The sequence below is a fragment of the Meleagris gallopavo genome, chromosome 4 (assembly GCF_905368555.1).
Source record: "Meleagris gallopavo chromosome 4, MGAL_WU_HG_1.1, whole genome shotgun sequence".
In the NCBI taxonomy this organism is placed as follows: Eukaryota; Metazoa; Chordata; class Aves; order Galliformes; family Phasianidae; genus Meleagris; species Meleagris gallopavo.
The window spans coordinates 13,584,697-13,873,054 of NC_139407.1; the positions used below are offsets into that span (position 1 = coordinate 13,584,697).

Sequence of the window (288,358 nt, forward strand, 5' to 3'; positions counted from 1 at the left end):
TTCAAGCTCTCCTTCAATCCTCACTTTGACTTTAGTTGCATTTGTGGATGTATTTTCCGCTGTTAAGACTGCAATCAACTGATTGAAATCCATAAATAATAACCAAGTTTCAATTTAAGATGCAGTAACAGGATGCTATTGGGATAACTTTTATGTACGTGAGAAGCTTTTTATAGCTCACTCCCCCCGGAGACCAATCTTGGCCAGCCCCTGGCAGTGGGAAGGCCCTGGCTCTACTGCCAGCTTCTTGCAGGCCAATCCCACACTGCACCAGCAGCAGGGATGCTCACACAGCCATCTGTGGCAGTGCTGCACCACGAGGCCTGCTGTGGTGCTCGGCTGAGCTTTAGGGGTCACAGGCAAGGTGGCATTAAAATAACTGCGAGAAACAGAAAAAGCAAGACAGACTAACATGAAAAAACACATTTTATTGCACTTAAGTTATAAGAAAATAAAATTTCTAAGTGAATCAAACCATAGACACAGTCCCTTTAAACGTTGTTTTCCTCCATCTTGTCAGGTTGTTACATAACTAAAATTAACCAACTGGAATCTGATTGTTTTAAATCAGACTATAAATAAAACAAAACAAAACAAAACAAAAGGAGGAGAAAAGATCGCCTAGGATACAGTGTTAAACCACTTTCACAGTTCAGCTTGAGTTGTGGCTCTTGGAGAATGAGGCAAACTGTTTGACTCTTTCATTTCTCATTTTGTTTGCATGTGACATCTTTACAAAAACCTAAGTTTTTGCTCTGTCAGTTCCTCCCAGCAATAACTGTAACAGTTGTTTTTTGTTTTTTTCCTCAAATACTGTAAAACACTAAGACTGACCAGCAACTTTATTTTCATTTTTGTATTTTATAATCTTTTTTAAAAATTTTGTCAGTTTTTTAAAATTTTTTTAATGTTCATTCCATTCACCACAGCCCTCACAAAGAAAAAATTTCCCCACAGAACAGGCTGCAATAGCTTTGTTCTAAGGAATGTGTTTTAATTTTTGCCCAGAAAAAAAGAAAATAAGCTTTGCACACACACTCAATTCTTTATTTGCAGGCAAACTTCACTCTTTAATTGTCTGAAACTCTTCCACTCTCAGCCTCTTAGAGGCACAGTTGGCTCAAGTTTCAGTGGCAAAAAGTCTTTTTCTGTAACCAAACTAGAGCAAATTTGGAATTCAGTCTGGGACTAAAACGTCACAGCAGAAAAAAAAATAAAAAAAAATAATTTGCTTTTTCTTTCTTTCATTTAGCAGCATAAATAAGTTTGGCCACTGGGAATACAGTACAGGGGTGGGAAAACAATCCCGTAATTGAAGACCTACTTCTAGCACCAGCGTTGCGAATTAAATCCGTCAGAGGACTCTCAGAACCCAGGACAACTTGCCACCTCAGAGCAACTTATGCATTGAAGAGTGTAGATGGAAGCAACGGTAAGTAGATTAAACAGAGGCTAATACTGTGATTGACGTTGGCAATGGTTGGCAAAAAAAGGAAGAAAAGAAAAAAAAAGAAAAAGCTCTGATAAAACTGCACAAAACAATTCACAGTACTATTTTAGCTTTTCCACACCAGGAATGGACTCTCTTTGTTTTGCAGTTGGTTTCATTGCAGACGCTCTCTGGTTTTTGAAGTCAGCCGGCGACCGCTCAAGGAGGCAGGGAAGGGACCCTGCTCAGAGTGGGGCCGGGAGAGTGCCGTGCTGAGGGGCCAGGGGTACCAGCAGGCGTGCATGTGCAGCTTCCTTAAGGATCTCTGTAGTAAAATAACCTGGTAACAAGAACTGTAACTTCTTTTTTTTTTTTTTTTTTTTTTTTAACCTCCAAATTGCTCAAGGAAGCAGCTGGAGGAAAGTAAAGAAATAATTGCACCTGGTTTCATTTCAGAAGTTGTGTTTTTGCAAAGCTGCCCCGGTCAAAGGTGTTGCCATTTTATGTGACGAGACAGCAAATGCCTCTCTTGTCAGTTAGAGTTTGTTATCGTTGTCTTCTCCTTCGTAGTCTGTAGGTCTTTAGGATCTGTTGCCCCAAGCCAACATCCTGCACCACCAAGGACAAGGGATTTTTTTTCCTTTTTCTTTTTTTTTTCTTTTTTTCTTTTTTTTTTTTTTTTTTTTCTTCAAGGGGAGGGAAAGGAGAACATCGTCTACACATTTGGATAAATTCATCTTTCTGCCCTTCACTTCATATCTACGTCAAAGTCCAACACCAGCAGCTTTGTTTCCTCAGTCCCGTTCCGGCTCCCAACGGCGCACACCAGCTTTGTGTTGGAAGCTCTGATCCGCCACACGACGCCTCCGCTTCCCCCGCTCTCCAATGTAACAAGATTTCGGATAAATTCACCCGTTTTCAAGTCCCAAAGTTTTACAGTCCCATCATCTGAGCTGGTAATTACAAAGTTCTTGTTGAATTGTAAACAGGTCACAGCGCTCTGATGCTTGTTGGGACCTAGAAGAGCAAACCAGAACATTTTTGTTTCTAATGGGAAAGCAGTGACAGACAGCGCTGTATATAATGTAAATACCCATCCACTTGAGTACAGCTGTTTCTCTTAGATGTGTTATCCCTGTTTTTGTGCTTTAAAAGGTACTGAACCTTGCCTTCTGTTTTCAAAAAGCGGAATTCCCCCAATACTTCTTTGTTACAGTGATCTTGTTTGGTTGCATACGCACAGCAGAACGAGTGCGTACTTGGAAATTCATGAACATGAACTTAGCTGTGCAGAATGAGGTGACCACGATGCATGTTTTTCTCCAAGTCCCTTTGAAGTGTTATTATGGGATTACTCTACTGGTAAGTATTGAGGGACATACAGAGACATATAAAACTGTTAAAACAGCAGCCTGCTTTTCCAGCGAAGTTTAATTTTCTGCTGCAGCTAGCATTGCTGGATACGATATATGACTTTTTCTGAAGAGGGAACAAAATAATACGCAGGTGTGCGTGATGTGTCAGTGGCAACTGTAAAAATAGAAACCAAAATCTTTCTTCTTACTGAAAAAGTGAAAACATCTTCCACTCCTTTCTTTTGATTTATTGCAATAGACAGTGTGCTGCTTTGCCTCCCAATCCAATTAATCAGTAGGCTCTGAAACATCCAAGTGACCCCTAAATAATACGTCGACTGACTGTTTTGAGATGTCATTTCCTACTTATTTCTGTGGCTTATTAGGTTAATACACTCATTGCAAATTTTTCTCAGTTCAGGCCATCTGCCTTCATAATAGGCAAGTGATTTGAATAGATTAGAAGAAATTCCTCTAATTCAGAGGAAGATCATACAGCTGTCATCAGAAAAATGATATTTAAGTTGTAAATGGTCCGTGTTTGTTTCTTTGTGTGAAATGGTTAAAAGGTTTTATATAGGATCTGCAGCACAGATTACAGCAGGCAGCTTGATTTATGTTATGTTAGTTTAAGCTCACCTTGCAATGTCTGTAAACATTGTCCTGTTTTAATGTCCCAGATTTTGACTGTAGAATCAGCATTTCCAGACACGAGTATATTGTCCTTAAGTTCCATTCCACTTGTCAAAGACTGGTGGCCTGTGAGTGTGTGAATGCAGTTTCCTGTCTCCACATCCCAAACTCGGATGGAGGTGTCAAGAGATCCGCTCACCACATGGATACCATCAAACTACAAGAAAGGTAAATCTATTATAAACAATTATAATAGAATCTTACAATGCTCTCTATGGAGGTAGGGGCTATTAAGCATTTATGCAACATTAGATATATGTAATATATTTGGAAATTGCATTTCAGTCTACATAGATGTGGCTGTGCTTGATACTGGAGCTGGTGATTTGTGGCAGTGTCATTTCCTGTCATGAACACAGCCTATGGGGTACTCAGCTGAGGAGAAAGACGTTGAACAATTAGTCTTTCAAATAAAATACAACTCTTAAAAAGAACAGAATCCTGACTGCTGCAGCATACAACAGTAAGAGGCTGTACTTGTCCTAATAAATAAGTTAACAGCCAAACCTGCTTTTCCACAAGTCAGAGGGACTTTAAGCTGGAGAAAGGAAATAACAGCTATATAAAAACAATATAGGAAAACAGAAGAAAAGGAATTGAAAAATGCTGGGTCTAACCTTTTGTGATCATAATTGTGTGCAGTAAGGAACTTCCTACTCACTGCTAGGAAAAGTGATATATGCTAACACAGATATTCAAATTCTGGATTTTTTGGGCATATACTGATACACGAAGTAAAAATATGTAGAAGATGAACACATACAGAAATGAGTTAAGAAATCATATACTTTTGACAGAGAGATGGAACATGTAGAGAATATGGACAGGAAAAGTAACGTGAGTGAGAGTGATGATGACATGAGTCCGGGTTCTCACAAAAGGAAGGAAAAAGAGCAGTAGAATAAAAACAGTGGGCTTCAAGGAGGAATACTTTAGTAAATTGAGTCTTCCCTCCCATGAGGTATTTATCTATCTCTGAGGGGAAGAAGAGTTCAGGAGAGTTGGCACCTTCTTAAAGACGCAAACTATCCTTGTGTGAAGGAAAGAGAGGAAGTGCAGTAAATTACCAAGACCTACTCAGTTGAAGTACAGGCGATTGTACAAAAGCAAAATGAGATCAATAGATGCACACAAAGGACTACACTGGGACAAAATCAGAAAGGCAGAGCACAAAACTAGATAAAACTAGCAAAAGCTGTTAAAGATGCTAAAATGCTATTTTGTTTAATAAAAAAAAAAAAAAAGGAAGGCAAAAAGATTTTAAAAAGCTCATTTAAGCTGATTGAGAAGAAAAAGAAACACCAGATGAGGCTATTTAAGGATATTTAACTTTTTTTTTGCTTCAGTCCTCAGCCATCTGAGTGTAGGCTAACACCAGTGACAACTGAATATGAGCTTCCACTAGAATGGAGAAAAAACACACATACAGCAAAGTTGTTTTAAGACCATCATAGAGACAGCTGATGCTATTTTGAGAACTCATGGAAGATAGACAAGACTTCAGATGGCAGGTACAATTTCTTTCTTTATTCAAGGAGGGGAGATTGGAGAATTATGGATCAGTCAGCGTAACTTCAATTTACAGAAGGAACTAACAAATAATACTTGGTGCAAGGATACTATCAGTTCAGAGTAGTTAGACATATCAGTAAGAGCTCTGGGGGTCTGGCATTTAGCATTTTCATTAGGATTTGTGTGACATTCAAAATGATAGAATCCGACCCAAAGCAAAGCATGTAAAAGTGAGGAGAGAATTATGAGGATTTGAGCTTGGCCGAGAATACATGAGGGTAAAACTGCATCCTGGGATAGCCAGAGCAAACTAACACTATTTGTCCATGTGGGCTTACTGGTATTTTGTAACAGAGAAGAGAGAACCCAGCTATCTGACTGCTTCTTTTTGTAAAACCTCTTGCATCTCAAAACAGCTTAGATCTCTACCTGTAGTCATGGTTGAGTGGCACTTTGGTTCAGAAGATTTAGGGAGCAATTGGCACGTGCAGACTGCTGACTGGAACACACTGCATGTCCAGTGAAAATTTACTAAAAAACACACACTCTGGTATCCAAAATAGGGATATGCTAAACAATACACATAAAATAACTCTTCCATTACAGCAAGCATTGCTAAGACTTTGACTAGAATTCTGCATCCTGTTTTCTGCACTGTACTTTGAAGAAAGCATGTGAACTAATTTGAGTTTGGATAAAGGGATAAGGAATGGTGAGCAGCCAGCATACTTGTTGGGTGAAACACTACAGGATGGACTTAAAGAAAGTGTGATGCAAAAAAATAGACTCTTTTCTCCCTCTCCTCTCATGCATTCTACATGCATAAAGTATTCAGAAAGAGAGCTTTAAGGCTGAGCGTCAAGACAAACTACTTCAATATTGCTGCAGTTAAACAGACAGTGATTCATATCAGAGGTTGTACTGTGTTTTGTGAGGCAACCTGATTAGTACTCTTAAATTGTTGCATAAAGATCTCTAACAATTGTTTGGGGGGCCACAGGGAGAAACTGAAATATAAGAGAATCCACTATGGGGCAGGGGTGGGAAGACTGGCATGCTGTTCAGCCTCGTTATTCTATTTATGGGCTGTTTCAGCAGGAGCTCACCTTTCAATTTCAACAAATTGGAATGTCCTAAAACTCTAAGTACCTGTAGCCTTCTGCTCCCTCCAAGTTATACTTACAAGCTATAAATACTACTAGCGCGTGCAACATAACCCAATTATTTAACCCTTTATTACTCCATTAGTAGAGTAAGACATGTAAATTCGCCAACTGGAACAAGAGCCACCAGTGAAGATAAGGTAGAGCAACATGCACCATTCCCAAACTGCACCAGATGAGATAAAGCCATAATATGAGGTAGGTAGTGCAGCATTTTTAACCTGTTTGCTGCTTGTCTCAAATACTCCGCAGTGCACGAATGTAAGAGAAGGGATGGTGATTTGAAAAATACGTAGTAGAATTTATCAAAAAAGAAAACCATTTCATCTACTATGGTGAAAAACACCTTTTGATGAAAGCATTCAAGAAAAATGTCTGCAGCACAGAGCTTCATTTTCTGTGCCACAAACCAAACTAGTTACATGCCGAATGCAGCTTCCCAGTTGTGAACTGTATTTGTTGTTAATTTCTTTTTTGAGTTCTGCCAGATTGCAGTGAGAACAGGCACAAGCATGAAATTAATTTCTTTCTCCTTTCAGCCTGGAAATGATGCTTTCACTCCGTGAATGAACAAGATGATCTTTTGGAATAGTAAAGGTAAGAAGAGTCTACGTAAGGTCTGTGTATGACTTTGCCAGCGTAACTCTGGGGAAGTCAGGCAAGAGGTAAACTGGCCATGCCATACACTGGTACCTAGAATGATCTGCATCTACAATAATGTGTCTCTGCTGACAAAGCCTCAGAACTGTAGATACAGCCTTTGCTCAGAACTAGTAAAAATAAAGACTGAAGTCAGGGCGCTACGTTTTAGGTTCATCCTTACTGTGAATTACAGTTTGGAACTAGAGGATGTGACTACAAAATAAGGATAAACAGATTTGCTTAATTCAGAACACTAATCCAATGGGGTTTCTGGCACATTTTCAAATACTGTATTATCTAATGTATTTAAATAGTAACATTAGAACTTCTTTTGGGGAAGCCAAAAGCATACCTCCAAAATACACACAACATTTAAAAAACACCTAACAAACAACCCCAAGCCCTGCAAAAGTACACAATTTGCCAAGACAGAGATTTGGGCTTTACTGCACTATGGGCTTTAAAAGTACTCTTCTAAAAACAAACAAACAAACAAACAAAAAAAAAACACAGCCTCTAAAGATGCCCCAGTATTCTTGTAGCCTATATAACTCTGGAGCAGGTATTCACAATTTAATAGAAGAGGTGAAATGCACTATGTTCATATAAGCAGCAGATGAAAATCACTTACCTGTAATGAATAGACTCTGTTAGTATGCCCTTGCAGAGTATGCAGACAGGTCTCAGTCTCTGGATCCCACACTTTGACCATAAAATCATATGCACCACTTACAACCCTTCTGCCATCATATTGAACACATCGAACTGCAGCTACGTGGCCCATCAGAACATGTAAACACTGGCCCGTCTCTATGTCCCAAACTCTCAGTGTAGCATCTCGAGAACCACTGACCACTCTGGAGGAACAAGAAAACCCCTCCTATATTTAGTGTTGGAAATAAAAGCACTAAAACAATGAGATGGTTATAAATCAGTTATAAGTTTTCATCTGGGATACTAGATATCATTTGTCCGCTAGGTACCGAAGATCTGGTTTGTTATGACATTTTATTAGGGATGCAAATGACTCGAGTGCGTTTCTTCCTTGCTCTTCTCATCTCTCCAGGATCTATTTGATATAATTAGCAATCTCTATTTAAAAAGCACTTCAGTCCTGAACAGCAAAATGATGCCATGAGAAACTATATGCACTATTGTATCCACCCATGAAAGCTTATGAATATGCCGAGTTCAAATTAGCACTTTGAGCATCCTGCTTAAATAACTGAATTAACTAATTATAACAATTAAAGAAGATCTTTAGAAGTTATACTTTTAGCAAAGGAACAATTTATTCTGCTAGTTTTTTTTTCAGTTTATACTTTTAAAAGCCTTTTTAGGTAAGCACAGAAGTGAGAAGGTATTAATATTAGTGGCACAGATAAAGAAAAACCTCAGCATTCTTCAAAAAAGAAGAAATGTCACCAACGGCACTCTGACAACAGCACCGTACCACAGCCAAGTAAAGTAGCTCTGCCAATGTTCCTTGAATCAAGACGTGAATTTCTATTGCAGAAATTATGATACAGTAAGTAAAAATTTTAATAAAGTACTACACCAACAATGCTTAAGTCACTCTGCAAAATGAGAAAGTCTGTAACTTGTACAAAAAGCTAAGAATAAATTATTCAGTGTGGTAGACCGGATCAGGTTGTAACGAAGAATGAGTTTTGGAATAAGGTAAAAGATGGCTTTATAAAGTTCCCGACTCTCTTAGTTTTCTGTTCTTTACTAATAGAAGCAAAAGCATAAAAGTATTAATTAATCTCCTCCCTTAGTCAACTGATGTACTTTAGTTTGGATGCTCCGTCTGTTTTGTATTTCACTCAGCATCTGATCAGACATCCCGAATTTAACGACTGTTTGTGTGAACAGAGTGCAGATTAGAAGCCAGACTGCGGCTGCAGCTTTGGACAAAGGCTTACCTCTTCTCGTGGAGATGCATGCAGCGCACCGTGGAGGTGTGTCCATACAAAGTATGTATGCATTCTCCAGTCTCAGCGTTCCAGACTTTCAAAGTCCGGTCTGTTGATCCACTGATGATGATGTTGTCCCTCATCTGTGATGACCAGACTCCACCTGTATGTCCCACTAATGTTCTCAAGCACTGAAAAGAAATGCGCAGCTCAGTTACTGTTCTGACAGACCTGAACACAAGATTTAGAAATAGTAATCAAGGAGGTAACAGTAGTGTGTCATAGCAAGAGCCAGAAGGCTCCTGGGGATTGCTTTGCTCTTGAACTAAAAATTTACATCTGCTAGAAAATGCCCATTAAGTTTCTCTCTCCACTGCAGGTACTTGGACTGTAAGGAACTTTCCCTATAGTCTTGCTTTTGATAGACTGTCCTTGCAAAGTTCTACAAGATGCGTTTAGTAGCCTTGAGTCTTCATCTTGGCAGTTTTTCTGAGTCACTGCAAGTTTCCAGTGTGTTTCTGAAGCATAGATGTTTGAACTGGAGAGAGTGTACGCTTAATAATTTTACCACCAATCTATAAACTATTCTCTTATTTAACGTTTCTGCTTATTTATCCAAGAAACAGCACATTCTCTAAGCTACAGCTACAGCATCAATACTGTGAAATCACGTTTCCAACCTTTACAGACATCACTGTTGCCCAGGAGAGAATCCCACGTTACACACACGTGGCTGCCTTCTTTGGTACTAGCTGTGTGACATGATTTTTCACCATGTAGGAAGAGTGATTGCTCACACTTTCTGCTATAAAACCTCACCCACTCTGGAACAATGTTTTGTCTCCATCTCTGTCTGTATTCCTTACAAGTCACGACTGTATATGCATTTTCATCAAGCAGCAGTAAGTGCTAATTAGTACAGACAAGAACAGATCCTTGCAAGACTCCTCTAGAAAGATACTCCTAACAGATTCTGCATTTACATTAATAACATGATCTCACTAATTACCCACTTTCTAACCCATTTAAATTATGTGCCATGTTGATTTTTGCACTGCTCTATTTTCTTTAGTTGTGTCATGGGATACTGTCTTGCAGTGCAGACAGCCATCTATTTCAGCCCTATTATTTTTATCAGACCAACCTGTACCTGCATCAGCAAGGAGTTCAAGACAGTCTGATGATCTCTTTTTCTGTAAACTAACATTAAGTAGCATTAATATCCATGGCCCTTCTCCTTTAATGACTCCTTTTTATGCAGTCTAATATTTTCTTAATCTGAGATAAGGTATCCTAAAAACCCAATCTTCCAGTTTACTCAGTTTAAATACTGATATATTTTAGCTTCCTTCTGTTGGGAAAAATTTATTTTACCCCACAGGTAGCTTTAGAAACCAATCACAGAATACAGCCGATGCAGCTGTCTGAATCAGCTGTATTAAAATACGCCCCAGCTTTGGCAGTTGTTTTTAATGCCCTTTCAAATTTCTGCTGAAATATTCTATCATTGCTGCATGCTGGATTTCCATCATATGAATTTTCTTCAAACATAAGTACTTATTCTGCATCAGCAATCAACAGTACACTAATTTCTACTGTAATATCCTTTCTAACAAACATCCTTACATTTCTGCTGTACTTACATTTCCACTTCTTCTACCAGTTTTCTGCAATTTCTGCTTCCTGATTCACTCCTAGCAATTCCATCTTTTTATTTCATAATTGCTTTTCACTTTTACAGCTCTCCAACTTTTTTTTTTTTTTTTAAGTAAGTTTCCACTGATTTGTTCATATTTTAATAAATCATCCTTCTAAAGCAGTAAGAACACAGGATCCTTATTCTGGGCTTTACATCTGTCAAGGAGATTGTTTAGCCACGTTCATTTGCAAAGATTAACCCCTAGGGTTCTTTTATTAATTCTTCACTACCAATAAGCATAAGGGCCAACACAGCCCACACAAGGGCTAATACAGCCCTCTTTCACATACAATATTTACCTCTAAGGTTTAGGGTAAATAGTCACATTAGAATCTGAAATTATTTTCACACAAATTACTGAACATCAATTGGTAAGTTATGCTACCACAATCAATTTCATACATTTAAAAGAACATTTTGCTTTTCAGAGGCCTGTATATAGAAAGCAAGTATTTTTCATCTCAGTTTAGCCTGCCTCTTCAGGTAAAATATGAAAAATTTACCATGGGTTCCTTCATTAGACAGTTTGTTGCAGGAAAGTTAGGAGAGGCTGCCTATTGCTTTGGATTTTATTCTTTCCCCCTGTAGTATTTATAACCTTGTCAAGGCATTATTACGCATGCAGAGACAAATCCTTTACATGTTCAACTTGAACATTATCAAGTTAATCTCAAAAACTGTCCTGTGTTCAGATAACTATATTGTTAAAACAATACGAAGTCTATATGATACTAGTTTAGATGGGAAAAAATACTATTGCTCTGTGGCCTTTTCTATAGCTATATGGAACTGTTTGCTGAGTAGCTGCGATGTTCTAACATGAGTGAAATGCTCAGTACTGTCTTTTTGATTGCACATATTGTTTTGCTTCTCTAAGCCAAAATTAAATTATTGAAGCTTATTAAATTCCTGCCTGAGCTGGATCTAATTTAATAGGAAATATTTAAACCTAAAGCAAGTTACACTTTTTTTTTTCCCGTGGCTCAGCAGTAGAGCAGCTTAGAATGAAAAACAAACTGCATTGGAAAACAGAGCCAGTAAAATCAACACACCATTTCAATAACTTAAAAGCAACAGAAAGAATGATAGAAGACAAGTCAGATCTAGAGGAGTAAAACGAGGCTAAATTAGGCTTTAAGTAAGATAAAGCAACATATCTGTCCAAATTCTTTAGAATCCATGTCACAAATGACTCCACGAGAATAGAAGAATTGCCAAGAGAACAAGGATATATGCCAGCAGTAGCATGAGCAGCATTGTAATTTCACATCAAGGTGACTTTTTTGAACCAGTCTCTGTGCAGGAGAAGATGACCCAAATGTCTACCATTTGCTTTCCTGAATCTTTCACCAGGCAGCCCCAAACACCACTCTGGGTGTGGCTGGGCAAAACAGTGATATTTTCAACCCGTCTCCAAGTGCTACCTGGTACCCATTTCCTAAGACATCCGTCCACGCCATCCACTTACCTTGCCGGTAACTGCTGACCACACTTTTAATGTATTGTCATCGGAGCCACTCACTATCCGGTTCCCGCAGAACTGAAGGCATGTGATCACATGATCATCATGGCCTTTGAGCACCTGGCAGTGAAGAACACAAAAACGTGCACTCACAACTGAACTCAGGAGATCAGAAATAAGCAGGAGAAACAAAGTGCCATTCTGATTCATAAATTATAAAATGCTAGAGTTGCTTCAAAAATAATTCGGCCCCTTAATCCTGTGTGTCAAGTCTCATTTACTGCCAGCTGGGACCAAAGAAGGTATTTTCCTTCTTCAGTGGAATAATGCTGCACTGCTGGTCAAGTGTACCGTGGGGATTTTAAACCTCCTACAAGTACCAGGATAAATGAGTAATGAAAGAGGAAAAATTAGTTGCTGGACATTGCTCAATTCCTCTGCAGTTATTCCCTCTCTTTATTTTTTAATTCTTTTTTTTTTCCCTCCCTTGGACTTCCACCTTTTAAGATATGTTTTGAGCTTCACCGATCTTGAACAAAAATGATAGCGTTGTATTATTTCCTGCATATTTGTATTTCTGTGGTCAAGACCAAACATGCCTATTTTTTTCCGTTCCAACCAAACACTGTCATCTATTAAATGTGAAGCTGCACTGAAGTAAAAAACTATAAACCATAAATTAAATTAAGTACAAAAAAAAAAGCAATCATTTAAAGGTTGGAAATGTGGACTGGAATGGTACCCTGCAGAAGCAGAATCTTCAATATGTGATTTGAGAAAAACTACAATTCAGTATATTTTACTAAAATCTGGTACAGTTATCAAAATACAGAGAATGAGAAGGAACAAGGAGTGGCTTTATTTAGGATATTTCAGCATCTCGCAAGATGTTCACTGAAATGAAATGGGCATTTGGCTAATGCCCTAGGCTGTAATTTTAGTAATAATTCCAAGATAACTTGATGTGGCATATCAAGGCAAGAAACAGAGCCATTGCTGCAGACATACATGAGTCACGGCCAAATAAACAGCAGGATATATCCATAGGTTTGTCACAGGAATCTTTTTGTTCTTATTGTTTTGTTGTACAGGAATCAAGACAAGGAAATTGGATAAAAGGATATGAATATGTTTTTTTTTCATGGTTCTGACTGCTAGCTCAATACCAGCTTTGATTAGACAGCTGTTAATTTATTTTAAAATGGGCTCTAGCTATTGCTTCATAACTTTCTATTGGAAAAGCCATAATGAGAATATGAAATCAATATCATTAAATATTTCAATGTTCAAAAAAAAATCTTAACATGGAAAAAAATTACCGTCTCCTGTTGCTCAATATATAAGAATATCTATAAATAAAGCATGAAATGATCACAGAACATTGTGGAACATTTTTGTGTTGTTAAGTGGCCCACAGGTGTGTGTGTTTGATTTTAAATGTAAGTACTTCCAGTCAAGTCTGTGGGATTATCTCCCTCACGAAGACTGGCACGTGCACAGCCATTCACCAGACACTACAGAATTTTTTAAAACAGCAGCGGAAGAGTTTTGCTGCATAAACCCTTACATGTTGATTTGCTAATATAGTGCTCAGAAATTAATGTAAAAACATGGTAAGCTAACATACAAATGATTGCCTTTCTGTAACGATGCACTGCTCTTTGTGCATGGCTGGTTCGACTTGTCTGAAGCAAAAAAATAACCCGAGTGGATCCTGCTTAGTTCATGGCACCCTGCACACAGCCCAGCAACTCACCTTAGGCGATTTAAGTTCTCCTCGCCGCCAGTTGGTATCAATTCTGTGTTGTCGAATATACGCGCTCTTCCACGGACTGTGTATAAAGCCTGGTTTTATTACTTTCCTCCTTTTGATATGTAATGGTTCGTCTATCCCTAAAATGGATTTAAAGAAAAAAAAAAGGGGGGTGGTGGCAGGAGGGAGCGATGAGTCCACCCCCAATAAAACAGCTTTTCTCCTGCCTAAACCTTACAATGATCTCCGAAATTAAATACAGCATCAACATAACAACCTGCTGACAGAGAATTCTGCTCATCTTATCCATGCCAGTATTTACTTTTTGTGTCAGTGACCCCACCCTGCTCCTCAGCTCTCTGTACTACCATCTTTCTTGCCTTCCAAGCATAATCATCACTGTAATCATGTGGTTGAAAATGCTCATTTTCATCACTCCCCTGCCAGCAATCTACTTGCTTGGTTTCGGATCCCTTATTCTGAGGAAATGTAGCAGAATATTGCCTTTTCACCTGACTGTCGTCTACAACCATTCATACTCCCATTCTGAAGCCCTTCAAAAAATCCTCCTCTCTGGTTGTGCATCTTCATTACCTTTAAGTACCCCGTGACTCTTGACCTCTTCATTTGTTATTTTCAAAAAGCTGTCCTCCCCTGGCTTCGGTTTAGGTAGACTTGCACCCTGTCTGAATTGACATTTAAGAAGCAGTGCTTCATTTCATATTTCTTACTGCATTTTGTGTCTTTTTAATTTTCTTTTATTTCTTTTGGCCAATTCTCTTTCCCGCCTATCCATCTTTTCTACGTAATTTTCTTTCTCCACTGCATCTCTCTACTAGCCTGACCTATGACTGTTGCCAGTACATGGATTTCACTCTTCTGCTTTTAGCCCCCTTTCCCGTGTTTCCATCTGAAAATTTCGAATTAAGAGAGCTTTCATGTTACTGTGCATCTCACCAGGTCTGAATAGACTACAATCCTGTTTAAGCAGTGTTCTCATGCCTGGCCAGATTATTTTTTTATTTCTTAGCTCACAAACGTAGACTTAACATCCCTCACTGTTTTCCTTTTCCCTCATTCTGTCCTCTCAATGCATTTTTCACTGAAATTTGTAAGAGGAGTATTTAGATAAGATTTATGAGGTTAGACACCTGATTTCCATTGCAGCAGAACAACTCCTTAATTTACGGGCCTTTAAAAATAGCCGGCTACATTCACATTGTCATCATTTTTAAAGCCTCTGCACAGACCTCTCCCCACATTCTTGTCTCGGTGCTGAGGCAGACTGGACAGTACCAGCATTTGCCTGTATCCAGTAAGGACACTGCTCTGAAGCTGCATGCACGTGCTTGGTCTCCCAGACTGCTTAGCCATGTATTTCTGCTTAACAAGTTTACATTTTTCTTATTTTCATACAGGTGCTTATTTCCCTCAGAGTCTTTTATTGCCCACTTGTAGTACTGCTGAACCACCCTATCTTCCTGACTGGCCAGGAGGCAGCGAATCAACATGGCTTATGGAATGCACCCGCTTCTCTGAGCAATCGATTTCCACGTTCTTCTCCTACACTATGAAATTTCTCTGTTAGTTTTCCCACAACTGACATGAAATCACAGTGCACGTTCTACACAACCACTGTAGGTTTTCCTCCTGCAAGGCAATGCTCATCTCAGCTCTTATTTGCTTTGGTCGTATTTTGAATACAAACTACCTTAACCAGGAAAAATCAGTATATTTTAAAACCCATATATGTGTTATACCTTACGCACACTACGTTCAAGCTTAAGTAGTCTAGATTCATTTGTAGTACTCCACAGATTACTTCTGCTTCCTACTTTTAACAAAAATATGCACCACGTAGCTCAAAGCACCCCTAGCAGTAAATTTAAAGTCACCCAAATTCCCTTCATAAAACTTTAAGCTTATTATGTAAACGAGCTGCACTTTTTGACAGCAACACTTTGACCATTACATTCATCTTTTTGCTCAGCCTTACCTTCCTCTTTGCATTTCTCTCTCCAGAGAAGATTATCTTCAGCCAGAATCCTCCAATAACGGCACGTCTGAGCTGCCTGCAGAAGGTCCCTGGGTTCCAGGAATGACAGCACATACAGTGCCAGCTGTAAGAAAAGGAAGGGAGGTTTCTAAATTGCTTTTGAAAGGAAAAGTGAAGTAACTCCAAGCATTATCACACATCAGAGGCTGAAATACAGAAAATTGAAACAATGAATTATTAAATGATCTCAGAAACTTAACAGAGCTACAGCTTGTTCCAGTGGGCACATGAGAAGTACAGCAATCATCTTAAATAACTAAATCCATACAGATCACATCAAAAATGTATATTATTTGCAAGAGACTAGATGTCAGCTGAAATCACTGGCTATTATGCTTTTTTAAAATGTCATCCGTATTACTTTGAACCATTGCCAGATGTACTGAAATAATTATGCCTGTGATATTTTATCTAATAAAAGTTGTTCTGAGAGTTTAACCAGAAAATACCACCACACTCACTATGTGAACAAATTAAGGATGCTGGGATGGAAAAACATCACACCGTAAGCTCAAACAGAGAAAATGTAAATGCTACTTGTCCTCAAGTTCAAAAGTACTCTGCAGCTGCAGAAAATCCAGTAATCACATTACTCAAGTTCTAATTAGGATGCAAGCATACACTTAAGTGCTGCTACAGGGAGTTTTATGCACTTGGATGCAAAAGGACTAAAATATGTAACTGATATTACACAGTATTTGTTACCAGGAAGAAAAAAAAAGAAAAACAACAACAAACAAGGGAAATCCCAGTATGCTGCATAAGGTGAATTAAAGTTGAACTTCACTTTTCTGTGTGACAATGTTAAATGTTACTGGTAGAGCTCAGATCTCAGCTGAGTTGAGCGAAGCCACATAATGACCACGATCAGTCCCCCAAAATTTCAGAAATATCTTCAGATGGCCTGGAGCCTTAAACAGGGACAGAGGCATCTAAAACACAAACCAAATTACGGTGATGGATATCCTCAAGGGTATCCTGGATGAATGACTACAGCTTTTCTACTGAACAGCATCAATGCATTTCTCCAGTCATGGAAAATGAAAATAGAAGAGGCAGGAAAGTGGCTTCCATGACTAAAGTCTCCACAGAAAGAACAACATTGATAAAAAGTGACGCACAGAACTACTTACGCTTAGAAATACTGGGGTCTTTGTCAATACTGGGATGCAAAAGTTGTCAGGAAAATCAGATCATCCGCATTTACTGCTGCTTGACATATCTTTTTGTGCTTAGCATTTTTGTATTTAATTTTTAACTGGAGTTATGTTGTATATAAATAGAATCTGCCTTTCAAAGAAGCACAGACTGAAATTCACTAAGGAAGTTGTAACTGTAGGCTGTTGACCTCAGCAGATTTTTAACCTTATTATGTGAGAAACGTTTACTTCTATTAGTCTAGCCCAGCCAGTAACTGAGCAGGAAATAAAAATTCAGCATGTCAGGCCTCTTGGCATTCTGATTGCGATTACACACCTTGTTGGCAAGTCATCACCTGCAGCTCACATTGAGCATGTGGGACTCCACATTTGCTGGATATGCGCCTTAACTTGCACACTAGATACCACATGCATCGCAGGCTAAAAGCTGAGGAACGATTATTCTTTTCCTACTCGTTTGTGGAGTCAGAATTCAGCGTTTGCTGTAAGGCTCCCTGACACAAAAACACAACTGTACTTGTGTCCTTTTCGACTTTGCCTTAATTCCTGATATGGAACATTATTTACGACACGTTTCCTAAGACACTTCAGATAGATGGCCTTGCACGCAGCAAGGCTCAAAACATGAAACAGATCCTTTCCTTTTTTGTTAGATGCTCCTTAACTGACAGAAGATTTTGTTTAAATATCACTTGTCCTATCTACATGAGTATGGACATTTGCTAAGATAGTGTTAATTAAAATCTGTGAGCCAACTGATTTTAAAACAGCTTACATATGGGTGACATTTATTTTAGACTGTATTTGGCTAAACAGTCATCAAGGGTCAACACAGCTCACAGTTGACTTTAGGATTAGCAGCGTAAAAAAGATGGAGGCCCTTTGTTTCAGTCCATGGAGTTAGCTATGAGACAGCTTCAGGTAGCAGAGAGCTGACCTTGATTCAGCCATACTGAGGCCTGCTCCCTTCTGCAGCACTAAGAATACCCAACCGTACGCTGTATCTCGCTTTCTCTCCTAATGTACCATGGCACCAATACTATTTCTTTGGCTGATTTTAGCAGCATTCCTTATCTGCTGATTTCTAGACTTGACTTTCACAAACAAATAATTTCAATAATTATTTCTAATTGCTCTGTAAGAAACAAATATTCATTTCAGATTAATTGTTTGACTGCAGGTTTTCTCAGGAGGAAGGCAAACATTTGGTTATTCAGATATTAAGTCACTGTCTTTCTATTGCTGAAAACATTTTTGAAGGAGAGGCTTCCTGCCCAAATCAGCTTCATATTCTGATTAGGTAATAAAGTCACTGCAGTACATACAATACTGGAGCTACCTATGGATGTTAATGCAGAGTGACTGCTCAAGAGAGCATGCTTTCACAGGATGCTGGCACTGGTAGGGAAGCCTGCTTACAGAATTACTGACCCTACCAAATTATTCTTCTCCCCAGACTTACTCATCACCCCCTGCTGAAGCCAGTAGCAGGGGACAGAGTCATTGAACACATCTGACTTAAACAATCTTCAAAAACGGAGAGGAGACGGAGTTGGCTTCATGGAGAATTTATGGTTAATTTTGGTGACAGCAACTGGGGGTTAAAAGGCAAAAATTGTGTAAGCCAGCTTCCAGGGCCAAGTCAGCCTTTCATGCAGCTAAGCACTTGTCAATTTTACAGTTTCAAGAAGCAAGAATGACCACTAATAATAAATTAAACACAAGTATACTACAGTGGAGTCAAGTAACAAATAAGAAACAAGGAACATAGCTATTTAGCTGTTTATTTTACAGCTAAATAGCATATCCTTTCTGTGAAGAAACTGCTAAAACTGAAATAACAGCAATATCATTAATTACAGTGTAACTACATCAACCACTTCACTTAGTTTGGGCACTAAGTCTTGCAAAGAAAGACAATTAATCTGTGACTTGCTGTGATCAACCAGTGCATTTCCAGATGCAACAGGTGCAGAAGTAACAAAATGCCCTTTGTTGTCTCCAAATCTAACTTCTTGATTCCTTTCTCAGCCTCTGAACCACGGCCTCTTTGAGCAGCCTCTTTATGAACACTGCACCACCACAGAGGTCCTATTAAACTTTTCTCTTTCCCCAGTGTCTCTACATACGTGAACGAGGCTAGCACAGAGTGCTTATCCACATGGTTATGTCATGTGTTCTAAGTTAACATTCATCACATAAAGTGCTTCCAACGCTTACAAATTCTAACCAGTAAAACCCGAGGGAAAGCTGTGACATTTCCTAGTCCATGAAGATGTGATGGAAAGAAGGGTCACGCACATCTAAGTATTTCAAAAATAGAACATGATCAGAAAGAACATCAAGAGCAGGAGATACAGAACTATCTTCACAGTAAATAAGAGCACACTAACCACAGTAACCAAACACCAGCTCCAGAATATTTATGAAGAACTTGTTTTCAAATCTGTCAGTAAACAAACACATAGGAACATCAACCCTCATGCAAATTTTCAGGTGGCAAACTCAGCACACAGCATATACGGCAAAAGAAGATGCACTTCCTCCTCTCTCCAGACAGGAAAACAAGTTCCCATTCACTAAAATCAATTAATATCAGAAGTATAATTTCCAAAAGTACTAGAACACACTTAAGAGCTGTATTACACTGGCTCGATACTCTTTCATCTCAAACCCCACGTTTTAGTTGTGAGAATACCAAGAATTACTCTTCTAGAGACAACATTTACTTACTTACACAAGCAGAAAATCACACACGCTCAAATCTAAGTGTTAGCTTCTCTTTAACCTGATACAACATGATCTGATTTGCAGAAAAGGATTTACTGCAATATATCCAGTTAATTAGGGCTTGGCTTTATCCTTAGCAAGAAGGCTTTTCTGAGCTTACTTTTGGTGGGGTTTATTGATGTAGACTTTAGGACTTAGTTTGTTTAAAATAAATTAAAAAAAATAATATTCACAAAAAAAGCACACTACTTAAAGCATTAAATGGTAATGCTTATACTTCCAGAAAACCGTGCAGAAAGGTCATGCAGCTGGAGGGAATTTTTTTGTGTGCACTCTCTGAAAGAACTAGTTCTCCGTATAAAAATAAAGTCAGCCCAATTAAGATACAGAGATACCTGAAAGCTCCTGGGATTTTAAGGAGTCACCCATATTTCCAGGTATCAGAATTGCAACCAAAACACAAAGGTGCGTTACTGCAAAATAATGGTTACTACGCTACAGCAGTAGGTCAACTTAGGGACCTTTTTAACATCAGTTCATGCCATTACGTTGGAAAAAAATGAATGCCACAATGAGCAAGGAAGTATTTAAAAAGTGGTGACTTGAACCCGTATTTCTCACCTCTTTTGGGAGCAAGGAAATGAAGTCTCTTTGAAACTGGGGTTCTATCACTTGCATCATGTGTTTCACTTGTGTTGGTTCACAACTGTCAATGAGTTCATCTAAAGCAAGTAATTTCTCTGGTCCACTCCAGCTCTGCAAGAAAAAACAAAACCAATAAGCTTAGTCTGTATTAGTAAGCATCTCTGCTTTGCCAAAAATGCAAGTTAAGTTTCCTTGTCATCCTATGTGCAAGCATATTAAAAGGCAGCAAGACAAATGCTCATGTAAATTACACAAAAATGAGAATTTAATCAACACAAAATATTCAAAATTACTACACTGATTCTTAATAAAGAATTTGTTATACACACACATACAGATTAGCAATTAAGTACATTACAATATTTAATAGTAATAATTAAAATAATTAAGCTTCTTTTGAAGGTGATGAAATTTATGCACATATTACTGACAACAAAAGGGTTGAAACAAAATTTGCTTTTTTCTCCATTGTACATTCAAGTGAGGTAACTTTTAACCTTGATGTATCATCTGATAGACCAAAGACTTGAAACTGAATAAGAAGAAAGGAAAGGAACTTTCTCCAGAAATATACTGCCTGCTTGTTACTATGCTATGTCCCTATGTGACAATGCTGTATTTCAGAATCCTGGCTACAAAGCAACACGTATTTGTAGGTATCAATTTATACTTGAATAAACAGGGAATTTTGGCTGGTAATTTTCTTACTTCACATTTTGACTAATGGGCACCATAAAATCTGAAGATTTTAATAAGGTGCTCATCTGAGAGCATAGCAGATTAATAGCATGGTTTCTAGAGAAAAAAAAATAGTAACTCAATATACTGCATTTCTGAAAAGCATGCCTCAAACTCATCTATGCTCATCATAGAGTTTAGATCTGTTATGTGAAAACAATTTAAGGAAAAAATCATTTCTACAGGGAAAAAAAAAACAACAGCCACTGCTAACTGATTTAGCAACAGAATTAGAGCATGAACAAAGCCTCAGAGAGGAGAAAAAATGAGACATCAGTTTTTGAGAGCAAATTCACATTCTTCAATGTCTTCTAGAGTGACATTTACAAGTAAATTGATGCATGGAAATTATACTGCAGTTATGGTAAGAGGCTAGCTGAAATTTAAAAAAAATAAAGGGCAATATACCTTAGAATTAAGATTTCTGTTCTAGTCTGCCATGTATCTAAGGGCTCTTATTGCTCATAAATTCCTGTTCTCTTTAACTAACAATTAATTCTGGTCTCTGCAATACAACACTTGTGTACAGTTTCTTTCAGTAGCAACATTTGCTTCACAGAAGAGTTCTCCACACATCGTTCACTGAAGAGCTGTTTATCTCACTAACTTTCCAACTATTTGTTTCAGCAACCCTAAGTTTAGCAGCCTTTAGGTACAACCACTTGGATTCCTTCATCTTAGCTAGCGACTGTGTTTGAATTTAGGAGAATTAAAAGAAAAAAGGAAAAACCATATCTGTGCTACTTTCTCATACAGTAAGTTTCCAAGGTCAGCCTACTCTTAATCTATAAGCAGCTATAATAAATTAAGACAAATCAACCTGAATACCGTTGCACATCGCTGTGGCAAGAATGGATGACAGTTGTGAAGACATAAATAATTTCTCTGTGCACTATCTTAATCTGTAATTCTCCTAAGTTTCTATTTTTAAAATGCAATGCAGAGCTGAACAGAAAAGGGAACAGAGAAAATACAAGAAGGGGAAAGAGACACTAATGAATACAAGCAGCATCCACTTTCATTCTGTCCAGTCATCGTTACAGGGTGGCTGCAGGCAGCTACCTAAGGCTGTTCTTGAGCTATCAGTTGCTAAAGTTGTTTTCTCTGGGACACTGCCCCTTAGTCTGTCACATAACCAAAGAGACCCCCAGCTACTGTCAATAAGGGGTCTCTAAGGGAAGTTTGGCATGGAAGGATTTGATGGAGTAAGCGTGCCAGATGAACACAACTACTTCTGATACTGAAGGCAGGACTAAGAAATTGGACTTTCTGGACCCCAAAGCTTGATCTGCTTGCACAGAACAGCACAAAACTGCATTGAGCAGAGAGAAGGAAAAAAAAAAGTTTGTGGCTTTGATGAGGAAAAATGGAAACAAACAAACAAACAAACAAAAAAAACCAACACAAGTAAATGGGCACCAAACATTCTGCAAAATTTCAAACATTTTAGATGACTGAAGAGACCTAAGATACCTGTGTAGCATCCAGACACCTTGGACTTCTACCAGGTGATCCCCTTTCAGTTTGAAGATCTTTGTAAAGAATTTACATTATCTTTAAAATGCATTTGTTTAATTCCTTCGTGACCCCTGGGGCAGGGACTACTGATCCCAGGGAGCTGAGGACTTGAGGTTCCCAAACAAGGAGTCCCATCTTTCCCTCAGGTCCCCAGGAGGTCCCGTTCCTTCAGTCCCGGCCTTCTAACTGCTCATGCCATCCCTCATTCAGCATGCAGCTACTGCAGCCACAGCACTGCCTACCTAAAAAATGGCCCTTCAGCTCCCCTGCACTCTTGTGCTTAATCCTCTTTCCTGTCTTTATCAGGCATGCAAAACAGCTCGATATCAACACAAACATCTCTGCTGCTCCTACAACTTCCACCTCATCCCGCCCGTCTGACTCGCGACTCATCCTTTCACCATCTCCTCCTGTTTCTGCGCCTCTGCTATGAGCTATGCTCTTCTGTCACACAGCCCCAACCTATTAAACTCCAGTTTGCACAATTACGGTTTGCAGCAATTAGATCTTTCTTCTACTATAGGTAACTTAAGGACGCCTATTTTAAATATGTTACACTGCAGTACAATCTCAGAGTGCTATTCTTTGTGACTGCGTTCTGCTAACGGAGGTGCGCTGTTTCATGCAGACTTGCAGAAAGGGCTGTTCCGCGTCCTGCTGCCACTCAGCTCAAGCTAGTTACTGAGCTCCTGCCAGCTCAAAGGTGATCCCAGCCTCGGTACACAGAGCACGTGAACAAAATCCCCTGCAGGAAAGGCCATACCAGCAAGCGGCCTGTCACAACAGGGGTTCTGGGAACAAGGGGTGACTGAAGCTGAGTCAGGCTGAAGGTTCCCCCAGATGCGCTGCCTGCTCCTGGAGGAGCAGTGACAGCTGTGTCCCTGCTGCAGGCTGGCAGTGGGTTCACCCAGAGCTTCTTCCAAAGGGAACCTAGCTTGTACGTGCCAGAACTGCTCTGCCACCTGAGCCAAAGGGCTATGAGCAGAGACGACTGGGGCACTGGCTGCAATCCCCATTGCTGCTCCCAACCAAACTGGTATGGGTGAAACAGCCCAAAGCAGCACGTTGCTGCATGTGGGTCCTTCCCATTCTGCACATCAACACTGAGACCTTGAACTTGTAATCATAAAGAAGAAGATGCCGTAATGCTGGCGATGATATCATCTCCACTCCCTGCATCATGTAAGAGGTGGGCTACTCAGCCCCATGCATTTATGTATTCACAAGTGGCTCTGGAAGAGTACAAAGTGAAGAATGTAAGGTAATGCGAATTGCAGTGGCTCAGCCAACTCTTTCATGAAGGAAAGAAACAGTACTCTCGCCAGCCAACGATGACTAGAGGATTTGGGCACTGTTTAAACCATGGAGAAAGCAATGTTTCCAATCTGAGGCAGAATAATAGCCTTCACTAGTTACTTAAAACCACTGCCTGTACTTTCTGCCTTTGGAACAACTGTGACACCGCTACAAATGCCCCGAGATATCTCCAGAAAATTCAAATTTTTGATCAAGTTACCTAACACTTTAAGTATGCAAAGTAGGAATAATGAAGAGAGAAAAACTGAATTTAAGATACAAAGCAGTACTGTTGCTCACTAAATTTAGCACGCAGTTGATCTTTTCCCTTATCGCAAGCAACTTGGTGACTTAAAGACATTTCCTGTTCCAAATAAAATATAAACATGTTCGTTGTAAAAGAAGAAACCGTGTAATACGTTTGGCCACTGAGTTTTTAAAAATCCTGTAGCAGACATTAAAAAGTCCTGAAGCAAAGAGTCAGTACAAAACAGAAAAATAAATGGGCCTTTAAGAAATTAAATGGCTCAAACCTATCCCAATGCTTTTCTGCTTCTGCTTCCAGATTAACATTTCACTGAAATCAATATACATCTTCATTTTTAAAGGGAAAGTGCAAGCACACTTCCAACTGTTTCTCCTTTCTGCATTAGTTTTTGTCATTTTCAAAATGAAACACCTAGGTCAACTACAAAACGTAACAGCAGCAGTAATGTATAAAAATAAATTTTAAAACCTACAAACTTAGAGGACATCTTGTTTTCTTAGTATTTGAATTCTTTTGCTTTTACATTTGACCCCTCTACACTCCTTCCCCAAAGAAGTAAATAAAAGAGAGGGACTGAAGGCCAACGTACAAGCCAGGGACATCCAAGTAACTGAGAATCTCTGCTTACTGCTAGTTTCCATGCCAAAGTTTGGTTCTTCCTTGAAACAGGACATATGTCCAGCTAATGTGCCCCTGGAAACTTAGGTTTAAAATTAATTGGAAATATATTCTCACATAAAATATGATAGGGCTATTAAACAGGCGTTGGAGGCATAAAGTACCTCCTAAAGAAGCAAGGCCTCCCATTTCTGTTTCTGAACCATAAAAGCCTGGCATTGCAAGAACGATGTTACACGTGCCATTTGATTCTTCTCTCTGGGCAGAGCTACCTCCCCTGACTTGGGGATTGTGCTTTCATCATTTCAACAGGTAAGACTCACCTCCTTCACAAAATTCATGCAGAAAATTACAAAATGAGAAAATGAGAGTGCTTGGCATGCACATGACTTTAAAGGCTTTGGGTTGAAAGTAAAGGACTCCATTTGTGAAAGCAGTACAAACTATCAGTAAGAGCAGCTACTATTACTGAGTGCTACTAGATGATCCCTAGTTATTAAAGAGAGGCCTTTTTCTCTCAAGAGTCCAGATCAGAACTTGGAAATTACTACAGACAGTAAGTATTTTCAAAAACCAAAAATATCTGATTATTTACTTAATGGAGAGCATCGTTCCTCCGTTACAAAACCAAAAATAACAAGAAACCAATTGCAGGCAGACTTTCCATGCGCTTACATACTTTTCATGATGCTGACTAAACAACAAGTAGCAGCGCTCCTACTGCCACGCATCAGTCAGCCTTTCATTGCTTTTTTAATAAGTAGCTACTGATAACTGTTGATCTGAGAAAATGTACACTATGTCCTACACGTAAAATAGTTTTCCTTAGCTTAAAAGTTTTATCAGCATATTAAAATACAACGCAGAATTACATTAAGTATCATATCTACAAACTACCATTCAAATACGATCCTTAAGGGTTAAAAAGACACCTTTCTATGGACAGTCTTAAAAAAGACACACTATTACAATTACACATGAGCATGAACGATGTGTACAAGAACATCTTAATTCCAAACTTCCAATGTCTTATGCAGATCATAAGTGTGTAAAAATAAAGAGGGAAAGGAGTTCTCCGTTATTATTTTAATGTTCAGCCAAGACAGTGATTGAGATCAATGGTACTATGTGGCAGCATGAATCAAGCCAAAAGCACACTCCCGCCTGCAAAATTGTATGCTCACTACTGTATCTACAACATTGTTGTTCTATCTTTGGAAACGTCTGTTATCATAATTGAAACTATGCCTGCGTTAGTTACTTATTCCTTCTGAAAACACTTTTAGAAGTAATGGTTTATTAATCAAGATTGGAAGACGTAATATTTCCGTTTTTCAAATCAATGACTGGGAGTCATCCCTCCTTAAAAACACATCGCACAGCTGCACAGCAGAGCTCTCTGATGCTCTCCTTGCCCTAAGAGCACTGCGCTGCCCCAAGGTGTGTCTGTGTTAATGCACACTGAATTGGCTCAGCTGCTCCCAATGTAGTGTCATCCAGGTGTCAGCCTCCACTGTGCAAGTGTCCCTCATACTACTGGGTTTTGGTTTCTCTGCTTTTTGGTCACATTAAATTTTAGACATCATTGAAGGCTGTTGGAAAGATACAGAAAGCCTCTTTTCACCCTGTTCTCACTGTAAGCACGTGTACCAGCTGACACTGTGTTCAGTACTCAAACATCTAAAAAAATACACACTGAGTATCCATTTAACCTATTTTTCCTAAACATTTCTTTCTATTCTTAGAAGATAGCAGACTTGGGATAAATTTAGTGCCATACCTACGCTGAGGCAAACCACGCGCTCCCGCTTGCCAGTCTCCCAGTGAAAATGTCTCCAGTTAGCTTGAGGCCACGGAGGCAGCCGTAACATGCTGGACTGAATTTGCAGAAAATGTGAAAGCATCAAACAGTATGGGCTATTTTATTAAGAAACCAAAGAAGGCAGTATTTTTTGTGAGTTTCTACAGTAACTAGCTAAAATGGGCAGCTATGTTTCCTTGAAGTTGATGTCCGTTTGTTTTTTCAACAGTACACAAAATCAATGCTGTAAACACTGTGGGATATACAGCGAGGAATGCCTTCACTGAAGCAGCCTTTTGCTTCAGTCATGGAGGTAAGCTACTTTCTTTAAGCGCGAGTTACCTGAAACATTTTCAGCCATTCCTGAAGGCCCGTGGGTGGCTGCACAGATGTAATGCGGCGGCGCTGCTGCCCCTGGCCATTGGCTGCCCTCAGGTCCCCAAAAGTGGTCGGTGTGGCAGAGCATGGCACCAGCCCTGTGGTACTGGAATACAAAGTGAAAGTTGTGTGTAAAACATTGAGAAAAAAATTAGAGTCTACAGCAGAAAAACAAACCTAGTACAGAAGTTGCAGCTATTACTTAAATTTTACTTAAAAAGCCTTAAACTTCCTGCAGTGACAACAACATGAAAACATTCTGCTGGTTGCCTGAGGCATCAGTTTCTCTGATGCCTTTTCATCCCTTGCTCCCAAAAAATTCATTTCCACCACTGCACTACTAATCTGCCAGGGCCAAAAAATGGCTGCTCCATCAATTGCCCACTATGTTGTCATAAGGATGCATGGTCATATAATCCTTTTCTTGCCGGAGGGTTTCCTTTTTCTCTGGGCTGCATTTGTGCCTTCTGACTGTTCTCAATGTGCTGACAGAGGTGTAGGGAGCCAGTTAAGAGTCTCATCTCTATGTAACGTGCTACTGCTGCTGCGTCAACAAACAGAAAAATATCTATCGTTAGCTCTTAATATGTTCTGTTGACAGAAAGCTACAAGTATCAAACAATTCCACTGCCCTAGTGACTGGAATTGGCCTTTGAAGTACTCATTAGTGTTTTACAGTTTGTGTGTTAATGGAGGACACAGGAACTCATAAAGGGGGGCTGAAGTTAAGGGAAGCCAAAGGTGCTCCCTGAACTACAGTTTTTTTTTTGCAGTCTGACATGTTAAAAAACAGCTCATTCATATGGGATGGGGTTTTATAAAAAAAAAAGCTGGGATTAAGCTGCTATTGTAGAAGTCTACTGTAATACAGCTGAGTTATCTTTTTTTTTTTTCCTAACGTAATGTAAAGTACTTTGGTCACAGAATGCCAACATTGTATTCCCTAGCAGGAAATCTGGAACTGTAGGATGGTGTTTTCACAAACATTATAATTCTGAATACAGTCCTGGGACTCCAAAAAAAATCCTGTTATTTATGATAAGCCCAACTCTTCAGCAGGTATGAGCTTCAGGGGTTTACTGACATTTCAGTGGCTACAATAATAGCTTCCAAAGATGCAGAGCAGGTTCATTTTCATATTTATCTCATCATAATCTACACATTTTTCACTCTTCAGTCTTCTTTGTTCTGAAGGACAATCAGCATGGTCTACCATTTACCCAAATAGGTAAAGAAAAGAATGATTTCAATAGGCTTTTTTTTTTCTTTTTCTTTTTTTTTTTTTGCTGCTAATTTTACTGAGTAATAACATAAAGATAATGTGATATAAAAATACTGTTTCAGAGATCCGGGATCCTCTTAATGGCACTCATTTACTGGCTTTACCTGGTATATGCAAACAAAGTTCATCAGACCTGCCAAGTTAAAGAGCGTCTGATCCCAGGCAAAATGAAAAAGCAGACACAAGAGCCACATTATTTGCCTAAACATTATTACAGAAAATACAATCGAACAGTTTAAGAGAGAGGATAAGATGTTATTTAAGGATTCTTTTATGCCAATAATGACACAAAATCCAATCGTTGACAATAGAAAATACCTTTCTAAAACAAAATCGGTATTTACAGCCTACTCATTCTCATCACCTGTACAGAGACAGTGCCAAGGCCTATCATTTCAGTTCCAGAAAAAGGCTCTCAGCTTTGGCTTATGGTGCATGTGAACAATTACATAGCCTTGAGCTTGCCACAGAAGAACAGGTACACTTTAATTTCTCCTGTGGTAAACTGGTTCTCATTCAAAACCAGGTATTCAAAGCAAGACCTGAAGCGTCTTTCCTTTGACCTGAGATTAAACCACAAGATTTTTGGTCATACTTTATTTTTTCTGTTTGCTTTCAACCACCTGAAAGGGCCAGCCGGGTTTCTGTGGAAGCTGGGTGAGTGCAGCAGTTCCTTTGAACGTGACAGATACACGTGACAAAAAGCATACTTTCCTTGTTCCTGAACTGTTTGCTTTTACATGAGAGCAGAGAAGGATGTGCCACATGAAGAACGGGTGGGTGAACAAAAGTACTTTGCTGTGGGAAGAATGGAAAAGCCTGGAGAAGCCTCAGCTTGTGAGAGGTAGAAGCTGTAAAACGTGCTTCTGGGCAACAAGGCACCGTCTCTCTTTCTCTGCTGCAGTGTTTATGTATCAGAAAAGCAACTAGGGAACCTGTTTCTTCACGCTGTCCTAACTTTTCCACTCACCACCTGGCAAATCTCTTAAAGGAAGAGATATAAAATACTTTTGAAAGATCAGTTGTTGAATGCTACAATAGCATATTGAGCAAAAATAATGTCTCCAGACACATTTAGAAGGAGAGCACAATGCTTGTAGGAGGGAAGATGCTTCCTACAGGGGAAAAAAACGTATAACGGTGTAAATTCAAAACTAACGGGAAGCAGTGCAGCATGAGAGCACAATTGTTATGGCAACTGTGTAGTAAGAGCTGCAGTTGTACCACGTGCATCCAGGGCCTCCTCTGCCAGCCTGCCTCTCCTGTTTGGGTCTGACTGGGGTGAGGGGCACACTGTGTGCCATGTAGCACTGGGCAGGAGCACAGCAGCACACCAGAGCCCTCTGTAATTTCACATCATGGATAGCAAGCACACACGTGTTCCCACTAAGATCAGATGGTCTGCTCTGCCTACATAAATTTCCATTCTCTCATTCCCGTTGCCATAGCAAAGTGATACATTTGATCACAGTTTGTAATAGTCTTTAGGTTTATCATTATGTCCCTTTTTAACAGGCTGATTGATTTTATTCCCACGAATGCTTAGGCCCCTGAAAAGTCGCTAAGTAAACGGGTGTGCTATATTTAGAATTAGACACAAACCTCAACCGAACAAATGTGCAAGTCTGGTTACTTCATTAGAACTCACCTTCAGTGTTGGTGATTTAAATTAGCTAAGCAACACACAAACACGGATACCACCCTTCCTCTGCTCCGCAGTGCTTTAATGTTAAGAGGAACAATGACCCAGGCTTAGCAATTGGAAAGATAGATACACCCAAGAATCGTGGAACCAGCGGTCTGTTATTGAAAAAAATTACCTTGTGTATTCTGAGACTTTGCAGGGTTTCTTCCCCAGAGAGAAAGAACGGACCTCGGAGCCATGGTCCAACTTTCTCTTCATCTGTAAGGTGAGGGAAAAGAGTAACAAGAGGGGTTTAGTGACACAACAGGCTGTACTTACGCATACTTCTGTAAAATTTATGTGTTTCTACTTGTACTTCAATAGTAGATTTCAACAAAGTCGATGCTCAGAACATCAGTCAAAGCAATATTTTAGTCTCGAGCTTTAGCTAACGATACTTGATATGTATTTCTATATGATGCACATACATATTAATGCTGTCTAAGGTCCAAAACCCATTGGAATCACATTCCTTTAATTTCAAATGCTTAAAACTGTGCGTAACTCCATGTCGCTTTATTTACTGAGCTGGTCCCTCTCTGTTCTCCAGGGAGGGGAGGAGAAATCCTAAACCAACCCCTTTCCTCCTCTGTGCCCAGATTCACTACCAAAAGTCGCGTGCAAATGGTTAAACTCTACAGCTAAACTATAAGCATTATAAAGTAAATATTCACTCTCAGGCCTAAATAAATTCAAATATGTGTTTTATTTCATCCATGCTTTTATTTTAAAGTTGTAGTATGACAACAGTCATGGAACTGCAGTAAAACCAACCAAGAGAGTAACAGACATTTTCACCAAAAGGGAAAGGATGAAAAGCAGTAAATCTCGCTCTTGAATGTCACCCTCAATTAAATCTGATCAAAACCAAATAATGAGCAGGGCAGCTGCTAACAGGGGAAGCCGGTCTGCAAAAATTACCGGAGAGATGGAAACCAACGAAAGCCATATTTATCCAGTCAAACAAATAAGGATTACTTTTCACGTATTTGGGTAATCTTTAACCACAGGCTCCTGGACCCAGTGAGATGCTGCTGTGCTGAACAGTTTCTGTGGGTTTTGTTGCTTTAATTTTTGAAGAAGCAATGCACTGGAGCACTTTAGCCAGCAGAAGGATACTTACTGCTGTTCAGATCCGTGAGCTGCAAAACGCATGAACTACCTGTGCAACAACTCAGACTTCAATTTCAACATTTTCATTTTTTTTTTTTTTTTTTCCCCTCTAAATGTTATATTTAAGATACGGGGTTTAAAAGTTAGCATCTTACGTATGACACTGATCTGATCTTTTTAAATACCGTGTTACAGTACATTTATTTAACTGTTTCTTACATCAGCCCTACAAGTAAAAACAAATCAAAATCCAATCAGGATGGTCCTCTTTTTTTTTTTTTTTTTTTTTTTTTTCACTTTCCCTAAACAAACAGCCACTGCAGACGGTGTGGCTGGCGGTTGGTTACGGAGGCAGGAAGCCGGGGAGAGCCGCCCGCAGCCGCACACCGCATCCCCGCCGTGCCCACGCGGGACGGCGCAGCGTGTCACGATGGCAGCGCGGACCAGGACGCCTCGGGCGCTGCCAAACCGCCAGGCTCCCCGCGCTGCTCCTACCCCCGGCGCCTGGGAGGAGCAGCCCCCAGGCTTCCCCTGGAGACGGGCTGCGAGCATCGCCGCAAAACCACCGGTACCGTCTTCCATCTCTGTGCCAGGCCAACCATCGCGTACGCGAGAGGCTCTACCACGGACGGACTTTTCAGAAAGGGCTTTTCGTGGGGAAGGAAACTACCTTTCTGACACGCTCCTAACGCATCGCCTCTCGGGCTCGCAGCAGAGGGAGACGCGGTTTCCGGGAGCTCACCTCACCGGCACCGAGTACGGAGCCCGCAGCACGGCGAGCGGCCACCCAGACTCACTCCTTCGCGGTAGCAACGGAACCAACGTGCGATTCTTACGTATGGTTCCACGGCCGTTTGCCTAACGATTTCAACGATCTCTTTCTCGCTTAATTTTCTGTCATTTTAAGGAACTTTCCCCTCGGGTCCGCCGCACGGGCAGACTTTCAGCATCTCAGGAGGTGCTACGCAAATACGCGTGAAAACCGTCATTTAGCACATGGAGATGATAAAACTTTCTCCGCAACCGGGAGCTCCGGCGGCAAGACGCGGCCAAGGGAGGCATTGCTGCAACCGCCAGAGAGGAACTGCGGAAGGGCTGCGTGTCCCCGCGAGCGCGCAGGCGGCCGCCGGGAAAGCGTAGGTCCCTCCGACGCCGTTCGCTGCGATAATTGGGATTGCGGTGCGGGAGAAGGGCGGCCGGCGCGGCACGGCTCGGCGGGCAGGCGGCATGCAGGCAGCGAGCCGCCCGCCCCGCCGCGTCCCTGCGCACTGCAGCCCTCGGGCGGGGACGCGCGGCGCGGGGTACTCACTTTGTAGAAGATCATCTTGAGGGTGCCGTAGAAGCCCATGGTGTCGGCGCGCTTTCCCTTGCGCGCCCGGCGGCCGGGCAGGCGCTGGCAGTACAGCCCCTTCTCCGGCAGGTAGCTCACCGCCTCCCGCCCCGACATGCTCGGCCGCGGCAGCGGCGGCGGGCACTAGGGCGGCTCGGCTCGGCACGGCAGCTCTCGGCCCGATGCTGCGCGGCGCGGAGCCGGCTCCCTCCCCTCTCCCCTCCCTCCCCTCTCCCCTCCCTCCTTCCCTTCCTTCCCCGGCGCCCGCCCCGTCCCTCCTCCCGCCGTCCCTCCTCCCTCCGCCCGCCCCCGCAGCCGCCTTGCCGCGGCACTGCGGGCCGGGAGCCCCGCGCCCGCCGCCCCTCCCCGCGCCGTCGGGGCCTTCCCCCGAGCCCGGCCCCGCGGGGCTCCCGGCGGCGGCGAGCGAGCTCGTTCCCACTAATGATAATGAGCCCGCCGCCCCCGGCTCGGCCGCCGCTCGGACACAGCTGCCTGCCGCGGACACCAATTAGTCCTTCAAAAGTGCGATTAATTTTAGAATTATTCGAAACGCGCTACAGTTTGTCGGGAGGGGCGGGGGGGGATAAAAAAAAATGCTAAAATACCCTCTACCAGGTAAACAATAGACCCCGACCGGCTTGGAGGAGGCCGGAGGTGCACCAGCCGCATCCAACAATTGTGTAACGCGGACTGAATGGCGAGGGGCCGCGCTGCGCCGAGGCCGCGGAAGGCAGCGCCGGTGCGGCTTCCCAGGGACATCGCACCGCCCCTGCAGCGCCCTGCACCGCCCCGCTGGGGGGGAAGAGGGGGGGAGACGGACGCCCCGCTGCGGGGGCCCTGGGGGAGCACACCTGTTACCGAGCGCTCGCCGCACGGCCACGCACCTGCGCGCCCCTACGCTTCTACTCAAGGGTAGGGAAGTTCTGGGGCCGCGGGTGGGCTCTCGGCTACCTGCAACCGGCACAGCGGGCGGGCAGCTGGGGGCGGCTGAGTTTCTGAAATGATACATTCCATCTCCTGCAGTTTTCCTCTCGGCCTGGTTGCTGTTCTGCAAAGTTTTCTGCCCGAGTGCTAAAAACAAAGCGGTGCAGAGCATCCCTGGAAGAGGAGCTGAAGGCGCAGCACTGCCCTGCACTGTGCTGCAGCTGGGGCTGCTCGACTGCCTCGTATGCCAAACACGGAGCCTTAGCCTGTTGGCCTGAGGGGAAACCATCTTCTCCATCACACAGAATACTATGAAAAAAAGTAGAGAAAACCACGTATCTAACGGAGAGGAATTGCCTTCTGCAAGATCCTTCAGCCTACTCATCAGTACTTAAAAAAAAATCTCATCTGTACTAAGACTTTATTACAGCTCAGTGCGCTCGCTGAGTGTTGGCACGCAGCACACTCAGGCACTGCTTCTGCAGTCCTACCCATCTCCTGGCCGACGCAGAGTCCTCAGCCCATTCCATCTCCAGTGAAAATGGCTCTGCCCATCAAATCTCGGCATTTACGCCGTCATCCATTAAACTGCAGTGCTGTATATTTTATGAGAACAAAATGGTCCTGAGTTGACTTCATACTTCAGATATGGAGAGCTGTACACATCCCTAGAGACTATTACCGTCTTCCTTTGCTCGCACATCACACGCAAAAGGGAAGGAAAAAGCCATAGGCTGCACATACACATAAAATAATCACAGGAAGCAAATTAATACTCAAATCATCAGAGAATGACAGCAGAGAGCATTACTGCTCTGGGTATGTGGAAGTACTTCATCCACAGGCACGGCCAACACGGTGCACCAGGATCCTGCCTGCCTCTCTTTGTCCCCAGCCTTGCAGTGAGGGTAGGACACCCTGCAAGCAGCCTCTCCCCACCCCACCACAAGTGCGACCTGACCCATGAGAGGGTTCCTCCTTGAAGAGAATGCTTCAGGATAAGCAGTATGTTGATTGATAATTAGAAATTACTGTTTTTCTCTCTTATGGAGTACTGCTGATGCTGATTCCTTCTCCTTTGAGAAGGATTGGCAGGTATTCTCTCGTGGTAAGAATCCCACTGACTTAATCACTCATCTCATCTCAGCCAGGACCACGCAGTAACCCCAGCAACCACCTGTTTGTGGTGGAAAATCTGGTGCATCAGACAGCTACGTGCAAAGAAGGGTTGGAGTTCTGATGTTAGAGGTAGCCCTGACAGATTTTGACACGTTAATGGTGACTGCCTTTCATCAAGCAGCCCACCTTTCTCAGAGCAAAAATCAAACACTGCACACGGATCTCAGGGAATATTTTTCCCTACAGCATTACCACTCTTGACTGTCCACCACCACCAACACATAACCATCTGCCTGAAGGTGAGGCTGGCAGCCCCTGGCACAGCGACACTCCACTTGGGTGCCCGCTCCTCCCCAGAGTGCCCACCCACCTCGGCAGAGTTCAGAGTTGGGAATACGCCATGACACTAGTCGTATGGAACAGCACAAGAGATGACTGAAGGCCTTGCATAAGTCAAGGAGAACTAACCAAACCGTGAGGACTGTGCAGCGCTGCAGGGCACAGCAGCTCCACTCTGCACCACCTTAGGAAATGGAATAGCGGACAGCTGAGCCGCTGACCCTCGGATGCTTCTGGGAACCCAACAGCAAGTAGCAGAGATGATGCATCCATTTATATCTTTACTGACATTTGCAATAATCTTTACTGCGGTAACTTAATACGCTCTAAGCATACTTAATGGTATCGAGTAAATGCTCATTGCAAATTAACATACAGTGAGGCTAACTGGACTTTATAAAACAATTTCAGAAAATACATCAAAAGTTGCCGTGTTTCTCTATTTCACATATGTTCAATTTCAAAGGCTGCTTTTGTTTTGCTACAGCTAATTTGTCAAGTTCCTAAAACCCCAATATGATTTGTGACTCTGAGATAAATGCCCACACCAAAACAACATAGTTTCCACTGGACACAAGTCCAGCCTTATTTCCCGTCATACTGCCAGCTCTTAATTAATAAATATTCACATCATCCAATTCTTTTCCTGTTGGCAACATTTCTAGCACCTTTACCAGTCTGTCATGTGGCATGCTGTAATTAAGATTGTCTATTACTTCTAATGAAAGACCAGAATGAATTACAGAAATCACCCGCAGAGCTATATAATCCCCAGAAGAACAGAGATTATAATGCAACAGGCCAAAGAAACAACCTTTTTGGATTTTGGGTTGGAGAAACATTTTGGAGCGAAGAGTTCTGGCTGTAACAATGGACAGTTGGCATTTTGGGAAGATGCCGGTGCTTCAACCAGCGAACGCAAAACACGTTTGCGTGCCTAATTGGCATTTCATATACACATATGTGCCTTCTGCACACAGAATGCGCGCAGGAGGAACTGCGGAGCAATATGGTTTGGTATCTCCATTAATATTGGTAAATGCATCATTCAAGACAGTGCCAGAAAGGATTCTGTGTACTCGGCACATTTAGCAGACATTTAGCAGACTGCCTCCTTTAGAGACGTTTCAGAAGGATTTTTGTGTGGTGTCTAATAAGATTGCTTTTTTTTTTTTTCAACCCCGGAAAACCAAATGCCCTAATCAAGAGGGGCCAGTCCTCAGCCGCATATGATTTAACCCAGAGACATCAACGAGGACCCAGGAAGGACAGTCAGGCTTAGTTATTTTCCCTTTTTCAGATTTGAAGCAGCCTAGGTTTTAAGCACTTCCCTTCTGCTCCATAATCGAATTAGGGCAGCTGCAGCACTCGGCACTTTGTCTTCTATATTTGACCTCTCCATCCGACCACATACTTCATTTAATTTGCCAAATGCTCCCATTCAGGCAAGAATCCGGCCCCACAGAGAGGTACTTCTGCCATCTGCTTGAGACATTTAACTGCAGCTTGGGCTCTTACATACGTAGGTGTGCTGCACTATGCTCCCCACTCAGTCAATGCGAAAGGCAGATGCTAGAAGTCTGACTCGTGTGAAATCCTGACAGAGGAGGGGAAAAATCCCATCCTGTAGTATATGTTAAACATGTACAAAGTAATTCCTCTACAGAAGGGCACTACTATAATTGTTAGACATTTAATTTTTTTTAATGCATTATGAGATGGGCCAATGGGAACTTGGAAAGCCAATGCTTTTGTGGTTTCTCCCAGTTCAGTGAAGGCCAGGCAGACCTTGCAGCTGTCACTGATCTAAGATGTATTAGCGGGCATCCTAAGCACGGAGCAGGAGCGATTTTAAGGTTAAACTCCACATCTGTAAGTGGAGCAAGATGCACGTATTAGGTTGCTGATGAGTTCAAGAAAATATTCAGATACCCAGCAAAGTGAAAGGATGCAGCATAGGCTTATAACATAATTTACCACACTGCTGTCACCAAACATTTGCGTAGAATGTGTAATTACAGTAATGATGTGACAGCACAGACTTAGAGAAATGAATTTAAGCGTGCAAGTTTGCGATCAACAGTCATCATCTTGGTTAAGAAGCGGGAAGAAAATGGACCTCAACTCCCTGAAATGCAGTTCAGATGGAGAAATTTATAATCCATTTACTCATAATTTCAGCAGGAGACTCAGTGAGGATCGTACTCACATGTATGTCTCAACAGAGATACAGGCAAATTCTAACTCATGATCTCATGCCATGCAAACCCAATCACTGCAATACTGATCAGTAATTCACAGCTGCAGAATTGAGGGACTTGAAGTTTGAGAAGAAGCAAAGCAAGCAGCATCACATGAGGCAGGAGGCACAATGAGAAACAGCACAAAGCCTTCAAAGGCTTACTTAGATGCAGCAGCAAGGACATTATACCTTGTGTTATAGGTGTTACTAAATTGTTTTACTAATTGCATAATGTTTCTAGGCTAAGTATTTCTAAAAACTGCTGTCACACTCAAGTTTTCCATGTTAATATTATTTATTTCTACATAAAGTAAAGTACTGTAGTTCCTAAAACTGTAAACAGCCTTTACATTTTTAGCCTTATTCCCCCCAGGGAATTAAATAGGCATAGATAACAACTGAATATCAGATCAATATTTATTAATAAATCCTGATTTTATGAGAGTAGTATGAACTTTATAAATACCACTTTCAAAGGTGTTATATCTTTGGCAGACATTTCTCATAAACCATTCCCTTTTAACATTTATCTTAAAAAATAATTTAAGTTTTAAATATTCTGTGTTAGGATTCAAAAGGCGTACTATCTAATGGCCACAAAAATAGTTTTGAGAAGGATTTATACATGAAGTGTATGGAATAGACTTCATCATTAGATATTTAGAATAAACTTCAAATTACATTTCAAGATCAGCTAGACTGCAAAGACAGGCTTAATGTAATAAAGCATCCCCACGTCTCCAGCAGAGCAGAACTCCCCTCTGAAGGTCATTTATCCTGTCCTCTGCATTGGTTGGGCACAGAACTTGAAACATCTGCTTAGATTATTGGAAAGGACTACAGCCACAGCTGTCACACATCCATTTGCTGAGGGGACATTTGCACACAGTTTCCTGGAGACAACACCAGCTCAAGATGTTCTAGCATCACAGAACATCCACATTCCTGTGTGGCACTCACCCTTGTGTTTCTGCAGGCACAAACACCTGTGGGAATGCTCTGCAAACTGGGTAAGTGAGCTCATGCAGACTGAGGGGAACCAGTTTTAACCTTATTCCTCCCTTTTTTTTTCCCCCCCCCTTTAAACCTGTTATAATTTAGTCTTTCACCACGTCTTGACAAACGACTAAGCTAGCAGGAGCAAGCAAGTAATAACAGGCACACAAAACAAACTTTGTGAGCCAAATACAGCACTGAGAAAAGGCAGGCAGAACTGCTACTCACGTGCCCCATGCTGAGGCCGTAAACCTATTATTTACACCTACAGTCACTGCTCTCTCTGCTATAGCTGGACATGCATTTAAGCCAGCACAGGCACTTAGAAGGAGCCATCTCGTGCCTACAGCTGCCCTTGGCCATCCACTTCCATGCTGGCACCCCCCTGCAGCAGGCAGTGTGTGGCTGTGCAGTGAAGCAGGGTAGCAGCTGGCCTGGGACAACTCTGGGGACTGTTCTGCCCCAGGAGAGCTACAGCACACATTTGCTCAACTACAATCCTGGGTGACGAGGTAAGGGACTGCAGTTTAGGCTTTGTCCTCCCAGACAAGGGGGCTGTGTTGTTACCAGGGAGCAACTCTGTTGCGTTAAAAAAAAACATACTTAAGCCTCTGTCAAATAAAAACGGACACAAAAGCATTAGAGCTTTCCCACAAAACATGCACTACAAGGTGAACTGCAGGCTGGGGTAAGAACGTCAACCTTCCTTAAACATGTCATGTTAAAACTCCAGGGAGGTAGTCTCATTAGAACTGTGTATTATTTCACTGGAAAGCAAAACAAGACATTTTCTTCCCAAAGCCTTTTCTTTCCTAGCTGAAGAAAAAGATAGATGAAAAAAATATCAGTGGAGCTAGGCTTCACAATGCTTTTAATTCCCTGTGACAGCAACTGCATGGAAGTTACCTATGCACAAGTCTCATACGCTTTGTTTTAAAACTGGGAAAACTCTCACGTAAAGATTTTTCATAACACATGCTGCAAGGAGCAGAATTAAGGTCGCTAATGCAGCCTGCACTTTCACATGCCCACCTGCTTTCTGCACAATGGGAACATTATGAGGTTTTTTCCTTGTGTTTTGCCTCTACAGCATTAGCACATTATTCATTTTTCAAAAGAAGGTATTGCACATAATGCAACCTGCAAAACATTCGCTAATGGCAGCAGATCTCAAGAACTGCATCTTCATTCATTGTGCTCCTATTAAAGTTAACTATAATCTATTTATTATATCATTAAACTTAATACATTGCGAGATGAATTCTATTTATAGACGCAGTAATAGCCGCGTTAATCACTCAAGTTCACATTGAGTGGGCTGTGGCGCGATGCAGCAGCTCTCATGTCAGTGAGCAGAAGCAGGTGGCCCCAGCCCAGCCACGCAGCCTGATGCAGCCCTGCGGCACCGTGCGGCCCTCGCCAGCCCCGCTGGGTCCCACCTGCAGTTGAGATCAGGAGCAGAGCTGCACGCGGCAGCCACCCAGGCTCCGGGCGTGAGGCTTGGGGCACCGCGAAGGCAGCAGCCTGTGCCTCACCAAGCGGGCATTCATCTAGTCATTTTCTACAATATCACCCCCGGGCTCCATTTTTAATAATTTTTATATGACCATTATAATCATTTCACAGATTCTGCCGATGCTGAATGCCCCAGATGTAGTCCATAAAGTTAGAAAAACATGTGCCTGAGACATTTAATCCCATCTCCTATGCACGAAGCACAAACCCTTCTCGCTGACAAATGTACCACAATCACAACGCTAAAAAGAAAAAAGAAAAAAACAACAGGGATGAGTTTGTTTTTTCAACATTTCAACAGCAGAACGGGGTCGGTTCTGTTTGTTTGTATTGGTAAGAATGATTCTAATTAAAGGAATGTGCATTCCTGCCTTTGATCAGCAGCAGCTCGAGCACTTTCACTCAAATACGAGCAAGATGGGAAATCAGGAAATCACCTTTGCACAAAGAAGAGGTCTGCTTGGACTTTGGGGGGAATTTCCAAAAAAGTCTGTGCTTTGCACTGAATGCAAACAAAGCACTGGTATCTACTGTCCATTGTCTGATCTGTTTCCTATTTTCGTTTTCATGGGAGATAGCTTAATTTTGATTGTCAAGGCAAGCATTTGCTTATCCGGCATCATAAGAAGAAATCTATTTACAAAACAGTTCCTGACCCTCATCTGAGTTCTGTGAGAATGATAAGGGGTTAGTGGAGAGCCCCCTTCTACTGGCAAAATAATTCCTAGAATTACAGATCATACCAGAGGATTTTAGGAAGAATTTGAAGAATAAACTATTAAAAACGTCAAGATTATTTTCCTGACTGCATTACCTACAGACATAAAGATTACAAAACCAAGCATTCATGAGAGCTGGAGACACAGATGTGAGATACTTTCAGTTCTAAAAAGCTGCTCGCTAAGACAGCCCTGGGCATGGTGCATGCTAAATAAGACACAGAATCTGTGGAATAAAGGTGTCTGATTCATTTAAGATACATCATTACGCACTTGTGCACATGCCTAAAGTGCACAAAGGCAAACTTGCAAATACTTTGGGAAAGCATCCTGCAGGATTTTATAATGTGAAGTTCTCCCCCATATCATCTGGCACCAGTGACTCCCCACTCTCTTTGCAGTAGTGTGGGTCAGCATGAGCCCCCACAACCCACTGCCAGCCCCTGGGTAGCACTGCAGTGGGATGTTGCCTTCCTTGTCAGGCTTCATGCTCATGATTATCTTATACAAGTGCCCAAGCATTATCAAGAGCATGTCAGGGCTGCAGGACATATAAGATATTTGATTCCTCACAGCCCCAAGCATCCCTAGTACATGTAAATGGTTGCTTTTCTACACACAGCTACAGCACCCAGTAGGCCGTGCTGGGAAGCATCACCTGTGTTTAGAAAGGTAACACGCACATCGCACCTGCTTGAGTCAACACCTCTCCTGGGCACAGCCAGGCAGAGGGAAGGTACCAAGACCTTCCTGCAGCCTCCTGACGCTTGGCCATGGCAACCTGGGGCCTCCCTGGGTTGGTTTCTTGCCAAGTGCATTCTTCGGGTTGTGAGAATCGATGGCAAACCCCTGCAGAACAGAAAGGCATGCCAAGCATGCTGGGGTCACACCAGGCTCTTTGAAGTCTCCCTAACCCACTGTCATTAACCTTACACGGTTTTGCATCAAAAGGGATCTAAGCAGGCTAGGAAACCTGCCCAAGCTAAACAAACTCTTCCTTGAACAGGTGCTTGACGTCTAGAAACCAGATAGCACACTCATCTGCCTCTACAAGAAATGCAGCCCTGCATAATTAAGGGTAAGCAGTCTCACATCCAAAAGAGAGGACTGAAAATTGTTAAACAATGTTTGCTGCACTGAATCTAGCATTACTTAACATTAGGGATAAATACATCTATAGTCAAGCCCAGAACTTGTATTGATAACAGAATCTCATGTAAATGCAAAAGGTATGAAATCAGGTGGCATGGTCTTTTAATGATATTTCCAAGAAGTGATACCTAGGTAGTCTAGAACTACAGCATATAAGAAAAAAAACGTTCACAGCTTGCCATCGTGGTCCAAGCTTCTTTTGGAAAATCATTTCCTTCAGTAAAAGCTTATACTGCGTTTATCAAGCTATAATAATTACACTTCAATTTCAAAAAGCTACTCAAATACCTTGTTTCTACTACGAACAGAAGCTGCATTCTGCAACCTCTCCATATCTACAGACTTGACATATTATCATTTCTCAGAAACTTCTGACAACTTGTCAGGTCAGTGTGATACAACTGAAGAGCTCCCTACACCAAAAACCCATTCACTGCAGGATAAACAGCAAGTGGGTTATCTAAACTGCAAGTTTCAAAACCCACGAATTTCTACATTTATAGAAAGGATGGAGTAAATTAGAGATTCCAGCAATAGTTGGCTTTCATTTGCAGCCACAAAATTAGACGGCAACCAAGGTTTTAAAAAAGAAATGAAACTAATGAAATAGTACAAAGCAAAACGTCTAGGAATATAGGAACAGCCCAAGTCACCAACGTGATAGGTTGTGAGAGGAAAGCTTACTCTTGGCATCTTAACGAAACGTGCAAAATATTACAAACTGTTACTTGAAATTAGTGCATGAGAAGCATTAAAGATACTGCAGCAAAGCCTGTGCACAAGCATATCCTACTTCCTATTCCTTCTCTTTCACTGAAAGCAGTTGCTAAAGCATGTGACTAGCTCTAAGATTGCTCAAGTTATGCCAGAGATGTTCTGACCAAACTCTAGGGGTTTTTTGTTCACCTTCCTTTTATTACTGTATTTCATTTCTAATATTCAACCCATGTCAAACTGGCTTATGTATGCCAGCCTTCCTCACAGAAATGGAAAAAGAAACCCTGCTACATATGTCACACGCCTGCTGATGTTCCAGGGAAAGACAGGATGAAAGTGGAAAACGTTTAAGAATATTTGATTTAAAAGAAAAATCTGGGAAGAACTCATTTTCTGCTAGTATGAATATGTTTCCCCATTAAAATTTGATAAGAACAGTCTTAATGGAATACTGCAACCTCATTCACGCTTTTGCATAAAGTGATCTGAACTGGCAAGAACAAAGTTTAAATACACTTCTTCCCCACTAACTGTCCACAGCTTTTTTTACGGCCTGCAGGGACCGGTATGACTCATGCCTATGCTGTTCTTCAAACACTCTATTTTAAAATGCAGATTTTTTCCACTAGTCTATTGTGCCATACAAGTAACTGCAAACTGCAAGAAACTAAAATTAGAAGACAGACCACTATTGCCAAGGGGATTAGAAACTTAGGCTGTGTTGATTCAAAAAGCCGAACTGGTTGACCACTATGAGGGAATCTTTTATGTTGACTTCTGCTACATTTCTGGCAAACTTCATTTGAAGTCTCTTTTGGCTACAAATTATTTGAAGTCCATGTATTTGGGAACAGAGAATTGTTTCCGGATTTCTGTGTAACACTACTCTCAGTAACCTCATTTTCTGGAATGCCACCCAAAAAAAAAAATCCAAAAACCGCAACTGTACAGTGACACTCTTTTCATGTGCTTCACAAAAAGCCTACAAACTTTTACTGATTCTGACTAACAAAAACTTTGGCAAAAAGCTGATTTAAAGAAATAGTCAGTGTTCAGTTTAGACTGAGCAATCAACCTGCCAAACTGCTAAAGATATTAACCATGCCTGTAATGTAGAGCAGCACTTTAGGTTTGGGAGGCTGCCGGTTAAAAGCTAGAACAATAAGATAACCTTCAACTGAAGACAGAGATGTCAGTCTCCTTATCAGTACGCTCCTTCAAAGAGCCACCTGAATTTTTCTTCCTTTCAGACAGACAGCTCTAAGATTTGTGGCAAGATGTGTGGGCTATAGTCAGAAGTCACCACATAGCTGCTCTCAAAGCAGTATCTTCCTAACAGAAAATGTGGGTAAGCTTTGTGCTTCTTTGTGCAAAAATAGAGGGGAAAAAAAATGCTTAGTACTTGATTTGCCATGTCACAGAGGACAGTCAAATGTCTCCTACCAGGTGAGAATATCAAGAAGGAAGAACATTTACACTGACTGGAATTCGTGCACTTCCCTGCTAATAACTATTTACATTGCTACATCGTGTGTGCCTAGCTGAAGAACAGATTTTTTTCTCTTTCACCAGGTGGACAGCTGGTGGATGAGTTGCACTCTGAAAAGAGCTGAAGAAATGTCTGTAGTGAGCTGCGATCACTGTTCAGTATGACACACTGAATGTCGAAAAGAAAAAAAGAGGAAGAGTCAGCACAGAGTCTACACTGATCTAAAACACAGGTCAACAGTTCTAAGACACTGAAAATCCAATTCATTTCCCATTTCCAACTTTCAGGGGACATCTATTACAACCTGAAAGGTATCCGATTTGAAGAGCTGTGATCCTAAAGCTGTTCTCCAAACAGAGGCAGGGTACAACAAGGTTAAAGAGATGGCCGTAGCAAAAGAAACCTCATCTCAGAAGGAAAAGAAGTGAGAAAAACCATGACAGTACCCACCCCCACTCCCCATCCCTATATGCTTTGTTTTTTTTTTATTGCAGCAGAAAGCGGAATTCCAACTTACAAGGTTAGCAGATACACAAGAAAGATATAAGAAAACCAGGACAGCAGCCTGAGGAGTATTCATACAGGCTGTGAGAACTACCAGCAGATTGAATTCAAGCCTCTCTCTTTGAAACCTACTTTCTTTATCTACATCTGGCAGTTAATATTTGTTTAGTTTTATCTCCACCTATATATACAAATAAACAAAGTATCTTCAGCTTCTCAGCATAACTTGTCCTCAAGCATATACAACACTTACAGAAATAGGAGCCAGTGGTTAAAACAAAGTAAATCTTTTCTCTCTGCTAAAGGTATACTGCCTGCTCCTCTAGAGCTGCACCTATCGCCTGACTTTGCTGGAGCTTGTTTGTAGGTCAGTCTGCAACCAGCCAGCTGACAGAGTCAAGAAGTGTTTTGAGGGGAGTTTGAAATTATATGGACCAAGGCTGGGCCCCTGCTATGGATCTGGCTTATGCTCTGTACCAGGAGTCTGAAAAGCGTTGTCTACATCACTGCAAATGTGGTCCTGCTCAACGAAAACTCCAGCCTGAAAGAATTTATCAACTGATTCTTTCCAGACAACACAAGAATTTCAGGAATGCAAATTAGCTTTCTATCTCTGACAGGTCTTTCTAAACCATGTACCAGTTCTTCCAGCTTTTCATCTCCCCAAAAGAAAATCACCACCCTCAGAAATACTCTGGAAGACCATATGGGAAAGAATAAATTTCCTTGTACTCAGATGTTAAGCACTAAGTACACCCCCCTCCCCAAACCAGCATTACAGCCTTCAAAATGTTTTTAACTGAAAGGAAAAAGAGAAGCAGCTTGCAGTGGTTTCCATATAATGCAATTATACAACCTTCTGTCTGTAGGGGTGCCAGAACTGAATTGCATTATTCCTATCGAGGCCTTTGGAATTGAGGTGAGAATATTATCTTGATCTGCATTAAACTAATAACAGAATTGAGTATATTTGCTTCTCTATGTTAAACTAATTTTAGGAACCTCCTATTACATTTGTTAGCACTTTTGGGGAGCGATCTTGAAGCTGGAAAGGAAGAGAACAGACAGCTCAATGTGTATAATAAGGGCTTGTCAAATAGCATCAATATTCCCCAGTAGTAAGGTTGTCCGTTCAAAGAACGACTTTGAGATGCAGGAGAGATTCCAGCTTACTGGGACCAAATGGAGTCAGAGGCCCACAGGCTGAAGGTTTAACCAGGCTACAGCAGCCAAAGATTAAACTTGGCTGGGAAGCAGACAGTTTCATGATACCGTTTCCACCTTTGCGTTATAAAAAACACCCTGAGGCAATGGCTGGGAACCACAAATTTCCATATCAGCGCCTCTTTACAGACCAGAAAGGGTGACTTTGGGCTCTGCCACCATGTAGAAAATAGCAGAGAAAAATCTTTGAGAAGAGGAGGTTATTGTGATTTTCATATCTCATTTCAAAGCTAAGGGAAGGTGACAAAAAACAGCTAAACATGTTTTACATCAAGAACAATCCTAGATGAGAGGTCTGCCTACTCTGGAAGTGTTCCCATGTCATCCACCACCTCCCAGTGAAAAATACACATTTTTCTACTATAATCATCTTCACTGTAACACAGTGACTTTCATAAACCAAGTAGTCAAAAACAACTCTTGACACAAAAAGACACGGGCGTATCCTCTTTTGGAGATAGCTTTACCAGAAGAAGTGAATACAATTTCCTCCTTAACCTAGTTCAATCAGTAAGCTGGGTTGGTTTATACAACTATATATAGTAGCACATCTTTGGCAATAAATGCATCTTTTTTTGCTCAAACTTGCTAGGAAGTGATTATATGAGCAGCTTAACTGGCAGATCTGAAACAGCAGCAGCAGACTGTTGGCAGGATGCACAACAAATACCTGGAAGTAGCCCGAAGGGTGGCAGTTCATTCAGCCAACATAGCTGGGTTGGAAGAGGATGTGTTCACAGAACCAAATGGTCAAATTCAGAGGAGCCAAAAAAGACACTCGATTCCCTATTGGTAGGATAAGCGATCAGAGTTAACCAGGAACTTGTGGTGCTGCTAGATTTTAACCCAGATCATATAATCCCATATACGCGCTGCCTTAAACAGCACAGAACCTTTTCTCTCCTGAAACTGGTACCTTAACTTTAGAGGGTGGCTTTCTTTGAGAAAGCCTTGACTTAATCCAATATCAAAAGATTTGTAAGAAAGCACAGTTGGGTTATTTATTGTTACAGTTACAGGACCTTCTCCTGTACTGGCTATTCCCAATTCACTGGCACATACGAAAATCTACAGTGTCAGGGCAGACCAAGGAATCTGCTCCACAAGTGCTTTGTACAGATAGATACACAGGTAGTACTGCTAGAACACATTTCATTTATTCAGTTCAAAAAACAACTTAGTTGAGTAAATAAGTCTTTGGTCTATTTATTTTTATTTTTTTTTAAAGGGTTCCAAATTCTGTTTCTGGTACCACACTGCATGTGACTTTAACCACCAGCTCACAGGACAGATATGCAAAAGAACTATATTCTGTTGAGAATTACATATTAGCAAATACACTCAGGGTCAGCACTTGCTAACAGCAACCAGCCTCGGTCAAGCCTTGGACTGGCGGTCCCCTGCTTTCAATTTAGAAGGCAGGCTAGAGAAGCAGCACAAGGATTAATACATACCAACAGCTGAAGTACAAGCTTTTCCAGAGACCCTGATACGTGCGCTGGCTACCCATATGTTCTGAAACTCAAACCACAATGATTTCCCTACTACTGCTTAGGCCAGCAAATGAAGCCTGCATTTCCATTCTGCAGGCATAAAATGATACACCAGAGAAACAAAATCTAGTAACTTCTTACGGATTTGAGAGGTGGTTTTTCCCGTCAAGATCGGAGTCAGATATTACTCATTACAAGCATTTGCACCAACTATAAACTTGAGAACCAACTGATTTTTGTTATGAGAGATATGTAATCACAACTCACTTATAAAACACCTACAAGTCTCAAGTCAAAGGCAGGCCTTGCACTGCAGCACCAGCTCACAAGATCATTTCACTACAGATTCTTTTCTCCCAGCTATACTGGCAACAGCAAAATATCCCTAGGACAGGGCGACCCACATGCCAAGACATCTGTGTTACTTCTGCATCCCCAAGCAGCAGTTCCTACCCTGCTCCAGATGTTAGCAGGCTCACCTCAGCTGTTATCTATTGATCCTTTCCTCCACAGCCCTCTGTACCCACCAGCAGAGCAGCTCCCATGCAAACATCCCTACCACTAACTGCTCAAGTCAAATAAGGCAGACTGGCAGAGCCTTACTAGTTAAAAACATCCATTTCACTTCAACAATTTTGCCAGCAGATTTGAGAAAGCATTTCCTTAAAAAAAAAAAAAAAAAAAAAAAGAGGGGTTGTGATGAGCTTACCCAGGCAATAACCTACAGATTTAGGGAGGTGTTTATGAATGGCTGCGGTGGTGCAGACTAAGACCTGGATTTTGCAGAGATGCAGCTGAGGAGCATCAGAGTTTTCTTTTTACCAGTCCTGCTGTGAGAACAGAGCACCCACAAACAGCTGGAAGAAATATTATCTTAAGCTGCTATGGCTTCTTGTTAAGAAGAGATCTGAGCTCCTTGCCAACAGAAGAGCTCTTTCCACAGCTTCACTGAAATCTAATGACGAGTTTGGTTAGTGTACATATAGCAGGTAAGAAGTGAGACTCTGAGACATGAGCCCTTGTGGCTGCATCAGCAGAACTGTTGTGCAAATTACGCTTTCTATGAAAAATACCTTTGCAGAATTGATCATACTTGCAGCCTTCTTATGTAATCATAAAATTGTTTTGCTATTATAAAGGCACACTCATTGTCCACGAGTTTGCACATAAGTTTTGACAGATGACTTCTGAATATGTAATGAGAAATAATATGATAGACTACAACTTAGATCATATTTTGGCATAAAAATACCAAAAAGACACCAAAAACTTAAAAAAAAGCCTTGTCAGCTTCAGGACATCTACAAGCTGACTTAAAGGACACCTTTAAAGGCTGTATCTGCAAGCTTTTTCAGAAATCCACTTGTACAAAAGCCTGCAATCCTGGAAAGGAGGATTGAAATGTACAAAAAGGTACAAAGCAAAAGACACTACAAAAAAAAAATATATATATTTTAAATTCCTGTTTGAATACCTGATTTTTACTTTTTTTAATTTAGAATCTGGCTTTGTGGCCAATTACAGGCAATTCTTCTCTCACCTGTTTAACAAGGTCTTAACAATAAACCAATTACATGTTAAGTTGCTGCAGACCTGATATGCAAAATTATTAATTACTTGAACACAGTAGGTTAATTTGATTAATCCTTTTATCAGTAAAAACATGAGCTTCATTAAACATTTTTTTGTTTGTTTGTTTTTTGCTTTTTGTTTGTTTTTAAGGCTGACAAAGCTCTCTTATTCCATAAAAAATTTCCTTCCATTTTAGCTAGGATCAGTTTCTTGAGCCAAGAGGTATGCAAAAGGCAACTTACGCAAATATTTTTATTTAAAGCCTTACACTATCATAATTGCACGGTAGCTTTACAAAAGAAAGTTACTTTACAGATAATTGGAGTTTACAATTTGATGCTCAGGTTTAAACAATACATAAGAACTTTGCCATAAAAATACATAGCATCAACCTCAACTAAAAATTAGACACAGCTAATATTTTTTGTGTTTGGAAAAGAAATCAGAAGAAAATTATGTGAAATTATTTAGCTTTACTTTTGAGTACTGAGAGTAAACAATTCCTATACTTGATGTCAACCTACATAATATGAATTCAAGCACTATTACTTAAGTTTCTTTTGTTTCAAAAACAAGCTGGAACTTTTCTCACAGAGCACCCAAAGCTATAAAGACAAACAAGAATTGGGAATGCAATGAAGTAACACAAGAATAAGTCTGAAGTATGTGCTTTCTCAACATCTCTTCGTTACCCATGCCTAGCAATCTTCTGCTATTTTCTTCAAATTGCATTGAACAGAACACTGAAAAGTGATTATATGTCCAAACCTTAATAAAAAGTCGAAATCCACTACTCCATTGTGTTTGCAATTACATTTCCCTCCTACTTACAGGATAAAAAAGACTACAGTTTTGTATTCATGGTGTTCCAACCACTATGTTTTAAGTTGTGGCTGGTAGTAAATAAGTTATTTGCTAACTAGAAACACATTATATAGCCTTCTATTTAAATTAGAAAAAAAAGACATTTTTGTTAATAAAATATTGCTTTACCTCAAAAACATTTCTAGAAGCTTTGTGTTTTTAAGAAGTTAGTGGTTTTCACTGCAAAACAGAGATGGTGGCCAACAGCTCATGTCACTCATCTCTACAACAAAGGAAAAAAAAAAAAAAAAAAGGCAGCAGACCAGATTCTCTGCTGCAGTTTTAACTCAACTCAAGTTCAAACGAGAGGAGAAAAGGTCTTTGGGAAAAGAGGCTGCTAAAATAAAAAAAATAAAAAAAAAAGAAAAAATCATCGTTTTGGCCTTCTTCCATTTGCCAGGCCAAGATGCACACCTCCAGACTCTAATGAAAGCAGCCATACTTGACTGGGGTGGTCCTGCAATACTGGGAAGGAACCTCTATCTCCACTTCAGGATTACTGCATTGGGGCCAGAAACAAAATGAAAATGACAGCAAGCCAGGACTGCGCATCACTGGCACCAAAGCAACGTTTACCCTGCTTTCTTAAACCACCACCATGCAACTGTTTCCACAGTCAAGATAAATTATGTCCTAAACTACACACTGTAACTCCCCCTCAGATTTTCCATTATACAGATAACACCTTCTGACAAAACAGAACCAAACTGTTTTTACCAATTTCTCTCTGTATTTTTGGATGAATCTTAGTTTTTTCAGTGTGAACTATTACCTTGAAACTGGTTACCCAAAGAAACAAGCTCCTTAGATAAGATGAAGCATGCTTCTCCACTTCTTTTTAATCTTATTACTGCCTACAGACAGTTAATATGGGACTCTTCGCTCTTTACTGTAGAGAGCAGAATCACTCTGATTTTGAACAACCAAACGCATTGTGAAGATAGTACACAGTCTATGCTGTTCCCCTTGCCAGGGGAACATATCAAACAGAAAACTTCTGTCAAGAAGCACAGCTAAACGTTCATGGCCAATACATGGTATTTAGTCAGCTTTTGTGCTCTGACGGCTGCATAGCTGAATAGCAAATCTTACTGCAACCTTCTTGCCAGGAGATTTAGCCCTCCTAAGAGCTGGGCTTTGATGCGTCAGAGAGGGAAGGATAATTCTTGTATTTTCTTGGGAAACAATGCAATTGTGATTGTGAGACATACTTGTCTGAATTAGATGTATAATACCACGTCTCTTAAGAGATGTTCTGAACTTCTAAAGCTTGCCTGCCTGTGATAGGAGCTATTAAGGAGTCTGCTTTAATGGATAAGCAATACGACAACTCCCTCAGAGAATCAACTGGTGCTGCGCCGAAGGACTTAAAGTGCAGTCCTACCATTGCACTTGCTCTCAAAAAGTAAAACATGGTTCTCATTGAGATGCCTGTCTCATCTTCGTTGAGAAATACATGTGACAATCTCGAGTTCCTACATCTCTTCTGAAAGAATTTACTGCAAACAAATGGATTCGTGAACAAGATCCAGTGTAGACAAAAGAGCTCTTGCCATGCAAATGTTAGCCACCGTTTTGAATCTGGCTGCAGTGAAAAAACCCTTGAAGGAATGCATCATCTTGGTGAGGCAGAAGCAACAAGCTCACTAAGTTAAGCAGAGAATCACTGTTCCACCAGCCAGTATGGTATTCATTTTTGCGTCAGTACTGCTCCAAAAATTGACACATTTGTCCCCAGACTACTGCCTGCTCTATGAGACATCTTGTTTTCTCTTAAATCCTGACAACGTGGGAGACCAAACAATAATCTCGTTGCTGCCCCCCGCCCCCTCCTTTGAGGAAATCAGTAGCCTGCTGTCTGGATTACCATGGAGCGTGGGTACCCATGGGCCAAGTGTCACAACAAAATCCAGTATCTGTCTGGTAAGCTATGCCATCTGATATGCACTTATCATCTGATCAACAGTACATGCTGAAACAGGAAATCTCTATAACCAAGAAGGTGATTCTTTTCCTCCTTTGGAAATAACTGAAACCACAATAGCTATTATAAATTCCTCAACAGATAATGTTTTCAGCTAACCAAAATAAATCTATTACCTATAGGTTCAAGATCTCAATGAATCAGCACTGCAGCCAATGCTGACTGTACTCATACTCTTACTCTTCTTGGTACATGCTGCTTAAACTAGTATTGACCAGAATAAATACTTTCCATTATTTGCAGCTGACATCTGTCATAATCATTTGCCTGTTTCTCAAATGGGAGATATGTTTGTGTTTCTCATATTATCTTCAGATGGAAAAGAGTATTTATTTCATTCAACTTCCCATTTTGAATTAAGGCCAGTTTCAATTCTTTATCTATGCTATTCTCAGATGAGATCTTGCTCCTGGGTGGTATTTTCCTTCAACACAGGTGTTCAGGTGACTTCTCCAACATTCAGTATCCACCCTGCCCTGTGCTTACTGCAAATTATGATACACTAAAGAAAAAAAAAAAGTACTTGTTCAATTCATCTTTCTTTCCATATACCTGTAAAAGTAATGTGAATTACAAATGCATTTCCTTTCTTCCTAATTAAAATAAAATTTTGCAGTAAGTGTAGAGGATAGGCTGTAGGAACAGAAATTACTTTAACAGTCATTAGTCAAAATAAGAAAACACTAGATCAATTGGGATTATGCTTAAAAAAAAAAAAAAAAACCTCCTTGAATTCCTTGATAGGAATAGGTTGTAAAATTCCACTCAAAATTTGTATCAAATATCCTTTCCATCCTGGTTCTTTCAGAGACTGTTCTTTCAGCATAATCTTGCACTACATCTCTATATCTAAGTTGGAGAAATACGGATTTAAAGGCTGAACTATTTCAAGGATAAAGCGTTGGTTGAATGTTTGCAGCCAGAGGGTTGTGGTCAGTGGCTCTATATCCACGTGGAGGCCGGTCACTATTGGCATCCCCCAGGAGTCTGTCTTGGGATGGGTGCTCTTTAGCATCTTTATCAGTGACACAGTCAACGGGGGATCAAGTGTTCCGTCAGCAGGTTTGCTGATGACACCAAGCTGAGTGGTGCTGTTGATACCATAGAAGGAAGGGATATCATCCAGAAGGACCCACACAGGTTCAAAAAGTGGGTCCACATAAACCTGATGAGGTTCAGAGCCAAGTATAAGGCACTGCACGCAGGTCAGGGCAATCCCAGTGTCTAGAGTCTGGGAGAAATACTCACTGATAGCAGCCTTGAGGAGAGAACTTGGGGTTCTGGTGGATAAAAAGCTGGATCTGAGCCTGCAGCTTGCACTTGCAGCCCTGAAGGCCAACTGTGTCCTGGACTGAGCCAAAAGAGGGGTGACCAGGAGGGACAGAGAAGTGATTATCCCCCCCTCTACTCTGCCTTCATGAGGCCCCATCTGGAGTACTGCATCCCAGCACAAGAAAGATGTGATGCAGTTGGAGCAGGTCAAGAGGGCCATGAAGATGACCAGAGGGCTGAAGCACCTCTCCTATGAAGAAAGATTGAGGAAGACATACTTGCTTAGCTTAGAGAAGAGAAGGCTCCAGGAAGATCTCATTGTGGCCTTTAAGGAATTAAAAGGAACTTACAAGCAGGAGGGGAACTAACTTGTTATACAGCTTAATAGTTATAGGACAAGGGAGAACAGCTTTAAAATACAAGAGGGGAGACTTAGGTTAGATGTTAGGAAGAAATGATTTACTTGGAGAGTGATGAGGCAGTGCTATGTCCTATCCCTGGAAGCATTCAGGGTAAGGCTGTATGGGGCCCTAGGCAGCTTGATCTAGTGCGTGGCAACCTTGTTCACAGCATGGAGGTTGGAAACAGATGATCTTTAAGGCCTTTTCCAACCAAAATCCTTCTATGATTCAATGATTCTATGACTGAAAAAAATAATAAAATGAAAAAATGTGACACCAATGTAAAATTAGACAAATGCATGTATGTCAGCAAAGTGGACTATCACAAGGCTACCAAGTACAGTTACTAAATGCCTTCCCTTCAAAACTTTTATCTTGCTACATGTTTAATTTGCCTAGTCATATTTCCACTTGCTCTACCTCTGAGTATAATTCTGCTTTAACAATACACATTAAGGACCAAGATTGTGGTAATTTCATGATTATTTTATTTTGCCTCTCATTTTTGGAGAAGGTTCCCTAATTGAATACTAAACATAAAAATGATTCATCACTGATGAAACACTGAGCTTCTGACTTCAAAGTACAGCTGATAATACAAACTTCAGGAAGGGAGAACTGATGTTTTTTGCTGCATAACCCACAGGCTGATTTGTCCAAATCCCAACATACTGAAAGTCCATCAGCAGAGTTCTGTGTAGCAGAAAAATCCACAACAGAACTGTTAAAAGCCTGTCTTCTACTACAGAAACAGACAAAAGTGAAAAACTTCAGCAAGGCGTTTTCTGCTGGCAGCTGACTGACAGCTTCAGTTTTGGCCATGGGTTGTAAGCACAAGGAGGCATCCAGTGCAGATCAAGGAGGACCCTCAGCATAACAGAGGCAAAGCCATACCGTCTCAAAATGCACTGCAAGTTTCCTGTTATTTCCAGTCTCTCTCTGAAAACTTTGATGTGTTCTCATTCAGTTGCTCCAAATTTTGATTACTCATTACACTCTCATTTCTCCACTGTTTTCAAATTCCGTAGATAACTACACCATTGTTCTTTCCCTGAAGGCGTTAGCAAACTTCTCTGAAGTCAGTATAAAATACCTTTCATGGGGCTAGATTCTGGATTGAATGTCATTCTACTCAATCTACAGCATTGTCTTGTCTTTCTTTTAGTCTTGAAAGCGACATCACCTCTGAAGATCCCGCCCACGAGCTTCATCACAGAATCCACATGTAAGGAGTTTAATGGAAAAAAGCTCTTTTAATCTGTTCAAAACTGTGCGTCTCCTATGAATTCCAACCATCAAGCATTAACCAGGCACTGAGCACAAGTGATATGCCCATAAATATTACAATAATGCAAAAGAATGTTCTAAATTTTTCAAAATATTTAAGGCAGGAATGCACATAAGACATTCCAAGAGGTGACCTTTAGACACATTCTACGGCAGAATTTTTCTCTCCCATGTATCAATCATCTGAGATCACAAATTTTAAGACGATGTCTTAATGAGATTTTTACTTGTACCACAAACATCATTTTTTATATTTAGTGTGAAACGCTTATCTAGACATTCTGAATTATTTTATAGCAAGGGCTTAAGTTACCCACTGGCTAAATACTTCAGCTAGACTACTTTCACACATGAAGAGAATTAAAATTAACAATGAAATTACATCATGCTTACAAACACCCAGACTTAGACGAAGTTCCACGTTACTACCTATCCACAGGCTGCAGTAAAGTACATAGCGCTTTCTGCTGTGCAAAAACAAGCCACCAAAGTTATTTCAAACTTGCCCTTGGCTTAAGCCTAAAATGTTCAGAACAAGTTTGTTCAGAAACAAACTTGACAAAATTTTTTGTTCATCTCTGCTCATCAATCCACTTTAGAAGAAGTCTTAATAGTTCCTGAATAGTAAGTATATCATGATGCCAGCAAAGTGCTCAGTATGGCCAACAAGCACAACTGGACACTGCACAGCTTTTGTACCACATACTCCTCCACATTTAGCTGCACCAATGGAAAACACTACTGCCCCCAGTAGAGAACCAAAAGAACAATCCTGAGAGGGTTTTTAAATTCACATTAGGCAGAATTAGCTGGGTTAGCTCAAATCATCCATTTAAATTGGCTAAGCTCTTCTGGCTGAGTGCCCCCAAGTCAGTATGGGAATGCTTATGAACTGCTCTGCCAAGGCCATAGCTGCCACTGAAGGGGCAAAGGAACTGCTTGGGAAGATCAAGGTTTCCAGCAGCAAGGGCTCCTGCCAAGCAAGTAGTCATCTATGACCTTCAGCTTGTGAGTTTTAACCAAAGTAGTGACAACTTCACAAATAGTCAGAGAGTCACTTACAGTGACAGAAATGCTTACATCTGCTCGACATACAGCATACGTAGGTGTTTGTTCTGAATGACTTGGCCAGCTAAAGACGTTCTACCATCAGGTATTCTACCACCTTTCTGCAGGAAGTCACTGACCCTACAAGTTCCAGCGCTCTTACATCTCCTGCATACTAAAAATTACCACGTAGCTTAAATCATTTAATAGCCTTTAAATCTTATCTAACTTTGCCGAAAGCAAACCGGAACATTCACAGGATCCCAGTTGCCAGCAAAGATTAAGGAAGGGAAGAACTTCTGGAACAGTTTCAGCACTGGGAAAAGAGGCGTAAAAGAAGAAGGTGGAAGGCATAGGTGTGCAAATAAAGCCTCCAGCCAGAAAAGCAGGATTCAGAAGATGGCATCTGCTCATCCGTTCGTAACCTTTTTTTTTTTTTTTTGCTTTTATATAACAGCATTTTAAGACAGAGACACAAAACCAAAACGCCAGTTTTTAAACAAGCAGTACTCACATCCACAAATACAGCCTGCCTCAGTATTACTGATACAGCAGGTTTGTTTTGGGATAGATGTGGTATTGTTCACTACTCCAAGTAATACTGTTGGGGTAGTGGGAAAAGAGCAAGAGGTTGAGCTGACAAGCTTTTAGGCATGTTTCTGAGACTTTCCAGTCTGCCTTCAGGTATATATCTGAGAATTCCTGGTGCCCACGGAGCAGCAAGGAGACGTAAGCAGTTAGTTCATCTCCAACAGGAAAGCAAATGGGTAAAACAAGAGAGATGAAAATATTCTCACATGCCATGAAATCAACACCTTTTTTGAGTCAATGCTTTGGAAAGCTTTTTGTAGCTCTTCCTGGAGGTTTGGACTGAGATGGTCAGAGACAACATGGGTACTTTATGAGAAGTGCTAACCCACTGATGCTTCTGTCCTTCACCAGCTGTCAGAGAGCTCCATCTGTATGAGGTGATTACTTGGTCACTGTGCGTCCCAAAGGGTCTGGAGCACTGCGTGAAATGCAGCAAATTACAGGACTATGGTAGGAATGTGCTGATCTTGTTATGAGGGTCATGCTCTCCACCCATGAAGGGATGTCCTTGTACATACCAATTACTGTGTACTTCAGGCAGCAAATTATTCACATATATGTTTAAACGCAGAACACCTAAGCTTGCACTTAGCCTCGAAATCTCTTGGTCCCACTCAGGCTGGAAGAACAGCCCACACTCCCAAAAGCTTCTCCGCTCTTCCCAGATGCAGTTATAGAGCCAGGTGAAGACGCACCAACTCCAGACACACACTCAGTCGTCTCTTGAGATTATCCCAGCTGGTGCACCCCAAACTTTATCGCTTGTATAGAGATTTTACAAGTTAGCTTTTGGCATGCATTTATATAATTGTACAAATTGTGAAACCCATCACAACATCAAAAAGAAAATTACTTTTCCTTTCATAAAATCTGGGATTTTAATGTTTGGTCACTCATCAGTTTTGGAAAAAGCCTCAATCACGAACACTATACACAATCTTATGGATTAAGAAAATAGTAAAGAAAAAGATCAGGAGATGCTAGAGGAAACAAACAAAGTGGGGGCAGCAGGACAGGATCTAACATTTTTGCAAACAATCCGTTTGTCACTTTGATGTACCAAGGTTAATTAATATTCTATAAAGGTCTTCCAAAAGCTGAATACCTCTTGAGTTCTGAATTCATGGGGCTGACCTTAGACTTTCTCAGAATGATTTTTAATGCAGTCTGTTATCAGCCAAACCCGTTTAAACACATGTCCCATCTGCCAGCACCCCATTTGCAAAAGAGCTTCTTATACTTGCAGACAGTCAAGCTTCTGCCTGCCTCCCTCTCTCCTCTAAATACCAGCTGTATGGTAATGAGCACAAACAGCTGAAAAATACTGCACTGTAACAAAGCTGGTACGAAAGGGCAGAACAACGCTTCCACTCAATGAAGCAGTTGTAGCATGAATTTAGTAGATTAGCTATTGAACAGAGGTGGGGGGAGGTTTGGAAAAAATGTAAAGGGTCTGCACAGATAGCAAGAAAATGAAAAGAGACCAGAGGGACACAAGCTACCAAAGGAAAGCCTAATTTCTAAAGTACTTTTGTTGAACCGCATGAACCAATTCTTCTTATTTTCTAAGGCTTATTCCTTGCGTACTAATGATATGCCAAATGCTATTCTGATAATTTGCACGTTCAGTTAGTTTTTAAGGGAGACAACTTGTTAATGAAAGTTTTCCATTCATTAACAAATCTCCTCATGGGTTGGGGGCAGGGGGAAACACGCTCTCCTACTTCAGTTTCTGGTACTTCCAGCATGTGTGACCAACAAGCACCATATTATCTATTAACTTTTTGCATAATAGCCCTCTCAGTGTGATCGTTTTTGAAAAGCAATTTTTTAAAACGCTGACAACATCCACGCCATACTCCAGGCACTGTCAAGCCTTTAAAGCCATGAGAATAAAAGACGTTTGCTTTAAGAAAAATTGTGCAGAACTGCACTAATCTGAGCAGCTGACACGCACACGAGGCTCGCAGTCGAGTATTTGTTTACCCGAGGAGCTAATTAGATATACGCTGTTTGCATCAAGGCTAAAAATTGCACATGCACTTTTGCACTTGAAATTGCATACATCTACTTGGCAGAGCTGAAAGGAGTACGCAGTTCTGATGCATAAAGCTAACAAGAAAATATGCTATCTTTTCCTTGTTTGTGATTTCCCAGTGGTGTCTGGAGTGTTACAACTGCTTTTGAAGAATTGGAGCCTATGCTTTCTAAGAAACATATGAAAAAAGATGGTACATTGGCATCGTTGAAACAAGAGCTCTGTCTAAAGTTTAATAACGGGGCTTTTTATCTTTTTCTTTTTAAAAAAAATCTTAATTTAAAAGCATTGCTGTTTTAATCCCTCATTTTCCTAACATTCGTCTTTTGTAGAAGTAAGGCTTGTAAGATACTTTTACAAGAGTTCATCTAATTAGCAAAATTAAAACACTGTATTGTTTCCAAAGTGATAAAGAATGAATTTCACCATCTAAGAGAGAAAAAATGTTTCCTCTAAGGTCATCATAATAGAACTCCCTGAAAAGCACATTCAATCTTTTAACCTTTACACATCACAGTTAGGGAGTTAAACAGAATACACATACAACATTGGCTGTTACTGGCTACTTCTAACTGGTGATCTTAGAACAAACAGAAGAGGAGAAAGCAATTTTCTTGGGGCATGAAAAAGCTTGTCATGCGACTGTACAACGACATTCTCAAGTGATTTTTATTGCTCACGTCTATCATAACCTTGTAATAAATTGAGGAAAAAAGTCACCATTGAAGTTCACTGGAAGCCTCCAACTAATTTCCAGTTTTAATGTAGGTCAAATCTGTTGAATTTAAGTTAAAGAATGCGTACTTCGATTTTTCCTGGAGAATTCATGCACACAATCCAACGTATTTCAAGCATCTTAAGGACTTAATAAACGATCAAAAGAGAACAGGTAGCATTTCATTATTTTGAACATGAAGACATGACATTAACTAGTGATCAGTTAATCTTAAAATCACTTATCAACAGAAGAAAATGATTTTCAGCCTATATGTTTATAATCAATCATTACAATGATTCCCATAATTTCCTGTATTAAAACTTGTCAGAGATATCGCTCTTAGTTCTTATTTTTGAATATGATCTCCAAATGGTTTAAGATGCACCAGGATGAAGATGCTTTAAAACACTAAGCCACCAAAAGCAGTTTATTATGAGAGAAAGGACAATACTTTCTCTATGGAAACATGATCCACCCAAGTGATGTCGGATCTTTCCAGACATACAGGTTTCTTCAGCTCACCTGGAGGAACTACCAGGGCATTGCGTAATTAAGTGTTGTCTCTAGATGGCATTTGCTGTGCTACGAAATCTGGGGGGTAGCTTTGTTTGCTGTCTTCAAAACAGCCTGAACCCCTCAAAATAATCATGCATCTTTTTCAGGCTTTAGATCTCATCTACAGACTGGGATGCAAAGGCAGATGCAATGAACATAGAAAGCTCAGCTTATTCTGGAGAACATACACATGAAAAATGCAAGATTCCATGAAATTCAATTGCAATCTTCCAAGATTCAATGATTTACTATTTCAAAACAAAACTGGATTTTTACAGGAACATGTGAAGTTGCCAGCAAAAATCCAAATGAATTTCTTAAGTATGACACAGCATGCAAGAGAATCATAGAACCACAGAAATGGCTACGCTTCACTCGTTGCACAAGTTTAACCTCAAAATCTTGACTGCTGTATGACTGGGACAGAACACTGCAGTAAGAAAGAGACTGGAGTGAATGTTAGCCCTGTTAACAAAACCATGACATCAGAAATCATTATTGTTTCAGACCATACAACTCAGAATGATGACCTTTCTTTGTGCAATGGTGATTTCAAGGGAGATTCAGTGCCTGCTTCAGATACCAACTTGTTCTGCTGAAGAAAATCACCAAACATCTTCAGTAGTTCTGCAGGGCCACAAATAATACAGAAACAACAGGTCCTAATAACAAATAAACGTCTTCAAACTTACTTTAATATCCAAAGCAAAAAAAAAAAACAAAAAAAACCCCACACACTAAGAAACAAAACAACAACAACAACAAAGTCAAAGTTCTGTCAATACCCCTTCGGTTTAAAGCCTAACTGCAGCTTGCCAGCACTTGCAAATACTCTTCATATGCTTCTAGCACATGGAAACTTCTAGACATGGACAGCTTTAAAAAAAAAAGTACCAATTACCTACAATAATAAATATAAAAAATATTCAGAAGAAAACAGTGACTCATTATAAACAAGAATGATCTCAACCATATAGACTTTTCTGGGATATTTCTTTATCTTGAAAGAATTAAACTGTTTCCCTTAAAAGAAATACAAGTACAAGCAAGAGATAAAATAATATTTCAAATTCTCATCTTCCATAACAGGTTGAAGAGACACGAACACTAAGATTTATAGACAGCACCACACTGCCCCTACATGTCCACCACAAAAACAACATCACAAGCTATCAGAAGCAAAAGAATTTACTGAAAACATGGTAATCACGTTACAATGTGCTTTTCTATCTTTCTTACGTATTTAGCAGCTACTCCAAATAAACAATAAAGATAAAGGTATAAAGTTAGAATACAGTAAGACATTTACTGTGGTAGTGAAAGGACTTCTTTACTTTAGACTTCATAATTAATCCTCTCTTTTAAAAACCCATCTTGATTACACAGTGGATTACAATTCCGTAACAACCCAGTTAAATCTAACATTCATCTGAAAAAAAAAAAAAAAGAATACTTAGCCATGATGAAGTTCTGAGTTAAGAACAGAACAATAAAACTTCCTACAGCATCAGTGGCATCAGGATGACAACAGAATTTGTCAATGAGTGCCTTTTCACAAAAAGTTATTCCACATTTACAAGGGCACATTATTCCACTTTTTATATGGGCAGATAGTAAAAGGACAAGGGAAAATGGTTTTAAACTGGAAGAGGGTAGATTTAGACCACATATCAGGAAAAAATTCTTTACTGTGAGGGTGGTGAGACACTGGCACCGGCTGCCCAGTGAGGCTGTGGATGCCCCCTGCCGGAAGCATTCAAGGCCAGGCTGGATGGGGCTGTGAGCAACCTGGTCTGTGGGAGGTGTCCCTGCCTAGAGCAGGAGCTTGGAACTAGATGCTTTTAGGTCCCTTCCAGCCCAAAGCATCCTATGATTCTATGATTTCTTACTTATTCCCTTAATTTTTTTTTAAACACAGTTTTCCATTACCAAGCATCCTGTTTCTTCTCATTTAAAATTAAATATTTTGTTTGCAATTTAATATTAAACATACTATTCAGGTTGGTGCATGGCTTTTGCTTTAGGTATTATTGAATTTGAGTCAGAACCTCTAGACTGGATTTAAAAATAAATAAACCAAAGGTGTCCCACATTTCCACACACAATATATACATTAATATGAAGGCTTTGGTCAAATTGGGAAGAATATTTTCCAAATAGTATTCTAATAGCTTCTCTTTATACAGTTGCTTTTCTGTTAACAACCTTCATGTAAAGGCTATACTTTGAGAAGAGCATGAAACAAAACAAAAAACAGTATATATCATTTCTAGATATCTTGGTAGGATGGTACTAAAACATTTCCTGTGATAACTGGGAAATTCCACAGTTAACTGGCACGTTCATTTGATTTGCAAATAGATACCTAATAACCATAAGCATGCGGTATTTCACAAACAGATGGCACGTTCACACAACTTGAAAGCCTTCATTATTAGAACGGTGAACTTCATTCATAAATAATTTGATATTCTACTGCATCAACCCTTAACCACTCCCTTCCGTTTTCTTCCCCCTTTCTGATTATTAATTATATTAGATTTTGATAACTATCTTGCTGATATAATTTTACAGATATTTTAAAAGAGCTTAAACCAAACAAGAGAAAAGCATTGTAATTTATATGCTGGTGAAAGTAAATTGTAGTTTTCTACCTCTTCAATGCGGCAGAGCTATTCAGTTGCAATCTGAATACTAATCCTAAAAAAATCACAAAGCACTCCAGTCCAATCTTCATACTGTTCTTAAACTACATACAAGACAAAATCTTGTGATTTTTTTCTGAGGAATAGTAAGAGAAAACAGAAGGTATTCCTTTTCTGAATTAAGGCATGTAAGCAAGACAAAACATAATAAGCTGTTCTGCATTTCACTAGCTGCTTTTTGCACTTGAGATTAGTTAGTCGATACAAGTAAATTTATTGCATTAATAAACATACATTTCTTAAACTTTTTAAAAAATTAATATTGCCTGGTTGCCTGCAGGACTATATGTTATAGTTAGGATTTCTATCCAGAGATTATATATTTTCCTATTTTAGAATGAAGTAAATTCTCCATTCATGTTAATAGCATATAATAGTATACACACATTATAGAAACATTGTGCATGTGTTTATACAGTTTGTTCAGATAGGCTAAGTAACGTATTTTCACCTCCTGAAATCCAGGGATTATTTTCCTGGAAAAAAAAATCCATGAAATGTAGAAATCTTTAATTAAGATTTAAACATTAGAAAACTGGTCTGCAAAGAAAGATTATTGCAGTAACTTAGGGATTTCCCCCATGTTACGAAGCCCCCCTCTGACCAGGACAAGGGCCTGCTGTGTCACACTGCACAAAAGCAAATATTAAAAAGCATAAACAGAAAACCTAGGATGGCAAAATCAGCCATTTTTTAAAATTCATGCTTAAAATATGCCAAGTTCTACAAATGTTCAAGGTATTCAAGGTTAGCATAGCCTTAAATAGAAAACCTTGGTAAATCTGTTCTGCATATGGAATACCTTAAATCTGCTCTGTCCACTATAGTCATATGGTAGCTGTTTAAATAAATGGTACACCAGAGTTCTTCCTTCTGTGCGCCCTCCATTAAATCCATGGGATTTTAGATACGCTATGATTTGCGAGAACACGACAAATGTCTCCATGGGTCAGGCCAACAATCCGCCTAGCTTAGCAGAGTCTGGTGATAATTTAATTTCCATCACAGACTAACACTATGTCTGTTACACCATTCAAGTCACTTGCTCATAAGCACAACTTTTTCAAGTTGGAATAAGAAGAAAGTTAAGTTTGGATTACCACCAATTAAAAAGAAGAGAGCAAAACACTTCTCCTAGTGACATATTTTGGAAATTCATGCACTAAGAGACTTCAAACTACTAGCACAATTTCCATTCTTCAGATTAATGGTAAAAAGGACACATAAGGGCGATCTCTTACTCGTGTGGGGCTCTAAGCTCACGTTTTACTGAATTATTATTACCATAGCATTGTGTGTTTACACATACTTCAGAATCCAGTTTACAACAACTTCTAACACAGCTTCTTCATCAAGGTCAGGATAGGGCATCCCCTCATTAATAAGCTGTTGCAAGAAACAGTTTCAAATCACACAAGATCATAAACAATGGCATGGCAGGAATAGCAAAAAAAAAAAAAAAAAAACATTTTCCATGCCACAAAGAAAGCACCCAAGGGTTATCTTCTAACAATAAGGAAACTAAATTCAAGTTTTCTCCACTGACTACATGCAAGTAGAAGCAAGAGGATTTAAAAGACAATTGATTTCCAATAAATTATGAAAAATGGTTATTTCAGTAACAAGATCTAGGCCATCATATATTTTATTTTCTCTTTTGCCTACACATAGCATTTTACTCCAAAGTATTATTGCCATAATATAAGGGAACTTTCTCTTAAAAATTGTAATTTGAGCTTACATACAATCACAGAACACCCTGAATTGGAAGAGACCCACAACGATCACTGAGCCCAGACCCTGGAAACTCGAACTAAGAGTATGACCATGTCCTCTTCAAGTGTTTCAATTCTAGATAAGATGATGCTACTCAGATCTTCAGTGTCAGGTAAACTGAAAGCCTTTGAACTAAGATCATCGGGTTGTATTTGTATCATACTGGTGGCACCTAGAGGTAAGATCTCTGTAACTGCAGCCAACCTAGATTTGACTTTGCAAGACAAAAAATGTGATTAAAACAGGAATGAGTGCATATTCAGAACTTACACCATTAGGCTATCCAACACTTAGTGTTAGGTCTTTTTTTATGAAATAAACTAATTCTCAAACAAGTCATGATATATTCCTTCAACAAGAATGTATTCTTGAGGTAAGACTTCACTGTATACCCCACAACATCGCTTTGCAACAAGTTGCCAAGTTCTTCTCAATTGTGACTGCCAACCAGGGAATACTATAAAAATACTTCAATACTTCTATGTCCACAAAAACTATTTCTATTTTGTTGACATGCATACATAGAAATAACCATTTTTTCAGCAATATATAGCTGCTTGGTACTACAGCTGATCTTTTTTTTTTTTTTCCCCTATCTTCCATCAGTCTCGCTTTCTGTATCTCAATTCATTTGTAATGTTGTACATACAGCACAAGCCTGGGACTGGTGTGACAGTGCCTACCTTTCCCAGGTCCACACAAAACTCTGCTATTACTAAATCTTCAAACTCTAAGTTTGAAGCGTCCACCAGAGAAGCAGACAGTGCCATTTTCATTCAAGCAACGACTGTAAAGCTACAAATTGCAGCTAGCCACTACACAAAGTGCAGCTCAAGTTCTATCTGTAGTTGCACTCTCTCTCTCAAAACCTACCAAAAGCTCCTCCCATCCGCTTCTAATTTTGCTCTTAGGTGAGAAACACACTCAGGTTTTTTTGTATTTTTATGAAAATAAATAGGGCTGTAAATCAGAGCTCAAATGCTCATAAATTAAGAAAAACATATTTTGCACTTTAAATGTAGCAGATTTTTCAACTGCGAAATCTATTATTTCTTTTATACTGAAAAGTTCTGATTTACTTAAAGCTAGAGTATCAAGTAATTAATGGGAAAGTAAAAAGAAAAGGGAGAAAAATCAAGGTTTTGCTACGATAATATTAGAACAATTACTCATTTTTCTATTTATGAAAACAAGTCATGAAGGTGGACGTAGCACAGTGAAAATCCAACCTTGAGTTTGATCAGTTTTTGTTATGTCTGTAATCAAGAGAAATAACTCAGGGCAGAGTCATATAAAGTAGCACTGCTGCTGCTTATTTGCAAAGAGTTACGAGGACATCTTCAACCCACACTGAAAGAACAGCTCTGAGAAAGCAAACAAACCAACAAGCCACGTGTAATGTAAGCTGAGGATTATTATACTATTAGATAACAAGGTGCTGTGATTCCCCAAATCCAAATGAAAGAAAGGAAGAAATTACCTACTAGCATTAACGTTGCATGCTATCAAATGAAAACTATTATATTTTTAAAATAGACCATGACATTCACAAGCACTGTTAAAGGAATCACGAAGTTCAGAAATGTTTTTAGCATATATAAGCAGCAACTAACATTATTTTAGAAATACAAAGATGGTTGCATATATTGGGCTTCTAAGAGGGCAACAGCTTTGTGATCCATGTCATTACATGCTTTGGGATGCCACATCCAATATCTGACACACTTGCTCTTCAAAGAAAACCTACATTTTCATGTCCTCTCTACGGAATGCATTCTGGGTTGGTTTTTTTGTTCCTTGAGAGAAAAAGTAAAAAGCTTATTGTTATAATGCTGAGATAATTTGAAGATTGGAATGAAATAACACACATACCCCTGAGGTACACACAATGTAGAGGGGCTACATTTAGAAAGAAATTCAATTTAACAATTTGCTTTCATTTTGCTGGTTACTTTGCAAAACTAATTCTCTCTCCCTTAATATCAGCATTTGTTTTAGGAAATGAACTTGGAAACATCTAAAAAGCAACACAGTCTCTTTCAAGTCTCAGTATTTGCGTTTAATTCCCCCTCACCTCCTCTTCCTTTTCCTCCCCCAAAGTTGTCACCTAGTAAGACAAAAAAAAAAAAAAAAGGCAGCACTTGAGGTTTTCAATAGCTGAGTTTGAATATTTCACCAAACACTCATTCTCCATAAGTCCACAAAGTACTTCTAACAACTCTGAAAAGACAACTCTGAAAAGAAGTTTTAACTAGTAAAGAGAAATTAAACCTTCGTATTTGTGCTGCTTTATAGAAATAAAGAAAAGCAGATCAAGAACAAAGTTGGTGTTATATGCTGCCTCGCAGCAAGGCATTTCTTGCATGAAAATGCACAAAAAAGTGTCCTGGCCTCACAGTTTGGAGCTGAAATTAAAATTAGAGAAACAGAAAATAAGATTTTCAACTACTGCTTAGTATACTAACTTATTTCTTAACCGTTGTCCTACATTTCACCTTACTGAAGTTCGACCTGGGTCAACATAACTACCTTTCTGAAAAGGATTACATTTACTTTCTTCTAAATATATAAATACACAAAAATACTGCGCATTGTGTGTACACAGACAATTGTTGAACTGTGTAAAGAGAGACCCATAAATCTTGGTGCTTACATAATGAAGATCATACTTACCTCTTCATTGAGAAGACAGTTCAAAATAAAGAGTTTCTTTAACTCAGTAACACTGTTCATGCTTAAGCAGTGCAAATGTGAGTTATAAATCTTAAAATCATCAATAAAATATGAAGCTTTATGGACAATTATTAAATAGCATGTCCTAATTTCTGTATCAACATATATACACAAAAGACAGGCAACACTAAGAGCAAATAAACACAGATGTCTCTTGAAAGATTTGTTTTATTAGGCTTGCGGTGCCTTTTATGACTGGGTAACTGTTTTGAATAACCTCAGGGGACATAAATTGTCTGCTAAAGTCAAAGAATATGCTGAAAATTCTGAGCAATTACAAACACGTTCTACACATCTACTGCCAGAAGCCACCAATGCTAGCTGTTTCTATAAATTAGGACCCCAAAGTCATAAAGGCTCTCCAAATTAAAGGAGAGGTGCAAGTTCTGTTTTTTAATACTCTTGCACTTCAGTGCCCAGTTTGCATTTTTACCACACATAGCCTTCTGTATCAGGGAGAGCAAGAGAAATCACAGTGCGTGTGCTAGTGGGGGGGTGGATGCAGTAAGCAGATTTCTACACCTATCTCGCTCTACTGTTATGTTTTCACTAATTCATTATTTCCCTAAAGATGCCTTAGATGCCTTAAATGCCGTCCAGCATTTACCTTCTTCAAGCAGAAAGGAGAGTCACTTCTGAAGCAAACTCTACCTAGAATGACACAAGTCGGGGTCTGCTAAACATGGGCTATAAGCTGATAAATACACACTATTTCTGGACATCTAAGACATTCTCTTGTGTGCCCAAATTAAAATGGGCCAGCACTTCAGAACAGGAAACTATTTCCTCTTGACCCTCTCAGAAGTTTGGATGCTTTCCCAGAAATCTCAAGACTGGCGCAGGGCTTAGTGCTGTGTCTGCAAGACAGCTGCATTCATTTTATATTGGGCACTAAAATGAGAAGACATCTGGATGCAGTCCTCCACGGGAATGTGCAGAACAAACCAAGGAAGACATGTTGAGCAGATGTAACTAGATGAGGAGGTGCCAGGTCCAGAAAGCGATCTACATCAATCGGATGCTCCAAATTTCACTCAGTATGGCGGTAAGTTATTCAGATCATTTGGAAAGCTGACTTTGGTTATGCCAACAGATGTAATGGGAATCCACAGTCACTGGCATTGGGATGTTCAAACCATCTCCTTGTGAGAGGTAATGGCTGTAACTCACTGAAGTTTTCCTCCCACAATGACCAGCTCTACATGCAATAAGAAAACAGGAGGAGAGAAGAAGCTAGAAGAAATGTACGGTATTTTTCCTGACATTTAAATGGAACCACACCAACACAGTTACAACATACTTTCTCTAATGCATAGGGGTGGTGGAGGTACTTTCTTAAAAACATCAACAATCCAACCATAAAACTTATCTACTTCTGTAGTTTTAATTCACGTTACATATGAGCTAGGCATCAACCAAAAAGTAAGCTGCGGGTATTATTATAATTCACTCTGTAGTGTGAACAGTAGTACTGTTACAGACTTATATCCTTAATAAATCTGGAAATTAGTTTCTGCCTCCACATTAATTGCAATTAACGTCTATGTTTTTTTTAATAGAACAGAGTGACCACAAAAAATATTGGCATTTCAAACACGATGAGAAAACTAACAATTTCTACCAGAAGCAATTTTTTATACCATTAGGTAAATCTCAGCCAGCAGTAACACTGATACAACAGACCCTGCCATAGGCTTAAGAGATGAGGTACCCACTTTCTTTAATTTATATTATTTTTCAGTTGTGTGTGGTTAAATCTTTCTTACTAACGTGAGAGAAAACTACAAATAAGCAGCAAACTTACATGTCTAATACATGAAACAAACAGAACGTTGTTTTGTTTAAAATACATTCCTTAAAAGCAAACAAACAAAAAAGATGCAAAAGCATCCTTTCTGGATGCTATTCAAGCAAAAAGAATTGTTACCAACTGTGAGAGATTAAGATCTGCATGGAAATAGCAAACCAAGTGTAAGCAGGGGAAATTGATTTACATGTAGAATTGTAATACTTAAATTACTGTATTTAAACTTAAATGCTCATGTTTTAAAATTAATTAACCACTGCTACAGCCACTGTATTTTTAAATTTTTTTCAACCTGATGATTTATCTGGGTTTCATTAAGAAATACTAGACTAGCCAGCTACAGATAATTCCTTGTTTCATTAAAGGAGGTGCGTGGGCAGGAAGGGTTTTTACCAGAACTGCATGCAGTGTAAGTGGAGAGGCAGAGGAGAGGAACGCTGTGGGCGTAAGGAGACAGAATAGAAAAGAGATGCTTTAGAAAAGCTATGTAGACTGAATAGGTACTAGACAGAAGTAGACTAGATTGATAGCTTGGCATCTAGAGATTTGGAGGTGGTAAGGCAGAAAAGGCAAGAGACTCTAAGGCCATGAAAAGATTCATGGTAGGAATTAGGTCTGAAATTTCACTGACAACCAACCGCAGGAGAAATGCAAGACGGAATGTAGTAGTGCTGCAAATATGTTAAAATCGCGAACATTCTTGCCAGCTGCTGCGGTTATCATGAGAAGTAATCTTGTGTTAGGGGTTATTAATAGCAACATGCTTTGGAAGAGACTGCCATTTGTACTTACAGAACACCGTGTCACGCGGATTCATTTAGAGCAACAAAATCTTACTGTTTAAGTATAGCTGTAAGCCCACCTAAGTAGAAAGAATGGAGCTAGAAACATACCAAAAATACCTTCACAGCATCTGCTCTGCTGCTTTTATCAATCTTTAGAAAGTAAAATTCTGCTGGGAGAGCATTTTCAGAAGAGTAGTAGTATAGCATCACCTACAGACTGTAGTGTTTACTCCTAAGAGTAGCACGCTGCCAACAGTTACCTTCATGACTCACTAACCGCATTATAAGCTGAAATACACGATGACTACAGAAACTGGAGTCAAATGCAGTTTTAGAAATTCCACAGATAGAAAAATGCATTGAAATTTCTGGTCTCAAATTTGCATGCATTTAATTATGAGATTCCTACAAAATATAAAAGTTACTTCCCGTTTTGCAGCTTAGAATTCAAATAGAATTCTATCTTGCATATGAAAAGCAATGCATCTTACACAAGCTCAATGAAGGATCTAAAATAGAGAGAAAGTAGCATGGATTACAGATTACAATACAAAATATTTGCCCTCTTTGCCATAGCCACAACATACCCTGTAAAACTATTTCCTTACACCACAAAGAAGTTTAATATATTAGCATTTACTAAGACTTATGGATTCTTTTTATATCAAGTACAAAATCAGTATCAGTTGCGTTAAGGAAGCGTTCCTAACCTCAGATAATTTCTAAAGGAAAATAATATGCAGAAGAATATATTTAGACTTTCAGCATAATTTATGAATTTAAACACGTTCTTCTCTCATCCCTTTCTCAATTAGTTTAGAGATCATAGATTTCTTGTAACTTTGGACCTATTGGTTTTTTACCTATGAAAAACAGTGTTATAGTATTAGCAATGTTATTAAAAACAGATTTTCTGCATCATCTGTTAAATTTCGTACTACATCCGTAGCCAGCACTTCTCTTTCACAAACCTGTATATTTGCAACATACTAAAAATGTGGTACATAGTTCACAATTATCATCTGAAGTTTTAAGAAAATTTATTATCCTATCTCATGGAATGTATATTGGACTACCAAAATCACATTCATCTGAGAGGTAACTGAACTCTTTTTGAAGGGTGATCAGTCTGAGCAATGATCACATCTATGTTCTACCACCATCTCAATCCTCTTACCAAGAAGCCCTGCAAACAAATTAAGTTATGCAGAAAATATTTTAAGGAAGAATAACAAAAAGTACAACCTTCCTTGACTAAAAATACAGAAAAGGAAAAGTCACATCAGCTGTAGCGCTTTTCCTTGTCCTTTTCAAGTAACTGAGAAACTTTATAGAATACATGAACACAATTTGGAAAGATGCTCTGTTGCTCTTCTTCAGCGTTAATCTTCTCTGAAACTAAGCACTCAACTTTCATATGAAGTAAAGACAAGTAAACATAGCAGGAGCTGAGGAGAGTGCAACAGGAGAGAGAATTCAAGGGGAAAAAGGAATCTGTTTTCATCAGAGGATGGATATCAACAAGAAGCAGCTTGGGAAAAGCAGCATTAAGTCTAAAACTGAGAGAAGAATAGGAAGGATAGAGATTAAAAAACCTAACACCGAGTCTGGAAGGAAAATACAAGCTAAGCAATGAAGCTAGGAACAGGGCAGATGATCAGCAGAACTACCTAAACCAGCAAAACTATCGCTCCCTGACAGCAACAGCTTATCACAAAGAGAAAAAAAAAAATCAACGGGTACGATGAGGGAGACGTTAATGCTACAGCCCTGGCTGTGACTGGGTGTCATTCTAGTTTAGTTTGACTTTCAAACAACATCTGAGAAGTACCAGAAGAAAAACATCAGTTAAAACAGGTTCTTCATGCTTCTGTATTATGAGCCAGTCATGATACCATAGAGCATTTTTCCCCTCTACAAACATCCCCCTCCCATACCCAAAATAGATAAGTTCAGGATATTAAAATGGCTTCATTTACTGCAAAAGGACAAGAAATACCTACTTTGTAATGTAAGAGAAGGCAAAACAAAAAAAAAATCCTAGTTCATTAGGTCTCAAAGCAATAAGTGAAGTATTTTATTACAGATTTTGTAAGTTTTGCTCAGGAATGATCAATAAGGAGAGGCACAGCTGTCTCCCATTCCCTCTTTTCTTCTGCTGACTTCTGCGGTTTCCACAACTTGTGAGAGTAAAACAGACTGGCTTCGTGGAGGTGAACAGCTTTCACAAAGTCAATATAGCATGCTTAAATAGGTCAGCTCCAATAGCAGTAAAGCTTCCTGAAGACATATAAACAATTCAGCACAAAGGAACAGAAATACCCAGTCAACCTCCAATCCCTCAGCTTCTGAATTCAAGTGACTGCCTTCCGCATCTTCCAAACATACTTTTTGCATAAGCACCTGCATATCAGCCCATAGTAAGAAGACACTGTTCACTGCATGAGAAAGTTTTAAATACATCAAAAACATGAAGAAAAACATTTTACCTAATGTTAAACATTTGAGACTCTTACTGCTGCTTTTTATCTTGGATACAAATAGGTAGTACAATTTAAAAATACAAGCATTTCTTAGAGACAAGTACACTGAAAGGATCGCTGAATATTCCGAAAACCCAGCCTCTGGGAGTGCCTACAATATGTTACAGTGGACATAAAACAAAAAAAAAATTCTCCAAGCTTGTTCAGGTATTTTTTTAGGCAGTACAGCAGGCTGCACTTGATCTGAACAATTTAGCTAGAAGATTTCTTTTCTCCATGAGACACAAAGAACAGCTGTTTGAACAGCAAGCTAAATGCTCCCTCCTACAACTGGCTATCTTAAGTGAAGAGCTTCTGTTAAACCCCACACAGAGGCAGAGTATGCTTCTGCATGCATGCAGCTCTACAGAGCCAATAACACTACCAGCAGACTGCGTCTGTGGTTTAAAGGTTTAAAAATAAATATATAAATAAGGTGAGTGGGTGGACTTTGATATGGCTTAGCAAACCTGTAAGCATAGGCTGCAAGAACAAGGGGCACTTAACCTAAGTAATGCGGAACCATCCTGAGTTAACTAGAGCTAACTTTAATTAACCAGGTAACTCAGGATACGACTAATGTTTTTCCACCTCTGTGATTTCCCTTTTATTCCCTCCAAAGTACAAAACTGAGTCAACTGGTACACAATCCCAGTGAAATAGAGAATTGCAGAAAGAAGGGAAAAAAAGGGGAAAGAAAGTGAGACTTCAGACTGCCACCCTCCATTCTGAGCAAATAAGCAACAGATAGCTTCTCTTCACGGCTATTGTCCCACTGAGGAAGTACTTTTTACTCCACTTTTGAAAGGAGATGAATGCTATAGAATCACAGAATTGCTCAGGTTGAAAAAGACCTTGAAGATCATGAAGTGCTGATTGGAGGTGCTTAATATACTTAAAAAAAAAAATACGAAGAAGCAGTTCATTATTCAAGATTATTTACGCATTAAAATAAGTTTCCCTCCAGTCAGTGTTATGCAAGACTTAGGTTTGCTCATTTGATCAAATGATAAAAAAAAAATTTACAGACAAGAATACTTTTCTCACTTGAGATTCAAGGGAAAAAATAGTTTCTTTTTCATATTATTCAAGACCTGATCTCAAGTCAGCTGAAATGCAGTGAAGTACCTTCCCTAGTTAAGGTGGAAGGATACACCACCAAGGACATGCCACAGAGATGGCTCTATGTTTTTTGTCCATTAGGCAATTCCTTATTAATGTGAAATAACATGCTTCACTCCAGCAAGAAATACGATTGGTTGCAGAAACAAAACAAAACAAACAAAACAAACAAAAAAAAAAAACCACCACAAACCAGAATTAGATTTTCCTGGAAGGCTTCAAGGGTTTTGGTTGTTTTAATATAGAAAGGAAGGGATAAAGCATCAAGTTCACGTGAGTGAAGGTGTTTAAGCATAAGGCACATTAATGTTTGAAACAATTACTAGCATATTAGTCAAACAGAGGAAGGAAAAGAAACTGGAGATTCATTCCAAGTGCTCTACTGAAGCCATAAGTAGACTATGCCACGTGTCGTGTAAAACCAACAGATGTTTTACATATAAGACAACCTACAAGTTGGAATATAAATCAACATGAAAATGCTTTATCCTATGTTCACCTCATATGCAAGTACGTCCTACGGAAGGAAGCATTTCTCTGATGAACTGAGTCGATAAACTGCATGAATTTAGTCAGATATATTTTGAAGAGAAAACATGTAGACAAACTTCTCTCGTGAGAATACAAATGAATCTGGGATGCTTCCGAGAGTAGAGGCATTTCAAATGGATACATTTATTACCTTAACTTTTCCAGGTTAGCATAAGGCAGTGTGCAAAGTGAAACCTTTCTGTAACAACTCAGCACTTCTTTAAGCTGCTTGAAATAGAGAAATGCTGCAAGTGCACAGCATTCTCACAAACTTTTCAGCTTACTACAATTTCTTAAAAATATTTATTCAATGTAGTGGAAATGTTATATAGCAACTTATAAAAGCAGTAAGTACTGGAATTTTCAGGAAAAAAAACACATGGAAACTAAAGAGGGGAGAGATCTGTTTTTAAAGTACAGACTCTAAAAGAAATATTAATTGGAACTGTTTGAAAAGAAACATACTTCCATTGTTAGTGGTTTCAGACAAGTCTGGGGGGAAAATACAGTTAATTTACAAATTAAGTTTTAATTAAATGAAAGCATTTATCATGACAGACAAAATACAGCACTTGGTTTCTGAACATACGTGACATGCATGACTGCCACATAAGTATGTTCAGTGATCAGCTGCAGTTAAAGCTAAATGATATATGATAGCTGAAGGGTATACTGGTTGAAAGACTTCATTGCCCCTTCACAGCACACAGCAAATCTGCTTTCGTGCCTGCAAAAGACGTAAAAGCAGCTAAAGAGGACCAGAGCTGTGTTTGTTTGACAATCTAGCATCGCTGCTTTCAGCAGCAATTTAGGAGGAATGCACAAATTTACCATAGAAGCACTGAAGTTCTGCACCAAGTTATTTTCAAGTGCTACAAAAGAATGCTAAGTAATACTATTTTTAATTGGATTCAGATGAGCGGTATTGCAGATGAATGTTTTAACTATACGAGCAAACCGACAAAATGCACACAGGCAAACTGTTGAGTCCTGTGACCATTTATAGTGCACATCTTGATAGAAGCAGAGGATGCAGAAGCTATGAACTGTCAGCTTCCATAACGGAAGGAGTTTTACTTCCGAGGATCACAGTACACGTTTTAAAGATGTTTTGCTCGGTTTAATGTACGGCAAAGGAAGGGAAGAAATGAGTTCAAAGCAGGAGAAGGTTGACTACTTTTAAGTCCTGACAGAGTCTGAGTGGCCTGATCACACACTTGCCTGACTAAAGTCAGTAGTGGTATTACATATTGCCTGCTCAGTAACTTGAAAGCGAACTGCAGCTCATGCTCTAAAGTTGGTCAGGTTTAGGGCTGAACATTCAATGTTAAACAATTTATTGAGCCACTTCTTGAATAAACAGAATTTTTTTAAAAAATTGTACACCAGCAAAGACTGTATCAGAACTGTCAGAACTCCTATTTTGCAGGAAAATATCTTTTAGTTCTTGTTATGTTTAATACAACAATAAGTGAACTAACAGAAGTACTGATCTTCTCTTCCGCTGACGCTCAAAATTTGCATTATTCTTTGATATGTAGAAATGAAAAAGCAGACCTTTTACACAACCAATTCACGTTAGCATGGAAGGAACCCAATATGGTAATGACTGTGAGTTAAATGCAGGCTTTGAGTAGGTTGCAAGGCATGAGAGCAAAGGCGGAGCCTCGCAGCTTTTCCACAGCCGCCGCCCAAGAACCAGTCATTTCAGAAGACTAGCAAAACTTAAATAGCAGGTAAAAAAAAGTACTACAGCATTTAATCATTTCCAGCTTAGTCCTAATGATAAAAGAACAATAGATGCTGAACATCTAGTTTCTGAGATCCCTCGTAATCCTAAAACCTCAAGTCGTTAAACTGAGCGCTCAAACGTGATTTAGGTCAGGACAGAGAGACTGCCGGCATTTTGGAACAATGGAATTTCTCCAGAGAACTGCTTTTTAAATGATATTTTCACTACAAAAAATACACACAAAACACTAGCATTATCATGCTGACATCATAACATTTTAATATTGTCATTGCTTCCTTTAATCAGAGTCACACAGTACATCCACTGAACTTAAAAACCTTTTATCCCATATTCCATACTAAGCTTTGACAAGGACAATGGAGCAAAAACTAACCAAACACATTCCAGATGCTTACTTTCAAGCAAACAGTATTCAAAGCATGTCGAAAATTTGAAAAATTCCATTAAGAAAGGGTTAACTTCATCACTTCCAACCTCCCTATTCATTATAGTACTGCATTTCCCAAAAAGGCTTCTTTTCCAAAATGCACAATATACCCTTATAATAGTGTATGGACATGTTCTAGTATCTGCACAGCTGCAGGTTGATATCATGCCGAAGCCTTCAATATATACCATATACCTTTTACATATAAGAAATAGACATTCAAAGCAACATTCTAAGAAGAACTCAAATTTTCAAAGGCATTCTGGTCAAATTCACGTTTCATCTACTGTTTCACTACATGAGTTCACTAAAAGGAGCATTCTGATATTAAGGGAAGTCAGAACATTTGCAAAAGCTACGTCAGATTTTGGAACTTGACATTAGTAAATGGTATTAATACTTATTCAGTAGAAATAGAAAATTTAGTAGCGCGGTGTAAATTCATTATGAGAATTTATTTGTAATCCTATTCAAATTAGTTTCAAAGAGTAATGAAGACCAGAAATTAATGACTTGAGAAGAGTATGAACTTAGTACGTCAACTATGCAACATAATCACAGAATCGTAGAAACAATCATGTCAAAATCATGATCTAAGTTGATTGGAAAACACTTATAGAAAATCTTCTAATAGAGACTAAAAGTTAAAGAACACATTATATGAGGGGGGAAAAATAGTCTTAAGAGCTACTTTATTCATACAGCTTCTGAACTTGCAGCATAAGACCCGTGATAGTTTGTCAGGCTAGGATTGTCTATATATAAACTATATCGCAACCTCCACATAGTAACATGCTATTTTTATTTTCTGTAACAGCAAAAATGTTATCTCTGCTACTGAGTTACAAGAGTATTAAAACTGTAATTTAAGGATTATTACTAAAAATGTTTATATATTAAATAAGTTTAAGGTCTCTGAATTCTCTATTTTAGTATCCAACTGTGTCAGTACAATTCAGAACGACATTAGATGGATTTTAGTTCTAATCAAGCTGCAGTACCTAAGGAAGCAAATAAAAGCAAACCACACATTTATGAATACACCTATTTTATATGAATTTTTTCACCTAGGTGATATACATCTATATGATAATCTCTGTATGTCCCTTTAAATTTCTAAGACAATCTATCTGCATTTTAACTAAAATGAACCAGAAGAATTACTGAAGTGACAAAAGGGCTCTTCTACGATACACTAAGACAAGGAAATGTGCCGATCAGTACTTTCGTGGAACGAATACACCATGACAAAGCTCTGAACCACAAGCAAAGTGATCAAAAGTCAGGTTTTAAAGAATTCTGCACTTACCCGTCTACGGCAGAAAGGCAAGCCCTGGGCAATGATGCTGATGCTAAATATCTTCATCACAGTTTGGTGTGGTAGGGGTTCTTTGGCACTTTTAAGATCAACAGGAACCAAGCCATGGTTTATGGCAGTTTTCCCAGGTTTGGACATTTTACTGCTCTTACTTTGTGAAGTCTATTAGTAACACACAAACATTGCTTAAAATAAAAAAAACGCTGTACTTCTAAAGTTGCATGATTTCTTTTAACAGTATATGCTTCAAAGTGGAGATTCAGCGCCGCACAGCCTGCTGCCTTTGTCTCTCAACCTTCTCCTGCCAAGTGTCCTGACCCGTCTGCGGCTCAGTGAAGTGCAAGCTATCCTAGTATAGACAGGAATTATGCTGCAAAGGGGCAGGCAGACTGCTCCTGCCAGTCACACAGCTGGGGGACTTCCCTGCCATGTCAGGGGAACAGTCCTCTGAAAAGGCATCTGCTAATTAGAATTGAAGGAGAAAATCCTAACTGCCAGGAGTTTTAATTGCCACAGAAATTTACACGTGCACTTTCAAGGAAGAATTACTTTGAACTGATTTATTTTATGAGTTGGCGCTGTCCTTTCAAGAGTAAGAATCCAAGGAGACTCCAACCTTGTAGCAGCATCACTGCAAGATCAACTCCACCACTCTCCAGGTGGACTTCATCTGGAGGCTTTCAATAAGAACTCTGATGGACAATGACTAAGAAAGTCACCCAGGCTTTCCTGTTTCTCACTTGGTGTCTCCACAATCACAACGCTTTGCTAAGTCTCAATGATTAAAAAGGAAGCAGAAAACACAGCAAGAAATAGGACTCACCCAAAATAAACATACTGGCTTGAAAATTGCTCTTTTTAATCATAAGGAAGACTATTTTCTTCCTGCTCCTCACCTACTGATGTACAGGTAATCCCTGCCTGTATCGCACTCCTCCTTCTCAGGGGCCTTGGTTTTAGGGACAAGGTGGCATTGAGGTGTTCTTCCCTTCAGTGGCTGGTTGGGATGCAGGGCAGCTGAGGCCCATCATCACAGTGCTATGAATGAGAAGAGAAGGATCTTTTCTCTGTGGGAAGAAAAAATCCGTGGCCCCCTTCCTCTGACAAAGCAGACCCCTATAGGAGACAGAGACTGCTCTTAGAACGAGCTCAGCTTAGTGCCATTTACTGCACTAAGTTGTTACTCCACCAAAGCAAGCTAGAACAGTTATGTCTTATTACCTGAACTATCTGCAGTTAGTAGTATTTTTTGTTTTTTTTTCTTTTTTTTTTTTTTTAATCAAACTAGTTTTTCTACAATGCTGCTATGTTCCCACAATCTCTTTAACCTCTATACTTCAACAAGGTTCTTAAAAATGTATTCAAATTTTGAAAACCTTTTTGAGCAAAACAAAGTAGATAGAAACAAAAGCCTGTGAAAATGTCTTAAGAAATTACTTGATAAAAGATGTAAAAAGCCATCGTATGAACTGAGTCAGTACAGCCCAAAACACAGTGAATAAATGACCATTAAGAAATCTTACATGTCCCTTTATGCACAACCTGGCAAAGATAATTAACTGTATAATTACGGAGGAGCAAAAGGGGGGAGTGTAGTAATGCTTTACTGCTTGAAGCACAACACTGTAACTTAACAAAAGACAGCATTAAAATATGCCTGTTATTAGCATCCCCACTTAGCCCTTTGTTTCCCCCTCAAAAAGCCAACCTGTCATCATGTTTCACTTGCATATAAAGGGCCTTCTCTGACTACACATTTGCTTGTTGAAAGCTTTTTTTTTCTAACAAAAAAAAACACCTACAGAAGTCCAAAAGTGTTTCTTTCATTATATATACACATTACAGAAAGCATTTACTTGAGAAAATGTCTCTCAGACAAATAACTTTTTTGCTTTACAGACACTGCATATGGAAATGCTGTGATAGAATGGCAGATTGCACAGTATTTTCACACACGTTTTTCTTTTCTACTGTTCCTTTCCTATGCCATTTTATAGCAAGATTTAGATGTATATTCTCTTCTGAAGGACCCCTATGTTTTCTTATTTATTTTCCACCCTATAAATGACAAAAAGCTGTTTATCATTAGGCTATGCTTAACAGCAATATAATCAGATCATACTTTATAGCATCATTCTGAAGGACTTGATGTTGTACAACAAATATTATGCTTTCACTTGGCTAGAAGACTTTAGAAAGGTGTCTTAGGATCTCTGTTGAACTTGAACAAGCAAGCCTCAAGATACTGCATGCAGAAATATACATGCATGTATGTTACCAGTAACTGCTGAAAAGCTCAGTTTTAAGAGACTGCCTTATTGAACTGTTGCTGAAAGTAAGATCCAGTGGTGTTGCAGACTGTTCTATTTTACTACCAACCATTCTTGCTTGATATTGGAAGCTTCCTAGTTTACAGACTCACTCCCCTCCTTTCCCATCAGCTCCAAACCAACATGGAGAACAAGAACAGGACTTGGTCTGCCGGCAGCTCTGCACATAGTTGGGAGCAGACAAGAATAAAACAACGCGTTCTCCCAGCACCACTTGCAGCACACGTCTTCAGTAGCAGATAATCCTCATAGCTCTTCAGATACAACTCAGATTATCAGCCCTTTTTTTGAGATAAGTGTCAGCAGTATATCAGTTTTCTCTCAGAAATGTCCAAATGTTTCTAAGTGGCTATTCTAGAGTAAATCCACAGAGACATTTCTTGTTTATTAAAAAAAAGTATCCCGTTCCAGTTCAACACTGCCTACTTAAGTGGATAATGCCAAAGTGGAATAAGGCTTTGTCACAAGAAGTTATTACACTACATTTCACACTTTTCCGTATCACTATGGCAAAGCTTCAGTTTTTGTCTCCAATTGTTTCTCTCTCGTTTTTGTCATTGTCTCCCCTGCCAAATGCTTACACTACTGGACCAGAATTTCCTGGTCCATTCTTGTCTCCACATATCATCACTTCTTCTAAGTCTTACAAGCATAACACATTACTGACTGTAGGTACTGTCTTGCAGTAACATTCAAAGGCTCCACGCTATGCTGGATGGCTACAAACACTTCATCGGTGAAAGCCCTTAGCCTGAAAATACAACAGTCTAATTTAAGCAGCAAGAGAGTGTAACAGGAAGACAAAACTGGAGAGTGAGAGAGTGTTGCCTATCTTAGATGTGTCAGGAATATATTGCATACACTAGATAGCTTTGCTTTTTGTAGTTATTACACATATACTTCAAACTTAAGCTTTAACAAAGTAATTTAAAGAACAATTCTATTGTTTTTATCTTTAGAAGCGTGCATTTTTTGTACAATGTAGAGTAAGAACATGTAAATTTGACAAAATTTTAACTATGGAAATTCGAGCTTCACTGCTTTGTAACACATTTCTCCAACATCTTGTTTCGAAGTAAATCGAGGCCTATTTCCAATGATGTTCTTTTAAATTGCCTGCCTGTCATTTTAATTAGAAAATGCTGCTAGAAATTAGTTCGTTTTATTTAGATGCAGAAATGTGCCTGATTATTGGTTTTGGAAATATTAGTTTAAGATTGTCACAAACTATTAATTGTAAGCTTATGAATACATAAAACTCTTTTTGTTTTTGTGAGTCCAGTGAAGAGACATCACTGTAAAACGAAGCACTCACACATTCTGTATCTTACGAAGCAATTAAACATAAGCCTTTGAAAGAGCTTTTCAGGAACCTTTTACCAGAAATCATATGTTATAAAATTTACTTGTTCATTATACTTAACTGCAGAAAGGTTAAAGGCACAGCTCTGATAATTTATCACAACAAAGAAAGTCAGCTTACTTACAGCCTTTACAGAATGTTCTTTTAGAGCTCAATATTTTAACATAAATATTACTAGAAGATGAAACAAACACTTAGGACGCTTTAATATGGTGATGTAACAATATAGGCCTAAATGAACTACTTCTAAGTACATAAAGGCTGAAATGCAGAGAGCAGAACACCACACACTTTTTTCAACAGTTCTTAATGTTGGTGAGCAGCTGCCCTCAAATGGATAAAGCAGAGCACTGCAATGTTTCAAAAGTTAGTAACAAGTATCGAGACAGAACATCACGATTTACCCTCTGAATATGTTTGATAATGTACTTCTTAAATAATATTTTCAGAAAGCTATGCACAGTTGTAGCATAGAGAATGCACCAGGATTGACATCATACATAAGTCTTATTGTTTCCCTGATGCTCACCCATGCACAGAAAGAACCACTTTGTGAGCAAAGCAAAACAATCTGTGCTACACTGGTAACTATTCTTAAACAGTGACTGTGGTCTCAAGCTTATTTATGTGAAGGTCTTTAATAGCAGTACATGAATAGCTCCCAAATGATATATTACATATGAGCCTGCTTTGTACAGGCAAATAAATAAGCTGCATAGAAACAAGGCACTAACTACCAAACTAACTGCAACTATATTAGTAGCACTACATCCAAAACCAAATGTTGCTCAAGAGTCTACTACATCCCAATTTACCCAGTACAAAAATCTGGGTGTGTAGGAAAATAATGACCCAGATCCCTGAGGGGGGAATACAGGGAATTGGTGGAGGGATCACTTAGACCTATTTATAGTACAGAAAGACAACAAAATTAGTGATGGCTCTCTATAGTTCATGAAAAAAAAAAAAAAAGCATAGACCTGTTGTAACATGTGCAGTGGAACTATATAAGCTGAGATTCATGACAGAAATTGTCACAGCGGTTTAAACAGTGTTTGAACTGCATTAAGACTTCTCCAAGGCATACTAACACGAAAGTATTAGTGCACCTACATGGAAGAGAGGCTTTCTGAGCAGCCTAACTGATAACTGTAAGAAAGTTGTCTCAAGCTTATGGCTCACTATGAGTTTTGTCACAAAAATGCCTCCAGTGGTATAAAACATGGAGCAAGTGTCACCTGAATCTGTTCATTTATTAAGAGCAAAACTCAGTTCCACAAAGATTCATCCATACATAACCAGCTGAGGGTTACCCTGCAGACTTATCCTCAGCAGATGTATTGATGAATGTCTCTTCCTTTTCTAGCTACATTCTAGTTTCCCTGGAGACTTTTATCATCTTAATTTTTCTCTCTCTTTATTAGATTTGGTGAAAATCAGTCAAGAGAGTCATAAGATCATTAAAGTACGACAGACTACAGCTATCTCTACAAATAGTCACAAATATCCTACTGCAAAAAGCTTTGCTTTCTTGTCAAAGCCCAATAAATGCAGCAAATAATCCAGATTTGCTTAATCTGGACTGATTCAGATAACACTTCTTGATTTTAATTCTGGCTTCAGAATCATATTTAGACTCACCCATCAATCATTACTGTAGTGAATGAGGTTGGTATCTAATAAAAAAATCTAGTTAAGAATTTTTACCATGAAAGACAAGAGGGAGATGCACCTTTCAAGCCTGATGGTAGATTCTGAACTACAGATGAGGACGAAGGTAAAGCCACTGGCTTCAATCCCCAGAAGACAGCGTTATCTAAAAAACTAGCAGTATGCACCAAGATAGAAGCAGAACACCAAGTATATCAGCAAATGCAAATTCATTACCAGACAATTGTTATGACTCAAATCTCAGATCTGTCTACAGATCCTGGTAACTAAGTGTGAGCACTTATACAGAAATAAATTTGTATTTAAATTTGACTTACTGTATATTGGACTACTCATGCATGGCATCTACCAGTAGTATACTTGCCTGCTGGGAAACCCAAAGAGTAGATCAGAACATCTAACCGTTAGCTAAGGTTCACTAACTTTGGATCGTAATAGTGAGTCTGAAGGATTGCCAGATTAAAAAATATATACATATATCACATCTCCTGACCTGTTTGATCTCACAGCTGATCATCTTTGGAGCTGAAATGAGACAAGCAGGTTAACTGGAGTAAGATGAGCAGCTTCCCTGCTTGAGGCTGGAGCAGTAGAGACCACCAAGCTCCTTAGTTTCTCACCAACCCCCTGCAGTATTTCATTTTGTATGTTAACTTCTGCCCAGTTCAAATGCAGATTCATCTTTCTCTATCAGGAAGTACATGCCCTCTGCCCTCCAAAACAGACTCAGATCTGCTGTGAACAGTAAATTAATGATTTGCCACAGATTGGCTGAGAAAAGATCGCCCATGTGCGAGTGCAAACCCTTATGAAAGTGACATAAAAGTACTAGCTATGAACAAAAACTTGGAATTCAAGTGAGTAAGGTACTACTTAAATTCTGCATTTGCTGCCAAGAAAATCATGACCATGGTTTATCTGATGCACAAACACAATGCATCAAGCTCAGGAAACTCAAGAATATCTCTGAGCCTTGCAGGCAGCAACTGATGAGGAAAAAAACAGAACGCAAGCAAACTGACATTTTCAAACTTTTAAAGCTGAAGAAATAAAACACAGGAACTATTAAATTGTTCTACATTCCAGCAGAACATCACACAAATCTCCAGCTCTATATAATTGCTCTACTGCAACCCCTAAGTTTCTGGTTTGGTATTTTCCTACATTTCATGGGTGTTCTTGTGTGGTTTTTTTTTTTGTTTGTTTGTTTTTTTTTAACTCCTATTCTCAGCTGACTCTAGCCCAGCACTGTCCAATAGTTTCCTTTTTGTTAAACACCACAATATCTATCTCCCTCCTTTGCTTTTTACACGTAATCAAAGCATAAGACAAAGCCGTTATCACCTCCACTTCATCAGGCTGAACCATGACTTTGTGCACTGGCATTTAGCATACAAAGCTGAAACATCCCAAAATAAGGAGAAATCTGTATAAGGAGGAATATGGGAATTAGTTCAACTAATATTAAAACTATTTTAGAAACTATTACAGGAAAAAAAAAAGCATTTAATGAATTTAAGTCTCCAAATCTCTTAAATTTACAGTGATTTATGATACCCATTACAGCTGTACATAAATCCCCATTTCAGCTGTAGATTGTTTAACATCGTAAAAAGATCAGTGAAGGAAGAAATGATACTATCTGTAAATTAGTTTTCTGCACAGTGAACAAGTCACTAATGTTTAGGTGCAGTGTTAATCTAACCATTATTTTCTCAAAAAAGGAGTTTTCTCCTCCCTTCCTTGCTCTGGCCATTTGATTCCAAATTCTTTCTTAACTTTCTTTAACTTCTCTGAAGTGACTCCAAGAAATAGGATGCCTCAAACCCCTCAGTTTGTATTCACACTAATTAAATATTCCCTTACCTTGGAAAATGTGAGCAGCTCACAGAGCAGCCACACACATCGTAATACAAACACAAAACAAACAGAAGAATACTTCTGGATATGGAGTATAGTCAAGACCTCCATCTTCAGCCAACACTGAGCTATTAGGTCACCTCTCCCTGTTCTTAGATCCCTTAGCATGGTTTAACAGTCCTGAGGAGATATCAACAAATACAACCTTCATAGGCATATCGATGAACACAGAATTGAATATCAAAAGAAAGGGAAAGAAGCATAAAGCTACAGGGCTGGCCTCAGTCACTAGTTATTAGCGCAGAGGAGTATTTGACCAGAAGATGAGGAGACCACTTGTCCAAGGTACCTTTCCGTAAGGTCCTTAAATATTTATGAGGAAGGTATAACTACAGCCTTTCTAGTAAATTGCAGATCAGCATGTCAATATGTCAATACTAATGATACTACTTTACCATTAAAGACATACTTAACCACATACATTTCTAACTAATTCCTACCACATTTAGACATTCTGTAAATGCACATTATACCTGCAATCAGAAACCTCTGTCATTTGGCTTTATTCCACAACCCTCCTAACATTATTTAGTGTACTACAGAATCTTGTTGTCACTGTCACCTTTTTCTTTTTACCTTTTTCTTTTTATTTTAAACCATCTTTAAAGCAACGTGTCTTCCACTCTTCACTAAACAGTTCAGAAAATATTTCAGGTATGCAGCAGAGATCCAGCTTCACCATCTTGAATTTTACAAACATTCCAGAAATGTCAGCCCAATCCTCATTGGCTATAATATGATTTGTTAGTTAAGTACATTTAAGTCTAGTCAGAGTTGTACCAGCTGTTAAGAAGAACTGCTGCAGCTGCTATGCAGGAATTGATTTGCTGACCATTTATTTATGCTTTTGTTGCACCTTTAAATAGAGCTGAGACAAGAATTAAAACTACAGCAACAGGTAGAGAAGTCATGCAATATTTAACAGTGGATTAAAATGCAAGTCAAATTCCCAGCTGAGTACAAGTTGGGGGAAGGGGAAGCAGGTATTTTTATTAGTAAGGAGACTGCTTTCACAAAAGAAAAGCTAGGAAACTGAAAAATTAACTTCACACATCATAATTCAGTGCTTTTTAAGATTTCATAATTATATCACCTTTCCACGTAAAGTGTGAGACTGAGAAATTACCTACTCGTGTATACTACACACATATACACAAATCTAGTATCTAAACAATCAAAAATTATCAGTATCCATTTCTTAACAGTTGGTAGAAAGCACTGGTAAGAATTCATTTGGAACTTAAAATGTTCCCCCTTTCTACACATCAAACAGGAGAATGAACGTTCCCCCAAACATGAGAAGGCTGTTAAAATCTTTCTGCTGCTTATTACAATACAAATTTTTTTTGTTTCTGTAGTAAGCACTTCAGATACTGTTTATTTAGCAGTATAAAATATCCCTCCTGCATAGAGACTGGCAGCTTTCTATACGGCTGTCAGAGAGCTGAGAGATTGAGCCATTGTAGCTAAACAAAATAAAAATACGTCAAAATAGAAGACAACAGTGCAAAGTGCTACACTGTGCATGCGTGAAACACTACAGATATCAGGGTCTATATTTTGATACAAGAATGTGTTTTTCTCACTAGAATTGTAAAATACAGAGAAGTCTAACAAATGCAACAACCAATTGTTATACTGGCATCCATCTGATAGCTACATATTAAGCTATATAATCCTTTTCAGCTGGTTAACAGCATACTGCAAAGGGGTGGGAGGCTATTTATAAACCTCAAGATATGTGAAGTAAAGAATGTCTAGATTATAGGAAAGAACAGGTACTCAGTGGAAGATGTTGCACTTAGCTGCTATGGATGCCACCTTGACCTTTTATTTGTTTTGATTCTTTATATATATATAAAAATATATATATATAAATATATATGTGTATATATATATATATGTATATATATGTGTGTGTGTATGTATGTGTGTGTGTGTGTGCGTGTGTATATATATATATATTTCTTTTTCTTTTTTTTTTTTTAAATCCGTGCCTGTACTTTTAATTAGCAGGCACTGGCTTTTCCTGGCTTCTTCTAACACTCATTATTTTAAACGCTCACAAGAATTTAATAAAAACTTATTTTTTTAAATGAACATTGAAACTAAAACCAGAATTTAACTGACTCTTTTGCTTGATGCTTGTAACCAAGCTATCAGCCAAGAAAAGAAATGCAGCGCAGCAATACCAAAACATTCGTACTGGCACAGCATAGGATGAGTTTCAACAGTCTTTTAGAATTTTTTTTGTTTCCTCCAGACACTCATATGGTATACTTGCCATAGAACATGCAATATGAGGTGTTTACACCTAAGACAAAAACTGTGCAAACAGGCGAGAGTCTCAGGTTAACAACTGAAATGCCCTTGCACTGGATCAATGCAAAGACAAGCAACAATACTTCATTTGGCAAAAACAAGGGATTCATAATGAAATATGTTGTCTGATTTCTCTCATTTAGCTGTCACCTCCAGTTTGCTGCCATTTTTAGTTACTCATTTAATTATGTGATTTATTTCCTGTGTTTTAGAAAATCTGACCAAGGGATCTTAAGTTCTACATCACCGTGGTAAAAATTGTATGCATTTTTTGTTGACTATTACTTTTTTCTTTTAGTACTCAACATATTTGGGTCAATAATAATCAAAATAGTTGCCATCCATCAGGGACGCTCCATAATTTAAACAAGAAGAATTGAGGTGTCCTGCCCACTGCCAAACATAGATAAGCAGCAGTTGAAAAACACAATAAGAATGTGCTTTGCATTTACAGGAAACATTACTCCAAATTTTAAGTAAAGTAATAATGACTTTTGTTGATGAATAACATGGAATTTATCTCCTTGGCAAACTGTGGTGGCTGTAGGTACATTTTCCACTTCAGCAGAGGCATCAGGGATTGAACAAATTTATTGAAATTTAATAAGCATTACCAGAGTCATATTTCATGACACAGCTGAAAAACACAGACACTGTCTCACAAGATTGAATAGTACTGAATATTACTACAATTCGCTACTTTCTCCTTTCATACTATTCAAAACATTGTAAGGTAGTAAAGTTAGTTGAAAACATTAGATTTTGGTTAGAACAAGTAGAAAAGGAGAAATATTCTCTACAGAGAAATAGTTGGTTTGGACCAGTTTGCCTTGGAACACAAATCTCAGCACTTACTTGCTAACTGCGTTGTTTTTAAAACCTCTGCTCCTTTACAATTTTTTTGTTACATCCATGAAAAAAAAAAAGCCAGAAAACAGGGAATAAAGTAAGTACTAAAGAGATGACTGAAAGCAATGCTTTCCACTAGTATTTTTTGTTATTCATCTATGCACAGGATATAAAAAGTCAATACCAATTAACCATATGTAATATTACACTATAAGCTGCACTAAATAGAGTTAATGCACAGTTTTATATGGACTTGAAAAAAAATAAAACATAAAACACACCTTACAGTAATTTGGTGAAGATCTCAACTTGCTTGTCCAGGAGAGAAGAACAAAATCCTGGCAAAATTTCCAGAAAGTTGAAATTTACACTGTTTTCATTAGCCACACAATGGACAAAACGGGAGAAAATGCTTTCAGCAAAATTGATAATTTAAGAAATGCTTGTTTTAGGTTTTATAGCTATTTCTTAAAGTATTTTAACCAATAAAGGAAACCACAAAATGTCCACACAAGTTAAAGAAAGCATTATAGCAGATTAATAAATCAGCACAAAGGGCAGGTTATACCATTAATTACAATTCAAACACAGCTTCATGCACAGATCAGAGCCAAAATACTACCAAAGAGAAGCAGTTAATACATCAAAAATCACTCTATCAACTGAAATGAAGCTCTTGTAGTTCAAACATTCTTCTGAGACTGCTTGGAAATTAAGGATTTTGTTGGTGGCTGCTTTTTTGTTGTTTGTAAACATTTTGCCTGTTCAGAGATGACTGAAGTACCACAGAAATTGACAGCGTAGAGTTGTTCTTAGACTCAAGAATTTATAAACCAGTGCAAATTACTTTATTGCATACAGTTTGCTGAATACCAAACGTTCAGCAGATAATACAGGCTCCTACAGAAATCAAAGATATATGGCTACTCTACAGATTACAGTGACAAATGCATCAAGAAAAAAATGTCAGCCCTGCAGCAGCTGTTAAAACGTCATACTGGTCCTCCAATTGCTTTCTGTCCCTCCGCCACTCTTCGTTTATTTCAGATCTCATAATTTCTCTAAGCATAAACCATTAGCGAGTACAAGGAAGGTTCTCACTCTAACCTTTTCAAACAAACTTGAATACCAATTTGGCTAGAGATTTGAAGAGCATCCCTTAAAATTCAAGGAAAAAGACTTTAATCAATCAACAAAACTAGAAAATAGCTCACCAGAAGAAGTTGTATTTTCCTCACGCTTGGATTCACTGTTGGAACCAAGTTTCATAACCAATAACATCACCTTTTACAAACAACACTTAAAACATCAGCGTCCGCTGATAAAAAGTTCAGAAAATACCTCTGTATCACTTGGGACTAGAGGCATTTGGGCTAAGGATCACATCAGGCAACAGCACCTGCCACACAGTCAAGAGCAACATAAGGAACAAATGGGATACTTAAGTGGGGCAGACCTCCCTCTTAAATGGCATTAGTATTAGAATGTATTTGTTACTCCCCGCAGACTCAGCACACTAAGTATTCTCAAGTATGCTTTCACAACTTCATAACGTCATTGCGATACAATTCATGAGCTCAAATATTATTTCTTTAATTCTTAAAATATACAAGGTATATATTAGAAAGCTCATTTTTATTCGGAGCACTAAGATCCAGAGCAAAATTTAAGTGCTTCATTGGTGCTGATTTCAAATTCTAGAAAAAAACTGTGAGGAAAGACACTGCTTCAAGTTAGTTCTAGAGAAACGGGTTTGATTTTTCCTACACAAAGCCATCTAGTAACCTGATAGGACAGTGTGAGTCACACTAGCAAGTTCCTTTGCAGTACTGAAAGTGTTCTACACAGATTCTGAAACTAGAAGACCATTCAAGTTAATACAATCTCGTAGCTATTCACTACTTCTGATCAAATCTAGAAGAGATTGCTTTCCCATAAGCTACGTAGCTGACATTTCCTCTTTTGCAGGGAAGGGCTGGAGGTCTGTTCACAAACATGCATCTCCAAAAGCAGCACGCATATGTTCAGAAGGAGCTACCTAATGTGCTTGGCAAGGACCATAAGGAAATAAGGAAGTTGCATGTTCTGAGACACAGGCTGTGCTCTCGCTGCACAAAAGGTGCAATACTGCAATTAAGTCAGATATCAGTACAGCCAAATTGGGCACAAGTATTTTTATTTTCTAATGTGACTAGTTGAGGTAAATCCCTCATTTGGAACTGGAAGACTGACCTCAATTACTGGTAAAGTACCAGAAAATTGCGTGTGCCTTACTCAGATAGGTCTTGAGACTATAAAAGAATCTCTTTAACAGGAAAACAGAGAACAAAATCAGCACTCTTTCCACACAAAACAAATAGACATCTTTCTGTAATGAAGGCAACAAAAAAAAAAAAAAACCAACACAAAACCACCTGCTTATTAAATATTGTCTTGTAGTCAAAACTATGACCCAGACTGCCCAAGTCAATGCTTTCTTACTTTTATTTTTTTTTTACTGTTAAACTTTTCTTACTCACCAGGCTCTGAGATTCTTGACTTCATTGTCCACACAAAATTGCCAACTCCATAAATTATAGTACTGTCCATTATTTCTGCTGTAATGGTTCTAAACATCACAATGAAAAACAATAAAGCCCTCTACGTTAAGGGAGATTACTCTCCTTCAAATGCAAGGGACATTTTAACAAACAGGTTGTCAAGGGTTTACAGGAGTTCAAGAGTTAATGCTCCGTGCACTACATGCTGTTATGATTTGGAATACTGTCAGCCAAAAATTATAAAATTCTGACACAGGTTTAATTACTAAGTATTTCAAGAATTTTGCATGAGAAAATTGAACCAGGTAGCTAAGTGCTTAGATATGTCACAAACTATATCAGGAATAACCACATGTTACAGCCAGAACCCATACATCAATTAGCAAGTTTCATGGTCATCTTATAGACTAAGAAAATTAGTCAAGCAGCAATTATTTAATGCCAGCTCTGCCTGCAAGTGATGGCATAAGGACAATTCAGCAACAATATAGCTAACCCTCAACAAAAGTCAGGCAGAAAATTATCTTAAAATCAACTAAAAGCAAAGCAAGTGGAAAGTATTTTTCAAAAGCAGTGCTGGTATTTAAAGTCAAGAAGCATGCTGCAGGTCAGTACAGAAGAGGAAGAATTCTGCTACCTACAGAGAGACTGAGAATCTGTATTCTCTAAATATTTAAGAAATCACACCTCAATGACAGTGCAGAACATTTCCAATTGGTTCTGCATGCTTGGTGTCATTAGCGACTAAAATGTGTAGTACATAAACAAGAAAGAAGTCCAAGGTTGTAAGTGCTGATTGATATCAACCCCAGAGCGCAACTATTTGTGATGTTATTACAGTCCAGCTGAAAAATATGGCTCTGTATTGCAAGAGTCAAAAATGTCATTATCAAAAAATCCAAAACTTGATTCAAAATATTAAACTATCACAGTAAGGTAAAAGCAGCTTTGACTTGCAGTTTTAAAGACCATTACATTTATTTTAAGTCATTCACTCATCTTACTGTATTTTAATGGCATAGTTCAGAAAAAACAAGGGGAGTGAATGGCAAGTTCCTAAGCTTTTTAAGATAGTGATATGGAAGCAGCTATAATTAGGAAGCAGAATCTCACAGAAGTGTGAGGAAAAATTCTATTCTTTTTTTTTTCCTGATTACTCAAGTGACACCAAACACACACTCAGTTTAGCAGAGTTTTAAATGAATTATTACTCTGTTTAAAACTCTGTAAAGCGTTGTGATAATTGTTAGACATTTCAGGAGATGAAAGGCATGAAGGATAGATAGCTTATGTGTGATCCCCGTAATAGAAGAAAAAACAAAAGTAGTGATTTCTTTATAGCATAAACTTTTTCTGTTTTGTGCATTCAGAGCAGAGAAATATATACCACATTCTTAACACATAAGCCATTTGGAAATGTTTAATTACTTGTTTTTGAGAAGTATCCCTACATCATTTCATAGATTGGACACAGATTTCTTCACAGAAACATCAAGTCCTTCTGTTCCAGTTACGTTCATTCCTTAGTTTAAAAATCACTTCCAATTTTTAGCAGCAGGAGGAGGGAGAACCTTAGCAAGGAACCACAGTATAACTCTCCATCAGACTGCAGAGCAGCAATAGCAGCACCCTCTGCTGCTGAAAAATAGAAAAATATTAACACACCAGTACACGACAACCACCCCACCTCCAGGCAGCATCCAAGCATCCTCTAAATTGAGTGTAGTGCCTGTAGGCTAAATAAATGCCCACTTTCTGAAAAGAAGAATGGCTCTAATTATCCTTTTCTTTCCCCTGTATCCCTAAAAGGCTTTTAGTTTACTACTGAATTTCTGACAGTAAGTTTAGACTTTCACACAGAAACTCATTTCAATTTACACAGACATGAACTGCCCAGTGCCATCTTCCCTGTGGTAGCCACCGAGTTTCCTTCAGCTTTAAAAATTGATATTATCCTTCCACACAAAATCAGAATACGTATTTTATATCCTTGAGCTCTGTAAGCTTGGAACCAGCACCTCAGAGTAAAAAAAATCTTCTCCCAGCCTGCATAACATAGGAGCCCAAACATAATTATTTGAGCATTAGCTTTCTGTTTGTTTCAGAACTTAAAATTTGGGTATTTAGGTTTCAACAAACAGTTCTTCTTGTGACACATGCTCTCCTAGCTCCACTGAAGTCATTTGGTCTCCTCACCACTCTCCTGGGTCAACAAATAAACACAAAAAAGCAGCCTTGGAATAACAGTGATAGACACACACACCATCCACTGACTTTATGGCCAAACAGGCACTGTGTATACAAAACCTGAAATCAGATGAAACTAACCTAAACATAACGTTTTTACATGAAAACTGAGTTGCTTTTCAGTCCTTACCACTGCTGTACATTATATATGTAAGGAATCATCTTATTAGTTTAAGTAAAGTAGCAAGTGCCCGAATATAACAACTGCTTAAAGGATACTTTCGATGGTTTTTTTGGTCATTGGTTTTTTTTTTGTTTTGGTTTGGGTTTTTTTGTTTTATATTTTAGAGCCAACCATACACTTCTTAAGAATTTTTCTACCTGCATTTTAACTAATTGCTTTCTGATTCTCAGGAAGCTCTGGTTAACCAGCAAAACCAAAATTGTCACAGCTCCCAAACCTGTGACTAGCACTGAACACAACACTAAATCAGAAAATCAGTGCAAGGTTGAGCCTGGCAGAAAGTCTGACCCTTTCAGAGGTGCCAGACTCATTGATGTGTAATACATCCCGCACAGGCTATAGTTATCTAAGTGAAACAAATATTTCTGTGCTATGTGCTCATTTACTTTGTGACACAGAAAAACAAGGAAAAAAATGTTTAAGAGGGTTTGTCAGGCCTACAAGGACTCCCTCTTGAGCAGCACCTGTTGTCCAGAACCGTTGAGCATGGCCACGCACTGACAATCCTCCTGCTCTACCTCTTTGCTGAGATATTTTTATTTGGGTCCTTACAGAATACATGAAATTACTTTCAGTACTTTCTTCCTTCAAAACTCAATTTGTGGAAAAATATAAAATAGCTCCTGGAATCGTATCAGGAATGGGGCGGTGTGGTATTAAAGTAAGAACTTACACTAAATTCCATGATGGATTTGTTAAAGACAAATGCCCCAACTGGAACAGATATCTCCCTACAACTGTTTCTTAATGTACAAAATATTATTTTGGACAGAAGTAATAAATTACATCTTCTAGGTTCTATGCAATCTTCCTATATTTTCCCTCTTTTGCCAGAGACGAACTTCAAGCATGCAAGCAGGAGAAAGAAAGGAAATGCATCTTATTACTACAATTTGACCTTGAGCACATAATTGCCTTTGGAGATGGCATACTTTAACTACTTTGTTTAATTTTAAAAACCTGTGACAATATTTGCTGGAATGCAGCTAATCCTTCTCAGGATTTATTTACTTACTGTCAAAGGACTTGTTCTAACTGAGGTAGCTTCACTGTGAGACATGACAGAGAATTTCATAGGAAAAAAAACTAGTATTACTATACATATATACAGTGACTTCTTTTTTCAGCCTTCTACAAGACATGTCAAGTAAAACCAAAGCCAAATAAATCTGCAAATTATTTCAACTGTTTAGGAACACTTTTTTTTTTTCTACAATAATGATGTCAATACTCCTCCAAGTAAAGTAAGATAAAGCAAGCAACCAAAACCAACTCGTCTTGACAGAAACTGAAAACACTGATTAAAAACAAAATAAGTACACTGAAGATGACTCTTAATGTTAAAAAAGCTAACAAACAAGGAGTTTTAGAAATAATTAAGCAATAAAAAGAGAATGGAATAAGGTAAACATAGCATGTATTTACACATGTGCATGTGTGTAAAATTGATTAAATTATTTTCAAGAGGTAGAACAACCAAAATACTTTAGCAATTTGAAGTAATTCTAGTGGCAAATTGAAAGAAATTATAAAAGGTAATTAAGTACAACCTGGATAACCATATGCTAAAATACAGGCATCTGTCCAAGAGAAATGAATGCAGTGGCAGACACAGCATTAACAGAGCTGATAATAAAGTTGATTCCAATTTTTGCCATAAAAACATGCCAGTTGTCACCTATGGCATATACATCAGTTCAAGTAATGATAACACAGCTGATATATTTGTTATCATATGTACCATTTTAACAGCATTAACAGTTATAGAAACAGATCTAAAGTAAGCAAAAATGTTAATTTACCCAAGTAACTTCTGACTGATGGTGACTACCAAATTCTTGTCCTTGCAATGCTATAAATACCACATCTACTGAAGAATAAAAGCAATTAAGGATAGTTGCTATGAGATATCTGATGTACTGTAAATGCAAGTGTTTGCTCACGTTTCAGTTAAGAGCAACATGTTCATTCCTAAGGAACTCAAGCAATACTAAGTAATCATAGGGCAATGGCAACAGATGATATGACTAGCAAGCAATCAGCAAGAATGAGCATCAACAGCACAACGTATGCATTACGTATGTTGCCCTCCTGTGCTTATTTAATATTTTTATTTAACTGACATGACAAACAATGCTTGACATAGATTGAGAGGAGTTAACAATTAAGGATCCAATAAGGTACACTGCATAAAAGAAAACTATTTACTTTAACACAACCAAGTGTTGATTCATTTTTCTAGGTACAGAAAACACAGGCCATTCTTACAAAACAGAAAGCTCTCTGGAAAAGGCTAGCATCACATTGGACAAATCAGCCAACCATGAAATCCTAAGATACTGCTGTAGTCCAAGATGTTAATGTGATAGTTTATTATATGAACAGGTAAAATAGAGTATGAATACCTTTTAATTAGCCTTGTTGCAAGAACTTAAGTTTTAACATCTACAGTTCAGTTGAATGTTCCAAAATCAGAGCTTGAAGGTAATATCATACTGAGGGCAAAATTAGAAAAGCACGTCTATTTGACTCTGTGTCCCGATTACTTACATTTAAGAAACTTTTTACGAGTGAACTTGACCAAGTTTTTCTTTTCAGTACATGAAGTGATCAACAGCTCTTCAGTTCAACAGGAAACAGTCAGAAAGGATGAAGGAAAAAGGCAGAGTTTCAGAATGAAGGTGCAGGTGGATCTACCCTGCTGGGCTGTCTGACTTTACAAATATGAAATGTTTTCTGAAAGCCTGCCTTAGCTTGCGCAGAAGGCAGTACAGAGAGGCTTAATATTTTTTACAGGGAATTGTAACACAATCACAATGACCTTTCTGGATTCCTAAAGTATTACTAATGAGAACTCCTGAACTGTGTGCCCTCTCATTTTAAATCATAACATTTTTGTAACATCATGGTAACAATTATCTCAACTACTTACACAGAACAGTAATATTGAGCAAATACTTATTTATATACTTATATACAATCATTATTGCATAATTATTATGTAATGTAAAAAAATGTATTAAAAATGTTTTTAACACTTCCAGTTGAGTTTCAGCTTAAACACAGTGAGCTTGCTGGTGTCAAGTGGAAATTTAAGATGATGGCTGGCAAATGCAGCTGGGATACGGGAAAAGTAATCAAATTAGAAAAAGACATTCAGTAGTTGATAAGACAAGAAAAAGAAGCAAAACAGAGATATTGAGAAGTTAACATGAGTGCACAAAGAGTTCTGACAGCAGCAGATACTGTTTTATCCAGTCTCAGTATTATTCCTAGTTATCTGGTAGTCCTGAAAACACCCTATTTGTCATCAGTGTTGCTTCATACAACTAAACCAAGCTAGCAGCTGCATTGAATCAGCAGTGTGTGTCTCTGAGGAGCTGGGTTTACATCTGATAAAAACTGTAAAGTAAGTCTATCACGTTTGAGTTTCCTGGGATGAGTCGATCTTCAACAGATGGAACCAGAAATACTGCTGGTTAGTCTACAAATATCCCCTTTTTCTTCTCAAAAGCACCATACCCATTAATCACGAATGAACCAGAGTAGAAATAAACATGCTCTGGCACAGCTATATTTCTAAAACGATGCCTAAAACAGAACGTGTTCCTCTGGTTAAATTATGGTTTATTGAAGAATTTGTAAAAATTAATGCTAAAACCATGACCTAAGAGCAGTGCCAGCTCAAGCTGCCTTCTGTGCCGTCTTTTCAGGTATGCAATTAAAACTATCGAAAATGAAGTCACACCAGGAATCAAGAACAATTTCCAAAGACTGTTTTCACTACCCAGCTCCCCAGGCAATTCTTGCAGTAGCACAGCCTGGGGACACAGCACAGAATAAAATGGCAAGCGCTGCATGGAAACAAAATGCAAAGCAACTATCAGACAACACAGAAATTGTGCATCTATCCAAAATGTTTCCAACAAACTCCCTTAAGCAAAATCTCTGTGAACTTCATATCAAATATGCCCTTAAAAAAACCTCAAAATTTTAAAACCGCATTCGGCACTGGAGATGACAGAAAAAGCTTCAGAACTGATCATTGCCATACTTGCTCTGAGTTTGCATATTGTAAGTGTAGTTATTTTCAAAACATGACAGAGTTTCTGATTTAGAGGGCTGAAATATACATAATTTTACACATCATCTCTTAATATTAAATCTAAATTGGATGGATGCCAGCTGTTGCGCAATAACAAGTAGCACTAAATTACGGAAAAGCAAAGTACCACAATAAAAACAAAATGTAGAAAGCTAATTGATATGAAGTTGGACTGTACCATACTATTAAATTCCAAATTAGGAAGCATACACTTCAGTAGCCTGAACGTTGAAAATATAAAGTTAAACCATTTTCTAAAAACATATGAAAACAAAAATCTAAAAACCAAATATACTAATCAGCTATACAAATAAAAACACTAATGTAGCTTCCAGATGCAAACAGTCAAAGTATTCACTTCTTCTAATGTATCTTCAAGATCAATTCCCTATCAATACATTTATCATAAAGCGTAGAATGATTTCGGTTGGAAGAGATCTTTAAGACCATCTAGTTCCAACCTCCTGCCGTAAGCAGGGACACCTCCCACAGACCAGGTTGCTCACAGCCCCATCCAGCCTGGCCTTGAATGTTTCCAGGCAGGGGACATACACAACTTCACTGGGCAACCTGTCCCAGTGTCTCAGCACCCTCATGGTAAAGAAACTATTCTAAAGCCTTTTCCAGTTTAATGCCATTTCCCCTCATCCTGTCACTATATGCCCATACAAAAAGTCCTTCCCCAGTTTTCCTGTAGCCCCCCTTCAGTTACTGGAAGGCCACTGTGAGGTCCCCCTGGAGCCTTCTTCAGGCTTAAGAGCCCCAGCTCTCTCAGATTGTCTCCAATTATATTCATAGTCAAACAAATCAAAAATAAATTGGCATGTACACTTTTCCAGAGCCACTTGCATGCTTCTCCCTTCTATTATTCAGTATCACTGCTTTTACCATTCTTCCAGATGTTTCTGTTGCTCAAAGTTAATAGAACTTAAAGTTAGTAGAAAGCATTGCCAACAATAAAACATTGAAACTAACACATTAGGTTAAACTTGTAACAATAAAAACGTGAATAATTATTTTCAAATACTGTCGCAAATTGGAAGTTTTCAGCAGTCATTGAACATAAGTTCCTTACAAGTAGGATAGAATACAGCATTACGTAATGACTTTATAACTGAATGACTGGCTCTTTTTTTTTCCCTCCGTTTACGATCCATATTTTGTCAATGCAATCAATATGTGATCTGGCTAGAAAGACCTTTAAGTTTCTGTAACATTCAAGTCTAACCTTTCATGACAAACTCTTAGAACCAGATGTCATAGAACACCACACACACAACTGCTACCTTCCTTCTTGCCTGCTCTGAGAAAGAACACATCACAAATAACCCCTGGAAGGTCTTACTAAACACATTCATCTGTATATGAAAGCACCCATTAAAAATAAAGTGTTCTTTTGAAAATAGCCTTCAAAGCTCCAGTGCCTGAAAAGGAGTACTTCGTCACGTCAAATGCATGCAAATATTTTCATTATTAACAGTTATAATGCTATAGTTTATCAAGGATTTATACAGTCCACAAACTGAGTTCCTTAGGAAACGAAAAATCTTTGCTTTATTTTAAATCTTTAGTTTAATTTTAGATATGCAAATTACTTTCCAAAATCTGGAGTTAACCAAGATAAAAAAATACAAAAAAGTTTCTCACCTTTGTCTTTATGTAGAACTGCGATGACTGGTGAATAGGCAAGTCTATGAGGCTACTGGAATTAGTAACACTGTTACTGTTAGCATGTTCATCTTCTCTACTGCTGTCATCAGACTGATCAAAATCATCACTCTCCTGGTCCATTTCCTCCTCCTCTTCCACCTCTTCCTCTTGATCACCAGCATGTTCATCATCATCTTCCTCTTGGTTACAAGTGGATTCTTCATCCACTGTAATAAGTCTATTGTTATTTTCTTCTAACTGTTCTTGCTGGGATTCACGTCTGTCATCAAACCCAGATTCTTCTCCTCTTATCTCTCCGTTCCTCCCAATGTGCTGTTCCTCCTGTTGTTGTCTTTGCTGCTGCTCCTCCTCTTCTACAACCCGATTCATCTGCTCCTCATCTACTTGGCTTGAGGAAGCATTAGCTCGAAGAGATCCACCAGTTCGTCGCCTCTTGCTGCCCACAGAGAGCAGTTCCTGATTCATTTCCAAAAGCCAGCTTGCTACTTCTTGGACCTTGGCTAGGCTATCTGAAGATGCAAATGCTTTCACATTCTAAAGAGATAAAAAAAGAAAACGTGGGAATTTTTAAGCTGTGTTTTTTATTATATCAAGAGGCATAGAAAATTATTACATTATTCCCAACAATTTCCAATTCCTAGCAGTAATTTTCATTAGTCTGCACATAAGTTTTTTCCAGTTATGTATCAATTTACTATCAGGCCAGTCCTTCCCACTACCATACAGTCTGATTACAAGCTCTGTAAACATTGGATTTTTCAAGTTCAGGTGTTTTTCAAAACTACTTGCCCTTCTTGAAAATCCACCAGAATCATTAACACGCAATAGTTAATTTATCAAATTACATGATATCATTTGCCCAAAACTGGACAATGATCATTTTCAAGTGTTATTATATATTCCCTCTCATTTGATCACAGACTTGGCTGTTGACTTAGAATTAATGACTTGGTTTTGATCTTACATCATAAGACCAGGTCAAGTATAACTGAAAGTTTCCTGCCTTCTTAATACAACTTCGTTTTAATTAAATAGGGGGGAAAAGGGAGAGAAAGAACACCTACTGTAAAATGGTCTTATCAGTGGCAAGGCTTAAATCAGCCACAAACACACAGCAATCACGAGCCCCTGCAGACCAGAAACAGTGTATGCCTTAACAGACTAAAATGACTGTGAGCAACGAGTCCATAACCTAACAAGCCACAAGAACGGTTAGGTAAGAGCACAGAGATTGCTCAATTTGTGTACACATTAAGGAAACTGAATAAATACTAATGTCAAACATCAGGAGAATTTTCAATTTATGCATCCAGCTACGTATGTGGAGACAAGCAGGACAGAAGAACAGAGGGATATAACACCATTTAGCTCTGTATTAAATTTGGCATTCAGTTTTCCAGTTCTACCCTTCCTCCTTCCCAAGCACCACTTCATGAATCCAGCTGCCCAAGATTCAAGGGCTCTGCCAAGTATGTGATACTAGACATGAGCTCAACTAGCAGTCAAGTTCAGGTTCACAGGCTGCAAGTGAAAATATGTGCCAGGAGAAAGTAATCAGCTTTTATTTGTAGAATCTCTGTTCTCAAGTGTACGTATAGCACATCACAACTTGACATGCTAAGCTCTGAGAGATTCACAAAGTACAACACTGTGCAGAAAAGGAGCACGAGTGCCCAGTCTCCTCATAGCAGAGGCAGTGAAAGACTTAAGTTTCCCTAAGCATTTCAGTGAAGATACTCTCCAACCCAGTACTCTCCCCGCCTCTGAAGAAAAACTCTTTGAAAGTCTTCTAGCAGTCATAGGGGTTTGCTTTTACTTTGAGGTTCTAGGTTTTTTGCTTGTTTAAAAAACACCAAACATTTAAACAATTAAAGACATCACACTTATTGCTGAGTGGGGAGGAAAGTAACAGAAACCACAGATCTATTGTGTTGTGATGTACGAGTCACAGAAATTTAGATATGTTGTTAAAATCTTGTTTGAAGAAGAACCCACAGATAAAAATCTTGCACACTTATCTCCTCTTCTGCAGGGAAGCAATCCTTCAATCTCAAAAATGTGGCTCTCAAGTTTCTACAGTCTAGCCAAGTGACAATTGACCCCAATAAATCCCTACGATCTGAGAAGCCGAAATATGTGATCCAAGAAATTGCTGCCTAGCAATTAGTTCCCATCCACGGAGTAGAAGCTAATAGTAAAAGATAATTACGCTGCACATGTCAAGACACAGACATGAACAAAGCAGAGAAACCGTTCAATTCTGCTTTGACCAGTGGAATAAAACTGTTCGGGCACTGGGATGTACATGACCCAAAACAGAAGCTGACGATGCTAACCTTGAGTGCAAGAGGCATCAAAAGACAATGTGCTTAATTTTCTGTATGCACTAAGTAGCACTTCAGAAAAATGTCATTAAGAGAGTACTTACTAAGTACTTAGCTTAGTAAAAAGTTTTATTTTTTTTCCCCTAAAGCCCTAGCATAGTAGAGTTATGTTTAATCGCTCCATTTCCCAATCAGTAGAATTTGTGTATACAATCTGAGTTGAGTACAACTTAGGAGGCTTAGTAGGTAGTAAAGGCATTAAAATATGGATGTGACAACAGCATATTTTACTCACAAAACGCAAAAAGATTTACATCTTTAGAAGCAATAAATCATTTAAAAATCAATTTTAAAAGGAACATATAAGAAATTTAAATCTTCTTAATCGAGCCATTTTAACTTCTGCCACAAAAAATTCTCTAAATAGAAATCAAGTCTAAAAGTTTTAAACACATCCCTTAATAACAATATAATTTTAAATATATGCACCAATTATCTGTTCAGGATATACTTTAGAAAGGTGCAAACTGTTTCCATAATTTAAACCTTACTTTCAATTTTTATCAATAAGCAACATGAAAGGTCTGTGTGAAAATAATGAAGTAATAAATACATCCAATTCTGCTAAATGCTTACATGACAAAAATAAGCATTGTTACTGTAATATGTAGTAATGATACTGCAGACAACCAAATGAGCACATGCTAGTTCTTTTACATATTATTTCTTGACTTTTTGTAATTTTTTTTTGTAATGACCAATTCACAAAGTTAGCTTCAGCCATACAACTGAACTTCAGTTCAACTCTAAATCTAAATGAACTCAACTTGTTTTTTGTTTTTTTTTTTTTTACTAGAAGCCTGTAGAATCCTTTATCAAAAATTAATTACAAGCAGTACTAGATCAGAAAGCATCAATACGCAAAGAGGTGATACATTTGCTGAAGCACAGACGGATGTGCATTATCTGAGAGATTTGATAAATTGAAGCTGCCTTCTGTCAGATAAGTGCTTTCAGAATAAACTACAGCCAGCTAATATGCAAGATGCAATCATTTCCAGATAGAAGGTAGATAAGAAACAGTACAGGATCATTATTTCACAGAACTACATATACAAAACAGCTACCAGAGAACTAAGATGTCATGTTTTCACCTGCTGCAGGGCCTCCTGCATGTGCACTCAGAGCCTCATCTCTGAATCAGCCACTCCCTAAGCAGACGGGTGAAGCTGTTGCTTTTGTACCCACCTAAGAGAGCAGCAAGGTGTTCGCATAGACACCAAGGTACAGCAGGGTAGTGGCAATGCCTGCGTGAGCATCAACACACAACTCATTAAACTCTGTCAGCAAGCCTAGCATGCAGCTTGCAGGGAAATTTTGTAACACTTTCGCTGCGTGGAGAAGCAAAATAATATGGAAAAGCATAAGACAAAAAATCCCTAAGCAAAGTGGAAGCCCCAGCATGGAGCCAACCAGAAATTCAAAGTTGAAGACCATTTCTCTACCTACATTCCACCATAAATGTTGCTAATGCTGAAGTATTCATCTTTATCCACTACGCGCACAGGAAATAGATTTAAAAAAAAAAAAGTAGCCTGGAAAGACAGTTGCTCAAACCACTGGTAAGAAACAGGGGGACATTCCTCAGGCCAACCTGCCACCACAGTGCCAGCCCCAGGCTGATGCAAAGGACAGCGCCTCTTTGAAGGGGCAGGTGTTGGTTAACACTTACACACTTGTAGTAATGGAACTACCGAAATACCAGGAAACCTCAGAAAGTACTGCCAGTTTTCTATCATTCCATTTGTATCACTTGAAACTAATTAAAATAGAAAGGAAAAGGTGTAGAGGCAGATGACAATTGGGAGGTAATACGGGATAACCAACGTGCCTTCACCAAGGCTAAGTCCTGCCTGACCAACCTTGTCACTTTTTATTATGGCATAACTGCATCAGTGAACATGGGAAGAGCCACTAACATCACCTATCTCAACTTCAGCAAGGCCTTTGACACCATTCCCTACAAAACCCTTCTCTCCAAATTGGAGAGAGATGGATTTGGCAGTTGGACTGATCACTGGACAAGCAAGATCATACCTAGAGAGTGGTGTCCAGATACAGATCAGCTACGTCCCTGAGGTGTCATTACTGAGCTCTTTAATATCATCATCAGTGACATCAATGGTGGGATTGAGTGCACATTCAGCGCGTTTGCACCTGATGCCAATCAGTGCACATACAATTGAGATGCTTGAGGGATGGGATCCCATCCAGAGAGACCTAACCAGACTCCAGCAGTGTGCCCAGGTGAATTAGAGGTGCTCCTCCAATGACTTCTGTCAAATGTACACCCGACAGCATACCAAAAAATAGATTAAACATTCAATAAATTTTAAAAAAAGAAAACAGACACCGCTATTAATGTTTCCTGTTCAAATTTAATTAAGTCCAGCCGCCTCCGCTCTTCTTGTTTGGCCAGTTTTAGTTACCTCTCCTCCCAACCTTTTATCTACCTTCTCAGGCTTTTCATCAAGACAATGCATCCTAACTTCTCCTCCTAAATGAAGGAACACTGGAAAGTGATTTAAAGCTAAGTTTTCTTTAACTCTGAGTTGGAAAGACAGTGTAAGATTCATCATGTAATACTAACTTCCTTAGTAGATACAAGTGAAGCGCATAAAACAGGATAAAACATGAAACAGTACTCAAAATCCACTAGACAGTAACACCACAATTAGTAGCTTAGGAAATATGAGTAATTTCTATGTGAGTTTACGTATATTTACTAGTGCTTCAGTAGAGTATAAGGAAACATCACAGGTAGGAGATCTGACTTTTCACAGGCAAAGGTTGACAAGAGTTTGGGCTCCAAGTAGCCAACACACTTACTCTGTAGGTTATGATAAAACATACATGACTTGGTCTTATTACTTTATACAGATGCCGGTATTTTATACAAAGAAAAATCAAGAATCCAGCGCTCACTGCATTCTTCAGTTCATCAGCTATACCCATACTAAGGTTACAACCTGCATATGTCCAAACCCTCCTTAAAATTCAACTGAATCAAAAAGAACCTCTTCTACTCAACAGGTCTTTATCCTGTTTGTGCAGGAAGAATAAATTTTTTCATTTTATGGATCTACCACTTTTTCTGCTCTATACTTAACTCTTCCACAGTATTTCCATATGATCTTCATTTCTATACTTTCAACATCAACACAGAACATTAACTTTTAACATCTACCACTATTAAGAAACAAAGAACACTGTATAGCGTGTTGAAGCGAGTGGATAAAACCCTCTTCAGCCATTATGGTAAAATCCTGGCCTCTTCAAGCCAGATTCCCTGAACTCTTACAGGCAGTGACAGTGGACATAAAATCTGCAAAAGGCACCATGTGCATGCTTGTTCTGTAAAGGCAGGCAGACATAGATTCACCTACATCAATCCACCTGTGAGGTTCATCCACACACACTTTATAAAATTTAATAGAGACTCGCCCACAAGATTAATCAACACAAAACAGGAGAACTGGAAACCACAAATCTTTTATATAGAACACTTCTGTGCAACAGAAATTCTTGTATTTGAACTATTTGGAAAAAAATGTGCACATCTCCTTGCTTCAAAAAGGAGAAAAATATTGTAACAAAATCAATTATTGATTCGTGTTTTATACAAGGTATGCTTTGACCTTAAAATTTGACAATCAAAAAATGAGAATCATTGCAAAACGCCATGAAATAAGCATGGAGCGAAGATAGGAGGACAATGGACAAGTGATCCACTGAGGATGCTGCTGAAAGAGTCCATCACTTAGTAATAATTGTATAACATTAAAATCCTAAGTCGTTGTCCTCAAAAGGTATATATATATCCCACACAACAATTACCAACACAAATACAGGGTTACTGAAGAAGCAGAGTTCACATCTGAGTACCAAGAATCCAGATCAAACACCTTAGCTCCCTAAAAGCCAGGGCCAACAGTAATATCCCAAAAGTTACTCATTTTTGATTTTGTATTAGGTAGAGTGAATGTTTATAATTCACTATATATATATATATATATATATATATATATATATATATATATATATATATATGTATATATTCACAATATAAACACCATTTTAAATCTATGAAATACACTGTGAGAGGTAACAGGAGATAATGCTCAACAGCATATCTGAATATAGAATAATATCTGAATAACAGAATATCTTCAGCTACATTAGTAGGGCAGCATACAGTGCTAAGGAAAGTGCTGAGACTGGAAAAAAAAGGCAGGCAAAAAATTATACTGCCTTCAAATTTAAAGATACTATTGCTTACTTAGCGAAGCCTAGAAATTTAGCTATGGGACCATAACAACTCTTATTTATGCTAAATACAAAGAAAACATAGAAGTTCTCTCCCCAAAAACATACCATTAAACATCACATGACAAGGGTGACAGCTTTTACAAGTGCAGGACAGTAAACAGTTCTTAAAACCTGTTAGTCCAGGAAACACGGGGCTTGGCTCAACCTCTCCTGCCCCTCCCCAAAAGTAAGTTAAAGGAATTCATGTGTCTGAGGTTGTTGTGATAGCTTTCCAAGTTGACCGCAAACCTCCACAGTGCTCAGCATTGTGTTCACCTCTTCCGCATGATTTTCTGCCCTCAGACTAGGAGACCTATAATATGAGTACCAAAAGCCCTCAAGGTCAGTTAGACAACTTCACTAACAGTAAATGTAACATGAACGCATACGGAGACCTTCTCACCTGCTTGGAAGAACAAACATTTAAGATGTTTTTATGCAGCTCAAGGTCTTTTATCTATACGTAGAAAGGCAGAGAAAGGAGGGTCACAATCCTGATCTCACTTCCTGGAAAGAACTCCAGTAAAGCCATGCTGAATGCATATCATAACACACTAATTAAGCTCTAGCTTCCAACAGAGGCAACCAAACCCATAACAACTGCTCAATAGCACACTATTTTAAATAAATGGGCAAAATGGATATTGTTCAGAAACAAGTAGTTTGTTTCAAAGTATCTCACTGAAGTAGCTGAAACATGATGATTTCATCTAATAGGCAAGAAGCAACAATATCCAACCATTGGATGCTGAAATCAGAAAAATCCAAATGGAATTAAATACGAGAACAGCTACTCACTGTAACAGCTTAGTAGGAAGACAGTAAACTTATCACAAGTCTTAAATTAGAAAAATACTCCAAGTTTAACACGCACATTTAAAAGCTACGGAACACTATGCACAAACACAGCTACCGGAGTGCCATTAGCCTGCCTCTGCATCAAAACACACACAGGCAATCTCCTCTCTACTCCAGGAGAGCAGATGCAGGTGAAATGCAGATGCACCGTAGAGTTAGATCAAGACTACCAAACTTAATGTACAGGGCAGTAGCTGGCACAGCCAAAACCATCTTAAGGTAAATCCTTCTTCAGCATCTGCAACAGTTTGGAAACATAGCCTCAGGGCAGCAGTGACTTTCCAACAGAAAAAAACCTATAAACTTCAGCACTGCATTAGGCTGAACTGCTTTCTGAATCCATTCACACAGACTGGTACCTAGCATGGTGCTGCTGTGCAAAGCAGCATCGTAAAAGCAATACACAAATAACTTCCAAGCACAGCTGCTCATTATTAATGCAAAGTATTTGAAGGTAAAAGCAAAACAGCATTTGGCAGCACTCGTGCTGCCATTAAGATGCTAGGTCTAAAAACCTCAAAGTGATTTACGGAGTACCCAGCTGACTTCTCTGTCTCTGTTTCTTTCCTGTCCACTAATCATAAAAGTCATTTTGGGTCCATTTCCCCAAATTATGGGTTTTACTGATAGTGAACTGCAATTTTAGCAGATGGCTGGTGTCAGCTTCTGGCAAAATGGTAGCATGATTTCTTGGTCAGAATCTCTAATTGAAATGTTGCAGAAGTGCAGCACAAACAGGCATACACATAGAAATAAAAGGTTAATTTGGAACAGAAGAGGTGGACAAAATAGGTACAATTCAGTTGAAGTGGGGGGAAAGACCTCGAAGACAGAAAGCAACTGTTAATTTTAAAATGAATTTAATTAAGTTTAAATAAAAGGAAGGAGAAGAAATTAATATTAAGTACTAAGTTAGTACTTAGTAAGTACTAAGCTCTTCTGTACCTCTGAACTGTTTGAGATGAACAGCTCTAGTGTATCATGACAGCACAAGAAGCTGAAAACACACACTTTGGCAGAAGACCATTCTACTGGTTAAAAAAGAAAGGAAAACACTGTAGGACAGAAGCTGAGGAAAGCATGAATCAAGGCTGGTGACTAGAATTCCAATATATTTATACCTAAACTATTAAAAGTGTTTAAAATTCAGTATCTCCCATTTCAAGCAACTTTAACGTTTCTATTTGCATTTTTTATTTTCATCTGCCTGCTCATTAAACAAGTTTAAAGGATTATTATCTATAACTTTCAGCTGTTATGTAGCCCTAATTGCTAGGGGAAAAAAAATTAAGTAATTCTGTTAGCACTGCTAATGCAGCTGGGAGTAAAAGGCTGCAATATATTACAGACAAATTGGTTTTTGTTTGTTTGTTTTGTTTTTATTTAAGTTTGATTCAGTAGAGTTATAAACTGAATTTCTGAGATAAGGTAGCTGGGGATCAGGTCGTGAAAGAAATTATACTTCATGCCATCAACACAAGGCACTAACACCAGTGTGTTTTATCATTTTGAGAGAAAAATACAGACCAGAACCATTCCCATGAGGTTGCATTTTATGAAGAATATCTATCTGTCCACTGCCCCAATTCTTACCTTACGAAATGTTCAGCTGTGTGTATTCAATCTGATTTTGTGCAGTATCCACTTGGCAATATTGGCTCAGTTTAAATACTCAGTTCTTAAAGATGAACTCAAGAAACGTACTTCGTACAGTTAGTCAATGGATTCATTAAATGCCTTTTTTAACAGCATCTGATACCAAGTCTTAGATATTTTTTTTTCCCCTTTTAATAAAAGGAATACAAATAAAGAAGAACAGCAGCATTTACCAGGCTTGCTGAAATCTGTTGTTAGTTTGTTTGGTTTCTCTGCATCTTTCACAGAAGACTTAAGTAAAACAAGGTCACAAACTAGTGGGACACAGCAGAGCAACTCCCTCTTAGCATCTCACTTAAGAGCAAAAAAGTAAAAAACAAAAATTATGGTTTCCACACCGCATTGAAAACAGCAAATGCTTTCTCATTAACCTCACATCTCTAGAATGCTGCTAACCACACACTGGCTACTTTGCACTATGTTCTCTGCATCACTGGGAGGCTTTCCGGCAGCAGATCAAAGCTCTAACCTTGCAGAACAACACCGTGCCTGCCTGGTCTGAAGGAGGAAGATAACCCAACCCATCAAAAAAAATTCTGGCCTCTGCCCAGACAGACACTTAACAGGCTCCAGAGGAAAAATGGAAATGGTTGCAATTACTGTTATTAGTTTAATGCCCTTAAGAAAGCTCTCTGTGAATCTTACTCCAGTCACTGATTAAGAAGCACGGTTCAGCAGTAGAACATTTGGATGAAATAACAGGTAGCAGAGACAGATCTTTTTCTGAGACTAACACCACATAAATGCTATTGCCCCTCTGCCACAGAATACTGCTGGCAAAGCCCCATCAGCAGCCGACTACCCGAGAGTCCCCAGAGCCCCTCCAGACAAAGTCAGGAGAGTCAACGAGTTCACCAGTGAGAGCAAACAGACACCGTGCTGCCAGCCCACAAAAAGCAACTAACGTGACCTGTTCTGAGGATAGCAGCCTGGACACCCTTCCAGGGCAAGCAGCCCTGAGGCCAATGAACATATTTACAACTGCAACATGAACACCTACTCAGAAACTTAAGTTCTCAATAAAAAAGCCAAATTTCATTGCTAGCATTATGGATCTAAGCTTGGCTCTTAAGGCTGATAGAAGCCACATATTAAAGTCATCAGCCAATACACCGGCCCAGCAACTTGCTCTCTTTTGAACTCGACATAGGAACTGCAGAGGAATGGCTGTGTTACTTTGCAGAGGTCAGGAAAATGTTAGGGATGCTTTTTTTTTTTTTCCTTCAATTGAAAGCTAGTGTTATGTTCTCTTTCTTCTCCACATCAACATGGATACATCAGCACAACTAACTCACCGTAGAACATGAGAAAAAACATGCCAGTAAAAGCTGCTTGATACTAACTTAGCAGCATCCACACTGCAGAACGACAGGGCAATGAAAGCAGGAATAGAGAAGAGACTTCTGCTGCCCTGAGGTACACCAGTGCATTTCTTCATACAATTCTTTTATGCAGACACTCTTGCTTTAAACTCACTTTAGGAAGAATGGATACATCTGCCAGAGATTATGTCCACAGCGTGGTACAGATTGAACTGACAACTGCAGCAGCATTCTTCTTGGAGTACAGAAAAGCTTCCTAACCTCAACATCATCATATGCACAAAGTAGATAAGGAGTAAATCCTACAAAGTTAGTGTGGAGGCCAAGCACCCAAATCAAATTAAGCCGAAGAGAAACAAGCTCTCCTTTGAATTGCATTTCTTTTCTCTTCCATATCCTTTCCCAAACATCGACAACTGAAGTCTTCAATTTTATTGTTTGACTCATTAGCTAACATCACCCATCAACATTTACAGCAACCACTTAAGTAAATTTCAACATTTCAGAGCTTTTTTCCCCTCTCTTTTTTTTTTTTTTTCCTTTCTTTTTGACAACATGTATGAATTGAAATGAGGCTAGTCTTCCCACTTGTTAGCGGATGTCTGAAGAGTTAAAAAGGCATTTAAGAATCTTTTCCTAATACAGACTGCTTTAAGTCTAGGATGGACAATATTCAGAAACAGCATCCTCAGCTTCTGCCTCTCTTTATAAATTTGTTTGTGTCACCTGCCTGACAACGCGGAAAAGGAAAGAGCTACCAATTCTAAACAAATGCCTTTCATCAGCCACCATAAGCGTGTGTTTGATACAGTCTGCCGTCTCACCAAAACACCACTATGTCAGGGCTACACACATGAACCACCGCGTCTCATCCTGATGTGGAAAGGCTCGGATAGTTTATTTGCAACAGTGAACCCGTCAAAATGGCAGCTGTAAACTAGCAGAGGCCCTTTACTACAGGGCAATCCATCCTCCTGATTTTTCAAGGGTGCTGTCAGTGCAGATGCATGCAGTTGAAGAGAATCGCTATCCTTCTAGATAGCAGTCGAACAGCACCAGCTGTATTGATCACAGAGCCTGCTACTCCCTATGCAGACCTGATGTCTGTCCCTGCTGCTATGTCAGGTGTACACTGTTGCAAAGGTCAGCTGCTATGCTACACAGTTGCCACTCAGTTCTTAAGACATCAGCACATTTCTGAAGCAAGTAGATGAAGTTACTTTGGCCTCCATGAAGGGTGTCTTGATGTTCTCGGAGAGATTTGTCAGACAGCTGATAACAGGTGGAAATCTAAAGCAGCTGATATGGTACAGTCTATGAGAGAAAACTGTCTCATACGTGCCACTTACAGCCTCAAAGAGATAGGAAAGGGAGCCTGAAGAATCTAACGCAGAAGAAAACAGAACGGATCTCAAGGATACAAGGAACAGGTAGGGCACATTTCTATGTTGGTCACGCGTTTTCTAACAGACGAAAGATGCTCAGTAAAGAGACATGTAAAAATACATGACCCAGACAAAATGTTAAGGCCAATGTCACATTATTTCACAATACTGTTCTATCTCCAGCACATACATGTTGAGTTGTTTTATTTCACTACAACTGTTTCCAATGACATAATTCCAGTTTGGAAGACTTGCTGAATAATACTTTGGTTAGCAGTAGCTGTAGCACCAACAAGAACAGAGTGTCTGTACTTGCCCTTAAGGGAAAACCTGGCTGATTAGGTTTTGTCTTATGATAGGCACAGCTTGAAGACTGTAAATTGCTCCTTACAGTAATCACTTGCACTGCAACAGCCCAAGGCTTTTTCTAATGGTAAGGCTCTCTCACTGAACTCAAGAAGTCTAGTCCTAAACTGACGAAAACAGAATATAGTATAAACCAAGCTGACAACATGATGTCCAATTCATCCACCATAGCTTTCACACCTATTTCTGTCTTAATTTTTCTTACAACCTACACTGGGCTTCCACATTCTCAGATGCAAGGCTGATTAATAGATGGTACCAATCTATCCAAAATCCAATAATCACTTTGTGGTCACCAGAAAGTCAGAGCTAGATATCTGCTCAACAGAAGCTTCATTACACAAAATAATTACAGATGAATTAAGGTATTTACATTTCCATTTCAATCATTTTAACACTTGAGAAATATCTGGCTAACAAATTTTCTTCCTCCAGTAAGAATCCAAGAGAGAAATTGGGCTTTGAAATACGCTTGCATTTCCTAGTGGCATCACTTATAGATTTCAAAGACAAACAAGAACATACTTCCTATTCACTGCGGTACTAATACACTGGTGTTCATTCTTATGAAATTCATAGTCATTCTCAAAGGTATTGTAGTTAACATGGGGCAGTGACACCAACAGGGACTACAGATCTGCACTTTCTACTTAGACTGAGACAAGAATACCTTTCCAAGCTAAACCATCTTCAAGGGCAGACACGGACCTGAAATCCCATGCTCCTTAAGTGCTTCAGGTATCTTGATTCAATATGAGAAATAACAACCACTACAACAAAAGCACCAACTTTTGCAAGAGTAGGTAATAACTCTTAGAGCTATCAGAAACTAAGTATTTTGTAAGCTTTCTGGAATAAAGCGCACAAGATTTATTTTGGATTTATTTTGCTCACGTTTCCTGACACATTAACTAAGCTGCTCAAATAAACTAGAAAAAACAGAGGTGTAGGTAGATGCATAAACTCTTCCTGAGGTGCAGTCCAGCCTCTCCTCAACCTGCTTATCACTGTATCCAACCAGATCCCCTGACATACCTGTGCACGTAAGCATCATTAATCCGCTTGAGTCAGAATGAGCCAGGTTAGCTTAAAAGTTTAAGTTCTTAGCAAAGCAGATTTGTTTTGCCTGAAATAGATTAGAAAGCAACTGCACGAGCAGTACCACAATGCAATTAGAGACATGCACCCCAGAGTCCCAAGGGAAATGGCTGATGCAGTCACCATGCCACTCTCAATGATACTTGAAAAGGCATGGATGTCAGGTGAAGACCCTTCTGACTGGAAAAAAGACAACGTCACATTCATTTTTAAGAAGGCTAGAAAGAGGGGACCAAGGAACTACCGACCTGTCAGCCTCACCTCTCTGCCAGGGAAGATTACTGAACAGCTGTATGGTGCAGCTGACACACCTGAGGAACGGGATGCCGTCCTGAGGGACTAGAGAGACTGCAGCAGGGAGCCCAGGGGAACGAACCACAGAGGTGACATAGAGACCAACTGCTACCTTCCACTTCTCCTTTTTAAGGAGAGAACAAGTTGCAAGTTTGATGAAAATGCCCAGTTTTGTCCAGGGAAGAAACTATTGTTATTTTGTTCAGAAATGAAGAACGGAGTATTGGTCAAACTGAATTATCAGAATAATCGTATCTCATAACCCTAATTTGTAGGCTTCTTCCTTTGGCAGTCATTGTCATAAACCATCATTCTGAGATAGCTCATGAGGACAAATTTTCAAGTACAAAAAAAAGGCCATGCAAATACCCAGATTGCAAACACACCACAGAATTTACTACTTGGCCAAAGTACTTACCTCCCAAAATAATTTTACTTCCTAAACTGCTTGCAGTAACCTCATAAATCTAGCCAATACAAAACAAGTCTACAAACACAAGCGAAGACATCACCAATCCCTTCTAGAGAGACTTTGAAGAGACATTCCATTTAAGGCCACATATGTTCCACAACTGCTAACTATGACAAAAGGTCTTTTGAAAGATAAAAACATAGTGGTTTTGCCACAATTGCACTACATACACTCACATCTGCTTCTGTTCTGCTATCACTTACTTATTTACTTCTCCAGAAAGGTCTGAGAAAATAATTTTGCCTAAAACTCCTTATCTATGGACAGAAGGCAAAGTCATCAGTTTACACAGAAGAAGACCCTGAGATGCAGACACACAGGCAGGAAAGCAAGACAATTTCTATTAATATCCAAAACTAAGGAACTGAAAACCTAACCTTTTGACATTTCTTGAAAAATATCCTTTAAAAAATAACTTTCAGGTTAACAAAATTGTGGTACACTATCCAGGGAACAACCAAATGTGTGATGTGTAAAGCACTTAAAGCATCCCCTGGATGAACAGACTATCATCAACCAATCAATAACACTTTTTTTTGTTTGTTTGTTTTATTTGTTTTAAACAAAGCAGAGATGTGGAGGAGAGCAGAAGGTAGGATGTTCCATGTACATGCAGTAAGTTTGGCATGTCTGAAAACCTAGTGATTTCTAACTACAAAATGCAGTACCATCGTTGAGGAATATGGGGTGCTCTTATCAAATCCTCATCAATACAGAGATAGCTACAGAGTGTTCACAGATGTTGTAATAGGTTGTAATAAAGCAGAAGAAATAGGATGCAGGTCAATCTACATCAACTGAATTTCTTCTATTCTGGCAGCAGCAGTGCCCATTCTCTACTTCCAAGACAGCTAAACACAAAAGCCGATAAAATCAATGCTTGTGGGTCATATATTCATTTATATTTTATAAAGGAGTTATTATAAGCTTACAAGACGTGATGAGAAGTCCAAAATATGTTGTTATTTTGAGAAGTATTTGCAGTTGTTTATGACCTGTCATTCATTTGCTTATGTAATAACCACATGCATGCCAACTGTATGCTTCAGCAGTAATAATGAAAGACAGCAGGGGTAGTGAAAGATGGTAATTAAATGGCATGTCAAAGCTCTGCCCTTTTGAGAGAAAATTGGAGGGAAAGTCAAGTCTGACGTATCTTTCCGAGTATTACCATACCCTGTGAGCGGATCTAGGAAGTTAATCTATCCCTGCTTGTTTATATACGACATTTACCCTTTCCACTAAACAATACCAATAATTAAGTACATTTCTGAAAACAGTTCAAGTCTAGGAGCTGTTTGAGAAGCACAATACAGGTTGCTTCTTAATGTGTGCATCACCTGCGAATAGGTTATAGTATGTAATGTAAAATCCAAATACAGATGCTTCCATTTGCCCAAGTACAGATTTGACAAATGCTAACCAGGACTTACCACTGTCCATAAACAGATAACTCTCCAAAGAGAACAAAACAAGTCTCTCTTGCACAGTGGAGTCCACCATCTATGCTTTCTAATAGACACATTTGCTTATCAGAATTCACAAACCACAGATCAAGAGAAGGAATATGGGGAGAAAAAAAAAAAATCAACACAGTTGCTTGCAACATATAGATTTGCTGCTTGCTGGTTCCTCAAATATAGCAAGGAATACACAAGGAAATCGGAAGTGCTAACACAGGAAAGTGGGACTTGCTAATGACATGACAGAAAAAGCATATTTTGAACAGAAATCTGAAATTTAACTCAGAAGCTGTATGTTACAACTGAGAATATTCCAGGCAGATGTGACAGCTTAAAACTAGAAGTCAACTACATATACAGAGATAGCAATGGGAAAAAAAAAATGAAGAGTGGATTAAATTATACAATATAAGGCCTCAGATGAATTATAGATAATTCATTACTAGATACAGAGTAAACAGGATCAGATCTGTTCAACGCCTGTAGCCAAGAAAGTGCATTATTGATCTGCTGTATTATGCAGGGCTAGGAAAAAGTTGACGACTCAGGAATAAGTGTTCCAGCATATCAATTTTTATATTTAGCAACAGCTGAAACAAGCAGAAATGGACACTTCATAACATTAGTACTTGATTGTTTATTTTATGCTTCAAGACAAATTGCATCCAGAAGAGGAACATCTCACGAAGTCAAAAAACTCAACTCCTTAATTTAATTATATTTAAAGCTTCTCTTACAATTGAGATGAAGGGATTCCAAGCAGCATTGTCCTTGCAACACAGTGATATTGTTATGAACAAGACTTTCCTAATAGAAAATCTAACAGTCAAGATGTTAAACCAACCAAAAGAACACCAACCAGATTAATACATAGAACAGCTGCAGCTCAGCATGAAATACCAAAATAACTTGAGACAGACAAATCATTTATTCGCCACAGCCAACTTTTCAAGATCGCAGATTTGCACCGCAAAACATGGTCCAAGTATCATATCATCAATGTGGTAAAAAAAAAAAAAAGGATACTCAAGCTTTGTGTGGCACCCTGAGCAAAAACTGAGCTACTTAAACTCTGTAACAGAGTTGCAACAGGATACAAGAAAAAAGCCACTGACTCAGTAGACATGCAAAAACAAATTCAGCTCTAGTACTAGAAGACTGCAAACAAGAGGTTCTCTCATATCTAGTAATAACAATAGTTTGACTTGGAGACATCAATAATTTTTATGGAATAAAAAAAAAAAAAGATAGCTTAAGCAGTTCTCTGACAACTCTTTTTTTTTTTTTTTTTTTTCCAAAAACTAAAGGTATAGCTGCATTCAAATGGCATAAGTAAATGCAAGAAAACTACTTGTGAATAGAAGCAGCACATCCTTCCTGTTTCCCCCTCAAAAAGCAATGCCAACTGCAAGTGAAGCTTGATCTGCCACCTACATGTCATCAGGACATCCACCACAGCCATCCTTCCAGAAGCAACAGCACAACATTTAAGTATTCAACTACCTAAGTTTTCCTGTTCAGGAAATTAGCCATACATTTGCAAAGCTGCACATGTTGATAAAAGAATTTTTCAGATGAAATGGCTAAAACAAATTTATAACAGCTACGCAGCCAGTGAACTACCATCATCTTTTTATTTCTCATATACTCCGTCAAACAGATACTTGTTTTAAGTGTTTTATTTTCTGTAGTTCCTAAACCTAGAGTTTTAATTATCTAAGTCAAAGATCAACTACAGACATTGGAGTAGCATCCACCTCATTCAGTATACAGAGACTTGGTCCACAGACAATTCACACAAAATCCCAGTCCTCTCCTCAGGAAAAATGGAATTATTCTGGCATATTTTTCTTTCCCCCACACATTCAGTCCATAACCTTTAGTGATAGAAGATGCTATTGTGTTGATTACGTTCACAAATTTAGGTTTCCTATGTCTCCATGTTCTCTTTCAATTATAATTCCCTTGAGTAATGTTTGAGTAACAGAAAGAAGAAATTTTACTTTTTGGATTAGCCTACTATTTCACCAACTTAGAAGGATTATGTTACAGCACCATATGAGGTTGGAATAACAACAGTAATTCATTATCAATATTGCTATAACAGAATTCAACTTGTCATTGAAAACAAGTTTATCTGAGGCAGTAACAGAAATTTTCTTTTCCAAAAATCAGGCAACATTTCTCATGCCACTTTTTCTCCTCAGTTTGTGTTGCTTTGAAATAAATGCATTACTTTCTTATTTAACCCTTTTCCTACTAAACAAAGCATGCTTACTAACACATAGCATAAAACACTCACCTACTTCAAAGGAGCAGATACGCATCCAGGTGAAAACAAAGAATTGGAAACATCAAGCTTAATCAAGACAGCCACTATGCTACAGATCTCTCAACACATAAATTACCCTCACGTTTCTTGTTCAAGGCAAGAGCATAGCTGGCACCAACAATAGAATCTTAGTAATTGTTCCAGTTCAACTCAAGTACTTTCCAAAGGACGGGCAAGACTGGCTCACCTATTTAACTCAAAATTTAACGTACGTTAAGAAATACCACAGCAAGCCATCTTACTGTTACCTTTTAAGAGACTACAGACAGGAGAGCTGCTCTAACAACTTTCAAAGAGAAGAGCACTGCTAAGGAAGTAAGGTCTAGCCTGCAATAACTGCCATCCTAATTCTATCTCGTCTTCTGTTGTTGCTTTTTATCTTAATGATAGCATCTCTTAATGCTAAATTTTCACTGTGAAGAGTAAGGAGTTTCTCAGCTACTCTGTAATTTCCATATTGATTCTTCAATATTTCACTTAATTTTTTTCTAGAGACCACACAGGAAATTTTCCAAGTGTACTTCTTACATTAGCAGACATAAAAGGACTCACATTAAAGGCTTGTTTCATAAGTAACAAGAACAGGAGGCTACCGGCTTTTAGCACTTCTGTAATCCACTGCAATTACACAGACAAGAAGTCACCCTGTGTATTAGCACTGAGTGAAACAGCCTCTACTGACATACAGATATAAAATCCTGTACCCACTTGCTACTGCCAGCACATTCAAGTACATCAGATGACAGCTGAAGTACTCAGGACAAAATAAGACCTAGTTGTGAAAATCTCCATATATGTTTTGTCCTGAACTCACCTGGATCTGTAAAACAAACGTTGCACTCATATTTCAACACATGTAAATGCCTGAAAAGGTCCTGACTAAATTTTTTTTGAAGAGATTAAGAAGGAAAACAACTCTTAATGCTACTGTTCACTCTTTTTTATAGTTTGCCTTTATGGTTAATTTCCCCTGTATTTTTACTATCTAAGAAAAATTAGCTGATCCTTCTTCACTCAAGAAGAGAAGAAAAAAAATGCCACCCCTAGCAAAGCTGACAAGTAACAGCTATTACAAAACATTACACTACCCTGCCGAGCCATGGCTAGTCAGGATCTTTGCCCCTCTCGAGGAAAACAGTCCCTGTCCTACAGTGAAGGTTTCGTGGACTCTGAAAGTGTAAGCCTCCTCCCTGTATTCAAGTATGGTGCAACAATTGTGGTACAAGACTGGGTTTGGCATTTTTAGGTAACTTTTTTTTTTTTGCCTTTTTTTTTTTTTTTTTTTTTTTTGCATTTTTTATGTACACCTAGCTGGTTGGAAGGGGTGGAGGTATCCCATTCTACGGCCACAAACATAATCTGAAACGCTCCAAACCCAAGTCTATTTCTTACCTTTGGCAGCTGCTTACTCAATGGAACAGCTCACAACCATCAAGTGTGATTTACAGCCTGATTAACAGAGATATAAAATCATAAGGAATTTGGAAGCAGACTACTACTGGGAAAAGATTTTCAGGTAAAGCAATTACCGTTACAAAATAGTGAAAGGATGGTTAAATCTTGCATAAAGCAACACCTTTAAGTCAAAACTGAAACATAAGAATCTATTCGTGTTCTTCATAAATAAAAACATGTCTTCTGTAAGTTTGTCCAGAATGGAAGCAACAGTCACCAACGTGGCCAGGAAAGTTGTGGTCCAGGAAAGATTATTTTAAGTTGCAACTTTTGCATCTTTTGAATAGCAATTATCTTCAAATGCAGTATTATTTATATCCCCCTACCAATTTCTGTACTGAAGCTCTGTAAGGATGAAGCTCAGACAAAATATTTTAACTACTCATTCTTATAAACTCAGAAATGCCAGCAGTACACAGCTAAGCAAGATGCTTAACATACTTAAAGAACAGTCTGTGTACAGGGATCACAAGATACATTTTTACAGAAGAAGCTATCAATGAACACATAAAAAGCTTAAAAAGCCTTGGTTACAAAAATAGATTGTGTCAATACAATATTGGAAAGTCTCCAAACATATCTGTAAGTATGTCTATACGACAGCCATTGCAGCTTTCCCATTCTCCAAGATGAAAGCTAACAGCAGATCAGCTAGCATATACATATATAAAAAAGCTATAATTAAAAAAAAAATCAAGCCTCAAATGGAATAGGTAGCAACTACTGATGTTACTAACTTGTATTACTGGGTTGCTAACTCATATTTTGTTTTAAATTCAGCTGGCACACCACAAAAATTCGGATGTATTGCACTAAGGCAGCAACACGATTTTCACAACTTAAGATACCGAATCATCACTGTATTAACGATATATTTCTAGGTAAAAAGAAAACCATTAGTGACCTATCAATCATCAGTAAATTCTCACTCAAAATTATAGGCTGCCACAGCACCAAGACAGAAAAAACAAAGCACTGCTTCCCTAGCTCCTGCACTACCACTCAGTCCATGTTGGCAGTTTCTTCCTTTCATTGACTTATGTCATCTAAAACTGCTCAAGAAATAGTTTGTTGTCACTCAAAATATTGTGAGAAATAATTGTGGCAGTGGGTAGAAAAATGCTTCTGTGTATGATATGAATATACTATAATTTAATTATATTACTCCTTGTCTTGAGTATTGAGTATGGGCATAAGCAGCTGGAGGAATGAGAGGCAAAATTTGCATTCTTTGAAAAAAGGGTAGAAAAAAAGGGACAAACTGACTATTACTGAAAACAGTGCACCTGGGAAAGTAGAAGCAATGAAAGTGACCAGGGCAAGCAGATGGAGCAAAATAGCTTGGAGGGAAAAAAAAAAAAAAAAAGCTCAGGTGACAGCTGCATTAGCTAACGCACAACCCCCTACAGCTGGCAAAAACACTACCCAGGTACTGGTGAAGACATGACAGAAAGGAAACTGAAGGAATAAGGTCTACATTTCCAAAAAATACTATAGAGACGGTGAAAAAAACAAATGCTTACAAGTTAAGGTCAAGTTTTTGTGTTATTTTTTCCCCAACTCCAGATGAGAGAATGAATCATTATTTCTTTCTGCATATACATTACAACAGTCTCACTTTCTTTTTTGTGTCCTTAGGGCCCGTATATGTATACATACATGCCCACAGAGCACAAATGTATCTGCTGAGTTTTTTTTTCTCTCATTATTCAGTAGAAGCATAATAAAATACGCCCTAGAAACATCATGTTTCCTGGGTTGCTCAATGCTATGGTACACATGGTATGTTTTGCTGTTGACTGCTTTATCTTAGCAACATACAACATGAAAGCAATTTTGTCTGCCATTTGAAGACAGATTTGTGCTTTAACTTTGCTAAAGTTAGCTGCATTGAACTTAACTGTGATATAAACTGTGAAACCAAGACCATAGCCATGTTAGAGCTCAGAGCACTGCTACACCACAGTTTCACCTCTTCGATCTCCTTTGGTTTTGTTCTGCTGTATTTTTATTTTTGTTTTGTGGGGCTTCTGGACTGTTTTCTGTGCTGTGGGAGACATTCCCGCCCAAGCAGTTCCTCAGCCGTGCTCTCAGAGCATGACAGCTGTAACTGTGCCTTTCCCAGATAAGAAAGATAATGAAGCAGACCTGGAGTGCTTCACTCCTTCATGAGGAGGCTGGGCAAGCTCACCAGCAACACTCAGGAAAAACCAACTCTTGTTCCTTCATGCTCCAATCGTTAGGGAGTATGATTGAGTTCTGGATCTTCAACCAGTAGACATCTCATGCACAGTAGTTCCAACAGCTTTAATTGCAACATCAGAAACTGTTTTGTTTGTTTGTTTTTACCATGGCTTTAATGTTTCTCATATCACCAGAAAATAACCCCAACCTCCCTCTGCATAAATTGCTTCTCTATTCATACACAGTCACCTCCATATAGAAAACAAGACAGCTGAGATAGTCATTCTCTCATTCTCATCAGGTCCTCCTGAGAGCAATACAATGTTGGGAAGACAGGAAAGGAAGAAAAAAATTAAGGTTTAGGAGCTGTTGTCAACTCCATAGAGATGCCAGAGAATGGTTCCATGAGATCTACTGCTCTAAGATGCTGAACAACAGTACCTCAAGCAAGCAAACAGCCTTAAAAACTCTGAAAACAGTAGTTACAGAGATAAAAACTGTAACACAAAGTTTTAAGCTTTCATTAGCTCAGATGCACCTGAGTAGTCCTAAGACAATGAAATATCACTGAGTACTGTGAAGGCTACGGATATGCCACAAAACAATTTTTATTGCCAGTATTAAGCTGTGATAAAAATAAGGGATTTAAAATATAAATGCTGACACAACCCTAACTACAGTGTTCTGCACAGCATAGCAGCATAGCTATAATTGAAAAAGACAGCCTGCATCAAGTAAAAAGCTTCAGTGCAAATCTTTTTAATAGATCAATACGGTATCACCAGTGACATCTCAGAAGGGAAGATAAAGGTAAAAAGAGTTGTCTTATGGAATTAAGAAAAAAATCATATGTACTAATGAAAAAATAAATCTTTTGAAGTCTCCGGACAATAAGTTGTTAAGCTTACAATTTAATGCTGCGATTATCTGCGAAGTATAATGTACCAGCATGCAACATGTTTGCTTCTCTACTTTTCTTCCATTACAATGTAAGTGCAAAGACAGTTTAGGGCATATTAAATTAAAAAAAAAGCTTCTAAAACAAAGAAAAAAAAACATTGTTAGAGAAAGTTCTGTTGGAAATTTCCAGAATAGAAGCTTTGGAAAGAAAATGTACCAGCAAAAAAAAAAATCTTTGCAATCACTTTATTAAACAGCGCTTGAGCAAGTACAGCATTCAGCTTACAAGGTGTAAAATATTTTTAAGCAACTGAAAGTCTCGCAAGAATGATCAGAAAGGTTCATACCAAATCAACCTTACTCTTCACGTATCCCTTCTAACAACTTCTTCCAAGGCTGAAAGTCAACAAGGTAATAGCCACAATAAGACAAAATTCATTTGCAGGAATTGTCAGGAACACAAAGCTACCAGTAGGTAAGATGATGTTTGGAGTGTGTTACAAACCAGCCAAGCCCAGAATGCATGCTTGGTTTTGCTCCAGTGATATTTCTGCTGAAGTCTGAAAGCCTCCATTACCATGGAGGCATTTCACTCTCTATGGTTTGCTGCTGTCTTGCATAACTTAACGAGCAAAAAGTAACATTTCTGAGGGACTATGGAGTTAGCACTATGGAGTTAACAGGAAAGTTAATTAAACTGTATACAAAAATTAGTTTGATTAAAATTGTCAACATTTAATCTGAACCTCTAGAACCCCACAGTCTTTAATACTGCTTACAGGACTGTCTGTGCTGTAGCACTTGTAATGCCCTTGGTAAAACAGTGATGGTACTCAAGTCACAATTTAGGATACCAGCCTGTTGGAATCAAGAAAATCTACCAACCTGGTAAACCGTTCCAATCTTCCCCCCATCCTAAATTTAACTTTGAGCAAGAGGACACTGCTCTCTCTTACACTGCTGTCCTTCTGATAATGCCAATATTGATAGCAGTAATACGATTCTACTGCTAAGTGCTGCTGTTTACTGCACAGCCATCATTTTTTCCGTTATACCAACAGTGAAAAACAGTACCAAAGAAGTTATGTATTGCTGGTTTGGGTTTTGTTTGTTTATGTATGTTGAAAAAGAGACAAGTCACATGACCTTGAGAAAGACCACAGAAAATTGAAACATCAATACAGAAAGGAATCATTAAGAGAGTTAATGGATAACAGGACAGATGATGCTGGGTGATGGCTCTGTAGTGCTGAGGAGTTTGCATCAAAAGGATGAGGGAGATGCTCTGAGAGTCACTGCAGCTCAAGCTTGTGTTGCAGAAGGAAAGGAAACCTTGGCTATTCTGCAGCTGGCCAGCCCAGATGACAGGATAGCTCCCCTGTCCTCAAGTCTGTTCATTCTTCCCCTCTCCTCCCTATGAAGTTTCTCAGCATGCCCCATCTCACACATACTGTAACCTTCCTCCTTTCACTTCCTTATCCTCACCTCTATCCCCTCATTCAAACAGTGCAAGAGAGGAGTTTTTGATTCACGATTATTCAGAAAAAACTGCTGATATTTAGATATGAACTTACTCTGAGGGTATTCACCATCCATGCTACCTTCTTTCTGACTGCAGAGGCATCTCTTTGAACAGACAGCACCATGACCCTCCAGCTTCCCAGCCACAAGACCAGGTGCTCACTGGTGGGAAGGCACAACTAAGCAGAGATGCACAAAGTTAATGAAAAAAGCACAAACCAGCTCTTTCATGAAAACTGTAGGCCACCAGACCTAAGAATTTAGCAACTCTTCTCTCTCCCATTATTTTACAACTACACTAAGCTCTTAATGCAGGAAGAAGGCATGCAATAGCACAACTGAAGGGACTACAAGAAATGCATAGTGCCTCAGCCTGCTGGAATACTCAATGCCCTGACTATAAGGCCAATGGTTTTCTTCGGTCATAAACAAAACATGGAAAGCTGGGATCTCCACAAAAACAGACTTGAAGTTTTAGTTCTTAAATAGCACGTTCAATGAAAGCTAAGTGTGAAAATGCATTTTCATGGGAGCTTAAGTTTATTACAGTTCTTGACCTAAAAAGGTAAATTTAGGCTATTTTTTTGTGGTACGTACCTAAATAGATGTTTTCTTGTAACACAGCTAGTCATTTTAATAAAAGGTTTTGATTTTAGTTTGTTTGTTGCTTTTTTTCTTTTTTTAAAGCCATTAGCTTTACAGAGATAAATTTAGCCCAGGGGGAGTTGCCAAGTTCCTTTTAGAACCATTAGGACTGCCATCTAAACTGCAGAATTACGATCAGAAATTTTATTTGTGAGAGAACAAAGCCTGACATTCAGATCTCACGATAAGTTTCTGAAATCACCATTTTGGAGGGTGGCTGGAAACAAGCACGAAAACAAATCCTAACTCTAGCTGCTGTGTTTTCTCTTTTTATATATATATATATATATATATATACACACACACACACAGCAGCTAGAGTGCATATATATTTACACACAACCATACACTTGTGCACATGCACACTGCCCATGGCCATCAAAAGCAGAATCAGAACTGGTTGTGCAGGTGATATCAGTGCCCTTGTAAGGCTGAGTCAGGAGGGAATCAAGGTCTGTGCTACATCTCTAGAACACAGAAATTCTAAAAGGACTGAGATATTTCAAGTCATACAGTAATTTATTCACTTAATTCATGCAAAGGCTGGTATATCTCAGAATCACAGAATGGCCAGGGTTGGAAGGGACTTCAAGGATCATAAATCTCAAACCCCCCTGCCACAGACAGGGCCACCAATCTCCCCATTTAATATTAGACCAGGCTCCCAGAGCCCCATCCAACCTGCCCTTGAACACCTCCAAAGGGACCATGCAGCTTCCCCATTTGCTAAGAAATATTCAAACTCAGGTAATGCCTTCAGCTCCCTAAAAGGCAGTAGGGGTACACACAACTGCCAGCACACACCCAGATCAGGACCATCACATCGCAGCACAATCAGATAAAACTAGATCAGCTAAAAAAGAAGAGTAATTGAAAAAAAGCAAGTCTTTCCAGGAAATATCATTTTATCAGTATTTCTCCAGGAAACACCTGTGAGAACTCCAATTCATCAGGTAAAATGGCTATTAGCAACACTGACTTTCATAGAATTGATATCAATCTTTCACTTTTCTTTAAATAAAGGAAAGCAGATGATGAGGAGATGCTCCTGGCCAACACTTTGGGAGATGCTTTAAACATGTGATAGTTCAAGCCTGCAAAATCATCCTACTACAAGGTGCACAGTCAAATTAATTTTGGAAAATGATAATGCCTAATTAGCAAAGTTAATTTTCAGCAGTGCATGTCATTATGGATAAAGCGGGTTTCCTTCTGACTTTACTACAGGTTTACCATAATATTTTGCCTAACGTTTCATACACAATACCACATACACAAAGTAGACAAACATAATATTATACCAATTAGGGTGCTATATGTCAAGTCCAATACATACATGTGACATCTCCACACGGCAGACAGTGCTCCCCTGTAGCTCCTGCTGCAAGGCCCCCCGTGTCTGTAGGCAGGCAGTGGGTGCTGGGATACCCCACAGCTTGGGCAGCTGCAGCTATAGATCTGTTGGTGAGTGCTCGGAACACAGCCCAGCCTAACAGTCCTGATACTGCTGCTAAATTAGTGCCATTACTCATTCTGCTCTGCTAGCACAACAGTACTCCAGCAGAACATATTATCACTACTTACTACTATTTCAGTAATACATTGCTGTCAACAGAAAGGACTTTTTCTTGCCCTGGCTACAGTTTCACGGAGTCATGCATGTTTTGTTGTGCACACAAACCAGCATTTTTACAACAAGAACCTGTTTTCTGTTTTCTCTGAAAAGCGCGGTTTCCTTCCAACTGTTTTTCTCAGTGATTTACCAAGACTCGTTTCTTAAGTGACAGGGCATAATTAATGCTGTCATTGTGTTTAGAAGCTAGATCACGACAACTTTCTCACAAACACTTTTAAAGGACATGTTATGGTGGCAAAATTCCTATGTAGTGCACGCTAACCTTGAGAAAGATGCATTAAAAGTGAAAGCAAACCACTTAAGCTCATTTCTATCATCGGGTTAACTTCTTTAAATTGAAGTGATTTTCAATTAGCCTCTCAAGCCAATAACTGCACTTCCTAATGCTTATTAAAGCAATACGAAGAACTGAAACATGGTCAGATCACTGCTGAACCCCCACCCTCAAGTCAAGTCACCAGACTCAACAATCACTGAGGACTCCCTGCAGGCTTCGTTCAGAGAAGCCTGCTCCCCACCACCACCTTGAAGCAGGACTGCTCAGCTTCCATTCTGCTACTTCAGCACAATGGCTGGTTCTTTCAGACTCAAAAATCTATTCTGTGCTGGAGAAAGAGGAGCTTTTGTTTCCTTTCTCACGTACAAATTGGTGAGATAACAACCTATTTCTTCAAGGAGACACTGTTCATTTCACAATGTTAGAGCACAGCTAAGAAGGTGACCAAACTGCACACTACGTGAGCAGTCAATGAAATAGGAGTGTGTTCTCCTCATAAGGAAAAATGTACCAAGTTGTATGAACAATCATCAATTTTCTTTTATTTACCTTCTTTGAAGTGGAAAGCCAAATTACAACTACTGGTTTAAATTATATGTTTCTTGCTCACTGATTGTAATCCCAATTGGGTTCAACTGTCACAACTCAAAAAAAAAAATCAGTCTATATATCATTTCTTGAGCCATTTTTATTCCTCCTCGCTAAGTTAATAAGTAATTAAATCACCTATTGTACACAATATACTCATGTCCTGCAGCCTAAGTGACTGTCCTCCTCTAAGCTTCAGTGCACTGAAGTTTTTCTTGTCTGTTTCATATTTCAGAGTCCATGTGAGACTCTTGTACTTCCTGGTGCATTTTTTCTTTGCTGTTTTCAGTCCAAAACTAGCTATAACAATTAAAAGCTATTTTACTTCCATTAAGCTTCCTATCATGTATGATATACCATTAAGAAGTGCAAGCGCTCCAAAATAAATGCTTATTCTTGCACCATAGTGGATATAACTCAAGAGTGTATTTTTAAAGTGAGAATTGTGTGAACTATTAGTAACCACTGTCACATACACTGTGCTCATGCTACTCTCCAATTAACCTGGAGATGAATGTTCTATTATGTATCTTGCAAGACAGAAGCTTAACAAGACAAGACGTTTCCATTTTATAAGACTAAGACAATTTGGTCCAAAAGGTTGACCCAATTAAGCTCCCCAGTTTCAATGAATCAAAGCTCCAATGACTTTTTCCTACAGTAAAATCCACATTCTCATACGGAATATTTTTTGTTTGGCTTGGTTTCCAAACAGTCAGCTTTAAACGAAGGGAAGGGAGGAGAAAAGAAACAGAGTAAAGAGGAGGAGACAAAGCACGTGCTTCCAAAACATAGTATTTAACAGATAATACACCCAATAGCAGACAATGAAGAATTGTTGTCTACTTTCCCCTAGACCTTGAACTAAGCTTAGGGTGAACCAAATTCTCAGGAAATGCATGTAACAGGTGTGCTCACATGATTTAAGGTGTGCTCACAGGATAAGCTGATATTCACAAAACCAGCTAGGAATTACCAGTTTGACATACAAACAATTACGTAAAGAACCCAGAACCTAAAGAGTCAGTATTAAAAATTTAAATGTATTTTCATTGGTTTTGGAGAATACAGCTAGAGAAGTTTTTATTCTGACAAATTAGATGTTGCATCTCTTAGCATCTAGCAGTTTCAGAGCAACTCAAGGCAGCAATCAAAACATCCATTAGAGTGCTCCACTTCTCAGAAAAAGCAAGCAAGTGGTTGTCAGTGCAGCCAGTAAATCACCTGATCCTATTACAAAATCAATTACTGCAGCACATTTCTATTGCTATACAACCTGATAATGGCTAAATGATATTGGATAGCTACTGCAAGGTCAAGAAAACTGCTAAGAACATCTGAAATTTGTCTTTTTTCATATAAATCCAAATTATGCAGCACCCTTTTAATGGTGTATTTAGAATGTAAAATATAGTTACCTTCTTCGGCTGATTGAGACATTCAATGGATAGTCTCTGCAACTGCTGTGCTGTATGGCTGAAAGATAGAAGATTGGAGCAGCAGGTCGAACAGCCCAGCCTCTTCATTAAAGAAGAAATAATGCTGCAGCCACAGCCACACATTGACTTACTCAGACGAGTTGATTCCTCACAAAATTAGGACCGGCACTGTCCCGTACAGACTCAAAATTGGCCAGCTGCCTCATTCTGCAGCCTGCTGGCTGAAATTAGCACTGCTAAGCAGAAAAGCAGCCCATATTTCTCTAAAAAAAGATGTCAGCAGTCTCATCAGCAAGTAAAACCTTGCCTTTAAAAGATGTGTACGTTTTCCCATTTACAAAGTAAGCTGCTCTAAAGAGAAGGCCAGCTGCCTAGCAGAAGATGCAGGGAAGGTACTCCCTCCCAACTGCTTGCCCACTCTTCCTGCTGTAGCTCCCGTCACTTCGGGGCCCTTTTAGCCCCCCCCAGCAGCACAGCCTATCCAGGCCAGGCCCCAGGCAGGGGCGGCCACACGAGCAGCACAGAGCCCCACCCTGCCGGCCCCACGCCCCTCATCTCCCCAGCACCCTGCCTCCAGCATCCTGCCTCCTGCTCCCAGCACGCTGCTCTCACGGAGCTGCTGAGTGCCGCAACTCCTGTGCCTGGCAAGGAGCCTCCAGTCACACAGGGGGAGCGACGAGACCTCGCTTGTGCTGCACTCAGACCGACTTCTTGCAATGACTGGGGAAGAAGAGAAGTCACTTGCCATGTCTGAGCACGTGAGATAAATGCTACTCGGGTCTATTAAATACTGAAATAAGAATGGCTACAACAAAGCTATGTGAGAGTAACACTGGGAGAAGTCAACAGTAATAATTTAAACCTAGGATGAAAAAAGCTTAAGAGAATTTCAAGTAGGATGTCAAAAGGTACTGCAACCAACTCTCCAAACGAGATACAGACAACTAGTATAAACAGCTTTAGGAAGGTCTGCCAAGAGCCATTCTCTTTGAGAAGGAAAAAGCAGTACAGAAAGGCAGAACTACGCCTGACTACTTAATTGAATTAAACAGCACTACTAACCTTTAGAAACTCATATATCTTGGTTAGAAATATTCTCAATGTTTCTTTAACACGAAATTGCAATTGGAAATATTTGATCATTACAAGGGATTACTATTACTAATGCAATAACTATATTCCTTTTGCTTTCTATATATAATCTAAGTGACACTGGAAAAAGCTCTTATTAATTGGTTTAATAAATGTATGCAATACTATTTCTGAAAGGACATCTCACGTTAACAGAACTGCTTAACCTGATTATGGGATAATCTGACTTGAAATAATTGTCACGTTCACAGAGCTATTGGTGCTTGTCTCGTTCAACAGCATCCTTTTTATCAAAAGGTTAAGCAAATGCAAGTGACAGGAAAGCAGCTTCAACGAATATATTTACAGAAAACTTCTCATTATTATGCTGCATTCCAAACAATCTCTCTTCTGCTCCCTCCCCTCCCCTTTACTTGCTCTCCCCTCTTTCCCCCTCCCTCTCCTTGGTTTAAAGCTGAACTGAGCCTCTCCCTTCACCTTGCTCTGCCCTTTCGATATTCATGTTTCTATTAAATGCATTTCCGGTCTAAGTACAAGCACGCACAGCAAATTGCACAATAAAAAAAACCTTCCGTAGATAAAGACTACAGATGCAAACAAACAAAATAATGCAGTAACCTTTTACTCGCCTGCTGGAGGTACTGTCTGCTGCATAGAATTTTAAATCCTCATCTGCAGATGCAATTGAGCCGGTATTGCCAAGGACTTTTCTCTTCCTGTGCTGATTCTACGCAGCTATTCATCGAAAGAGCACATTATATTGAAAACTTAAATTAGTAATAGGTAAAATGACTTAAATGGCTTGAAAGGAACCAACTTTACAAGAATCAGCTATAGCTGTGACCAGTCACATTTCAGAGATGCCAGACACATTAGTGAAGTAAGTCTCATTGCTGATGCATGCTTGCCAGCAACGTGCAGGATGTGGAAGCAGAGAGAGCTAATGAAAAAAATTAATGCACAGATTTAAAGTGCAAGGACCGAGCTCTCAGATGCAAAATTGCATGTGTCCTGCATGCCACAGGAAACATCTTTTTTCACAAGCATTTTTTGTTTGTACTACTAAAAATATGGTCACGAAAATCAACCCTCACATTCCCTTCCTTCATTTACGGGTCTGCCAGTAGACTGCAGGTAAGTTCTAACACAAATATCCTCACTGCACCTCTATTCCTCATAAATAAAAGCTCTAGCTTTGTCCTTTGGCAGCACATGGCAAAGGATTGCACAGATACATTTCTTAACAAGAGACACTAAGGGAAAGCATCAATATTTTCGATAATGGTTTTGCATACAGTAAGGTTAGGAAGCACAAGGGTACTTCAACAGAATTTGTATTATTCTTAGCAGAAATTAAACACCAGCAGTAAAGCCTGCTATTCATTATTTATGAATTTTACCCTTCCTCATGCAGTTTCTTTAATGTACTATTGATTTCAGGATGCACACAGAGCCAGTGACAGACAAGATCGAGCTTTATAGAATAACTATCAGCCAAATTAATATTTCCAGGAATATCAAGGTAATATTATTCTAAGAATTTTTTTCTTATCTATACACAATGGCACTTATGTTCCACTGACAGTGACACAGTTAAAAAATTAACTCTTTTCCTCCCCCAAAAGCATCCTATGATGTCATTTAAAATAAGACAGTCAAATTTTGCACTGCTGTTACCACTCTATTGTTTCTTCTGCTTTTCCAGCATTGGCTATCAGCAAAATTTTCAATGCATTTTTACTCTCTAAAGTTTATTTGACCTGAAAATAAAATTGCTTGCCCTCCCCCCCTTTTTTTCCCCCTTTGTTACTTCCTTATTTCCAACTAAAATATTAGATGCATTATGCTCTTCTCCATAATATTCATTAGCAGGAAGAAGCCACATAGACAACATCCTTGGAATTGCAAATACTTTCCAGAATACCAGCTATTACTATTATTATTATTACATAAACTCGCACAACTTCCACAAGCTTGGTGAAACCTGAACTTAACACAACAGGATTGTTTATGGCTTTTGGATGCCCCTTCCCTGGAGGTGTTCACAACCAGGTTGGATGGGGCTCTGGGCAGCCTAGTCTAGTATTAAATGGGGAAGTTGGTGGCCCTACCTGTGGCAGGGGAGTTAGAGATTCATTAATTGATTCCTTGAGGTCCCTTCTAACCCTGGCCATTTTGTGATTCTGTCATTAATTGAGTCTAAATTACTTATTTTTTTTCACAGTACCCAAAAAACTGCTTAACTGGCATGCCTAGAGGGCAAAACACTCTTTCATATAAAAGAGCAATAGGTAAATATGAAAAACATAGCCTCTAACTGAAGGCTTGCTACTAGTAATAAAAAAAAATTGCAGTAGGAAAAGCAGAAAATTGCGTTAAAAGCTTCATCTCCTGCAATCTCAAGAAATCCAAGACAATTCCTACTAAAATATGTGAAAATGTTCTTCAGATGCTTGAACTGTCACATCAAAGATAGCAAATTGAGAGAAAGACTTGAAAATGAAACTAAGAAGTCATCGAGCATACTGTCCGTGCAACAGGCAGGTTTCAGAGCAGTACAGGAAGGACCTGAGAAACAATTTCCATTTTCAGCAGTGTAGCCCAAGGCAACACAACAGAAGTGGTTTCCAGCTTCATCAGCTTCTCTCAAAGCCCCTTCTACCCAGCCTGGGGGGAGGCGAAGAGCAGGTGATTGTCTGACAACACTCAGGCTCATCCTCTCCCTTCCCATCCACCTAATGAGGACTACAAAAAAGGATTGAAAAAGCAAGATAAAACTCTTTTTGTTCCAGAATTGTGCAACTACAGAAGCCTGTACAGCACGAACACCTTGTACCTACTAAGATCCCCATCTCCTACCTGACCCTCTTTTCCTGATGCCAAGTTTTCTTATTCATAAAACAACACACCCAACCCTGTATCTTTTTCCAAAAAATTTAACAGTGATATTCTACTGTTCCCAGCCTCCGCCAGAGATAAAAGAAAAAACACAGACCTAGTACTTGCAGTGTTAGACTCTTATGAAGCTGAGTGGATGTGCCATCCTCAGCCCATTAGCAGCACAGGCACACAACCCAAGCCCTGGCTTCCAAGAGCTCACAAGCACTGTGATGTTGAGGTTTGCTTCTTATTCATGCGAGACAATCAACAATCCACACCATTGCTGTTCCTCGTTCCTGAAGAAGACTTGCTGCCTGAAACACAGTGACATATTTAACTAACTGACCTGACAAACATTCCAATATAGATGTTGGATCATCATTAGCCTCCCAAATTAGAGTCTCCTTAGCCTACAGGTGTATGCACACAGCCTTCTCATCAACTCCATACTGTGTTCACATTCAGTATTCATCTTGCATCTGTCCACGTACCTGGATTCTGCTCAAGAAAAAGTGATGATACCAACTCTATATTGGTTCTATACTGTTTCGCAAGAACCACCCCCCCCAAAGGTTAACAGACTTCAGATGCTCATTATATCTTAGACGCATACACCAATTACATTTGTCTCAATTTTGCTAAAGTATTCCACACAGATGAAGTGATATTTAATATTTATTGCATGTGGATGCAACAAGGAAAAAAGTTTTATCTGTATGTAATTGAAGTACTCTCAACAATGACTTGAACATACTCATACACAGCCTAAAACAAAGTTAAAAAAATCATAGAATGGCCTAGGTCGAAAAGGATCTCTAAGATCATCTAGTTTCAACCATCCTGCCACAGACAGAGTCACCAACCACCAGACCAGGCTGCCCAGAGCCACATCCAGCCTGGCCTTGAATGCCTCCAGGGATGGGGCATCCACAGCCTCCTCGGGCAACCTGTTCCAGTGCTTCACCACCTTCTGAGTGAAAAACTTCCTCCTGATATTTATTCTAAACTTCCACTCTCAGGAAAGCCAAGGCACAGACGGAGCTGAACTTGGCTAGGGATGAGAAAAAATAAGGTGTTCTACAGGTATGTAGGCAGGAGGAGATGGAACAAGGAGAGTGTTCCCCCATGATAAATGTGGATGGAGAACTGGCTTCCGCAGACATGGAAAAAGCTAAGGCTGTTTCTATGTGCATGTGTGTGTGTGTGTTGTTTTTGTTATTTTAATTTGTTTGTTTTAAACACAGCACAGAAATACAGCAGGAGATTATAGACCAATTGAATACAGTATATCAGTAATCCTTCAAGTAGATTATGAAATAAATTCACATTAATATACATGGCGTATTCCTTTTTAGTATGCTAACATAACCTCAAACTATTAAAGTTTCTCAAGATACCCACACTGGTTTGTCTTGACAGTGAATCATTTTCCTCCTCTGGAGCTCTAGGAAGCCATTTGGGAATGAACACTCAGCTGACTGCCAATTTGTAACCCAGCACTGAAGCAGTTAATACTTTCCTCAGCATAAGCAACAAATACTTCTCTTTCAGAGCTCTTCTTTCAGGCTGTCTGCTGATTTCTGAAGGAAACACTATCAATCTATGCTTGGTATCTTTTCCTAAAGGTGACTTAATTACGAGTTGATACCCTTTTTCCAAACTAAGGTAATGAACAAAAATCCTGAAGCAATGTAACAAGGTAACTGATGTTTTACAGTGAGGATGCTGCTGTAAACCACAGCAGAAGCAAGTGGTTGGTCACTTCAGAGCCACCCATTTCCACTCATATTGACGGAAGAAAAAAGGAGAACAGCCTGCCTCTCCGAACAGACACCCCATAACCACAGAGAAGGTGCTAACTGTTCTCCAGAATCATGGGTTAGTAACCAGAGAATCCCTGCTAGATCCTTGAAACAGAACGCCTTAGACTCAGTGGGGCTGAAACACCTAGTTCAGAGGCAGGTGCACAGGTATTGCTTCGCACAGAGCATACAGAGGAGGAGAAAGGCTCTCAGGCAATGCAGCAAACTTTCAATGCTGAAATTACCACATGAACAAGAGAAGTCACAGCATAAAAGCTGGATAACGCTTTTAAAGAATTTACGTACATTCTTAATTTTAAAGCTTGCTTAACCTCATTAACTTATTTACTCTCCTCAATAATCGAGGTCTTCATAGAGCTGCAGACAAAAGTCAATTTTCTGAAATACAGTTTCTCAGCAGCATTTTCTGAAAAGGCCATGAACCCCTGGAAGCGCAACAAAACCAAACAAGAACTCCCAAATTTCTCCATGTCTGAGTGCATAGAAAAGCAGTCCTTCACTTCCTCGCTACCAAGTGTGAATATTTCAAATAAGAAACCTTGCAAACCAATTTCAAAATTGAAAAGAGAAAGACAAGAGCCTTATACAGATCAGTGTTCCCACTGTATTTCATGTGGCTCTCAAGAACCACAACAACAATGAAGCTATTCTAATCCTTTCTGCTCTTCAGGCTGCAGGAAACAAGTGGATTGGATTTTGTTATGTTTAAGACATAGAAAACAAAGGTGACTGGCCACTTCACATAGAAACTTACAATGGTAACATAACCATTATTAAATAACACGCATTTTTGTGCCCTGTTTCTCCACTCCAGCCTCACCCTCCATCTACAGGCTTACATTAAGGCAAAATATTTGCTATGGATATTATCTTCCAAAATATTCTATCTCAAGCCCTTATTCACTTTGAAGTACATTTTCATGACCTTGTCAGAGGTCACGGTGCAGATTTCTCTGCAAGCCTTACCCATAGCTAATGTTAACACTGTACGTATGCACAAGTCATAGAGAATAATGCCAGTTTAACACCAGGAGGTCAGCAAAATTTTAAAAGCTATTTTTAATGTAGATAAAAGTTCATAGCAGTACACAATTATATTTCATTCCCCTGATAACTTTAGTTGAAAAACTGAGTTGCCTTAGAGGCAGAAGCTGGCAGCATTTAATGTGAAATAACATTAGCAGACTTCACGTAAGCAAATAAGTATCTTGCCTGCCAAGTGCAAGTGTCTCTATTAGCAGAGGTACTTACGCCAGGATACAGATTTCAAATTCCACACTCCCATACAAAGGAGTAAAGAGGTGTAACTGTTCATGTAGTCGGACAGGGAAGAATTGGAAAGTTGATTCGGCTGGAAAATAACACTCAAATACAGAAGGCCACAATAAAAATCATCACCTATGCTGATCTCTATGCTATTTCAGTACAATTTACCAAAATTGTACAGAATACAAACTGAAAAGGAAAATAAGGAGATGAAAGGACATGACGAGGCTGAAGATGCTGCAGTTTGAGCCAGCAGGGTTAATACAGAACCTCAAACACAACCAAACCCACAGATGCCATACGCAATGACCACACTCATTTGCTACTTTGTTTCTCACTTTGTCAACAAAATGAGACTAATGCTTACTATTGCTTACAACACTGGTACAGTAAAGAGGTGAATGACTACATTATCAGCTTGCTGTATATCGGTAACAATGGGACAGAACATGAGGGATACAATTTTGAAGACAGGACAAGAAAAAGCAGCTGACAAGAAGTTTTTTGGGGTTCTTTTTGTTCCTTTCCTGTAACTAAAGTAGAGGGAAAATAAAAGGTAAGGATTTTGACAGCAAGGAGCCAGCTTGCTAAAGAGAAAAATGTTCAGTACCAAGCACAGAACTGCAGCAATAAACATACTGCATCTTGCTCAGAGAGAGCAGGAGCTCAATCTCCAGCATGCCTCTTTAAGACTTCCCAAGCATTCCATGCTCCACCTGATTAATCATCTACAACTGCCTTCACATTTGACCAGTGAGCAACCCCAGCCATGGCGGGGCAGAACAACTACAAACAACTGACATAGCCGTGAAGAATAGTAAGCTGTCAGCAGGACATCCCAAACACGCTTTACATATTACTGGAACAGAATTTTACTTCTGAACTATGACTAGTTCTGGTGTTTTAAGGCACACATTTTCTTGGACACTCTACAATCAGTAGGTGCACAAAGGTTAGGCTTAGTAAGATTATCACGATGGAAAGAAAGCCAGAATAAATGGAAACGCTCACCACTGTCATAGGCTCGCAGTAAACTCCACAAAGACCAAGCTCCAGAAAGAGATCCTTCCTCAGTGGCAGTCAGCCCTTAAATGGGATGGAGGAGAGGTGGAGGGTGGCTCTGTCCCTTCTGGTAGCACAGGTGAATTGCCTTCACCTGTGCTCCCATGGCTGACTCATTGCTTGTCTCAGGTGGTCAATCAGAAGCTCAGGCCACAATCAACAGTTCCCATACAGACATTAACGAGCTTTAAGTAATATGAGAATGTGCAACACCTGCTAAGTGGTGATGGCATAAGCAAGGTCACCTGTGCACACAAGCTGGGAGCTAACTTACACATCCATGGATCTTTCTGCAGCCCTAAGCAGCTAGTAGAGATAAAGTAAGCCACCTCAAGTAATGCAACTGAAAACTGATTAACTTGAAGTAGAAAAAGGTATACAAGGATGTTAAATTCATATGCAATTATGTGCCTTTAAACAGCATTTTTTATTGGGAGAAAATACTCAATTTCCCTCCATCTCTGAACATTTTTTTGCCCCAGAATATTCTGTTTACAAGTCATCTTCATAATATGTAAAACTTACTTGTTATCAAACTGCCTGAAGTACTTAGGTCTTAAAACGACACCAAACTGAACTGACTCATGTTCAATTATATGGAAGAGTCCTAAATGACAACCACTGCACATTCTAGACTGAGGAGGAGAAAAACCAACAAAAGATGCCTGAACAACTTGGAAAAATAGTTATCATTCTGTTACAAAGACAACAATTGTTAGTCCATACTTCAGAAAACTGTTTCAAACTGTTTCTTTAAGTCAGAGATTAACATGCTCTGCAAAGCCTTGAAAATCATCTGCAAACTAATCAGTAGGACATATTTGAACACCATATAAACACCTTTAAGACAGGAAAACATGAATATTTCTACTTTCATAATTTCTTAACTAAAGAATAATACAAAGAGACCTTTAAGCAAAACAAATGTTTCTGTTAAACACTCTTCATCTTATGGGTTCTTCCAACATCGAAAAAGCACCATGTGGGCTGCATGCTGCACCCACTAGCAAACAACCCAAGCAACCCATTCCCCACTCACAGATTTCTAAGAGTCACACTGGAAAATGCAAGACCTTAAGAATTATACATGCAGGATCTTCTGTTACATCAGAAATTTGTTTGATTTGTCATAGATTTTGTTGTGGTGTTTTTTTTCCTGGCGATTGTTTTCGATTTGTTTAAATATATATTTAGTTGGACATTAGTGAGATGGAAATAAGGACACCAAAATCTTTTACAATACACAGCAGTAGGTAACTTACTTCCTTTTGTGTAGTCTCCATTCAAACACACTTATTTCCTCTGAGCAAGATGCTTAAGGACACAGGCAAGGTGAATTCCACAATTGCTCATGTTCCATTTTGTTGGGTGTTCTTTTATCCTGCCATAACACAACTAAACCAGCTTCAACTAAGTTAAAATTTAGAGTAACTAAATTACCATTCACTATTTACAACTAAGAAATCACACACTATGTATAATCAATGAATATACAGATGTTATAATTAAGAAATAAACAAGTGAGTTTGGCTGAGCAGGTTATTATACCAAAAAGAGAATAAATAGAGTGCTTACCCATGTCCCGGGCATGCTGTAAAACTCCAAAGGAGGGATCTCCAGAAAGAGATCCTTCCCCACTGGTAGCCAGCTCTTAAATGGGTCTAGGAGAAATGGAGCCAGGCTCCACCCCTTCTGGCAGCACAGGTGAATTGCCTTCACCTGTGCTCCCAGGGCTGAGTCATTGCTCACCTCAGGTGATCAATCAGAGGTTCAGGCTGTGATTCAGCAGTTCCCATAAAGTCCAGAAAAAGTTTTTTTCCTTTTGTCAGTTGATATAAGGGATATATTAGTATTGCGCCCTCTCCTACACTACATACTCTCATTTTTTCTATTCTATCACAGCTGCGATGCTATTATGAGATGAAGTATCCACTCTTCAGGAGGCCTCACCCATCCCATCTCTCTCACATGAAGTTTTTAAATAAATAACCAGAAACCTCTGAAGCACCATGCTTTTAAACTGGCAGAAAAGACAATTACAGTGCAGAAAAAAAAACATCTTCCTAAACAAATTTGCACCAGAACAGTTTATGCTGCAGTAGTGCTCATGTTTATACACCATTTGTTACATAAGGTCCAACATGCTGATTTCCATATCTTAAATGAATAGATGAGAAATATTTTCACGTATTTTTATATGTCCAGGGCCTTTTACTATCAACTAAGAGCAATAGAGAGACTTCAACTGCACATTACCAAGTGACAATTTACTTATGACTTCTAGCAGACTTTGCTTGGATGCACACAGCAATGGGATATAGGCTATGGACACAACCTGAGACAACAGAAATCATATATTCTTAAAATGAAGCTTCACATTACAGCAATCTAATGTTGAAGCTAGCTATCTAGAGAAACTGTGGAGCGTCTATCCTTGGAGATAACCAAAAATCTCTAAGATGGTCCTGCTTTGAGTTGGGGGTTGGATTAATGACCTCCTCTCCAAAATCCCTCCTAATCTAAATCACTTCACGAGTCCACAAAACTGAGAGGATCAGAAGAACAGTTATTGCACACTGTGAAACAGTATACTAATATACAGTACATCAACAGTATACAGACTGATACTTGATTTTTTTGCCTGTGAAACTAAAGAAAACATTATAGAAATAAATTATTTTTCTTCCTTTTAAACAGCAGTCAGTAATACTTACTATTAATTACTTAATATCTACGTCCTTCTCATATTTCTTAAAAAAATTTGTCATTGCTTTCTTTTACCACAGAAGATTAACAAGATTATAAAATAAACTGTTACTGGTCTTATTCCTGCAATGACTGACTGCTGATCTCCAAAATAAGACAATGACATAAAAGTTTTTCTAGAAAATGTGTAAATAGCATTTCTGCCAGAGGGAAAAGGAAGCAGTGATACACACATCCCTAGCAATGCTCAAGCCCCCAAGTTCTATTACACTGTAGATAACAGGGACTATGTACATACTCACAGAGCCAGAAGGCTTCTCCTGTGCTGCGTGTACACTGAAGCATATATTAGCATTTCACACAAAACAAAAAAAACAGGATGCAGGGTGTTTTTAATACATTTGTTGCACTTCAGTACACTGATAGGAGTCAGTGCAAGCTGGGCACTTGATTCTCCATTCAGTTAGTCCTCCAGCACTCAAGTTGTGGTACTTCTAGTCATTGTAGAGTCAGTTTTTAATTCTACTCACAGAAGGACAAAAAAAAAAAATTCTTCAGACTTCAGTGATCCCAGGAGATCTTTAATTCAATGTTCTATTCAAATGACAGCCAATACTGAATTCAAACCAAATTGCTTGGGCTTTTGTCCAGTCAGGTCTTAGAAATCTCCAAGGATATAGTAGATGTTTGCACTTTGTAGTAGAGGTCTGTCAACCCATATAGATCCTTACCAGTTCAAGACTTAGGAAACAGAGAATACTGTAAGCAGAACCAAAACAGAACTCAATAAATGCAACTGCCTGTGTAATTAGAAATGCGGGATTTCAAAGTTGCATAGATTGCCATAAAGTCAAAAAGAGTTGGTATCAATAGTCATGTCACTTCCTACACTGACTCCTCGATGTATTGCCCGAACATTCTGGACGTAGATTGATATACAAGAAAAGAAAATTTAAATATATATATATATATATATATATATATCAGCATACAGCAATAGTTTAAGTGGATACAGCAAGACCATCAGTAAAGATGTGATAAAAGGATGCTGCAGCAATCACGATGCCAGATGATGAGAGCTGCGATGAGAAGTTTAACTGTGTGGATAGAATAACAATGTCTCAGATTTTCTGCAGGAGCAGTCAGGATGATGGCATGTGCAAGACAACAACAGCAGTTACTCCATGTGTAGAGATGCTATTTTTTGAACCTGTATTGAGACAACATGAAGTAATATTGAAGGAGGAAGCACACCTCTGCACCGGGCTGCTACAAACGTACAGTCAGTTCCTTACTCCTGACCCTATCACTCAGGCACAGCGTCCCCTTCCCACCCCTACAAAGGCAGGGAGAAGGGATGATGGTGCTTCACAGGACAGCACTCGGCCTGGCAGCGCCTTACGGAACTGCGACAGACCTACCACTGGGAGGAGCTGCGGACACACGCGATTCCAAATCCTCGCCTTTCCCCCGTAGAGGTGAACGGGACACTGCTTAGTGCTGTGCACCAACCTGTGCCTTCTTGTCCCTCGCCGCGGCACTTCTCAGCCTCCCAAGTACAACCATACCCAGCCCTGCTGCCTCCTCACACCTCCCGCGCACTCACGTGCTGCGACGCGCCGATGCCGCACCGCAGGAGACGGGCGGGAACGCGGGAGCACCGTCTGCTCAGCAGCGGCCTCTGGCAGACCTGTCACACAGCTGGGGTTCAAAGCCACTTCAGCTTCTTGAAACAGAACTCACTTGGTTTCGAAGATCTGATTTAAATAACCACAGTTCACTATAAACATCAATAGCACTACTCAACGCTGAAGAGAGAAGAGCAGAGCTAGCTTCAGAACACAGTATTTCTAAGTATCTACAGGAATGTTTGCTGGTTTTTCTCCTCCTTCATCAGCTCACTACACAGCACCTTACCAATCAATTTCACTACTGGCATATGACAGAACAAGGAAGAGGCTTGAGAAGAAGTTATGCAAAATATACATATATAAAAAATAAATATATATATTTTTTTTATATCCATAACCAAAGGGTCACAAGATAACTATTCCAAAACTTAATTCCTAATAATTGATGATAAACATCAAAATTATTTTACAAAGTCTCTATTACCCAAGTCACAGTTGACACTGCTTCAGAAAGATCATATACAAGTACAGTACAGTACTTAACTCTCTATGCAACAAAGCTAAGCTGCAAGCAGAAGCAGCCTCTTTGGCTGCAAATTTTTTAGCAGGACTTGAAGAAAATTCATGTGCCATAGACTAAAAGAATGCTTCAAGTTCTATCATGAACAGAAGAATTTTTAAGTGCTAAACTGGTGACAATAAAAAAGTGGGCATAAGATCTGAGTTGCCTATTTTTCAGCTCTTCTGATCCAAAACCCAAACATACTAATAGCTTCATGGTATCCAAAACTATCTTCTCAGCAGTACTAGCATACATCCAAGGGGACAGACAAGAATGGAATGAACTGCTCTAGGATTCTGCTGTCAAGATGACCTAGGATTCAGCTGGAGATGTAGAGCTCAATCCGAGTTACTAGCAATGTCTTTTTCATTTTCTAAAAAGAGGAAGAAATGAGACTGCTGAATAATTCCTGTGGGTTTTCTGAAATTTTAGATCAAAGTGGATGTTAATTACTAGAGAGGATAACAAAGACAAGAAAGGGAACACCGATATACACTTCCCTGATTTCATACGAAACAGTACAAGTGCTAAGTCCCAATTAGGTCCTCAGTTATACACATACAGCCATCAACTCTTCAAATTGAAACTCAAAGGGTTTTTCCAATACAATCCAAATTAATTATTTATGGTTATATAGGTTTAGTTCTACTGAAGTGAACAGAAGTTGGCATGTGCAGGATAAAATGAATTGACTTGTGCAGTTTTACAGTATCATGAAAAACACACGTGCCACAGCAAAAGTATATGCAAAGCTACAGTTAGAATAATTTAAAGATACGTTTACAGAGTAAAATTTAAGCTATAGCAAGTGTGAAAGATTGTTATTTATGTTTTAATCACTAGCTGCCCAAATGAAAAATATAATGAAGGAGTGATGCAAAAAGTATGCCATGAAGTTTGTCCTGTTTGAAAGATGGAAACTATTGAACAGACCTAAAACAAGTTAGAGATGCTGACATGATTAGAACAACTCTGGTAGAATCATTAAGAATAAAACAGCCCATGCATAATCTCTTTACTTGCTCTGTTTCCTATTGAAAGAATTTTCAATAGCCTCCTGATCAATCAGCCAAGAGGAAAAAACTAATCAATTCTATGTACTCTTTAATCAGCTTCACACAGTCAAACAAAACATTAACAGGTGATTAACAAAGCATTTAATTTTGGTCTGGTCTCATCAAGAGGTCACTCAAGATTTGTCTGCAACTACCAATGATATCTTGGCTGCAGATAATTATGTATACGCATATACAATTGAAGTTTTCTCACGGTTTGTTTTTTTTTTAATTTTTATTTTTAAAGAACTGGAGTTAGAAACTTTGAAGGATGCAATCTTCCGTGATTCATTCATGATAATATCAAACAGCATCAACTCAATCAAGCTACTCACACAACAAAATTCCATTTTGCCACTGAAAAGAGCGAAAAGAAGTAAGAGTAAATACAAATACCAAGCCTTGTAAAAGGCCAATACTTGTAAAAGATGCTTTCAGAAACTGTATTGAAGTTACCTTCACTGAGACTAAAGAAAAACCACAGCATAGACTTAGTAATAACTCTGTATAGCAATCTTTTAGCAGATTACACATTGAACTAAGTACGTAAAGCTAGCCGAGGTTATTCTCTATTACTGTTTTAAGGTAGTACTCCCCATACCTATTTTCAAACCACAACTCCCAGATTAATATAAATGCAGATATCTGGGAATAAGCAGCTGAATTCATAGTAATTGCAACCTGTGTTATCAGAAGATACAGGATGCCAAATTTTATACTGAAACTATTAATGAAAATAGCAATCCATTTCCAATATTAAGAAAGGGTTGCTATTTAATTTCATGTTTATTTTGCATAAGATCAAACAATATGATGTCAAAGCACATCTTTAAAAATCTCTGGATTCTTTCAAATTCTTTGATCAGTCAATTTAATCTGTTTACTTACTTTTTACCAGAAGACAGGATAAATTTCACTTTCTAGCAAACAGTGTCTCTGAGGTGAATAAATGTCAAGAAATTCTCCAGTATATTACAGACTCTTATCCAAGACCGAAAGGCACTCTCAGGCAGCAAACATTTTTCTTCATTAATATGGATATGCAGCAAACAGTGAAAGACTCAGATATACTAAGTCTTGACCACTGTACTATACCTATCATTCTTCCGTATACGCATAACCAAATGGATGAAAGACTAGTTACATTTATTTAGATTTACATGACTTCTCACAGATGAGAACTCAACTGACTTTGAAACTTACTCTCAATAAGACGACGCCTTGGGTGCTCATTAATTTGCAAAAAAGCTATACAATGTGCAATACTCTAGTAAACCAAAAGAACTAACACTTTCAGACTAACATCTAAATCTGTGTAGGTGTCAAGATGCGCAGGCAATATTGCTAAATTAACTTGTAAGAGCTTTCATATCTGTAACCATCTAAATATTTTTATGATTTTAGGATTTAAGGAAGAAAATAATGCATCTACTACATTAACCCTCATATTTTAACTGGGTAAAGCACTACCTTTCTAATCCATGCCAGTAATTTCCAATAATTTGAGGTTTCATTATACTCCTTAAAAAAGAAAAAGAAAAAAAAAAAAGATAAAGTCTTGCTAGGATGTAAGTGTAACGCTATGATGTGATGGAAAGTGCAGAAGTACAAGCAAGACTCGCACTTGCCAGAGCAATTTTTGTCTCTCCCTCTCACTTTTGTTCAAGATCACCTAGATGATTACAGCAGTTTTTCTGACTTCTGTTGCCAATTCCAAGCAGACTACACTTCATGGGTTACACTCTGGTGATGTTTACAAACTTCTCTTTGCAGCCCATATATAAGAGTATTTTATAGACAATTTAAGGATTTGATTTTATCACAGGATGGCAGCTGCCCAAGTCAAAGTTTAGGCCTATAATTCAGAGGTCTTCACCTAATCCTGCTCAATACTTCTTTCCAATTCATCTGGCCCATAGGAACGCATGTGAGTATCTGAGCACCAAATGGTTCCTAGACTTGTACATCTACCCCTGAAAGCACAGTACCATTATTCACATCTAAATTGAACTCTGAAAATTAGAGTAAGGCACTAGTTCATTAAACATTAATTCTAACAAGAGAAACCTTCAAGCATTAAAAATTAATGCAGTCTAGTCTGTTTTCTGAAACTAATTTCAGACATAAGAAACAAGTAGCATTCTCAAATCATGAATGAATATTCTCTTACAGAGAGCGATTTACAAAATCCAGACAGGGCATTTAACAATTCTTAGAAGTCAAGCCATCTTCAAAAGAAAGCTAAGCACTAACATTAGTTTTTCTCAAAATGTTGAGCATTTTGAGAAAGGCTTCTCAGAGTTCTCTGTAAGCTGTTTGAAAATCATAGGCAAAGCCATAACATCAGAAGTAAGAAAGGAACCAAAGTTATTGTATCTGACATTTAGACTTAAAAGTTGCAACAGCTCACTTTCCTGAGATTGACTCACATAATTGTACCTTTCAAATCCCAGCATAAACAGCTGTTTGAAGATCCTGCCTTTGGTTTCTATGAAGCACCAACAATTGCAGAAGATGATACGTCAAGGCCTTAGTTTATTTTGACGGAAAGAAATTTGTGCTATTCTGGCAGTTACATATCAGAATGAGAACTTCTAGTGATGCATGTCAGGATACCCTTGGAGGAACCAAACTGTCATGGAACTTTCAGTAAATATTTAATCAATGTCAGTAAGAAAAAAGCAGTTGCCCAGAGACATCATGGATGCCCCATCCATGGAGGAGCTTAAAGCCAGTTTGGATGGGGCCATGAGTACCTGATCTAGTGGCTGGCAGCTCTGCCTGTGGCAGAGGGGTTGGAATATAATGATCCTTGGGGTCCCTTACAACCCAAGCCATTGCATTGTTCTATGAAGAACAGATGCATTCCTCCTTTTTGTTTTGTCATTAAAGATCTGACAATTCACATGCAGAATATGCCATCCCTTCTTCAGCCACAGCTACAAATAGCTCATACGCATTCTTCTCAGTCTGGAGCAACTTCAATTCAAGCACGTTATTATATACGAGTTATGTGGCAACTTCACCACTAGACATATCTACGCAGTGCTTAATTCAGAAGAGCCTTGCAGGTACACATCTGCATGCATTATCAGAAGAGCATTAGCTGTACTGCACTAGAATTGTATACTGGAGCTGACATGGTACCAAAGCTGAAGGGCCACCAACCATTTAGCAAGTGATATTTAATGCAGCACACAGACAAAGTGTACAGATTTAAACAGTTATTCTCGTATTTGCAACAGCTGAAGTATATAGAACAACATTTAGGGGAGGAAAAGTGGATCGTTTGGTTTCTTGGTGTGATATTTTTCCTTGAGAAGCAAGGGAAGAGAAGGAAGGTACTTGTGTATCTCTGTTACTGGGAAACTACAGTGCGCAAGTCTCTCACATGGAAACATGGAAAAACACTAACATGAAGCTATTCAAGAGCTCTATCCTATTTTTACCATAACTATTGCTCACAGCACACTATAAAGACAGTCTTTTTCTTCTCTCTGCTTTCAACCCCTCAAATAAATCCCCTTTATTGGATTATGGATTAATGCAGCAACTATAGCAGTAAGCTGTTTCCATGAGAGTGAAAAAAAAACATAAGATGTGGACCACTAAGCAGAGGAGCTTTTCATTTCAATTCCGTGGGTCTGTCTTGGGTATTTTGTACATTACAGGAAAACATTATATTTCACTAAGAGGGTTTTGAACAATACATACAGGACAGATTTAGCACCTGCTAAAACACTCCCACAAGCATTAAAGTAATTAATGTAACTTCCTGTTTCTATTAAAACATCTCACGTCCAGCAAAATTAATAGCAACTTATTTAAATCACAGCTCCCACTGAACAATGAACACATATTAATGGCAACATTACCTCAAGAAAACCCAAGAAGTTACAGACTGCCTCTTGAATAGAGTGTGCTGAGCTACTGCTCCTGCTTCTTTCCCACAAAGAAATAAACCAATATTATCATCATCATGGACTGTAACCCCCTCCCCAAAACAAAGTAAAGCATGCTCAAGAGCATTGACCCAACTGCGTCAAAAAATTTGCAGATGTGGCTACGTGTTCTTATTTTATAGAAGATGATGCATAGAAAGAGTAATATTATGCTCTTAAATAAAACAGAGAAGTCAGTGGCAGAAGCTAAAAATAGGAAATGTGGATGGAGCATGGCATGATAGCTGGGAGAACTATAACTTCACCCCAAAGCACTGATGAAAAAAAGGCAGCTACATGAGTTAAAAATAACTTAAGATTAGTGAGGGAGTGATGAAGACAGAAGCCGTAAATCAACTGAATAAGCCGAGACTCACTTAAGATAGTACTAGACTCAACTAAGGAATGTCAAGCCATGTTAACATTCTGCACAAATTAAATTCAATTGAGCTTTCTACATCAGCAATTTTGATTGGAACAGTGTTAAAAGCATGGATGCTGTGAAGTTTCAAAAAAAAAAAAAAAACACCTTCACTAGTCAAACTGATGCACCTGAGAAGATCACACACGGAAAACCTCAAGATCTCAAAAAGGCAAAGAACAACTCTTGCCCCTGGGTGGTCAGCAAACTATGATACGAAGAAAGATTTCTCAAGGAAGATGGAAAAATAATACCTGTGATGTATCAATGAGTTAAAGAGTTCATCACATTGCACAAAGCAAATCTCTTCAGCCCACGACAGGTGGCAGAATCCCATAGTTTAAAGATCCATATTTGTCTTCTGAAGGTCTTCTTAGGCTTACCTTGCTAAAAAACAACTACCAAGTTCATCTTGATTCGTACTGTTCCTGCAATGTCCTTTCCCATTCATAGATGTGAAGTCAGTCTAGTGCATAGCCTCCCCTTTACTTCCTTAAGAATGCCTGGTGAACAGAAAGGAGTACCTACATTCTATTGCCTACGTGAGATCCACAGATTTAGCTGACTATACTGGGGAGCAGAGTAAATGTTCACTACAGGATGGTAAAGATACATTAGTAAGCCTTCCCATCTCTTGCTCTGCAGGGCGCAGCACTAATTGATGCAGGGTCACATACAGAAATTTTGGTTCTGATAATAATCTTGAAGGTAATTAGGGGAGAGAATCAGAGTGAAGATACTTCCGCATTTTCCAGTATAAGCTAGTAATATCTAATTATTTTCCATACAGATTCCAAGGTAAAATGCTAAGCCACTACTGGAATTTTTCTTACAATAAGTTTCTACATAATGTTCAAAGATGTTATTAAAGATGTTATTTTATTTTATTCTTCTGAAGAAAGTCTTCTCAGGTATACATCGTTTTGTTATGTAAGACAAGTAAGAAAAGCACTCTCCTTGCAGAAGATTCTGTACTGCATAAAGCTGTTGATATAAAGAAAATAAAGTTACTGAAGAAAGAAGGCACACGTATATGTAGTTACTGGACTAACAAACGTTTATTGACATGGTTATTTAGGAACTTAACACTAATGAAGAAACATATAATGAAAAAGCTAATTACCGCGAAGTTCTGGACAGAACTGCAAATACATTTTGTTTACTTATTTCTAAAATCTTTCAGTGAAAACTGCACCGCTTTCCCTGGACACATCCAACTAGCATCAGTTATGATCACACAAGTTACAAATGGTCCAATCCTCACAGCATCAAACATCATAACCAGTTCCCAACAACAACCTACTCAAACACAAGTTTCTATGTATTAAGAGGAAGGATTAAGTAGTATAATAATTTATAAGACAACCCCTTCCATTCCATTACTTAATACTTGAGACATTTAAGAACTCAAGAATGTGCTGCTAACTGCAGCTTCCGAACTGAATTTCCACGTTGACTGCTCTCATACTATTTTCATAGTACCCATTATACCATCAAAAAGCATGTACGCTTTAATTTGTTCTAAACAGCTCTTCGGGCATAACTTAATTTTCAGCTGCATATGTGGGCGAGCTGAGGTAGAGGACTCGCTGGTAAGTGGTTGCTGTGGAACATCTGTGACTGCCTGCCAGACACAGGTGCTAACAGCCTCTGAAAAGGGAGCTCCTTCAAAATTAGCTCACTCAATTTTATTTTTTTTTTAGGATCACAAAGACAACACCTGTTTTGAAGACATGGAAAACTACTGAGGCATTAAAATGTATAACAAGAGTGGGAAAGCAGAATTGGGTAAGCTGGGAGAAAAGGAAAAAAAAAATATGTAGCCAGAGGGAGATACAGAGATTTCACTGAGAAAAGAATATAAAAAACGTAATAGAGAGCAAAACAAATCTCCTAGCACATGCTAGGACCACAGAAACAAAAATGAAAAATTAGCGAAGTAGTAAACAAGACAGTTAGGAAAGAAGGCACTGCTTGGTGTAGTGGCACTAAAGAATTCTTGTCATTTTCCTCACGGAAAGGGAAAAATGAGAAAAGTTGCCTTGATGTAAAAATATGCAGGTTTCACATAAACAACCTTCTGATGCTACAAGGTTCCAAAGAAAATAAACCTTGAGGAAGTAAAAAGTTACTTCATCTAAATAGCATCAAGGTACAGCAGCTAACCAGAGCATAGCAAGTAATTCCTCTGCAAACAGACTGCGTGAAGCAGTACAAGCACACTCAGTGTGCTTGTTTTTCCTCCATTTCATTCTTAAATTGAAGTTTATAAGGAACAATTGCCTGAAAAACAAAATCTAGATACACTTATGCAAGAACAATTTCTTTGTTTGACATAGTCTTCTCCCAGGTAAACGGTCATAGGGAAAACTTGCTTTCTGGAGAAATTAAGAAGAGATAAGGACATGAATCTGCTCCCTAAAAGTAAGGATTTAAACACCCTATTGTAATACAAATAGAAATCTCTGCAAACTAGGCCCAACACGTCATAAGCACCAAACATAAAACAAGATTCCTACAACAAATCTCCAAGTAGAACCAAAGTGTTAAATAAATCCCAGCGGCTGCTCCTACCAAACCTAGGCACTGCAGTGCAAACCTACAAGCCGGAAAGCATACAAGAACTTGCAAAGAACAATAAATTATTCTTGTAAAGTACATTCATTAAAAAAAAAATTCTTAATCCCTTTAGTCATGATTATAACTTCACGTGTTCCATAATGTAAATACACTCAGCAAACCCATCTGAATCCCCTGCTCCAATCTGAATGCCATTCCGGTTCCAGGAAGACGAGCATCTTCTGCAAGTAAAATGTTTCTAAAACAACCTGGTAAAGTATAAACTAGGGGATGCAGTGCCAACCTGCCTGATTTACCATCTTTCCATTAGCTACGCATCAACTTCAGGAAATGATTGCCTTTAACAGAAGTCTAAAGAACCTAACAAATTTCCTCTGTCTTATCCATACCGCCAAGAAGAAAAAAAGAAACTATCTGTTCACTTAATCAAATTCTTAGGGACTGCTTCAAGGGCTAAGATATGGTCACTTAATCAAAGGCTATGGTTAAGTCATATGTTAAACATTTGATCAAACAAACCAAGCAATCAATATTGGAAAAAAAAAAAAGTCAAAAAAAATTGTTTTTGCAAGCTAACACACCTTCCATTCAGGTTTAAACTAATACCTACTTGATATGCTTCCTTACAGCTACAATAAAAATTCCTTCTTACTTAATATACAAGTCCCATGAAAAACAGCCTTCACAAAGTCAGTCTCAGGTTTTTTGTTTCAGGTGTTTCACTGCAGAGAGCCACCCTGCGAGAAAAAGAACAGCAGAGGTACATTGTCTCTTGTTTTTTGTGTTGCTGAACTCAAGTCAGAAAACTGCTTTCCGATTTTTCCCTGCACACTTCTCTTCTTCACAAAAAACGTTTTATTGTGCTTTAACAGAAGGTCAATGGCTATCACTTCTCTACTCCAGCACAATGGTGAATTGAAACAAGAACCCATAGCTGGTTGGGCCGACAAAGCAACCAGTATGTCTAAGCCAATAAAGCGATTTGTTCATTAAAGCTACTAATAAAGCAACCTTTTGTTAGTCTATGAAACATCAGAAACCTCATAGAATTCATTTAACTATGGTTAAAAAAAAAAAAACCCTCATACTCAGAAGTCCTAGAATCTGTCAACTTGTCCATTTCCTTAAAGTGGTGACACAAAACCCCTCCACTCTAACTTTTCTAAATGCAGTAACAGCAGTGCAAAGCTCCATGCCTTTTTTACAAACGTAAAAGCTTAGGGTCCTTGGTCAAGGGATTCCCCTCTTCCCCCACACCACCAAAACCTCCAAATTTGTAATATTCATGATTTATTTAAAGCTTCCTATGCTATGCTGATAACCTACTGTAATCAACACAAGCATTGTAATTCTGGATTGAAAAACAAGGGACACACTCAGCTTAAATCCGAAGACTCATTTGGATTTCATGAACAGAAGACATGGGAAGCACTTGTGTCCCTGGCTCTCAGTTAAACCAAAGACAAGTTTGAACTTAATTCCTTGGTGCTCAGCAGCTTTTACTGCTCCCAATAACCAGCTGTAACATAACTACAGCCAAACCTTTTCCAAGCAAGACCCTCAATTTGCCATAATAAATTTCGCAATACAGTATCAGCAACCCTTTATGAGAATTTAAGTGAAGCTTCCTTCCTCACTCACATTTTCCAAATTTGCTTCATTAACAATTCAACTCCATTGGTTTGCAATCAGAATCAGGGTCAAAAGAAAAAAAAAAAAAATCAATTTTTCATCCAGTCACCATCAATTACGCAAAACAAAAAATAAGGTAATGAACCCCTATAAACTACAATCCTTAGAATAAATGAAATAAATTTTTTACCAACAGTGAAATATTGCAGCAGTATAAAACGAATGCAGATAATTAAGCAAAACAAGATCCAGAGGGTTAAAAAATGTCTATCCTTTATTAGTCACTCTTAGGGCAGCACAGTGCCTACAGTCCTAGCACCAAGCACCTGTAGGAGCAACCTTAAGTCACTCTTGTGCTATTGTATCTCACCTGCTTCTCTTTGTCATTATGCTCGACAACTACCTGTTATAACATACAGGACTACTTGAGTGAGAACAAATGAGCAAGCTTAAAAGTTTTCATCTTCTGCAATTTCGCAGGGATGAGATTTCAGTTTGTTACTCTGAATGGAGCATTCGAGTTCTCAGCAAAAGTTCTTGTAGCAGAAAGATAATAAAGCATTTGTCCCCACGGAGATGCTTACAATTAGCCAAGGTTCTGTCCTTGGATGTTCAGAAAAAATAATCTCTATTTATAAAATAAGTAAGCATGCTATCTAGAAAAGTGATAACATCCCTCCTCCCTACACTGTGACTCTCCATATCAAGCCACGAGAGTATATCCTTCTTCTGGAATTAAGTGCTTATTCTAACAATAACACTCCAATAGCTTGTGAAACTTCTCAATTAAACAGTTGTCAAACAGCCTGATAAGGCACAGAAATATAACTGATAGCTGAAACTACTAGTCATACAACAAGTTTTGCAGTCCTCCAAGCTGCTGCCAAACAAAACATTCATCAGTAAGCAGTCAAGAAGCCAACAAGTACCATTGTACTTCATAGCAAAAATGAACAGGTGGGTAGTTTTTCTTAATTTTAAAATTTCAACTATTAAATTCTTCACTTAAAGCTTTGCTGGCCTTGAGTCTTCTGGGTGCTACTGCACTGCTGCAGTGTGCTGGTGAAGAGAACAGCAACGCAACACTGACCGCAAAGACAGACTCCAGGAGTTAACACCACACTGTCTTATTCTCTCCTTGAAAATAAATTGACATGATTTCTATAAAGTGATTAAAACTAAGTTTATATATAATGCTGGCTTAATTAAGTTATGAATCCCCATTGTGCTAATTCTCCCAGCCCATGCCTGACAAAGCCTTTCAAAAAAATTTTACACTTATATATTCATCCAGGCTTAAAAAGGTTCATACAAAAATGAGACCTCCATAACATAATGTGCTGCCTGGTATTTGTCATCAATTGCACTTTCCAGCCTGCTAAAGTTTCGAAATTAATCCTCCACTTCATTTCAGTTCTGCTCCCCTAACAGTGCAAAGTCAATGGAATTTATGTTTCTAAGTGACCTAAGCATACTTCAAAGTCCTGCTCTTCAGAAATCAACATCATGCTCTTCCAAACAAATTAATGCAAGCATGAACTAATAAAAAGCTCCTAGTACTTTTCATTAACAGTGAAAAACTGACAATCAGTTTTGTTCCGAGGCAACACAAGTATGTCATTAAGAATTCCACAAACATCTCTAACTCACAACACAACAAACATTTATGGTCGCACTCAGCTTTCCACAGCTATTCCTATGACACAAGTCTACAGTTAAATGACTGCAGGATCAGATCCGACTTCAACTGAACTCCTTTTACCTGTATTTAACAAAATGCTCATGATACAGCCTATGCCAGCGATAAAAAGTTCAACCAGAGTTAAAATTCATCACACGTATCTTCAGATTTGTTCGTTATAGCAATTAGTTATGATGATTAAAAAAATCTAAGCTTATGATTTGAACATCTTTTAAAAATTGCTGTTACAATACAAACCGTTAACATGCTACTAAGATTTCAAGATATAACTTACAAGGGCTGAGCATTTGTTTACTTCTCCTGGTTCAACTGTCTTAAGACTAACATAGAAAATTACTTATTTCAGAATTATCTTGCTGTGTTTTTTTATATACTATAATTCTTATATAACATTATTTCATATACACACACACACATATACACATAATCTATACCATCAAAACACAAAGGAGTTCCTGTGATGTTCTTTACCCAGGAACAGCTACACAGGAATTGCAGTTTCCTTGAAACACAGCCAAGAATCCCTCCTCACTTTGATACCCACCATTTCCAGTTCTTCAGGAAACATCCCCCACAGCTTAAACTTCAGCTCAAGCTGCTGTTCCTAGGACTGATGTCTAGCTTAAAGCACCAGTAAGCAGTGGTCCTTTTCAGCAAGAAAATCAAGCGTGAGAAAATAAACGAAGAAATGCGTCTTTTTGTGGATGTACACTATTTCATAAAAAATGACTTCAGCATAGAAGAATGCACACATAGAAGAATGGTCTCTTCCAGACCAAAGACCAATTTCAAGGGACTATGATAGAGGCAGGAGATACGAAGAACAGAGGATAGGAGCCAAGAGCAACAACTTAATGAAGCTAGCAGGAGGCACACTCAAACTAAAAGCAACTCCCAATGCAGTAGCTAGCACACCTGCAGAATTTGTTGCAGAAGGAAAAAGTGGGCAAGTTCAAAGAAGAGAAAATGTTCAACCTTCTCTGAAGCAACGGAAACCATCCCTTCTCAGAGACGTCCCAAACTGAATGCAGCCCAAGTACAAAAAGTATCAAACACCATAAAAAAGACTTCCCTATGCATCCTCACAGGGATATTTTTGAGATGGTCCACGTATAGAATTGGGGAACTTCTGGGTTCCTATGCAAGGCTAGAAGGAATTTCAGCATGATTCATTATGGAGGGACCTCTCAGCTTACGTTTGTTCTCCATCAACAGCAGCATATCTTGATGCGTTTCTCTCATCTCGATCCAAGACTTCCTAAATCCTAAATTCAAAGGCTAAAATAGCCTACCTGAGCAGACATGTTTTCAAACTGTCAACATTTAACTGCTTGATTTAGGGAGTGGAATAGAGCTCATAAACTTCTCGTTAACACCACATTTAGAGAGAAAAAAAATAAAATATATTTGACATTTTCTCATTTTAAGTGAAGAAAAAGTAATCTGTAAATATTACAAAGATCATATCAACATCTTATTAAAGATATCAAGTATTACAGTGTGAGAAATAAAACAATAAAGCAATAAATAAAACGTTTTAAAGAGACAGTAAATATGATTTAGAGAGAGTTGGGCAAACAAGCCTTTCATCCATTACGAAGCTATCTGAAACTACTCTTTACAGAGTATTGTTGTAAAAGCTACACAGGTTGATATCAAAGAGTGTATAGAACACAGCTTCTGAAAAGCAAACTGTCTTTTTAGGTTAGCAGAACTTCATAACAGCAGTGAACTAAGGAGAAATAATGGGGAAAATGACTTTCAAAAACCCTTCTCAGGTTTTTTTTTGTCAAGTCTCAAAAGGTCATTAAGGAAAACAAATCTCAGTGTTCTGAGTTCAAATCTCAGGGAGAAAAAGTTGGTTTTAAGTAGATGTCAGCAAAGAATCATCCAAAGGAAAAGCACTAAGTGGCCTATTACCTTACAGAAGAGCATTAACAGCAGAAAGCCTGTGTTCTGTACTAAAACTACTTCACTTGCTCATGGTACTGCAAGTATGAAATGGTAAAATGGCAAAAACTTCCAGTCAAAATTATTAACATTAAGTTAAAGAAGTGTAAGGTCTTCAGATAACATAACCTAACTAAATAAAAAGGGTGACGCCAGTAAGCTACTGAGAAGGCATTGCACTCCAGGGTGAACATACTGCTCGCTGACTTGATGAATTTTAGCAAAACACTCAGAAAATGACATGTCCGCTTTGAGAGCCCATTAAAAAGTTCTCCAATAAAAAGGACAAGTTGGATGTAACTGAAAACAGCATCCAAAGTAGGAATTTTGTTACATAGTGCAACGTCAAAAACAGCTCAAAATGCAAATTAATCAAAACAGTTTCAAAGAAAGGTCAAAGTTGAGGAAAGCCAAGAAGCATCACAAAGATCAGATGTGCTAACCCTAAATTAGAGAGGCAACAGAGAAATACAATACAGGAGGAAAAACTACCAACGTGGGACTTCATCTGCAGTTTTGTAACAAACAATTTATTCAACTAAGTTAGAGGGCTAACATTTCCAAAGTAAATTAAGACATTGCTGTGAAATTCATGATTAATACAAGATGCTTCCGTTAAATAGCTGTTTAGACCCCAAAATTTGGTTCAAGAAAGGAAAAAAAAAAAAAAAAAAGAGTCAAACTAAAAACTCAAGAGATTTTTAAAAAGGGATATATCTTACCGAACAACCTAATAAGCCCTAACAACTTGAAGACTGATCTTGAAATATGAACTAAACCAAGTTTTACTGTGAAAACTATTTGGTGGCACTCCAACACCAGTCCAAAAAAGCAATTCTGAAAAGGAGTGAAAGACAAAAGTTAAGTGAATTCCATCAGGAAATCCTGATTCTCTTCTGGAAGTGGCAACTAACAAAGTGGCACGGAAGTTAAACTCTCAATGCTGCCATCAGTACAGTTCTTGAAAGTTGATATTTTTCCTCTTTGTCAGCAGCCAGCACACATACGGATAGCTCTGCTCTAGTCACAGCACACGCAGTGTGTAGCCCAGCTAGCAAGCTGCAAAAAACCTGGCAGGTCATGGGGAGTAGAGCAACATTGAGGCAGCAGGATCTGAACGATCTGCAATGGGCAAGGTCACAGAAGCTATTAGGGCAGCAACAAGAGCTCAGTTATTGCAGGGGAGGAGTACAGCAGAAGACCGAGGACACAGATCCATAGGAAACTGGATTTTAATAGCTCTGCCACTCAGCAATTGGTTTCCCTTGTGTTTTACAGATTTGAATACTAAAATTTCCGCATGCTGCAGCTTTGATCACTGTGTTAAGCGTCACTCTACTGAATAAAAGGATTAGTTTGTTCCGATTGGCAAAGCTGTGATCATGATATGAAGAGAAACTGCAGGAAAAAACACCTTTGAAGATCAAGTGTGCATACTTATTTTTGTAGGTTGAGTTGGAGTAGTAGCTGAAGGTGGTTTTTTTTGTCATGCACATACAGCATGAAACACACAAGACTTCTCCAGATTACTACATGCTTTATAAGCATTGATAGCTACTTCAATTTGGCTTTCTGCTAAAAGGGGCAATGCCACTCTACCCTTGCACAAAGGCTAGAAGTCCAGCAGCAGTAGCATTCACATTGGCTGCTGCATTTGACAAGTGCACAGCATAAACCACAGAAGCCAGCAAGGGGTGGGGGCAGCCCAGATCTGCCCTTTTGGTTGCAGCACACCTTCCGCACCCACTTCAGCAGATCAAACCACAGATGTGAGGTTTCAGGACACAACACAGGGAACCCAGTAGCGAGCCAGTGCCCAGCAGGGTCCCACCAGCTGCATCCCATGCTAGCTCCAGCACGCATCCCATATCACACTATCAGTCTTAAGTTCCTTTCTCACTTCATCTTGCACTGCTGGTTTTCTACCATTTTAGTTTCTTGAATTGAATCACCGAAAGTTCAGATTAAATCCAGGACTGAGAGGATGATGGTAGGAGAAGCTTTTGGGAACCATCCTTTCCAACAGCAACCGATCAGGTTAAATACAGTGTGTCGTGACAGCCCCTGTAAAGGACAAATGAACCTAACACCTCAGGACTCCCCAACCTTTGTATGGCTGGGAAAAATATTATGAAGAGGAAATGGTTCCAATTGTAATTTTTCTCTGTTTTAGACTTCACCAGGTCATGCCTCATGTTAGCAATTAATTTTGTTCCCACCACACCGCAATGTAAACAAACAACAGGAGCAAGAAGGATCCAAACCTTAACATTTCTTTTGTGCCACCAAGCAAGCCTTTGTTTTTCCAGTCTTTCCCAGCACCCTTCTGAAAGGTTCCCACAGCCGGTGTAAACAACACGCCAGATGAGCTGTATGACTGTGCCTACCTCCTACATCGCCTGCTCACAACCGCAGCATGCAGTCCCCCAGCCTACAGCCACACAGCCACCCCCGCCCTTCACACAAGAACCCCTGCCTGTGCTCCTGAGTCAGTCGAGTGCTACCCAGTGCTCCTGCAAGGCACAGCCCAGCGTCAGCAGTGCGTGAGCTGAAGTTTGACCCTCCGTGCTATTTCAAGATCAGCCCACTTCTTTTCTGCCGCATATCGGGAATTACTCGGTTCCAAAATAGCTGGGTATAACAGCATTCAAAGGACAAATAACAAAACAGTTTACAAGACTTACCATGGCAATAAGCTATAAAGCTAGGAATTCAACACAAAAACTGAAAAGAAACAGAACATCCTGAGAACAAAGAACCGTGAATGTCAGAGTTGCTTTGCTACAGCCAGCCATGTCTAAGAATCACTCCAGTTTTAGCACTGTCTCAGGTACGTAAAACTAAGCTAAAAATCTATGTAGGCCAAGAGCTGCCACTACAAAGCTAACTGATGTGGTTAATGCAAACACTTCTGCATTCCAAGTTAGAAAAGACCAAGTAAAAAACACCAAGTTCAGACAGCTGCCTATTACAGGACCCACATAAGCTCACTCCCAACTAAGACAGTCTTAGTAGAATCTGCTTCACATACATATTCATTTTCCTGTAGACACAACGTGAAAGCACAGTTCAAATTTCAGCTGCGTAGCTACAAGGCCTGCGTGTTGTTGCCATGTTTTGTGAACAAGCTGCAGCAGCAGTCCCGTCTGTCACACAGTTGGCAATGGAAGTCCTGCCAGCTGGGAATCGAGCACGGAGTTGTGGTGCAGCTCCTAACCAGACCTGAGGGGGCACTGTCACAACTTGCCACCACAGACAGCATAGCAAACGCGCTGTGACAGCAGAGGCCTAACTGCACCCTTCTACCAAAGGTTTGTCACACAGCTAAGTACTCGTCATCTTATTGGGTACACAGAATAGCTTAAACACACAGCAGGTCACCAGTCGGGGGCAGGAGGTGAAGAAAAGCATCACAGGCTAAATCACTGTCTCTGGGGTGACTGCAATGCACACTGAGATAGGCTAAAAGCAATTACCAAACAGGGTGCCCCAACCAAAATGATTACTTTAAATTCCATCTTGCTAGATTACCCAATAAGGCCTGCTATCTAGGTACCTGGACAACGGCACTGTTGATGTCATAAGCTTACTGGCAGAAAAAAAACCAACACAGTGACTTTGCCTTACGATGACTAAAGGATGCCCTTGTGATATATAAGAACTGTTATAATTGCACTCTGCAGTAAAGAAGGAAGATCCCTGTCATATCAGTCAACCACCCACTCCACAGGGACACCTCAGATCTCAAGATATATTCATCAGTCCTGGCAATAACAGAAGAAATTGCCATGGCTAAACTATGTTCCAAGCTACTTAAACAAGGTTATCTCCTGGTTCTCAGTTTCACAGCCCAATTGCACTGCGTGGAAGCCCAGATGATCTCTTGCTTTGAGTATCGCTGCATGAATTAAAATAACAAAGTGCAAACGCTAAGTAGGCATACCTGGCAAACTGCACGTTTACTGACCATCTGATTCCAGCTCAGGCCACAGGTAACACCAAATTGTCAAGTTACAGCATTTGATGAGGCAAGGATGTAGGCATCAGATCTTCCACAGAGACTGAAAACTTTGCCAAGCTACATGGGACCACACTTACCACAAAAGATTAGTAAATTATTTTCAGAAAGACCAGAATCCAAAGGCGTAGGTTTGGTTATCACAATTAAGTAGCTATAATCTTGAACACTGAAGAAATTATTCTAAAAAAAAAAAAAAAAAAAAAAAGCACAGCTTTTATTAGGTGGTGATAAAGTCAACAACAGCACGGGTTGATGGAAATGCTAGGTTTTACATTACTGGAATAGCTAGTGAGAGACTCCTCAAGCATGAACAACGCCACAATGCTGAAAGGCTTGCACTCGCCAGGGAACACACTGAGCTGCTTACTTTCCTAAAAAGGGAAGCTGGAAAAAAGCTCGAAACCTTTTCTTCCTCATTGGCGTCAGCTTGTGGTGTTTTGGGTTTATCACTCATTCAGTAAGGCAAGCAGCTTGTCCTGAAGTAGCCTGTTCACTTCTGAAAGCACTGCAACTGCTTTCACTCCTGCAGATATATAAGGATATGCATTCTATCTTACAGAGCTTTTCATTTTACATAGAAAAGAACATCTTTTCACATGCCGTTTGCAATGAGGCAGAATCCCTAATGAGTATAAGCAGATCCTGTACGCTACTGCAGACGTAAATGTCATGTTTCATCTTAAAGAAAACATGATAAAAATTTATCCTGCAAAATGTGTGCTTCTAGAATATTCACTGGTGTCCACGAGAACCCAGAGCCAAGGCATCCAATAAGGACATTCTTCCAGTCAAAGAGGACAGAATTAAGTAGTTACTGTCAACAACACACACCTTGGCTTTGCAGTTCCTGTCCTTCTGAAGTTCAAAGTAAAAGCCACAACCCACAACAACACAAAACTAAGCTGACTAATCTTAGCTGCGTTAACGAGTTTGGGGATATTTCATTCCCTTTAAAGTGTACTCTCAGTACTCCTCGTGCAGTTGGCTCACTATCATCTATTTCAAATCTCAGCTAATCCCAATAAGAGGAACACACAAGAGAAGTTCCCAGTAACTTGTATGGCTGCAAGATCTCCTCCCACGTTTCCAGTTACCCAGAGCAACATTTCCCCTCTCAGCACTTCCCTCAGAGAGAGGCATCAACACTGGACCACAAAGCCAGGGAACGAGAATGTAGTAAAAAGCTTAACAATAACCCTATAATGATTGCAGATATCTAATTTTCAAGGAGGATCCACACATAAAAACAGGAACCAAGACTGAATCAAGAACCCAGGATACTGCAGTGCCCACGGCCATATAAGCACGCAGGATTCATTGCCAAAGACTGACAAGGAGTTCAGAGGACACAATCCTAATTCCTCATCCCATCCTCATCCCTGCTCCAACTCTCCCCTCTCCAGGGTGCTCTTACAGGTTCCCAGAGCTCTCAACTCCACCTCTAGGCTGCTCTCACTCCCTGGTGAGGGGATGGGTGTTGTACGTATAAACTGTTGCTTCAGCAGCAGGCCATGCCCTCAGAGGATGAGGGGGTGAGAAGAAAGACCTGTGTCTCCAAAAAATACTTGCTCAAGCACTCATAGTTCTAATCCATACTACTGAAATGTTTTCAAGAAAGAAAGCACTTGAAAACAATCTTTTGATCATTTTCAGTTGCCCAATCTCTGAACAGAAGGCTTTACTCAATCTCAGCTGCCTTAGAGCTGTCCCTTTCTATAAACAGCTACCCAATTTCAAGCCAATAACAAAATAAATTCACCCTAGGCCAGACTGGCCATCCACCACCTATTACTATCAGAGTTAACGAGGCTTCCCTCATATCATGGGGGCTACAAAGCAGCCTTATGAGACCAATCAGAAACAGATCTAACAATTTCTGAAAGAAATAAAAATACTTCTTTTTTTTTTTTTTAATCACCATAATAATATATTTGGGTTAATAAATCTGACAAGCACTTCTAAAGTTTTCCAAGACAAAAGTAGAAATTGCCTTGTGCGTTCTTCTTTTTCAAAGAGAATTACAAAAGCTGAGGTCAAGTGAACTGCATTGCAAAATGCAGCATACTGGTATAACTCCAAAGTTAGAGGCAAAACTGGCAATAGCGCATACAGATAGAACATCCCACATCTCTCCATTCTAGTACCCTACTTGCAGTTGATCAAGATAACTCAACAAATTTTGCTGGCTGGGACAGCAATGACCACCACTGACCATCTTGGAGTGACCCAGAAGGGGGTGGAACAACTGTTGGAGAGCAAACCTGCTCCCACAGGTAACCTGCAACTGAACATTTACTGCTGAAATCACATCAGTATTCTGCCAGTGAAAAAGCACACATGCAAAATCCTCATCTTTCAATGAGAAGCCAACCACCACAGCTCACAATGCAAACATTATCTGAGCTAAACATGTTTGTTTTGAACAATAAGTAGTATTTCACATCTCCTCTTACTAGCTGAGCTGTGGTGCTGCGCTCTCTAGCTGACGGTAACATCTTGAACATCTTGAAGCAGAGAAGAAGATAACCTGCTTGTATCTTAAGACATGATATAGAAAAATACATTGTTTCACCCTTGTAAAAATGCAGGCAACTGTTTCTCAGAGCACCAAGTAGATAAAGTGAAGAGCTACTACAGAATCAAAAGCTGTCTTTTTTGCAAAGGCGAGCAGCCTAGAAAGGAGATCATGTACTTTTCATCACAGCGAGCACAAACCAGAGTGAACTCAGAAATCCTTTTTATTCTGATACTGCTTAATTTTGAAGCACGTGGCCCTGTAACCTCAATTATAGTATATACGCCTATTTTTCCAAATTTGAATCATTTCAGTTGAGCTCTCAAAAGATATCCACTATTTCAAAGGTAAGGGAGAAGGGTGAGGGGGATTGGGATTTTTTAAGCATAAACTTCAGGGATATGGGCTGCGAGTGGGAGTGCTTACTTACATAAACTATATCTGCTCTTCCCTCCAAACCCAATTCACACCAGAGCAAGCCACCACGGGAGGCTGGATGCCCAGAACGAAGCAGCCAAAGCCACAAGGGGACAGGCACAGGCAGGGTGCCCTGGGAAAGCAGCCAGCTGCACACGCTGCTGCTCACACAAGGGTGACCGCAGGGCAGCGAGCCCAGCCAGCCTCTGGTTTAAGCCAGCACAGCTTCCAGAAGCACCAGTGGTTGTGCCACCAAACCACAAGACCATGAATTTTGTTAACAATCAGATAACTTCTGAACTTTCACGGGTATGAGCCCTCATCAAACAAATATCTCAAGTGTCTGCTATCACAGCTCTGTAGAAGCGATCCCAGTAAGCAGCCTCAGTCTATCCTGCGACCACGAGGAATGTGTTAGTGCAGACCCACCCCTCAGTGTCTGCAAATAACTACAGTACTTTCTATCACTTAAGAGAATTTGCAGGAGAGATTACAAGCATTTCATATTATCTCTCTCAAGAATTACCCGATACACACAACTGCCATCTGAGAAAGCTGGAGCAGCTCTGCTTCAGCTCTTTCGTCTTAACAGCCCTTTTATTTCAAATGCGATGCATGTATACTCAGTCAGCGTGGCTGCATTCTTAAGAGGAAAAGCAAAAAGATTAAACACATTTGCTAAGAGCAGCCTGAACTTCGCACAGACTACATGACTAACGCTGACTACAAGATGCTTGGTTTCCTTAAAGAGACAGAACTTGGTTCAATGACATCACCAGGCCTAAACCACCGCACACATTCCTCTCCTGACAGCTCAGAAAAGAAATCCCACTGAAGTTCTTCAAAGCAGTGCCTTCACACGCAGTGGGAAGAAGCAAAATTGATCTGACAGTCAGTCTGAAGACATAAATGACTTCTTTCTCTAAAGCTCCTCTAAAAGCTGATACAGGTGGAACTCACACACCTTCTGATAAAGGAATGTCTCCGCTATCAAACAGACGCCTGTGTAGTAGTAAAAGATTGTTCAGCTTGAACAAAGGACTTGCTCTGATTAGATGTAAACTGGAAAAGGAAAAATTACTTAAACCCTGAAAAATATCATTTTAGTAGAATAAGACCATATATTCTCTTGAGATATATATGTGCCTGGGGCTGCCAACAGACAGAACGGGGCTGTTATTAGAAACAGGATGGTGGAGCGGGAAAGGACAAATTTAAGTCTGAAACCAGGAAGTGACATAAAAGCAAATGCAATCACCATAACGGAGTAGGGGAAGATGCGGAGCCTTTTGACTCCTGTGGGCATAAAACAAACAAAAGCAGCGACCATCCCTTCAGCACCTTCAGTGCTCAATTCCCTTCAGTGACTAGAAAGAAAACTCCTTTCTTGAACTCTGGCTCCCGGAGCAATAAAAAAAAAAAAAGCAAAAGTTCATCTAAATGGAGACTTAGGTTCCCCATCCACACACAGGCGCACACCTCTTTAAGACTACAGTGACAACAAGGAGCTTAGGTCTAAGAGATATTTGTCTAAAATAGACTCTTCCCATCTGCCAGAAAGTTTTGTCTCAAAAAGAAGCAGACACACAAGTGAGGCACTGCCTACCTTTGCATTCCCTTCTGCTTCCCAGGCTGTTGAGAGAAACCAGGGCCAGTAGCAAACACAAAGCGAGCAATTTGGTCAGAACTGGCTTCTGCACCTGTGTCTGAACACTGCCTGAGCAAACGAACAGCACCTGAGCTGCTCTCCCATTACGTGAAACAGTGGTGTATGAGAGTAAACACAGGAGTAACATAACTCAGCACTGATGGACAGAACTTTCTTTCAGAGTGAAAAACAAGTGTTATTTTCTCCACTGAAGCACAGGACACTCCACTACAACAATTAGGATTTTGTTTCTTTTTTTTTTATTATTGTTTTGGAACTTCTTTTTGATTGTTTGCTCAGAGCAAAGTTATAGTCTGCAAAAATGCAAAAAGAAAATTAGAATTAAAAAGGAAAAACCCACGAAAACCATCCCCATACACAACGGGATGGCCCCAGAAGCTGTTCCCCAGCCTCGCTGGCAAACCTGGCAGAGCAGCAGAAGCACTTGTTGGTGCTTTGTGAAAAACTTCTCCACTTTTGGCTTTAAAAGCACACGAGAACGCAGGACGCAAAGCCAGCCCCCGGCCGGCGCCTCCCCGTGCGGCTCTCGGCGCGGCACCCCACACAAGCTGGCCAAACGCGGGGCGGCGGGGCACGGCACGCAGCAGGACCCCCTCCCGCGCACACGAGGCGGGCCCACCGCGGGGCCCGGCCCCGCTCCCGCCGGCCGCGCTCTTTGTTCGGCGCCCCGCGCCGCGCCGCCGGACACAAAGAGCGGCGGTGCGGTGCGGTGCCCCCCGCCCCCTCTCCCCGGTACTCACTTGTTGGGACGGGCTCCGGCGGGCTGTCCTTCGGCTACCTCCGTGCGCGCCCAGCCGCCCGCCCGCCCGGCGGCAGGGAGAGGGCCGGCTGCCGCCCCCCGCCCCGGGGCTGCCGGCGCCGCGGGGCCCCGGGCGGCTTCGCGGGGGCGGCAGCGTCCAGCCCCGCTGCGGCGGGGCGCTGCTAGGGCCGGGCCCCGGGCTGGCTGGGCGGCGGCGCCGCCCCTCCTCACATGGGGCCGCCGCCCCTCGCTGCCCCCCGGGCCGGGCGCTCCGCCGCCGCCGCGGCCGGCCGGGAGGCGAATGGCTGGGACCGCCGCCGGCCCGCTCCCCCTCTCATGCACTCCGGGCCCGGCTGCAGCGGCGGGGGGGCCGCTAGAGGCCCAGCCGGGCGGCGGGGCGCGGCGCCGCGGCCGCTGCGATCTGCCGCATGTGGGGGCGGCGCGGGGGGGCGCCCCGAGGTCCGCTCCTCGCGGCGGCAGCGGCGAGAGGGGGCGGGGAGGGCGGGCGGGCGGGCGAGAGAGAGAGCGAGCGAACGAGCGAGCAGCGCGGCGGCGCGCGCGGATGACAGCCGTATCCCGGCAACACGCTCCGCCCTCTCCCCGTGGCGGCGCGGGGCGATGACGCGGGCGGAGGGCAAGGTGGAGCCGAGCAGGTAGCTCCGCGGCGGCACGGTTCAGCCCGGGACAAGGAGGCGGTGCCGCGCCGGGCGGGAGGGCCGATGGCGGCTGCGCGCGGGATGGCCACGCCCCTTCCCGCCGCGCTGGGCGGAGCGACGGGGAGTTCGGCGCGCGGTGGGCGGAGAGAGCGCGAAGCTCTTGCCCGCGCGCACGTGCGCGTGCTCCCGCCCCGCCGCCGGGGAGGGCCGCGCGTTGGCGCTGCTATGGCGACGGCCCGAAGGTCGCTGAGGCGCCGTCGCGGGACGTGGGTTCGCGCGTCTGGGTGCTGCCCAGCGTGCCGCTCGGCGGGAAGCTGCACCTCTGTAACGTGACCGAGCGTATGTCCGCCCCGTCGGGATGCGGGGCGGTCAGGTGCAGCCCTCCCAAGCACGCCGTGCTGGTATTAGGTTCCTGTGGCTGCTCGCCCGCCCCCCGAGCGGTCTCCCCTTCGCCGGAGGCCCCGGCTGAAGGCGGCTGCGGAGAGGAACAGCTCACCCGTCCTCAGCAGCGCCTTCTGCTGCTCGAGGCTCCGTGACAGCTATGGGTGCTCCCAGTGTTTCCCACCGAGTTCTCATCAGGGCAATGCTTGCACGTGCCCCTAAATCTAAATCTCCTAAATCTCGAAACAAAATAGCAATGACGGCAGTGTCTGACATCTGTGACACAGTGGTCGTTATATGGGACCTTAACGAGTTCACTTAGTATGTGTTAAGGAAGTTAGCAAAAAATAAAAGCATTTAATAACTAACTACTACTCAAGCGTGTGAGGTTGCCACGCACCAGAAAAGCTCACAGCATGTGGGGGAGGGAGGGAGAAAGCATCACTTGGTCATGTTGTTATCCTAAAAGTAGAGCAAAATCCATATGGGCTGTGTTACTCACCTCTGGCATTCCCTGCTCTCTGCGTGCTGATGTGTGCCATGTCAGCCTGTCCCCAGGGTTGTGCGGGCAGCCGCTGCTCTGCCCTCTGAGCCAGCCAGGCCAGAGGCCATCTCACCACGCTAAATGGCTTCCAATTGCCAGCTATCTTCTTCCCATCTGCTCCTCCACTTCAGCAGCTGCTTCTGACTCCCCGTCATCTTGTGCTGGATGTTTCTTTATCCCTTGCCATAACCTTGTTTACCTGATTTTTCTCTTCCTGTGTATTACAAACAGATGGCTGAGCTTATCTGAGTCTCCAAACTCCTCTCTCATGTTCTTTTTTCCTCCTCGTTTTAAAGCTGTTACCAGTCACGCTAGCGCTGGTCTCAGTGCTGACTTTGGGCGCGGTGCCAAGGATGGGATGCTGGCAGAATTTCAATCTGCAGAGCAGGGGAGTGAGAGCCGTGGCATCTCAAGAGCGGCTCAAGCGAGAGGCAGTGCTTCGTGATCAGCAAAGGTGTTAGCTGCTGCTAGCACCAGGAACGTCTGCTGTTTTGGGCCCCTCGCTGTAAGAGAAACATCAAGGTCTTGGAGCGTGTCCAGAGGAGGGCAGCAAAACTGTGAAGGGTCTGGAGCACAAGTCTTATGAGGAGCAGCCAAGGGAACTGTGACTATTTGGTCTGAAGAAGAGGAATTTCAAGGGAGACCTCATCACCCTCTGTAACTACCTGAAAGGAGGTTGTGGTGAGGTGGGATTCAACATCTTCTCCCGGGTATCAGTGATAGGGTGAGAGAGAACAGCCTAAAGTTCGAGTTGGATATTAAGAAAAATTTCTTCTCAGAAGGAGTGGTGAGGCACTGGAACAGGCTGCCCAGGGAGGTGATGGAGTTACCAGCCCTGGAGGCATACAAGAACCACGTGGATGTGGCACTGAGGGAGGTGGTCAGTGGGTACTGTGGTGGTGGGCTGATGTTTGGGCTAGGTGAACTTAAAGCTCTTTTCCAACCCTAATGATTCTGTGATTCTTGCCTCTGTCACAAAGCCTCACTTGTTCTCCTGGATTTGTTGCAGTGTTCTCCTTCTGCCCTTCAAATAACTCCTAGATTAAACACATCTGGGACACTGAGAATGAATTACAAGGGAGGAAAAGGCCTGCAGGAGTGACACAAAGGAAGAAGTTGGCCATCTGATCATCACAGATGCCTCGCTGAAGACACAGAAGAGTGCTACTTTGCCAGCAGTGATGATGGAGATGAGGCTGGATTTAATGAAAATGTTAGGATTTTTTATTAGTCACAGATTAGAATGGTTCAGCACCCAGTCTTTAATTGAAATGTCATTACTGACTCTATTTCAAAAGTAGGGATAAAAATAGCGATCGTACTGCAGATCAGTGATCTGGCAGAACTAAACAGCAAGATTGATTCTGTTGTGTGCCAGAGTCTAGTGCCGTCGCACATACAGTTTCAATGAAATTTATTTTTAGAATAAAATACTGAACAGTTTTGAGCTGAACTGTAGTGTTTCTAACATATAATCAAGTGAGAACACTAAACTTTACCATACGTGTAGTAATGATGGAGCTAGAGACACAGTGTATGAACACTTGGGCTAGAAGCTGTATACCTGCTGACTGACAGCGTGTTTTCTTTCTGTAATGTCGTTAATCTTGATGGACTACTATCTGTACAAGAGATTTATATTAAGCTTAATGGCAAGACTACAATCTATCATTTTTTTTATTATGCTTAAAAGGCACCTAAGAAAAATTTCATTGAAATAAATCAAAAATTGTACGTGAACCTGGTAACTGAAAATATTACATGCTAAAAGGCACAGAAGAAAAATGAGATGATGATCTGAAAACACTGAGCTAGCCAGGAGAGGTAGAGCATACATCTTAGTAACAAATCTGCAAGAAAATTATTGAAGAGCAAAGCCAACCTTCTATTATACTATGTCAGGTCTAAAATGGCACAAATAGTAAGGTGGAATAACGATACAAAAGGAGTAAATTCAAGTACTATAACAGCATTTTAAGCTGATTCATTTGCCCACATTTCTGGTTCTTTTGGATGTCTATGCAAGCTTGAAATGCTGTTTGAAGATAAAGTATACAGGATTTCTTTGTATGGGAAACTACTGCTGAAAGAGGCCTTATCAACAAGGTGTAGTCCATTTTGACTAAAGTAATTGAAACTCATCTTGCTTACTTTTTCAAGACTATTTCCCAATTATTTACAGGTAGCTAGTGCACATGTTTGCACTATGCTAATACCGAGCTCAGGCAAAGCTATAACATACATTTTCTGTTCCAGTAAAAGCAGCAGCTAAAGAAAAAAAAAAAAGAAAAAAAAAGAAAAAAAGAAAAAAAGAAAAAAAAAGCTATCCAAGATGTTGTTTCCAAGAGTTGTAATAGCCCAACGCTCAACAGTGCTTCTTAGGAGCAGATTTGGGAGTAGAGGTCTGGGAAAGAGAAGTTTCCAAGATAGATAAGGCCAGTTTTTACAGATGTAGCCAAATAACAGGAGCTTGTTTCCCAAGACTCCTCCTTGCTTGGGCAAAAGAAGACTACATTTACTGTAACCAACAGCAGTGAAAGTTTAGCAAATAACTATGCAAAGCCAGGATCAGATTATAAGCAAATATAGTAAGTAAAGATAAAAGAAGATGCTGTGATGACACCAGCACAGAGATCTGATAGCACAGATGCTCTCATCAGCAGGGAATTTCAGTCTCAAACCAAAGGTCTTGGTGACAACACCATCCTTTGGTGCAAACATCTGTTTATAAACTTCATAGTGGTAATATCATAGTGTAGCAGTAGTATTGTATCAGAGAGGGTTTGTGAATTCTTATCCTGACTCAGAAGATGGCCTCATTTTGGATACTTACTGAGCTGGTAAAGTGTAAGACCTTTGTTTTCCCCCCTTCATTCTGTTTCTCCATATCCATTTCTTCTGTTATAAGTACTGTGATGGTTTGATGGGAGTAACCCACAAAATAAAAGGAAGATGAGATCAATGAAAAGGCTAGCTGAGGACTGTCTGTATAAATACACTAGTTGTAATGATAGGATTAATTGTTTTTGCATGTCAGGCCAAAGCTCCATGCAAGTATAACTCCAGTCAAAACTGGTCTGGCGTAAGTGTGCTACATATTGATATTTTGGTTGGCTTGTAATACAAGAGTGTTGCTGGGGTCTTTCTTTACTGTTGCACTATGCATGTCAAACTGTACGAAACCCCATTAGAGAAAAACACTGAGGTTTCTGAAATGTTTATAATAAGCCTTGGTTTAACTTGAGCTATATAACATTGCAGGTTCAGCTCTCCAATCTGAAACCTGGATGTAACTCGGTCCCTACTGCTGACACACCTGATGACGCTGCAGATCAGCGCGCTCGCAAAACTGTACTGAGCAGCCTGCTCAGTTTCTCACTGCTAGCAAGCCTTTTCTTGCTGCTACTGGGTCTGAAATGAGTAACAATAAAAAGAACATTCAGATACCTCCGTAAGAGCAGCTGCTCCCAGAAAAGCCACAGAGGGAGCACAGAAATTCCCGTGGGAGAGCATCCATTCCATGTCTTTGTCACGTACTAGCTGACAAAATGGTAGCCTATTTATAGTGTTTGTCTAAGTATGTACTTGGAAGCATTAGCACCTTTTCTTTATAATCTATTTTTAGCTGTGGTAGTTTAACTGTCCTGCTAAGCAAAGCAGGTTTGGTGGGAGCACATCCTAATGAATCACCGTTGTAATATTTAAATGATTTATCATACCGTTAAACAGCAGGTCATTGGAAACTTCAGTGGAAACTCATTTTCAGCAACAATAATATTTTCTGCTACTAAGATCGATCTTAGTGTTGAATACTCTGAAGCCATAGCAGAGACAGAATTGTCACAAACTTCATTTCTTGTCTCCATCACCAGAGGTAGTTCCCCAACCTTACGATTTGTGTTTTGACGTACATTTGAATGCTTACACTTCATCTTTATTTCAGATACGATCTGACACTGTCCTGCTCTCCAATGTAATTAACATTTTGTTTAATCACATTACTATGGCCATCAACAGTTCCTCACTAAAACTACATGCTACAGAGCTGTTATTCTGCACATCTGCTCCTGGAAAAAAAATTTTTTTGCACAGATATGAAAAAGACAACTGTAGGAAGAAAAAGACTCCTGTATTCTATTAGGTAGGAGAACCAAGCACTGACTGTGCAAAAGACAACGCAACATTCTGATCAATTAAAGTTTCTACTTTGGATTTCAATTATGTGGCTATAAAACAACACACTGATGTTTTAGGCAATCAGCACCTTGTCCTCCAACCTAACGAAGTCAGTGGAAAAGAGGTAAAGGCACTTTCCCAAAGCATACCTAAGAGAGAGACAGCTCTCAATTTATTTGAATTAGGCTACTAGCTACTAGCACTACCACAGAGTGGTACCAGCATCTCATCAAAATCTAGGCTTTGGGGCTTTTCTGATATTACATTTTACAATCAACGTTACTGCCAAGTGAATCTAAGCCTAAAACTATATTTCAATTAATTAGCATATTTTTTGGTTTATAACTTGTTCCCTGTGCTGTTCTTTTACTTGATGGTGTGTTCTTAATTTCCTGTATCTAAGCAAATCCCCTTCCTGTGACTGAGTAAAATATAATGAAGTTTCTGGAGGTGCACTCCGGAGTAAGCAGATATTAATTTAACTCGATTTCAGCAGCAGCGTGGCATAAGTGTGAGAGAGAAAGACTAAGAGAAAAAAAAGAACAAATTTTATGAAATTTAACTGTGCACTAAGAAGTAAAGATGTTGCTCTTACATGGATTTGTACAATACAATACAATCTAAAGCTACATAGATTCAGCAAGCCTTGTGAAAAAGGAGAGACATTGCCAATTCTTAACAGTGCAATCCCAAATAGTAATTGTGGTTTGACAGACATGCTTCTACCATTTCCTGGTTAGTTTCAGTTTTGATCTCAGCTATCCTGGTCCCTACAAGCAATGGAAAGGCAGGAAAGTTTAACGTTTTATACTTACTTTGTGCTCTTTGGGATAATTTGCCAATAAATGAGCAATGACTTAAAAACTATTAAATTATATGATGAAAAATAAATTTTGCATAGCAGGTTTAAAACATAGTGCTACACTGCCTGTCATCCTCTAGAAAATGTGTTTTCTCATTAGATAAGTTGTATGGGAACTGTTGAATCACAACCTGAACCTCTAATTGATCACCCGAGGCAAGCAATGAATCAGCCATGCGAGCACAGGTGAAGGCAATTCAGCTGAGTGACCAGAAGGGATGGTCTGCACCTCTCCTAGACCCTACTTAAGGGCTGACTGCCAGTGAGGAAGGATCTCTCTCTGGAGGTTGCTGCTTTTGGAGTTTTTTTCTGTGAATCCAAGACTCAGGTAAGTTTTTCTATTCTTTTCTGTTTTTTTATTCTTTTCTGTTTATCTCTCTCTAATGTATTAGTTTTTTTAGCTATGCGCTCTCTAAAGACCATTTTAACTTCTCTGTATACTTGTCGAGAATATGTGAGTCTATGTCACTTTAAGTCCAAAAGCAATGAGAAACAGAGAGTTTCAATGTACAGGAGCGTTAAACGTTGGAAGCATTTGTCTGAGAAGCTAGCATCGCAATGCAAATTCCCCAACTTTATTTTAAATCCAGAACATGCAGATATTATCTCAGGAGCCAGGCTGACTGCTATGGGCTGGATTTTTCTTCACGCTGTCCTGCTACTGTGTCACCTGCTGACAGGTATTATTTGCCAACAGGTGGCATAACATTTACCAGTACTGTAAGAGTTAAGTAGACTCCCTGAGAAGACCCTAGTTCTGCAGGTCACCACCACTTTCAAAGCCAGTGTTTTTGTTCTGTACAGGATATATCTTACAACATAAAGTTCTTTAAAAGCTTTAATTAAAGAAGGCATTGTGAAAGCAGTTGCTTGTAGAAGTGAGGAGGAGTCCCTGCTGCTTGAAAGAGACCCAGGATGTTCCAAAGCAGTTTTTAGAAATTTGCAGGATTTACATCTACTTGGATGTTCTTACTGGTCTTGTCATTATAAAATTAAAATACGCTCATAAAGAAAAAATAAACTGGTTTATAGAAATGCAACTTTTAGCCACAGTATCTTTCAACATTGTACTCATTAGCAAGGTTTTACCACAACTTTCTCAACTAGTAGCTGCTATTCCTTTGGGTAAAATTAACTGCTGTAATCAGAGACTGTTAACCATTACTGAGATTAAATAGCTTGTCATTCAGATTTATGTAATTGGGAGAGGGAATTAGGAAGAATTCCCTTCTAGCACTTGCGGGTCAAACATTTATTGTAGCTCAGCTATTATAGTGGGCTTGAACCTTGTAATAAGCTTGGAAAAAAGCAAGATAACATAATGTGTCTTTTGCTGCTCCAGTCAGGTCAGCTTCTTTGCTATTTTCATTAAGCAATGCAATGAGGCTACGCATGTTATTTTGCAGGAATTACCCCTTACAGAAGTAGTGCCAGGAAACAACTAAACAGACAAAAATCCCTCAGCCAGAAAGCCTCCTTAATTATCATACTCAATGCTACTCAGAGGGCTACCACATAATAAAACTTGGTCTAATTCAGCAGGAAACCGCAAGACCCAAGTTATTTGTACAAAAGATGACGAGAGTTATAATGCTAGATCAGCTGCATGAATATTAACAGTGCTAGGAGCCATGAGAGAAGCTGTTCTCAGACTTTGCAGACTTGTTCAGCACTATGCTGATCAGGCCTCCCTGGAGCATACCTAAATGATGCAGAGCTGAAAATGGTTGATAGAGCTGAGAAAGAGTTCACACCAGTTCCAGGCACTGTTGGCACTATGCCTGACTTAGCAGCAGATTTTTATTGTTATCTGTGGAGGGGATGAAATTTTAAGGGAAAAAAAAAAAGCAGCATGCTTGAGCTCAGCCTGCAGCCAGGTGAACCTTGGCATTGCTTCCTTCATGGAGAGCTTGCCTTGCAGCATGGACAACCCCTTGATCTGTGGTGTTTGTGATGCTGTGTGCAAAAACCTAGGGCTCCTGCTAGACGGGGTACAGCCTTCTGGGAGTTTGGTGTTTCTGCTGCCAATTAAAAAAGCTGTTATTTGCGCTGATCTTTCTAGAGAACTGTTCTGAAAGGGTAAAAACAGTCAATAGGTGTAGCAGAAATGCTAAGCCATGGCATGAACCAATGATGGAGCACCTGGTGGGAAGGCAGGGTCAACCCAGAGGAGCTCAGGTGTATGCAATGACCAGAAGGGGTGGAGCCAGGATCCACCCCTTCCCAGATATCATTTAAGGGTTGGTGATGGAGTTAAGGGTGTGTTGCTGGAGTTTGTTGTGTACCTGAGGCCTTCTAAGAGTCAGTCGGATTTTTTTTATCCTTCGTGTTTGTGGCTGTAGCACTGAGGTTGTTGCTGTGCTTTCCATTGTATTATAGTGTTATATTGGTGTTTGACTTTTCACTCGGGAATTGAAAAGTGGTTGTAGAAGGTCTTCGATATCTCAGGTTCGGGGGTTTCTTTAGATCAGTCAGGTATTCCCTAGTTTTTCCTGTTGGCTGGGTAGTGGTTTCAGAAATGGAGGATGGGCTTTGCCTCACGCAATTGCAGACGATGGATTACCAGTGTGGCAGCATACTGGCTTTGGGAGCTGTGGTGTCACCTGCTGCCTCCTCCACCATGTCACTAGCCTTAGTAAGAGCTGAAACACAAACAAACCCTTCTCAGGATGTTTGTTTTTAATCCTAGCCAGCTGACCACAGCTGTTCTCCTGCAGCACTTCTCTGTATTTAATTGTGGCAATGCTGGGAACGAGTGGCCAAGGAAGCAGGAATGTACCATGTTCTTCCTGCTGCTGCATCTAGTGTGCAGACAGGTGGAGCATACTTGCTCAATTGTTTCAGTCAGTCATTTCTCTTCAACTGTTGTTAAAGCAAAGATAGAGGCTCCTAAACAGTTGGTAGTAGTCAAATTGACCTTGGTATGGCTAGGACTTAACTCATTTAATTGGCAATCAAATATTTCTTCTGATGCCATAGCAAGCTTATTTCTTTTGCTACTGCTATAAAGCTGAACACAAGCTGATCTGATGCAAAGATGAGAGACCATGTATTTCTGAAATTTTACTCAAACTTGGTTCGTTGTCTCTTGCTGATCACTAGGGTTTTAAGCACTGCTGACAGCCACATGCACTTGGTATTCAGGCTGAGCCTCTGAGTGTGGGAGAGGTTTGTGCCATCACATTCACATCTGTTCCGTGTAACTTGGATCTGAGTTTTATTTTCACCTCCGCTTCTATTTCAGTTGCTTATTTCCTATGTAGAGCTAGATGCTTTTTTGTTATGCTTTTGGGAAAGTCACTGAGTATCTTCTGGAACCTGCTGAGTTATGTACTTGTTTCAGAAATATTCCAGGTTTGTGCTTTCTTGTGAAATCTGTCCTTAGAAGTTTATCTACATCAACAAAACCTGAAGCATTCCATTTCTTCATCTTAATTCTCTAATTAGTGAAATTAATCAGGCAATACAAATGAATAACACTGAGGATTACAAAAGATTACCACAGTGTGGCTGCAGAGCTCAACTTTGGCATGCTTAGAAAGGACTATGAATATTTTTGTTTAAACTGATATTAAATATAGTCTCTCCTTAAAATCCTATTGTTTAAGAAAAAACTGTTTGAAATGTACAGAATAAGTCCGAATTTGCAGGTAAGTACCTGAAGTTTGTAGTCAGACTAACTCTGATTCTTTATTATAACTGCAGGAACCAAGGAGGAGTTGTTATTGCTATGTAGCTGTAAAACCTAATGTTAATGTAAGAGGTCTTGCTCTTCATGTAATTGGTAGCTGTCATGGGCAGCATCAAGATACTGAACTTGAAAAAAAAAAAATGCTCAGTGACATATTTTTCTACTTGTTTTTTGTAATTAATCTCTTCTTACTTAAAATAGATCACCTTGTCTATCAATTTTATACAAAAAGCATCTACAGTATTTAAAGTATATCTGACAATTCTAGTATCAAAAGCATAGCAGAACTAGTGCTAGAAGTCTTCGCTAGTGAAGTCCTAAATTCTGTTACAGAATAGCTCCCAAATATTTGAATTTCATTATTTAAACTTGATTACTAATGGCCATAATTACTAGCCTCTGTTTAAGATAAAACCGGAACTGAAATATCGAGGATTTCTGCTTTTCAGGTTAAATCAGGGGAGAAATTATATAGCAATGTAGAACGCTTCAAGTGTCACTCACTCCTGCTTTCTCATGAGCCACAAACATAGTCTTAGTCTGGTGCCCATAAAGGTGCTAAAACTTAATCTATTCAACTTCCAATTGCTCTCCACAGGGCCAAATAGCAGTCCCTTGCATGGACGGTCCTTATATGTATCAGCCTCAGCATTTCAACACAGCTTTAGGAGTGGATTTATGTGTTGAGTTTTTACTTACGGTAAATGTTGCTGCAGTGTAGTTATTTTGTGCTGTAGTCTTCAAGCAATAGTGCCACAGCTTTTTGTTGGTTCCCTGTGCTCTATGCCTTGAGATAAATATGTGAAGGAAAGCAAGGCTGGTCACTTAAGGGCTCCTGGCAGGGAAAAAAGGCTGTGTGGTGCTGGTGCCTGAGTCTCTAGGCTAAGATAGTGTCTTAGCTTAACTAGGCTCTGTAAAATTATTTTAAGTCTGCTGATTTTTGTATGAGACCTGCAGGTTGTCTGCATTGACCTTGTCTAGTTTTAAGGGAAACAGCAGATGCCTTGGAGACAGCTCTTAAGACAGCTTGTTGGATTAGAAGTGGTGATTTCATAGAAGTGTTGAAGACAAATTCAGAAAAATTTCTTTCCTTTGCAGTTGTTTTTCTAGGTTTTTTTTTTTTGTTGTAGTTTGTTTTTGCCTTTTTGATGTTCGGTTTGCTTTTCTTTTAGAAAACCTGCTTTTGTGTTAGTCTAATGAACAGACGAACAGGGACTTGACTGCATCCCTGTGCTGAGTACTTCCGTGGGTCTGTTTCAGCAGAATTTTGTTCAGCACAGGAGCTTCAGGACTATCTTTAGAAGTCACAAAGCTTGTTATCAGGCTGTTTGTAATGGGACCAAGGAGAAATGAAAAAGAAAATGTTAGAACACAGACCAACAGGTATTCTACCAGGTAGCTCACTAATGCTTCGTTGCGATGATCAGCTTTATAGTGTGACCAGTGGTCACAGTGTAGTATTGTTTTAATTTGTCTGTTACTACTGCTACGTGCCCTAGGTTTTTTGAAAATAGGTGTTGAAGTGTTTTGCTGTAACTAGCATAGCAATGGGAGGAGAAAAAGACTATCTTTAGGCATATGTTCAGAATCAATTGCACTCTTAATTGTGCTGCTTGAAATGGTTCTGTGCAGGCTAAAGGATATCTGTAGCCAAACATTGCTGTGAATTGCAGGTTAGGTTCTTTGATCCCTGAAGTTACTGAGTCACAATGAGTTTTTTAATTCTGACTTGAATGAAGTAATGCTGACTTAAATTAATTTGAGAGTCCCTCTATGCTTTTCTCAGCCTTACCTGCTTGACAAACTGTCCATGGTGTTCTGTGGCTTGACTGTTTTCTGTTCTTAGGCTTGAGTCTTGCACATCAGTGGGTGTCATGGTAACTGAGGAATAACTGCTGGCAGTGGGCAGCTGTCAGAGAAAACCTGAGCTGCTGGAGGCTAGCAAATTACTGGAGGGAAAAAATGCTTTGAGCTGACCTTTGTGGCTTTTCTTTTCGTGGAGTAGCATTACAGTAGTAAACTAAGCAGGCAGCTGGAGTGTCTAATAGCAACAGGATAGTTTGGTTGAGTGCTCTGGCATCCAACAGGATATGGATTCAAACTGGGACTGCTGTCACCTCCTGCATAGGGAGGAGGCTTGACATGCCTTCCTTCATAGGGGAAATACTTTTGATTCACATTTTTTTGGGTAGTTATGTTGTCCCCAGCAGAGACAACTATAGCACTACGCTTTTCTACCTGTATGCGGTGGAGGCTGAGGAAAAACAGCAGGAACTGTGTGTTAGAACCCCTGTCTGTAAGACGTGCAGACTAGGTGTTGAGGACTGAGATGGTTTTGTGGTAATGGAATAGATTAAGTTCATCATAGATAAGAGAATAAAAAGAATTCTCTTTTCTTTTTGCTTTATAGTCAAGTTTAAAGTGAAAATGCTTTACAAAGTAAAGGCGTTGTAAGCGAACTTGCAAATTAATCAGGTTATGTTTATTGCTGGAAGAATCAATGCGCTGAGTGGTGTTTGAAGCAAGATCATGCAGGGCAAGCCTGTAGAATCAAGGACAAATGAGCTGTGTTAAGGAGGGCAAAGAAATATCAGGAAAATGAACAAGGCAGAGTTGTGTGTTAGGAAAGAGCAAAACCGTAAATTTAGGGTCCAAGGTAAGACGAGGCTAATGAGGTGGTGAACTACAGGGAATAATATGCCTGAATTTCCTAAAACCTCTTAGTTCTAGCTTGCTTTCCAGCTGATAGTTAATGACAGAGGGGAGAAATGAATTGCTGAGGTGACAGGGAAGTTTATTTAGAGAGAAATAACAATATCATAAATTTCTCTTGTCATTTAATAGGTCATCAGTGGCAAAGCACTGGTTGAGATCTTTGTAGGCTGTGAATGATAGCCTATGTATACCTGAATCATTTTGTGTTTAAAAAGGGCCTATACTTTTATGGGAGTAATAGAAAGATTCCTGTAGGGATGAATGGTAGTTGGACAGAGTCCAAAATCAGCACATGCCTTTTTATAGTAGCTGCATAAACAGAGGATGAGTAGATATTTTCAACTGTTCTGCTCTTGTCTATGATCTGTTAGTCAGATAATGTTAAAAATTAGAAACTTCCCCTTTAATGTACTGGAGGCTTTGGCATAAAGTGCTGTAAACAAGTTCTGAGGTCTAGTGTATAGGACGATTAAGCCTAATTATTACTCTTAGATCAAGTTTCATTTATTGAGGGACCAGTTGAGGGATTGTGTTTTGTGGTATGTATAGCCATAAATAATAACCCAAGTCTCATGTGACTATTCCTGTGTTCACAGAATAGATGCAATCTGTATGAAATTTAAATAGAAGGTAGCTGGCTTGATCTCATGTCATCTTGAATCTGTATCCTTCCCCAGATCTCAGATTTTCCTGTGCTCCCGTACTGTTGAAGCATAGTGCCATAGTGTTTGCTTTCAGCTCAGAGTGGCTTGACTGAGGTAACAAGCGTCTGTGCTTTTTAGAATATGGTCTTGTGCAAGTTGACTAATGCTACTGTTACTGTGGAACCTTCCTCCAAAGCTTGTTAGGATGTTAAAAATGGCAAAAGAATTGCCTTCAAGTTGCTGAAGTGCTAGCAGTATGTTTAAATCAAAGCAGGGAAGTCTTTTATTATCTGTGTCCTGTAAAAATTCTTCTGTGAACCCAAGTAATGCACAGCTACACAAATGGGTTTTTCCTATGGGGTTGTAGGCTCCTTATTCCATACCCTCCCCAGTTGGTTCTATTCTGCTACTCCTTTTCTCAACATATGGTGACAGCTGCTGCTTTGCAACCAGGGATGTTCTGTGTCATCCATGTGTCACTGCTGTTCCAGCACAGGGTGAGAACCTTTAGTGAGATCAGTAGAATAAAGTTTCTGCAGACCATCCTTTCCATCCTCGCTGTTTGTGGGTAAAGCATTAAACCATGGGACAGCTCTGTAGCACTGATCAGTGCTGAGCTGTCTCAGAGGGCAGTGATCAGATGGCTGAGGTAAATAATGCTCTCCAAAAATGTTAGGCTTCCTTTTCTTGCAGGGGAGCAAGAGTGTGCAGCCACCCAGGGCCAAGTGGGGCCTTGCTTCTGTTGTACAAGTCATGGTTTGACATGCAACATGCTTTGTGTTAAAAAGTCTGAAGCAGATTTAACAAGTATCACTTCTGCAACTGTAGGTGGGGATTCCCTCCTGGGGTAGCAGTCAGAGCATCACTTGAAACCAGGCCTGGATGTGTTTAATGCGGTGCAGAAATGTGCTGTAGGGGAAGGTACTGCCAGGAGAGTCCCTACCAGCCAGCTGGAACTGAAAATGCTCATTTATTCATAGCAGGAAGGTTTCACAGCAAGCCTCCAAGCCACCTGCTGGTGGAAGCAAGTGCTCTTGTTTATTGTAATGTGCTTAAATGTATACGCATGTATAGGATGTGTGATCGGCGCTTTTGAATGCTACTCTTCTGAGTACAAGTAACTTCTAAGAGTTTACTAGATTGTAGTTCTGTAGTGCTAGTTGCCATATTCCAGAAGAAAAATGTAAGCAGGAGCAAGATATTTATTATTTTAATTCAGAAAGTATATAAGCTTATTTGGAGGTTGAGCTCAATGTGCTCTAGAGGACCTTTCTAGTCCCTACAATTCTGTGGCTCTGTGATTGCTCTTTATAGCTACACTGACTATATGGTGAATGATGAAAGTCAGAAATAATGGTAGACTAAGAGGTGTGATGAGAATAAATTACTGTTGGCAACTTATACACTGCCCACATGCCTCTGCTACTGTATTTAAGATGGTGAGCATTTGTTTACTACTTGGAGTTACTGTCAAAGAAAGTGTTTCAGTAAAGAGCTCAGCTAATTTGAGTGCAGAAAGCCAATGAAAGCAAGCTACTACATTGAAATTAAAACAAGTGGGAGGTGAAGATAGACTTAAAATTGAGTAAAGAATTAACAGAACTGCTGCCTCTGCTGTGGAGAAGCTTGCCATTTTTGATGACTTGTTCTCCAAATCCCAGTGACATCAGTAGAATATAATCCATTTACTCCATATTTCAGGTTATAAAAGAATGGAAGCTAGATTAGAAGAAGTGAATCACAAGTATACATGTGAAACTTGTCAAATTGGTTTCACAGCAGAGTGTAAGGCAAATGTTCAACGTGTGCAGTCTGTTAAAGAAATGTATACATCCCTTTCTGTTTGCGAAGAAAATAAAAGCAGAAACAATGCTGCTGCCTTCCCAGTGGTGGGGGAACAGCCTGGACAAACACCTTGGTGTCCACATCTTCACTGTGGGTATCGCTTCCCAAATGTAAATATGTTGGGTCCAACTCTAGTCTTGGTTTTAGTTTTCAGTGTTGACATAGTTTTAACAGTGTCTGGGTGGGTATTTTTGTAGCAGACTTTTCCCTTCATTTTAAGGAATGTAGGTTTTAAGTATTAGTCTCTCCTGTGAATTGAACTGAGAATAAATAAAACTTCAGTTGACTTGTGGGGAAGCTCATTGAAATAACCTATTTTATTCCTTTTCAGGACTTGATGCCTCTGTTCTGTACAGAAAAGTACTTCAAAACACCTTTCTAAAATAGGTGACTTCGATTTTCACTTAAGTTTGTGTTTTTGCTGAAGCTGAAAACCACAGAAACTTCTGTATTTAGAAATGACTGTTCCTGAGAAAACCATCCTTCTCATGAAACAGCACCTAGACAAAAAATGTTCTGATCCTACTCTTCATCACTTCACACTGAAGTTATATGAGCAAGAGCCACAGTTAGATTTTTGTTGTTCCCTTACATTTGAATGCTACATCACACCTAATCTCATTTAAAAAAAAAAAAAAAAAGAGGAATGGAGGGGGGAGGAGGAGGAATCTCACTTGTGTGAAAATCCTTAGTGTATATCAAATAGCTTCCTGAAACTTCTGGGTGTCCCAGTGTGCAATTCCAGCTTCTTTGATAGCTGACCCAGTCTGAAATATCTAAAATAGGCAAATAAAGACCTGAAGGAGAATGCTAAGTGTCCTGTAACCATGTGCTACTTAAATGATCCCCAACTTCCAGCTGTGTGGCTGTGATGGTGCAAACCAGTGCAGCTCCAGGTGAAGTATAGTTTGCCCTCAAAGCAATGCTTGCCTATTACCTTTCTTCTTGCCAGTGCCTTATTTCAGGTATGCGCTTAGCTCTAGTTAGCAGAAGACTGTTTTCCCATGAGCAGACATGAGCAGCACTGCCATGTAAAAAATACCCTACTGGTCATTGCTTATGTGGTCACATGAGTTGACTGACCTCGGTTTTATGTCAGCTTGTGGGAGAGCGGCTGGTGCTGCTTTTTGCTCCCAGAAAACAGAGCTGCTGCTGTTCTTTATTACTAATATGGAAGCACCACTGGAGCCCTTAATTCAATGTAAGCAGAGATATTCAGGATGCATTTCCCCTGATGTTGACAGTGACATGAGTGCAAGGGAATTGGCAGCCATCCCACCTCTCCTTACCAAAGTAGCTCCCTTGACTCCACCTGGCTCCATTTTTAGGAAGCAGGTGTGGTGCTATTGATGTGGGTACAGTGGGGCAAGCACCTGGGGATGGAGCAGCAGCTCTGTGGTAATCCCCAAAGTGTGAAATGAACCCCAGGCTCTGCAGGCAACTCTCCTTCCCCTTCTTTCTAAACAAGGGGAATCACTGCCCTAAAATACAAGTCTTAAGAGTCTGTGCCTCTACTGAAGATTTTTCTTGCTAATGGGGGGTTTTAAATGAGGGAAATATTTGTCTGATCGTTGTTATGATACTCTTCTGTGAAATATCCCATTGGGAAGACTTGATAGCATCTTTACTGTTTCTAAAGAGGGGCTAAAAGAAAGAAGAGGACAGACTACTTGGGAGGGCGGGGGAGGGTCTGTTGTGGTAGGACAAGGGGAAATGGTTTCAAACTATAAGAGGAGGGATTTTTTTTTTTTACAGTAAGGTTGGTGAGACACTGTGACAGGTTATATCCAGAGATGTGCTGCATGCCCTGGAGGCATTCCGAGTCAGGTTGGACAGGGCTCTGAGCAGCCTGATGTAGCTGTAGGTGTTCCTGTTCATCACAGGGGAGTTTAACTATATGGCCTCTAAAGGTTCGTTCCAACTCAAATGATTCTATGATGAAAGGCACAAAACAAACTCAAGTGCAATGGACAAATCAGTAACCAGGGGAGGGGAGTACTGGATGAGAATGAGGAAAGGAACCAAGGCAGTAAAGCACACTGTTTCAGCCATGATACTTGGGTCTGCAGAGATGGTTGGTTGTAACTTGGATGTTGGGCAGTGGCCTTGGCAAGTGCAGGAGTCCATACAGAAATGAAGGTGTAAGAAGAGACCAGCTAGGTGAGATGCCCAGCCTAGAGATGGGCTGCGTTATCAGGTGTGTGATGGATTCCTCTGTACAGTTTAAAGCAGGATGTGAGATCAGAGGTAAAGAACAACAAAACTCTTAGTGAAAATGTAAGATTGGGGAAAATAGCAGTGCTAAATATAATTTGCACAGTACTAAGGGAACATGTTAAATACATCTGTAACTACAATGCAATGCGAATTATTCATTACCTGGTGTCTATTGCTTTGTAAGACAGGATTTGATGCTAGGCAGAATTTAAGGAAGTGTTATCTTCTCAATAGCAACTCAGCAACTTTTAGATGTGTATCTTTGGGGGGGAAAAAAAAAGCAGTGGACTCAGACAACCTCGTGGCTAGGATAGTGTCCAGACCCTTATTGTGTATTTTGAAATGGAACTTTCTAGTTCCAGAAGAGAATAAATTTTGGCATGCCTGTTTTTAGAAAGGGTAAGTGGTATAACCTGGATCACTGTAGAGCTGTCACCTTGAAATTAGTTCTGGGCAAAATTGATTTTTTTAGAGCTTAATGTACCAAATGCCTAATGATCTATTTAATAAGGATTAATGCTTATTAACGTGAGTCTAGCTGGAGGGAGCACTTGTTCTGTTAACTTCTATCTTTTAAGGCAAACTAAATCTCTAAGAAAACTATCTCGAATGGTACGTCATTTTGACCAAAAGACCACTGAGGGTTAGTATTAATCAAAAACCAACAAAGAAACATACGCACAACAGTCTGTTCTCAAATGCTGTCACAGGCAGAGCTAGTGTATTATTCATGGTTGTAAACATGCCAGGACTGTCTGAAGCATTGTGTCATGGCTGAGTTATGTCATACGATATTACTTTAAGGAGTAGAGTCTGTTTTATAAATCCAAATTTAAAAAGCAATTAACAGTGAAAAATGGAGTCTATTGTTGTTAATTGCTGTAGCAGCAGTGCCTAAGAATGATACAGCCAGTAAAGAGCAATGGTCTCTTAAAAAAAACAAACAGAAAAAAAAACAAAAAAAACATGGGTCATTTATTTGTTTTTTTTTCCCATTAGCCCTGAAAAGGAACATTGTCACTTTCGGACATCATCTGGTTACTGCTTTACAAACAGCAGAAAGCCTTAGCATAGCATCTTTCTTCTATTGGAAAGAGGTTGCTAGCAAAGCTGCTTCTGGAAAACATTCCCTTACACTTTTTGATTGTCATTATCTCAATCTTCCACTTTCTCCCTGTGATTGTATTATTTTAATTAGACATTCTAGGGAGCGGTTTTCACCGTTAGGAACTTGTGGAAATGTTTGAGAGAATGTTTTACACTTTTGCAATACTTGTTTTTTTTCCAAAATTAAAAATCATCCAAACAGGGTATACTAATTTAGCATAACTCATAAAATTCACTATTTAAAATAAATTATTTTCAGACTCTAAAGAAATATTTCCTCTTTGAGGACATTACTAGTTAACTAGTATTCAGTAGCAAATAAAACCAGGGAAATTGTTAGCTGTAAACACATTGACACATTCTTATTCACAAAGTTGAGCCCTCCTCTGTCAGCTGTTAGTGAGCATTAACTCTCTTCACAGGTGCCTGGTGGTTTTCCTCACTTGTTCTCTTAAGCCAAGGTAGGTATGAATACATATTACTGAAATATGTGCAGGCAAATTAAAACTGATCATGTAAAGTATCTTTTGACTGAGAAGAGTCTTTAAATGCAACTTAAGTAGAATATGGTAGGGCAGGATCTAAAATATGGTGAGATGCGAGTTTTAAATACGGTGGGGGGAAGCTTTGCATAAACAAGTATCCAGTCAGATATGGGTTGTGCATTTAAATCACATCCATGAGAGACATCAATGGATGTGGTACCATATTTATGTTCCTATCCCAAGGCATCCCAGCAGCCTGATTTTCCAATGTCACTGAAGGAAGGAGAGCAGGTATGGAAGGAGGCAGGTAAAGCCAATGTCTTTCAGGTGTCCCGAGTTCAATATTCAAAAAATCTAAAGCTGTAACCTTATTGTACCTGAAAACCTTGGGCCTTGGTTAGAAATAATAAGCTTATCTACCGAATATGTTTGGTTTAGTAATGAATTGTTCAATTTTCCAGTCTGTTTTGATGAGAAGTGTTTTCAAGCTGAGTGTGTCTGTAGCAGGCTGATGTTGATGAGCTGCACAGCATGGGGTGAAGGGCCAGGTGATGAGACTTAGCACGGAGCTCATCTGCAGTTAACTGTCAGGCAACCTCAATTTTTTTTTCACATTTAGTGTCCTTAATTTGAAGACAGAAACTTGCTGGGCTTCAGGCTGCTTCCTGGTGGATCCTTTGGGAGAGCTTCCCAGCTGCTGTTTGTCAGTCCTGCTCTTGTACTGCACTAGCAGAATTCCTGTGCAAATCCATGCACTATTACCAAAAATAAGTTGGAAGATGAACATAGCATGGATATAAGGTCAGCAGCTTGAATAAAACCCACTTGAACCAGTGCAATCCAGAACTGTGGGTGTTTTTCATGTATGTATATAAAACAAACAGGAAGTAAAACAGCCTGCTGAACTTGGAATGCATGTGTTTTTACTGGCTGCACTATACAGAAATGGAGAGCTGCATAGAAGCGAGGACAGCTTTTCAAAACTTTGGCAGGGACAGGAAGCTTTTCTTGACCAGTGCTGAATCTTGCTGCGTTGGGAAATAAGTGAGCTCCTTAGTCTTACTGCAGCACTCTTCCTTTATTTTTTCCAATTGTTTATATTCTGAAGATAGTAAGTAGAAGGACACAACAGAAGCATTTGCTTCTCCAGTCTTTTGTGATGAATTGAGTTGAAATCCAGTTGTCCACAACCTGGGCTCTGTTAGCTTGTCTGCTGCTCCCCTTGAGGAGTTCTCTGCTGCTGTAGCTTCATGATTCACCGTCACTGGGCATACATGAAAGAGAAGAAACACTAGCATCATGCTGCTTGGTCACTTCTCTCTTGCATGTGAGCAAGAGCTGGTCCAGCTTCTGCTGGCTAGAGGCTATCCTGCTACCAGGCATGGACTGAGAAATCAAATGTAATCTTCCAGTTTAGGAAAATTAATTTTACTTCTTGATTATTTTTAATGTTAAAACTGATAAATGAATTTTCATTTTCTGTTTTCTGCCTAGGTAGCTTACTCCCTGGTACTTTATCAAGAATGTTTTATATGCACTGGAATAAAAAATGCAACTTTTGTTTAAAGGGCCACAATCTTAGTATTTTGCTTTTTTTTTTAATGTTTTATTAAACTTCATGTAGGGTGATCCGTTATGTCCCAGTCTGAACTCATAATTGATTACCTGGTGAAGGGGGTGGCTGGTGTAGGATGCATAGGTGCAAGCAATTCACCCATGCTTCTTATGTGTCCCTGGGTCCAGCCCTCGCTTGTTTAAGGGATAGAGTCTGAAGGGAAAACCTTTCCTGGATGAGGGCTTCCTAAGGAGAGTTTGAAAGCCAGAGACCCTCATCAACTGTTGGGTGAGTCAAGCTTTTCTTCATATGATTATTGATATTCTTAATGTTACTTTGCCTGATACTGCAAAGAACTTATCAGAAGCAGTTTTACTGCTTCCGAGAACCAATACTATACTACAGTCTGGGAAGAGAGAATTTGCTTTTGACCAGATTTGATTCCTCCCAAACCTCATTTCATTAGTTAATCCTTTCCTTTTTGGTCAAAGAAGAAAAACAAACAACAACAAAAAAAAAAGCAGAGTACCCTGTCGATGCAATGAAGTGTGTGTGAGAGGGCCTTTGCTTAATTGAACTCAGCAGTCTCAAAAGATGGGTGTTGTGCCTCTCTACCAGAGGAGTAAAGGTGCACAAGCCTTTAACTGCCTCCTGTATGCATGGAAACTTTGGATGTGATTTCAGCACTAGCCTTCAAAGGCAAGATGTGTTTATACAAAACATATCAATGTGCATATATAATTGTAACTCATTGAGCTTTGGTGTGGAACAGCTGAACACCACCTTGAAGGGAGTCAGGTCTACAATCCTTCACAGCCTTGATGCTCATAAGTAAGTTTTTGCAATATAATAGCTTTTTGTTTTACTTTGTGGCCTTTCATTTTCCTTGCTCAAGAGATGCAGAAATAGGTATTTATCTGCACACACTTTTTTGGGCACTATTTGGTTAGGGAAAAGCAACTGTTTTTGTCTAATAATAACAGAATTGTTGGAAGGCACCTCTAGAGATCATCTAGTCCAACTCCCTGCTGAAGTGAGTTACCTGGAGTTTGTTACGAATGTTCAATCACGGAAATGAATGGGAAACAAAAAATGGTACCACTTCAACTATGTTTTTACTTTAAAATGGAGCATGTTCCAAAATTGCATGTAAGATGAGCTTAGCAAATGTAGTCGATTAAGATAAACCCTTAATTTCTGTTTTCTTTAAAATTTTATATTTAAAAAGTCACCTACTCTGTCAAGTAGTTTTGGAACAACATTAATTCTGAAAATAACAAAATGTCATTAATGCAATGTTTTGTCTTGGATGCTTTCAAAATGTAGTGTTATATAAATAATAGCTCAAAACACTTGAGCCTTAACAGAAACTTCCAAGCACCTTGCATGAAGAAGGAAACTAATGCCCAGACAAGAGTGTTATGTCAGGCACTGAGAAGTTTCCTGTACTGAATCTCAATGATTTAAAAAAAAAAAAAAACCATATGGGGAAAAAACTTGGGAAGCTGATCTGAGTACTGATGTTAGCACCTCAGGCTGTTGTGACAGATGCCCAATCAGCAAGGGAAGCTCTGTCTGTGCCATCTGCTTGTCTGTCCCACACGTTTGCTGCTGCAGGGTTAGTTAGGGGTTTACAGACAGTCACTGATTTAAAATTGAAGGAGCATCAAAGCATTTGAGCTGGAGCCTAAGTTCTCATGCATAAAACTCTATAAAGTCTGCCTCCTAGTTGGTCTATTTATTATATGGTTTAGAAATGTGGTTATCTTGGAATGACTGGCATTGACTGTATTTCTACAAAAAATATAATGAATTCCAAGTACCTTGGATTGGCCACTGATTCTTTTTCTTCTTCTCTTACAGTAGGTAAACATTCACAATCAGCTGAAAAAACATAAGAACCAAGATGATTATTACTATTGGCTGTTAGTCTATGTTTATTTCAGAATTGCATCAACTTCTTTGTGCAGTGACTCTGGGTAGATATGCTCTTCTACATCCTTTTATCTGTAAAATCTCCATGTTCCAAGCAGCATAAGTGTTACGTTTTAAATCCCCTTTCCCTTAGATAGTCATTATGGTAATTTTGTTTGTTAGGAATACTTCAGGTTTTTGTGTATGTATGCACAAATTCACTCCCTAGGAGGACTGTTTTCCAGGAGCCACCATGGGGGGGTGGGGGGACAATTTGTTAATTCTCTGCTACTGCTGGCTCCACCCATGTTTTGTATTGCATTTGGGGTGTAGGGAATGTTTTATAAAAAAAAAAAAAGACAAAAGGGTCAATACCTTCTGTCCAGAGAACTGAAAGTTATTTTACAGCACTGCTTCCCCATGTGCTGAGCTTAATGCCTTTATTCTGCTAGTGTCTCTTATAATGTGTTTTTTTTTTTACCAGAGGTTACAGACTAAGAAGGTCAAAGCCCCATCATGTGGCTGGAGTGCTGTACTAACACAAAGACATGCTCCAATGGGTTCTGTATCCTGAAAAGCCTGAGGAGGTCAGGCAAATGGACTGTTTGCATGGAAGGTAAGGGACCAAGAATGAGGAAATACGCTGGTTTCAGTATTTCCTAGCTACTGCGAATCTGTTAATGCAGATGCTTGAAAGTGTTAGCTGTGAGGGAGTAGAAGGTGCTTCTGATGAGAGGTACAGAAAGTACCAATTGCTGGCAGATTGGCTGGAGAGGATGCAGAAGATGAGGAGCAGCAGCAAAGAGCAGCTTGCTCTTCATGCAGTGAGGATGATACAAGAAGCCACACCAAGAGGGGAGGGATGCGGTCATAAGATATTTGCAGCAATTTTAAGTAAGCAGTGTCTGAGCTACAAGTAAATACTTGTTTCTTCTACAACAGCATGGTGTGGAGCACAGATCTGTAGGAGCTGAAGACTGGAAGGATTGAATGGTTCAAATAAACTACAATCTATCATTAAAACGTGTGTTTAAAAATATAAATTCTGTTCACACTTGTATTTACACGTGTCTACTGCAAACTCAAAACATTTATGATATTCCCTCACGTTAAAAATCTCCCACACAAACTAAAATACTCCTCTGAACAATCTCACCCTGACATTTGTGCTGCTATTTCTGTAGAAGAGTCAAGAACACAACTAAAAATTCTTTAGGGAAATCAGTGACACAAATATAATGCCTTATGTTGCTTTTCTATGTGTGGGATTTATGTCAGCTAAAAAGAGGAATGATGGAGTAGTGAGGTTACCACGTACCATTTTTGTTCATGCTGTTCATCCACTTATCGAGTTCTTCCATTTCTATTTCCATAACAGAGGGTGTGTCCTCTTCGAAAATAGGGCTTGAGAGGAGGGGGGAAAAGGCATTACACAAAAGCTGAAATCAACAAACTGATAAGAACTGTCTCATATTCCAGGCATATATAAGCACTCTGGAAGGCCATCCTAGGTGAGTGACCTGGGAAGAGGTCAATCTGAAGGGTGTATGAAGGCAATGGCAGCTAGCAGATGTCAACAGTTGGGCTGTGCATGGCAGGGCTTGCTGGGATACTAGGGCAGAGAGTGGTCTAGGGACAAGGTGGTGTGCCAGGGGGGGCCTGGGAGTGGAGGGGTGGCACAGATATCCCAAACTCCTCCATCCTGCAAATAGCAAATTGGCAAACAAATGTGTTCATCTGTGGAATTCATAGTGTCCTATCATCGCTGCTGCTCCAGTGATTGAGTCTTGTTGTAGCTTGAATAGCAGTGACAGTGACTTGAAAGGGAAAGGTTATAGCTATCCTAATTCTGTATTTATTTAAATGTCTCGATTTAGTCTTCTCTTTAGTGCTTGTTCTTGGAGTCACATGGTTGAAGTATTATTTTAAGCAAATTATTTTTTTTCCATTAATTCTATTTTGTATCTTCCAGCACTGATTACCAAGACAGCTTGATAAAAGTTATCACTTGAGTCAGAGCTGTGCAGTTCTTAACTGTGTTTTGATTTTTTTTTTTTCCAGCACAGCCAGAGAGTGGGAAGGTAAGCTTGAAAACAGGGGAGAGCGACACAAAGCTTATACTAAGTGGTAGAAAAGTGATATACACACAGTTTACCTTTTCACATTTTCACTCCCCAGCTCATCTGGAAAAGAAGAACAGTGTGAGTTACCTTGTTTGTGTATATTCACTGTATTATAGGATAGTCTTAAACAGGGTTGTTTCAAATGAGTTCTGTTTACAAAGGGTGTAACTGTTCCTTCTTAGTAGAAAGACAGAACAACCCACCCTGCTTGCCTGCAGTTTTCACAGCAACCCATTTTTAATCCTGGGTATGCTGATGGAGCTCATCATGAGCCCAGCCTCTCTGAGAGTGGGTGGATATCAGCATTGTGATGGACAGGAGTGCACAAACGCCCAGTTCACTAGCAAGGCATACTTATATGCTATTTTAAACCAACTAATATTTAAGAAAACATGGCTTGTGCATACCAATGCCAGTGCCATTGTTAATCCCCTGCTGCAGAACCCCCCAAGATCATTGATTCATCCACCCCCTTCCTCAGTGCTGCTCAAAATCCCACCTCCAAGCAATGGGAGCTGTGTGGGAGATCCTAAGATGATCTCTTGTGCTGGAAACTGGAAATGGGCAATAAGGTACCTGTCTGGGAACTGAGAGTTTGCTAGGAGGGTATGTGGGCTGACATAAGGCAGGCACAGCCTGAAATTGCCATGGCGAATGCCACCCTCATGAATTCATCAATTGCCTTCACGACAAATGTACCACCACTTCAGAAGATCATTTATGAATACAATGCCAAAGCATGGTTTTTTGTTGCTTTATGCTCCAGAACTGCTGAGTTCTCTGTTGAAGGTGGCTTCCTGAAACTGCCTTCCTTGCTGTAGCCAGCAGCCAGAGCAGCTGCATGGCCCTGACTCACGTGGTTGGCACTGTCCAGGGTCCCTTACAAAGTTCCTTTAAAATGCTCATGCCTGTTCCTATTCTACTGAAGCACCCAACAGTCTCACCCTGCAGACAGTGTAAGGCAGGAGTAGTGCTTGATCCCCCTTGTTTGAAGTTGTTGAGCACAAAGATAAAATTGTACGGCTGTGGCCCCATTCTGTTGTGGGTATTGTGAGGAGCTGCAGCTTGGCACTGTGGATCCATGGTCACATGGCGTGAGCTGAGAAGCAGCTACAGCTCACAATGTGGGGCTGCTCCATGCCTCTCCTTTTCTGCACAAGAGACGTGAAACTAAAAACAGAGGCAAGCATCCTGACGCTTGAAATAATTTGTTAAATGATGTCAAGTGTGTGGTAAAGATAGTTTCCCGATGCCCAAGAAGAGAAGTTTACCTTGCTTAGACTTTTTCCTGTTATGGACTATTATAAAAATGATGACAAGTAAGACGAGCAGGGCCAGCACCACTGCAGGCACAGCATACACTAAGACAGATGGCTCTTCCGTCTCTAGACTCCCGTTACTGCTTGTGTCGCTCAGTTCAGGGCTGGGTGTACTTTCTATTTCCAGGCTGCCTTCTGTAGGCCCTGCAGTGACCAGCACTGGCTGGGGGCTGCTCGCAGAGGTAGGGGACACGGGAGGTGCAGAGGGAGGAGGTGGCACTGTAGCAGTGGGGAATGCAGCTGTTCTGTATCCTGAGCCGTCTTCGTCATTTTCAGAGTCTGCCAAATACAGGGGAACAAATTAACATTTTGTGGGTTTCATCGATGTTATCAATGACTCAAAGCGTGCAGCTTTGCTATTCATTCAAGTCTTAAGAAAGATAATCAGTGAATGCATGCACACACCTGAATTCTTGGCCTTTGGATGCTAGACTAGATGGCAAGTCTGCCACAAGTCTCTACCTCAATGTGGTTCTTCAGCTGACTTATTCAAGGACACTTTTATGTTACTCCCCACTTTTGGCAAGTTGACATCATGGCACAGCATTTATGCCACAAAGCAGGATGGAATGGCATGACCTCTGCAGTGACATGATTGTCTTTGCTGTTCTCAGGTGCTGGGCAGATAAGAGTTTCCACTTGAGTTAGCCAGAGCTTCAGGTTTTTAGCTCCTCATTGCTGGCATTTCAAATCTCACAGGACAATCCGAAAGCACTTAGCATTTAAAATGCTTTGGTAAACACATTAATCTTCATAATGGCCCTGAGAGATGAGCAGTTATCATCTCCATTTTACAAATGAGACATCAGAAGGACAGAATGCTGTCCTTCCCAGGGACACTGAGAAAGGGAGGAAAACTGAGGTAAAAACGCTACCTTTTGCTTCACCCACCCTGTAACATCCTCACCTGCCACTTCTGTCTCAAGAGGGAGCTGAGCATCCCACGGGACTGGATGCCAGGGAGCCCAATTTCAAATGACTGCAATGCTCTGAGTGGGGCAGCAGCAGCAATCTATCTGCTTCTTTATGCCAGTTATCGTGCAGGCATTGTTTCACCCTCTCCTTAAAGCTCGGAAAGAATGTTAATACTTATTAAATAACAGGTGATACTTCAGTAAGGTATTTGCCTACTATGAAGGACACCAACCTCTTTCACTGCAGCACGACAGTGTGAATGTCAGCTCTTTGGTGGCAAAAAGCTTCATGTCAGTAGCCTCCATGCTGCGATCTTCCCTATTCAGCCAAGAGCAAAGCACAGCCTCTGCATCCCTGCAGGCAGTGACTCCTTATGCATGTGCTCCTGTGATCTGCTGGCTCTCATTAATCCTCTCATTACAGAGGATGGGAAGAAGAGTGTCTCTCCATTACTCTTTTTAGCAACCTGACTTCTCTCCAGAGGTAGTTCATAGTCCCAGCGTTTGCAGTTCCTCCATTTATACCACGTATGTTTACCTCCATCACTGTATGTGGCCAGAGAGCTGCCGGCAGGGCAGACACAGCGCTGGGTGCATTCCTGCAACCACTATTTTCTCTCTGCTGTGGCCATCCCTCTGATACCTGTCAGCTGCCTGGGCTGGTAGATGTACAGGGACAAGCCTCTTGCTAAAAATAGTGCAGAGGGGAAAGGGTGTGGGGGAAATTGTTTGTTTTTCATTTACTAGTCGAACTAAGATAGATTTTTCTAATGTCTGAAGCATGAGGTGACTCTAAAGCAAAAGCAAACAGTCACATCTCATTAAATGCAGCACCAGGCTTTCAGCTGCAGCATATGCTGTGTTTGATTTCCAAGAGAGACATTTCCAATGTCTCCACTCCTTTTTATTTGCCTATATTTGAACTGCAAAGCAGATTTCAAGCTATCTATCTCTGCATGAAATAGAATTACCTTTTCTAGTCTCTGGATAAAGAAAATGGCAAATCACAGAAAGGAGTGACCTTGTCGACACCTATTTTTGTTCACTTTACATCATTCCAGGGACAAAACACAGTCTGTTTTGGACAAGATTTCCTCTCACTAGGGCATTTTCTTCGAGCAATTTGGCTGTCTTTCAGCATCAGGGCAGCTGATTGCACAAGGTTCCTGCAAGCACCGTGCTCTCATTTCCCTTGTTTCCACTGTAGCTGTGGCACATCCCATGCTACCCTGCTGCCTGCTCTGGTCCCCAGCACGGGGATACTGTGATATCTTTGCTTCCGAGCCTGCCTTTCAGGGCATGCAAAGGGAGCTGAATGTCCCAAGCAGCTTTTGTACCAGGCCCTGAGCAGCTCCGCAAACAAATAGCATTTCTGCTGTGGCTGCATTTCTTCCCCTGAGGTTTGTGTTGAAGCTTGGAAGTGGCAATAGGAGCTGTCGACAAAGCAGGCAGGCAGACAGGTTTCTGGTTGTGGCTGGATGAGAGGCAAAATAAAACACTTGGAGTCAGCACACTGAGTTCTGCTGGCAAGGGCCCGTTCTGCCTGCTGGGCTCTCATCGAGCTTGTGGGCTGCAATCTTTGAGGGGAGTTTTCCAACCTACACTACAGCTCCTACTTGCAGAAAAAAGAGGGCTGGGAAGGACCAGGTCTGAGTCAATGAACAGTCAGGTTTAGTAATTTGGGAATTTTTGGTTTCTCCATACTTTCCTGTAAGTTATACAGCACAGCAGCAGGAAAACTTGGAAGAGGGAGGCAAATCCAGCAGAGTAAGGAACCCCTCCACTCGCAGCACCACTCCCAACCTCTGCCCCTCCTGGCAATGCACTCCCACGGCTCCATGCCATGCGCATGGTGGCTTGGCTGTGCCTGACTCACCCCTCGCCCTGTACTGATCTGAGCGCAGCCACTCCCTGCCATGCCCAGGGCTTGCCTGGACTGCATGCTACAGCAGGTTGCTACTGGCGCTGCCGCAGGCCCTGCAAGGCACCGTGAGTATCTCAGGGCAGCTGCTCTGTCAGCTGCAGGCAAGAGTCCATTAGAGAGGGATGCTTGGAAAGTGCTGTCTGGGTGTTATCTGGAGCAGGAAGCCAGTGTTTGAGCTCCTTTCTAGGCAATAGAAAGCTGTGCTCCCACTCCACCTAAATGCTCTTTTAATGGCCAGTGTTGTGTGTTTGGTCATGTGCTTGGAGCCATACTGTGAGCTTGCAGCCTCATCCATCACCTTGAAAGCTACAGCTTTTCCAGAGCAAACTGTGCTTTTAGTTACAGTTTGATCCCATGCCCTTCCAGCTCCACACCAGTGACATGCAACTCTGCCGCATCCAGACACATGGGTGCATACCTCTCAGTGCTCCCTGCTCTCAGCAGAGCTCTGAAATTAATGATTCAACAGCTCTAGGGGCTCAGCAGCAATCATGAAGTCTCTTAAGGCATTACAGCCAGGGGTCACTTACTGAAATTTAACATACATGTCCCCCTGCATGAAGCCAGCACTGGCACCTGGGCATGCTCACTGTGCTACTACCGAAGGAATTGCAGAGTGGCCAGGACAAAGCTGTCTGTGCATCACAATCCAAACGGCAAGGCAAGAGTTTAACAAGGCCCCAGTGCAGTGTGAGAACAGGGTTTATAAGGCTGCCATCTGTCTGTGCTGCAGGGTCTAATCACGCTCTCATCGCTTGTTGTGGAAATGCTTTCTAGATAGCACAGGTGAGACTGCAGGGATCCCAGAGCTTCTGAGCCATGTCTAGGCTGGAGGAGTCAGGAGGAAAGCTTCCAGAAAGCTGCTGCTCTGTCGATCTGTGAGCAGAAAATGGTGAGTGCACAGGATGTCCTGGGAGGGCCGGCCAAAGCAGAACTCACCCAGCCCAGCTGTGGCTTGTATGAGTCCCTATAGAAACTCGGATCCCTCCGAGTCTGTTCCTCCTACCTCTCTGCTTCGCTGAGACCTCTGCTCTGCTCTGTTCCTGATGGGATTTTTCTTCCCATGGATGCTTTGATCATGAAGCACGTGCAAAGCCTGCAGCACATTTTCCTGACATGCCTGCAGCACTGCGGGACTGCCTTTAACGCAGGCAAGACCAAACCATTTTTTAACAACTCTTACTTCATTCTTATAGCTAAGCACGATCACTAACCGCGATAAGATCTGCAGCACGCCTGGAACCTGCAGCCCGATTATACAGCCTAGAATAGTACTGACTTTCAGGAAAAAAAAAAAAAAAGAACAACCAAAACACAACCCACCTATTCCTCCCTGTGCACAGCTTTAACACACTCCCAATCCACAGCAAGGCATCAGGCAGCGGCTGGCGTGATGCCGGGAGGTACTTCGGCCCCACCAGGGGAGGGCTGTCCCCACAGGGCAGCCCCGCACCTCAAGCTGTGAGCTGCACGCCCATTCCAGGAGCCCTCAGCACTCAGAGCTCCTGAGCACTCAGCAAAGGCAGACCGCCAAATATTGATCTCAGCACTGGCTGTTCTTTTGAGTTTCGGATCATCAGTGCTGCAAAAATCAGAAACTGTCTTTTAAGTGGAAGCAGAGTTTGAGTTTGGTCTTCAGCTTTACTATTGCATACAGTGAACAGTATGGGTGTGGGATTGGGAAGATACAAGAAATGGTTCATATTAGACCCAAAAGGGGTAATGATATAGACTGGAGACGGCAGTTCCCACAAACCTAGCCTGATATTTCGGATTAAATCTCCATCACACAGCCTTACATCTAAGGAAATGCAATAAAGAGAAGACACCGCCAGGAAGGAGCCAGGCAAGCGGAGGTGGCACGCGGCTGCTGGCAGCAGCAAGCAAGCTCCTGCAGGTCCCCTCTCCCTGAGGCCAGCTGCCAGCTGTCACCCCCCAAGACCCCACCAGCTCCCGGGGTCCCCGTGCCAGGGGCCACTCACCGCCTTGGGCTGAACCCTGCCAGACCAGGAGCAGGGCGCTGAGCAGAGGCACCCAGCCAGGCACCCGCATGCTGCCTTGGCCTGCGTGGCTCTCTGCAGGCTTCGGCAGAGCATTTACATTTCCTGTTTCCTGCCCCCGGTGCCTCCGAGTTGTGCTTCTTAGGGAGATGGGCTCCGTTTGATTGTTTTTAGGAAGTGATGTAATGCCGTCCGGGCCTGTCAAGCAGGCAGGGATTGCAAAAGCAAGAGGAGGCTGCTCCTCCAGCTGAGGCACCTGTGTGTGGGCTTCCCGCCCTCTCTGCTCCCGCCTGCTGGGACGGCCCTGACAGCATCCACTGCCCTCAGCACAGCGGGGCCAAGTGGCATCCACACCCTGCATGGTCTGTGCACAAACACCACGCGTCTGTGTTAGGCTGGGTGGCTTCAGGTTGTCTTTTGGGGTGACCGAGTCAGTGTATCACAGTAACACCTCACTGTTTCCAAGCTCCAGTTGTCCCATCGAACGCAGTGCTCATTTGCCATCCCAAATGGCAGCCCCCAAAGCTGAACTGGCTCTAAGGAACGGGTGAAAAAATGCTGGCCCACCTAGCATCCAGGATTTTGGAATAATTTTGGCAAAGAGAAGCAAAAAGCTTCTTGTTCAGAGCAGGCGACTCAGCCGGAAAGCTCTCAGTGAGGGCAGTAGGTGACAAGGGGACAGAGGAACCTCAGCCACACCTGCCCCCATGCAGAAGGGTGTTTGGATCATAGGTTTGTTTGCTCCACTGCAAAATCAGCTGTGAGATCTAAAATTCACCTGTCTGCATCCAGCAGAGACCACAGCCCAGCTTTTGTTCTGGAGCATCCCAAATTTGAGCCAGTTTAGATGCTTGCCAAAACATTTTCCAGTACTAAACTGAGGAAGAAGAGATGCATGCTGCTCCCCCAGACATCAGTCTCTGTCAAAATTTAGTTTCTGGTGAATTACTGAAAGTTGGCAATGGTGAACCTTTCTATTCAGGCTGGTGGAAGAAGCTGAAGTGACTAATTGCTGCTCTGGTTCTGCAGCTAATAACTTTTCTTAACACACTGATGCTTTTATAGGTCATCAGTTACGGTTTCTTAGCTCAAGTAGCAAAGAAATAGGTCAGCGATTCATTTAATGGCCAGCTTGTTAATAGATTTAAAATGCTTGAATGACTGAGCTAACTAACAATTGGAACTGGTCGCGTATTATTGGCAGTGTACCTTTATGCACTGCTTAAGACAGAGAGGAAAAAAAAGCAAAGCTACAGCACTGCAGCTGCAAGATGATAAAGAGGAGTTCTGACAGCACCAAGTAGCTGATAACCATTTCTGAGAGACTTTGTTCAGTACTTGATAATCCTTCCCAGACAGATGCTTCTGAGGTGAGGATTGTGCATGCATTTAAGATTTTCTTGTTAACAGGTTGCACAAGTTCCAAGTGTTAGTAATAGTGAGTAATTGATTCGGCTGCTTTCAATTATTGCTCATCCACATTGCAACAGTGCCTGGCATTCCTAGTCCAGGGCTAGATCTTTTCCACACCAAAAGTACCAGCAGACAAAAGGGTCACCTCTTCCCAAAGAGCTGACTGATTTCGTGTACAAAGGATGCATTATCCCCCTTTCATTTTTTCCCTCTCTTTTCCCAGTCTGCCACTCTCAGTCTTCCTAATGCCAAGTGGGCTGCGGAGATTTTTCTCTCTGCTTACCATGTGCTGCATATCTGTGTACATTCTGTAAGGTGTAGCCCATTCATGCATCCCTTACTAAAACATGAGATAGACTGGAAGGGAAAAGAGGAAAGGACTTATTTGCTGCTCTTTTTTCCCCTCATATTTCTGCTACTCGAGACAATATCCTTTCCTCTTTTCCCTTGAAGTCTTTCCAGATAGGTTATAGCGTTTCCCACTTGGATCCCCACCAATCATTTTTGACACATGTTCAGTTGAAAACTTATGGCTGCCCCTCGAGAGCAAGATAACCACCCACTGGTGTGTACCTAATTAATGATTTATAAGGCAAATTAAAGTTCAGAAAACGTGACTTCATGCCACATAACATTTTAATTAAGACTTCAGAGCAATACAAAGGCAACTTGGCGTGCATTTAACTATTTCAGTGCATGAAATGCTGCTGCTCCTGCAAAGCCAGTCCCAAGCAGGAGTGCTCCTAGCAGCCACTTGCACAATTTCAGCTTTTTTTTTTTGAGCCCTTTTTGTAACACGTTTTCTTGATTGTACTAGTGAATACAAAATGAGGGAAATTCAACCTGCTTTGAAATTGGAGGTCTCATTACCTGCAGCTGCACAAGAGCAGATACAACCTCATGGCAAAACAAATGTGTGCGTTTAGAAACTGGGGTGGCTGCAGCCACATAGGGTCTTTGTGAGAGAGTTAAGTGGTGTCTGGTAATTTTATAGCCCTTTCTGTACTGAGTGGGATCCATGATCCACCCTAGCAAAAAGAAATGAGAGACAAACGTAAGCTTCCCGCGTGCTTTTGGTGGATGTCACCCAGCTGAAAACATCTGTGCATGTTTTAGGTACTGTTGGTAGTCGGGCTATTTGCTAATACCTTTTTAATCAGCGAAATGTTTGTATCGTGGAGATTCCAGGGACACCAGTGCCACAATTTAAGAAAAACAGCAGTTTTTTGCAACACTGGGGCCACCTGACTCACGTCTTTTTGATCCTTTTTCCTATGAGAGCCCCAGCAACATCACATCAGCTGAACCTTTGAGAGCAGTGGGGCATGTTGCTGGTTGGTGATAGAGCTTAAATTAAAAATTTGTGCTGGTGCAGCGTGTGCTGCAGAAGTCAGCAGCTGATGGGCCTGCTCTGAAGCGCAGACAGGGCCAGTGCCAGTCAAGTTCTGCCAGTCTGCTAGTTAGCGTCTTATTCCTGCCCCTGAGAGCTGTTGGGAAATGACAGATAACATTTTCCCACAGGTCACCATGAAAGAAAGGGAAATTGCACCGCATCGCAGTTTCTTATGTCATTAAAAGCCATGCAAAAGGCCCCAAGGGGACAGAATGGTGAGCAAAGCTGTCAAAATAAAGTTGCCAGAATCAGGTCACGCATGTGGGTCTGTGCAGCAAGTAAAGCTCTCTGTCCAGCAACAACCCTCAGCTCTTGGGCAAGTTGTGTTTTATTTCAGAGATTCTCAGGAAGAAAATTTACACTTTTCTAAGATCAGTGCCAGCAACGCATGCTAGAACAGTGCTTAAAAAATGAGATACTGGCCCTAACTGAAACAGCACAGCTGAAATTAGGGGGGTAATAAAAGTATAAAACCCAGTATGTGCCATTTTTACAACCTCTCTGAATAACTGCTTGTGTACATTTCTTCCCAGTTTTATTGCCTTTTTCTTTATTTTCCACCTCCATACATCACGGACCATAAAATTGTGGCTAAAATATTTTGGAGACTTCAATAGGAGCAGAAAGAAAATATACAATTATAGTTGAGCACACGCAGATGTTTGTTTCTAAGTTCCTTTTCAACAGAATGAAAGCTTCCAAGGAGGACTGATAAGATCTCCAAATTCACCTGAAGTTAGCGCAGAAAGATCACTGCTAGCAGATGCTCTGTGAGGTCTCGGAGAAGAAATCCCAGCCTGCACACTGCAATGCCAGGAATCGATTTTCAGGCACTTCTATTAATTCCAACAGTGCAGCCGTGTGACAGAAATGTAGAGGTTATTCACCTCCTGCATTTGGTCGAACGGCCAGAAGTAGAGTGTGAATGAAAGAAAGTGCACTGGTTTTAAAAGGGTCTGGGTTTTCTTCCTGATCCTTTCTGTGCTAATAATGGCTTTGATTACTTGCAGAGCAGCACAGGGGAGTGCTAGTCAGAGGCTTGCCCTATTCTTTGGAAACAGTTAAGTGAATGTCATTCTGCTGTGCTGAGCTGGAGTTTGAGACCAAAGGACATAGATACAATTTTTCTGTTGGGTTGCCACATATCCCAAACTCACACTCTAAGTGCATGTATTGTGAGCAATCCAAGATTAGTTTAAGCAGCAGGAGGTCCATGGGGGCACGTCAACTGTGCTGAAGGAGAGGACCCTTCTGCTCCCCATCAGGGTTTGGGAAGACATCTGATCAGAAGGAGGCTGGTTTGGAGGCCTCGCTGTGGAATGGGAACAGTGCTCAAGTGTTGCTGCAGCAGCAGATCTGGCTGTAACTTGAAGTGTTGGGAATAAGGTCTTTCTGTAAGAAACTGTATAGGCACAGGGGAGACCGAGGGAGAGATGCTGGAGTGGGGACGTGCTTTCAGCAACTCAAACAGGGGAGGAGGCAGGAGGGCGCTGAATTATCTCTGCATGGCATGTCGGCCTTACAGAGGTGCCTTGTAATTAGTTGCCACTTTCAAGTCAATGCTCGATTAAGATTTATCTTGAAAAAATATGCAGTGCTTTATAGAAATGGAAACACTTCTTTTAGACTGGTAATAAAAAGCGAAGCTGGAAAGGGAGGATTGAAAAACGACTGTAAAACTGCCTCAGGTATAGTCATCAGTGCATTCAGCAAAATGAAGGATGGAGAAACAAGATACTTGAGGAAAAGCAATGTTTTTAAAACCCTTGTTTTTATTTCTAGGATGCTTCAGACTGACAGCATGTATCTTCTCAGCTGTGAAAAAAGCGTAAGAAAAGAAGAAAATCACAACTGTGCAGTAATATTCTACCATAAAAAATGCAACAGCACGCCCAAACTGTAACACGAGCTGTAAGAATTTTCCAGCCACTCCTTAAATCTGAAGATGAACTTTGATGTCCTAAAATAATGCTGCATACATGTTGCTTGAGACTTTTTTAGGCTGGAGCAGCTGTCATTTGATCCTCCCATCTAAATAACTCTCTGTATCTTTGAAGCAAAATATTATCTACGTTTTCCTTTGTGTATTTTCACTGTAATTACTGAACTTCACTTCTCAAATAGCTAATACAGGGTCCAGACTATAAAGGAACATTAAAGAACGGCTTTTTTAAAGGTGTTCACATACCTAAGGATGCAAATAAGTGCTAACCACATTCAAAAGTATGGGTATCTGATCTGGGACAAGACTTTGGTTCTCAGAGACTCTACAAAAGTGCATGTTCCTAGCTGGCCACTAAATGCCTTTACAGGATCCAGTTCCACCAGCCCAATTCTGTGCTGGAGCAATCTTCTAAAATCATGGAGGCAGCCTCTGGCCTTGCTTTAGATCAGCTCTGCAGGATGTGGACATGTATTTGAGAACTCAAACACTCCTGCTGGAGTCAAAGAGACAGTGTCCATCACAGAAGCAGACACATAATGTTTAAGAAGAGTGTGAAATTCCACAAAGGGACTGAATTTGTGTACACAAAGCAGAGGCAAAATGCAGGCTATCAGTCTGTCTGTCAGCTTACATTCCAACCATGTTGTTCTTTGACATTAGGACTTCACACATAAAAGTGTTGGGATTCCTGAGCTTACTAAAACACAAGTAGCTGTCTATATCCTCTTCTTGCTCGAGTCTGAGATGGGAACAATCCTTCCCAAAGCACTGGGTTGGCTGCAATGTGCATGTGCACCCTTCCGTCCTATATGCAGTGCTCTGAAGGCTAATGCACCACAGAACTGCAGTTTTTGTGCTAATGTGTGCCCACATATGAGGGAAGCAACATTAAAATTCTGCAAGAAGGAACCCCCAGCTTTAGTAGGGGCTTGGACTCTATGATCTCTAGAGGTCCCGAGGTCCCTTCCAACCCCAGCAGTTCTGTGATTCTATGTACTTTGCCCTAAGAGCTGGAATCCTAGCAAGATGCTGGCTCATGACATAGCTGTACCGCTCTGACATTGGTTGGGTGTGAGGGCTGACCCACAGAGTGCAGCATGGCCTTCCAGCTCTGCAAGCATTGTAATACATGGGGAAATGATAGCAGAGCTCCCACAAGGGAAGTGGCTCAAAAGGATCGTGCTGCCTCCTGTGCTGACTGCACCAGTGCAAGCCTCCGAAATGAGGTGAAAGGATGAGGAAGTCCTAAGGAAGTTTCAAACTCATAAAGCTTCCTAATCTCTATTCTGAATAATCCCTTAGGAAGATTACATTCCTTTAAATTTCATATAATCTCATTGCCCAAGACGATATCTGTCTTCCTTATACTAGCACTCAAGAGATTGTTGCTAGGAATGCAGCATTTAAATGGGAATGCGGATTTGAAACTGCACATGTGAGTCACAGCTAGGTACAGACCGTGATAGAGGAATCATCAGGCAATGACTGAGCTCTCTTACTCCCCCAGAGCCCCTGGTTGCTATTAAACCGTCAATATTTAAGATGCAGCTTCAGGCTGGTTTCCATGACACGCAGACAGCCAGCTTGCCCAGCACAACTGCAAGCAGTGGTGGCCAAGCGACTGTCACTCTATCAGATTCTGATAGATCTTTGAAGGCACAGCATGGCTCTGGGACAGGACGGGTAGCCCCCTGTGGGAACGCTCCTTGCTGTCACCATGTTGGCTTTACCCTCTGCAGATCCACTGTACTGGGTCTCAGCTGCCCACTTCCACTTGCCACAAGGCTGCAGCACACCACGTGGCCAAACTCAGGAGCTGATGAAAGCCACACCAGTTTTCAAGCCCATCCAACTCTTCTTGCACAGAGCTACACTGAAATACCTCTCCTACGCAGGAAACTTGCTTCAGTTCTGCTTTGTCTCTAGGCAAATTTCTCTTTGCTTACTGAACATAGACGAGCCCTGGGCAGTACTGTGACATACAGTTTACAAAGATGATTAGCTGTGGGGAAAAAAAAAAAGAAAGAAAGAAACTTGTGTCAATTAATTTTGAAGTGGAGCAGAGGAATAGGTGGTCATTTCTTGCCGTCCTAAATTGAGACATTCCTTGTTGTTTATCTGTTTTATCTTTTCTTGTGGCTAATTTGCCACTTTGAATATTAATTTTGAATAAAAAGTTCTGCTCAGCCTGAGTAATGAGTTCTCTTTGATCTTCTGCAAGGGAATTTTAATGGACCAAGACCTTGCCTTTTGACTCCTTTTTGTGATCTGCCTGATTTCCCCTGAGAGTCTCCGCCCAAATGGACAGGCTACAAAGCCAAACAGGGCACAACGATCTAGAAACTCATAAAGAACTGGTGGAACAAAAATTAAAAAAAATGTCAGTTCAGATAAAAACATTGATAGCTAATGTCTGAGCTGCTTGTGTCAGTCTGATTTTTTTTGCAAAATTGTAACACTGTTAGCTATGTGAATAGCAATTCTTCATGCAAGTTTTGTTCATGTGTTTAATTTTTTACAAATGTAAAAAATGAATTATACTCTCACACCAAAAATTGGAGAAAAAAAAATGAAGAAAAAATAGATTTAGGGAAAATAACATTCTTTGATTAATACATGATCTTTGAACCAAGTATCATGAAAACACACCAAGTAAAAATATGAAATAGAAAGTCAAGAACTGGAGAACTGGTTGTTGAAAGAGTTAAATATTTGGTTTTAGAAAGAGAAATGGATGTCAAATCATTGAAAGGAAGAGAAAGGGGACTGAAATGCTGTTAAACCTTAGACGAAGCCAGTAAACAAGAATGGAGGAAAGATCTAAAGAACTGAGTTAGGAAGGGTGATATTTAGAAATGGAAATATAAAAGTGGCTGGTGGCAAGAATCCTATGTAGGTATATAAGGGTTAGAGATGAAACAGAAACGGAAGGGTTCAGATGAAGATATTAAATGTCAAACTGAGACTCTCAGGAGTATAGATCAGAAGGGACCGCTAATAGAAGGAAAAAATGGAGACACTTGAAAGCAGAGGAATATGTGTTTTATTACCAATTCTCTCAGACATCCAAGGACTGCTGCAAAAATCACAGCTCACTTGCCCTCTATTTCTTCATCTGTAAAATGAAGCTACAATTCATCTGGATTAGTTTAGAACCACAGACTCGTGAAATCCTTAGATTTGGAAGGGACCTCTGAAGGCCATCTAGTCCAGCTCCCCTGCAATGAACAGGAACATCCACAGCTAGACCAATTTGTCTATTTCTAGACCTATTTCTAAAGCTTTTAGGAGAGCTGGATGAAAATACTAGCAAATCAGAGGAGAAAAAAAAAATACAGACATGCTGAAAATTCTGCACTAAATGGAGCAAGAATTTGGGAAGGCCCCTAAATACAGCAACACAGAAATTAGGGCCTGACATCACGAGTACGTTTATCAAGAGCGTGACAGCAGCTGATACATGAGGTGCTTCAAAAATATCGCCTGCAAGAGACACTATCAGGAAGGTGCTCAGATTTGAATAATTTCCCTCAGTGTTCGTCAGGAACGAGGCTAAGAATGTGAGCAGGAGATGGGATGTTCTGAAAGCACTGGTAGACATGGCTTTCAAGGGAAATGCTGAGAAATATAGCATGGCATTTTAAAAATTGTTGGAAATTATCTTCTCATTGAAACAGGCTGAGAAGTTGGGATGGCATTCATTCACTTGATTGACTGCTGAAATTTGTAAGTCACGCTCTTCTGCAGCTCTCAGTAAGCAGAGGTGACACTGTTGTAAAAGAGCTGCCAGGGCACTGCTTGTTTCACTGCCCTGCCCTCGCACCAAAGTGGCTTTAGCTAAAGGCCACAGTCACAGCCGTAAGAAAGAAAATGTATCTCAGGAGAGTGGGCTGGCCTAGAAAGAATGGCAATGATCTACACAAAAACTATAATCTGCATGAAGCTGTAAAAGAACAGTGTACAGAACCAGGCTGCTAGTCACTGGGCTATTCTCAGCTGTGGCAATGATTTTTCTATTGTTAATGAAGGGATCAATGAAAAATAGGCTGTTGCTCCTCAGATAGCAAATGAGGTCTTTTCCAATCTTGGTGATTTTATAATTTCAATTAGAAGATATTTGTTTGCTCATGTAACTGATGTAAAGGAAACTGCAAAATAGGCATAATAAGACATCTAAATGCAAATACTGATTTCCTTGTTTAAATACAAAAGATTATCTCTGGCAGTAGCACCATTAAGTTCCCAGTAAGAACTTTGCCAAGTCCTCCTTCAGTGACTGTCTCCTAAAATGGTAAGAATCAGTAATACATACATGAAAAAAAATGAGAAATAATGAAATATTTATTAAAAATTTCAAAAGCACACCCAATTTTCTCCTTACTTATCTCAAGAGTGACTCAGTGGATGGTTTTGCTATATCAAATATAGTTCCCTTTTTTTTTTTTCCCTTTTTTTCTCTTAATATTTCGGCCTTGTTTGAATGTTACTTATATTCTTATGGTTTCATATTTTCAGTTCATATTACAAGAAGGAACTTTCTGCAAGTGATTCTTTGCCAAAGCACAGCACTATTACCTAACTATAGCATGACGTAGAAAAGTATTTAGGAAAAAGTTGTCTGAAAAGAACATCTGAAGTTTTTAAGAACCTGCTTTTTGTAGTAAAGGCCTTTAGTTCTAAATGTTGTATTGTCTAAAACAATATTCCACCTCACTCACTAATAGATACAACCGCAGCCATATGAAGCTAGTAGTATCTTAGGTATCCAACCAATGTAGAAAAATCTCTCACTCAGAACTGTGTGCTCATTCTAAAACAACCAACATCTACGTAGCTTACCACTTCCCTTTTCACTGTTAGCATGTAGGATGTAAAGAGTCACTGCTTCCCCTCTTAACAAACGCCTGCAATGGCAACAAGCTTCAAAATCTACTTCACATTCTCTGTTCAGGGATAAATGTGACTACAATCTGAGTATCTATCAAGGGATATTTGGTCTCCTGAATAATTTTGAAACTGTGGTGTTCAGATACAAAGGGCTTTGCTAAAGAAATAATTGTGGTGACTGCATTTGAGCTTGCTATCTTAAAATGAAACAGGAGGAAAGGAGAAAGTCACAGGCTTTGTAAAGATCTGTAATCCTGATGAGTTCTACATTGTTTAAAGCAAGCTCCACAATTTACCTACCAAGTTCAGACCGAATTACTAAATTCTTCCTGTTGTTTTCCTCTGTGAGTGTTGCAGCACTCTGATTGCTTTCCTCCATCATCAGCTAATGATGGTATCTCCAACCTCTTGACTTGCTAATCCTCACCGAGCTAAGGCTGCAGCTCTTTTAAACTGAACCCACTTACTGAGATCACATCAGGCTCTCTCATACAGATCAACACTTCACACTGAGTGCTCTCAGAAGGAAACAGAGAGCCTCCTTATCTGCACTATGAGAGGTCTGCACAGAGTTGAATAGTAAAAGACATTCAAAACTACTAAAGGGAAATGTTTCATGGAATAACAGAATGGCTCAAGTTGGAAGGGACATCAAAGCCCACCCAGTCTCACACCCCTGCTGTGGGCAGGGCTGTCCTTCTCCAGCCCAGGCTGCCCAGGGCCCCATCCAGACTGGTCTTGAGTGCCTTGATGGGGCACCCTTAAACTTTTCCCTAAATTTGCCTGTAGCAGGAGAAAGATACAGATTGAGATTTTTGGCTACAGTGTGATTACATTGCTTGAAACACATACATGAAGAGATTTAAGTGTACTGTGATTTACTCAACTTCAAACTTCATTAATGCCAACAGCTCCTGTGTTAACGGTACCTTCAACAGTCAACCGTATTGGTGCACTGAACCCCATAGAAAGGCCTCCAAGTTATGTAGGGCTGCACAAGTATGAAGACTAGCTTAGGTGTTCGGTTTTGTTATCAAGTATAGTACATACAGTGACAGTTTAATTCATCTTGAATGCAGATACTGCAGAAGCTTTTTTCCGTGTTTTGACTGTAGTAATACATGGAGCTGTATAGAAGGGCCTGTATCAAATATAAGTATCAGAAAGGCTGAGAGGGAGAAGAACGGCTTTCCTCACTGACCCCTTCAAAGCACAAGTAGAGCTGTATTTGTGTTTTGATGCTTTGATAAATGCTTGTGCCACTGGTGTGTGTCTACACGTGCGCAGCTTTAAGAAAGAAAAGCTTCTAAATTTCTGTTGTTCGTCACTCGAAAATAATTCAAACTAGAATTCTTGAACAGAGACAAGAAAATTTTGTTTAAAAAAGCCCTTAGTTCTCAGAACTCGGGCATTTATTTTTTGTGTTACTCAACGTCTTTAAGTATCAAAAGCATCACGCTCACTTATTGCTGTTACACTGTAGGTGACACCAAGGACATGGGTGAAATTAGCGAGGTGAGGAGGCTCTAATCTCTTTCTAAGAACGAATTATCAGTAGCACCAGCTTGCTCTTAGGGCACCCAACAACTCAAGGAATTGCTTCTGCCCCTGTTGTACCTTCTACAGTTACCACGTTAGAGATTCAAGTAATTTCTTCTTCCCCCCTCCGCACCAAAGCTTATGGCTTTTGGCCGAAAACTTCAGCTCACGGTGCTTTTTCATCATTCTAAATCATTCCCTTCCGCCGTTGCTCCGGCGACAGCGTGGCTGGCGAGCGACCATAGACACGCCCGCCGCGGCCTAGAGAGGCGCTGCCCGCGGCCTATCCCCCGCCGGGCCGCCGTATTTCCGGCCAGGCACTTCCGGTTGTTGCTGGTCCCGGAGGAGGAGGGATACAGCCGCAGCAGGGGCTGCGCCTCCCGGCCCAGCGCGGCCCTCTCCGCCCCCCTCCGCCCCGTGACGCTCCCGGGGTGGCAGCGGTGCCGCCGGCAGGTGAGGGCCGGGCCGGGCCGGGCCGGGGCTGTGGCGGGCGCTGGGTCCCGGTTTGGGGCAGGGCCGAGCCGCGCCCGCCGGCCTACGCATCTCACTGCGGTTCCTGCGGGAGGGCGGCCGGGCCCGAGGCCTCTTCCTGGTCACTCCGAAGGGCCCGGGTGTGTGGTGCGGGCCCGGAGCTGGCAGCTGGCGGGCGGGCTGCCTGCCTCCCTCCCTCCTTTCCTCCTTCCTCAGTACTGGCCGGACACCGTGCGGGGCCGTGCCCCGGAGGAGGTGGAGTTCAGGAGGGAGCTGGGAGCCCGTCTGCTGGTAGAGGGAAAGACTGCTGGGTACTGCGTCCGTGTCGTGCCCCTCGGACCTGTTCTGTGCCCAGGTAGTTGCGGCTAAGTGTGCCCTTGTGTCCTTTGCAGCTAGCTGCCTGTTCTCAAGTCGCTGGCAAAACGTGGAAACAGTGTGATGTCGTCTGATAAATGGGTATTGCTCCGGGGGTTGTACACAAACTATATGTAGTTCTGGTGTTGCTTGGGTTATGTCTCTGAGGTTCTGTTTTTGCCTCAGACCAGCTCACGGCCTTCCTTTTTGTATTCTTTGACCTCGGTGCAGTGTCAGTGTCTGACATGTTCTTTCTGTGCTTGGTGGTACTGCTAACAAGGGTCTGTCATCGGCTTTATCTCTGTATAAAGGGATAACAGAAATGTTCTGCTATGCTGGAAATTGTGATGTGTAGTCAGAGCAACTCCAAACTGAGCAGTTGTCTGATTCACATGTATGTCTCTTCATGTGTGTGTGCATACACAGCTAGAACGTGAGGCATTGATTAGTACAGAGGAATGTTAGGTGGGAAGAATGGGATGTTGAGAGGGGTTGATGAGAGGGTTCTGTCTGTTTTGGTAGAAGTTCAGACCGTTATAGGACCCTTTGCCTTAGCTGATCTGGAGTGGAGCACGGCCTGACCTAGAGCAGGCAGTGTGTAAGCTGCTTGCAGTATTCAGTCTGCATCTCCACAGTGTTCTGTAACTCTCAAATATCACTAGCTCTTGTAGGAGGAGTAGAAGTGGAACTGCAACACTGTCAAGAGGAAACTATTATGGTTGCAGTAGAAAGTGATTACTGCATTGTTAATTCTTTAAAAGAAACAAAATTAAGATTTAGTGGTGATAATCTTAATTATAAGTAGAAAGTAAGGAAATATGCTTGACTTCCTTATTTTCTATCTGTCCTTGCATTTTCTGTAGTGTTTCAGAAAGTTTTATTTCACCAGATGCAGGACCAGTAATAAGACATTAAGTGCAATAAGCTTTACTGGGACAGAAAAGATCTTGCTTTCATCTTATTGGCAATTAATTTATTATTAAATAAATGTAAGTGAAGGAGCTAGTGCATCCAGCTTAGGAAAGCAAATGTAACTGTTGAGAATCCTGTGGTGCTCATTTCTGAGACCGTAGGAGTTAGTAATTAAGTAATGTAAACTGCATTAAGAATAAAGTCCTTTTTCAAATTTGGTTTATTGCTGATAACGTGCTTTGTTCATACTTGCACTTAATCCATAAGTGTGCCCGTATAACTGCTAATTATAATTGGTTACATGTTCTGGAGGATGCTGAGGGTGTTGTTTTTAAGCTCTCACATTGTTAACTTTTCCCAGCTGAAGAAATGACATGTTAAAATGTCTGGTTTTGTGCCATTCTGGGATGCTCAGTGTGGTTGCTGGAATTCCAAAGCGTGTGTTAAGTGCACATGTTGCGCCTGTGTCTTGGGCTTGTTACTGCCACTCAGTCTTCTCTTTCAAGGCAAACAATGCCCATCTTTCAGTGCTCTCCGTAGTTATGGGGACAACTTCCGTCAGCAGGAGAGAGGTGATGTAAATTTCTGTTTGCTTTGGGCACGCTCATTGACTTACTTGGAACTAGTTTTTTTGCTTCTTGCAAAGCAAGCTTTTCATTTCATGTAATTTTTGAAGTAAATGTTTAAAGTTTAAACTTGAGTTTCATTTGTGTAGTCTTGGGCTCTGGTGGGTGGTGCAAGTATTATGACTTCTGAGTTGTCTTTTTCCCCACAGCTGTGCGAGCTGTGTGAGTGTCTGCAAACTGCTCTCATTGTTTGGCTCCTGTTATTGCAGGGTGGAGGTGAGCGGCTCAGTGATGTTTGCAGCAACTCTTAGGTGTGAATGAAACCTTACACAAAAAAGTGATAAACTGATAGATTCATACAATGCTCTGATGGAGTCAGAAAGGTTCTGTGCATACTCAAATGTTCCAGCTGTTTTGATAACAAGTTGGTCATATATGGACAAAGCAAAAAAAAAGAAAGATTTGAATATGTATTAACTATAGGTCAGAGAAGAGGAAAAGTGGCCAGATTGGATGACTGTGCTTCGTATCTTCTAGCTGCTGAGGGCAGGTCTGGCACATTTCATGGCTCGATCATCTGAACTCTTCTTCCTGCCTTAGCTGTGAGATAGCAGATGGTTTTTAAGCTACTGTGAGTACCATGGTAAAAAATGACTTGTTATGTTGTGAGGGTTCTGACTGCTTTCAGGAAAGCAACGCTACATAAATTGGGGGGGCAAGGAATGTAGCACAGCACATAAATTTTAAAAACTTTAAACATCTTTTTGTTTTTATGTAGTATCTCTGCATGGATTTGTGAGGTTTGTGCCCCTAGGTTACATTAAGAGTCTTTTAATAATCAAGACTTTTCTTGCTGCATATCGCATTTAATAATCTTAATTAGCCAGCTCTACTGTATGGCTTTTCATACTAGCAATCTTTTTTTCATAATTGATTTGAAAGCAAACTTGTATTAGTAGGTAAGAGGGAAATCCAGCCTCATTCAGTGGTAGCCTTGAGTGAGTTGCAGCCTTTGTGGAGGAATTCTCTTATTTACCTTGTTTTTACAAAGCCAACTGGGAGGTTATCTAGTGTAATAGGAGCTAGGTGGCTCAGTTTCTCAGCCTCTGTGTCCTTATTTTAGTTTCCCTGTCTCACAGGATGCTTACCTTGCAAACTATTTGTTATAATTAGTATGTTTTATACCTTGGAAAACTGAAATACGATATGAATAGTGATCATCCTCAGATTTTTTTTGATCTGGTGCATGACTAAATCTATACAGAGTGGTGCAAAGCTCACTAAACTTCAGTCATGTGTGATTATAGTGAGTGCTGACAATTTGTTTAATTTTTAATGACAGGTTGTCTCCTCCTTGCAAAGCATTGAGGGAGTTGTGGTATCACCTGTCCTTACTACCCACGTGAAATTAAATGTGGGTTACATACCTAAAATAAGAAACTTAGGTACCTTTCATAATCGTGCTTCTCACTGAGTTGGTTTCTGGTGTATGTGTTGAGTGTTACTGAATTTCTTTCTCTCTGGAGGTGAGGTGTGTCTTTTAAACAAGATAATACAATTGAAAGATGTCTCTTCCCAATTGTAAGCTGTTCAGTCTGTTATGCCTAGATTCCAGTGACTTAGGATCAACATAAACTCACATAGTATAGATAGGCTTCATGTCTTAGCAAAATCTAGAAAAACTGTGTGCTTTGTAACGGTAGGATGCAAATGGTGTGTTGTTGCAGATGAAAGTAAATATTAGCTGAAGAACTTTGTTTACTTGCTGGGTTTTAGGTTGCAAACTCAGTGTTCTGTGCAGGGAAGATGTCTTTGGTAGTGGAAGCTTATGCTGGCTAGACTATAGTCATTGTCTTTGTTGGACTTCAGTGACCTAAAGACCCAGTCCACCTCTAAGAGGGAGGCTTCTTTTTGCTTCAGTAGAGCTTGCAAAAGAAAATTCTTCTGCAAGTTTGCTTCAATTTCTTGAAGATTCAACGTGCAGCTCCTTTCACATCAATTAATGCATGCCATCACTATTTTATTTTCAGGTATGTCAGAACACAGGAATGAATCCACAGCACTTGATGAAATTCATCCAGTTGGAGAAGAGGTCCAGTCTGACTCTGAGGTGACTGAGTGATAGCTGTATTAGTGTCATATCAGCCCTTCCTAGCAATGGTTTTGGGCTCCTGGAGAGGTTGATTTATGTGGCACAGGGAAGTTATTGTGGGGATGTAAGTTTGTGAGTAATCTTGAATGGGAGGGTTTGATTTTGAGATGTTGGAGCAAGTCCAGTTAACTGACAAGTAGGGATTACTTCAAGCAGTAGTTTGTCACTGTGCTGCAGGGTTTGCTTGACACGCTGAATAGATGTAGGCATCATGGAATCTAAAATGTGTAAGTACAGCAGAAAGGATTACTACTTCAAGGTAGCAGTTCTTGTGCAATGCTGCTATAACGAGAGATTGTGTTTGCTTGTGGAGTGGTGGATCTGGTCTGCTTTGGCTTTCTTTTTCTTGGTTTCAACTTAAGTTTGCATCTCCATTGTGAGCAAATGGTTGAAGTTCTCACTTGTCTATAGACAATTTGGGAAGCTGTTTCACAGAAGTAGAGAGTAGATGTTTCCTTGGCTACTGTAGAGTGACAGTAGAAAATATTAGTTATTTCATTCCTTTATTCATCAATACAAATGTAGGAACTTCACTGGATTTACTTCGGATTCTCCCTGCATACCATTAAATTTCTGAGGATGCAGCTGTATTATTTAGAGCTTAAATGAGCTGTGGGCTACACTTGATGAAGGGACACTTTGTTCAGTAATCGCACTCACTGTTTTAACAGAAATATTATTTTGAGTTAATGGTTTCATCTTCTCACTGGTCAGTAAGCTTAATGTGACTGAGGTTGCAGGAAGCTGCGTTCATAAGGGCAATGATCTCTGGTTTTGGCAATAATCAATACGTAGAGCATGTCTTTTGAGATACTGTTCTCCTGTAGCTGTTCTTCGGGGGTTGTGGCAGAAAGCAATTCTTCAGATTCTCTGTACTTTCTTATTCCATTATTGTCTCCTCTGTTTTGTAGCTGCAAGTATTGGAACCGCATAATCTCTGCTCTAAAATAGCATCAGTTTTGGAGAACTGATGGCAGTGGAAAAATTCCACACCCCCTTTTTGAGCATAGGTCACCTTCTTTTAACCTGTGTTGTTTCTACAGTCTTGTTTGCTGAGCAAACAAACGTGTACTTATCTGGGGAAGAAGTAGGGGAATAAGGAAAGCTGATGTGAGAGTGAAGAATTAGGGGTAACAGGCACAAAAAGGGAGTCCTCAGAACCTCCATGTAAGTCAGCGAGGGAAATATTCATCACATTCCACCCCGCAACTGTAGTCAATTGGTCTTAGCTCTCATGAAGTGGTGGTGCGATCACCTCTTGCCTCTATGTTATAATTAGTACATTGAGCATAAATTACTGCTACTGATGATGTACTAATTGATGTTTTGGGTGGTCAGAGCTGGACCACTCGTTACAGCATGTGCCAGGCTTTTGTGCATACTCATGTTAGAGTTAGTAGAATCACAGTTGGGTGAAGTGTGAAATGAATTGTTCCCCTTGCTGTTGGTGTCTGTTTGAGAGGAGTTTTCCACGTATGATGTTCTCTATTCCTGACTCTTTCAGGACATGGTTCATCTCTCCTATATCACATTGAATGTGATCAGAGTGTTTGTCCATTGTTTTGGATGTGTTCAAGTGGTTGGTAGAGGTTGTCACATTGCAGTAGTATTCTCACCAATATGAGATTCATTCTGATGAGGGTGGGCAGTAAACACGATGTGCAGTTGTTGTAGATGTATGATGTAACCGGAGCTGATAAAGTCACATTTCATAGTCTTAGTGAAGTTACAGACATTCACTCAAATGTTTTTATCTACAGCAATATTATTGACAAGTATAAAATCACGAAAGCTTTTCATACAAACATCCCTTTACCTAAGTGTGGTTTTAGAGGTTGCATCAGGATGTGCTTCAAAATAACAGGTAATTTGTTTAGGGCCAAGACTAGTGTCTTGTGCTGTGATGGTGTTGCTCTTATAAATAAATAGTCTGGTTCTTCCAAGAGTCTTTTCCAGATCTTAACCCGGGTCATTATTTGAATGCAGTGGTTATGCTGCTGCTTCTACTCTTCATAAAACAGCAGCATCGTGTTACTAACTTTGGCTCTGGAATTGCGTTGAAGCTTTCCAGTTCTGGTTTCTGCATTTCGCTATAGATTTACTGCTGTTGGCCGAGTTGGAATTGCATGCCATCAGTTTGGTCAGAAGGTGGCGCTAAATTAGGAGAACAGCCAAAGCATGTTAAACAACTTTAAGGGTTGGAATCGTCACTTTTATTTTTCTTATAAACAAGTAAATTTATTGCTTTTTTTTTTTCCTACTTAATACTTCTTGTTTATCATTAGCCAGTACAACTTGATTTATCTAAGGCTGCCTTTGTTGTAGTTGGAGCAGCATGAACTACATCAAGTGTGCGTATGGAAAGATTAGGTTTGTGCGTGGCCCCATGTCTCATTTGTCTACCCTTCTCCTCTCCCATTACATCCTGGTGTTTCCTATTTCTTAGATCTTGAAGCTTTGTGTTACTTCTGAGATGTGCTAGCATACTAATGAGATTTGGGTTTGTGATGAAATGGATGTATGCAGACCTGGTATATCAGAATATTACCAAAAGGGAAATAAGTCAGCTGTCATAAGATTTACACATAAAATATTCTAATTCAGATCACTCAGTATATTCCAGAACCAACACTAACCTGTTTCTTCTGGTACAATAGGAAGGTGAAATGGCTCAGGAGTCTCCCAAAAATTCAGCAGCTGAAATTCCTGTGACGAGCAATGGACAGCTGGAAGATTCTCACGAGCACAGCTTTAATAGGGTAAGAGCTTTCCTTAGTGTCTAACTGGGGACTGTTATTGGAAATGCTGAAGTTAGAATGCAGTGCATAATGTACTTCACTTGAATAGTTTACTCAAGTTTTTCGGTATTTTAGTTTGTTAAATGTTAATCTTGTTGGCAAGAATAATAATGAAATTCTGTCAAGGGTGCATAGAGATCGCTTGCAAAGTCAGGAGTGTGCACTTGTACGTTATTGACTCTTAAGTCCTTAGGATATCAATTTTTAATCCTGACTGTTTGACCAAAACAGGAAAGCAAACACTTTTAAAATACTGAAGTCCTGTGGAGTCCTCAAATAATTTTTATAACAAGTTTTATATTGTCTAAGGCAAGCTATTTCTAAGGGAGGTTAAGTTAGGAGGTAACACACCTGTAAGTAAAGATGGTCACTTTCTGATGTGAAGCTGTAGGTAGGGGAGAAGTAATTTTTCTATACTTAACCTGGAAAATTACTACTGTATTTGTTATTAGATGATAAGTATTACACTCTGTCCTATTTGTAGCATGTGGAATGAGTTTCACCTCATTTGTATGTATGATCTGTGTTTTTCTTATCCTTATTGCATTTTACAGCGGGTTGTTCTTTTGTTTCACAGCCCAGCAGAGGGTGCAGTGCTACAACTTAAGGAATTTGGTGTTGGTCCTCTTTGCATTTATTTTGTTTTTCAGTTGGAGATCAGAATACTTAACTCGTCTTCATATTTGCTATCCGTCAATACACAGATTTTGAGGAAATCTCTAAGCTCTAACAGTTCCATGCTGACATGCAATACAGAATTATTTCTAAGAGAAATACCAAGCACAGCTTGGACTTGTTGTTCTGTCCTATTGAACTACTGATTAGAGGGCAGGAAAAATAATTCCTTAAGTTTAAGAAGAAGTCATGTGCAACTGGAGCATACTACCCAATCATGTGTATTTAAACGAAGTTAAAACTAAATTTTGATTAGATTATGCCTACGTTCTAGGTGGGACAGCTGAAATACACTTAGAAGTGTTAGTAGGTATAGGTTCACTTGGGAATAGAAAAGCAGATGTACTATTTTTAAGCCTCTCAAATATGATGCTGATACGACTTGACTGCTGTCTCAAAGCTATCTGTCCTTTACCTAGTAATTGCTTCTTAGGAGTAGCGCGTTCAATAATTTTTTAGTAGTTATGGTACATGGAGATTGTACTCTTGTTGACTCGGTCACAGCACTTGTTTACTCCAAATATAATTACCATTTTCTGTGGAAAATTGAGATGTTAGAGAAGTTTTTGTTTATGGCCGCATGGTAAAGTTGAGGTAGATTCTTGCAGACATGCTATGCATTTTTGTGGCTTGGAGTTAAATCTGTTCTGAAACTTCCACTAAACTCAAAAATGGATCAAGTATTTGGTTGAGTCCAAGAAAAATTACGCTGTGCAAATCTAATTGTGTTTATTGCTGTAGCTTTTTATACATTTTTGTATTGACACTTTTTTCATATTGGAATCAGTGAAGATGAATTTTTTGAACTGTCTTGTGCAAGTTAACACCTGCATGACCTAAACTCAGAATATGTGATAAGTAGGGCTTCTTATAAACAAAACAAAGAAAACAATCTCCTTGAAATTAGTATCTATCTGTTTACTGATCTCTTAGTCTCAAAATCTAATATTAAGCTACCATTCATCTTTGTGTTTATTATTTTTAATGGTTAATGCTATACTTTCTTTTTTTTTGTTGCCAATATTTTCAGTAATTTTGTTGTTTTTACCTAAGGCAATATTCTGCACCACAGTACTTCTATGTTGAGTTTTCAGGGGTCTTCTTCCTATTAACCTATGGAAAGGAGAGGCCAAGCACTTGTTTTTTAGGAGGTCACTTAAGAATGGGGCAATATGTCATTATCACAAAATTGTATTCTTACCGCAGTGCTTAGTAAATGTGTGAACACAGAGGGATTTTTGTCCACTCAAATTCTAGTGTACTTTTGAATCAGAATTTCTTGGTAGTTGGGGAATAAGGCTGTGTTAGTTTTATGTTTTGTTATTGTTACGGTCAGTGAGATGTCCAGCTGTACATGGTATAATTCAGGTATAAAAAAAAATGTAATTTATCCTGTATTTCTATTTCCTCTTCTACTCCACTTTGCCACAAACCCTTGACTAGTTTGTATTTTTTTTATTTTTTGAGTAGAGATGTAGTTGGACAGTGTGCTTCTCAAGATTCTATGGTTATTAAGATTTACACAGCCTTTTTAGCAGTATCATCAGACCTCATCCATAAGCCTCTCGGGGATGACATTTTTGACTCAATGTGATATTTGTACGTACTGAAGCATGACAAATATTTCATTTTGCAAGACAAGGTAATACAAATACATTTATTTTGAAGTGGCAAGGAGAGTTGCTTGTTCTTTGTAAGAAAAATGTGACTAGTTGTGCAGAATATCAGACAGAACAGATTGTCGTAATGACATTGCAGGAAGAAGCGTATTTGTTCCATTCTTGTGGATATATATTACAGCACTACTTGATGCATCTTCAGTAAGTTGTAGCTTCCGTGTGTTTAAGAAAAAGAATCAAAAGAATATTTACAACGTAACTTGAGTGTTTGCTTAACTATAAAATGTCATTTAGAAATATGCTGCTGCATACGCTGTCTAGTTTGTAATAGTAAGAGATGCCTAAGGAATTCTGACAAGTTTTGTCCTGCCTCTATGGTAAGTGGATTTTTTTTTCTAACTAATAAAGCCTGTAACTTAAGTCATCAGTGGATAAAATGTCTAATGTTTCATTACAGGAAGGCTTGATCTGGTGCTTTTCAGCTCTCCAAGCTCTGTTGAAACTTAGTTAAGCTTTAAGGCGTGATGTTTAGAAGTATTTGCTGATGTTTGGCTGCTTTTTAGTCTATGTTAATAACAGAGAACTTCAGTGATTACTAATTAAGCATGTTTTTCTTGCTACTTTGTACAAGAAAAGGCAAAAAAAAAAAAAAAAAGGGTTTAAGTCACTTATCCCTGTCTTGTAGAACAAAGTTTGCTTCCCATGGAATTTAATTGCAATTAGAATAGAAGTGGCTTTAATGTTGCTGAAGGGATAAGAAGTGAGAAAGTATATTAATCCTTATTGAATCACATGCCATGTGATGTGGGAGCTGCATAGGAATAATTTAGAAAGCCTTATTCACTTGGTCTGCCTGTAAAGGTATTCAAGCAGCCATAAGCTACTTGTCATGCTTAAACTATTGTATGATATCTGTACTGAGTTCTGAAGTCTGCATCTCTGAAATTCTCATTTCAATATTTGTTTTTGCTTTCTGTGTTGCACAGAAGGTGGTGTTGTAAGGTCAACTCATTTTGTCTTTTCCCATTAAATGCTCCCCTGGCCTTCTTTCTCATGTTCTACCTAAAACATCTGAGTTCTATTTGTTAGGTTTTGCTGTACTGACTGGTGTGTCTAGAACTCAACTTGTGCACTTACATTTTAATTCGCACTGGTTTTAGAACTCAGATCGACATGTCAGTTACAGAAAACTGCTTTTAAAATGAAACCAGTTCAGTCTGCGTGTTTGTTGCCAAGCAGTCTGCTTCATCAGTCTTAAAGAACAGTAATTATGAATGTGAATGGTGAGAGTACAAGTGAAATAAATATAAAAGCAGATTGTAATATGGCATTAGGTAAGCCTAAAGGATTGTGGCAGGAAAAGCTTACCTTCTGTTTCAAGAGAAGTGTATGTATTGAGAACAGAAGAAATATCAGTCCTGTTTTCTGCTTCTTTAAGGTAGAATAAAGCATTAAGCATAAAAATAAATGGCAGGAGAGGTGTAATTTCTATTGATATGAAAATCTAGGGGATTCTTGGAAGACAGAGATTGAATGAATCAAAGGGTAGAGGAAAATATGGGATAAGGAGCCCTGCTAGCGCATCCATTAGGGCTGTAAGTGAAAGTTCAGAGACATGTATCTTACTAGATGGATGTTAAGTCTACTCACTGAAGATTACATTAAAATAATCTTTAGAATTTTAAAATTAAGTTTACAATATGATGCATTACAAGTCCTTCCCAAAGGTGGATTTAATGTTCTATTGAAAACATCATAGATCATTTGAAAAATATATGAGCGTGCAATCGTTTCCAGTTCTAGTTGCTCAACTTTGAATAGGCTATTCAAATTAACAAGTAATGTGTTGGTCTTGTTTTCGATTGCTTTATTGAAAGCAATAAAAGCACCTAAAACTATGAGTTTTGAAAGTGTTGTTAGTAATAAGCCAACAACAATACTTGGACTTCCGTTAATAATGACTGATGCAACTGTGCATTCAATGCCGTTTGTGCTGCAAAATTTCTACCTGGTGGACAAACAACACTATTTTGATATCTTTATCACTTCATTTTAAATTTGAGTGTAGAGCATGGATGGCAGATGTCTTTTAGCTCAGCCAATGTTTCCTTCCTTCCATGTGTTCTGTGTGACTTCTTTGATATGTCTACCATATCAAAAGAACTGATACAGGTTCATGCTAGTTGACTTGTATAATGAACTGAAGAATATTGCTGTTGGAGACATTTAAATAAGACTATTCTCATTATAATAGCATAATGTGGTGATTTGAACTAGAAGTGGAGTTTTGACCAGAGACTAATGTAGTTTAAATGTTCTATGCTGTGCAGGTTTGCACTGACTAAATTAGATCATACTTTTACTCCTTTGAGTCGTTACCATCCTAAATGGCTGAGAATGGCATAGGTAATTCAACCTCTTGATTTCATGGGAATATTCTAAGTTGTAGTTTTTATACTTCTAATTGTGAGTTACAATTGAAATACAGAATGATAATTGCGTAAACAAATGTAGTGCTTCGTTCATCGTTGTCAGTTGTATAAGAATTAAACCATCTCTTTCTGTGGTGATGATAGTACATTACAGACTTGGATTTTTGAAATGTATGAGTATATCTTGAATTCTAGTGACATTGTAATTAATAACGTGTCAAATAACAAATTTGAAAGCAGGTTTTGTGATGATCAAACTCTTCCAACTAGCTGGAAGGACAATAATTGGTCAAAACGTGTTTACCGTGCTGTTGAAGGAGAATCTGACTTCACTTCCTATGTTACAACAGCTATTATTGATGGGGAAAAGGAGAGCTAAGTATATTGCTTTCTTCTTGCTTTTCCAAAATATCCGTAAGCACTGTAACAGCTTCTCTTAAATGTGAAGTCTACCCAGGTAATCTTTTCCTTGCTCGAAGGTGTTTCTAAATTATCCTTGAAATGATAAATTGCTTCATCAGAAGCAGATGTTTGAGTAGCCTTTTAGTCTGTCTTTATTGCTTATAAGGAAGCATGGTCAGTTGCAAGAATCATGTGCTAAACTGAAGTTTACATGCAGAAACATGTCTGTACTGAATGAAATTAGCTGGCATGTTTGTAAACAGCAAATAGGTAGTGGATTGGTAATCACTGATGACAATTCTCATTGCATAAACGTCTTTCTTCAGCAAGGTGTATTTCAGCTGGTTGGTATAGGTATTAAAAGCAGGCGTGAATGCATTTCTTCACACTGCACTTCACCTTTTTGACAATTAAACATTTGTTCAGAGTTATCTTTTCTTTGTGTGCTTGTATATGTATGTAGATGTATACATGCCTATAAAAAAAACATGCCTAATATACCCACCGTTGTTTATCTTAATATATTTTTATGAACTGAATATTATTTTTTTTATCTTGGAGAAGGATGTTTTCTTATGTTTTAAAATATTCTGAATGATGTATTTAACTGTAGTTTGTTCAGTCTGTGTTTAGATTCGAAGCAAAATTGAACAGTATGTATAAAAGCACTATGGTTGCTTAAGCTTAGATATGAACTTCTCTATTTACAAAATAGATGTTCTGCATTTTTATCTTGAAATACAGATGATGGCTTGGATTCCTATTTTGAACATGCTTAAGGAGGTTAGGTGTTTGGCTTCAGATTTAAATATTTTCGTAAACTATACTGTGTGCCAGGGTGCCCTTGGGGAGATAAGAAGTTTGATGCTGTGTTCTGTTTTCTTAAATCAGTGCATCTTCCTCTCTGCTATTTGGTTATCTTTCTGCAAGCTTTTCTGCTTTTTTGTGGCTCCTACAGGCTTGCAACGTTTTGAGTTAAATGGACTGTGAATACCAGGTGAACTAGTTTGAAGTAAAGCTTTCCATCGTACCACCAACTATGTGTACTTAAATGGAGGTACCAGTGTAAGTCAGCTGCAAGGACAAAGTATGTATCAGGTGTTGAGATCTGTTCTATTTGTGAGATCAGGTTCTGTGTGACTGCTGTATGTTTTTCACAGTATGTATTCTTTCCCATTTTCTTTTTGGTATTATGCTTCATGTACAGAAATGGAGCGTAATTTTTATTAAATGGCCAGTTGTATGAGTAGAACTAGAGCAATTGGTTACTCCAATCCTCAGTTTCCCACACCAACAACATTTCTACTGTATTGGAATTCACACTTGTAGCTTTTGCTTTTTCTTCCCCCTAGGAGTTTGTCTTCAATTGAAGACAAAAGTCTGTGGAGATGTGATCCAAAGCCACTTTTAAGCAGTATCATTCTTAGGCAATACCTTCTATCTTGTTTGTGGACTCCATGACTGCAATATTACATGGAACACACATTGGATTTTAAAGATGGTATTTTGTGTGTGATCTTTTAATTGCAAGTATTATGAATAGTTAATGTACGTATACAGTCAGTGGCAATTTTTTTAGAGCTATGTATAGTTTTGTCTACAAATTTCACCATTGCATTCTTAAATATTGCAGTACTGCATTATTGTATATTCTTCTGCACTTTTATCTTTTCTTGCAAAGGGATGTAAAAGTATACCTAACTCTAGAAAATACCACTTTTCTATCTCCTTGATGCATAGTTTTGGTTTTTTTTTTTTGTAAGTGCATTTTACCCTTTTTCTTTTGTTTCTGTAGTAGCTTTTCATTCACTTTTTACTGCTAAGAATTAGTAGTTTACATTGCTTTGAATGCCTATACTTTTTTTTAGGCACTAAGTATATTCCATAACAATAGAGGTTTAAACTTGAGATAGAACATGACCAGAGCTCAAAGGGTTCCAGTGTATGGAGCTACTCCTGGTGAATGGTCACCAGTGCTGTTTCCCACAGCTCAGTTGGACAGCACCCTCAATAACAACATGCTTTAGCTTTTGCTTGGCTCGGAAGTGCCCTGAAGGCAGTTGGATTTGGTGTCTTGAGGACTTTTCCAACCAAACTGTTATATTGTCTTTCATGCTTTTAGAAGGATCTTAATGTCTGCCTCAACACATCGTAGCCATCAAAATTTAAACAAGGAAATTTCAGACTGCTTAAAATTGATTAATTTTAAAGGCAAAGAGAAGTAAGCAGCAAAGAGCACTTGAGATACAGAGAGGTGCTCAGAGGGAAGTTGCTAAGGGAGGATGCCTTTCTGTTTTTGCTATGTCAGAGTTTGAAGAGATTTCACGTGCTGCTTATAGGAATTAAGGATTCTGTGATATTTTAAGATATTTCTTGCCTAGAATGGAGTAACTTGTATCTCTTAGAGTTGTTTTCATGCTTTTGATTGTAAAACATTGTCTGCCCTTAGTCTTAGATCATTCTGTATCCCGATCAGTTGAATGGAAAGCATAATTAAACTGCTGTGATTGTCTGAACCACAGACAGCTTCAGACCACTAAACATGGTGATGTAGGCCACGCTTTTGGTAACTGCCACTCAAAAAGATGCATTCTGGTTGTGCCTCAATCCTAAATTCTGTTATAACAACTTCACGTTTTCTTTAACTCTTTTTTTTTCTTCCTGCAAATGTCAGAAGGAAAACACATTAAATGAACAAACCGGTGTATCTAAAATATATACACAAGCTACGCTGATTGTTTTTAATTCAAGTTTTATTTTGCATCATAGCAGAGTGCTGTGTCAATGGCAAAGACATTCCAGGCTAGAGGCAAACCCATCTGAGAACTGCTAAAATTACATTGTAGTACCTCGTAGTTGTTTTTGTTTTTTTAACGTTAGTTTTCCATTCTATTCAAATATTTCAAAGGACGTGAAACGTTCATTACCAGCTGGACTTGGACTCTCTGAAACCAAAATAACGTCTCATGACTTTGACAGCACCAAAGAGGAAGTTGTTGAGGCAGGACCATTTCCAGGGAAAGGTAACTTTTAATCTCTTTCTCAGTTTATAATCTTCAGGTATATTTTATATGCTCAGAAATAACATTCTGTAGCTTCTGTGAGCCTTTTTATATAGATGTATAGGCTGAGATGTATGTTTGTTACAGCCTTATTTGTCTTTGGTAGCTGGGGTGTCAAAATAGAACTGCTGCACTCGTATTATCTGTCAAGGGACTAATAAAACTTTGTGTTTAATTGGCCTGCACTTGCAGGAAGGGAAGTAGTTTCCTTGAAACTCTGTCAAACCAAACACTTAAACAGGTATGCCACTTTGAAAGTCTAGACTACAAGTGTTGTACCAATTTGAAACATAACTTTTCTTTATCCACTGTTCACTTACCTGGAGCAGATTAATTAGTGAAATTCTTCTGTTCCTAAGTAGTCTTTACTTCTTTAATGTACCAGTGCACATAATTTAATGTATTGTCAGGAGCGATAACACCATGGGTCTCTCCAAATACTATGTAATTAAAGTAATTTCTCTTATTTTTTCAGCACAGATTCACAGTTGTTTAGAGCAGGAGAATTTTAGTTGATACTCTTAGAACATGTTAGGTCTTGTAAAGTCAAATATTTATTGGTGTTAAACTGTGTGGAACAAAAAAAGATAAGTAATGTCAGTGTTTGCCTTCTGTCTAAAAACAGTAGAGCAGTGATATAGTATGTGAAAGTGATATTTTAATGAATTTCGTAGCTTAGTCAATTTCTGAATTTGAAGGGTTTGAAATGATCTCAAAGGAGCAGCTGTGAAAAAAAGTCTCTTTGTAGTCACAGATTTAATTTGCATTTTGCTTCATTTCCTGTTTTGTAAAATGTGCTTATGAAAACAGTGATTTACATGCTGTACTGTACATATATTACAGAGTAAATGCTGTGGTTTCTTTAGGACTGAGATAAGCAGAATACGTAGCTAAAACTTGGGCAGATGGCAAGCCACTCAACATTCTGGCCTTTCTGTATTCTATTTGCAACATAGCTCTTGAAAGTGCTAAGTCTGTTAGACTGTAAGAAAAAGAATATCTTAGATGTGTTTCAAGCTATGCTCATATGTAATAACGTAATAAGTTATGTACAAAAAATAATGAGCCTTAAACATGTAGTTTTTAACAATACAAATATCAGTTGTCCTTCAGAGACTGTTTTAAAATTATTCCTAATGTTCTATCCATATCAGACAGCGATAGAGCAGAAGATTAGACTGTAAAACTAGAGACAAAATTTGAATGATAGCTCTGCTTTTAAATATTCTTTATTCTGTGCACGTGCCTTTATTAAGGCTTCATTTTTGAAGGAAAAGTAAGTAATAATGCAGGGAAGGCAAGGATCTGAGAGGTGCTGAATAGTGAAGCATGCATGGGGCTGCGTTAATAGTGTCTAGTGCTAGGGATTTTTCTTTTAACTGCTTGTCTTTGTTTGCTTATTGAAGTGATTTAATCTTCAGGTCTGTAGTAGTAGGATCTTGTAGTCCAATTTTTATGACTGGATGGATCCACTTGCATCTCTTATGTAATGTACCATAATCAAAGGTCACAACAATGGCACCTTTCAATCTTATTGCTTCTGTGTAACATTAAATTGTTTTTATATTCCATGAATTAATATATTTTGCACCTCATTCTGGTAGTGCTGTAGAATGTGTTTAATAGGCAAAATCTAGTTGTTGATTTAGTTACTTTAAGTGGCATTTCTGCTGTTAGCGATAGGTAAGTTCTAGTGCTAAGTGCTAAAGTTTAGACTTCTTTTTAAAATTCCCATCACACAGTGGTCACTCTCAATCCTACAAAGCATCTCAGATCTTTTCAGCAGAAGTGATAGAAGCACTCCCCGGTATGCTGATGACTCATGACTGCAGAGGAAAAACTATCTCATTCTATTTTTTGTTCGACTCTTGAAAATTCTGTGACATTGTCACTCTGCATTTATGTGATAAGAAAGAGTTGCAGAACTCACCGGACAACTTAAGGAGCACACACAGTGCAGGTCATTTGAAGATGTGTTTTTAAAGTGGGAACAAGCAAGTATTGTAAAATTCTTTTTGGGAGGGAAGTTACTCTCTCTAACAGCCAATGATTCTTATAATCATCAGGATAGGTTATCGTTGAGTTTTGTGGGTGTGTTATAAGTTTTTTTTAAAAAAAAAGGCAGGTTTAGGAGTAGATGTTGATGAAGTCTAGTTAAAATTGGCCCAGATTTCAGAGCCTGCTTGGCCCCCTGATGCTGTGAGTGTATTGTTCAGCAGCAGCATGGAGTGAAAACAATCTAAAACTGAAAATATGCCTTCATATGCAGCAGCCATATATGGAGTTTTCTGTTGATAGTACGTATTTTACTTATGAAGCTTTGTATTTTGATTACCCTTTTTAAAGAAAGAAAAATTGGTATCATGACTAGAAAATTAAATCACAGAAACTTGGAATAGTTCACATGAACAGCTGCACCTATTCAAAAGCATTTGTGCATCTGTGAATGCTTCTATTTAATGTGTTGCTAAAACAAATATTTCTTTGCTTTGAAAATCGATCTGTGTACAAGTACGTTGACTCCTAAGGGAAGGTGGTGGATTTTCATGGTTAAATGTGTCCCCTTTTCAGGTTCCTCAGCATCACCCAAGTCAACTATTATATCTGCCAGCAGTGCAGCAGCTAGCAGACTGGCTGGACAAGGTTGTGATTTAATTATTCCCACAGGTATCACAGCAATGAGCGGATAACGCCCTTGTCTCTGCTGACACTGTACTAACTCCTCCATCTCTTCAGTCATTTGATTTACTGTTACTTGGAAGCATAATTTCTAGGGACTTTTGGTGTTCCTGGTTTCTGGATTTTAACTGTTCACTAAGTAATCTCTGCTTCCCTTTCTATTCGCTACTTTTTGTGCTATTGCGTTAAAAACAAATTACTACTAACAGACAGTAACTACGATGTGTATAACCAAGTTCTTTTATTTTGGTTAAAGCTGAAACTCATGGCATTCTTTTTGCACCAAATGTTCATATTTTCCTGTAAAACAGAGTATGAGGTGGTAATTAGGAATTTCTAACGCCCAAGCTTGGCTTTGCCATTTGACTCATTTTGTGCCTATGGGCAAATTACTTAACATCTGTTTCCTTCTGTGTAAAAGGAGAAAACTCATTCTGTTACCTCATAAGGGTGTTGAGAGGATTAATTACCTAATGTTTGCACAGCATTTTGAAGACATAAAGGATACAGTAGTGCTTGATGTTGAAGGAGTATCTTGAGGCATCTTTATAGATGTTTTTTCCAGTCACTTATTTACATAAATAACCAGCAGGGCTAAGGTGACTGTAAGTAGCCATCAGGACTATTCAAAGCATGCGAAAGCAGCACTAGTCAAAATTGTTTACAAATAAATTTTAGAAAACTGCTTTTAAAATGATAGAATTTGGCATTTTTTACTGTTTAGTATGCTAGGAAATGATTTTTCAAAAATAAAACGTAGAATTTGTTATGTCCTGTACTAGCTTCAAAATACAAAGTAGACACTGAATACGTGCTCATGGGCCCTAAATATCTTGATTTGGTGCTAGCAAATGCTTCTTTATTGCTGTTTTCATGCTGTTGGTGCATGGAATTAATCGTTCCTAAACCAACAAGCTAAAAACTGACATACATAAATAAGTTACACTTCCTTAATATGGCTAAATGCGTCTTCTAGAAAGAATAACGTTCATTAGAAAGAAAATCTGTTTTGTCACGTCTTTAAGTTATACTCTGTGGCAACAATTTTTGTAAACTGGTAACATTCACTTAGTGGTTTGCAGGATGTAAACAAACTTTAGATTTGCTAAATCCAGTTGAATGTTCAACTTTTGGAATGCGTTTTTTTTTTTTTTTGAAAAAACGCAGATAAAGTAATGAACAGATACCTAAAATGGTTTTAAGGTTGGCTAGTAAACTCCATGCTTTCAGGTAAGCTCCCTCCAGCCTATTGCCAAGTAAAAGTCCTGAGATGCACATTCTCTATATCTGTCGTTAATATAATTTTCCTGAATTCATCTTGAAAATGTACATATTTATCCATGTGTTTACTTTCACCTCATTCTCCTTTTGCATGTGCAGTTGCACAGATCTTCCATACTCCTATTCATTCCTTAAACAAATCAAAAACCAAGGCCTTAATTACTTGCTTTGTGTATAACATAGGGGGTAGAGCTCAGCAGAAGAGTGGACCTGTTGTGTTAGCAGATGAAGTAAAGAATCCAGCAATGGAGAAGTTGGAATTGGTGAGAAAGTGGAGCCTAAATACTTACAAGGTATGTGGACTTGAATTTGTGTGTGCATATATATATTCTAGAAATGAATTTGCAACTAAATCAGACTAAGGCTTTTGAAGAAATGCGTTGTAGTATGAAAGGAAATAATTTCTCATTTCACTGAGCATAAACAAGAATGTGCATGGAAGGCTTAGTTCTCTTTAAATGACTGGATAAAGGTACTGATTTAACAAGGAAAAGAATGTTGTGTGTCTAATGCCTCCTTCAAAATAGAGAACGTACAGATTTCAATATGTAATGCTTGTGATTAAGTCATCTTGCTAAATTGATTGCTGATACAGTAGAATTTTATCTGACGGAAAAAGTCAGGTGAATCTGCAAGTTATAAACTTGTTGATTGCAATTCTGATGTTTGTTTTATATTAGCTCTATTTTTTTTTCTTAGCATTGTAATTGTTGTTTCCAGTTTTTCTGTTTTAATTTTGTTTGGCACTTGTAGAAGTGCTTAAAGCACACCAGTTTGCCAGAAGTGACTCTTATTAAAATAGCCACAAAGTAAGGAACAGTTGCCAGGAAATTTATTACAGTCAGGAGCTAAGACTAATTTTGAAAAATAACTTTCCATTGTGGATGAAACTCAAATGGCAGAGGTGGGGACAGCTAGCTGTACTTTAGTGGGGGGTACGTCAGGCCATAAAGAGGTAAAGAATCTGTTTTAAAATGGTTTTTCTTGTAAAACAGAGGTCTGAATCCCTCCTATGCCTTGAATCCAGGTAGGACCTTCTCCCCTGTGAGGATGTTCAGTATAGTGAATGTAGACATTGCACTCACTAGAAAAGGTTTATGCTGTTTATTGTGTTAGAATCAGAAATTTGACCCTTTTTATGTACAAAAAGCATATTTAATTTGGTTATGGACAATATTTCAGTTTGTGGACATACAAGCTTGCCTTATTACTTTTCAGAAAGGAGAAATTATATTTACTTTTTTTTTACTAGGTATCTTGTAATAGCTAAAAGCATTGGTCTTCAGTGAATCTCTCTCAATGACTACTAGTCTGAAATCTTTAGGAGGATAGGTCATTAGTGGCTAATCATAATTTCTTCCCAATCCATCTTTCTTCCTAAAGATTTTGTTATGCACTTTTTGCTGTAGGTTTCTATTTCCATGTGTTCTTACCAATCTCAGCCAGTTCGCACACTTAATGCAAATATCACTCCTTGCCTGCTTTGGCAGATAAATTCAGAAATCATACCCATCTGTGAAATGATGATTAAGTATGACCCTATGTGTTTTGTATACCTTATTATTTTGTTTCTTGTGCGTCTCTGTGAATGAGAACAGAAGTAAGAGGAGGGTATAAATTGTGTTTAAAGAACTGCTTACTAGTGAAAAATCACAGGAAGTTGACATTACTGGCCTAGCTTAACTATGAATTTTCAAAGGCTGCTTAGCTTTATCCCTAAACTGATAGGCTTTTAAAACTAGTCTGTTGCCTTTGCGGCTACTGGCCCTCTTCATTAAGAGCTGCCCTGAGAATCAGTTGTTAACAGGTTGAGAGCTTGTTGATTAAAATTAGGGACCAGACCAATAAAGGCATCTGGTGATTGGGGTCCACTACAAGCCAACTAATCAAGGGGAGCTTGTTGACAAGGTTGTCTTACATCAGCTGCAAGAGATCTCATGTTTGCAGGTTCTCATCAGGATGGGAGATTTCAACCACCCAGATATCTGCTGGGGAAAACAACATTGTGACCTGCAAGCAATCCAAGAGACTACTGTTGTCTACTGTTGTCTACTGATGACAACTTTGTTTCAGATATAGGACACACATACCAGAGATAAAGCGTTTCTGGAGCAGATACTCATCAGTGCAGAAGAGATTGTTAGAGGGGTTAAGATCAGAAGCAGCTTGGGTTGCAGTAACTATGCCCTGGTCATGTTCATGATCGCAAGGAACATGGGTCTGTGAAAGAGTAGAATCAGGATCCAGAACTTCAAGGGAGCAAACTGGAAACTGTTTATGGAATTGGATGAGATCCCCTAGGAAACGGTCTCTGGGGACAGAGAGACAGAACAGAGCTGGCAGCACAAGAGCTCTCCATTCCCCAGAACAAAATCAGACAGAAATTGGGCTTATCCAGCTTGGAGAAGAGAAGGGTCTGAGGAGTTCTCAGTGTGGCCTTCAGGTACTTTAAGGGAGCTAATTAGCAGCAGGGGGACTGTCTTATTACGTAGTCTGATGGAATCCTGGGCAGCCTAGTGGTTGGCAGCCCTGCCCAGGGAGTTGGAACCAGTTGATCCAACCAGTTCCTTCCAACTGTGAGGCCAGTCTATGAGTCTTTCCAATCTTCTCCCTAGTTATCATGAGTTAGCCTCAGAAGGAGTTGCTTATTTTCCATGATCTAATGGCAAGAGCTTTTTCTTTTTTTTTTTTTTTCCTTTACCTAGACTTGTTTGGATGAGAGAAGCTTTTTCAGTTAACAGTTAATATGAATGCAAGTTGCAAATCTTCTTTGCTTTCAGTACTTTTAATAAGTAAGCTTAACTAATTTTTTAGACAATTTCTTAAACTTTAAGGAAGAACATACTAAATGTATTTTCTAAATTTCTTTAGTATTGATCTACTAATTAGAACTGTCCAATAATGTCTCTGTTCATCCTTTAATGTACACTGTTTAAAATAACTTAGTTTAAATTTCATTATGCTGATTTTTTTATTCGACAGAATTGATTTACTTAATATGCCTTGGATGCCTTCTCACTTGTTAATGAGTGTAATTATGCTGGACAGTGTTTTTCTAGTTACTTTTTTAGAACAAAACAAAATGGAATTAATGTGAAATATTCTATTTGCTAGTGAAAGAGTATAGGAAATTATGTTTATACCAGTCCACTTGTACCTAGAGTAAATGGAAATAGTGGCTAGGTACATCTTCTTAGTTGCTTTTGTTCAATGTTCAACTTTAGTTTTAACTAAGTAGGCAGAATAAATATTTCAGATGACTAATTCTCATTTGAACTGTTGTCTTTTCAGATATTTTGCTGTAAATTCAGGGGAAAATATTCCTGTGTAATTTATTTTTACTCCTCCCCGTCCCCCCCAAAAAAAAATTTTACCTCTTTAAGTTACGTTTTTCTCTTGGATTTCCATAGGTATGTGAGACTCAGCTTTTTTTTTTTTTAATAACCAGCACTTATTTAATTTCATTTTTTGTTAAATACTTCATTACCTAACTTCTTGCTAAGCTATATTTTCTAATTTCAGCTGCTTGGTATTTCTGATGTATTTAATGATTATATCATTTGTTCTTTTCAAAATTTGTGAATCCTGACAAAAATCTCCTAGATTAGCTGTGTTCTTTCTTGTTAATTGATTGAATCTAGTAAAATAGTCCAAATGCTCTGTACCTTCTAATCCAAAGTTCATCAGTTATGACCATCTTGTTTGGCTAAATCCTTCTTGAGTCTTTCTTTTATTTGTCTATTAAACTTAAAAAGTACTGAAAAGTTCTAACAGGTATTACAAGTCTGTCTGTCTCCTTTGAAAGTAAGTTAAGATTGGACTAAGCCAAATTCCTTGGATTTGGAGACCCTGGAAAATCTAGTGCTGTAATGTATTTTGGGAATGTGAATTAAGATAGGGTTGGTCTTTATGTCTCTCAGCAAAATTGAAGTCTTGTGCTTAGGTAAAGTTGTAGCCTTGTCTATTACTGAGTTTCATTGTAATCCTGTTTCTAGCAGTCATTCTTCAAAGGTATAATTTAGTTTTGTCTTCACGGATTAACTGGAATTTAATCATAGCAGCAAATAATCCCTGTTTTGCCGAGGGAAGTTGCATAGTTCTGCCACATTTCTGCTTTGCAAATTACTTCAATGCATCAGTCAAGGGAAGCCCAAATGATGTGTCTTGAGAGCCTTGCTCTCATGTTGGTCTCTGGCAGAATGTCACAGACAATTAGAACATGATAGCTGTCTAAGCTGTCACAGCCATTGGCTGGCTGGCTCAGCCTTGTAAAGGCAAGACTTGCTCACTGTATAAAGAAACTGCAAGGATGCCTCAATGTTTATTTTCAGACCCAAGTAGAATTCTTAACAATCAGCTCCATTTTATAGGTGTGTTAATAACAAGAAATGCATTTTTATGTTTTACATATGAGTGAAAGTTTTAAGTCACCTTTAAAAAACGTGCTGAAGACTCCTTCCATCCATCTTCTGCTTCTTCCTTCGAAAAAGAGATTAAAAAATTTAGACATTCCCAGGGCCTTAATAGGAATTCCAAAAAATAACAGGGATTATCTGGAATGGGATGGTTAGTAGACAAAGTCATCACGGAGCAGAAATGGTTATGCAGAACTGGTAATATTCTCATTAATTGCCTTGAATGTTGTGGGCTAAATAATTGCTGCTTTAAACTTAATAAGATTCACTGAACCTAAAAAGAGATAAGCATTCTTTTACTTGAGAAACAATTAGTTATACTCTTGATTTGCTAACTTAAATATTCATATTAGTAGGAGTTGAGACTTGTCCAACTGTTCTTGCTGAGTCCTGATGAACTTCTAAAGAGTGTGGTGTTTTTTTTTTCAGTTTGTTGTGCAAACTTATATTGGGAGGGGTGATTGTGAAAGAATTGTGTGTAATTATCTGTCCCTTGAAGCTGAAAATGGGTGTATACTGTGATGTCTTGGATATATTTGATTCTTTATAATTTAAATTTTTTTCCAGTGTACACGTCAGATCATCTCTGAAAAACTGGGTCGTGGCTCAAGAACAGTAGATCTGGAATTAGAAGCTCAAATAGATATACTGAGAGATAACAAAAAAAAGTATGAAAATATCTTGAGACTGGCACAGACTCTGTCTACACAGCTCTTCCAGATGGTACATACCCAAAGGCAACTTGGAGATGCTTTTGCTGACCTGAGTTTGAAATCATTGGAACTTCATGTAAGACTTTTATGGTGTTCTAAAAAAATATGTAACGAAACGGCAGAGATGAAGATAAGCCTAATTGACTTGCGCAGGTTGTATGGTAGTTAGCAGCTGGTCCTATAAACATTTGTTAACAACATTACGTATTCTTTTTGTTAAAAGCATCTGTAATTCATTTAAAACTGTAGGATATCACTGGAGTTACTGTAGTTCTTAAGTGTTTCTAAATGTTTGCCTTTAGCTGGTGATTGGACTTGGCAACTGACAACCTTCCTTTGTATAGAAAATGCATTTTACTATTCCTTTTTTCTCCTAATGAGATGTCAAAGTGTTCTGGAGCATTATTTCATGTCAATTACAGGATGTCTTTGGGGAAATATGCCTGGCAGTGGGTAGAGTAGGGCACATTACTTCACTGCTGCATGTTTAATATGAGTAAATTATTTTTCTGTAGTAGAGTCAAGCACTGAGATTTAATCTTGTAGTCTTTTTTTTAATCATAATTATGCTGCTAATAGGACTAATTTTTCCTTTTATGTTTGGAGTTTCTGAGCAAGGGAGGCAATCTTCAGATATCTGCATTTGGGTTGTTCTTAAAAGTTTACAAATTTATGTAGTGCTGTCACTTTATTACTGATGACAAAACTCTTGTAAAGAAAGAGATGGTAGGTGTTGCGTACAAAAAAAAAAAAAAGTTGGTTTCCTTCTATGTAAATCCTTCTGTACTTCCAGTGTTAAATCTATTTCATACTCTTCCTGATCGCTTGGGAAACCACTATCAAGGGGCTTTATGATTCCCTGGAATGTGGCTGATGAAAAAGCCCAAATTTAGTTTGTTGTTATTAAATGTAACACTTATGAAAAGGGAAAAATAAACATGATTGCCTATTGTCATTGAGTTTTAGGGGAAAAGAGGAATTAATGTTTGTGTAGAAGAAACTTAACCAATAGCCAGTTAAAGAAAAAAAAAAAGAATTTAAACTTCCACTGGAGTACAGAAATTTTTAATAATATAGCCTAACAGATAAAAATTTTAAAATATGCCACTTCTAGAAATTATATCTCCTAAGAGGAGTAGTTTTGAGTTACCAGTTGATTCTTGACTCAGGTATGGGTATGTGGTTTGTGGCAGAAGTTAGTGGTTGTTGTAAAGTGCATGCTGAAGCTGGATGTTTCTTCCGAAACCTGGATTAATCTGGAATCATGCTCTTATTTAATGAATGATTTTTCATGAATAGCTTGTATTTCTAGTGGGAATACAGTTCCTCCAGGTTCTTTCAGCATCTTTTACTGGTCTTGGAATTTGTTTCAGTCGTTCATCCCTTATGTAGATTATTGAATGGGGCTGTTCATGAAAATCAAATAAAGGTTTCTGCTGCTGTAATAAAAGTTATCTAACCTTTGCCTCTTGGAGACTTGCCTGATGTTTGTCTGTTTCCTCTTTGTGTTTTCTTTTGTTTAATCTGTACTGTATTGCCATCTGCAGCCTGGCCTGTTCTTGAATGTTTGGATAACATTGCCTCTTTGTGCAGGACTAAAAATAAAATTTCTGAACAGTTCAGTCTTTAATTTGATAAATAGAAGAAAAGAAACATAACTTGTTATAGGTAATTTATTAAAAAAAAAAGTTAACAAAATAAGATCTTAATATGCTATCTACAGAGGCATTACTTGAATATGTTTTGCTGTTTCTCTTTTGGATACAAAGATAACTCCTGGTTCCAGGCTCATGTGCCTCTAATTATATAGAGTGGTGAATTCCAATTGTAATTGACCTGTGCATAGAGCTTGAACTGAGTATAAACTCCCATACAGAAAGGATTTCCTGTCTTTCATAAGAGGCATCTGCAGAGGTCATGGACAAAACTCAAGTTTAATATGAAACTATGAACCAGTAAGAAGACAGCTTTGGTGACTAGCACGTATGTTTTAATACGGTAGACCACTGCAGTCCCATCCTTCTTACCCTCCTGCTTTGAACTAGTAGTTTTGCTCATTTGTGTCTGCAGTAATTTGGGTCACAGGACCAGCTGGAAGGCTAATTGTGGTCTTGCCTGGAGGAGGGAAAGATAGCACTAAATACTGCCGGAGGGGCAGTCCTACTTCTGCTTTTGTCTTTGCTATATGCTCTTATTCTCTGTGCTAATGCTTATGTTGCTATCTAGTTAGCAGTGTCAGAGCAAAACGAGCTGAAAAATATTTTTCTTGATTTCAACGGGATCTGTAGTGATTTGGCTGCCTACACGTAAGCAGTGTCTAAAAGAAAGGAGTTTGAGATATTCTAGCAGCATTTGTAGGCCCTTAGCTCATGAAAATTTGCCTTAAGTTATCTTTGTATTTTCTCCATTAAACTGCTTGTTTCCACTACATCTCGTTTTCTACTTTTTCTAGAGACTTCTTCCCTTAACCTTGTCCATTAGCCTTTCTGTCATGAAGTCATTCATGTTTACATGAAATATCATTTGGCTTCAGCGTCTCATCTACACAGATGAAAAGAAAATGGGATAGTACAGCACTTCTGACTCAGCTATTGGCAGGGTGCAAGGCTAAAAACACCAATTTCCAAATATGTTCCTAGTGTTTTATAATCCTTACAACCAGAAATTGTACTGTTTTATGAGAACTCCCATCTGCAGAATGTGAAGATGCCATATGGATGACATAAATAATTGGACTTATTTGGCATCCATGCATTAGGAAAATGGTTGCAGCCTTGGTCAATGCTTATGCTGCTGTCAAAAAGAAAGAAAAAAGGCATTAAGAATCATACATGCCTTGGAAATAATTTCTCCCTGATCACTTTGAAATTTGTAACTAATGTACATTTTTACTTGCTAAGTGTTACAATGCTCAGCTTTTTTGGTCATTTACAGCCTATTAAAACATGGTAAGACTTTATAAATTCAGTGCTTTTTTCCAAAATATGTAAAGAGTAAAAATTACTGGCTAATTAATGCTGTGTGCCCTTGTGAGTTATTTTACTGTATTTAATGTAGTGGTATTCCTGTTGGCATTAAAGAATTACCAAGGCAATCACATGAGAGATGCTGGATTAAAACAGTGCTGAATGACAATGTGAAAGTTACATCAGCATTTTTAAGTAGCATTCAAGAATTCAGAGTTGAAGGGAAAAATCATTCTGAAATAGTGTTTGACATTGTATGGTATCAAAACTGTAAACAGTACTTTACTGCTGTTAGAGAGATTTCATAAAAACTGTAAACTGAATATTGGATTGAAATCTTGCATGTTTAATTGTAACTGTATCCTAACAAAAGTGGCAGAATTTGTATGTCTGTGTTTTTGTCTTTTATATAGTTGCTGATGAATGTTATGATTTGAAATGATGTGCAGTTTTGTTTTCTCTGCTCTCTGTTTATAGGAGGAGTTTGGCTACAATGCAGATACGCAGAAACTTCTAGCTAAAAATGGAGAGACTCTTCTCGGGGCTATTAACTTTTTTATTGCCAGTGTGAATACACTGGTGAATAAAACAATTGAGGATACATTATTGACTGTGAAACAATATGAAAGTGCCAGGTAGTTATTCTATGTCTAGCTGTTTTCATTATAAATTAATATTCAGGGAAGAAAAACTTTCTATCAGTTTAGTTCTTGTATTTGAGCAGCTAACCTGTTAGCTGTAAGCCTTGTCAGAATAACACAGTACTCGTATAACTGGGTTTTAATGTTAGCCACCTCATTACACGTCTTCAAGTGTTTTGTAAATGTCCTGTTGTAGGCCTAATTTTACTTCATAGCTTTATTTCTCTCACAAGTCAGTAGCTATTATTCCCGTCTGCTAGCTTACGGTGATTTTCTACACTAAGTAACAGTTCAAGATTAACCATTATATCTCTAGCTAGATTGTGAACCCTAATTAGTGAAATCATCTTTGAATGAAAGCAGTTCATACTGAGCTGCTTTTGATGCCCAGTGCATGTAATTCACACTTCAGTTTTCATGTAGAAGTTGCAAGTATGGTCTAGAAAGGGAAAAATAAAGAGGCATTTCTTCATGTGCAAATAATAGCTAACGATCGATAATGGGTTTCCTGTCCTGAGTATACTTTACTCTGGATGCAGTGCAGAACTTTAAGCCAGGCTTCCTTCTTCTGTGTGGTTGGAGTTGTGATCTTTATTGATGCTTTGTTCTTTTCTGACTTTCAGGTTCATTAAAGAGTATAGTGTCTGTCTTCTTATTTGCTGAAAGCTGTAGTTAATGCATATTTATTTTTGCTATTTTTAAGTCAAAAATTGCTGGTTTCTTGAATTCTGAAGGATTTTTTCCTGCCTTTTTTTCATTGCTGTTCTAATGCTTAAGCATTTTTATAAGCAAAGTAGCAAGTTATTGCTTTGATATTTAGCTCAATTTTCAAAAGGCCTGAAAAGTATAATTAACCTCAATGTAAAGAAATAAACTAAAATAAAAATTGGTCCATACATTTTTGAGGCTTTCTCTTGTTATGTTATATGAAATAAATCTTTGATTGGTCTTGTCAGTTATTCTGAATGTATGGTTCTTCCCTCCTAAAATAACTTCATGATTTTTTCTTTTCATTCATTAATGAAAGTGTTTTGTTGTATTGATAAAGCAAATGTATGTTTATATATAACCAGTCTTGGCAGTGAGAGGGTAGTTGACATTTATTTCTGTGCCTCATCTCTCCTCTCTCGATTTGGACTTCAGTATTTGTCAGTTTCCCACTCTTCTGTCAGTTCTTTATTCATCTGTTTCCATTTTGGAAATAATTCATAAATTCTTGAAATAAAGCCTGAATCTCAGTGGCAATGAGAATCAGGAAGAGCCCTGTGAATTCTGTAATTACTGTTAACTCAGAAAATGTATTCTTTTGGAGTGCTTGTGCCACCAGCCCAGAAGTCATTTGTATTAACAGTTTTTAGTTCTGTTACTTCCAGTTTCAGTTTCTATGTGAGAGGGAGTATTTACAAAGCCAGAAATAGGTTGATTTGTTCCTTTAAATTGGCATCTATCACATGTTGATACAATACATTCCATTATTTTAAAACTAGAAGAAAACTATGGGAGGAAGAGCCCTGCTTTGGGCAGGGCTGTCTGTGACCCTGACTGATTTCTGGCTATTGTCAGTTGCTGTACCTGGTCAAGTGCTACATGGCACTGAAGGCACTGAACAAAGGAGCAGTACTCTACAGCAGGACAAGGGGAACAAAAAAAGAGAAAGGTTGTTACTGTGTTTGTCTCATCTATATGTACTAACGTTTTTAAATATAAAAATAGTTTATCTGGCAAGGATCCATTCTTCAGTAGGCTTTTATGTAACAATGGAAAGCAAAAGAGAAATTTAGTGATATACTTACACGAATAATATTCTACAGGTGCTTTTTCCACCTAAAAATGCTTTATATTGATGAACAGAGAACTTAACATGAAATAATTTTGTTAATGAAAATTTACTCAGTGTTTCTAAAGACAATGCTCAATAGAATAAAGAAAAACTTTAAAGTATTCTAAGTACAGGCCTATTCTGATATATTTTTTTCCATTAAAACAAGAGAGAAGGTATGACTGTGTATGTCTTTGTGTGATAAAAGGTACCATCTAACATGGAAGGATATCAAGGAGGCTTAGTTTTAGGTTGTTTTTTTTTTTTTTAGATAGTGATATATGAAGGCTAGATGGGTCAATTAAAATGTTATTAAGCAAGCGCCTATGCGTAACGTGAGTTCCATTTTTACTAGCAGTGCCTAGGACAGAATTTCATATTTTGTGTTTTTTTTTGTTGGCACGTGTTTACTCTTTAATTATTGCTGACTTTGGTAGGTAAATTAGAAAACACTTTTTACCTAGTCTTATTCACAAGCTGGATATAAGCATTCATTGCCGAATTAGCTCCAGTGTTTACTCGAGTAACTCAAGTGTTTATTGTTAAGACTCAGCTCCCTCAGTGGCTGTGTTGGTCCAGTGTATATGATTTCCTATGTAAATTAGATGGACCATCAAGAGTGTATAAATAACATCTTTCGGTTTTTCTTTTCTTAGGGCAGGCAACTTCTAAAACAGTTCTGGGTAGTGAATGCAATTGGAACGTTTTAAAATCTTTGTGACAGTCAGTGAGCCACTGCTCACTTAATGGAAATGTCCAGCTCTTAGTGCTTCTCTTGCTCTTGCTGCAAACTCTTAATGAGCTGACTTAACAACAGAAATATGACAAAAGACTAGTTCTGACTAGATAACTGAGTTAATAAGCTGAGATGTTCCAAGAAAGAACCTGACCACTGAGGCCAGCGCAAAGCAGGAACAGGCTGCCGAAGGAGGGTACTGTCCCTGGAGGTGTTTAGGACCAGGCTGTATGGGGCCCTGGGCAACCTGATCTAGTACTCGATCTAGTGGCTGGCAACTCTTCCTGCAGCAGAGAAGTTGGAAGTTGATGATCTTTGAGGTCTCAAACCATTATATGATTCTATGACAACAAAAGGTTGGAAGCATGTGTGTGAGACAGGAACAGAAGGGCAAGGGTATTTGTTGAGGCTTTTTTATATGATGTACATAAGGGTGTTGTTTTTTCTTCCTCCTATTTATCAAGAAATTTGATAAGTTTCATCACTTTATATTCTATACTTGACTGTGTTGTTAATTTGCTATTGTAATTAGCCCTATGTGTGAAGTCTGTTTTGAGGCACTTAGCCTTTAGATTTTTTCCTACCCCTCTTTCTTCTCAGGATTGAATATGATGCTTATCGAACAGACCTGGAAGAACTTAATCTTGGCCCTCGTGATGCAAGCACTCTACCAAAGATTGAGCAATCACAACAGATGTTTCAAGTGCATAAAGAGAAGTATGACAAAATGCGCAATGATGTATCTATCAAATTGAAATTTCTGGAAGAAAATAAGGTAAGCTTCAACTTCTTCTCGTCTTGTACTTATATTTTGTCCTAGAAGTCTTTGCTTTGCTAAAAATGCTTTAGCTATTTCATCTTAAAATACATCTTAATCTAGAAGTAGAGCAAGCAAAGAAAATAACCTAAATTTTCAGAATTACTGTATCCCCTGATAATATAGTTCTAGAGGAGACAACTTTAAAAGGCCTTAATTAAGTTACTGCAATTACAGATGACAAATCTTAAGACAGTAAGTTTTTTTTGATAGAGGAGGCTTAATGTGTATTGACACCGGAGGAAAAATGTAATATCTAATCATTAATGAAGGTATATAGCCCCTGATTTAAGATTACAGTAGTATTTACATCTAACAGTGCTGTCCTGGGGGATATGCATCAAGAAATTAAAAAGAACTGTGAAGAGGTTTCTTCAAAATGAAACTTCCTGTAATAATAAAAAAAAGCTTTAATTGAAAATTGCAGCTTTCTATAGTTAATGCCCTTGCAATTTCCTAATTCTAAACTTTTGAACTGTAGGCTTGAAGTTTTTGTCCCCAGAGGTGTTCATTCCAGCTGTGCCATTTCATCTCTGCGATCCTAATGACAGGACTCTTACCCTCTCTAATTCTGTTTGCCAGACAAAAATACAATTGTCATACAGGACACGCTGTTAAACTGTGCTTTCTTTGGTAACTATGTCCTTCTAAATTGTTTCTAATATTTTTTTTAAAAAATTACATCTTTCAAGATCTGAATTTTGTTCATTAGATTGTTTAGGGAACACCAGTGAAGCTAGCTTCTTACTGACAGTCTTGAATTAGATCAAGCATCCTGTTAACAGTTAGAGCCTACAAATTTTGTTTCTGAAAGACTGTTTTTTCCTTCCTACTGCTTCCCCTCCCTTCCCCCCAAATAAATACAGGAGGGACTGTCACATGCTTAAACCTTTTTATCACTGGTTAACTCTTCTTTGTTTTGGTATTGGAGGTGTCAAAATATTTTCTAATGGGAGCATGTAACCTTGTTCCCAAATAAGGCATAGGAAGGATTTTCTCTGCCTTCAAATATTAACTTAAATATTTCTTTACTAAGAGCTTTACTGAAGTAAATTCCCTTCTGCTGTTTTCTACGTAATTTGTAGAATCCTATATAATTTAAGTTGTGTAGGTTTAACCTTAATTCTAAATCTGTGAGGTGTTTTTTTTTTTTCTAGCTTGCATCCGTCTCTGGGTTTTTGTTTTTCTGTTGCCCCAAATGTTTCCTGGGATTCAGTGGGAGGCAGTGGTAATTGAAGTGATATGTTTCTTCTCAATCTGACATCTTTATTCCTTTGTCCAGTGTCAGCCATCTTTTGTCAATATCAATGTAGTGAAGCTCCTGTTAGACCTCATACTGATCCAGCAGCTAGTATTAGTAAATAGAAATGCACAACTGATTGACCATAATACCCATTATAGACACTACTTCTAATTTATAGGCATATATGAAGTATATGCGACTGCTCTTAAGGTTATTACATGTTATGTTGTAAGGATTATTAAATAGAATCATAGAATCACTCAAGTTGGATAAAACATCAAAGATCACTGAGTCCAACCACGACCTAACCATTAACTTGTACAATCAATAAGAATTAAGTCTAACAGAAATTAACATCTAATTCTTACAATCAGAGATGTTCTACTTCTTCCAAAGGTATGTGATGGCAATTGCTATAATGCCTCATAATTTTAACACCTATATATACAGCATGTGCCTGACTGGAAGGAGGATAGGTATAGTTGCATATGTATTTGTAATACAGCTGCTGCAGCTGGTGGTGTGGTGCGGAGATGGCTTAAACTGAAGACCATATAGGATGCAGATATCCTAAAGGGGGAGAGCAATTTTAATATTGCTGAGCTTTTACAGTGGTCCCAGGAAGGGAATTAGTGGTTATTCTGATACTACTTCCCTAGTAACATGGACTTCACAATTATTTTGTGTGACCATCCATGGGGCCAGATTTCATTACTGCCATTTAATAGAATGAGAGGTCAAAATAAAGGAAGATCTGACAGACAAAATAATGTTTTATTTGGGCTTTCACGAAAGACTTCATTTGTAGACTGTTTTGGAAAACCCACCACGTTGCAGATTTAATAAATCAACTCAAATAAAGTTATTAGATTAGCTACATCAAACAAGGCATGGCCTTACCAGACTTATGTTACAATATACTAGAATGTGCAAATCTCTAGTTATTCTTATTAATACATTTTGTAAAGGCTCTGAATCAAGAGGTAGGTTGATATTTGTTCAGTAAGCATGGTATGATAGACATATAGGTTTTCTATTGCTGATTTTAAAGCCTTTGGAGTCTTCTATATGCTGATACAAGATTTAGGACAGTACAGTCTCAAGCGTAGCAGCCTTTTTTTTTTTTTTTTACCTATTGTGCTGCAGAAAATAAGGTGTTGAGAGGGAAGCATGTATGGGGGGAAGAAGATAATATTTTGAAATTGAAATGTTTAGAACATCCAGGGGTGAAAACTCAGTTCCAACCTGTTATCCTGCATACAAAATGTAAAAAATTGCATCTTCTTTTTAGACTACATCTATTTTTTTATCCACAAAGCTCAGTTTTACTTTGAGACTTAAGTTTGCCAGGTGTATTATGGAGGGCTTACTCAGCTTTTAATTAGGAATAAATATGCATATAGTTTATTAAGAGGGAACAATAACTTAGATGAATGTTTGACTGAAAAGGCACGATGGCTTTTTGACAGTCATGTGAACACAAATCAGAAGCTGTATTCTAGCAACTAGAGTTGTTCCCTGGAATGGATGCTACAACTTAATGCTTAACATTTGTTCTTTAGTGCTGCAGTCTAGCAGTGACTTGTAGATTTGGAAGAAAGTGGTCTATTTCTCCTGTCTGTGCCTCTTCGCTGACTGTGCTTTCTCTGTGCTTACGAAAGTGTTTTTGCAGCTGTGCATAGATCCAGGTTAAATCAAATACATTGTTGTCTGGTTAGTTTTAATCTAGATTTGCTCCCTAATCTGAGTGCACGACTGCCTGAATATTTTGCCAATGCAGGGCTATGGAGAAGAATAGTGTGAAAGTAGGAATTGGTGGGCAATTATGGAAATAGAGAAGGCTGAAATTTTTTCAGGGAAATCTGGCCAGACTTGAACTTGGATTCTTGTATTCTAGTTCTCAGCTATGATTTCAGATTTTGTTTCAGAGCACATCAGGTGATCTGAGATATTACAGCTTCCTCTCTTGTCTCAGCTGGCTGCTGCTTCATTGTAGAGCTTAAAGGAGGGGAGTTGGATATTTACTTCTTAGTAGTGTGAGAGGTTTTGCTTCTGTTTGCATTTTTGGTGTAGGGTTGTTGTTGTTTTTTTTTATTTATTTTAGATATTTAATGGAGATGCCACAGCTATTTTTTAGATTCATTTAGTAATCAGCTTCTGAAGGAGCAGGGAAGGAGCAGTAACATCTTGAGTGAGGGGTCTGGAGCACAGGCCTTATGAGGAGCGGCTGAGGGAGCTGGGATTGTTCAGTCTGGAGGGAGAGGCTCAGAGGAGACATTATTGCTCTCTTTAATTACCTGAAGGGAGGTTGTAGTGAGAGAAGAGGCTGACCCCCAGCTCAAGTAACTAGTGATAGGACTAGAGGGAATGGCCTGAAGTTGTGCAAGGGGAGATTCACGCTGAACATTAAGAAATGCTACTTGTCTGAAAGAATGGTCAGGTGCTGGAATGGGCTGCCCAGGGAGGTGGTGCAGTCACCAACTCTGGAGGTGTTCAAGGAACCTTTAGACTCTCTGTCGTGGGACATGGTTTAGTGAGAACTATTGGTATAGGTGGATGGTTGGACTGGGTGATCTTGTAGGTCTTTTCCAACCTTGATGTTCTGTGAATCTATGAAAACCATGCATAGCATTTTTACTTGAACATTTTTCTTAAATGAAGGCGATAAAGTACCTCTGTACTAAATCGCATGAACCTCAAAAGAGCATGTTAGTTGAATAACCTGTAAAAGCAAGTACGGTCAACTGGTAGGCATAGAGTAAACCAGACCCAGGGACAGTTTTGCATCCCATCATGATAGGGGTAGACTGTCCCTTTTGGACTGTGTTGATATCGTCGTTCCTTTGGGCTCAGTCAGCCACTCCATTTCTTTGTTCTCTTCCATGTTAACAAACTGGGCTCAAGGTCCTGTAGGCTGGAAATGGGCACAGGGTCACCAGCTTAAGCTGGGGTTCTTTGATGCAAGAGTAGGGCTGTGCTGGGCTGAGAATACATGGTAGGAAAAAAAGAACAAGTTTTGGCTACAGGGAAGAGCTGGAAAGGTGGCTTTTCATCGTACTAGTCATTATTCATGTATTTGGATTTACTGATGTGCTATACTGAAAATGTTCACATTTGTTTGACTTACACTTGATCAGCTAGCTTAACATTGTAGACTAGATAAGAAGAGAAACAGTGATGTCCTCCAGCTGCTCTTGTGCTCTTCTGCCTGCGCTGTTATTACTGAGAGGAGCTTTGTGTTTCACAACTGCTTTACACGTGTTATAATCGAAATAGTGACCAAGTGCTGTAAATCCTGCATTACCAGAGGTGGACAAGAAGAAATATTGTTGGGAAAGAGCATCAGTTGCTTTTGACTTAGGTATACAAGAACTAGAAAATACACTTCTTTGTAAGATGGGCAAATAAATGAACTGTATACTTAAATGCATTTATCATGTGCTGTGCTTGGCTTGCGGGTAAGTATATTGAGCAGAATTGTGGCATCTACTTTCAAAGAAGCAAGTATTTGTAATCAATTATTTGATAGTTGATAGCATTATCTGTTTAGTGAATTGCTTTCCATGTGTGGAGGCTGCTCTGAAAGCAGTGCCTCCTATTTTTTTCTGTCAGCTCAGGATGTCAGAGGCTGATGTTGGTGGTATGGCAGTTGAAGCTGAACCTTCCTGCCAGTATCCCATTACATGTTGTTGCTGTGAGACAGATGGCAGCACAGGGGCAGTCTGACAAAATGGTATCTGACACAGAAATGCATATGGTACTAAGATGTGGCATTGAATTCCTGCATGTTGAAGAAATGACACATCAATTCATTGACACTTGCTGAACATTCATGGAAATCAGACAGTGGATGTGAGCACAGTGAGGCAGTGGGTGGTGTGTTTTAGCAGTGGTGACAGCAACATGGAGGTCAAGCTGTGTTCCGGACAGCCGTGTAGATTTTTATGAGTACGGCATGCAGACTCTTGTTCATTGCTGTTGAAAATGCCTTGCTAATAATGGTGACCATGTTGAAAATATTTTTTGTAGCTGAGAATTTGCTCTATCAAACAGTGTTATTGTGCTCTTTGTACCTGTTGTAGTTTCCATGGAAATAAATGGGAGACATTACTCAGAGCAAAGTATGTATGCTGAGTTGGTATTGACTGTTAAGTACGCTTTCAAAATACTGGATCACTTCAACATTAAAGAATTTTGTATTTGCATTTTGTATATCTATTTTTAAACTCGCAGTAAATAACCTTGTATGAAGTCTGAGCATCTCAAATAAGCCTATCTTGTTGTAATGGACATACAACATACGGTGTCTGAATGTTCATCTTAACAAATATCTGCCCTTGTCTGCAGGTGAAGGTCTTGCACAATCAGCTTGTCCTGTTCCACAATGCTATTGCAGCGTACTTCGCTGGGAATCAAAAGCAGCTTGAACAGACACTTAAACAGTTTCACATCAAATTGAAAACTCCTGGAGCAGATGCTCCATCCTGGCTTGAAGAACAGTAATCAAAGAAGAGGACCCAATGTTAACCTAAAGTCTTTAATAAGAATTAAGGGTTGGGGTTGGAGGACTGTTGTAGTGATTCTTGCACAGAGAGCTTTAATTTTTTTTTTTCCCTTTTATGACATTGTAAAACTGAATTTGTTGGGAAAATGGGTAACTTTAAGGTAACTAAACATAATTTCTATCATTTCAAATACAGAGCACTCCTTTTGTACGTGAAGGCTGGTGGTTAATTCTGTAGCTGGGATGGGGGGAGAGGGAGGGAGGGGAAAAAAACCTACATGGATTTGCACTGACAAATTATGTTTGTGATTTCTGGTCATTTTGGTGGCTAGTCAGAATATTTCCAAATGGAGATTTATGTGATTTGTACCAACATCTGGTATTTTATAGACAAATATAGAAAACATCTTTAATAATTTTCTTATGACTTTTAAAAAGGAGAGAGTTAAAAGAATATTTTGCAAATTAATAATATAAGGCTTGCATGCAGTACATGTGTATAAGGCAGCAGTAGCGGTTGGCTCTGACTAGTGGAATTGCAGCAGATGCCTTTTAAAAAGAGGTACTTTTCCATTATAGAGATAAAAAACAACAACAACAAAAAAAAAAACCAACACTAAAGCAAGAATCACTGTCAGTCTGAGGCTTCTAAGCACACATCTTTGCTTTGCACCAAGTGGTTTGCTGAGTGAAGCCAACCATATGATGTACTAATCTCATTTAAAATTTTACTTTATGGGAAAAGAAAAAACAACCATACTAGCCTTAAATCACAGATATGTGCCTTTTTATAAGATAATATTTTCAACCAGTGTACATAATGCAAAAACCCTTTCATGTAACGGTTTGTCAGTTCCCAACATGGGAAAGGAGACTGTATAGATGCTGTTTGTTTGTACACTTAGAGCAAGTAAAAGCTTTAGTTGACCTTCGTGGACAGATAGAGATTTGAGTGAGGAAATTGGGCCAGTATGATTTTTCTGATTTTTCTGTTTAATTGGAAAGCATACTTCAGTAATGAGAGCAATGTGGAGGATACTTCTTTTTAATTTCTCCGTCTGTAGTGTAGTTCTTCCTCAAATGTAAAATTCTGACAGTTTTATCATATCCATTTTAAATTCAGTTTATTGGAGTCCTCATTTGCACATGTTACATTGCTTTGTGTTCTATGAAGTAAAATTGAAATACTTCAGATATGTTATTTACAACTGTGTGGATTGTATGATTTATGTACTGTACGTTGAAATGCCTTTCAGCTGACATTGTTCAAGTTTTCAGTGCTTAACAGAATTGTAATGTAAATCAAACTTTTTAATCATTCCTCATTAAATTCTTGGCCTGACAGTCTTCTTTATGTTTCGGTTCTGTCAGAATCTCTTGTAATAGTTAATCTACATTCCCCAGAATGTATATCCTATGTGAATTTTGTATTCATATTAAAGATGTTTGCAGCCAAACTTTTCTGACTTGTGATGGTTAAGAGCGCAACCCAGCTTCTGCAGATAAGCTGTATATTTGAGTTACCAGAAATTATTGGGTAGGGATGTAAGTCAGTAGTAGGTTATAACAGCAACATTGTTCTTCTATTTCAGAATAGTTTAGTAGCATGCAAGTTGAAGTTGAACGCAAACTCAAGGGAACAAACCCTTCAGTATTCTTGATTTTTTTTTAAACTTGCTAAGATAACTTCATCGTATTTTACAGCTTAAACGAAGCTGCTGATTTCCAGTTTTCTCTGAATCTTGGCGTATGTATGGTATGATGGTACAAGCAAGAAGCTAACTACATGATTGTGCAGCTCAGATGGAAAGCGCACATAGTAGCATTGGTGATGAATGCAAACGTATTGATTACAACTGAAATACCTGCCCTCAGAAAACTGTAGGAAATACATATACAGGGATATATAGGGATCATGTGCTTTTGGTTTCTTTGAAAGATTAACGGTGGCTTATAACTGCTGGAGTCTCTTCACCTGGAAGAAAAGGTTGGAAAAGAGAAATTACTCACTAAAATCAGTGTAGTGTTTAATACAGAGATAAAGAAGAATGATTTCCATTTTGCTCACTAAGGCAATTTTTAATTGATGGCCTCAGAGAGGAGAATCTTGTGTTCAGCTGGTGGATAAGGTACTAGCAACTTGCTTTTATAATATGTGAATGGAGGCAAAGAAAGTTAAAATATATTGTTACTTTGTATCAATTCTACAAACTGTTTTCCTACTCCGATGTGCAAGTAAAATGCTCTTCAGCATACTTCGTGCTTTGTCAAACCCTTACAAAGACCTCTGACTGCAAAATGTATCTATAGTTATGTTTAAAGAGAAGTCTATGCAAGCACAGCTCAGAGCTCACTACTATCATTAAAGTAATAGCTTGATTCCAATCTTTTTAACAGATTCTCTCAACAACTTTATCTCTGTTCTGTCTCTGCTTCAAAAAAATGATCAAAGTAATAAAAAAAAAAAAGGCTAAACATCCCCCTCGCCTTTTCTGTTTTGAACTGAACTGGAGGCATGTTCATTATGTCTTCTCTGCTTATCTGCCCTAGCTCCTTATTGTGGTGTTAGAACAACGATAAAGTATCATTATTCAGCATTCCATATCTGCAATTATCTTCAGATTTTTGTCTGGTTGTCTTTTTCATGCTGCATACTTGATAAGGAGGTTGTACTAGTCACTGTTTTCTTCATTAGTTGTTAATCTTTTCATGTTTTGTGGTCACCCTTACCCTAAATTTATCCTGCTACTGGGAGGAAAGTGTTGTGAAATTTTTTTTTTCTGTGATATGTACAGAGATGACTTGCCTGTTTTACTTTTCTCTGTTCGTCTTGTTACTTGTCTTCGTAGGTGTAGTTCACAGCTGCCATTGTGGCTGTGATAACATATCTGAAGTGCAGGGATCTGACAGAGAACAGAATAGACCTGAAACAAACATTTTGTTGGGGTTTCTTACTGTTTACGACAGTATAAATGCATTGGCTCAGTCAGGAACAGTTCTAGCAGCAGTGTGCTCCTAGTTAATGGTACTTGACAAATGGTATGTCCTACTGTGCTAATTAAAATAATAATTACACACCTTACTGCCTTTTAAAGAATATTGAAGGTTGTAAATTCAAGTACTTGGGAATTAAACAGGACTAAAAACAAGCGTTGCCTGTTCAGTCTTGATTTGCCTTTCTTACCTATATGGACGCATCATGCTGGTTTATGTGATAGTGGTAATTAATTGCAGGGCTTTGTTTCAAGAGGTTAACTTATCATGGTCATAAATTTTGAAACCAAATAGAATATGGTTTCAATGCATCTCAAGTGTGGTAATTAGCTTTCCCTCCTGCTTTTGTCCAGGCGCGGTAGAATTGAGGGCTTGTAGTGAAGGTAACTACCTCATTTGTTCAGTGGTGTGAATTCTGTTCTTACAGCTAGATCAGTTTAATCACAATATTCATCTTCAGCCTACAGCATTAGAAGCTATTTATGCTCTGAAGAAGCACAGGGCTTACACAAGACTTTTTCTCCTCTAATAAAAAAGCGATGCACTAAAGTACCTAAGACATCTTGAGAACTGTCTTGAGTATTCTATTTAACAGGTAATTTTAAAATACTGACACTGGGACTTGTGTTTAGAGTGTGCCAGCCCATCTCAATGCTATCTGTTCTAGGGAGGTGTGTTTGGTGCTTATTATAGGTGGGGCTCTCTGCTCTACTTGTTATTAAAGTTGCCCAACGCTTCCTGCTGTGAAGACCTGTTCTCGGCTGCTTGCGACTCTGAATTTAAGCCATGTGGGTAGAACTTTTGCAGGCTCTGTGTTTACATTTATCTCGGAGGGGGATTTTAAACTTAATTTGCTAATGCTGTGATTTCAAAAGCTGGGGCAAAATATCCCACAGAATGAAGGAAAGTTAAGGATTTAACTGCGTATCTGGCCAAGCTGCTAATGCCCTGCTGGCGAGGCCTCGAGCTCTCGAGGAAGGTCAGTGCTGGTTCTGAGCGGGGCAGCAGTTCATCCTGCCACGGGGGGGCTGGGCTTCGTGTCGGGAAGCTGCGAGGGGCCTGCAGGGGTGAAGGCAGCTCTCACGTGTCGCCTCCTGCCGCCATCGGCGGCAGCAGCGCTCAAGAAGAACGGTAGAGCTGCGCTGGATGTGCTTTTGTCCTCCCGGCGCTCCCGGTTCCGCTCCTCGTCCCTGCCGGGGCTCCTACACGCCCCGCAGCCCGGCGCTTCCTGCCCGCGTGTGGATGGCAGCGGCCGGTTCCCCAGAGGTCCCCGCTTCCCTTCAGCCCAGCGAGACGCAGCGCCCGGGACGCGCTGTCACCTGCCGCGGCCCCGCCCGCGCCGCGCGTGCGCGCAACCCCGCCCGCTGTCCTCGGCTGCGCTCCGGCGGTGCGATGCCAGGAGACGGCGGCGGGGCCGGCTGCGTGCTGCCGCCCGGCGGAGGTGAGCGGGCCCGGGCCGCGCGGCGGGGCGGGGGGCTCTGCGCTGCCCCCTTGCCGGGGTTCCGAGGCTGCGGCGCGGGGGCGGCCGCTGAGCGGGGCGGGGTGCCGGGTGCCGGCGGGCGGCGCTGCGCGGCCACGGGAGCGAAGGCGGCGCCGGGCCCGGCCGTTGGGGCAGGGCGCGAGGGAGCGGCGGGCGCGGGGCGCCTCGGGGTGCCGTAGCTGTCCTACGTCTTTCCGTCCGAGCGGTTCTCCGCGCAGCCGCTCCGTGCTCCGGCACCTCGGCACCGGGTAAGGGCGTCCTCGGGCAGCGGAGTTCCGCGCGCGGTCTCGGTTCTCTCCTAGGAGTAGGGTGAGCGAAGCGGCTGGGAGCGGGAATTAATCCTTTTTATTATCAATCAAGAGGAGCTGGAGCCGCGCCCCCTGACGAAGCCCTGAGGGGGGGGCCCTTCCCGGCCCGGCAGAGCCGCGTGCCGCGCTCGGGCTGCGCGGTGCCGGTTGTGCGGCGAGCAGTCGCGCGGTGCCGCGCGGTGCCCCGCGGTTCCGGGCGCCCCTCAGCCCTACCTGCGCGCCGCTGCCTGCCCACGCGCGCGGCTGGGCCGCCGCCGCATTCTTAAGAAACGAATTGCTTCGGTTTTCTGAGCCGGGGTGAAAGTTGTTCCCACAGTGCGTTTTCCAAGTTAGACGAGGTTGCCTGAAATAATGAAACGAAATGCTGCTTTTATGCCAAATACGGGCACAGCTGGGACGTGTTCCGGCCCCTCGGGCTGATTTGGATAACAAGCACGGAGTAGAGAAGCCGTAATTGAGACCTCTCAAACGTTTGATCTCGGGTGCTTTTTTTCCCTTCAATCTGAAGGGCGCGAAGGGGACCCTCGGGAGGTAGCTTTGGAGAGCTCCGTGCCCGCCGTGGCTGGCACCTGCAGACCGCGGTCCTGCCACCCGCATCTCTGCCTGAAGGCACGGCGGGGTGCCGCTGTCTGTGCCGTGTCTCCGGAGCTGCCTTCCCTCTGTCGCGTCCCGTTCCCTGCTCCGGGCTGGCAGCTGCTTCACCTAAAGCGGAGCAAGGCTCGGTGGCATGAAAACAGCTTTCCTGCTCTATCAGCCTTCGCATCTAGGTCGGGATGTTTTCCTGCCTGGTGTACTCCGCTTCTTACTCTAGGAGTGTTTCTCGTTAACTCCCCAGCGCTCGGGCTGAGATCGGTCCCTTCCCACGGGGCTGCCTCTGCATGGGCGCTGGGACTGGTGATTCGCTCCTCCGGCCTGACTTCCTCGGGGTTTGAGCCCTTTCTCCTCAAGATTTGTTGGAAATTTCCAAATCAGGCTCCCACACGTTGCCCGGGGGCATGGCAGGTCTGCCTCTCTGTCTCTTTTTTTTTCTTTTTCTTTTTCTCTCTTAAATACGTGGGAACTGGAGTTAGGAATTAATAACTGTTGAATGCAGCTTTGTGTCAGTGGAAGACAGTGGATACGTGTTGCGTCCCAATGTGAATGAAGAAAAGTTTTTCCAAGTTGAGTATTTCTTTAAATTAATGCAACGATTAATTGCTCCGAGTGGTTAATTTCTCTCCAGCACCTTGCACCTGCATTTTCATGTCTCTGTGCCTCTGTGATGATGAAGTTGGGAGGAGAGAAATGAGCGCAGAGCTCTGTAATAGCAGCTGGATATTAATGCTAATTTGAATTTGAAACCCTCTATCCTGCTCTGCTTTCTTTGTGGTTTTTCCCTTTTTACCCTGCCATTAAAATGCTTTCCATCATTCCTATGGTTTAAACGTCACGCAGCTTCTATATGAGGTGAAAAAAGATAGAAAATCCGAGGCGAGAATGTGGAGTCCATTGCATTTTTGAGGAGAAAATGTTACGCGGATCGTTTTGTGTCAATTTCCATTGGTACAGAGAAGCTGTGCGTAGCTGAGGCCTTTGCAGATCAAGAGAGAATTTGCCCCAAGGGCTGTTTCTGTACCTGGCTCTGTTTGCTCATGAGCACCCTAATGATGGATCTCTGGCAGAAATAGCAAAGGTTTTCGTCACCATTATCGGATGTCAGATTGATCGGGACTGCCATTAGCTCCTCGTGAGCACCGCTGAGTAGGCAAGTAGACAAACCTCTGCCAGACCTCTGTGCTGGTGCCAGGGCATGACTTAAGCTCTTTATGGCGAGTTTTCTGTGATTGCTTTGTGCTCAGCAACTTTTCTTGTTCAGGTTTATCTCGGTTTCCACTGCAAGATACCTTCTTATTTTGGTTTGTGTCGTTTTCTAGTAAATCCCCAAATGTTTTTGAGGTAACTTGAATGTTTTCGTAAAACATTCTTTGTTAGTCTGCGTATGAAATATTGTCATTTTTCTCTGAAAGGTATAAGGAAAGTGAAGCTGACAGGTGCAGCTTGTCAGGATTGTGCCTTTTACAGAAGTTGGATTCTTACCTGCGAGTTTACTGCCATCGGCAGTATCTTTGTTTGGTAGGTGGCAGTGTGAGAAAGCCACTCAGAACGGTTGTTATTCCTGTTCTGCTGCTTCGAGAGGGAACCTAGAGATGTAAAACCCTTACCAGCTGTGGAAAACTCTGGTGCTGGGCAGTCCTCTCTCTGCTTACTGCACTCACTTTGGTAACCTGGGTGCTGAGATCAACAGTGAGGGGCAGCTTTGCCAAGCTGATGGCTATCGTGCCTGAATTGCACCGTGTTTTCAGTGTGGCAGGCAGCGTGCAGTCACTGACCCGAGTTCCCTGATCGTTGCTGCAGGCTGTGAAGATGCTCCACCGGCAGAGTAGCGCGTGAAGCAGCGTGACCCATGCTCCAGGCAGCCCCGCGGAAGTAGCGCTCTCTCCTCCCGGAGAGGCCTAACATGCATGTTATGAATTGTCTCTCCCTGGCCAATGACAAGGAGAATGGAGCTCTCTCGGTGGCAGCAGGATTGATGAGCGAGGACCCGCCAGCTGCTTCGCCGCCACCCCCTCCGCCATGCCCCCCAGCAGAGGCACCCCCTGCTCCGCCGCTGCCCCCGCCACCCCCCCCGCTGCCAGGGCCCAGTTTGCCTCTGCACTCGCAGCTGACCAACGGGCACGATGGCCACAGCAGGAAGAAACGGATGCGGAGTTTCTTCTGGAAAACCATCCCTGAGGAACAGGTCCGGGGCAAAACCAATATCTGGACGATCGCTGCGAGGCCACAGTACCAGATCGACACCAAGACAATCGAGGAGCTCTTTGGGCAGCAGGAGGAAACCAAGCTGCCAGACCCGAGGAGCCGGTCATTAAAAGCTTCGTTTAAGGAGACTAAAGAGGAGGTAAGAACCAAAGGAAAATCTCTTTTGCACAGTGATGTATGTAACGCCATATCTGGTGTGAATTCCGTCTGGCCTTTCTGTTGCAGTTCGTTCTTACTGCAAATGTGTAGTGGTTTGAAGGGAAGGGGGACAACAGGGAAGATCAACTCTGTTCTTGGTGGCGCAGATCTGTTTTTCAGAGTGCTGCTTTTTTTTATTGTAACTGGGTAAGTGCTGCTGTTCTGGTTTCCTGTTTAAGTATATGGAAGTGAAAGGAGCCAAAGGCGCTTTAGTTAATTTTTTTGGAGAGCTCTTGCGCTTTTGGTGTGAAATGTGTGTATTGCAGTCTTTCTCTTCAGCTCTTCATAGAATCATTAAGGCTGGAAAAGACCTCTTAGATCATCGGTCCAACCCTCAACCCATCAACATCATGCCCACTAACCATGTCCCTCAGTGCCACAGATGGCACTTCCACAATGGCTGTTGCACAGTCAAATCCAAAAGTATGAGGCAGGAGGGAGGAGAATCCAATGGCAAGGGTTAATGTTATGTGTGCTGTATATGTCAAGAGGGGAAGAACCGAAATGACAATGAGGAAATAAAATGTAATGCAGTGGTTAAGGGAATTTGCTATCTAATTGGGATAATTGTAAAGTTTCAACTTTCATAAATGTAGCCTTCCTGCTACTGAATGCTTTATTCCATCTACTGTGCTTTTTTAGGACTCAGAAATAACCTTGACTTTGCAGTTTGACCGGAAGACTGCTTTCTGGTCTGGTAGGGAGGGCTGTATTCCCAATGCTTGCTGCTCAAACGCTCCACAGTGTGCTGAGAAGTGAATTTTCTAGCTCCCAAATTCTGACTTAGGGGCAGCCTCTTTGTGAAGGTTGAGCCAGATTGTCTCGAGTGATCTTTCTGCAAAGTAACTGGGGGGTAGAAATGTAGATTTAATCACAGATGTGTGTCTCTATGCATGTTTGGTCGTAAACAGAGAGCAGAGGGCACAGGGTTAATAGGCATGACTGTTTTTAATGAAAAAATAGGGCCTGCAAACAAATGGTATCTTGCAGAATTTGGAAGACAGCAAAATAACCAGTAAGGGTTAGGTGAGAACTTGGTGTGCTGATGGTGTTCCTGTTGTACACAGATGATAATAGGAGATTTAAGCAGGCATGTGTACTGTAGCCTCTACAACCCTGACATCAGGAAGAGGTAATTGTGGCCATCACCAGAGGTAGTCATTAGCCCGCGTGCGGTGCTCAAGATGTGTGCATCTTGGAGTCAGACTGCGGTGAGTGGACTTCCTGCACTGCGTGTGGATGCACATCCATCCATACATGCTTGCTGTGAAGCACCTGCCCCCATCCAGGGCTGACATGTGCTGAAGATCTATATTAGAAATGATCATAAATTTCATTAACTGAACGTGGCCTCTGGTGTACACTACGTGGAGGCAGAGAAGACTCCAGTGTGCTCCAGAACTCGTGTACAGCTTGAAGCTGGGTTTCCTCAGGGGGAATTAGAGCAAAAAATTACAGGTCTGCAAAATATATGCTTTCCGTGGATGTACTTTCCAAGGTAGGGCCCCATGAAGCCAGACCCCTGTCTTGTTACAAGTTAATGCTTTTCTGCACACATCCAGAGCTGATGCAGTGGACCCAGGCATGCCTGTGGCTTGATGCCTGCCTGGCCTATCGCAGGACTGCTGCTGGCAGATGGCAGGCAGTGAGGCAGTGGATTTGCCTCTCGGCACTGATTGCGCTGCTGAAGTGACAAAGTGCTCAGCTCCATTGTCGAGCGTGCCACAACAGCGTGTCTGACAGCAATGAGCAATGCCTCGAGTGTTAATGGGCTTTGCAGTGCTAGCAGCTTAGTAAGGAGGGAAGGAGATAATCCCAAAGAGCCATATGTCACTGCAAGTGTGGAAGCACAGCTATGCAACAGCTTGCGTGTTACTGGGGCCATCATTCAGCATCACTATGGAGATTGGAGCAGACCTTGTGATTTCTGTCATCTGGCAGTGCTACACTGGTGACCCTGGGCTCACTGGGAAGCTGGGAAGGAGTTGAGGTGCATGTGGCATCAGTGTGATCTTGTGGGCAGAGCATTAAAGTAGGAGGCGGTGGTTCTGTTCTGGGTTGTGTCACTGTCCTGACAAGGGAACGTGGGGAAGGTGTTTCGTGTCTCAGCACCTCTCTTCGTTTTGTTCAGACACAGTTGATTTTAGAGAGTGCTTTATGGTCTAGCAACGAAAATGTTCTCCAGAGATCAAGAAGAGATGTCTTTAAACTAAAAGAGGGGAGGTTTAGATTAAATGTTAGGAAAAAGTTCATCAGAGGATGGTGTGGCCCTGGCACAGCTGCCCAGAGAAGCTGGGGTGCCCCATTGCTGGAGGCGCTCAAGGCCAGGCTGGATGGGACCTGAGCTGGTGGGGGGCAGTCCTGCCCATGGAAGGGGTTGGGCTGGGTGGGCTTTGAGGTCCCTTCCAACCCAAGCCATTCTGCGATTAGTCTAGTTGCCATAGTATGTCAACAGCAAATTTTCCATGCCTAAATTGAAGAATTCTTGGTTCCAAACCTGAAGAAAATTTGTCCAGCATGATGCACCTATGCATGGGCAGAGCCTTTCCTCCCCTGACTCCTTGCTCTCTGTATAACAGCATCTGTTCAGTGGGAGCAGTGAAGATGGACTCTGCAGCCAGTGCTGAGTGTTCCCCTGGAGACAGAGGGGAAATGGGTTTCGTGCCTCCTGCAGAGAAGTCATGCAATTGTGGGCAGTTCTGGAAGAAGCCTTCTGTTGCCCTTACAGAACTGCATGCCCTTTTAGTTCCTGACTCCTCAGTGCTTTACACAGGCAGATGAGGTACCTAGTTCAGGTTTTGGAATCCCAGTTCTGGAGGCTCACTACTAAACATCATCATTATAACAGAAGCCTCTTTGAGATTTGAGACCAACTCCTACAACACATGCTTTCCTTTCCATAAACAAGCCTTCCCCAAACCCTTAGGAGATTAATTAACATGTTTTCCTAAGTAAGAGCTTAATTTGCCCCTATGGTTTCACATAATTTGAGTCAGAAAAACAGGGGTTGTAGAATTAAGTTTACACACCAACTGCAAATTACTTTCCCCACGGTTGGGAGCAGTGCAGCACCTGCTTTCCCAGGCTGCAGCCAACCTGGCAGTGGGGGGCAGGAGGGCTGGTGGCCACCCAGCGAGCTGCACTGCCCTGCGCCAGCCCTCAGCTCCAGGTCCTCATCTGTGTGCTGTCTTTGGTCATCATCGGGCCCTCTGTGAACTGGTCTGCTGCTTAGTACCATGCTGTTGGGGATTTTTGTTTGTTTTCTACTGGAACATTTTTCTGCTATTTTAATGTGATTTGGTGGCTTGCAGAAGGGTCCAGTGAGCTGCAGAGCCTGGGTGCTGGCACCAGCACTGAAGGTGTGTATGAGCAGGAGATAGGAGTAGACTTTCTCAGAAGCTAAGGTCATGTTTGAAGGGTAAAAAGCACTTGGGAGGAAACAATGTGCAGGCAACAAGGACAGATTGAAATGGAAGTTCGGTGGGGAAGCTTCTAAATCTGATAGGCAGCATGGTGCTATGGAATGTGAGGTGGAAAGTGCTGTGCTTTTGTGCACAGATAGGAGCATGTATTTATGGTGTACTTGCTGAGTCCCCCCTCACATTGTCCTCACATTCCCATCTGGAAACTTCTGGAAGACAGCAAAGTAATGTCAGCTTTTTCAAACACTCTTGATAATCTTCAAGTGGACACCAAGTAAGGAATGACTAAAAGGTGAGCCGTACACTTATTGATTGTGTGCTTTAACTAGAAAGTATGAAAACCTAGAGTACCCAGAGCAAAAAAAGGTCCTTGTACTTACAGTAAAGACAGTTCTGACATGTGCTGATAAGGCAGGTTTAGCTGTATATGTTATAATCCGTTCTTTATCTTCAAGGGAAGACATGGAAAAAATCTCTAGTTTGATTTGAGGTTGTCCCACACACCTGAGCAGTGCCGTGGAAAGCAGGAGTTTTCCCAGGAAATGGTTAGTGTGGTGGTTAGTGACTGCAAGTATGTACAGAAGATTAATTCTGAATAAGCTTAAAGAGCAAAAACCAAGCCCAAAGCTAGAATGACGGTGGCAGAACTTGCAGGCTTAAACTAGTACCGGGAAATCAGAGCATTTGCAGAGAGCAGAGCAATTAGAGGCTGGGGCTGCAGAGGTCACTGAGAGGTCTCTGTATTTGAAAAAAGATTGGAATACTGCGAGGGAAGAGATAGCTGAACCTGCCCTATGTAAGGGGCTTTCCTTAATGATCTGGGGGCCTCAGCTCTGAGATAAGAAGAGAGTAAGCCACAATCTGTCCTCTTATCTTTGCAAATGCTAAAATTGAAGGGTTTCAGGCTGGCAGTTAGCTAATTGAAACTGTTCTAGTAGGAATTATCTAATGGAATACTCTCATGTTTCTTGTGTTCTCCAGTCTTTACCACTTTCAAAAGAGAGGAAATTGCAACATTTTGGAAAACTTTTGAATTAGGTTCACTTACTTGCAGCAGCTAAGGAGGCTGTCTCCTAGAATTATGCTGTAGTACGTTGGGGATAGCACATGAACCATACCTACATTTTCACTGACACCAGCTGACTGTGAGCTGGTTCAGTTCCTTGACATTGCCAGCTTTTCATTTACAGACGTATTTCTAAGCCTTACCCTGTCACAGAGGTCAGAGTGCCTTTCTGCTTGTCAAAACCTCAAACATCATGTGAGCCCACCAGCAGTCTTGAACATCTTTGTGTACTGAGTTGATTTATTGTAGCAGTCGGGTGGTACTGTCAACATGAAACAGTGCTCTTGTCCTCCTAAACCTCATGACTTTTGTACCTGTTGCCACAAAATAGCTCTGACCGTGTTAACCTTAAGGACGCGATTCTTTAAAAGTGCCTTACATCTCAGGTTTTCACATGTATGCTGTTAGAGTAAGAAAAAGTCTTTTTCTCTGGTGAATCATCAGTTTGGAGGGAGGCTACTATTTTATTGTGGGCTTCTGGTTTCATTTTGGATAAAGCACACAGATTTGAATGTCATCCGTTTTAGGTTTTGATTCGGGATTAAATGATTTATTTTTCTGTTTGCTCAGTGTGACTGTTGATGTGAATTAAATCAGGGCTGTGTAGAGAAAGTCCATCCTCATATTTGTTGCATAATTCCTGAAATACAAGGATTTGGGGGTGTGATGCCAGCTGACTGCACGGCCTCCAAATTCAGTACAACGTATTACCTGATGAGCAATGTTTCGTAGGTACAACATTATGAAATAAGCAGGAATGGGTTTTACTTTGTAATGAAGAAGAATTTGATTCCTGTCTTCTATAAGTGTTGCTATGTTTTTACATTTTGCTTGAGAAAAGGCACTGTGGGTGGGCAGTGTATTTCCCAGGTAAAAAAACTGGTTCTGTAATACGTGGTCTTTGTTGCTTAGAAATCACTCTGTAGTCATTTTGCTTATGATTTGATGATAACCATGTGCAATTATCTGTTGCATTTTAAGGAATGACACCTGCACTGTATACTCTTCTCTTAGGTATCGATTGATGAATCTCTTTTTCTCTCTCTCAGGTTTCCATTTTGGATGCAAAACGAAGTATGAACATTGGGATATTTCTCAAACAGTTCAAAAAGTAAGATTTGGGTTTTTTCCTTGGTGCTAGTGCAAACTAATGTGGAGTTCTCTGTAGTTGTCGTCAAATGTAGGGTATATTGTGCTCTGTTCTTGCAGAGTTAGCAGCTCTATAAGAGTTGTCATAAGTGACTACATCTTAAATATGTGTGCTAATGTGTTTAGCTTTGAGTGCCATTATCATTTAGCCCCAAACATCCAGATTTTGCTGTTATTAACCAGTTGAAGTAAGTTTACAGGTGCAGTTAAATGAATTCCACATCTATCATGTAATACTGCATGAAAGCTTTTCATTGCCTTTATTTCATTATAAAGAGTTAATAAAAAAGGGGTTTGTCCTGGTTTCAACTGGGACAGGGTTAAAAGAGAGGTGAGGATTTTTTTTTTTTTTAAAGTAAGCTGTTTCAATGCTATCTTTATTCACTGTTGTTACCCTCTTGTAAAGGCATCACTGAAAGGGGTGTTAGAATAATACTACTGTGAACACCATTACTGATAACCTCATTATAATCCCTTTGAGTAGCACAGGCATGAGTTGTTTTTTTTTTCAATTTATGTGACTATTTGCCCTACAAGTGTTAGAAATGTGAATGCTCCATTGTTTTTTCCAGGTCTGCTGAATCCATCATTGAAGATATTTATCATGGAAGAAGTGAGCTCTATGCTTCTGAATTGCTGAATGAATTCCTTAAATTATTACCAGAAGCAGAGGAGGTAAATGATAGTTTTACACGGAGCTTATTTTCTTTGCAGAATTCTGTTGCCTGGCATTCCAACATGAAGTGTTTTATTTTGATGTAAAGTCATCTTGAGTTCAGGTGTAGGAAACCACCAAGCGCTGAGGTTTAATCTTCGTTTTACACTTGGTATGGAAGTTGCAGCATAGTTGTTTTCTTCACATTTAGTAACTTCTCCTACTTTTGAGGCACTGCTTAAAGAAAGTACTGCTGGGATATTTTTGTTTCTCTGATCTCCCTTGTGAGCTTGTGTCCCTTAAATATTTTACCAAGAATTGGAACGCACCTGGGTGCAGAGTAGAAAACTCAGAATCAAAGTATATCCTAATGCAAACAAATTAAGCTTTACTTCTTTGGCATCTGCCTTATGGTTCCCTGTTGCATATGAGCTGAGTATTAGCAGCCCTCTGCTGCTCTCTCTTCTGCTTTACTGCTTGTTTGGTGCATATGGGATCTCTTGGCTCCTTGGTCTGGATCATTGTGTTCGAACAGGTGCAGAAAGGCTTCTCTTCTGTGCAGCAGCTATAGAACTTGCAAACATTGCTTAGTGCTCCAAAGGAGACCTGGTAGCAGACACAGAATCACCAGCAGCACCTTCTGCTTTGTCCCTAGGCCATGATACTGCACAGATACAAGTGCTGCTTTCTCCCCTCCTGGTCCCACCCTTCAAGCCCATTCAGATGACTAAGGAGGTGAAGCCCTGCTTAATGATGCACAGTTCCTTGTCTGTTCTTGTATTTACACTGACCCATTAGTACGTACTCGAGAGAAATGTATTCCACAGATTTGAGAAAATTAACATTAGAATTGCTTGTTTGCTTCACATCAAAGCAGTGACTGAAACCCGGGAAATTGCTAGTTAACATCCACTCATAGATCAACCTCAATGCACACACACTTTACCACTTCAAGGTCATACTGTCAAAGTGGTGTTTTCCCTGTGCAGCAGCAAATCTCAGATCCAGTCTGACACACAGAAACTGTCTAGTGTATTGCCCTAAACTGAGCTATTTTTGCAAGGAATCTCATAAGAAAAATAAGTGTTATGTTGTTCTCTTAATGTTTTTTTGGTTTTGTTTTTCTTAAAATTGGAGGGTGTCAGCAAGTATAAATGTAATCTGAAAAAAATAATGGAAGTGATTTTGGGAGTTCAAACTGTTCACCCTTTCCTCTTTGTTTGAATTTCAGTGCATATTCCTATGTTTGAACAGTTTATTTTCTTCCTCTTAAAGAGGGAGGCAGAAGAAAACAGTGACTCTCTTAAGAGAAAGTGACTCCTAGTTAACTGTGTTTTGAGCAAAATAGGCTGAAAGGAAGGTATATTTTATTCTTTCCCTCTTTCTGGTTTAGAGTTTATTATTTTAACACAAGTAGAAAACGTTTTGAAGAACATGCTCCAATGTGATATAAGTGTTGTATTTCCTATCAGGCGATTTGATAGCAAGCCTACCCATCAAGATAGTGGGTCCAGAGCACTTAAGAAGTGCTTTTGTGAAGGCATTTGATGAATGAATAGAAGAGATTTTGTGGTGTAGGAGAGTATGAGAAATCACGGGGCATTAAGTGTTAGATTTATTGCTGTTCTCAAGGGAAAGCTGAGAAGAAGTTTGTTCCCTGTGTGCAAATATTTGTATTGTGTTTCATTAGTTCCATGCTTCAGAGATCTCTTCGCTCACTGTCAGGAAAAGGAAAGACCCCTTTCCCCACTGTTATTCTCCCTGTAATTGTTTCACTGGGAGCTTTCACTGCTTTGTGGAAAGCTCTGTGAAGCACCACAGCTAGAGCTGGAGCAAGGCAAGGAGATGTCATGTGATGGACTATTGCTGCTGGAATGGAAAGGTGCCTTCAGGTCCTCATAATGCAGTTGCTTGAAGAGTAAGTGGGCCCTGTAACTTATTTGCTACTTGTGGCTCCTGGAATTTTAGTGTAGTCAGTTAAAAAAAATCCTTCTCTTTAGATGCCTTAGAGCTGTTGTTGTTTGTCTTGTTGGTTTTTTTTTTTTTTTCTTCTTCTAAATTTATTGTTCTCCTTGCATGCTTCCTTCTTTTTTGTGAGTTTATTATCTGCTTCCTAATCTGAATCCTGGAATACTTATCTCCTGAAATACTTACTCACGGTTTTTTAAGGAGAAGGCATCAGAATGGTACTTAAAAGGAAATAATCCCAAATCACTCAAGATACTTTAGATGAAGGGATGCTATTTGTTCTGGTGTTCCCTATCTGGTTTAATAGTTCCCCAATTCTTTTTAATCTAGCGGTACGCATGATGTAGCTTTGGCACAGCATTGTCATTGTTGTCCTACTGCTCGCTTGTCCTGCAGAGCGTTGCACCTGTTCTCAGCCAGGTGTCTCTGGGATTACCCCTGAATACTTCCCATTCTTTTAAAGACCTGCTCTATTGTTGTAGGAGTTGAGAATTGCTATGAGCAGAGCCTAGGCAGACAGATAGCTTTTATTCATTTACCAGTTCTAAACCTGTCTTGGTGTAACCATGGGTGTCCTTCTGCAGTTCCCCTTTGCATACTCATTTCAGCAGGTCAGCTATTTACAGTCACCTTTCCCAGCAGCACAGTTGTCTTGCAGGTTGGAATGAGGTCCAAGTACCCTCTGCCAGGCATATGCTCCATCCTGATAGCAGTGTGTTTGGAGCTGTCTTCTTTCTTTTATATGTTACTATAAACCTTTGGTCTGACAAAGTGAAAGCAGAGAGGGAGGAGCACCATTCCTGGTCATAGCTGGAGGCAGAGCAACTCTGGACGTCTCATTCCTTCATTTTGGCCAACAACCTTTGCAGTTTATCTAGTGTGGATAAACACAGCTTTATACTCTAATCTTATCTTATCTGGAAGTGTTATGCTATGAAGTCACATTACCTCAATGTTATCCCAGTCACTGGTTTGGTGTACACGACCCATTTTACATCATTTCAGTTCATATTATCTCACCTGGCACAGGCATTCCAGTGTCTTTGAGATGAAACAGTCTTCTGAAATTGGGAGCTAAATACTCAGGCAAACAAATAGCCTCAGCCTCTGTTGTCTTCAAGATTATTCTTTTTGCAGTATTGTACTGTGGCAACTCTTTACACGTAAAAATGGGTATCAGTACTGGGAATTTTCTGCTCTTTTCTTAGCTATGAAAACTGTTGGGATGGTTGTATGTAAGTGGCAAATAGAGGCTCTTTGCTGGATGTCTGTGTCCGTTATTAAAATACTGGCGGTGCCGTGAAGCCCTTCTGTCACACTGAAAATGCTGAAGTATTTTCAAATATTTAATTTGAAAAACTTGACAAGTTCTTGAAGCTGGCAAACCCAGATCTTGCTACAGGGTTCCATTCCATGTTCTGTTTGGGGCTGTGAATGGCACCAGAGCAGCCATAGTAGAGTGGTTAAAAAAATAGACCAAGGAGAGGTCTAAATGTTTCTTGATATGCTCACTGTTATTATTAGAAATCCTGCTGTTTGTGCCTTACCGTGATTAGCAGTTTTGTAAGAGGAGGAACTGTCTATTTGGAATCTCCTCTGCTTAACCCCTTTTCCAGCACTTACTGTTTTCCAAGGAACTTATGTCATAGCTGAAGCAACAGCCTTCTCTGATGTGTTACTTCTGAATAGATTCCTAGATATGTCTTTTAATTGCCTCCTGTCGGAACAGCTGACAGCTGTCACTTACTGGCATCCTTTCCTAAGCAGAGAAGCTTTTAGCTGCTTTTATTTGCACATCATTGCACTGTTCAGCAGGCCCAGTCTGGAAAAAGTTGAGGAAGTCCAGTGTTTAATAAGCTAGAATAGCCAGAATTTGTACTTTGAATATCCAGTGTGTTATACTGCTAATCAAGTCACCCACAATGCACGCTCAGGTTATCAACTCTTCCTTCACAATGTTTCAAGCCTGTCCTTTGCTCTTACATTCCATTTTAAAACCCAAGTCATCTGTCACCTGCCCTACTAGACTGGTTTCTGTCTGTCAGCTCTACAGTTTTTGTGCCATGTTTGTATAATAACTCTCTTCCTTCTTTATTGAGTGTATACAGCTAGCCATCCTTCAGATTTTTCATTCCTGCTTCCTTTTTTCACCCTTTGTTAGCTACAGGTTTTTTTCAGTTTGTGTTTACCATTAGCTGAGAGAGGTCTGCCACTATCTGGGCATAAGCCTTATGGTATCTCACCATCTAATACATTAGCTGCTTTCCTATGTGCCCTTGTATTTTAATTTCTCAGTGATTCATTCTTGAGTTTTGGTGTTTTTCACTTAAGTTTTTCTCTAGTGCCCATGAATATTTGCAATTATATGGAAGTAATACAAAACAAAACAAAAAAAAAGTCACCACACTCAAAGCCCACAACAGGGAACGTGTTTACTCCTCAGGACCATTGCGCTTGCCTTTATTTATTTTTAACATGGGGAACTTAGTTACAGGCATGTAACTTAGTTACAGGCAGATATGGGGATGAGTTTTGTGCTATCTTATACTCTTCTTCAGAGATGGTGGGTCTCTGGTTAGGAGTGCAACATACCTGTTTTGTGCCTTAAAGTTAAATCCTGCTGCTTGTGAGTACTGCTGGTAACTGAAAAATGTCTGAGAACTTGAGAGGCAGGAGTGCAGTAGCTTTTCTATCTGTGAGGAATGATGAGACATTTGCAATGGACATATTTACTTCAATTACAAATCAATTAAAAGGTCAGGTTTTCAGTGTTTCATAACTGCTTTTAGAATAAGGCAAATTACTTACGTGAGAAACCTCCTGTATCTAAAATCTGACTTAATGTGCATGAGCATGCATGGACAGTGCGAATGCTTATTCCATATACAAATAAAATGAAAAAAATAAATTAGTAGCTCTGTGCCCAATTTGAGTAATACAGAGCTGAGCATACGATATAATTAGGCTGTCCTGCATGTATGCATTACGCTGCTGTATCGTAACGCTCTGTTACGTGATTGCTACTGTTGTGGAAAAGATTTTGTTATGCTTGGTGAGAGGAGGTCAAGGCTAGAAAAGTATGAGTTATTCATTGTAATTTTAAAATAAACTACTTTTTTTTTTTTTAAGCTCTTTTGTGTACTTGCGCTAATTTTAAACCTGTTTTATCTTTTAACATGATTAATGACAACATTGTTGTCAATACCCATAGTTTCTTAGGACTTTCGAGTCGTGGTTTGTATCCCACTTGTAGGAGCCATTGGGTAATCTTGGTTCTCTTTAGGAAGAACTGGACAGTGTGTCTGCAGAGAGAAGAGGCAGGTCCCAAGGACCTCCCTTGGAAGATGAAGGGCAGCTATCCAAAGTGCATTTGAGTCATTTTTTAGCTTTGGGAAGAAGTTGTTTTGTTTTCTAGGTAGTATCGGTTAAGTCAAGTAACTGTTTATTTTCTTCTGCCCGATGGAAGAGGTGGAAGAACTGATCTTTTTTGATTGTGAAATCTATAGTAGGGAGGAAATGTACACAAATGATAGAATGAGAAGGAATGGCCTTAAGTTGTGTACCAGGGGAGGTTCAGGTTGGATATTAGAAAACATTTCTTCTCAGAGCAGTGAGATACTGGCATAGGCTGCCTGGGCAGATGGGGGAGTCACCCAGAGGTGTTCAAACCATGTGGATGTGGCACTGAGGGACGTGGTTAGTGGGTATGGTGCGGATGGATTGGTGGCTGGACTGGATGATCTTAGTGGTCTTTTCCAACCTTAATGATTCTGAAAAAGTTTACCTACCTGACCTCAACCATTGCCCTAAGTATTTACAGTTTTAAGATGGAGTTAACATAGGATTCAATTTCACATCCAGACAATTTAAATGCAAGAAAGATCTTATAAATCACCTCACTCATCTTCCTTTTTTTTTTTTTTTTTTTTTTTTTTTGATCAAAAAGCAGCTGAGTTAATGTCTTTCGTTTTGCTTGTATCAGCAAATTCTTCTGGGTGGATTCTTTCATATCTCTCCAGGCATTTTTCCTACTATGGGTTGGTAGAAAGTGAATTTCATCCAGTGTCCATAAAACACTTCAGTGTTCAAATCTCAGGAAACAAAGTTCACACTGTGCCATTAACATTTCACGTTGATAACATTGGTGGTTACTTACTGTCAAAAGTAAGTACTGTCAAAATGTAAATGTATTACAGGCAGCATGAGTAAGTTAATATTTATGCGAATATCTCAGGACTTTTTTTTTTACTTCTTGTGCATTTAAATCTTAAAATTATATCTTTCTATAAATGACTGTGGTTACCTGATCTTGATCTTGGTGATTTGCAGGCGGCGTTGTGCTTCTTTTCTCTTTTCCCCTTAAAACCTAAATGCTTGTGTCATCTTAAGGCAAACTTTTCTTTTTTTTTTTTTTGCAACGTCTTCAATTAAAGTTAGATGATTTGCTGGTTTTGTTGTTTAGGAGGTAGAACACTGTTTTTTGGGAAGGTTAAAGAACCACGTGCAAAGCTCAAGATATCTACTATTTCTCATCCACCACTTCATAATGGAGTGAAAAAGTGTTTGTCTTGTTTCTTGCATGTTTTAACACCTTAGAAATATCAAGGATGTCAGGTCTGGTTTTTCCTGTTTTTTGTTGGCAGGCTTCTTGAGTGCCTCTGTTAATTAGGACTTTTCTCAGGCCTCAAATAAATGGCATGCAGTTTATCTTTAGAAGGAGCTTTTGTCTGAGTATCTTGAGTTAAATGGCAGGTAAGGAAATCAAGTTAGATAGCCTGAATAAAAATAGCTCTTTTGATTAGAATTCTCCTTTTCTGTTACTAGTGGGTTTTTTTCTTAATTTGTTTTAAAGTGTGAAAAGTAAGTTTTATTATTCCAGATCCAATTTCCAATTTTTGTCTTCTCTTTACTAATACGCTCTCAAAAATTCTATTATTTGTATGGTATGGAAAAAGAATATAAGTGAAGCAGGACAGAGTGATTTAAAAATCCTCTTATTCTTTATTCCAGAACTCATCTTAAATTTCTGATTTATTATAGCGTGTCGTCCTCCATTTTTTATATATATAATAATATACATATTTTTTTTTAATTTTTAACACCGTGAAAACAGAAAATTAAATTATTAATTTGGAACTTGATGTTTAAAAGAATTCATGGGTATCTTGCTAAATCTGAGCAGCTTGAAAATATTGATGTCCTGATGTAGTGTTCCTGAATATGCTGTACCTGAATATGTTTCCTCAAACTGAAGCCCATCTGAATGGGCCTTAGGTGTAACACTGTAAAGGGGAAGAATGGTGAGCTAGTGTGTAGATCAGTGGAACTGTATAACTGATAGTGGATGTGAAGTTGGTTAGATGAAGAAATAGCATAACTGTGAGTGAACTCTGCTTTTGGATGTGATTGCTGTGTAGGGAAATGTGGAAGAAATCCCAGTTACACTTAAATATATGTGCATATATATTCAATTTCTTCGGTATAAACAAATACTAAGTACGTGGGCAGATGAGTGGCTTGCAGATCATGCAAATATATGGATTTTGGTGGAGCTGGGAGGGAAGATTGACAAAGTGAATGCACTGATATTTCCTTAACATGTAAATGTTGTTCTCAAAGCACTGACCACAAAGAACTTCAAAATGCAGCCTTGCATTTGTTGTTAAAATATTTCATGGAATGAAACAAAAACAAAAAACAAACAAACAAAAAAAAAAACAACTCAAAAGCATGAAGTTTTACCCCTTAAGGGAGTTTTAGAGGAGATGGTTGAATCAAGTATCTGGGAGACTGCTGTACTGTGCCAGAGACTTAGGTTGTCCTTTGCTGAAAATGCTGAACACAGTTTGCTTTAAAATACAGCCAATACTTTAGGTTATGCCCAAGTGTATATCATAGTTGTTGGAGAGTTGAGAATCATTTTTCAGATCATCACTTAAGCAGCTGTTTTCTGAGAGAACAAAAATTCAGCTAGAGAACAGCAAATGAGAAAGTGAGAAAGAAAAGAGCCAACTTTCTTGAGGACACTGGCAAACAGAGTTTTCTAAACGTAGTGAAGAGGCCAATCATTCTTTTTTACACTGAGTGAATGTGAGTATGAAGGAATAGTTGGGGACGTGGATGAGTGACAGTGATGTCACCAGGTTTATTCCATCAGATTATTTGGCTACATTTTTAGGAGGAGAGTGATGTTACTGTTTTTTTTTGTTTTGTTTTGTTTTTTTCTGATTACCATGTGTGCAAATTACAGGACTTTGGGCAGTGAAATCATTGAGCACACTCTCTCAACTCTTGCTAAATTTACTATTTTCCTGGGTGTTTCCTTCCAGAATCAAGTTAATCTTGATCTTCCATAAGACTTTCTGCTAGTGCTTTTTTTTTCTTTTCTAGGTGAAGAAATTAAAAGCCTTTGATGGAGATGTATCAAAACTGTCTCAAGCCGATTCCTTCATGTATTTACTAATCCAGGTGCCAAAGTAAGGAGATAGTAGGTTTATTCTGTTCATTATGTATTCTCTTTTGGCTGTCAGTTCTAAACCTGTTTGTTTGTGTGCTCCAGCTATGCTCTTAGGATTGAAGCCATGGTGTTAGAGAGGGAGTTCTCACCCTCCTGTGCTTCTCTACAGGATGACATGAAAATTATAAGACAGGCAACAAAAGGTAATTAAGCATGTTGGGACACGTATAATACACTTGTTTTTGTTAGCATGTTAATTAGTCTGCATTATGAAGACGAGAGCTTGAATTTCAGGTACCTTGGCTATTAAAAAGAAGCTAACTCCCCTCTGACAAACGCCGTCAGGGTGTGCCTGGTGAATCTTTGCTTCCAAAATAAAAAATCCGGAGACCTTGGACTCACTAGTTCGTGACCAAGGACTACTAACAGTGTATCTCATACCAACAGAACCTAAAGTATCCATGACTAAAGTAGGACAAGCCATTGTCTTTTGACTGCAGTTTGCTCATTCGTGCATCACTGACACTGTGGCTGACTCCAGTCATTACACTTCTTTGCTCACATTCAGAGATGTACAGAGAAAATCACTGTATAGTTTTGAAATTTCTCTATATGCAGTTGCTTTTTGAGATTGCAGTATTGATGAGCTAAAATCTGTTTTTGTTGAATTCATATTCTCTGCATTTCACAAGCTTTGAAATGCTCCAATTGGTTATTCCTAAGGTCATCTGGTGTCTTTTACTCTGCATAATAATTACTCATTTCCTAATTGCATTTATTGTTAACACTAACCTTTTCAAACGCGTTGAGTTACCTATTTGTCTTCTTCCTCAGTATGAAAGTCCTGCTTCCTGCTGGTAAATTCAGTGATATTATATAAACTACTTCTAGTAGGGCAGAAAGGCACAGTAGTAAAAATAATTCAACTATGAGCACTAGTGCTTAGGGTAGTCATTCCTAGTGATGGAAAAGGGGAAAAAATCTGTTGTGTTCTTACAAACAGTGAGGATTGGACTGGTCATTCCTGTCTCAGGAAAGCATCCCTTACCTTAAGATGAGGTTTGAGTTTGGCCTTTTATTGGGAGCTCATTGAAATTGTTATACTTTGTTTTGAGCAACAGACATGTGATGGAATATGTTGTGTATTAAAGCAGACGCACCCTATTGTCCTTCATGTCCTTCACCCAGGACATTTGGGAACCGATAAATTAATTCCCTCCAGACGAGACACTTTGGTCTCCAACTCCTTCATCAGGCCAGTCATGCAAATCAGACTGAGCTTCTCTGTTTTGAGTCCACTCGAACTCAAGTGCACTTCTCCATTTGGTTTTTGCACTTCAGGGTTTGTTGGTAGCCTGAAGTTGTTTAGGAATTCTGCCTACCTTTCTATTCCTATCTACCAGGTTTGTTTCCTTGTAATTAAGCTGAGAGAACATTTACTTAAATTCTAACGCTGCTAATCACTCAGGGTTAGAATGGTCTAAATGGATTCTCATCTAGTCTGCAAATGGATGCATCCCATAATAACACTGAGCAGGCTCTCAGTATGCAGAGTCTTCAGATATTGCTTTCTCTTATTTGCCTTATGAAATTTGGTGTTCCCTTTTGTATTCTCTCCTCTTTCTTCTCCCTTGCTCTCTCACCTATATGTTGTTAGATCAAAGACTGTGTCATTAGCTACATGTTTTTAGCCTGCTAATACTGAAATCCAAAGGGCTGTCTGCCTCCAGAATGATAGATCAGTGTACTATGTTTAACAGCTAAATGTGGGGTAAAGGAGTTGCAGAATGTGAACTTTGTGGTAAAATACTTCTTTAAAATGTTTAAACCGTAATCAAGAGGATTCTATGTCCTATTATGTTAATCAGTGTAAAACATATTTATTACATTAAAAACAACTCGCATTATTTTTCTTGCTATACGGTGACTTACAAATTTACAGGTAATTTGTTTACTGTGCCATTTGTGTAATGCTCATTTGTTAACTCTTAACAGGTTCAGATTTCTGTATCTTATTTCTAAGGTGCTATCCTCAGCAGGTGTTCCTATGTGCAGATGAAAAAGTGTATGAATTCAGATAGAGCACTACTGTGCATTTTGCAAAAAGGGCATGTGTGCAAAGCAGGCTTCTGATGGAGAACCTTTAAGTGCCAGTTTTATTCCATTTGACTCTGCTTCACACTGAATAGAACTTTGTGCTGAATCATCTTGGATGCCATTGAAGTGAAATAAATGTCACTCCAAGTTGGTTATCGTATAGAAATAAAGTGGTGACTCATAGTGGCAGTGGGGTATGTCTTCGAAACCTAAACGTTGCCTGGCGTCTTTTGAGACCTGATGGCTGAGTTTCCTCAAAGGAATAATGGTTCCTAACTCAATCCTGACAGATGGCAAACAGATCCTGCAAGGTGCAGAACATTTGCCTTGCACTAAGTTTAGTAGGAGGTAAGGATACTTGCATAAGATACTTTGCACATTGCAGGATTAGACCCCGAATGTTTTGTGAGCTGCCATGGGTTGCCTTGGAAATACTACACTTGCAGAGCTGAAGTCTGAACACGTACATGAGGTTTGCCAACTGTGGTTGAGACTCTGAATTATGGAGTACGTTTTTTTTCCCAATTTTCAGTTCACTGTAGTATCCTGTTCAAATAAAAATCCTCATCTTTGAAAGCTTGAAGAGTTTGGCAACTCTGCATGTGTTTCTAAACAAACAGTTGTTAGACAGCAATTTTCTATTCCTTACAGAGTTAATGACTTGTGAGGAGCTGCATTCCATACTGCACTTGGTCCTTCAGGCTGGGAACATTATGAATGCGGTAAGTGACATCCATAATGGAGACGGCTGATTGACCAGACTTCCTTGTTAGTATTGCAGTCCATTTATTTCACACACCGCAACTGTTTGCTCATTTCTTTTTAGGGAGGCTATGCTGGCAATGCTGTTGGATTTAAGCTGTCATCACTGCTCAAGCTGGCGGATACAAAAGCCAACAAACCTGGGATGAGTCTGCTGCATTTTGTTGCACTGGTATATAAAAACTATTTTGTTGGTATAAGTAACTGATACAAATCTAGAGCCATAGGTAATCAAGAACAGAAGGAGCCATGAGTCTCCATAAAGTGGCTTAAGACTTGGATTTTAATCTTTGCTTTTCAACTCCTACCACAAAATTCACTATTTTCCCTATGTCTGGCCATCCTATCCATGGGAAATCCATAGCAAATTGTGTTGTTAATCTCACGTAGAATCTTACCTTTGTCTAACTTCATCACTGTGGTAATTCTCTTACTGTCCTGAATTTTTATACTATAGATGTGGCTTATTTTGACAAATGCTCTTATTCTTCTTGCTGAATCATTTCAGCAGCATATTTCCTTGTTGTTTTTTGTTGTTTTTTTCTACCCTTCATGACCAACAAGTACTTTTAAAGCTGCTGTGACCTTTTTTTTAATTTGTTTTCAGCTATTTTTTCTTATTTTCAAACTTCCTGATTTTAAAATTTAAATGTTTCCATACGTGACTTCACTTAACTGTATACAAACTGATTTAAGGGATTACTAGTCGAGTAACAATGGAGCATTAACTGATGTTTATATCTGCTCAAACAATGGATATCAGTAAAATTGTCCTTTCTCTAGCATTCCCTATCAATACGTGTGTCTTTTGTGTTCAGTGGTAGAAGCTGCTATTGCTGTGCATTGCAAAATGGAATTGTTGTTTGTTTCTAGTTCTGATCCTTGTCTTTCTTTAAAGAAGTATTTTCTGCTGAATTGTGTTAGGATTGAACTGGAATAAAGAGCAGGGGAGAGAAACCTTTAAGTACGCTCCCAGAGGCTTTAGAACTGCTGGACTTCTAGGTGTTTCTTTGTGGCAGTGGAATGTTAATAGCTTGTGTGTGTTTTGGCTTTGTTCTGTTTGTTTCAGGAAGCCCAAAAGAAAGATGCTGCTCTTCTCAACTTCTCAGAGAAAATTAGGGACGTTCATGAGGCTGCCAGGTGAGTCAAAAGAAACCTGTAAACTTATGGTTAAACTGTGACTTGGAACTCTCTGATTTGTGAAGCAATTAGCTTTATTCAAAAAAGTCCTGGCACAAAACCTGAGATCTTTACAAATGTTTACTGTAGCTTTGAGGGCTTCATTTCCATTTGCTAGCAGAAGTATGCTTGCAATGTGCCTTCAGGTATAAGGTTTTTTTCCGACATGATCTCCGTAGGTGTTTTGGAGTTTTGTCTCTGTCAAATAATGTGTGCATATATGTTGCTTTTAAGAGATCAGAATGATGTTTGTTTTTTTTTTTTTTTTTTTCCTTAAATCAATTTTTTCATCTGTCTCTGAACAGTCTACAGCATTCTTGCAAGTTTGGTTTCTGATATAGGTGCTGGCCTTGGCTTCTTTTAGATATTTTATATTTGGTTTGCTTCTCTGTTTTGGTCTTGGGTGGAAAATCTGAAGGTTTTGGGGCTCTGCATCTTCACATCATTGTCTTTAGCTGCATAATGTTTATCTAATTCATACCTAGATAACTGTACTTGCTTTTGTGAGATGTTGTGATCTAAAGCACAAAACTGGAAGCTAGTGATCCTGGAGTTCTGTTCCCAGTCCACTACTTCCTTACTCCTTGACCTTTGGGTAGTCTATTTACATTGTTGTCTGAACTGTAAAATTGCTCCAATCTCTTACATCTAATGAAAAATTAAGTCATGTCTGCAAAGAACTCTGAAATCTTCTGAGGAAAGGAGTGGCCATGCAGTTAATAAGAAAATTTTTGATGGACCACCTGTGTGGCTCTCTGCCATCCAACCCACACACCTTCTTGGCAGTCTGCCCTATTGCTTGCTGAGGAATGTAGCTTCCCTCAGTATCCAAGCCCCCTGGAAAACTGCAGAGGAACAGACAGATTCTGAAAACTGGTGGTACTTTTCTAGCCATTTTGTTCTTTGATCCCATTTGTTAATGTTGAAAATATTCTGTTGTAACTCACGATGAAATCTGTTCAGGGGATGCATTCTACAGGAAAATTAAACAAAACAAAATGCGTGTCTTACAATTGGGTGTGAGGAAGATCTTTCTTTATTAGAGAGACAACTGTCATGTATAAGTTGCTCGTAAATCCTTCCAATCAGACCGTGTTAAAACAACCACCATTATGTACGTTTTTTTATCTTGCCTTTCAACTTTGTAGTCCTTTATCCTCCTTCTAAAGCAGAATAGTCTACGCCTTTTCTCATTTGCAAAAACACGTAAGATTTTCCCAGCACAGGGTGCTTACCTGAAGTAAGCAGAAAAAAAACACCAGCATTCTATTTATTTATGCGTGCTGTCACCATGCTCTCCTCATGTGTGCTTCAGTTGGTCGGCTGCGTATTTTCAGCTTTGCTGTTTTGAAGTGCTGTTGATTGAAAGTAGTTGCAAAGGCATGTGCAGTTGTTATCTTTTTACCATTCTGGAAACAGTAATGTATCAGCATATAGACAAAGCTCAATTCTCCTGTGAAAGAAATGCCTTAGGTTTAGAAGTGTTGATCCTCAAAATGACTGAGGGATTTGGGTGGGAGTTCTCATCATACGGAAAACAAGTCTCCCAGGATACAGCTCAGATTACATCAGATGAGAGCTCTTTCCTGTGGCCTTAGATTTGTTGAGTTACCTGTGCCCAGAAATAGGAGCTGCTCCACTGCTGATATGTGGTAGAAAGATGAAATGTTACAACTACTGGGCTGAGACTGTGGGCTGAATTGCCCACGTCTTCTAAGTCTGTCTTCTAAGTGACAACTTAGAAGAAAGTAATGTGCAATTTCATGATGCCAAATGCCGTTGCCAAAATGGGCAGTCCCGGTCGGCAGTGTGACTCCTTGTTGCACTGGAACGGTCGTATAGTCAGATGGACTAAGGAGATGACCCATCTGGAAGGAAACGTATTTATTCTTTTATCGGATTAATCTTCTGCGCTCAGATACAACTGCCATTAAAAAATGAGTGAGTGCCCAGGGAGAGAAAAAAGAACACTTGGCAGGGTGGCATTGCCCTTTCAGGCACTACAGCTGGGTAGGACTGGCTGGAATTAATTGTGAAACCACACCCCATGGGAATCTTTTTAAGTTGCAAATAAGAAGAAATGTGCTTATCTCTCTCCTAACTTTCAATTTATACTTTTGAAAGATATTCTGAACAGGTAGGTCTTGTTTGATAGCCAGGTTGCACTTCATGTTGAGCATCAATTTTGAAGCATATTGTGGCTAACCTAAGGGCAACTCCTCCTCTTCAATAAGCATTCTCTGTATGTGCATTTTTAGGTTATCCATTGATAATGTAGAAGCAGAGCTCCACTCACTCTCTTTCAAAACAAGATCTGTTAAAGACAGCATTCGACGAGACCCAAAACTCTTTTACCAGATGGAAAACTTTCTGCAGGTTTGTAGGTTACCTGTATTGATGTGTTACTGTCACCTGAATATAGGAGCATTCCTCAGCTCAAAGTAATTTGTGTGGACATGTCAATAAACAGAAGCATTGTTTTAGAATGTCTACCATATCTGTGGTACAAAGGTGTTCCAACTGTATGGTGTTTGTCAAGTAAAAGCGTTGGAAGGATTGTGTTTTTGCTGGGAGGGGTATGGAGTGTACGTTGCCCAAGGCTTGTTAGGCAAGTGTGTTAAATGCCTGACAAAGATCAGTAGTTAAAATATAAGTTGATTTGGGTTGGTCTCTACATTTGTTCTTAATTTGCAGGTAACTATATTTTGGGCAGCTGTGATATTATACTGGACCATGTGAGTTTTTACTGAGAATATTTAACTGAAGAGGTATTCTTAGAAGCTTGAATGCTAAAAGCCTGTTTTCTGTACTAATTTACCCATTCCACAGAGTGTATTATTCTAAGCCATACCATCACTGCTTGGTAGATTCTGCTTTTCTTTTTTAGTATCTCAATGACTTCATAGATATGAATGTATATGTCACTTAACTTTGAAGCAAAGTTGTAGGTATTTTCCAAATATGTGGTGATGCCTAGAGAAATATGCACTACACTTCAATTAAATGATTTTTGTTTCATGCTATAGAAAATTATTAAAAGTTAAAAAAAAAAAACAAACGCAGATATTAATCTGGAACTTAACCCACCCTGATTCTCAACTTGCAAGTATAGTCAATAGTCAGTGTAGTTTTTCAGATGTGAAGGTGATGAAGAAAGGGGTGGGTTAGGATTGAAATAGCTGTCCTCGTTCACTCTGAATCATTGGCTTTAATCCATTGCAGCCAGACTCTTTAATGTTACGTTCTGACATGTTTGGCTTTTTTTTTTTTTTTTTTTTTCATTTTTAATTTAATAGCTGGTTTTATGTAACAGTGCAACCTTGTTTAGGCCACATTCCAAAAAATGTTGTGGAAAAAAAAAAAAAAACATTTTATAAATGCATACCTTACATATAAAGACTTCCGGTTTTTGTTTTTAAATTATAAGTCATAACCAAGCTGATTAAAAGTCAGCTTTCATTATCTCATCCTCATGAATAAATTACTGAAATATGTGGGAGGAACTTATTTTCTATGTATGCTCTTGTCAATTGTCCAGTTTATCTTCAATCCATTTTTTTTTTCCCCCTAAATGCTAACCAGTCAGATTTGTTTCTACCCGACCAGCATAATTTGCCAAGTAACTTCCTGGCAGCAAGTTGTCTTAAGTGGTCACTTGTGCCTCCAGCTGTCTAGTCGCAATCCAGTGCTGCAGCATGAAAAATCTTTAGGGGGTCGTGAATTATTATTAAAAAAGCTGATTTGTCTTGAAATAAGCTTTCTCCACCAGGTTATTTTGAGTCAAATTTGTTCTCAGATGTGGTGTTGTGCAAGGATGGCAGTGAACGACTGGTGATGCAGACTGGGGAGACAAAAAATTCAGTGGTTGTTCCTTTAAGCAGTTCTGCTCCTCAAAGTTCTGAACTCTTGCCCAGTTTGTATCCTATTCACTAGAATTTTCATGTTGATTGATGTATTTTCCTTGACCTTCTTTCCTCATTTTGCTGAAATGACAGAAAGTTTCCTTTGATTAATAGAAGTTCTTCCTCAAAGTCTTAATTTTCAGGCATCTGCAAAAACTTCTAGGATGAAACACGAGCTCCTAATATACACATAAGCTCCTAATATACACATCTACTTTTGTTACTTAAATTTTCTGTCTGCCATTTTATGTTCTTTGCTGCAGTTTGCTGTGAGACATCTAAAGGAGCTAGAACACCAGAAACAAGAATTAGAAAAGGAAGGAAATGCTCTCATTGACTTTTTCTGTGAGGACAAAGAAACTATGAAGTTGGATGAATGTTTCCAGATATTTAGGGACTTCTGCTTAAGATTCAACAAGGCTGTTAAGGTAAGCACTGTTAAGCTTGCCATAAGGCTGTTTAGTGCAGAATGAGATTCTCACTCTTTTGAAATAAATACTGGTTCACATGAATTAATAGTTTTCTGTGTAAGGGATGCTTTGCATCTTGTGGTATTTGATCTACTTATTAAAATGGTGACGGCATTGGCTACATTGGTCTTTTAAATGCTTTTTGTGGGTGAAAACTCACAAAAGTGTGAGCATTGGTTACAATTTTTGTTCAGAAAAGTCTGCCTATCGTTAGAAATATTTTTTAGGACTTTATAAATAGCATGAATTAAGTGGATCCACAGATTTGCTTTTCTGCCTTATGTAATCTGCAGTTGATAGCAGTTTTCGTAAAATCTTTTGTTTAAAAAGAGAGAAAAACTTTTCTGATTAGTAAGTAGCAAGCTAACTGAAAGTTCAGCTAACATGCATGTTGTACCTCTAGCTTACCCTCTACCACCCAGAATGTGGTTATACATGTGAATAATATACAAATATATTAAATGAAATGGTAGTAATTCTTGCAGACTTCTTAATGGGAGGTGACTTCGTGCATGTTACAAAGGACATGTTCAGTCATTTGGAATTGAGGATTTAATTCATAATCACACGTTGCATACAAGTGGTTGATGGATAGCTGTTACTTCAAGGCCTGATGGGGATTGCTTTTCTTATCCATATAGAAACTGGTCAGAAATGATAAATTACTCTCTTATTTGCAAATACTGAAAAGATTTTCTTGCTAAATATTTTGTGAGGATTAACCTAAAACATTAATGGAACGATTCAGAATAAGGACTGAAGTTCTGAGAAATGAATGTAACATGTGGACAGCAGAGCCAGCAGTCAAAAAAGATGGTTTATACCACGATGGTATAAACCAATTGTGTGTATCTCATGTGTTAAAAACATTTTTTGTTTTTGCAATTTTAGAACGTGCTCATGAGTGTTTAAAATAGGTTTATCATTTGAATAAAACCTCCATAAACATATAGAAGCTAAAATGTTCTGTGTCTAACGTAGAACAGGAACATAGTATCTGCAACGATTATTAACTATTTTGCTTTACAATAGGATATTTGAAGTTAAGCTTTAGTGTTAGTCAAGAGTTAATCCTGTAATCCCATACCTGTGAAAGAAGGCTTCCTGACACATTTTTCCTGAAATGCAAGTTTTTCTTTATCCTTTCTATCTGTTGAGTTTCTGAGGTCTCTAACACATCTTATCTTTCACAGCCCTGTGTCATCTCAAATCCCAGTTAAGAGGTGTAGATTAACCCACTCATAAAAAAGAGCTTCAACATTAGACTTATGTTTACTAGAAGCTTTCAGGCAACTGTTTATAGTTGTTCAGTTCTTCTGTTGTCACAACAATGGGAAAATCAAACTAAACAGTGCTTCAGATCAATAAAGGTGTGTGGGGATTTTTTTAAACAGCCATGTAGGCTTTCTGAGAACAAAATTAATATGCTGGAGAACTGTAATTTTTGAATCCTTTATGAAGGCTAGACCTTCCTCTTCTTTTGCTGCAGCTGTACTGGCTGAAGAAAACCTGGTTCTTCATTTCTGTTGAACTTTCCAGGTTATTTTCTCAAGTTTAACTTAGATAAAATCTGAAGCCTAGAGGTGTCAGTTGAAGTTGTTCATAGTAAACCACTGCTAATGATTATAGCAGAAAGGTGTTACTATGTGGTCTTTCAAACACAAACTGCCTCTTTCTATGTCTTTCTAAACCTCAGCCTAGCTACCAAAATCTCTGGCCTGCCTTCTGTGCTGTAGTTGTCAATTTTTGAAGCCAACAGCGAAGAAGAGATTCAAAACTGGTATGAGGTGAAGTGGCATCAGTTGATGTCTAAGTAATGATCGTGAGACATTGTGCAGGCTTTTTCATTTGCTTTTGTATGCAAGTCATGTCTTTTCATAAAGTTTCTAACCTGTTATGTTCAAGTTGGGAGTAAACAGCAACCCTTGGAAACTCCACTTGCTGCTTCAATAACAGTTGTTGTAGTATGGGAGGATGGAAAGAACGCAGTGACTACATGCTTGTCAGACAAGTTTGTTTTAAAATAAGAATATAATGCTCACCTGGAAGTTTACTCAACAGATAAAACTGCTCTCTCTAAACCTACTGAGCATGGACTTGAACATCTCCGTATATAGCAACAATTCTTTGCTTGGACATAAAAGCTAGTTGGGTTTGATAGATCGCATTTTCAGGCTCTGTGGGGACTTGTGCATTTTTTTTCTTATGTTAATTGGACTGATATGCCTCCAGCATTAGTTATGCAGGGAACTGCAGTCCATATGGTTAATGATTGCAGACTGGTTGCCATGGTGAATTTTTGTGTGTATGTATTGGGGGTGGAGAGAGAGTGATAGCAGTAGGAACTAACTTTGATAGGAGGAAGTAAAGAGAAAGATAAAGCCGTGTAACTTGTTCTCATGCATAGAATGCTGTCCTCTGTAACATGGATTTATGCATTTCCTTGTCAGGAAAACAGGGAACGAGAGATCCAGGAACTTTATCATCTGCAAAGGCGAAAGGAGCTGGAGGAGAAACGTCGATCCTGGGCTGCTGGAGAGCTTGGAAGCTTTGGACGGAGCAGCAGTGAAAATGATGTGGAAATGTTGGCCAAAAAAGGACTCGAAGAGTTTCTTCCCTTCTTGCAGCAGAGACCTCAAAGCCCTTCATACAGAAACCCCAATTCCAAACGCTCTCGACTTTCTCTGGGGATTACTGCAGACAGAGAGCTGCAGAGTTTCCTGGAAATTTCAAAAGAAGAGGATCCCAATAAATTTAACAGCCTTCCCCGTGCAAACACCCGACAAGTAAGACCCAATGTAGCCTGGACTGAATCCAAAGAAACTAGGGATCCCAATTTAAATACCTTGCACTTACACCAACAGTCTGAAACCAAAGGGAAAAGTAGTGATCTGCTGCAGTTGCGTCCAGCACAGTCCAATCACTTTGGTAGCTCAACCACCAATGCCCATTATCCACAGCGAAGCACCAACTGCAACATGCATGCTTCCAATGCCTCTTGTGAGGAGTCTGCTGATATAAATGCTCTGGCCCTTGCAATTGAGGAGCACGAACTTGTTAAAGGATTAAGGAAGTTTGATATTCAAGGAGCAAAGCCAGCAGAGGATATGCCTCTAATATATTTAGAGGATGTCGGTGGAACGGATGCGGAGACTCTAGATGATCTAAGTTTGCATTCCCTTAGCACTGCTGATGACGATTTGCCTCCAGCTTGCAGAAGCTCCAGAGAGGCTCACAGCCATAAAGGCAAGGCAGTGGGTTGCAAGAGTGAAACTTCAGAGCCTGGCAGCAGCAGCCTTGTGTCGATGGACACAAGTGTTTCAGGAAGTAGGGAAGATGGGCCAATGTTCTATGTGTCAGATACTACCACTGACTGTTCTTTGACATTGGACTCTGAAGAGGGGAACAATTTTAAATCAGCAGGCAATGAAGTAAGAAGTGAGGTTGGCAAAACACGCTCTTCTGTGAATGGTGCTCAGTACAGGCCTAGAACACTCTTCCCAAACCTCAATTCAGCTTCTGCTAAGGATCTGTCTCTTCATGCTTCCACAAATGATAAGGATGATGCCAACAGCAAACACGCGCTTTCTAAAGAAAAATCTGTTAAAAACAAAGACCCTGTAGGACCAAAGAGAAACTCTCTGAAAGACAGATCTCCAAGTTCCTCAAAATCCAGTAGCACTCGCCCTAGCCACACAGCTTCTTCCAGACCTGTTAGAACCTTGAATGCCTCTGAGAATGAAAGTATGAGGAAAGTGGTGCCTATTTCTCGGTCAAACAAAGCACCAAGCAGTGTGAAAAAGCCAGAAGCCAAGCCGGCACTTCGTGAGACTAGTACAGTGGAAAGCCGCCTGTCTCGTCGCAGCTCTGTCCGAGGCACGACAGACACACTGCCAAGAAGTCCTTACAGGCATAGTATGTCAGTAGAAGAGCCGAGGTTACAGAGGGGGACTGTCACCTCAAGCAGTGCGCATTTTGAGAGAGACAGAGTTGCTTTCAAGAAGCCAGGCTCTAAACCTGTTAGGAGTACTGCAAAGTCAAAGACGGATGAGTCAAAGATGTGTCGCTCCAGTGTAAAACCCCAGACCCCTGTAGATGACACCAAAGTTAGCCCTGTCAGTGCTCCCAAAACACCATCCAGTGTCCCCAGCTTTGCAAGAAATACAGTGGCTTCTTCTTCAAAGCGTGCAAAAGTGGATCTCTCCACCTCATCCAAACCTCCAGGCATCACCAGATCTGTGTCCCAAAGGCTGCCTAAAGTGAAGCCAGCAGCAACCTCTGATGATCTGAATCCAAAGGAGAATGTAGGGAGTACTTTAAAGAGAGCAAATAGTGCCAGAGTGTTTGGAAAAAGCATCCTCCAGGGAGACACTGTCAGCCCAAAAGCAGAGACTTCACCAAAGGAGCAGGGGGCGTTGGACAAGTCTTCTCTTAAAATGAAAGATGCAAACCGGACCACAATAGGTAAAATACTAAAGCCGTTATTGAAGTAAGGAGAGGTTTTTTGAATCTTGGAATGTCTCTTGCACTGGATGTCTCTGTTGAGGAATTCCTTAAAGCAGTAACATTGCTGATAAGCAGCATCACGTGCTCTTCAGCGTACCGCACACCACTGGAAAAGGACAACTGGTTGTGTTCTGGTCTACATCCTCTGTTAAGAATTTGAATGTGTTTGAAGCTACTGTGATGGAATAAGAGTGTAGCAGCAAGTCTTGGAGCATTTGTGATATGGAAGGTCACCAAAAGCCAAAAAGTTTAAAGAAGTTAAGCTATGGGATGAAATGCTTTCTGACAGAAAACGTGGATTAAGGCCAGTTTTTGTGTACATGAAATTCTTCCCGGGGCTCAAGCATTTGTGTTGGTTGGTTTCTTATTCAACATCAGAGAGAATCCTGTGGAACAGTACTGAAAATGAATGTAGGTGATTGTGCTTTACATTGTTTCTACTGCCTTGGATTCAGGAACTCTTTTTTGCCTGTTGCAAAGTCCATTGCTGGCAATTGGACAAGCTGGGAACTGCTGGCCAAAAAATAGTAAAACGGGATATTTGCTGTTTGTGGCTGTCTTTAACCTAACCGAAGAATTTTTAGCATGTTTTATGAATGTGTACGTGTGTCTGGAGAAAGCTTTCTGCTGGCCAGGAGGCTTATTCTCCAGGAATGTGGCAGCATTGTCTTGCATGCATAAGTAGATAGGGCTGGTGCTTCACGGCTGGAGGCCGTGCCCATTGGAAGGGCCACCAGTAACCATTGGGATGATGACTACTCCTCATCTGACTTGTTCCAGTCACAAGCAAACTTGCCAGCATTTGGTCATACAGAAGTGCCATATATTTATGATACATATCAAGGATGTTTGCAGTTCAGCTCTTGAAGGCTGCGTTGTAGTGCTGAGCACTTTCTTGCTATTCTATGTTTCCACTGGTTTATGTATTACCAAATTACTTGAATGTTGCAATGGCTCTGATTGAGCCATCGGTTTCCCTGTCCCCTCCTCTCCTTTTCAATATGAATATTTAGCATGAAAGACGGATCTTACGCATGACAATGTTTTTGTAGACTTCCTTCGTTGCTTCAAATGTGGTTTTTAATGTTTAAATACTCCAAAGGATGACTTAAACTAGTATTTGATAAGCTTTTTACAAATAAAAACACCTCCTTTTTCCTGCGGATACAAATTTTCATGTCTTGCTAGTCTAAGGTACGGAGAATGAGGGAGAACTTGTTCAGCGTGCTGTGCATATTCCTAAGGGAAATGTTTGTAGGTGGGGAAGCTGATCAGTGTTCTCCTGAGCATCCTATTTAAGGAGTTGCCTTTCCACTCACTCACAAATGAAGCCTCATTTAATAATAAAAACAGGAATAAAATAAAAAGGAAATCTCTTCAGACAAGTGGCTTAGGGTAGATCTGCTTCTCCACTCTATCCCTCAGTGCTGGAAGTGTATAGCTCAGTGAGAATGAGCCGTTTAATTGCTCATGCGCATCTCAAGGGCTAGTATCAAGGACAGCTACCTTTGTCTTTTGAAGTTGGCAAGCGGCCCTTAGTGTTTCATGATGTCTTAATGCAGACATTGTACCCAAACACAAAGTATTACATAGGGCCTCTTGTTTGAGTCTGTCCCACGGGGAGAATTTATATAGCCCACTTTTTGGTAAGGGTGAATTTTTGCTTGAAACCCCGCATAAGCTTTTTGAATGCTGCCTCCCTTGTGGGCTACATGAAAGAAAAGCATCTCCCTTCTCCTTATTTGTATCTGTGTGTATGTATGCACATCTGCAAGAGCAGATAATTGACTCTTCTCCTTTATTAAGAAAAAAAGAAAAAAGCAACCGAACTTTTATTGGTAGCAAGCTTGAAAAATAATTTAAATGTGTTTTGGTATATGTAAATTTCTATAAATCTGTGTAAAAGAAAACTGAATGTATTTAATGGAACATTTATACATTTCGGAGTAACTCGGTAGTTTAATAAAGTTCCCATTTCTGGGTATGGGCTTCATCTTTCTCTTTCTTGTTGTACTTTTGGCTTTGGTCCTGGAGATCCCCAGCAACTGGAGACTGGTTGTAGGTACCTGTGGGAAAATCCCCAAAGAAAGGGCTTTGCAGCAGAAATTCTGGCGTTTGAAATAGGAGGCTTGTTTTTGTACTCAGATGCTGAATGTTCCTGAGGCAGGGCTTTCTGCACAGGCCCGGGTAGAACATGAAAGGTATTAGGTGGTGGATGCAGCGCCTTGTGTATGCGTTGTGTGCTGTGGCCAAGACGAATGTTCATGGCAGTAACAAGTCTGGATCTGTCACTATCTTCATGCCTTTTAGCTTAGCACACTTTATTGGGAAATCCCAGTTTACAGCTCCCAGGGCTTCGCAAATAAAGAACAGCCTGTCTTGCAGGAGCAGGTGGTGATTTCTGCACTGTAATTCTGAAGTTTTACCTTCCATCCCATTTTCCTGTGATTTTTTTCCTGCTTTTTTGCATAAGAAAAAAAAAAAAAAAGAAAAGAAAGGCAGCCAGCCTGCTTGTCCTCGGGGAGTACTTCCTCCCCTCTGCTATGGGAATGGTTTTTGGACTGGAATTGCTGCTATTTGCAAACTCGTTCAGCCCCTGACTTTTCTCGTTAGGTGAGTGCGGCTCTCCTGCATGGAGCAGCACGCACCTGCTGTCTGCCAGCACTGAGTGACGGCTGCTGATGGAATCTACGTGGGAAAGCCCTTCGCCATCAAAAGGTGTGTCTCAAAAGTTGGTTTTTCCCTTTTTAAGCTTCATTTTGATTTCAAAAGGGTTTATGATTACCAATTCATTATTTAAACTACCAGCTGTCAGAGCCAGCGGTGCCCTGTAGGTTTAATTTCCTATGTCATGAGATTTTCCCGAACACTAACAGGCTGTGGGGCTGCAAGCGGGTTTGAAGAAAGACATGAGTACTTTTTTCGGGCTTTGTTGTGCCGAGCAGCAGATGCTTGTCATCATCAGAGGTGAGTCCATCTCCTTTGATGGCTCTCAGGGTGATGGTGAAGTCGCGGAGCCCGGGGGGACATGAGGGCATCTGGGGCTGTGGAGCTGCTGCAGATTGCGAGATAGGGGAATGAGCTGTGGGAGGAGAGATGCTGATTCATACTTGGAGGAATTTAATATTCACATCTCATGTGGGAACTGCATATAAATGAGGGGCTCACTGCATCCTTCGTTACAACAGCTCATTAAATTATCAGGAGAGACAGAAAGAGTTCCCATCACGCCTCCCACAGTGTACAAGTCCGGACTATGTCATTCAAAATAACCCACTGGTATCTCTCTCATCTTAGACTCTCGTGTGGACGGATGCAGAGTACTGCCCGTTGGCTCTGACCTAGCCATGCACAAGTGAGCTCTGGGTTGGGAGTGAATCACAGCATGTGCTGGCTGGCTACTGACCCCGAGTTGTCCTGCCCTGGCTGGAACTGCATCCCCACGTGCCTGGGAGAGCTGTCCTCCAGAAGGCGTCTTTGCTGCTGCTGTGAGAACGCAATCCCGGCGAGAGGGGCCCAGCTAAATGCAGATCCTTTCAAATTTGGCCACTCAGTGTTTTCCATTAGCTTGATACATGCTGTTTACATCCTACTGCTGCCGGTGCCAGAGATAACTGCCTTGGGAACAGCTCCCTGCAGGTATTGTTAGCAGCTGCTGGAAACAAAGGCGTTTGTTTTAGCCACGTCACTATCTAAACAGCCAGAAATAGATTGCTTTTTTTATTGCTGGTAAGCCAATAAAAATCAGTCTGGTTCTCCTAGCTGAAAGATGCCTTCTGGAAATCTTGTGTGCTGAGAGGGCTGGCATCTGCGGAAACAGCCCAGCAACAGCAAAGTGCATGATGCTGAGGCGAAGAATGCGTGAAGAGCTCTCGTGGCAACCAAGCATTTCTCTTCCACGTGTCATCACCACCAGCATCCGCTGCTTGCATTTGGACAGAATTGCTTCCAGTCAACACCATGTGGTTCCTTGCCGCATAGTTGGCTTCTGTCTCTTTCTAGGCTGAAAGCTGAGACTGCAGAACACTCACCGTCTCAGCTAGAAACTTAACTCTGATTTTAAAAACAAATCAAAATATCCGTCCATCTGCTGATGCCCTTCCTTTCTGCACTAAGTTACAGGGAGCGTGGAGGCCATGCTACTATACTGATTCCAGAGATGGTGATCAGGTTTGTAGCTGTTGAGCAAGTGCTTGGTTGGTGGCCTAGTTGGGAGGGAGGGGAGAGATTGGGGCATTGCAGAGAACCCTCTGCCCCATCTGAAGCAGGGGTGCTGGACAGGCTGCCTTTGAACAGTGAGCTCTTCTCTAGATCACACTTTGATCACAAATCACACTTTGAACAGTGATGCGTCTCCTGCTTTTGATCATGTCTGAACAATAGCCCCTTCTTTTCCCTGTTCCATCCTTATTTCTTTGGGAGGATGAAGGATTACAAGTTTTGATGCCTCCTCTTGGGCCAAGCAGAGGAGAGAGATGAACTCTACCTCCGTTTTTTTTTTTTAATTATTTTTATTTTTAACAATAGGATTTTGACCAGCGAGCAGAGCTGGTAGCTTCAAATAATTCTCAGCTACGCAGGGGCCCTAGAGCTCCAGGGAAAAAATGAATGGATTGCCTGTGTGCACTTTGAATAGTTTCTTCCAAAAAAGTAAACGTTTCCATCTTTTTGGTGGTCTAGAACAAGTTCAGGAAGGAATTGAATATATTTCTAAAATGGACACGTGCATGAGTAGTAGTTCTGAATTACTATCTGGTAACTGGCGTGCTGCCTGTGGAAATGAGGGAAACGTGTAAGAGGGAAAACGTGATGACTACAAATGAGCAGGCAGAGCTGAGACAAGTTTTCAAGAAGAATGTGGAGCTTTTCTCTGTATCATTACTATCCTTACGCTTCCCTGGGCGTCGGCTGTTCCTGGCTGACCCAGCTACAAGCATGGCCCCCTGGAGAAGCCAGGGGTCCCCAGCACCTGGCTTTGCTCCATAACTGCAAAGAACACTCCAGTAAGCACTGCTGGAGCCACTTCAGCTCTCGTGCTGAGGAAGGACACACTGCGAGCTCCACGTTTTTGTTCCCAGTATTTCTCATGCAACATTTAAACTGATTCAAACCTATTCCCTGTGCGAATCTTCAATTTCCTGTTTCAGGATGAAGGATGATTGTAAATGTGGTTTTGATTTTTTTTTTTTTTTTCCCCACCCTTTTACAGCTGTATTTGCCCCTTTACATCCCATGACTGTTTCCTCCCACTCCTATTTCCTCTGTTACAGTTTTCCATCCTGCTCTATTAAATTTTCCGGCTTCTACTAATAACTCATCTCCCTTCTTTATTTCCCTTTCACACTGTGGTGTTTCTGTACTCTTCAGCTCACTCCATTCCGCTCTCTCTGTGTCTCTGCAGTCTTTGATGGCTGTTCTGCTCCTTTGTTAATTTTTTTTTTCTCCCTTTCTGCCATGGGTCGCCTTTCTCCAAACAACTGTCTGCAAAGCTTGCAAGCTGACACTTTTCCCTGCTGCTTCTAGTAAGAGGTGGGAATAGGGCAACAGAAAGTGACTCTTTTTCACATTTACAAGTCTGTATTTTGTAGCTCTGTTTTGTCCTTGAGAGCAAATTGCTGGAGGTTGCTGTCCCCAGGCAGAGAGATCACCTCAAATCATCTTACAGAAACATAAAGGTTGGAGAAGACCACCAAGATCACCCAGTCCAACCATCAACCCACCCCCACCATGCCCACTAACTATGTCCCTCAGTGCCACATCCACATGGTTCTGGAACACCTCCAGTGATGGTGATTCCTCCACCTCCCTGAGCAGCCTGTGCCACTGCTTGCCACTCTCTGAAGAAGTTTTTCCTAATATCCAACTTAATTCCTAACACCCAATATCTCATCTTTTCAGTGCTAATGCTGCACCCCACCATACTGAGCAGCCCATGGGGACATGGGGAAATTTTGCAGAGGTGGCTGAGGAAATTCTGCCCAACTAAAGGTGAAAGGTGTGGGTGATTTAGCTCCATGGTTCCAGTCCTGTAAAGCCCTAATTGAAAGGACATCAGCAGCTCAGCTCAGGAATGCCTCACCCACCTGTGATCTTGGTGCCACAAACAAAAGGTTTGTGCAGCCAGTTGGGTGCTGTTTCCCTGCGCATCTAAGCAAAATAATTGCATCATATCTCAGCCTAGCATGTAGGTGTTCATGGTACAGACTGAGGCTGCAGCAGCTTTGTTTTTCTCTTATATGGTGAGGACCAAGACCTCTTTGTAAGAGCAGAAGCCCAGAGATGGCTCTTGGAGAATGTGTTCAGTTTTCCTTCTGGTGCAAGTGACTAATCACTGCACCAAACAGAGAGCACTGAGTGCGTACACAGTAGTTGGAGAGCACAGGCTCTGCTGTTTGCTCTGAGCTCTTTTAACTCGTGTATGCTGTGTGCCTGCACAGTATCGCTCACCCCAGGGCAGGCTTTGAGGGCAGTACCCCCAACGACCCAGAGAGAACTGGGGAAGGAAGCAGCTGTGCCCTTGCCCCAGGGAAGCATTTGCTACAGCTGTATGTTTCTGGCAGGTGTTTGCTTACCCTGTTCTTAAAGGGCTTACCAATAATAATAATTTACGGTCAATGTTCCCAACGATTTCCTTGTGTACTCTAGGATGGGATGTCTTTTTATAAGGATAAGGCAAAGCAGCTCATCTCCTGACAAATGTGATATTTCAGTTGCACATCTTTCCTTGCAACATGGCTTTGATAATGAACTCAGTGTATCCACCCTTAGAACCACCATGTTTATCCTAAATAATTCATATGTTTAAGCATAAGTGCATAAAGCAGCAGCTAACTGGTAACCCTAGAAATCTATCTAATATTTTTCATTGCACAAAAAACTATCTGTGCTCCTCAGAAGGATTTGATGCAATCTGTTGCCAGAGATTTGTCATTTGGTGGATGGAGTGTGGGATGGAACATAGCAGCTCCTGCTGGTGCCTTTGTCACTTCTCCAAGGTGTGAGACCACTCGTGTAGCAAGGGAAGGGAGTGGGATCAGAACTCAGGATTGTCCTCAGGTGGAGCAAGGCAGCATGGAGATGGCCACAGTGAGAAGATCAGTGCTCAAACAAGGCCACAGGGTTCATGCCAGCACCCAGAGATCAGGGCTCTGGTGGCCCCAGCCCACATGCAGTGATATCCAAAAGAGCATGGGATGTGGCAGAAGTAACCCATCAGAGACGGGCATGTGGGAGTGCAGCAAGAGATGTTTTGTAATCGAAAAAGCAACCAACGGTATTGTTAAGGCTGCAAAGCAGAGACTGGTAAGAATGTATAGCTCCAACATTCAGCATGAATTGGCAAGGTGGGCATGTGAGTAATCATAGAGGGCCATTGTGCGACTGAGTCCAAACTCTTGTTTGATGAAATTACTTCTCTGAATAAATCTCACTTAACCTACAGTAAATACCTCTGAATAAAATGTCCTGCCTTAATATACAACATTTTAAATGACAGAGAATTTATCCCAACCTTTGGCAAATAGTTCAAACAGATTATAAAGCTTTCTGTTTAGAACCGTCTTAGTGTTTCTAGCACAAATTAATCGGGGTGGAGCGTCTAATTGCTGGTAACTGGATCTGTTATGGCTCTGTGTGCCAAGCTGGCAGCTCCTGTTACCAGATTCCTGCTTCTTAGAGGTAGCCCTTGCAGGGAGAGAGCCGTGATTCTGCAGTGGGACTAGTGCTAGAACTGGGCAGGCTGCCTCAGGCCTCTGCCTGCGTTGGCTTTGCTCTCAGTTTGACATGGCAGCTCTGGGCTGTGGAGGAGGTCTGGATGCTAGCTGAAGGGCTTCTACTGTCCTTTTGGCCTGGGATGACCCAAATTTGCTCTTACAATCTGTTGGACAGGAGCTTGATGGGCCATAGGAAAGCTCAATGGGGTTGGTCTGGATTTTATTGCTGTGGTTTCCCAGGCCACTCTTAGGGACCAACATTTTCTCTGTCAGGATTAAAGCATGCTTGACAGAGGGAGTTGTTTGACTGTCTGTGTTTAATGTTCTGTGAATGTCTGTGTTTAAACATTTGTTTTTAATTAGGTATCTGCTCAATGGCCAATTATGAAGCCTGAAACCATTGGGCATCACCAGAGCTATCCTATGTCAAAGCCGCCATACTTGCTGCTCCTCACTCTCAGGCAGGAGGTGTTCATACAGACAGGCCCCGTCTGCTCACCCCTTTGTTGCCTCCTTCAGCCATCCTGCAGCTCTCCTCCCTTCTCCTGCTGACCCTTAAGCTATTTTCAGTAAACCTCTTTCTTTTCCCAGTGGAGGCATTCTGTAATTAAAGAGGCAGTGATAACATCTAGTGATTATTTACTGATGTCTTTTAAAAAGGGAGCTCTGAGCCTGTCCCCTCTTCTCCCCTCCTTGCCTTAAGCAGAGCTTAGTGTGGAACCTGGAGCTACTCTGATGTGTATGCTGATTAGATACCTCTTCTCAGTTCAACTTGTTTGTCCATATTGACCATTTCCTATGTGTTAAGGTCTCTTAGAAAGAGGACACTTTTCCACCCAGCCTTCTCCCATTTTTGAGCACGTGTCCCCACTCGCTGCACTGGGTGCCCCAGAAAGTAGAGACAACTCAATTAAGCGCTATGCCTTTGCTGTGGTGCCTGCGGGGAGCTGTCACGCGGATGGCCTCATCCCAAGTCTCCTTTATTGATGTTGTTAAACAGTCCTGTGCTATGGCAACTGGAGCAAGAGGGAGGAAGGCCCCAAGATGGCTGCCTGGGCTGGGGGTGTTGATCCAGCATGAGTGAGTCACAGGGCTGTGCTTCACCTCAGCCACCTCCGGCATTTCTGCCGTGAGTCACTGCAGCCTGAGAAGACTTGCAGCACTTCCTGCGCCAGGGGGAGGAGGGCATTGGGTGACACCACCACCTGCCACAGGGATGGAGTCATGTAGAGCTCTGCTTTGGGAGAGGGAGCTCCCAGGAAAGGCTCTCGGGTGGCCCAGCTGGGCATGCGTTTTGGTGTTATGGGACCTAAGGACAAAGATGCTTCCTACAGGGGAGCAAGGAGGGGTGGCAAAGTGCATATGCTTCACTGTGTCGCAGCAAAACCTGCAAGACGAGGAGGGGGGATGAAGCAGAAGGTTTGTGGAGGAGTTGGTTTTAAGAATTTCTTTTGGTGTCTCTTCTCCTTCTTTGCTTTTGTGATTCTCCCAGCAGTATTCTCTCTCCTGTCTGATCATGGATAGAAAGTCTTGTGGTGTCATCTTTGTACACCGTGTCCTGCTGCCAGTGGATCCCAGTTCCCACAGTGCTGGCTCAAGCCAGCGGGCTGAACCCGCTGCAATCAAGTGCTTTTGCCTCTTCCATCACATCAACCGTTACGTGGGATCTGCCATTGTTTCAAAGAGTTTACCCTTTCTGCGAAGGTGTCAAGAGGCCTTTTCCAAATTCAAACATAAAAAATAGAAATCCTCTTTTCCTCCTTCAAAGACAAAGTGCAGAACTCATGAAAATTGCTATTACGTTTTTAAGACATGTTGCTTTTTAAAATTAAAACAAATGCAGAGAAGTGGTAAAGTTTTTTAATATTGTCTTGAAATGGTATAGGCCATGATCAAAAATCATCTCATGTTGTGGTAAGAGAGGCTGATGGGGTGGATTTAGCTAAAGCTGGAGGTAGGTGACAACAGAGTGCCTCTAAGCAGCTCTTATGTCCCTGTCACACAGAGATGGGCAGCTGGAGCTCAGGCTCCAGAAGAAAGAGGAGGAAGCTTCACCCCAAGGACCCCCGAGGATGCCTTCTCTTGGCTTGGCATATTTTCTTCCTTCCCTTCATCTTCCTGATCTGTTTTTAATGTTTGCCCATGCTGGGGCAGCCCCGTGTTTCAACTGAGAAGTATGATAGGCTGGTATGAAGGGGCAGAGTATCACTGTGCACATGTAGGGTGCTCTGTTTGGAAGCTCTGGAGCAATCTTCAGGTCAGGTAGAAAACCTCACAGGAGAAGTCCCTTGCCTTTTCCAGAGGAGTCATTTTCTGGTTGGTGCATGAATGCATCAGAACACCAGGCTGATGCAGCATGGTCTGGGCACATTCTGCATGACCACTGTGTCCCTGCTGTGTCTCAGATTATAAAGATGTGCACTGTAGCTGCAATGTCATGAGGCAGCCAATGCTAGTGCAGGTGGGGAGATGCTCTCCACAGGTGCATCCCGAGCTGTTTGCAGAATGACACAAAGCTTGCTCCAAGAGATGCCCCAAAAGCCTCCTGTGCACATCGGGCCATCCCAGAGGTGCAGGTGTTTTTCTGCTACACTGCCTGAGTGTGAATGTGTGAGAGCCGTGGGTTCCAATCTGTGAATCCTGGCTGTAAGTGGTAGAGGTCTTTGGAGCGGTTCTCCAGGGAAGCGGCTGAAAAACAAGAGCATTTGCAAATGCTCTGAGCGTGGAGGAAACCTGCTGGTTTTTGCTCCAGAATAGGCAGAACAGCTCAGGTTCTTGTTTTCTGGAGGTCAGGAATGTGCTGGGTGTCTTGATGGCCTCCAGGGTACTTGGCTCATGTGCCCCCAGAAAGGTGTTTGGCCCTGTGTGCTAAGCACTGCGGCATCTTGTTTTCATGAATGGAAAAGCTCAGCGTGCCCCATTCTTTTCGCCTGTCTTTTATCAGTTTACTCTTCATAAAAGGATTATGCTAATGCGTGCCTTGGCCTCATCCCAGTGGTGTCTCATATCAGCTGGGAGCACCCAGCAGCAGCAGCCAGGCCTTCCTGTCTCAGGATAGATATTTGGGGCTGTATAAGTTGCACACCCTAAAGTTAACTGTTTGGTTACAGGAAGCCATGCTGTTGATTTAGTCCTAATGACCATGACCTCAGTGAAACAGCTGAGGTTGGAAGGACCCTTTGGGTCAACCAGGACCAGCCCCAGCTCCAGCAGGGCCACCCAGAGCAGCTCCCCAGCCCCATGTCCAAGTGGCTTTGGGATATCTCCAAGGAGAAGACTCCATAGCCTTTCCAGGCAGCACGTATCATTTCATCTATTTTGGGCTGTAGGGCTGCTTAGAAATAGAACACTGATACTTTATAGTGAAGAATTTGGCTCTCCTGTACAGCACTGGGAATTCATGTCCTTATTCATTTAATTTGTCAAAGAAAGAAAGGAAAGTGGGTCCAAGTAGAACATAGTGGGGCAAGAGATTGATGGGATGAGCAGAGCCACAGGCATTGCAGTGCAGTGACCAAGTGTCAGGAACAGGTGTTCACTGCTGCCTTGCAGGAAGAGCTTCTCCAGGAGCAGCCGAGCTGGGACATGCAGCGCGTAAGGGTTGAGCCGTATGTCATTACTCAGAGAAGCAAGACAAATGAGAAATCAATTGAACATCAAACCATGGCTGCTGATTGTCTATGTTGAAAATAAATGATTCATCGAGTTGCTTTAATTGATTCATATAAGCGGCAGGGAGTTCCAGTCTTGATTTATGGACCTTTCCACCAGTCAGGCAGGAAAGACTTGCTCCCACT

At 40.1% G+C, this 288,358-nt stretch overlaps 4 protein-coding genes and 2 long non-coding RNA genes across 14 annotated transcripts; 4 read left to right on the top strand and 2 right to left on the bottom strand.

Annotated features, from left to right (window-relative positions):
• Positions 1–408: 408 nt before the first annotated feature.
• Positions 409–162,460, bottom strand: FBXW7 (F-box and WD repeat domain containing 7). 4 transcript variants are annotated; one of them, XM_085222212.1, is made up of 12 exons: positions 161,933–162,460; positions 97,661–98,218; positions 29,935–30,017; positions 26,797–26,938; positions 20,192–20,326; positions 15,621–15,744; positions 13,628–13,764; positions 11,878–11,991; positions 8,720–8,901; positions 7,426–7,651; positions 3,424–3,634; positions 409–2,446 (listed from the first exon to the last, which is right to left on the bottom strand). In XM_085222212.1, exons 2-12 carry the CDS (start codon positions 98,147–98,149, stop codon positions 2,178–2,180), a joined length of 2,112 nt encoding a protein of 703 aa, XP_085078338.1. In that variant the 5' UTR covers positions 98,150–98,218; positions 161,933–162,460; the 3' UTR covers positions 409–2,177. The 4 variants fall into 4 exon arrangements, with proteins under 4 accessions (XP_085078338.1, XP_085078337.1, XP_003205489.3 ...); XM_085222211.1 differs by lacking the exon at positions 161,933–162,460 and adding an exon at positions 126,247–126,405; XM_003205441.5 differs by lacking the exon at positions 161,933–162,460 and adding an exon at positions 123,664–123,801.
• Positions 66,880–78,236, top strand: LOC146544412 (uncharacterized). Its single transcript, XR_014882846.1, has 2 exons — positions 66,880–67,262; positions 76,721–78,236. It is a non-coding gene; the product is annotated as an uncharacterized LOC146544412 (long non-coding RNA).
• A 17,901-nt stretch (positions 162,461–180,361) lies between the features above and the next one.
• Positions 180,362–193,181, bottom strand: TMEM154 (transmembrane protein 154). The gene is made up of 6 exons (XM_010709553.4): positions 192,986–193,181; positions 188,118–188,444; positions 186,879–186,906; positions 186,042–186,127; positions 184,633–184,693; positions 180,362–182,518 (listed from the first exon to the last, which is right to left on the bottom strand). Exons 1-6 carry the CDS (start codon positions 193,053–193,055, stop codon positions 182,503–182,505), a joined length of 588 nt encoding a protein of 195 aa, XP_010707855.2. The 5' UTR covers positions 193,056–193,181; the 3' UTR covers positions 180,362–182,502.
• Positions 182,821–185,741, top strand: LOC104910548 (uncharacterized). Its single transcript, XR_793183.3, has 3 exons — positions 182,821–183,097; positions 185,208–185,339; positions 185,666–185,741. It is a non-coding gene; the product is annotated as an uncharacterized LOC104910548 (long non-coding RNA).
• An 11,291-nt stretch (positions 193,182–204,472) lies between the features above and the next one.
• On the top strand, positions 204,473–242,894 carry ARFIP1 (ARF interacting protein 1). 5 transcript variants are annotated; one of them, XM_085222217.1, is made up of 10 exons: positions 204,501–204,633; positions 208,514–208,593; positions 211,293–211,394; positions 219,470–219,584; positions 222,195–222,290; positions 223,767–223,876; positions 228,566–228,787; positions 232,155–232,312; positions 235,474–235,648; positions 241,281–242,894. In XM_085222217.1, exons 2-10 carry the CDS (start codon positions 208,516–208,518, stop codon positions 241,434–241,436), a joined length of 1,212 nt encoding a protein of 403 aa, XP_085078343.1. In that variant the 5' UTR covers positions 204,501–204,633; positions 208,514–208,515; the 3' UTR covers positions 241,437–242,894. The 5 variants fall into 5 exon arrangements, with proteins under 5 accessions (XP_085078346.1, XP_085078343.1, XP_085078344.1 ...); XM_085222218.1 differs by having other exon boundaries at positions 222,195–222,266; XM_003205462.5 differs by lacking the exon at positions 204,501–204,633 and adding an exon at positions 207,046–207,114.
• Positions 242,895–245,733: 2,839 nt separating this feature from the next.
• FHDC1 (FH2 domain containing 1) lies at positions 245,734–278,833 on the top strand. Of its 2 annotated transcripts, none has more exons than XM_085222215.1 (12): positions 245,734–245,872; positions 248,614–249,157; positions 254,754–254,815; positions 255,426–255,528; positions 263,867–263,952; positions 264,036–264,136; positions 266,682–266,752; positions 266,857–266,964; positions 267,862–267,932; positions 270,230–270,347; positions 272,137–272,301; positions 274,794–278,833. In XM_085222215.1, exons 2-12 carry the CDS (start codon positions 248,717–248,719, stop codon positions 276,834–276,836), a joined length of 3,369 nt encoding a protein of 1,122 aa, XP_085078341.1. In that variant the 5' UTR covers positions 245,734–245,872; positions 248,614–248,716; the 3' UTR covers positions 276,837–278,833. The 2 variants fall into 2 exon arrangements, with proteins under 2 accessions (XP_085078341.1, XP_085078342.1); XM_085222216.1 differs by lacking the exon at positions 245,734–245,872 and adding an exon at positions 245,994–246,159.
• Positions 278,834–288,358: the final 9,525 nt, after the last annotated feature.

Coding starts and splice junctions, on each gene's coding strand:
- TMEM154 (XM_010709553.4), bottom strand. CDS start 193,055: ATGCGGGTGCCTGGCTGGGTGCCTCTGCTCAGCGCCCTGCTCCTGGTC. Junction 188,445..192,985: donor GCAGGGTTCAGCCCAAGGCG/GTGAGTGGCCCC, acceptor TGTATTTGGCAG/ACTCTGAAAATGACGAAGAC. Junction 186,128..186,878: donor GGGAGTGAAAATGTGAAAAG/GTAAACTGTGTG, acceptor CCTCCTCTCAAG/CCCTATTTTCGAAGAGGACA.
- FBXW7 (XM_085222211.1), bottom strand. CDS start 126,390: ATGTGTGGCTGTGGCTGCAGCATTATTTCTTCTTTAATGAAGAGGCTG. Junction 20,327..26,796: donor AATGGCTGAAAATGTTTCAG/GTAACTCGCGCT, acceptor TTTTTCTTGCAG/AGCTGGAGTGGACCAGAGAA. Junction 15,745..20,191: donor TTTCCTTGCTCCCAAAAGAG/GTGAGAAATACG, acceptor CTTTTCTTACAG/CTGGCACTGTATGTGCTGTC.
- FHDC1 (XM_085222215.1), top strand. CDS start 248,717: ATGCATGTTATGAATTGTCTCTCCCTGGCCAATGACAAGGAGAATGGA. Junction 266,753..266,856: donor CTGGGAACATTATGAATGCG/GTAAGTGACATC, acceptor ATTTCTTTTTAG/GGAGGCTATGCTGGCAATGC. Junction 272,302..274,793: donor GATTCAACAAGGCTGTTAAG/GTAAGCACTGTT, acceptor TTTCCTTGTCAG/GAAAACAGGGAACGAGAGAT.
- ARFIP1 (XM_085222217.1), top strand. CDS start 208,516: ATGTCAGAACACAGGAATGAATCCACAGCACTTGATGAAATTCATCCA. Junction 219,585..222,194: donor AGGACCATTTCCAGGGAAAG/GTAACTTTTAAT, acceptor TCCCCTTTTCAG/GTTCCTCAGCATCACCCAAG. Junction 228,788..232,154: donor TGAAATCATTGGAACTTCAT/GTAAGACTTTTA, acceptor CTCTGTTTATAG/GAGGAGTTTGGCTACAATGC.